Below are 252765 nucleotides of genomic sequence, written 5' to 3' on the forward strand. Positions count from 1 at the left end.
ACCTCACAGGATGCTGCTGAGGCACAGGCTCCATCACAGGCTGTGCCCATTCCTTCTCCTGATCCAGGTCAGCACTGACTGCTGGCAGCTGCAGCAGTGCCAGGACCCTTTCCTGCTCCCCAGGGAGCCCAGACACCACACCACACCACACCACCATGCTTTTGGTTCCTCCAGCCCCTGTCCCTTGCTGCGAGAGCTTCCAATGTGAGCTCACTGGCACAACCCACTGTGGCTGTGACCCACATCTCACTCCCAGCAGAGGCTGCAGGAGGTTTTCCCCATCTGAGAGGAGCCAACTCAGAGAAGGGATCATGCACTGCACACCCGCAGCAGCTCACCAGCTGTGCATGGAAACGACCACAAGCATACACACATGTGCAGCAAACAGCAAAATCAGGTTGCAAATGGACACTCAGATTTATAAATTTACCTTGCCCTTAGGCAGTTTATTGAAGTTTTCTCAAGACCTTCCCTGTCCTTTTTTCCCCCAGATACATGGCCCCACTTCTCAACTGAAACTGTTCCACATTCACTAAGTCCCCTTTCTGCTCTGCCTCAAACTCTCTAAGATCCCTATCCCTCCCCTTCTCCTCAGCTCCTCCAACACAAGCACAGTGTGAGGGGACAGCCAGTTATCTTCCAGAAACCAGAGATCAGCCCTGACCACAACTCCACTGGTGTGGAAAGGGAATAATTCCCAGACTCAAGTAAAAACCTAAACATACTTGAAAGCTAAAGGAAAAAACACCTTTAAGGAAGCAGATTGAAAACATAAGAAAGAAATGAGGAATTTGACAAGTTCTGCACAAAAAAACATATTTTTGAAGCTTTTTGTGGCAGCTGAAGCCACGACTTCCATGCTGATGCCCTGAACACCAGCGTTCAATAGCACCAGGCCAGCAGTGCCTGTGCAGTCAGGATTGAAGGAAGCCTTTAAGCTTGCCTGACAATGCATTTTTCTAGGAGATAAAAAATGAATGCTGCCAGCATGCAAATCTCTCTAAATTAGGCACGGCCCAGCTTGCAGGAGCCACGATGGCTTGTGATGACAGTCATTAACTTCAGCAGCAGAAAAGAGGATGCAAGAAAATATCCTCTGCTACTTCCTATCCCAGTTGGGAGTCCCGGCTCAGGGAAGCACTGGAGTCTGGCACAACGACACCCAAAGCCACACCCAAAACCACACCGGGGTGCAGAGGGTGATGAGAATGAGCTGTGACCCCTTCCCCGGGGCAGGCAGGGGCTCTCAGGGACTTGCTGCTGCTCCAGGAGCCAAGCTCCCTGTCCAGGAACCACAACACTGGTTTTCTACTGAACAAACACAGCCAAGACCCAAAGCTGACTGTGAAAGGAAAGCAACGGAATTTGGGCATGCCACTGCTTACCTCCCCTCACTCTTAGTTCTGGGTAAAACCCCAATGGACTCATTCCCTCTTTTCCCTCTTCAGGAGGGAACAGTGACCAGCCTGTGCCAGAACCTACTTTCAATTCCCACTCACCTTTGGGAAGATTTAACAGGAATGGCTGATATGGCCAGTTCCTGGATCTTATCTGCCACTGAAGAAGGGATGAACTGGACACACACCACCACCTCAGCCTCTCCCTGGTTCCCATCAGAGCAAGGCTTGTACATTTTCATTAATGGATCAGGCTGGAATAACCTGCCAACAGTCTCTCGAGCCATGCGGGCTTCCTCTCTGCCCTCCCTGCCACATATACATTTGTATTGTTCCACACTGATCCTTGGCAGCTTGATTTAGGGGGAAAAAGATAAAAAAGATGAGAACCTCATGCTGGCTTTGTGCTGGGTATGCAGCTGCAGCCCCACTCACAGAACACTGCTGAAATAACAAACCAGGAACTAAAAAAAAAAAAAACAATCTTTAATATCTCCTAAATCCCATTTAGAAGCAGTTTCATAGAAACATCACTTTCATCGTGCAATAGAGGCTGGAGGAGGGCCAGGAGGAGGGAGAACTGGCACCACGTCCTTGTGGGCAGACACAGAGGTGTCTCCCAGGTCCTCAGAAATTCTCCAGCAGATCCAGGATCCGCTTCTGCTCACTCTCCCGAAACTCCTGGTTCTTCCCGTCCCCGATGTTCTCCGCGTACTCTGCAGGGAGAGAGCAGAGGGACACAGGCTGTGAGTGCAGCAGCAGCAAACAAAGGACAGCAACTCCTGCAGACACCACAGAGGAATCTACACCCACACTACGGTAAACAGCCAAATGGGAATTCATGCAAGGAGCATTGATGGTTTAAAGCTTTGCATAACAAACACCTGCTGACGCTCATTAAAGCTTTTGAGGCAGACAGACACAGAGAGCTCCCTGCTCTGGCCCAAGCAGACAGCAGCACCCATTCCCTGGCATGGGAATCGTGGCATTATGCCCAAGAAATGCAAACAGTACCATAAATCACTGCAAATCACCAGCATCCCAGGTCCCTTTGGACACTGAGCATCATCAGGGAAGGTCAAGTGGGGTCTGTGACAACTGTCAATCATTCCCAGTCCTGGGTTTAACCTGACTGCTGTCCAAGCATCCTGAGAGAGGATTTTTGCTGAGGAGACCCCAATTCCTCCATCTACCCAGTGCTTTTAACCATGCAGAAGAAAAGCCACCAGTTCAGATTTAACTACAAACCAAACTACTTGTCATCAGGCAGAGGACACCAGACCCTGACCACGGTCTTGCCCATCCATGCACACAGCCAAACACCACAGAACTAAACATTCCCTCTGTAGCTCTCCTTCTTGATATTCATTTGGAGCTCGCAGCTCTCATCCCCTCCCAGCTCCCTCCTTCTTGCAACCAGAACCTGCATTTTCAAAGACGGTTTAAAAAGAAAATATAAAAAGCAGGTTCTGAGCTGCAGAAGCAAGGAGCTGAACAAATCTGAGGAATCAGGAGCAGGCTGATGCTTCAGACAGCACTTCCCTGCCTCCGCCTGCTTGCATTCTTTTCCTTCTTCCAAACAAACAGAACAGCTTGTATTCAGCACTGAATGGTAAGTTGCTGCAGAAAGTTTGCTTTAATATTTATACGTTTAGCACAGCTACACGCTCTGAGCTCCATCAAAGCCTTTGTTACAGGAGCACTGAAAGCAGTGAGGACAGGCAGAAGTTAGCTGATGTGGGAGTCTTCCCTCCTGTGTGAACACACTCTCTCTTTCTCCATGTAAAAGCAGTAGAGTTCTTTGCCAAGCCTCTGGGAAAAATATTTTTAATATTTATAAACTGCTCCGGTACCTGTAACATGAGCAGGTGGTAATGCTGAGGTTTGCTGCAGGTGAACCTGAGCTGCCCACTGTCTCAGCAAAGGGACCAGCTCCAGGCACTTCTCTCAGTGGAGGAGCTGCTCTCCACAGCTCTTAAAAGCAGCAGAAAGCTCCTACAAGGACAGATTCCTTGTAGCTCCCTGTGTATGGACCGACTGCTGCGAGGCAGCCCAGCCCTGCTGTGCTTTGGGCTGCGCTGGGGATCCAAACCTCGGGCACGAGATCATCCCAGTGCACAGGGATGGGCTCCCCTCCCCAGCCAAGGCTGGCCCTTTGCTCAGGCTCCCCTGTCCCCTCAGGCAGTACCAGAGCCTGAGTGCTGGGGCTGGTGGAGGAGCAGCTCTGTCCCCAGCAGTCCCTTCCATGCTCCATCAGGGTGAGTGCCTCTGGAACAGCTGCAGTGGATGCGAGTGCTGGAGTTCACTGCAGCCCAAGGGCAACACTTCCCACCTCAGTGGCCTCTCCAAGCCCAGTGAGGGACAGCCACAGTCTCCAAGCCTGGCACAGCCAGCAGCTCTGCCCCCAGCTGTAAGGATGGCCAGACTGCTTGGACTAGGGCTCAAGCAGGGAGCCACTGAGTGCTACTAATGACACTGCCCTTCCTTTGTACCAGGAGATCCCCCAAAGAAAAACACAACACAAATTCTTCTTATCTTGTCCGAAAGCTCAGCATTTCTCCTTCTAAACATCTAGACTTTGTAAGACTAAAATTCCAGTTAATCCAAGGCAGAATGTTTACTGGGTTATGACAGCTGCTAATGCTCATTTGAAGCATTAGCAGCTTGAAAACACCAGATAAAACCCCCAGAATCAGGCTTAAAAAAGTAAATCTCCAACCGAGATTTTATGTATTTACTTTTTATTTAAAATTCCACCACTTCACTGAGACTGCTAAAAAAAAATCAAATGTAAGCTGCCCCTGCCAACAGTTAACCAGAGCTTACACACTGCTGTAGCTACACAAAGGGAAAAGGCCCAAGATTGGTTTCTGCTTCATTAGACAAAATACAATGGTTACAGAACAGTAAAAATCAATTGGGAAATACTGAGGCTTGTAATGGATATTGGAAGCTCTGGAGCCTGCACAGATGGAGGCACCATGAGCCAGACTGGGCTCCATCCTCAGAGCACACTGACCCTTCCTTTGTGTTTACCTGTGCTAACAGGTTTGGGCTGGAATGTGCAGCAGACATTCCACGTGTCCAGCTCCCAGTGTGCCTGCTCACCTGACACAGGTGTGAGAGGGGGCCTCAGCAGGGGCAGCTCTCACAGAGCTCCTGAGGGAGCCAGGATCAATGGCTAGTCCCTCTGGGCCAGTGAGGAACAGGGAGATTTGCCATTCCAGAGCCAAGTATCACCTCAGAGAGGCCTGTGCCTCACTCCATTCCCAATAACAGATGGAGACCAGGCACCTCCCCAAGATACAGACTGCTGCCATCCCCAGTCCAGCCTCCATCCCCAAAACATCTCTCTAGCCAAGATACACATCACACAGTTGTTTTCTTCCAAAGCATAAACTAACTGTCCTGTTGCAAGAAATACTTGATCTTCCAGAAAAAGGAAGTGTGGGAGGACTGGTCAGCCTGCAGAAATGCATTAATGAGCCTCCCGTTATTCCCTGCCCACTCCTCCCCCTTGAAAGCTCTACCATAAGAAAACAGTGTTGCTTCCTTGCCTGCATCGTAAGTAATTCTGAGCTACCCCAAGGGATCCATCAGCTGTCAGGTTGCCAGAGAAACATGGAGAATATGTAGGCCATAAAAATCAAACTAAAAACCGAGCACCTAATTAGTATGCAAAAATAGAAAATAAAAACTGAACAAGAGCAAAACACTGAACAAAAAGTAAAAATAAACCAGTCCTCATCTGTCCTGAGAGCAAGTTGGGAAGTAGCCTGGAAACATTCCAGCCAAGGCTCAAGCTCCTGATCTCTCAGTCGCTTGCAAGAGAGTCTTGTGCAGTTGACTCCAGTGAAGTTTTGGAAGCCCTTTGCTGGTCCCTGCATCCCAGCAGCACACTGCAGGGTCCACACCCAAATCCCTGCTCCAACCCCTTTGCTTCCCTGGGAAGCTGTGTCCAGGGAACTGACTCTTTCAGAGAAGCAGGTGCTGCTGCTGTTACAGGCTGGTGAATCTGTGCTGACTATGCATGTGGACACAGGTGTGTAACTACTGAAATGCTCAAATTTCAGAGCCTAGACTGCAGCTGAACCCAGTGCTGCTCCTGCACCCCGGGTCCCACTGCAGGACTTCACAAGCATCCACTAAGAAATTTATCACTGAGGTTTTGATTATTGTCTCTAGAAGTCTCTAAAACTGGCAAGTATAAGAGTTGGGAAGAGCTGCAATCAGAGCCCAAATTCTGCATCCATCCCTGCATTATTAACAAGCCAATGTGCCCCTTCAGGGAGGGTGAGAGCACCCAACCCAGCACGACCCTGAGCTTGCAACACCCAATACAGCCGTGGAGGAAGTTTCACAATGCAAGTCACTGTCTGGGAAAAAAAGAATCAGATGAAATTTTAATGCAGCTGCCCTCCAATTCATCTTGGTATGTAAGTCAACACCCCAGAGCCATGACCATGAGGTGTGCAAATCCAGCAAGGTGTGCAGACAACTCCCTCAGGGACACACAGCCCAGGGCAAGTGTGGGAATCTGAACAGGGACATGTGCCATACTCCACATTGGAAAGGGACAGTTTAGAAGCAGGAATTTCCAATTATCATAACTAAAATCAGGAAAGACATCCTATGCAGCCCCCTGCTCACCAGCAGGCACTAGCTTGCACTTTGTGGCTAAAGACAAGGGCCAATGAGATTGCCTATAGCTGCAAGTAATTTCACACTGTCAGAAAAATCACTCTTAATTTTGTCATACCAGCCAGCCTTCTGATTCCTTTTTTCCTGCATTTGAGAAGGGAGAAAACCGACAGGTTTTGCAGGAAATAAGCAGTGTGTACCTGCCATTGTTGAAGAAAAGCCCAGGAGAACACTGTTGCTCCCAAAGAAAGCAAAAACACTGAAACACATCCCACAGCCCACTATCCCAGAAATGCTGCCAAGCTTCCCTTCCCTCCAGAAGAAAAATAGACTCCTCTCCTCACACTGAAAACAGCACAGCCCCTTTGGAGCAGATACATTCCATAAAGAAGCATCTTCTCCAGGCAGCTCTGGCTCCCTGCTGCTCCCACTAAGCCTCTCAGCTCCGAGGGGCCATGGGAAGAGGCTGAGTCCTGCCCTCCTCTCCCCCAGCTCCACTGGCTGCTGCTGCTGAAGGACAGCAGGCTGCCAAGGAGGGCCACAGCTCAAACAGGCATTGCTCTAATTCACCATTAGCATTAAAAATAACAAGCAGTACTTTAAAACTGTGATTGCAAATCACAACAGCTACATTTTAAAGCTATGGAGGATACTTTAATGCTATAATCTGTATTAATTTGACACTAAGAACAAGACAAATACACCACGGGTACTAATATGGTGCAGATGGTAAAGTGCAAGGCCATGTTAATGAAAGACAAGACTCCACTATTCTTCCCTCTAGCAGGCCTGTACACTTCCCTTAAATATTTACTCTCACGTTAATGTCAGCAGTGAATTCCAGCCAGGCTGGAGCTGATGGAAGCGTGCAGTGATGTGCTGCTCTCTGACAGCAGCTACAGCAAGTGTCCTAACTCGGAGGCAAAGCAAAGCATGCCACTAATCAGGGTGATTCCAGCCCTGCCAGGATCTCAGAACACTGCTCAGCTGCTGCCTGGAGATGCTCAGGAAGCCAAGGAGAATTACATGTGAAGGCTCATCCTGCGAAGCAATGACCAAGCTGTCCCTGGTAGCGATGAGACACTTGCACAAAAATATCTCTACTCACCCTTCAGGATGTGTCGAACAATTTTAATGGAGCTGCCTCTCATGTTCAGGATCTGGTGGACTCTCTGACGAATCTGATGGGGAGTAGGACAGAGAAGAAAGAGATCTTCAACACGTGTCCATGCACAGCCCCACTTTTTCCCACTTTGAGGGATAAGCAGAGACCTGAGAGCCACAAAAACCAACTCAGTCTTGGCAGCCCTCAGCATCTGCTCAGGAACACCCAGAAGGCACACGGCACAGAAATAAGAAGCCACAGAATGCATTCACAAACCCAAATGTATTCACAGAGGAAGCAGAGATGCAGCATTTTGCACAGATCAAGAAAAGCTGTACTGTGCAGGGTCCCTTCCCCCTGCTCCCTCAGCAATGGCATCAACATGGCCTTTCCATTTCAAGCCCTGACCTTGCTCACACAGATTATATAAATTTAGTGACAACAATCAACTTCTGTCCCCACTAATGCCCTATTTCCTGCAACTTGATGGAGCTGTATGGACACAAGTGCAATAAACAGATTTCCTCCCCAAAAGGGAATTAAAGAAACAATTACTCAACACAGCATTTGCAAAGATTTAGAGCCTTGTCTGCACCATGAATGGAAACACAGATGATCTGCCATCCTTGTATGCAGTTTTACCTGGGGAACGTTGGCATTACAGATCTCTGCCATGATGTAACAGATGAGCTGCAGCACAAAGAGCCCAGCATCCAGACGACGCAGGTAGAATTCATCTTCCATGTCATCGTCTATGATCTCTCCTCGACGCACCATGTCCTGTAAAGCCACACAAAGGAAAGGTGTGAGGATTCTCTCAAAGCACTTCCCAATAGGACTGAAAAAATATTGGTGCAATTTGTGGTTTCTTAAGAATTGTTTTGTTCCCCCAAGCATTATCAGCCATATATTTCTCACCGAAAAAGTATTTTTAATAATTCATTTAAATTCACCAAACATTTCATTCAGTTTTGAAGAAGTTTTGCCTTTGCTGGTCATGAAGTGTGTCCATCTGCAAGTCAAAATTTTAATTTAAACATACAAATCCCATTTCTACATTGAGGGGTGAGAGTGTGTGACTATGGAACAGACCCATGTATCCGTGATTTACAAGTCCTTTGTCAGAATGGAACAAAACCTGCTCTTTTACTGGCCATCTGAGGGTGCTGTTCAGCAGTGCAGAACATGACTCCAGCACACTCTAGGAGCTACTGGGCTTCTAGCTTCATGACTGACTGATACATGAGAAAACACATCTGAAAATCCTGACAAGGACAGCTTTTCCATGCCCAGCCAGCCTCTTGCTATTTCTAATGGGTGCTGCCAGGGCAGACCCATAACAAGGTTTTTTAGCCATAGACTTCCATAGGAATGATGACCCACCATCCATCCTCCCTCTGTATGCATGAGCTTCACCAGAGGGAAGCCAGAGGAAGAATGAAAGAGTCCATTCCATTCCATTCCATTCCATTCCATTCCATTCCATTCCATTCCATTCCATTCCATTCCATTCCATCCCTCATGTCCAGAGAGCTCATCTTCTTCAAAACACTGCCATGAGCCACCTGGCAGCGAGCTCAGAGCAGCCTCCTCTGAGCTGGCCCCAGGACATGCCTGTGCTCCATCCTCATGGGGACTGACAGGCCCAAACAACTGCGTCACGTGTCACCTTCTGCATTTTGGGGTTTGTCTTCAGGATCTGTTCTTAAACAAAGGAAGCAGCTCGTCAGCCCCGTGAGCTGGCTGCAGCTCTGTGATTTATTCTGCAGGCGCCTGGCAGAGCAATATTTCCTCATTAGAGCCATCACCTGCGAGCGCTCCGTACCGCAACGCTCCAGAGGACGCGCCTCCTCGGCGCGCGTGCTCCAGCCACGCACCCACGGTCACCAGCACCAAAGCTGGCTGAGGCTGATGAATTCTGCTGTTCTGTCAAGCCAAGCCCTCGCACCCAGTGGTGAGTTGAGGGTTTTAGGAGTAAGAAGGAAAATGAGCCCTGCGTAACTCTCCCTGGAGCGGGGCAATGGATGCTCCCCGGATAGAAATCTGATGGAGTGACTTAGACAGCTGTTTCTCACTTCTTCCTGAAAGGAAGAGGAAAGCTTCGGTAGTGAAATACTTCTCCTTTCCTCTTAGAAATCCAGTCTGCCAGTAAAAGAACAAGTTTAAAAGCCAGTGCCTTCTTAATCATCTTGTGAAATCAATTGCTTTGGCATTGTTTATTTTTTTTGCATCACTCAGATGTGACACTTTAGCATCAGATCCTGAACACTCCAACACATGTATGACTGTCATTTACTCCAGATTCTCAAAATCATGGACACAGGCATGACTGGGCAAAGCCTTCATGTGAGCTCTTGCCAGTAAATAGAAAAATCTAATTTTGTGCAGAGTGACTTCCCTCACCCTAAATCCATGCCAAATGGCTCAAATCTGGTCTCTAAAGCTGAACAATGATGAGTTTGGCTAGTGAGAGAGCTGGACACTGACTGAATTATCTAAAAGAACACTCAAGAAAGACAACACACTCACTCCTGTACCACCGCTCACACTCCACACTGCACACAGGCTCATTGGCTGCTCTGCTCAACAGTGCTAAATTCCTGAGCAGAAAAACATCCACAAGCCAGGACTCTGAATCTCTAGAGCAAGAAACAAAGGCCAGGTCTGCTCTGTATTCTGATCTGAGCACGGCGATCACAGGAGCTGGATCCAGGCAGCCGCGGTCTTGATTACACAGCGGTGGCGGCTCCAGCAGCCCCTCTCAGCACAGATTATTTTGTGCCAGTAAATTAAGCAGATATGAATTAGAAGACAACAGTTTTAAGGTGCCTTTTCACAGTCTTTTTTTTTTTTTTAATTTTAAACCACAGCCACCCTTTCAGTGCTAATCTGCCTCCAGTACAGTACCAAGCAGCCCCTTTCCCACTTGGACTCTCTTTCAAAGCTGTCAGTCGCTAACCTCCAAATGAGCGCTCAGGTGCCATTTCTAATCTGCCAGCAATATGTACTGAGATGCCCCTTGCTGATGGGAGAAGACAGCAATAAGATGGGCTTCTGTGAAGCTAAAATGAGCTTCTCTCACACTAATGAGGCAGGACTGACAGGCCTCGAGGTGTCAAGTAGAGACTCCAAGCCTAAAGATGCAATGGATGTGCCAGTGCTGTACCAAAAATCATATTGCTCTGCACAGGCATTGGAGGAGATTTCTGCATCCTTCTCCTTCCTCACCTATCACTCACCTTCCAGCATGCACTGCACAGCTGGGCAGAGCAAAAGGATACTGATCAAGAACAAAGAACATCTCCAGGATCCTGGTTATACACCGTCACCATGTGGAACAGCAAGGCCAATCCAGGTGGGCAAAAATCAGCATATTCCAAATAGCCATGCACCAGAACAACCACCACAACGTGTCTCTCACTCTAAGGATGGAGTCTCTCCCCTTACTACTTTCTGTCTATTACTGGGGAGAGCTGAGGGATGCAAAACATGCTCAGGAAGGGCCTTCAGACCACAGGCAAAGAGCCACATTCACAGCCATCATGTCCTGCCCTCAGCACAGCTCCAAGCAATTTGGTCTTTCTACACCAAACTGAAAGGATGGGCTGACACAAATCCCCACCTGTTATCCCTACCTGTGGATACCACTCATCTTAGGAGTTCCACCTCTTCCTTTCAAGGATGGAGTGGCTGAGCTGTACCACAATTAGCATGTAATTTGTAAGTCATTATAGCACAAAGTGTCTGGTGAGAATATTTTATTGAATAAACCTGATGAGCATAATTTTCCGTGGAACTATAAAAATATTAAAGTATCTCTTGTCATTTCCTACCATCTTTAGAGATCATCAAGGCTATTGCTGCCACCCATAATTATACCTCATTTTAGAGAAAGGTAAAGGCCACAGGATGCTGCACCATTTCCTACAGAAATAATTAAAGAAATTGAGAGGAGAACAAGATACTTTCATTAACTAAAAACTCTGAGAAAAGTGCTAAGATAGGCATCAGGTGTTGGAGACAATGCTCTCATGGACTTCGCACCTGGGTTTCCCAAGGCAATTAGGATAATCACCAAGTTATTAATCTCTGAACTTTTCTGAACAGATTCCACTGAAGCAAACAAGGGGGTAACACTAAGAAGGGGTTCAATGACCTCATCCTGTTTCACAGTCCAGATCAGGGTGCAGATTATTACAACTCTTCCTCCTCAAAACAGCTGGCTTCAGAAATTCCTCCCCTCCCTTCTACACTCAACTATTCTTCTACCATCACTGCCACAGGCTAAAAAGCAGGGCTATAAACCAAATCACTAAAATAAGCCAAGCTAAAAGAAATAAAAATGAAGAGAACTGCATGAACAGGAGCTTCTTATACCAGCTGCACTACTAAAGATAAAGCACTCAGTCATTCCTTGTGTAAGCAGCTTTTCAGTCCTTGTAATGCAAGACTTATACCAGGATACTCTGTCCATCAGACTCAGATCTCACTCTCATTGGTGTAGGCTGAACCTGTAAAATCTCACCAAGTACCATTTTTCCATGGGGCAGGAAGAAAGGTGAGGGTCTGTATACCAGATTTTTGGGGTACTATGTCCTCTACTGTAAAGGAAAGGTCAAAAGCCCCCCAGGGACAGAGCACGGTTTCTAAAGTGTTCATACAATCCAGCTCAGTGATTCATGTGCCACAACAAGGAACATTAAATTGTCCCATAAATCCTGTCACAGCCAGATAGTGCCACGGTATGAGAGACAGAATGATGGCTTTTGCCTGTTTCTGTATGTGGAAAACACTTGAGGCACTTCAGATCTCAGGAGATCATGTACCACTGACCATCTGATGATGCTACAAAATAAAGCAGACGATAATTCTCCAAAAGTGTTCCAAGCTAGGAATGAACTTGAACATCATATTTTATATATGTTGTGGCCAGTATGTTGCATCCATGAGATGCTTCTGCCAAATCCTATTATTAATTCTAATAGAAAGTAAAGAATTGAGGTCCATTTATTTTGGATACAGGAGGAGAATCTGACATTCCTTAGTTTTACTTCTCATGCATTCAGTAGACATGAATAGGTTATTAATTGAAAAACTTCCACAGAAGAGTCTTTACACTCAAATTCCCTCCACTCCTGCTTTGTGCTGGCTGTTTGCTACAGATGTTAATGTTTGCAGGCTGCTCCAGGGTGTTCCTGGATAAAGGGCACATACCCTTGCTCTGCATGTGGTATTTTAGGGCTCTGTACAAGCAGCTCCAACACACTACAAGGCTTCAACCGAAAAAAATCCAATCTGGTTTTTGAGTTCTTAAACCCTCACACCAACACCAAAACGTAAAGAATAAATAATTTCTTGCCCTGTCCTGAGGAGGAAGGACAGAGCACAGAAGGAAAGCAGGAAAGGGTAAACGCTGTTTTCCTCCAGGCGACGCTGCCATGTCCATATGGAGCCTGAGTGCTGGCAGCAAAAGCAACTCCATTCATCACTCACTCCCGTGCCTCTCTGAGCAGCAGCAGTGCTCTGGTGCCCTCGGAATGCTTGGCAGTGCCCGGAGAAGCAGCCTTGGCAGCGGGCAGGCAGCTGTTTGTCGGGGCCTGGCGGGGGGCTGCTGCCCGTGGCACGTGGAGCGCGGCGTGCGGGACGGCAGCTGCAGCCGTTGCTCTCCGTCACTGCTAATCAATCTCACACCCTCCCCAGCACTGATACAGATAATCTTGTGGGAAGCTGGCCAAGCTCACTAACAGCTCTGCAAGCTGCTTCCTGACTCCAGCCGCTCGCTCCCTTTCAAAAGGTCTGTTCCAGCTTCAGTTCCAAGAAAGTGCTGTGCGGTACCAAGGCTCGTGTCACTCAAACATTCACTGCTGGTGTGCAGAGAGCTCACAGCCCTTGGCTGCTCCTCAGCCAACTCATCAACACAGACACTTACTCATTGCTGATCACAACTCTGCAGACCAGGGTAGGAGGCCTCACACATTATCATGTAATTGTCTCTCTGCATTTCACCTGCTTGCCATCTGCCAAACCAAGCAGGACTGCAGCCAGGTAAAAATGAAGGCAAATTGAAGCACAGACAGACTTAGGTACTTCTAGTAAAATTCACTCTAAGAGACAGCCAGAAGCACTTGTAGAGAGATTCTTGGCCCTCTTTATCTGAGGTTACCTGGAACTTGGAAAGTGAGCCAACAGGAATTAAGAGGAACAGCACAGGTATGAGGGCACGCCTGAGAAAGTGACTGGCTGAGCCAGAAGTCCTGTACAGATGACATAGCTGTGCAGAGGTGTTACAGACATGACCTGGCAAAATTTAAGCAATACATACGTGTTTCTCCCCATCAATCTTCTTATCAGCTACCTGCATTGCATCCAGGTACTTAAAATACAGTTCCATCAGCCTATCAACCTGCAAGGGGAGAAGAGAGAGACATAAGCAAGAAAAAAGAACAATGCAATCACCTTTAATCCTTCCTGCAATTTTGTTTTCCTCTCAGTTTCAGCCTTGACAAAGCAACAGGCAGCTCTGTCCCTCCCAGGAAGGAAAGTGTTACAGAAGGAGTGTACAAGTGGTGGTTGGATGAGCATGTTGGGGCTGCAGGCCTTTGGATGTCATCCTGTATGGGAACATGGTTCCCATCAGGGCCAGATAAACAGCAGCAAACAGACACGTGTCCCCAGCTCACTCTCTGTGCTGTGATCCTCCAGGCTCCTGGCTTCCCCAGTGGACTTGTCTATCTGTGCTGGATGTTCCAGCTCTCCCACTCTCCTCTGAACTGTGTTAGGGCAGCTGAAATACTGTCTAGTAATTATCTACAATTGGTAGAACAGGTTATGAAAAACACCTTTAAAACACACTAATGAGGAATACTAAGGAACCAGTATTTTCCCAGTGGCAGAATTTACAAATCCCTTGGGATCCCCAGTTTGCAAAAGCTATTTCTTTTCTGCAAAGCTTTGATCTATCCACCACCATGTAAATATTTTGGGAAGAATTTCCCAGAGCAAACACCACTAAAATGAAACATTCTAGGAGAAGAGTGGAGAATGTTAAATGTGTACCATAGCAACTCCTAAACTCTCTGCAAAAGAGCTCCACCAGACACCCTGGCACCTTTCCACACTATCCTGATCACAGAGCCAGCACCATCTAATACTGCACATTGTCTTCTATGGCCAGGTTTCAGCAGAGACACAAACCAGGACAGAGTTGCTACTACCATATGCAAGGGCACCAGAAAACAAGAGCACAGGGGATGTGGAGGCCATGCACTAAATGTCCAGTTTTGCAGTTTGTAGATACAATGTGAATGAGAGAACAAAGGTCTGTGACAGCAGAAGTCTCTGCAGGCAGGTATGAGGATGGCTTTTCGTAACTCAGTGAGCGCACCAGGCACCCTGAGCAAGAACCCTCCCAACCTGGCAGCCCAGAGAATGAGACACATTCAGCACTCACCTTCTCACTGTCATTCTCTGTGAATTTATTCAGTAACCGTGTCCTCTGCTGCCCTCTCAGGTTTCGCAGAAGGGAAGCCAGGATGGAACAGACATGTTCTAGAAATAAAAAAAGGAAAATTGCATGCTGAGATCAGGAAGAGGAGCTTATTTCCCTCTGTAACCTGCCATTAAATTTATGATTAACACTCCAGCATGTAGCTGTTGATAAGCAGAACCTTGGTTCCTTCCCATCATGGTGAGAGGAGAGAGAGCAGCAGTGAGAGCCACAAGTCATGTTTGCAGGGAGCATAGATAGCTCCTCATTCCAGCCCTACCAGTGAGGTCTTCTCCTCCTCTGCCTCGGGGACCTAAAGCACCTTACATAGAGCACAAGTTCTATTGTGGTTTTCTCCTCTTTTGTGCCTAAAGGAGCCCTGGCCAAAATCAGAACCTAAATGTCTCTCAGGTCACCAAAGGAGGGACAGCTACTGAAACAAGAGAACTGGAGAAAGGGAATAAGTGTGCTCCTGCAGAGACTGAAGTACTGTGAGCTAGTGGAAAAATTCTCAAACCAACCACTTTCATCTACAGAAAATCCCATCAATTAATATAAATGGGCCACAACAAACCAGAAACAACCAAATAAACATGTTTAGAGTCTTCTCAATTACACTTGGGGGGCATATTTTTCAGCACAAACCAAGGAGACAAGTAAAAGTCAAGGCTGCAAGCACACAGGAGACACCTGTGTCAATGTCCCACCACTCTGAGAGGTGACTGAGCCACTCACCTCAAGCCCAAGCACAGTGGGGGAAAGCAAAGGGCTTGAATCTTTTTCCCTTTCCAAACCAGTCAGTACAACTTCCCAGCTGCATGGCTGCATTAAACACAGGCCATGGTGGCTTAGCCACCCTAGCTTCTCCAAGATGTCCTCACTGTAATCCTCCTGATCAAGACTGATGAAAATGAATAAACAGTTCCTCACCCATGGTGGTGGGGAGCAATGGGACCTCAAGAGTTGATATTTTCAGAGGGGGAAGCACAGTGTGCAGGGGAGAGGGATCACAATCTCATTGCTGTCACACCATGCATTTCCCCACCACTGCCCAGCCCAGAGCCACAAGCAGCCCTGATTGATAAGTCCAGCACAAAGAACGAGCAACACCACCATGTTTACTGGGCCCTGGAAGGTGAAGGCACGCAGGCTGCCTGGCCAGGGTGCCTGTGCTCCCTGCTGCACGGATTATCTGCATCCTGCACACAAGGGCAGCACGAGGAGAGGCTGCACAGGCACACTTACACCCCCCCCATTTCATTAGCTGCTTATAAATGGAGCTTCCTTTCGGAAACAGATTTCTGCCTGAGGTGGTGTCAATTTTTCATGTTCCAAGGAGATTGGGAGCGTTGCTGGCAGGAGGAGCAGGCAGATAACAGGTTTATCGGGTGGCCGCACCGTGTGGCTGCTCCGTCATTCCGACAGCCTAACGGGGGTGAACGATGGCTCCGGGGGTGTCAGAGCAGCTCCCACTGCACACAAACTGTTACTCCACAGAAAGCGACTCCAAATTAAGTGTTGACATTAAAAGCATTGTAAAAACCTTCAAGTTCTTGCAAGATCCCATTTTCTTAAGGAGAAAGAAATTGAACCTAAATGAAGAATTTTTTTCCCCATATATGCCAACATATGCTCTGCTGGTTTAGGAAGAAGTCAGCATTCTGTATGTCACACTATTTTTTTCCCCAACCTTCTTTTTTTGGAAGTGTTGATGCAGCATTTTAGTAGCAGTATTCTCACCAATGATCTATCTTCATTGCTTTTTCCCAATATTCCTTTACTAGGAAATGTATTTTAGCTATCATTTTTGCTTTGGTGGTTGTATGCAGATATTTATCCATTTTATCAATAAAATCTTTAAAACTACTGACAAGTCTAAAGGAGCTGACACAGAGGTTTTGAGAACAAGGTTATTCTTTCAACATATCACTGCAGAAAATCCAGGAAATATTTAGTTGCCTGATAAAAATGTTCAAAGAAATATTTTACAGAAATATTTCTGAACTATCTAAACTGGTTTTTTATGAGCTTCCTGAAAAATAATGCACCAGTGTGCTTTATGCCCCACCCCAAATCAAGGTTATGCCTGATAATCCAAGTCCTGGCCCAATAAACACCAACATCCATAGGCAAGGACTAGCCAAAATGAGGGCAAAGCTTGATGGAATGAGAGGTTGAGTCTGTGATTCAGTGGATTAAAGTGTTTGCACAGCCGTGGGAAGGGAGAAACACTAACCTTGGGGTGCAGGTTCCCACAGATGGGGGGTCTCACCATTTTACCATAGACTGACCCAACCTCCATCTCACATGTGCAACATTTTAAAAGTTGTAATCGCAATATTTGCTCAGAGTTGGATCTCCTTTGGGAAATGGTGAGTAGCTGATGCTGTTTTGAGTCCCCAGAGCACAGAACCTGTAGCTGCCTGGCTTTGATCTCAGTGCAGACAGAGGCCATGAGCTGTGCACAGCCCCAGGGTGAAGCCACGGGCAGCCTCCCTGCTACAGAATATTCTGGGAGCTTCTCCATAGGAATGTACATTCAGCCAAGGTCCACATCCCCTGCACAGAAGGCATCACTTCTAGGGAGGGCACAGACAAGGCCAGAGGCAGAGGTTGCAGATGAGGCCTATTTCAAAGAATGATGAAATGTGATTCCTTTGAGAAGCAAACACCAAACCAAGCTGTACTGAAGCACCACAAAGGCGCCTTCACAGAAATAACAGGTACCAGCTGGCAGCTACTATGCATCAAGAACAACTTTTTTCATGCAAACATCCCAAAATCCCCTAAATTCATGGATGTAGAAGATAGGAGGCTTCTCTCTCACCAGCCAGTAGCACTGTTGCTGCCTCATGGCTGGCTCACCTGGAAGCCCTGCCGCTCCCCACGATCCCAATCCTGCAGGGCACCATCCCAGACACATCCCTGGCTCTAGGAGGTCATATTCCATTTGCTTCCTGCAGCAGCACGGGGGTCCTGCTTGGCCCAGCATCACCTCAAGCTCTCAGGAGCCCTTCTCTCCCCAGACAGGCACAGGGACTTCAGCATGCAAGCAGTGTTTAAAACACCCTAATTAGATCGATCTTGACTTCAGCTTGGCGTGTTGGAATACAGATTAATCTATTCCATGGCTGGCACTGGCAGCTGCAACAGCAGGAGGTCCTGTCAAATCAAGCTGTAACACTACGCTCCTCTGCTTTTATTATCCCCCACCCCCTACTTTTATTTTTTTTCTTTTTACATCTCATTATAATGGACATCTGTCTGGCAGGGGAGGAAGCTCAACAGTGAGGAAGAGGAGGCAAGCATCATCATGCAAGAAGGTGCCAGTGGGCAGTTCTGTATGCCAGGGACAGCAGCCCTTTGGAGGCCAAGCAGGATGATCTGGTGAACCCAGCAGAACACATTTAAGAGCCTTCTGTCTTGTAAAGAAGGTTTAATATAAATTGTACTTTCTAATTACAAGCAGGAAAATACCAGAAAAAAGCAAGCCAGCTCTTTGAGATACTTCCACCCCTCCTAGGCACACAGCTCTGTGGCTTCAGGGCTGCTGGGAAACCTGGATGAAGCCATTGGTCCATCCCAGTACTGCAGGTGGCACTGGGACATGCTATTCCAGTAGAGTAGCATCTAATAATCTGACTTGCTTCCATGTGCATTAATAATCTACATTTCAAAAGAGTAACCCACTTGAGTATCACTGCATTTTGTCAAGAAAAATCTTATCTTAAAATAATGAGAACAAGCAAGAAACACCAATTTTATGGATGGGTGAAGGGGGGCCTGGGAGGGTTGGAAAAGCTCCACATGCAACAGCCCTGGTGAGCTGGATTCAGTCATCAAGCTAAACGTAAAACAAAATTCTTTCTATTGACTGAGAAAGTTTATTTTTCTGATGTTCTTGCAACAGAGCACGCTCACTTTAATTGAGATAAATTTAACACTGTTCTCAGCATCATGGCTCACTCAAATCACAGGTTCCTGTCGGAGGGTGATGGTGAAATAACATATTGGCATAATAAAGTTCTGCTTAAACAGACTGATGCCTTCCCTGGGTGCTCACTCCTCAAGACCACCAAAAGAAAAACACTTTCTGCTGGCTGGCAGAGGGTGCTCAGTTAATACCAATAACTCCTTATCAGGCCATGTTTCTGCTGCTGCCTTTTCACTTCCCCATGCCCAGGGAATCTGGTTCTGAAGCAGACATTCATTCCAAGGGCTCTGCTGCCTTCAGTGCATGTCACAAAGGAGAATGAGTATATTTACTAAGAAATGGGTTTTGTTGTTGTTTTTAAAAGGGAGGGTGTAGCTGAGGATCTCCAAAAGAAGCTTTGTTATTGATAGAGGGCAAACAAGCAAAACACCCCAGTGATAGGAATTCTCCTTTAGAAACTGGCTGAACTAATTCTCAGGTTATCAAATTAAACATTCCTAAGTAAAACTGACATCTAAGACAAGAGAAGGCTTTTAAATTAAGATGAATTGGACAAACATCCTTTTATAGTTCATTACACTCTCCAAGTGAGCAAAACTCGGCTGCAAATAACCATCCTGAGAAAGAGCAGGAGGATATACAGCCTGTCGAGCCAGCTATGATTGATTCACTTCAGACTCTGTAATTCAGGAGGAATTTGTTGTTTTCTCCATTTTTAGCTCACTGAGACTGTTCAAGAATTTCAAACCAGCATCCAACGCTGTGACTTGACTGTGCTGCGAGCTGCTGCACCCTCATGGACAGGGGGACACCTCAACTCTCAGCTCTGCAGCAGGAAGGTTTTTGGAATGCAGATGCTCATACAGCAACCCCCACATTTCAAAAGTCACAACACAGAAGTGTTATTTAAAATCTTACCCTCTATTTATGCCAAGAACCACCCAGAGGCAGATTTCTGTGCACTCCCTGCAATCACAGACATTAAAGGGGCACTGCTGTTCAACCAGCTCACAATACACATCCATGATGGCACCTCCTACACAGCCAGGCTGGTTCTCTTTGTAGCTGTCCAACCCAGCTGGGCACTCACATTGAGTATTGCAACCCCACAGACACAGCAAAACTCCAAGCCATTTCTGTCTTCAGCTGCAAAATATTTCTGGTTTGAGTTGCTTCACTGCCTCAGAAAAAGGGAAATTGCTTCCAATGAGTTTTTTTCTCCCAAATCTAATATCCTAATATAATGATCTGTACAAACACAGGCAAAATTCAAGTGTAGATAATGTGCACTCAGTTAGACACCACAGGCCCAATCTTCAGGCTCAGATCATCCATAAAGATGGTTAAGAAATTTTCCCTTTCTTTTTTCCTAATTACATAGTGTACATAAAGCATAAATACGTGCAGTTTGGATTTAAATTGTTCACAGGCTCCCTAGAGTATAATAATTTTTAAACACTGACAGTGTTTAAAATGTAGCTAACCAGCACTGACACCTTTATGCTAGCATTTAGAAAGGAAGAAATGCATTACAGAGAAGTTACTTTTATCAAATTTAATTTGGATTATAAATTTCTGCAATAAATAAAAGCTCAGCAAGTCACATTGAGATTTTTTTTTTCACTGGGGTATTTATTATTTTGTCACATTCAGAACACTGCCTTAGAGACAATAAAACAAACATGGTTTTATAGACTATCTCTTATGTAAATAGCAACACTGCTGTAAAATAAAGACAAGGGGATATTTTCCTACAACCACCAGATACATGCAGAAGACTTGGTGCTCTGGAGATTGAGCATTGGATGTCCTGTGAGAGGTGAAGCACCTGGAGCCACAGTGGGTGCCAGGACCCCCAGCCTGGTGGCACTGCAGCCACTGCATGCAAAGAGACAGAGGGACAGGCAGGACAAACCCTTCAGCAGAGCTGTTTGGAACCTCACTCAGTGCTGGAGGATTTTAGCAAGGCTGGCCTTTATGGAGCTGTCATTAGCCCCAGGTTTCAGAGCCCACTGAGGATTTTGTGTTTTGCAGCCCACCCCAGCAGCAACACAGAGAGGGCAAGCACAGGCCAGCTCCTCAGAGCTGCTTTAAATAAATACTGAGGCCACTGCTGCAAAGCCATTCCAAAGAATCCTTTAAAGGATTCTCTTCCTCCATTTGGCATGCACATGAAAGCTCTCCTAGTACAAGATTGCTCTAATTAACTTTTTCGAAACAGATTGAACACAGGATAAAGTTTTTAGGAGAAAATATGCAGACTGAACATGAGAGTTCTTTTTGATCAATAAATAAAGAGATAAGCAAAAAGCAGCATGTTCCTAGGACCAGAACAGCACAGAGGGAACCAGTTCCTTCATGCCATACCTGCACCATTTCCCTTAAAGCCAGAGGCACCCAGGAGCCTGTACCATGTTCCCCCCAGGAGCAGCTACTGCATGGTTGGGGCAGCACTCAGCAGAGTAAAAGCACACGCTGTGCTGCTTACACCGTGTCAGGACAATGGCGTGACAGGCTCCAGGGAGCCCTGTTGAACATCTCTATTACCTCCTGTCGTTAGAAATTCAGTAACTCACCTGCCCAGTGATGCAAAACAAAGAAAATTGGACTTACTACCACAGCCTTTTAGGGAGAGTTTATTTTAATAGAAATGATTTCTGGACTCATCTTAATGTTCTCCATTTCTTCAGCATGATAATGAGATGGAGATGTGATACAAAGCCTGTTTGCATGGATCACTTCAATCTCCTCAGGCCAGATTGGCTTTTCATGCTATCACAGAAATAGTCAGGAACTGACCCTGACAGGACTTTCCAGACTAATCCTCACAGCAGCCAGGACTGCCCACAGGTATCAACTGCAGTCTCCAGAAGAAGCAGATGAGACAGAGATTAGCTCACTTTCCAAAACTGAAAAATTAAGTCAATGGCATGAGCCACAGACTCAGACCTCTACCCAGAACCTCCCATTCCAGCTGAAGCTTTCTCTCAGTAAGAATTAAACAAACCTCACTTTCACACTGCAAATGAAAATTTCTAAACCTCCCCTAAATCCATCAAAGCATAACTGTGTATTTTATGACATAAACCAGCAATTTTATTACATAACCTACAGAAACCAAACCTATCTCTGCAAGTCCCCTGAATAAACCCCAGACCTCAAGACAGAATTTTCCCCTCACCATTATCTACCCAAGACAAGCAACACAGGGCAGATAAAGTGACCAGAACTGTCAGCAGGTGTGTGAATTGCTCTGGGGTTGGGTGACAGGTTAGTCCCTGCTCTCCACCTGTGCTAGGAAAGCCGCCACTGCCACACATATGCCTAGTCCATGACACTGCCCATTCCTTGTCCTGCTCAGGAGGGAGAACAAGCAGCTGTCCCCAGCTCAGCAGCTCTGCCAGGGAAAGGAGCTGCTCAGTCTCAGCACCCAGAGAGCTCTGCAGGGACAGCACCTCCCTCCTGGCCTTGGGAGAGCACCTGAGTCCCACCTGAGCTGCCAGGACAGTCCCAGAGCAGGGGATTTGGGTTTCAAACTCCCATGTTTTTGCTTTGTCCTTCCACTTTCCCTTGGCTTGCTGCAGGAGTTCAGGATGGATCTTAGACATATGTGAGACCCACTCACACCTCTTCAGCTTTTGACAGTATTCACCCTCTGTAGAAATGAGCTGAGCAATGAACTGGCACAAAACCTTAAGCACCACTGGCAGTATTTAAAGTTTCTTCCAAGACACAGTCTATATTCTATTTTGTTTCCCAACAAAATGGGAAAGACAGTGTTACCAGGATCAGGAGGGACTGACCACTCAGCTCAGTGTAAGGTTCCACAGTAATAGTAGTTTTATTCCACAGCAGATCTTTGTTAAAGCAGTTTTTCAGGGTAGAGAGTTAAAAAATACAAAAAGGAAGAAAAAACTAACCTCAAAAGCAATGCAGTTTATTTCTGCAATGCCTGATGTTCATCCAGTCACACTTCAGTGCTCAGAGCCATGAAAACACTGCTTTTGAGGTGACATTTGTAGTTGCCTCATTACTCTTTTCAAAAGAGTTTTGCATCAGAGTAAGAGCTTCAAACAACATACTCTACAGGAGTAAAATAACTTATTAACAGCACATGAAATGGAATCGCCAGGAGCTGCTGATACCAAAACAAGCAGGACAAGTGTGCCCTCAACAGCCAGCTGTGACAGGAGCAGCAGGCTGGACACCCAGAGCTGAAAGCTGCAAAGATGGGTGCTGTGCCCTTCCCTTCTCCTGCAGGTACTTTTCAGCTACACTGGCTGTCCATTCACCTCCTCCATAGCAACAAGAAGGATCTGGAAGCACACCTACCTTCGTGTTCTTTTTCAGTTGTTCCAACTTTCTTTATCTTTTTGGGTGATTTCATGAAGAGAGGGAAGATGGTTCTCAGCCCAAGGATGTCCACAAACTTGTGACAGTTGTCTGTGCCCTCTGGTCCAATCATGGCGTGGTCCAGCACCTTCAGGGCACTGCTGCGGGAAATCTTCTTCTCCCTGTGAAAAGAGGCAAATTAAATTGCACAGGGACATGAGGAGCTTTGGAGCATCCTACTTTAAAGAGACAAGGAAAGGAACATGACAAGGACAAGATGAAGAGTCTGAGCACAAGCTCTAAGCAAGATTTCTCTTCTAGAAGCCAGAACACTGCATCAACAGTAACTCTTTTCAAAACTGTGGCTGAGAATATTGTCTTGGTTATTTCTTTTTTAATGTCTTTTATTTCTTTTTATTTCCTATTTTTATTTCCTTTTATGTATTTTATTGTCATGGTTTTATTTTCTTATTTCTTGGCTACTGAAGAAGATATTTTTTCACTGCTTTACAAACACTGACACAAAACAGAAGGAGAGGCTGGGTTGGATAAAAAAGCAAACACTATCACGCCAAAAAGATCATAATTTTGATCAAACAACAGTTTAATTTAATAAAGGAGTAAATTTGGTGAGCATAGCTGGGTCAGTTATAATGAAACCCCATCAGCAGGAACCAAACAATGGAAGGAGGCTGACAGACTCGGGGCTCCTCAAAGCCTCCAGAAAGCTGTGGAAAACAACTTCCCTGCAGAGACCCAACTTCATGAGCCCCTAACAAGAGGCAAACTAAAATACCTATATATGAATACCCCAGCCTGAAAGAAAGTGACCCTGCCCAGTGCAGCCACAGGCACTCCTGACCCTGTGGTGGGAGGGCAGCGTGTGGGGCTGGACTCTGAGTTCCCCCCACCAACCAAAGGCTAAGCAGGAGGGTGGTTTGGCACCCCCACATCCCCACTACAGAGAGCTAAAAATAAAGTACTCCTTAGGCCAGATGACACCAGAAATGTTTTCAGGGGAAGTAATTGCATATTGATCAGCATTTAGGAAGGCTGTGCAGGGCTTAGCTCTGGAATATTCATTGGGTTTAAGTTCAGGCTTTTAGAGATCAATAGCTGCTTGCCTGGACTGTCTGGAGTTGATTTTATTTGAAATATTTATTCTGCCGGAGGGCAAGCAGTTTATCTTAGTCTCATCTGTGCTCATTGAGGGAACTTTTAGCTGAACACTAATTCACAGACAAGCAAACATGAGAATCACCAAATGCAGAGGGGCCTCAGTGTTCATGGAAACTCTGAATTACAACTTTATTCACTAACCATTGTTTTCCTCCTTTTAACACCTTTAGATCTGAGACAACTCTTTTGATATATCTAATATTAAAAAAAAAGGGTGTGCTGACATTATCTGTACTTTCCACATTAGCAGAACATAGCCTTTAACTTTCCAAAATACCAGTAAAAGCAGAACACTAGATTTCCTGGGAAAGTGTGTATAAAATGGTTCCGTTTAATTAACCAGAAGATTTAGTAAAGAGACAGCTTATGTTTCCAGGGGTCATTAGGAACAGCAGGACAAGAAAACACAAAAATATTTTAATAATAACAAAAAAATCTGTCCTGAAATAGCTATAGAAAAGCTTTGGGGAGCCATATGGAGTTGTCTGGTTTCACCTTGTTTTCTGTACAGGAGACAAAAGCTTTTACTGAGGGTCAAGCAAAGTCCCAGCATAGCTGCAGGACAGAACATTTTGTGGTCCAAGTGATGCAGGTCCCCATGAGCTCCCTGGGCTGTATTTGTCTCTGTGCATACACATGCTCCTCAGTTCATAGCAGGGCAAACCACACATCATTTTCCCTGAGCAACAGAGAATCTCCCTGACACATCCCCTGGGAGCAGCACAGCTGCATCTCCTCAAACCCCACACAGCTCCACAGCCAAGCAATAACTGCCTGTTAGCATGCACCAGGAGCTGACAGGACAAGCCTGTTCTCCTCTCTTTTGACTAAATTGCAGTTAGGCAAGACTGAGGGACTGAGCACTAAGAAGTACTTTCTGAACTAAAAAGAAAATTCAGTTTAATTCTAAGGGACATTTCTAAACTTTCTGCTGATGGCTGCTAGCTTGATAAACCATCTTGTTTTTGATAAAGATGTGACATAAAATAAATAAGCTTCCCTTTGTGCAGTGATGTAAATTAAGTAATTGTATATAGTCCTGCTCTCATCCTAATCCCAAACTTCCTCCTTCACTCGTGCTGTCACCAACTTCATCCCTCTTGACCTGCTCTTCTCCCAGACCCTCTGCTCAGCTCCCATGTATTTGCTTGGTGAAGCCCAAATTTCTTCAGGGCCAAGTGCAAGTCCCAGATAACAGCACGAGTCCAGAACCTGTCTGGTCACACACATCAGCCACACTGGGCTCATTTTCAGGCATTACCAATGACCCCCCATAAACCAGGAGAAGTTCACATGATACAACATCACCTTTTGCTGTTGACTACACATTTTAAGGCTCAGCACAACAGAAACCATCGTGTTCTCATGACTATCTGTAGGAATATCACAAGCACATTAAATGCTCATTGAAAGCTGCTGCAGCTCTCTGCAGGTCTGTGTGCACAACCATCAATAATGGAACGACTTGGCTGGATGGATCAGGCAGCACCAGACAGAGAATGCTGTGTTCCCTACGACAGTAATGGAGATTCAAGCCTGATATCTTTATTCTCACACAGCTTATCTATCTCACATCATGTCAATACACTTTCAACTTTGCCTATTTGTCCTTTCATCTCTACAGGCTGTGGTACAGTGATTAACCACCTCCAAAGTAAAACCAAAAAATAACAGATCTCTGCCCCCAGCCTTCAGAGGACACCAACAAGAGAGAAAAATACTCTGCCTTGTTTGTGGGCAAGGTGGTCAATCACAACTGAAAGGCATGTCTGCTCTCTGCTGTTTATCATGAAGGAATCAAGAAGACACAGATGTACAGCTTCAGATCACAACTATCCACATTCAACAACAGATTGTGGTCACCTGAGTTGGTCTATCCGAGAAAATCTGAGCACCTGTGAGAGTTCTAAGCACTACAACTAGTTTAGAAGAGTTTGAAAAATACAAAATAATCAAAATAATCAGCTGTCAGTATAGTACATGCCTGTGGATAATAGTGACAGAAGCTTCTAGAACAAATTCTGTGAATTGTTAGTTTTTTTTCCACTGTCACTTTACCAATCCCAGTCAAACTGTAGAATCTACAGATTGAAGCCTTGGAAACTCTATCAGACAGAGCTGCTGCTGGCAGATCCATCACACTCTGTCCCTCCCAAACCCTTTGCAACTACTATGGGGGGCAAAATGCAGCCAAGGAGAAATTTTCCTCTTGTTATAATTTTCCAGCTGGAATCCTGTGCAGAGAGTGGTAAACAGTAGAGTCAAAAAACGGGTAAAAAGCTCTTAAAAATCCAAACACTGAATCCCACCCACATGGCACAAGAACTCCAACTAATTAGTTCTGCAAGGCTGGTTTAGCAGCTTAGGACTCCAGGCAGAGGGAGGCCTCCTTCCCGTTCCTAGTTTTGGAGCTTTTCCTTAATTAGCCTCAAGAAAACCCAGTGTTCCTATTTGAATAATCCATGTTGGGTTATTTATTCAGTTCCCTGCTGCTGCACATTCCCCAGCCCTGAGCTGCAGGAGTTCAGCATTTCTGGCTGGTATTTGCTAACCCGCCAGCACACATCTTGGCACTCTGGGGACAGCCAGACAGAGCCCACTGTGCCCTCCCACAGCTCTGGGGAGCCCGACAGCCCAGCAGACACAACTCAGTGCCAGCCCAGCAAGGAAAAGTGAAGAAAGAGCAGAGAAGCCCCAGAGGTTCAGGGTGTGACAAAGCACAGCACAAGAAATACAAACTTGTTCCCCACTCACAGAAGTAATTTTGTATCAGCATCCACAAAAAATTCAGCAGCTCAGAGGCTACACAACATAGTGGAGCCTGAACTGGGGAAAAAAAGGGAAACAGGTTTTCCCTAGGGACATCCAAAAGTCCTCTTCTGCCTTCATAGGGGTCCTTTAAATCCTCAGAGGGTTTACCTGACCTACAGCATTCTCTGTGGCAGACACCCAGATGAAATATCTGCCACTTTCCAGCAGCCACTGTGGCAGCCTCAGCTCTTAGGAAATAAAGTTAGAGACAAAGAGTGGAGATTCCATGTCTGAGAAAGTCCAACTTACTTACCTGCTGGAAAAAAACAGAAAGAGAAGACAGACAAATATCCTAACACAGAAGTTTTAAAATAAAACAACAAATATCTAGCTAGAACATGTATTGGCACATCAAAAGCAGGAGGGAAATCACAAGGCTAATGAGGTACCTGAGCATCAGATTCATCAGCTGCAGCCCCTCACCCTTCAGGAAGCGATCACGGTTGGAGCTGAGCATTAGGCAGGAGCAAAGGGAGTCAAACAGGTTCTCCATCATTTCCTGTTCCTCTGCTGTACTTGGATTGTGTCGTTTAAACACCTGAATGACAAAGAAAGCAAAATTACCCCCAAACACTGGGCTGTGCTATTGCAGAACACACATGAAGAGTTTGCACCAAAAGCTCCAGCACCTGACAGGTGTCAGCCAGTGATCACACAGGTCACTGCTGCACCCTCTGCAGCTGCTGCCCTTGGCTGTCCTGACTGTGCATGCACAAATGTGCAGCAGCCTGATGCAGGATTTAAAGGATAATACACAGGGCCTGGAAGGAGAAGGGCAAATTCACACTCAAAAATATGGATAAGCTTATTACCAGAGATTCCTACACAATTAATGCCTGAGTGTGGTGCAAGCAGCACTGCCTGAAGAAATATAAGTGAGCTAGCAGCACACTACCTTCAGCCAGCTCAAACATGGGCAGCCCTGTGCTTGGAGCATGCTGAAGATGGACCAATTCCAACCCTGCCTACCTGCAACCCACCATGAAACCATAATGTAATAATTTAACTTCTGTGTACCTCAGCATTAACATCTTTATAAAAGGGATTCATCTCACTGACCATGGATGACACACCACGTGGAAGATATTTGGGGACTGTGCTTCACCAAAGATGAAGCACTGCTAGGACAGCACCCAGGATATTTTCCATTCCTCCCACCCAGCCCAGCAGTCTCCGGATGGAAGAGAAGGCATGTGGGAATTACTCACAGATAACTGCTGAAGCAGCACATCGATCCCATCCAGCTCCCCAAGCAATTCTCTGTTGTCTAGACAGAGGTGGGGGGAAGGGGGAAAAGAGAGAGAAAAATGAAGCTAACTGTCAGATTTTACAGCCATCTAACACTGATACATCAGCAAACAAAATCAATACAGCTTGACAGAGCACAAAAGCTGCAGAGAAAGAGAGGGTGGAGGTGAGGGAGCACATGGGGGAGAGTTAAGCCAGCAAAGGAGAGCTGGAGGCAAAAAAGGGCTGCTGTGATCTGAGAGAAGCTTGGATTCTGCCCTCACTGACAGAGATATGGTAGGCATGGCTCACCATCATTATTCTGGAGCAGAATCGCCAGCACCTCACTGCAGTACAGCTTGTTGGCATCAAAAGGCATCTTAGCCTGTGGGGGAAGGAACAAGAGACCCATCAGGGCACGGCTCTCAGCATCTCATTGATTTGAAGAACACATTAATCAAAGCATCAAACGTACAAGCAGCCCATAACATAAAACACAACTGCAGTAATTCTGCAGTTTTCCTCAGTGACAGAACAGCAACAATTCTGATTCAGGGGTGATAGGAGGTGCATGTGGGTTCATGCACACATGTAGAAGGTCCACCGTGATTCTTCACACGGTTCTATATCACTAAGTCTGGCCAAAACCCTCAAAAACCCTAAGAACAGTCTCCAGTTGTTTGCCACACAGAATCTCTTTCCTGTGATTTATTTTCCACAATGTTACGTGGGTGCATGGTGCTTATCCCTGTTCTGGAAGTCTGCACCTGTCAGCAAAACCAAAATTTGAGAACATACATCACAATAACACTATATAGTAACTGCTAGAGTTTCCTGTGAGGATCAGAGTGTGACAGTAGGAAGAACATGAGATGGGTTTTGCCTGCACAATCACATAACTTCCATTTCAGATATTCCCTCCATCCTCAAATATGCTAAAGAAGTCATAATGAAATGAAAATGCTGAATTTGAACCCCCCTCAAAAAACCCCTAGAGTGGATTCTGAACTGGATCCAATATTTTGGTGTTCTGCCAAAGCTGCTTCATCTACAGAAACAGACTGAACATTAACCAATTAGATAATAATGCAACCTGGTTTACTGAGCGATTCATAAAATAAAACAAGTTTAAAAATCATCAGTTACCAGCTATTTATACTCCACTGTTCAAGAAGGGAAAAAGCAGAAGTCCTAGGCTTAAAACATAGCATTTGTCACCCAGTTTTTTCCCCAAACACACAACTCCCTGCAGCATGGTGGCCAGTCCTGCCTATGCAGGGCAGCTGGGCCAATCATTCCACCCCACTGCCATGGAACAGAGCATGGTGTGCAAGCACACATGGAAATATGGAAAGCAGGAAGACCCCAAACACCACCAAGTATTGACTTTAAATAAAGTTTTTCATTCCATATGATCCCAAATAACTCTACAGAGGATGGTATTTACAGCAGCCAGGTGACACCTCCAGGCAGACCGTGGAGGAGAGGGGAAGCTGCTCAGTGCTGTACAGCCCTGCCAGCTTCTGCCATGGGTACCAACTGCTGCCCTGCAAATCCTGGGAAACAGCATTCTGATCTCCTAAGATTGCACACATCATCAAAGCCTGCTTGTGTTTGCAGAAGCGAGCTATGAGCTCTCCACCTGAGCCTTCAGATGCAGCTCTGACAGTCACAATACAATTATAAGACCTGAAATGTTGTCAGGAAACAGAAAGTGATGCTCTGTGCTGTGTGCCAGATGTCCTCATCACTGCCCAGACAGAACTCTGATCTTAAAATGTATCCCACAGACATTCCACAGCAGCTCTACCCAGCTGCTGAGATCCTGGGTTAATCCCAAACACATCTGTCAGGGAAAGAGATTCAAGACCAAGCACTGCCAAGAGCCAAAACACCTGGAGAGGGGTTTGTTAGCTCCCCACAACCCTGTACAGGCAAGAAAAAGCCCTGCCTGATCCTACATCCCAAACCTAGGAATTAACACAGCCAGGGAACCCAAGAGACACACCCTGCACAAGCTTGGAATGACATTGAGCATTCCCGTTCTGTGGCACCAAGCAGGGGAATCCTAGTTGGGATTATTTTGCTTTCCTGAGTTTTTCAGTCTTTCAGCTGCCACAGCAATGCCAAGGCAGGCAGCAGTACCTACCTGCCAAGACCAAAATTAATTTCACTTTTTCTTTTTAAGCAAAGGACATAATTACGTTACTACCTGTAGTGAGAAATTACAGATTACTTCTACTAACAAGGATGTGAAGTGCACAGAGGGGTACCTGCACTTACACAGCTGATGGAGAATTTCTGGAATTCAGAGGCTTTCTAATCATGCAGACATTTAAGCACGGAAGTACTAATGCCTTACTGACAGGTTAGAGAACAGCCAGAATTTCCTTGCTATATTTCCTTTACTATTTCTGTGAGAGGGCTGAGCTATCCATTCTTTTTCTACAGCATTTTCCAGTGAAAGTTTAGGCATTTTCTCACACAAGACAGAGTTAAAGTGTGTAACTCGCTGTCAAAGGACGCAGTGTATGAAAAGCAGCTTTTAATTTAAAAGGCAATTAGCTGAGTTCAAAGCAAAAGCCGCCCCCAGCAGCATTTAAACACAGACATCACTTAAAACTCAAAAATTGTTAGAAATGTGGCAAGCAAAGGCCATTGAGTGGTTAATATTAGTGTCCCCTCTCACTGGTCAGCTTTCATAGTCCTACAGATCTCACACATGGAAATCAAACATATATGAATCATATGAAAAGATAAAAGAGACAATTTCTACTGCAAGCCATTTATAAAGACAAAACCTAAGTGTGCGTCTTTAAACTAAAACTGCTGAGGGCATACACCCTGAACTACAACTTTTTGTCCTTAACTGAGCTTTTATAATACACACAAGCACAACTGGTTTTTCTTAACCCAGTTTTTTGTGCTAACTAGTCTGTAGAAGGAAAGTGAGAAACCAGCTCACCTTCAGCCTCTTGAGCAGCCACTGCATGAGGCCCTGCTGTGCAGCCTCCGTGCACATCTCCGGCCTGAACTCTGCCATGTTCTCCACAATTCCTGGGAAGAAAGACACAGAAAACAGATGATTTTCCCCATCAAAAATTACAAATCTCATGTTTCCAGTCTCTCTCATTCTTACAGTCCTGGGAGATTACAATCCCAAAGGACTGCAAGGAGTGGGTGACAGTCTGACTGCCAGCAGCGGCACCACCCTGCAATGGTTCTGTGCCATGCAAAGATCAGGCAGCAGAGAGACAGTTATGTCCTCCCATGAATTGCAGATGTTTTACTACCTGAAAGTTAAATATATTGTTAAAACAGAAACAAAGTATAGCTCACAGATATGTTAATAATAAATAAAGGGAGCACTTTCCTGGAGGTTTTTAAAAGCTGTGTAGATGTGGCACTTTGAGACGGTTTAGTGGTGGCCTTGGCAGTGCTGGGTTAATAGCTGGACTCAGTGATCTTAGAGAGCTTTACCAACCTAAACAGTTCTGTGATTGCCTCTGGTGCAGTGCAGTGATCCATGTATCTGCACCTCCCAACACAATTGGTTTGGGAAGAGGCACCTTTCATGTAGCCATGCAACAAAGGACAAACTCTGGCTCCAGGGAGGAGTGATTCCAAGCTGTGCTTGAATAAAAGCTGTACCAGATGCTGTATTGCAATGCTGGCAGTCCAAGAGAAAAAGAGGAGGGGGGAAAGGAAGGGATAACTCACATCCCTAAGTACAAACCACAGAAAGAAGCAAGGGGCTGTGCAGCAGCCACTTACCCAGGGTGTTGTGGACACCATCAGCCTCCTCTTTCACACTTTCATCCAAGCGCTCTAAATTCTGGACCAACAAGGCCACGACCTGGCCCTCCACCTAAATCCCCAGGGTCATGGAAAAGATAAAGAGATAAGAAACAAAAATTAAAAGAAGACAACGAAGGAAACACCCTGCCAAACATGACCAGAAGACATGAACAACCCTGCTGCAAAATCTCAGAGGAAGTGAAGGAATTGCCTGTAAATCTGTCATTATGTTTCCTCTAATTAATGAAACAACTTTTGTATTTCAGATTAAACAGAACACCATCAAGAGTGAAACATGCACCTTGTCACAGTTTTATTTCCTGAACCAGCCTGATTTATAATCTCTCAGAACTCTGAAGCATGAGGCTCACATACCACTGTGGATGGGAGAATTGCCAGTTCTGTGAGCAGCTGCACTCCCAGCTGGTCACTGCTGCCTGCCTACATTGCTGCTGGACCCTCCACCTAACAGGTACAAAAAGCTGACAGAATAATGCTCACACCCACAGATCCAAACCCAAGAGTTGAACTGTCACCAGCTGAAGTCCTGCAGTTAAATCCTCTCAAGATGAATGCACCAAGTTGACTTCAGTGAGTTAAGGAAAACTATAGAGGCAGGAGGGAGTCCCAGAATCACAGAGCTCACACCCAAAATACACCTTTAAAACGCAAATTGGAAGGAGTCCCATCTTGACTCTGGCAAACTTTCCACTGTGAACATGAGCTTAGAACAGTTAAACAAAATAACATTACCAATTCAAACACTCTTAACCAGCTTTCAGCCCAGTAAATATGTGGAAAAAACACATAATATGGGCCACTGCTGAAAAGTAAGCAACAATCTTCAAATACCCTACAACCTTTTACTTACTACTTTCTTTTAAAAGAGAAAAAGTAATCTAAAAAGCAGATATCTAAACATTTCTCCCAAGATAGGCCTGACCTGTTTCTTTCAAGCAGGACAATGAAACCTCTAAACATGGCTATTATCAGTGGGCTGGTGACAATGAAAACAGAAAGAACTTCACTTGATTTACTACCTCTCCACATATTTTATATAAAACATCTTCTCTAGCAGCTCTTCTCTCCCATTTCCTTCACCCAGCAATCTCTCCACCAAGGCAGAGTAATTAACAATAGCCCAGAGGCCAGCTGGAGGAACTGGGCTCTGGGCACTGTCATTAACCTCTGGAAAGTAACATTATAGTGACTGGACAAGGATTGTAGGAGAAAACAGAGCAGCTAAACAAAGCAAACAAAAGAAAAACTGTTATTTCCTATCTTCCAAATTCAACACAATAGTTACAGAACTAGACACAGCCATAGCGACACTCAAAGACAGCAATTCACCAGTTCCAAGGTAGGACAGACCTGTAAAACTCATGTTTGGCTGGGCATCACCTCTCTGGAGGGCTTGGTACTCCCCTTCTGCAGCCAGGGAGTGGGAGGCATCCAGCACAAACACCAGGAAAAGGGGAAATCCACCCCCAGAGAGGCCAAGAGGCACTCAGCAAGTTAACTGTGCAAGGAACACTTAATCCCAACCAATGCATTTCCTACCCACCTAGGTAATTTTCTGGGTTGGTTCACTCTCTATGCAAAAAGAGATCCTTTTTCCTGGACCCTCCTCCACCCTTAAAATTCATCTACTCTGCTATATGAAAACTTTCAAGTTTTTACTTCTTGTTAAGAAAAAATCCCACCGTCACCAACAGATACCCCAGTTCAAGCCCAGATTTTTGGGCTTGAAAAAAAGAGTTACTGGGTAGAAGACAACCAGTCTCCTGTGCAAGAGGTGAGACTGAAAGATCACAGGGGTATCACTGTCCTTTGGGTAACAAACTTCAGTTCTCCTTGAGTGAACCCAGGTCACACTTTTTCGCGGGAGAGAAGAGCAATGCAAATAAAGCTCCTGTTTTCAATGGGACACTGTCCAAGTCATAAATATTATTACTTTGTTCTCCCTCCCTGCACCAAAAAAATCTCCCAGCCCACATACATCGTGCAATATGACAGTGCTCCTTCCAAAAAAGAAGTGATGCAACAATGTGCAAATGGTGCAACCACCCACTCCCCAGACTCTAGCATTATTTCAAAAACACTCATCGTGGTCTCAGGTTCAGAGAAAGCTTCTCCTGGCTATCTCCATCATGATGTTGGCAGCAAAGACACCCAGAGCTGCAGATAGCAGGATGGGTCAGTGTTCATTGCTGGGCTGAGGCAGATGTTGAGGCACTGAAATAATCTGGGGTTTCCTACTTACAAGAGCGTCTATGAGGACTTCAGCTCCTTCTTCACTCTCATGGAGAGTATCAATATCAGTCAGCTCTTGCAGCAAGTCAACCACAGCTATGGAAACATGTATTGGGTGTTAAGGACAACCAACAGGGAGGCAAATACATTTAGTATCAATAGCAGATGGCTCTTAGGCCAGTGTGTTTATGACACAACCCCAAAGCAACTGGCAATACATTACCAGTGAGGTGATAAAATGCATTACAATCATAGCAGCAGGGCACAGGATACCAGACACAAGAGCACACAGACTACTGCAGCAGACCTTTCCCAGAAGCACTAAAATTGGGGAATCTGAACAATTAAGAATGATAAAAACAAATGTGATTCTGTGCTTCCCGTATCAGGCAATTTTACTGTTTCTTCATGGTAGTTACTTATTTTTTTCAAATCAAACATGCTGGAGTTGGTCTAAGGAGGCACCATCTTGCATTGTCAAGACTGAACACAAGCAAAGAGAAATGAGTTATAATAATGTGATTTGGGTATTCTGCTCTCAGTGATAGCCCTGCTAACCTGATACACACATGCCCCTAACGAGGGCACCGCCGGCAGCAGGAGCATCACCCCCCTCTGCCCAGCCCAATTAGGGCAGCACACTCCTCAAACCGCAGCCCTCGCAGGAACAGCAGAGCTTCTGCCAGCCCAATTTTCACTCATTAACTCTGGGCTGCATAACACACAGCTCCCCTGCCTGCTGCACAGCTCCCTTGTACGACAAGACGTATTCCAGCTCATTAGACCCACTTCCCTATTCTCTCAGACACACTGATCAATCCTGCCAGCGTCCCAAGGGCAGAGCAGGAGACGTGGTTTTCTGAATGTCCTAAATAACCACTCTGTGATGGATTTCTCTCAAGTGCCCAGGCTGACAAAGCGGTTCCCAGGTCTCCTATTTGTGCATTTGCTCAGACACAAAAGCAGCAACAGGAAAAGTATTTTCATCTGTCTTTTCTTAGTGAGGTTCAGCTGTGTGCTGGAGCTGGCTGGAGAGGTGAGCTCTGCAAGAAAGAGCCAGGACTTTCTGCTGGACAAGCTGCAGGCAAATCACCAGTGTGTCACTTCAGCCAAGTGTCACCTGAGCAGTGTCACTGCAGTAACAAAAGCTAATCACATATTACACTGCACCAGCAAGAGCAAAACCAGCAAGTCAACAGAAGGAATTCTTATCTTCCTTGGCACTCATGGGACAATTTGCAGAATATTTCGTTCAGCTGTGGGCTCTCCAATAAAAGAGAGGCCTTGACAAACTGTGCTTGGGAGAGCAGAGGACCATTGAGGTGGTCTGGGGGTTAATACAGGATGCATGAAGACCAATTGAGGGAATGGGGTTTCATCAGCTCGTGTGAGAAAAAGCTCAGGGAGGAATCAGTTGAAGATTTCTGCTGTCTCCTGGGTGCTACAAAGATAACTGAACCAGGCTCTTTTGAGAATGCACAGCAAAGAACTCCGCAGAGTTCATCATGCAGGGCATTCCTGTCTGGGGAGCTTCTGTTGAGGCTTGCAGTGAGAGTATCAGCTGTCCTATAAAATTTAGGAGATAGTAAAGCAAAGCCTCGCTTGAGGCTTTCATGTCTTTCGTTAATAAAATCTTGTTGGTGATCATCTTTCATTCACATGTTTTGTGTAAAACTGTATGAATCATTCAGCAGATTATTTGCTCCCCCTGGACATTGCTTTTGTCTCCTTGCATTAGTCCCTCAAGACACCACATTTAAATTGCATGTGAAGAGCCATTTGTTTAGTTCTCTCCCATTTGTTTTAACAAAATATCATTAGAAAACCTGAGCCGTATCAATTCAGCTTTATGTCTAGATGCTTCACTTCAATAGAGTTTCTACCCTGTATGTAAGCAGCAGCACTCTCTGCTTCCAATGGAGCTCAAAACACTTCAGCAGTTTTATAACAAGAAATATACTTTTCCCAAAATTGCAGTTCTCAAGCCAAATTCCTACCTATAAACTCACTGACCGGCAAGTTGCAAACCAAATAAAAAGAGTTCACACTGGAAACCCTGACAAATCTTTGACAGCAGCAGTGACCCCAGCACAAAGCTTTCCACGGCAGACAGGACAAAACAAGCTGTACTCTGGTGCACTTTATCTGGAAAACAGCTCTGCTATCCAAGTCAATATTCCCACAGTTCCTTTTTTCCCTATGAATGAGAAATTCAGTATAAAAGCACATAGTACAAACAAGTCTGTGGTGTCTGGTATAAAATAAGTAATTAAACTACAGTAACCACAAAATTGGATTTGCATGGGAGGAGCTTCCCCCTGTACAACATAAATTGTTCACAATTATTTGAGAGCCATTTCCTTGCAGATCGTGGATAAGGAAAGCTGTGGGGTTTACTGTTTTGCAGGGATGAGCATTCACCACATCAAGGCTCCACCTGATGCAAGTCAAAATACCCAAATACAGTGCTCGCTAATATAAACTGGCATGCAATAAAATATTTATGTCTTGGTTTTTTAGCTTCTGATCACTGCACCCACTTAGAAAGAATGAATTATGAATTCTCAATAGATGGTGCTATAAAGAAAAGTGCTAAAGAAGAAAACCAAGATCTGTGCATCAGACCACAACATGCAGCACTAACAGGCCTTTTCACATTGTATATTCCAAAACACCTCAGGAAAGCTGGTAAGTGTTATCTCCTGCTTTACACATAAAGAAGCAAAGACTAAATTACCTTCCTAAGGCCATGGATCAATAAAAATGGAAAAAGGACTGCCTGAGTCTCAAGTCGACATGCAGTGCCCTTTCCACAGGGCTTCACTGCTCCCTCCACCCACAGATATTTTCAGGACACAGACATGCAATCTCTCAAGTCATGTAACAATTTTTCAGCTTAATCTGCTGTAGAATATTTTACAAGCCAAGTGGTCTGAGGTCTGCTTTTACAGACTGCACAGCAGGGAGCTGGGCTTAGTGCCAGTTCCCAGCTGCCAGCTAAGCATCAAGGCACCAGGATACTCAAAAAATGGCACTGTTTTTGATCAACATTACCAAAATGGGAAGCTCTTTCTCAGATGCCCTCAGAAGTACAAGAGCCAGGTGCACAGAGGGATCAGGGTCAGTGACACAGGACCTCACTAAGCATGGAAATGCAATTTTCTCTGGATATGTACTTAACCAGGGGGGGCACCCACAGCCTTGAGCTCTGTGCACACTAAACCAAAGGTATGGGCACATGAAGAGGGCACATTCACAAACTAAGGTGAAGCATGTAGTGAGCCAGCCCATGACAAACAGCTGACAGCCTGAAAGCTCAGCTTTCAGCAAGAAGGGGGGAAACATTTTTATTGGGGCTATTTCAAAGTTTGCAGTTTGAGATTATCACTGCTAAGCCCAGGCCTTCACTTCTCCTCTGCTGCTCATCTGCTCACACTCCTAACACTGCCACTCAAAACTAGATGAAAGGGTCATAAAACAAGAAAGGAGAATAACAGCAGTGAAAAAAAAATCAGAATCAATATTACTTGAACAAAGAGGGTTTTCACTGGGAAAAAAATGAAAAACCAACACATAAATTCAGTATGGTAGGAAGAGGAGAAAAACATCTACAGAAGCCTGGGAAAGAGGATATGAGAGATTACAGAAAAGTCTGTAGAAAGCCTCTCCCATGAGAGCTGCTTTAACAACTGAAGGATATCTGTGTTGTCATGTCCCAGCAGCCCAAGCAGAGACTGCACAGCATTCAGCTCCACCAGCAGGTGATACAGGCCGGGCATCGTCGCAATCACGTGCATTTCCTGAATGATGTCATTTAAATCCAGCTCTGACTCCATAAACCTGAGGCAAAACAAAAAAGGGTAACAAAAAAGCAAGAAGACACCACTACCTTCCAGGAGACACTACGTGGGACTTGTCACCCCAGGTGCACATGGCACCAGTATTTCTATCTTCCCTGTCCTACACCTGCCCCTTGAAGTCTAATCCTGTGGCAGCATAAACATTTCTACTGTATCATTTACATAGAGTAAATAAGCAGATTTATTCCAATTTTGTAAATCAGTTCTAGAATTTCAGGAAGAAATTAAAATCAAGATGCTGCAGCCACACATGAGAAAACCTGCAGAGAAAATTCTGCTCAGCGCTGCACCTTCCCTAGCTAGCACATATTAGCATGTGGGTTGTATGTGTCTGGAGTCCATAAAAATAATCTGGGTAAGGGAAAGGACAGCAAACTGGACAAAAAATAATGGCATTGAACTGTAGGAAGAAGTCCCTTTAATGTGAATAACAGAACACCTTGAAGGGAGGAAGAGACTTCAAGAACACAAACACACATCTGGCTCTCTGAGACCATCCAGCTGTTTTGCTCACCACAGTACTGGGAACATTAAATTATTTCCTCCCCCCACAGACCTCTGGCTGGTATGCAAGCACAAACCTTCACAACAAATGAGAGAATGAAACCTTTAATTATAGCTGATGGTAGTTTTTGTGCTGCCAGCCATATATTGACCCCACTAGAGTCTCAACAAAGCCATTTTTAATTTAAAAAGTCAGTTTCAAATAATATTTAGAAGAACTACAAGGCAATAACTGCCATTACATAAGCCTTATGTAACTGAAAACACCTCTATATTCCAGAAAATCGAAGGAAAAAAAGTTAAGTATAGTCTTACTTCTCTGGATTATCAGGAAACTTGATCCGCAGCTCCTGGTTTTTGTAGGATCTCTTCTCAAAGGTGAGAATCATCTTCTTCACTGAACTTTCATCCAAAGGTTCCTCCTGACCAAATGAGAAAAGGCAGAAAAGTGAGCTTTGGATGGCTAGAGAAATATCAGCAATGTGGTGGGACTGCAGCCAGGCCCAGGGCCCTGGGAATTCCAGTCACCTCTGGAATGTCACTGCTGAGAGCTGCCAAACACCTCACGTGCCATCACTACCCACTCCAGCTCAGACCTCGAGCTGCTCTTTTACACCTGCTATAAACTGGCACCACCAGTTCATATCGAGGTTTTTTTGCTTCTGACAGAGCAAACCTGCACTCACAGCCTGTGCCCAGGGAGAGCCTCTCTGCAGAAGTCCCTTGCTGTGCTATTGCTTTTTGTAAGTCTACATTTAACTGCCCCGAATTTATGTTCTTCCTCATTTTCCTCACTTGGATAAGCTTTCACTGCTATCTTAAAGCCTTTTCCTGAAGAAAAAAAATAAATCAATATTCTACTCTAGTATTTTCTCTTTATTTTGTAAATGCTCCTAAGGTCTTTCTCAGCTGGAGTTGTATATTTACTGTACAGCAGCAATGCAACCTCGGCTGCCTCTCTGACACCTACAAACATTTTCCTTAGTTTATGACTTTAATGCACTTCTTTTATTAAAAAATTGATGATATAGATTTCCCTGTGTAACCTCTTCCCTCTCCTCTGACTGTGTTACAACCACTATTTAAGAGAAGCTCTCAAAACAAAAACCAAGCCAGACACCTTCCCATCTTTAGCCAAGTTTTGTGCCCATCCCCTGCTCAGGATTAAATCAAGAGCTGCTGCTGGTGTTGCAGATTCTTTGGTCAGTGACTCTAATCAGGAATCTGGTATGAGATAGAAAACTTCCATTTCTTCAGCAAACTCCATTACAGTAACAACACCAGCCCCAGCCTTCAGTTATGATTGGATTTCCTCTGCTCCTTTGCCCAGCCTGTCTCATTGCCATCCCACTCATGTCACCACCCCATTCAGCCAATCAATACTACAGTGCCCAAAGCATTCTGCTTGCAGTGGGATTTCAACCCACACATGCTGACACTGCTTCCTTCTGTTCCCTTTGATTCTTTGCTTCCTCTAACACATATCACTATAATATCTCCATTAGGATCTGCTTTATATCTTGTATTGAATTTGCATTCAGTATTGCAGTGTCCTACAGATTAGCTTCTTCACATCAAATTTACTGGGACAAAGCACATTTTAATGGCACTTATATTAACTGCAGTCCAAAGTAATAAACAAGAGATTTGAGTTCTATAGAAAGCCTGGACTTTCAGCCTTTATATTGTCTGGCTGCAAGGACTCCACTTGACAAAGATGAGGGACTGGCACACTGCAGGAATCCACAAGACTCCAGCCAGTCAGGAGGACTCTTCTCTCGATCCATCCTCCCTGGAGTTGAAATGCTACAGAAATCCTGCATTATCTTCCTCTGCTATCAGCAACAACTGTCATGGCAATAGTTCAACATCAAAAAAAGAGGGAGATTCCCAAAGACAGATGTTGGCAATGCTGTATACAAAGGACAATGATATTTTACAAAACTACACAATTCTGCAGTGGTGAATATCACTTGGTTTTTTATCAAACAGGACACAGGCAGCAAGAAGCAAATATCTTCTAGATTTATACCAATCCATGTGTCACATTTATAAAGTGATCTTTTCCCTGGCCCTTGGCAGAAAGGCCAATGCAGCATTGGATTTCTGTCTCCAAGGCTTGAAATCACTTACCCTTGACAGCTGCCACCCCCCTCCTCTGACCTAAGACCTTTCTTGTACAGAAGAATGTTTGTTTATTTGCTGCTGCTGCTGCACAGCTAGAAAGAGGGGGAGAAGCTGCATGGTTGGAGGTACAGTCAGGAAATTGGTTAGAACACAGAAACTGTTTCCTAAAAATATACTGTAGAAGGTGATCTGGGTATTCTCAGACCAAAAAGAGATTAGATTTGAAAGCCCTCTCCCTTTTGCCCCTGCTTTAAATCTGCAGCTGATATGTTTGAGAAATCTGAAATTAATGAACACCCCGCAGGGCAGGAAAGCAAACCCACAAGCTGTATGAGCACAGAAAAATCACGTTAAGCCTCCCCACCTACGTGGCAAGTAATGGAAATCACAGAGAAGGGGTTTGGGGTTTGATTATTTCCACTGCCTCTTCTTTCTCAGAGGACTTACTTCCTCATCTTCCTCTTCTCCATCCCTCTCAATTATCTGAAGAAGTTTCTTTTTCTCATCATCAGTTTCTTCCAGGGCAGCAGACTCCTCTTCCCTATGACGACCATGCTCTCGGGCACTGGCTTGTTTCCGACGTGCTTTGATTTCCTCTTCCTCTTCATCACGGGGTCTTTTTGTGCCTCTGTTAGGCTGAAGTCAGAGAAATAAAAGGTGAATGAATACAAGTGTTTAGTGACCCTTGCAAACCAGAATACCAATATTACAAGCCATACTGAGGAAATTCTTACAAGTTTAAAAGATTTGCTTACACGACACTTAACAACTCTGAAAACTGGAAAGGAAATTAATTTAGTGAAGTGGAACATCACATGAGTAGATGAATGCCTCTGCCAAGAGCTGTGTCAACATCCTACCTTCTTTGATCTATGAACACAATTCACGGGAAAATATCTTCATAGACAGCAAGGACAAGGAGTGCACAGACAAGGAGTGGCTGAACAGCCCTGCTCAGTGGGGCACAGCTGCCCATCAAGGAACCCCAGTCTGCTGACTCAGCTGAGACAACCCCACATTTCACAGCCAGCAGACTCATAAGCTCAGCAGACAGCAGGGAAAGATAATGTTTTACCCACAATGTATACAAGATTCTATTGTATTCCTGTGTGCCTCCCGTTTCACCCCCACCCTTCTGTCTCAAGTAAAAGCAGAATCAGCCCAACTCAGAGTAGGCAGGACAAGGAATACTGCTGCTTGCTGCAGCTCTGCAGGGGCTTGGCACTGGATTAAACAGTGCCCAAACCATCATGGTTTGCTTGGAACAACCTATTGTTTTATTCCACTATTTCTAGTTGATTGTCAAAATTAAAGGTAATTTGCCAAGGACAAGAAGAAGTCCATTAATCCTAATCCCATGTTTTCATTCAGGTAGAAAAGGATAAAAGCATTTGCAACAGAAGGAAAACCTTTCCCTTCAGAAACTACAAGGACATTAAATTTGGTCTCTCACATTTTTGAAGGACAATCAAGCTGGAACAGGAGTACTCTATGCTCTATAACTACAGCAAAACAAAGCTTAATTCTTTACTATTTAAAAGGAGTCTATGTATCAAGAATAATAAAATAATAACAAAAGTACTTTTACTTTACATCACTGCTCAAGCCACTTGGGAGGTGACTTTGTAACCTCATTAGGTCTAACACATGTCCATCGTAATTTATAAAACACCACCTGGCAGGCAGCCCCTACTCTTCTGCTCTGTGGGACCTTTTGCCTAAAATGGCAAAAGTCACACCAGGCTTCCATGAACACAGACCCTGCTTTTATGTGAGACCAACATCCTTCTCGTGTTTGATCCAAAGAAAGGTGCAGAGGAAATAAATGACAGTCATTCTCCCACAAGGCCTGGCACTAGTGTGACCATCAAGATGGGAATTTCCAGCTCCCTGGCAGGTTAGGAACTTTTGGGCTGCAGAGGGTAATAAACCTTCCAAGCTCCTAAGGGAATCCAGCTGTGGTTCCAGTTCCACCACTCACTGCACCAGTGGCACAGCCCAATGACAAGCTGGTAAATCATCTGCTCCAGAGAAAATGCTGCTTTCAGGAGATGTAAAAAAATAAAGCCCCCTGCTGCCAGCCCCAAAAAGCACATGAGGAGTTAATTATAGTTAAGAAGCAGGCCAGACAGCAGCCTGGCTGGGATCACCTTGTTTTCAGGGTTACCACCTTGTCACCACTTGAGGAAAGATGCAGAATCAAGTTTCCCAGACAACACATTAGCACAAATCAGAGCTGTATCTGCTCGCTCCCAGGCAAACCTGCTCAAGCTCTGTTATCTGTCTCCTTTCTCCCTATATCTTCTCTGCCATTTCCATTACAGATGGTACATTCCTGACTTAAAACCCTTCTAAAGTGCCTCCATGCACTTTTAAAGCAGTTACTCAGCTCATAATTCAATAGCCATGACGTGGAAGCATACCCAGAGATTCTGTGAAATGAAAAATTTATTTGCTTGGAGGGTTTTGTGGATTTGGTTTTTTTTTTTTTTTTAAGCAGATTCCTATTACTTATCTTCTAGGTACATTAAAATATAATTTCACATAGATCCATTTGGAAAAAAATGTGTCATTGACAACAACTAATAATTCAAACACTCCCTGAACAACCAGCAACCCCATAAAAAGAATAAGGAAAAGGTGCTCTTCTAAATGACATGATGCAAGGAAAAAACTTCAGTAAATCCACACTCCTTACTCAATGTCCTTGATGTCACAAGAGGCCCTGCCCTTCCTAGGTCCTTCCATTCACTCCTTGGTAATACCCTACTCATCCTAAACCATCTTTGACAGATTAATGTCACAAACACAAATGCAGCAATTAGTGACATAAATCCCAAAATTTACATCTAAATCTCAACAAGATTTGTCATGGATGGTCCTACTTTGGAATTAGAATCTCAATCCTCACTCTTTATTTCTAAACATGAAAAAGGACCAAAGCCCCTGGCAAGCCTGAGGTGTAATGAGAGGCAGAGGGAACTGGGGTCTGTCAGATGCAAAGTAATGTGCCATAGGAAGGGACTGCATCCTAGAACAAAACCTAAATTAAAACTCCATCATGAAACCATTCCTATTTCCTCTGAGTACACAATCCTCAAGATCAGAATTTACACCCTTGCTTCCATCTCAATTATTTTACCCTTTTTTGTATTTATGCATTGCTGGGGGAGGCGTCTCTAACACCCAGCAGAATCATTATGATAAATCATGGAAGTGCCCCGCGTGCGATCATTAACGCTGCCAGCAGCCTGGCAATAGGCAGTAATTGAATTCCGGGCAAACGCTATTAAGCAGGCATTAAGGCTTTGCCTCTCCTTATTGATGTTATGCAAAACCTCGCTAAGAACATTCCCGTTCCCAACCAGCACTTATTAAAGCCACGAAACCAAGGCCCGAGCGGAACACCTGGGTCCTGCTCATTCCACAAGAGATGCACAGTCATGAACAGCTGATTTAAGGCAGGCATTAATTTCTGTTCATTGATTTTCATCTTGGGTTTGCATTTGTGTTTTGCAAAGGACTGTTACCAACTAGCAAGAATTAAGCCCATAGGTTGCTGCACCGAGCCTGGTGCATTTCACTGGAAAAACACACAGATTGTGTCCAAATACATTTATTTAACCAATTCCACAGCTTCACAGACATCTGCACAAGTGATGCCTTTCTGGTAGAAAAGGGAAAGTTAATCATTTGATAAACAAAATGTGGGGTTTTTTACTTAGTTGTGCTAAGGTGAATCTGGCAAGAAGTTAGAATTCATTAGAAAATGCACAAGAAAAGCATTTTTCAATTGTTATGTTAGCTAAGCTTAATTCTGTTCCTGATGAATGCAGGGCATTCACAGTAATTTATTCAGCAGGCATTTTCATTTAAATCTAACACTGATAGCACCACACAAAAACCAATGAATACAAAAGGGTTTAAAAAAAGCTAGTGTTTATAAAATATGAAAAAGTAAACAGAAGCTGGTAATTGGGAACGGGAGAATTATCTTTCCCTTTCTCTTGTAGTCCTCCTGGACTGGTTGTGTCTGTTAGCTGACAGACACTCCCTGGGGCCCAGCCTTTGGGTACAGACTTTCCCCAGACACACCTGACACAGGTCCTGGTTTATGCACTGCCAGGTAAGGCTGAGCCTGACCTCGGTGTGGGCAGCAGGAGCAGCACCAACCACGTGTGCCAGGAGGAACAGGGAAACAATGTCCTAAATCAAAGCACAATAATCTGCCAGCGCCCCTGGGCTCCCTCCAAGCAGTGATTGCACATTAATATCAGGGTTAAGTACACCACGAAATCAGAATACACATTTCTCAGAATCCTGATTGCTTCAGCCTTTGCCAAACATAAGGAAGGATTAGAGAGGTCTCAGTAGTTTCATATTATTCAGGAAATACTCAGGAGTTTCATATTACTAAGGTATCTGTTTTGCAAGTAACCTCATTACTGTGAAGCTCAGAAATTTTTTCTTAATGAAATCTGAAATAAATCTTCATAAATGATGCAGCTTCTGTGCCCACATCCCAGCCCGCTCCAAAGAGCCATCTCAGAAAGCAGCACAGCAGCTGTCAGTTTGGGATCCTAATCTCCAGAGGAATCTTCTATGACTTCCTAATTTTGTTTCCAATGTTGGTGATAAACCAGGCAACTATCAATCTCACTTTGCCATGCTTTTTCTTCCTGAGGCATGACGCACAGCACTTCTAAATGGTGCAGGGTCTGAGTGCTAAAAACTGGAAGAACTGGTACCCCAGGAAAATCAGAAATCTCAGAGACCCAAGAGCTCCAAATCACACAATCTGAGGCAAATGCAATGACAGGTGCACACTGTACCCACATGGGTACAGATTATTCATTTCAGAGGGAATGAACCCCTGTGCCCTCCAGCCTCCCTTGCGAGGCTCTGAACCACCCAAGGAACACATCAGTGAGGCACAGGACAGGGATCTTTCTTGACACCCTCTGGTTTGGTGGTCAAAGACAATCTATTGGGAAGTAAACTAGAGATTGACTTGCCACCCTGTGAGAGCACCAAGCCAGCTCTGGCAGCATGGGGCTGTACTCCAGGAGCAGAGCCAAGGGATGAGGCAGACAGCTGAGCCAATGTCGGCTCCTTTTTTTAACTGCCGCCAGGAGAGCAGCTACTGGGATAATAATTCTGTGAGCAGTCAACAACCAGCTCAGCTGAGCTGCCCCTACCATCAGATGCATCCATTACATTGCAAATTGACAGCAAATTATCCGTACCAGCAGCAGAAATGATGATGTGCCCCCGTGGATGCACAGAGATCCATCCCTGCACACACCGCCCTCAGCCCCGACAGAGCACGGGGAGATGGCCCAGCGGGTGGAGGCACATCTCACCCCATCCCTCACTGCTTCTTCTGCTACTTGATTTTACTGACATTCCAGCAAAAAATCAGCGCTTTGCAATGATCACCCACGGTGGTGAAATCTGCCTTTAATGAGAATTCAAATAATGTCCCTTATTCCCTCCCAAGACAACTGAAAGAAGACTCTGAATAGCCCCGGAGTTGGCTTTATCCTCTTAATTACCCTCTGTAATCAGAGACCAAACACGGAGGATCTGGGCAAACAGCAGCAATATTTAATCATCACTTTAGACCATCTGCAACTGTTTTGCAGCAACACGTAAAGTTTATGGATTCCTGAGCTTTGTATAAATGGCCAGGTGCTGTTTAATTGTATTTTTTGTTGCAAGAGGTTTCTTTTCCTGTTCTGGCAGACACTTGGTGCTGAATTGGTGGCACGGTGCCTGCAGTCTTCCACGCCAAGTTTGGCTCTGAGGGAGAACATCTTCTTGCTGAAGCAAGGGCACAGATTACACATTTAGAGGAGAAAATTCAAAATAGTGTAAGAGGAAAGCAATTATTTTGGGTTGTGCTGAGGGAGGTTGAGAAGACCAACTCATTTGCAGCAAGAGATTAAAATCAGAGAGCTGAGGCACCACTCCACCTCCCCGACAGCCGGTACCATCCCTCGATAAGGACAGCCAAGGAGACCTTGAGCCAGCCCAGAGCAGGGAAGCTCCCAAATCCAGGGCTGGAGTGGGCCAGGAGCTGCTGGGTGAGCTGACAAGCCACCCTCCCCTGGCCATCTTCTTCAAGCCACCCTCCCCAAAGGCAGAGCCTGACCCACAGGATGGGAGGCAGTGAAATCTGCTGCTTCCAACTATTTTTCCCCACCTCTCAGCAGGAAATGCCCTCACAGAAGGGAATCTCATTTTCTCAGAAGCAGAGCTATTTGCCTGCCTTCTGCTCCTCCACTTCTTTCACCTGTACTCACCACTGCCCCAGTTCTGGAGGTCTAAATTCAACACCACTGGCTTCCAAAGCTCACTAAAGCACCACCTCAGCTAGTGACACAAGAAGCACCTGCATTCAGCTGTGCTGCCCAGGAGCACACAGAGCCAGGACAAATCCTTCAGGAACTATTTCAGCAGCTGGCTGAAAGCTGCAGAATGCTTTTCCCCACAGCTAAGAACAATTTTAGCAGCAAGAAATGAAATTAAAATTTAGATACCCTGCAGCTAAGCAGCATTTCTTTACCTCGACAGAATAGAGCCCCCACTGTCACAAGCAATCACCCCCTGACCGTGCTGAAAGCTCATCCAAGGGAAAGCTGCACAAAATCCAAGTGAGCAAAGCAAAGTGAATGGACACTCCCCTCCAGAGTGGAGGGAACCTTGGGGAGCTCACATTCTGAGAGCAAGAGAAAAAACAACCAACAAAACCCCAAACTGGAACTTGGCTAAAAAATGAGAAAATTCATTCAGGTTTACCTGTTAAACTTCTGTGTCTTAACCTGCATCCCAGACATGTAAGGGATGGCATTGTTAAGCCCCAGATGGGGTGGAGGAGGCCAAAGACTCAAAGGAATGTAAGGAATGAAAATTCTAATTTGATGTTGAAAAATCACATTTGAAGAAGATAGGGAAATACAGAAGTGGAGTAGACCTTAGACCAGCAGAGCTGTGCTGTTGGATGCAGCAGGGTGTGGAAGGATGTTTGAGACAGAGCAATCCACAGAAGGAAACATCCTGGAGATTATCAAGGAAGAATCCAGTGGAGCTCTCAGACTGCCCCAGAAACTTCAATACCATTGGGAAAACTGCTGAGAAACTTCTCAAACCCAACAGCAACTTGTCTTTTTTCCCTGAGCATCTCCAAAGAACGCATTCCCAAAGCACAAACATGGAGTGAACAGCAAGACACCCCCTTCACTTCATCTCTGTGCCCCACGGAATGAGGCACAGCAGGAGGGCACCGAGTTCCACCAGGAATTCTGCGCTCTCAGCTCGGGAGCACACCTGGCCACTCTTACACCGCCTCGGGGTGTTCTCCTCACCCAGGGAAACGCCACGGCTGCAGCCGGGCTGAGAACTGAAGCCAAGCCCGGCATTATCCCAGCCAAGGTATCCAAATGTTCCTGCAGTTCCAACCCTCATTCCCTGTTCCACAGGGAAATCTGCTCCTGGGACAATAAATCAAAACTCGGTACCTGCACACAGCGAGCCACCAGTGAACGCAGGGCGAGGGAACGAAACGCACCCAGTAAAGGAAAACTTCTATAAAGAAAACTTTTAAAAACGTATTTTGATAAAAAATGAAATTGAAAAGGTTTTGTCGTACAACAGGGAGAAAGAGACGCTGGAACAGCCACGGAAGGAGGAGAGGCCTCGCTGCAGCCCCGGCGGGCACCGATCTGTGCCGAAACGAGACCGGCGACGCTGCCGAGCCCCGGGAACCCGCTCCTACCGGGCACCGCCGCGCACAAGAAGGGGAGAGACCCCCAGAACTTAGCGACACTTTCACCAGACCCCGTGCACCGAGTGGGGCCGGTGACCCCCGCACGGCGGCCGCCCCGGGCCCGCGGCCGCACCGGAGCTGGAGCAGCATCGCTGCCGCCGCAGCGGGGCCACGGGAGCGCAGGGCACCGCGGCACCCGCAGCAGGGCGCAGCCCCCCGAGCTCACCTGGTAGCTGAGCAGCTCCCCCACGTCCATCGCACCCACCGGGCCCCGCCACCGGGAGCCTGTCGCAAACCACCGGGACCGCGCGACACCTGCCGTAAGGCAGGCAGCGCAGGCCGGGCGGCGGGGGCGCCACACTGCCGGAAAGCGAGGCGGTGGGCGCCGTGCCGGGGAGAGGCGGGGAGGGGCCACACTGCCGGAAAGCGAGGCGGTGGACGCCGTGCCGGGGAGGGAGAGACGGGGAGGCGCCACACTGCCGTAAAGCAGCGCGGCGCTGTCGCGAAGGGGAGAGGGGCCGCCGGCGGGGCCCGGGGCGCGGCTCGGGGGCTCCCCGGTGCCTCCCCGGTGCCTCCCCGGTGCCTCCCCGGTGCCGCAGGGCGGGGAGAGGCCGAGAGCGTGACACACCACCGGGGACAGGGGCGCTCGCCACGGGCGAGGCGGGCCCCGGCGCTGCCGTCCCCGCTGTGCCCCGGGCCGGGCGCCGCTGTCACGGCGGGGGAGGCGACGCCCCGCACCGCCGGGCCCGCGGGATCGGCGTTCTTTTGTGGCACGTTCCCACCACCTCCAAAGGCTGCCGCGGTTGTTGCCGCTCCCAGCCCCTCGGGAGCCGTTGTCACCGTGAAACACGCCGGGAGCCGGCTCCCAGCGCGGCAGCGGCGGCCCCTCCGCTTGCCGAGCTGGTGACAAGCCGCCCTGCAATTCCACAAGATGCAGAACCCCGCACAGACTGAGGCGTTTCTCAATTTAACAAATAAGAATAATTAGGAGAGAGGCAACTCGGCCAAAATCCTACTGAATTTATTGCAGCTATGCTTTAAAAAAAAAAAACAGTTTTGAGCTAAAATAATTTTTTTATAATGATCGCAGCTCTTACGCAGTTATCTCAGCGGGAGTCTGGTTTGAGGAATCTCAGAAAATTAAAAAAATATATAATGTTTTTGAAGGAGTCCCTCGCGTCCCCTGTTGTTTCAAGAAAATATAGGAGATCGGTCATGGCAAAATTAACTCAACAAATCTGCATGTTAAAGATGAGATAAATAGAAGATAATTATTAGCTCATCTGGCTTTGGGATATTGAGTGCTCAGATAATTCCCCAGCTGTGAAACCTGCACAATTTGAGACCCTTGAGGGGTACTGGCACATACTAGGAACAGGATTCAGCTACTGGGAAGCTTGACCCCCCCCCACCCAGGGATAACCACAAAAAGCAGGTGTAGCATACACATGGAGAGCACTGGGGATAAGGACTGACCACCCACAGACACAGAATATGGTGAGCTGCTCCTGCCCCAGGGCTTCCCTTGCACCTCATTCCCACTGAGTGGAGCAGCTCTGGGAGGAGCTGGGGGAAGCCAAAAATCATCACTGACAAGCAGAGCCCCAACCTGAGCACAGCCAGAGCGTTCGCCTCGATGAAAAAAGGGATGGAAAATGTTCAATTCACCTCCCTGACAGGACTCAAAGGTCGGGGGATCACTCAAAAAAACAAAAGCAGGAATTTGAAGAACTGAGGCACCGCTCAGTTCTCATCCAGTCCTACAGGGCAGGATGCAATAACAGAATTTTTATCCAATAAGGTGAGTTGGAGCACAGGGACAAAATACTGAATTAAAAAGCAAAACCAGGAGCAAAACCAAAGTATTAAAAAAGCTCTCAAATAAATGAAGGATGGAGACGAGAAGCTGAGTGGTGCTGGGGCTGGCACCAGCCTCTCCCAGGTGGAACATGCAACAAAGCTGGATAAGAGGCTGAAGGCTCTGGATAGGCTGGAGCAAACCCTGGGACTTGGCTTGGTCAGGAGAACAAGGACTCCTGACTTCCACAGGCAGTGGGGTGCCACCCTCAGGGCTGACCATGTCCCCAGGCCTTTGCTGACACTTTTCCCTGGAGGGGCACAGAGGAGCCAGGACCCAGCAGCAGCTGCAGGTGAGGCTTATGCAATGGTCTCAGCATGGAAACGCCAGATCCTCATCCCAGCAAAGCAGGGCTGCAGGGGATGCTCAGAACCATGGATAGGAGCGAAGGTGGGAGGAGGAGGAGAGGAGGAGAATCCTGGTTTAATTTTATTCCGAGTTCAGGTTTCAATCCAGATGCCTCGAGATCTAATTCCGAATAAATAATTGTACTGAGTAACCCAGGTCCCCCAGTGATTAACTAAACACACAGAGGCTCGCTGAAATTGAATTAGTGGTGTGCACTCAGCCGTTATTACCCTCCCCACGTCATGAATATTAATGAGGGGTTATTAAGAAATGTAAATGATGCCTCAGGGGGTTGGGAGCACAGGGGGTGCAGGGCCGTGCGGGCTGATATGACAAACCATTAGGAAAACAGCCTGATTGAAGCCACTTTTTAATTATGTCAGATCTCGCTCTTTGGCGGGTGCAGCCGCGTTTCCGGATGCTTTCGTCTTTATTAAAATGAGAAAAAGGGAACAAGTCAGAGCTGCAATGGGAAACGAGCCTTTGCATGGGGGAAGATTCAGCTGCCCAACAGCCTGGCATGTGGGGGGGACTGGGTCCTGCACCCCACAGGGTCTCCCCCTGGCTCAACTCTGGCCAGGACACCCCCATACTGACAGAGGGGGACACTGGCACCCCCACAGCACCTGCACCCTGTCCCTGGACCCCCACAGTCCCCAGCCCCACCACCCTGCTGCCTGCAGCCCCCTCCCTCAGTTCAGCCTCGCTGGGCAGTGGAGCGACTGCCACAGGCTCATGCATTTTAACAGGCTCTCACAGGGCTCCCGCGCCGGAATGGGAGCTGACAGGGCCAGCTGAGTTAATCAGAGTGGATAATGGAGGGAAAGAGAGAAATCTCAGCCCAAATTGCTGCAGAAATCATGAGCCGGGACTCAAAACCATCGAATTAAGCAGGGATGATGCTTAAAGGGAAAGGCAGCAGTTCTCCCAGCCTGCTGTCCCACTGAAGCAGGAAAGGAGAATGGCCACAGAGCCCCCATCCTCCCACAGAGGGTAGGGGCTGCTGAACATTGAGGAGACCCTGTTCCACGGCAGAGAATCCACAGGCATCGTGGTCCATCCAGCCCTGCCACATCAGGGGGTCACACACCAAACAAAGCAGGCCAGGGGCTGTTCTTTCGAGGCACCGTCAGATCAGATGCTTTATTGTAGTGACGAGTATGGCACAAGCCTGGACCTGCTCCACCATCCCAACACTCACTCCCCTCCGTGTGCTCAGCCTCCGAGAGCACCAAAACTGGGTGCCAGCAAGGGAAAAATGTTCATCAGATGGAATCACAGCCCGTCCCTGTGACCCACCGGCATCGCGCGGTGTCACCGCAGACAGATGGAGCAGTCTGGGACAGGCACGCACACGGAGATCGTTGGAATTCAGGTCTCTCCGCCCTGATAGCTTCATAACACCAGGCTGCTGCTTAATTGCACCCGTAAGTGTTGGAATTACTGAAGGGTAAAATGCAAATGGTGTAACCTTTCCTGAGCTCGCCCGGCACTACTGTGCCAGCTCCATGCCGAAGGGAGCTGCCTGAATCCCTTCCCGCTTCTTAATTACTCAAAAGCTGCTGGGAGATGCCCTCCCCAGGCCCCAGGAGGGAGAGGACAGGCCCCTTATCAGGGTTGTGTGCTGCTTGCCCGAGCTGGAGGCATTGGGGTAGCCCTGAGAGCTGCCACCTCCCCAGTCTGACTATGACACCCATTCCAGCCCCACAGCACCATAGCAGCTGAGCTGGGGCTGTGAAGCTGTAAGCATGGAGCAAAACACAGCCTGTGCCCTCCCTCTCCAGTGCCACCTTCCCACCCTGAAAGCCTGGCACAGCTCCTGGCCAGGATCCCTGTGTGCTTGGTCCTGGGGTCCCGTGGTGCTGGATGCCAGGGCACAGCACAGCAGGAGCTGGAGGGCTCCAGTGCCAGCACAGGAACCCAGCTGTGGTGTTATGGTTAATGAGATTTTCATGAACCTGTGAAGCATTTGGTGGGAGGGGTGGGGATGGGCCCAGGAAATTGAAGGTTGCTGACCTGTGAAATCAGGCTGTGAGAAGCCAGGCACTGAGCTGAGGGTAGATGGGGCTGGAGTGGGGAGGGAAGAGGAAGGTGCAAGGGGAGAGGATGCCTGTGGTCAGGCTGTCCCTGCTCCCCACCTGTGGCAGTGCCATTCACTGTCCTGGTACAGTTGGAGGCTGGGTGCTGAAGCAGCACCTTATTTATGGCTCTACTTCCCTGACATAAACTCCACAAAGTGTGACAATCAAAATTAAAGATTTCTCCAGAAAGGCAGCCTAGGGGAAATCACTGCTGTGGCCAGTGGAGATTTCCCAACGGTGACTTTTAAATTAAAGGAGAAAAAAATTTCTTTAATTTGGCAGCATGTATGGGATGCAGCTCACTGGGCACGTTATTATCCAGCTCAGCAAATGCTCCCAGAATTCACTCATGCTCCAAATTACCAATCTATCTGTGAGGCTGCACATCCCCACCTGTGCCAGCATCAACCTGCACTCGGGGGCTGTGTCCCAGCCGGGACTGGGTGTGCCCTGACACCCCACAGCTAAGTCCTGGAAGCTGCCCCCTCCCCACACAACCCAGGTTTTCTGCCCAAGCTGGAACAGCTGCTGCATGTCCCCAGCATAGGAGCTTCCCAAGGCCATGGGGAATGGTGGCATGGGGGGTGCAGGCAGCTGTAGCCCTGCCTGCCCCAGCACAGATCTTCCCCTCCCTCTCCCCCGCCCCTTCAGGATGAAGCAATGAAATTATTTTTCTACTTGAGTAGTTTTCAATTTAGATTAAGAAAAATCTGCGCTCCGTTAGCGACGCCGCAGTAAATCACGCGCGGGCGGCACGGCGCGGCCGCAGCCCCATCGCTTATCGCCTGCAAACCTTTTTTCACGTTGACAGGCTCCGAGTGTGACATTGAGCAGGGCAGCAGCAGCCTGGCAGGGACACTCCAAAGAGTGGGGGATCTCCACCTGCCACTCTATCCGGGGCAGTGCCCAGGGCAGGCAGGCACCTTAGGAAGGATCAGGCTCGCCACCATCCCACCCAATCCTGCCAGTCCCGGCATGGCTTGACAGCATGCTGGGGGCTCACTGAGTGCCTGCTGCCAGCATCACTCAGTACTCCAGCAGCTCACCAAGCCTTGCTCTTGCCCATCACCCAACACAGGTGTGATGCTGCCATCGCTGGCTGCCCTGCAGCCACACCACAAGCAGGTCCCATCCTCACGTTCATCCCAGCGCTGCCGCCATTATCATGCCAGCACCATCAAAAGGAGCATTTGACAGAAAACAAACCTTTTTTTTTCCCTCTGGTTCTTGCAGCTCGTTTATCGCTGGCGCGGGGCAGGCGGAGCTGTCAGCTCCTGAACCTCACTCATCCGTTTAACCTTGGGGGAAGAAACACATTTGTGCCGGATAACGTGCATCAGATGGTGGCACCAGGAGCGCCTGTAGCTGCTGCGCCTGATGGATGGGCTACAGGGGCCTCGCCTGACCTGTGCTTGTATGTTATCTGCATTGCTGCGGGAGGCTTTTCATCACACCGACAGCTCCGGCAGCACCAGCCTGGCAGGAGCGACTCACCTCACCGGGAATGGCTGTGGGCACTGCAGCCAGAGGCACCTGGCCCCACGGCTGTGCTGGCATCGTGGCACCTGTGGCAGCGAGCCACCATGCCAGAGGACACGTGTCAGGCGGTGCCCGCGCCAGATGCCTGGATGTGGCAGGGCTGGAGGGACAGGGAGGGCAGAGCTGGTGCCTGCCATGCCAAGGGGACGAAGGACACCCTCACTGCTGGCAGTGCCAGCCAGGCCAGCTGAAAGGAGAGGCAAAGCTGCTGCACTTGTTCTCTGGGTGACGTTTTGCCAGCAAGGGTCCTGTGACAATGACAGAGAGGGCATGGTGCTGGGCAGCCTGGAGCCCCGGTGACGGATGAGCGCTGCCAAGTGCCGACACAAAAGCCATTTGGTGTAGGGAAATGATAGATGCTAACACTAATTTTAAGCACAGGCAGCCGAATTCCTCCAGACAGTCTCGGCACTCAGGATTTAGGGCACAGCTGCTGGGTTCAGATAAGGTGTGAAATCAGCCCAGCGTGCAGGGTGTTACTTGGTAATGAATGGCCAGTGATGGATGGGGGTGGCTCAGTGCTATAACCTCCACATTTGGAGCCTTTCAAATCTCTTGCCATCAATCCTGGTTGCTGCCAGGCACCAGGAGGAGGAGCCAGGAACTGGCAATGGGCACACACCGTGCTGGGTGAGCACCACAGTTTGGATTCCCTCGGCACCACTGGCAGGAATACCAGAGGGGTCTGGGAACAGATCCTACCCAAGCTGGAGCAGTTACAGCTGGTTTCTCCAGTTCACCTCCAGCACGGCCACACACATCACCTCTCCTTCCTCTTACCATGAAGCATTGCTGGCTGCTTCCATGTGCTGGCAGCAACCTAGTAAGGAAGGGGATGGTGAGGCATCCTGGCCTCCATGGAGACATCCCTGCTCCTCCAGCACAGCCATGGTGAGCAGCCTCAGACCCACGTGGACAGCGCCAGCCCAAAATATTTATGGTGAAAGTGATGCTGGAAATGGCAAGTGCTGTGCTTGTCTGTAGCGTTTAATCTTTCCTCTGACCTTATAAAAAAATCTATTTGTGTTGAGATTTTAAATTCACTTCCTAAATCATCCACTACAGGCTTCACACCGTATTAATTCCTCCTCAAGCAAATGAGTTTGGTATTTGTTCTTTTCCGGTTTCTGCCAAAGCCAGAGTGCTGGAAGGATGAATGCCATGCTCCTCTCAGACCTAATGCCTGTGCCCCAGGCAGCGCTCTGTGCCCCTTGCACTCCTGTGAGCAATGTCACCCTGTGTGCACACTCACCCCCACCCACAGCACCTTTGGAGGGATCCCATCTCCTCCAGCTCACAGGAGAGCTCTGAGCAGGACAGTCACTGCTGTCACCTCCCAGGAGAAGGAAGAAGCAGAGGTGGGGGTGAAGGTCAGGGTCTGCACAGAGCAGCAGCCCCCAGGCACCCTCCAGCCTCATGGGTCAGGGACTGCCTTGTGCCAGGGGACACATGGCACTGCTGCAGCTGGAACAGACCCTTCAGAGGGGCACACCAACAGACAGCCATCAATGCAGAGTCACTGTCTGCCAGGATGACACACGGATGGTGCTGGTATTGAGCAAATCACTGGGAATGCAAACCAGGTCCACCTGGGGAAATACATCCATGAATTACTGCTGATGAGGGTTACAGGGCATTCCCTGCTCACACACTGCACCTGGGCCCCTCTTCTCCTGGGATCTAAGGGGAGGGATTAATGATAAACCATGGGGTTTATCAGTCCCTGTGCAATGGGTGTGAGTAGGGTGAGTGGACAACTTGCTCCTGATTTATTGCCCTGGAAATGTTTTATTTAGGCAATGTATTTAAAGGAACTAATTAGAATTGTATTAATATTTATGGACCATATGGAGAAGCTGATAAATGGTATTGGAGGGTATTAGCTGTTATCTTACACTGGGCAAGACTGTGATGCCTGGAGGCAACTTTAATTGTGGTAAGAGCAGCCAAGGTCTCACCAGCAGCCAGTGACAGCAGCCCACCTGTCACTGTATGGCCAAACTATGCTGGAATTAAGAACTCTGCTCACATGGTTCCCCTGAGCAGCAGAGCATCCCTCCAGGTATCCCTCCACAGGGATGGAAACCCCTACTCTTCCAACCCCTGGAGCAGCAGTGCAGTCTCCCTGCTGGACACGATGCTCCCAGCACTGTCGTGCCAGTGCTCCCATCCATCCCGCCTGGAGCAGGGGCCAGGAGGGGCCCCAGGGACTGGCAGCCCCAGCAGTCCCTGGCTCATCCATAACCAGCTCCCTGCCCGTGCCCGACCTCTCGCTATAGCAAAGTTCACATCAATTTTCCTTCCCCTCATTTGTCTGTAAACCATGAAGAAAAATCACCGCCGTCTGCCCGCATCAGGCCGCCGCCGTGATGTATGGCTGTAATAAAATCCCCATTTTGGGAGGCCGCCTTCCTGCGCCGCCAGCCAGGCGCCACGCGTGGCCGTGCCACCAGCCGGGTGCCATGCGTGGCACAGAGCCGTGAGCAGCCAGCACCAGCCCAGCCTAGACCCTTGCATCTTGTCTTGGCTTCACTGCATTATGGATGGGGGCTATTAGAGCTGCTATTGAGCAGCAGTCCCTGCGAGTGTTCAGGCAGCCAGTGCTGTTTAACCCCAGATTGTGAGAGACAGCTCAAGGCAGGGCTAAGCAGAGCTGCAGCAGGCAGCACCCTGCCTGTGCTGGGCACCCTCCTCGCTCTGAGCTGGGGTTCAGCTGTGATCCTCCCTGATCTCCCTCAGCTCCCCCGGCTCTAGAACAGTGTGCTGGGGATGAGGTGCCAGCCCCTTGCCTCCCACATACAGGACCCAGCTCGGAGCCGAGCAGTTCCGGAGCACATGGGCAGGGACAGCTTCCACTGGACCAGGTTGCTGCAACCCCTGTCCAACTTGGCCTTAAATCTAGGGATGAGGCAGCCACAGCTTCTCTGGACAGCCTGTTCCAGCTTCTCACTGTCCTCACAAGGAAAAATTCCTCCCTAATCTCTAATCTAACCCCGTCCTCTGTCAGTGGGAAGTCATTCCACCTTGTTCTGTCACTCCATGCTCTTGTCCAAAGTCCCTCTACCGCTCCCTTGGGGCCTTTTTAGGTGCTGGAAGGTGCCATAACATCTCCACAGAGCCTTCTCTTCTAGAGGCTGAACATTCCCAGCTCTCCCAGCCTGGCTCCAGAGCAGAAGTGCCCCAGCCCTCGGAGCATCTCCGTGGCTTCCTCTGGACCAACTCCAGCAGCTCCACATTCTTCTCACTGGGTCACCCCCGGGACGGGCGGTGCTGCCGGAGCCCGGCAGAGCCCGGTCCGCTCCCGGTCCGCTCCGGCGGAGCAACAGCCTCCTCTGCCGGCCGCCGCCAGGGATCGGCGCCGGGACCAGGACGGAACCGGCCCTCGAGCCGCGACACACGGCGGGAGGGGACGGAAGAAACGGCCGGAGGCACCGGCACCGGCACCGGCACCGGCAGCGGCAGCGGCACCGGCACCGGCACCGGCACCGGCACCGGCACCGGCAGCGGCAGCGGCACCGGCAGCGGCACCGGCAGCGGCTGGGAGGAGCTGCGGGCGGAAAGCGGGTGCAGGTGGGGAGGGGGCTGCCCAGAGCAGGGGGTCCATGTCCCCCAGCCCAATGGCCAGGCGCACACCGCCGTGTCCCCCAGCCGTGGCACGGGCCGCCGCCGATGCCACGCCGTGACACGCATCGGGCACGCAGCAGCCGGGCAGGAAGAGGGCAAGGGCCCCGCAGAGCCCGGGCCGCCAGCACCAGCAAAGGCTGCTCGGGAGAAGGTGGCCCCCACATCGCCACCACTGCACTGGTCACATGCATGGGGTCCTTTTGAGTGGCACATGCCACATTGTGGCAAAGGTGCCACTCAAAGCGACCCCATGCATGTGACCAGGCTGCTCGCAAAGCCCCTGGTTCCTGCTCGTGTTTCCTTTTGATTTAGACACAGAGTTCTGCCAGAAACAAATGTATTCAGCTGCTCGGAACAGGGATGACGCACACAGGAATTTCCAAGTGGGAAAGTCTGATCGTTGAGCTGTAAAACCCTGGATGAGGCCACAGAGGTCACATTGGCTTCAGCACAGATGCCTGCATCCTGGCAGGCTGGCCTTGTCACAACTTCCCAGGCAGGGTGTGTCCCTGGTGTCTCTGGTGTCCCCACCTGGGGCCATTCTGCAGCACAGGACAAGTCTCCTCCAACAGTCCCTCAAAAAGCCTGGTTCTGTCCCTCTGCAGCCCTGGCTGTCCCCTGGCTTTGCTGCAGGCCTGCCAGTCCCAAGCTCGGCCCCCCTAATCCAGGCCATGTCTGCCCAATTTACCAGCAGCACCTGCAGGTGCCCTTTGTCATTCAGTGAGGCACAGAGAGCTGTGCCTGCATAGCCACAGCTCAGCAATGAGAGGAGCCACAGAACAGCTCCCTAGCAGGGCTGCACTCCCTTGACCATGCTCCTTTCTGCATGGAATGGGATGCAGGAAGCAGAGGTCCTGCTTGGCAGGGTCTCAGACACAGCAGTGGCAGTATGGCGGGGTCCCCAAGAGCAGGGAGCACACCTCACCCTTGGCATGGTGACCCTTCATATGCTCAGTTGGGCTGGCTGTGACCCCCCCACACCTTTGACCTTGGGCATCCCAGAGTCACCTGTCACCAGTCTGGGAGCATGGGGAGGTGAGAGGCAGCCCCAGTGCTGACCCCACCACAGCACCCATCTGCTGGGACATGTCAGCAGCCAGCGACGTGTTGGCACTGAGCCACCAGCCTGTCCCCACGGAGGAATGGTGCTCAGCAACGGGTGCATCCAGCCTTGTGTCTCATGGAGGCTTCCCACGCTCTGCTTCCCCTGAGGCTATGCCTGCCCGCAGGGACCCAGCCAGCTGTCCCCTGAGGCTCCACTGGCAGACGTGGCGTGACGTAGGCACCAGGCCAGGACTGGAACAAGCATGTGCTGGGTCTCTGGGACGGGCACAGCCCAGCAGACCCACAGCCCTGTGTCACCCCAGTGACACACTGCCAGGACAGCAGCCCCCAGGGAAACATCTTCCTGAGCAGCCCCCTCTGGGTTCCTAACCTACAAATTCAGCTAAGCACTTGTCACAGCTGGGTAGTTCTGGGCTCCCAATGGCTGTAGGGTAACCCTAGCCCATGGTCTCATTTCCCTTTCCCTGTGAGAGTGCTGAGGGTCTTTCCCCCTGCTGCAACTGTGTTGCCAGGGCTGGACAAGGCTAGGTAAATCATTTCTCAGGCCGTCATTGCCTCGGGCACAACTGTGACACGCAGCAGCAGAGAGTGTTTTGGCACATGAAGATTATGTGCATGGCCCCTCCCCAGCCCCACACAAATATAAACCCTGCCAAACTGCACTCCTCATCCATACCTTTGGCTTTCACCAACATGAAGACCACCATCATTTTGCTCCTGGGCATCCTGGCCTTGTGTGCCCAGCTTCAGGCAGCCCCTACAACTGCTGAGGACAAAGGTGAGTGCTGGGGGGCTTGGGGTGGGGATGCCTTCTGCTAGCCCCTGGAGCACTGTGGGGCTGACTGGGGCAGGGGTCCCAGATGGAACGAGCAGGTAGGAGCAATGCCCCAGCACAGAGCCAGGCACATGCCAAGCTCCAGAGCATTCACGCGCCACCGAGGTCTGCGCCGCAGGGGCAGCGTGGGCAGGGGACTCGGCTGTGGCAGGATGTGGCAGTGTGGCAGAAGCCCTCAGCAGGTGCATGGCTGGACCTGAGGGGCCATGCACCAGTCCATGCCCATGGTGTGGGGACCCTGTGCTGCTGACTGAGGGACCCAGCATCTCCAGAGGATGGGGTGTCCCTCTGTATCCCTGTACTTCCTATCCCTGCTCTGTGCCAGGAGCGGGAGGCTGACTCACTGCTCGGGGGCACTGCAATGTGCCCCTTTTAATCATTGACCACGTTCCCTCAGCAGTCAGGTGACGTGATTCCAGCACCTTCCCTGGTGCCATGGAGGAGCCACAGTCACCTGCAAGGCTTGGGTGCAGCCACCGTGACCAGGCTCAGTGGTGGTGGGCACAGCTCTCAAGGGATGCAGCAGAGATGAGACTTTGGGGTCTGGTTTGAGGCTGCTGATCCCATGTGCTCAGCCAGGATCCTCCCTGGCCATGGAGATAGCTCTCAGGTCCCTGTACTCCCCACAGCCATTCTCAGCCTCTGCTGAAGAAGCACCTGGCAGAGCCAGGGTGGGGACACCAATATCCCGGATGCCATACACTGGGGACAGGAGCCAGAGCATTCCTGTCTGTCAGAAGGTGATGCCAACTGTGTGGGCTGGAGCTGCTGGCCCTGCTGCCAGCTTGCTCAGTCCCCATCCAGGTGCTCCAGCTGGCTGGGGGCAGCTTCAGCTGGATTGTCCCCTCAGCAACCAGCTGGGCACCTTGGAGCTGGGCCACAAGTGTGGGCAAAACCACTGGTGCCTCCACTGCTCCTGCCAGCTCTCAGTTTTCCCTGTGGTTTTCCCCTCATCTCTTTCCATCTCCCTTCTGCTGTCATCCAGCTGCTCTTGTGCTGGCATTCTCCCTCACAGCCTGCCAGTTCTGGCTGCTCACTGCCAGCACCAAGGTCACCCCACACTGGGGTCACCCCATGCTGGGGCAGAGTTGTCACAGGGTCAGACCAGGGCAGTGATGCTCAAAGACGGCACCAGCACAGGGCCACAGCCAAGTCACAGTGGGACACCAGTGACCCTGGGTGGGCAGTGAGGGACTGGCAGCAGTGCTGCTGCTCTAGAGAAGCTGCTGCTGGGTCCAGATGGGCTCTGTCTCTGTGCAGCATAGGTAGGGAAGGTGCAGGTCCCTCCTCTCCATCCTGGTGGGCAGTGTGCTCACCTCCCAGCCATTATCACCCCTATCCCACCGTGGCCAACACAGCACTGTGCTCTAGCCCTGGTGCAGGGGTCACTGGGCTGCAAGATGCTTATTTTCATTCCTGGCATCCTGATGTTGGCCCTGGGCCCACTGTGGGAGCATCTCAGCCAGCCTGAGCATGGCCAGATCCCTGCAGCTCCTCAACAAGGCCCCATCCGGAAGGGCACAGGGAAAACGGCTGCCTTGATGATTTCCCTGCCACCCCAGGCCTCTGCCCATGTGTCACTCCCACTGCCGTCAGCGGTGACATGAGGTGCGGCAGTGGGGCAGGCGGCTGAGCGCCGGCTCCTGTTCCTGCATAAACACCTGGCAGGGAGGGGACCACAGGCAAAGGCAAACAGTTACTGATTTACTGCCACGCCGCCGTGCCACAATGTTGACTGTGGGGTTAAATTACCTGGAGACGGACCCCGGCAGAGCAGACGCCAACTCGTGACTCAGGCAGGGATCATGTCCCGGCCCCATGCACCCTTGGCCCATGCAAGTTTGCAAGATGCCTGGAGCTGGGGCTGTCTCCACCAGCAGCAAGAGCACATCACAGGAACAGGGCAGGTTTCATCCTCCGGCAGGAGGATGGGTGCTGGCAGAGTGGCAAATGCTGATGTGAGCAGGGCAGCTATGCCAGGTGGGCGAGCTGGGTGCAAACCATCCCCAGCTTGACATTGCCAGGGACAGTGAAGTGTCCCGATGCACCAGATGTGCCATGGGAAGGGTATTCCGGACAGGCCAAAGGGACTGGGGTCCTACAGCCCCCGAGCACTGGGAGTGCATGTCAATCACGCACTGCCTGACAGCCACTTGCACAAATGGTGGTCAGATGGTCCATCTGCATCCCCAGTGTTGTGCGAGACTGTGAGGATGGCAGGGTCCGTGGGACAGGGCTATGGCCGGGCAAGAGCTCCCGTGGCTGTGGGAAGGAGCAGGGCAGGCATCTGCCCAAGGCACAGGCAGCCTGGAGGACCCTTCACTTGAGGAGCAAGAGCTGGAGGAGAACAGTGGCTGGAACAGGAGCAGGAGCTGGGTGAGCAGAAGCAGAGCTGAGCCACAACCCTGTCTGCACTGCTGGCTCCTCCCGGCCTCGGGGCATCAGCGACCCAGACCAGGGGCTCCACTCAAGCTCACGGGTGCGAGGTGAGCGTGAGCAGGGTCGGGTCATGCCCCGTCCCCGGTGCACTCGCTCCTTGGCGAGCGGTGCCCCTTCATCCCCGGGCCGATCGCCACGCAGGGCCGCGGCGACCCAGCGCCCCGGCGGGCTCGGCCGGGGCCGGCCGGGGTCCGGCGTGCGGGGCCGTGCCCGGGGGCGCTCGGCTGCCGTTCCTGCCGGGCGAGTTCTCGGCATGGCCGCCCAGTCTCCTCGAGGCTCCCCCTCCCTGGTCGGCAGCCAGCAGCAGCAGATACCTGATACTCGGGTTGTGCAAGCGCGAAGGGGGAGCCTGGCCCTGCCCGGCCCTTGGGAGCCACCCGGAAGGCCGAGCCCGCCGGCCCCACCTGGAGAGGAGCTTAAAGGCCGGCCGGGCGGGCACAGCGCAGCCGGTTCCTGCACCATGCCCGCGGCCCGCAGCGTCCTCATCTTGGCGGGGCTCCTGGCTCTCTGGGCAGAGCTGCCGGCAGCATCCGCCCAGAATGACACCAGTGAGTATGAGCGCATGGCCCGGCACGGCTCGTCACGGCACGCCCGGCCAGCGGCCAGCATCCCTCCCTCCCTCCCAGCCCCAGGGCGAGCCGGCGTGGGGGCCGGGGCGAGCACCGGCCTGTGCCCGGCGCGGTCGGGCTCGGCAGCATCCCTGGACCCAGCCCTGGGGCCGGGGCAGCATCTCCCGGAAAGGGACGGCGCCCTCGCCCTGCCCGGCGCCCGCCGCCCCGCGCCTGCCCACGCCCCGCATTGCCTTGCAGCAAAAGCCGGCGTGTGCCCGAGCCCGGCGGTGGATGCGGTGAACTGCACGGTGGGGTGCCAGTCCGATGGCGACTGCGAGAGCACCCTCAAGTGCTGCCCGGCAGCCTGCGGCAAGGCCTGCCAGAAGCCTGACGGTAACACTCCCTCCTGCTCCTTGGCCGCGCTGCCCGCAGTCGGTGCCGCTGCCACGAGCCAGCCGCCCGTCCCAGCCAGCAGTACGGGCGCTGCAGCGGTGGCACCAAGCCTGGGTGCCCGATGTGTGTTCAGCTGCAGGACGGGGACTGGGGGCTGCACGGAAGCCCAGCAGGCTCGGGGTGTGCTCCTGCTGGGCCGTACTCACATCTTCTTCCTCTCAGCGATGCAGGGGCTGAGTGGACACACCTAAATGATGCTGGGGCTTGGGTGGAAGGTGGGGTCTGCGCCACTCCCCATTGCAGTCCTGTTCAGCCTTGTGGGCAGCTGCCAGCCCAGGATGCGGGGGGCACCGTTCTGTTGCTCACCACAACAGTCATTCTGGATAGCAACCCAAGCAGACGGGTGCAGGAGTTGGAAGCCACAGCTGCAGACACATGGATATGACCTGGATGCTCCAGAGCCTCCATGGCTACCTGCAGGACAGTGCTGGCTTGGCTGCACCACAGTGGAGGGCAGCATGGTGCAGAGCCAGAGCTCAATGCCAGTGGCAGGCAGTGGGACAGTGGGGCAGAGGCTCCACACTGCTGGGCAAAGGCTGTTTGGGGGGCCTGTGATCCTGGCTGAGGCCTAGGCTGCGCCCCCATGCTATGAGCAAACAGCTGGGCCAGCCATGGCAGTTGTAGAGGACAGCAGGGCCAAGGCCTGCATCAGGTCTGCATGTTGCAGCTGTGCATCCTGTGTCAGCCATGTGTCCCTGAGAGGGAACACTGAGCATAGGGACTGCTGGGGACCACTATGCCATGTGGCCACCCTGCTGTGTTCCCATCAGGTCCAGCTGGCAAGGAGTGCCAACAAGCAGATCAATGGGATGGGGGAAATGCTGGGTACCGTGGTGATCCCTCCTCCATGGCAGATAGGGGCCAGGGCCATGCCCACAGCTTTGGGACCTGCCGGGTAGGCCCTCCCCTCCTTGCCAGGGCTAGCAGGTCTCAGCCATGTTCTTTTGTCTTTCAGAGAAGCCTGGCACCTGCCCACCCGTGAACCCGGGCATCCCCATGCTGGGCGTCTGCGCCAACCAGTGCAAGACCGATGCCAACTGCTCCGGGGTCCAGAAGTGTTGCAGGAATGGCTGTGGCAAGGTCTCCTGTGTGACACCCATCCATTGAGGTCAGCTGGGTGCATTCCAGCCCCGGGGATCCCACAGCACCGCAGCACGGCACCTATGCACCCATCCTGCTCACAGCCTCTGCTCCTTTGCAGGTGCAGCCGTCTCCTGCCAGCCCAGCCACAGGGAAGCTGCTGCCCGATGCCCATCCCACATGCCCTGGACGTGGCCCTGCACCATCCCCCATGGCTTGGAGCCTTCAGCCTCAGTTTTCTCCCTGAGGTTCTCTGCTCAGGGCAAACCCCCTGCACTCTCTCCAATAAAGCAGCTTCTCCCTGACATGCTGTGGCTGCCTCTCCATCCCACACCATGGCCACTTCTTTGTTCCATGCTGAGGCCACCTCTCCATCAAAAACCATGGCAGCTTCTCCATCCCATACCAGGGATACCAGGGATTCACAAGCAGGAGCATCAACTGACTCTGTCATGCCTCCAAGGGTCCCCTGCCTGTGCCCTGCCTGGGGCTGTCCCATGGGTCTATGGCCCCAGCTGTCCCTGCACGCTGGCTCCTCCACCTTGGGTTCTCCACCATGCTCAGAGCATTGTTGAGGTGCAGCTGTGTCCGTGTCCCATCAGAGCAGAGGGGCTGTCTGCTCCCTGCTCTGCAGTGGCCAGGGACAAACAGGCTGCAGTGTGTGCTCGTACAGGAGCATTACCCAAACTCCTCCTTACCCCTGCCCCCCCAGCCTGGCCATGGCACCTTGCCCACAGCAGAAGCCTGAAGGAACTTTCGGCAGTGCAACCCACATGCCCTGGTCCCATGCCTGCCCCTGCCACATCCCTCTCCACCTGCTCAAATCTGGGCTCCTGCTCCTGTCCTGCTTTCCCCTGGCACTTCCTGCTCTCCACAGGTCTCCAGGGGCCCTGTTTCTTCCGTACCTGCCTGTTCCTGCTCCCAGGCCCTGGGATCAGAGCATGTCCCTCCTGCCTGGGAGGGGCTGGCACCCCCATAGCCCCCTCCTTGGCAGAGCCATCCCCTGGGATTGAGTGAGCCCCACACCTTGCCCAGCACTGCCCAGTGTCTGGTGCTGGTTCCCCCTCTCTCTGCAGTGCAGGTGCAGGCTGTGCCAGCACCACAGCTCCACAGCAGCTCTCCCTGCTCCAGGTGTGTCAGGAGGGATCCCCTGGACACTGAAGACTGGGACAGGACTGCTCCAGTGTCCCATCCATGCTCTCAATGGTGTAGCTCTGGGAGTGCTCAGCCATTGGCCCAGCTGCTCACAGGTCACCAGTGACCTGGAAAAGGAGCTGCAGATGTGTCAGCCATGGGCCATGAGCCCAGAACTGCCCCAGGAGTCTCCCCCAAGCTGAATTGTTCATGCCCAGCACTCCCACAGTCCCGGAACTGTGCCGCCATGAGAAGGAGCAGCTTGGCTTGGCCAGCCCCCACTCCAGCAGGGTTTAAATCCCAGCCCCTTGCCCAGAAGCACATTGACTGCAGCACAATGCTGGGCCACCACACTCTTCTGGTGCTCCTGGCACTGCTCACCCTGGCCCAGCAGCACAGCCCCAGGGACCAGGGCACTGCCCTCACCCTCACTGAATCCCCTCACCGGGCCCTGCAGGGACACTGGACCCCCACTGCCCCTCCTGCCCCCCCCAAAGTGGGTGAGTGCCCAGTGGGGACGAGCAGAGCCCCTTGGCCCTCCAGACTGTACTGCCTCTCCGACCATGGCTGCCCTGGTGCTGAGAAGTGCTGCCAGAACGGGAAGGTCTGGACCTGCCTCCTGCCCACCACAGGTACCGCTGCTCACTCCAAGGGATGCCAGCACGAGGATCGGGCAATGGGTGGGATGTGGGCTGGTGCCTGTGTTGGTGCCTCTGGAGGGAGTGTCCCTGCTCCCTGAGACATGGCTACGCGGCTGCATGGAGCATCTCCCTCTGCAGAGAGCCCGGGCTACTGCCCCCGTGCTGGCAGTGCCATTGGGCCAAGCTGTGGGACGAGATGTCACAACGACACCGCATGCCACTCGGGGGAGAAGTGCTGCACCCGCGGCTGCTGCACCCGCTGCGTGCTTGCTGAGCCAGGTGAGGTGTCCTGGAGACCCCATGCCAGGCTGAGAACGCCCTGGGGCAGCGCCAGGGTTCTGCAGCCCCCATCCCACTACAGGGGAGTCGTGGGCAGTGGGGCCAGGCTGGCTGCATGCCAAACCCTGCGCCTTCCCTCCAGCCAAACCTGGGTTCTGCCCATGGAAGCGTGCCCAGAGGAGAGCTGCTGCCTGCCCCAACCGCTGCACCGATGACCGGGACTGCCCTGGGGAGCACAAGTGCTGCTTCTCTGGCTGTGGGTTGGCCTGCACCCCTCCAGACACAGGTACAGCCCCCCCAGCCCTCTCTGATCCCCACATCCAGCCCACCACTGCACTGGTGCTAGCCCAGCTCCCCCCTGGCAGAGCCCAGTGTGTGCCCGGCCCTACTGCTGGACAAGCTGCAGCAGCTGTGCCTGGCCAAGTGTGCAGCTGGTGCCACCAACCAGGCCCCAGGGAGTGTGTGTCACTGGCTGTGGCTCCCAGTGCCACAGCCTGCCCTGGGCACAGCCCCAGCCCTCAGAGCTGGCCCTCAGGGCTGTGGGAAGGGATCCCCATGCCCAGCTCCTCTGTGATGGGTGGGAGATGGCTCTGAGTGCGTGAAAGGCTGAACCCCCTCCTGACCCTCCCTCCTGCACCCCGCTTAGATTTCACCCAAAGCAAGGGTTGTCCTTCACCACTCCAGCTACCAGCTGGCATCCCATACTGAGCTGTGACTGGTCTCACTGGGTCAGACTGGTGTGGGTGTGAGGATGGTGACTGAGGTCATCGTGGTGCCTGGGAAGGAAGATGGAGGAGCAGGACAGGGACAGGATGGAGACCGAGGCTGCGCCAGCAGTGGGACTGGGGACAGAATTCCAGCACAGCTGCCCTCTTCCCTGTCACCAGGGAGCCACCATGCTGCAGTGAAGCCCGGCGTGTGCCCCACGGTGCTGCGGGGCTCCTTGGGGCCCTGCCTGGAGCAGTGTGACACTGACAGTGACTGCACTGGGGACAACAAGTGCTGCACCACCGGCTGTGGTCACATCTGCAAACCACCCACCAAGGGTAAACCATGGGCACCCTGTGGGGCCCAGACCCCTGTGCCCCCTCCCTACCTGTCACCGTGACCCTCTGGGGGGCAATGGGAAGCTGAGGACTGAGCTGCTGTCCAATGGGGCAGGAGCTCAGTGAGGAGCTCACCCCTGCAGGCAGGGCAGCTCCCCCACCCTGGAGGGGTGCCCTGAGCCCCTCACCCCTTTTTCTCTCCACGTGTGCCAGCATGGCCAGGTCTCTGTCCCCCTGCAGCAGAAGGTGATCAGGCAGCCAAGTGCCTGTGCCTCCTCCTGTGCCTGCAGGACAAGGACTGTCCCCTTGGCCAGAAGTGCTGCCTACAGGGCTGCAGCAGGGTCTGCATCCACCCACGGTGGGGTAGAGTCCCCTCCAGCCTGCTGCCTCCTGGGTCCAGCCCGGAGGGGACAGAGGGGGGCCAGGGCAGGAGCACCACAGGACTCCCATCCCTCAGAGAAGGAGCACTGAGGCATCCTCACTGACCACCTCACTTGCCTCTTCCAGGTACAGCGTAGCCGTGGCCAGGAAGGACTGCACCAGGAGCTGCCATTTCAGGGTCATCCCCACCCCACTGCCATTGCACCCATGGGCTGGACAGAGGTGCTGGTGCACCCCACACCTCTCCCTGCACTGGACCCTGTGCACTGGCAGGGTGGCACCAGCATTGACTCCGATGCTTCTGCTCAGGTCCCTGGCACTCCCAGCCGTGCCATTAAGGGCTGCATGCTGCCTGCACTACCCATGGGCAAGACTCCTAGCAACCCCACATGAGGCAAAACCCTGCATCCACAATGGCCCCAGCTGCTCCACAAAATAAACCATCCCACAGGCACCTCTGTTCTGTGCTCTGCTTCCCAGAGGCGCTGGCAGCCTGGGCTGCCTGCAGGCAGGGAGGTGCAGGCAGCCATCCCCACATGAAGGCACTGCCCGAGGGCAGGGAGAGGGTCCCAGTTCCATGTAGGTGACTTCCAGCCATCATTGTTCCATGGTAACCATCCTGCTGGGCCTGGGGGGCTGCATGATGTCCCCTCAGCAGTCATGGACTGCAAAACCAGTTCCCTCAGATTCCTTGTGCCAAGGAAGGGCTCATTTGCATCCCAGAGTATCAAAACCTGGTGTGAAAAGCAGTCACAGGTTAGGACAGATAGAGCACCCAGACAAGGAAGGGGGCAGGGAGCATCACCCATGTGCCAGGGGCAACTGGCAGGACCTGCTTACTCATGGTGCTGGATCCCAAGCAGTCCCATGCATGGAAGCTGCACTTGGCTGAGGAGTAGCACCATGGCAGTAGAGCTGTTAGAACCCCTCGTGCTGTGCCCACTGCCATGCCAGGACCAAGCCATGGGGTCTATCCACAGCCCCCACTCCAGGGAGAAGAGGAGTAAGTGGGGCTGGAAGGAAACCCAGAGAGGGAGTGGCAGCCAGTTCCAGCAAGGATGGGGTGGTGCAACATGGGGGACAGCAGTGCCTGACCCCATCTGGCCTTCCCAGCCCCACAGGTCACCATGACCCCAAAGCAGGGCTTGGGCAGAGATAAGCGGGATGGCTGGCAGGGCGCCGGTGGGTTCTGGGAACTGCCCCTCCTCCTGCCCCTCCTGCCCACAGCACAACCAGCTGCCACAGCAGGCAGCTCAACTTCAGCTGCCCTGGCACTTCAGGCACTCCAGATTTTAAACAAGCCCCAGCTCAGCTCCAGACATGCACAGCATCCCCAGCAGCACCATGAGCCCAGGAGTTTTCCTCCTCCTGGGCCTCCTCATCCTCAGGGCAGAGCCGAGTGTAACACCAGACAAGGGTGGTGAGTACCAGGAGTCAAACCCAGCAGCTGCCAGGCACAGGCAGCCTGGGAGCAGCTCCTTGCATCCCAGCCCCCGTGTCCCTGCCGTGTCCCCTCTGGCCCTGCCCAGCGTATGCTGACAGGAACCATGTCCCAGCTGGCTGCAGCACCTCTACTGCAGCCCTGCTGCCTGGCAGACCCTGCCCCCACCCAGGGGGCAGGGGCATGTGTGCATGGCCTCAGCCCCGTGGGCACCCCCTGCACCCCACAGCAACTTCAGCTCCCAGCTCCCTCCTGCAGCAGGGTCTCTGCTGCATCCTGGGCACAGACCCCTGCTGCCATCCCCCTGCCGGGGGACAATGTTTGGGGCGGTGGTGCCCAGCTGCGGCGTGGTTCTGCCCACACCGAGACCACAGCCGGTGCCTCTTTGTTTGAGCCAAGCAGCTGCTGTTTGCAGTGAAACTCCGGCAGCGTCTGTTTGCAGCCCAAACACCCGGCCCCGCCGCAGCCCCAGCTGGCAGCAGGAGCCGGGCACAGGCGCCAGCTGGAGCTCACCTGTACCATCGGCAGGGCTGTCCCAAGTTTCCCAACATGGCCAAGAGGAGCACAGGGTGCCAAGAGGAGGAGGAGGAGAAGGAAGAAGAGGAGATGGCAGCAGTGAGGAGTGTGCTGCTTGCAGTGAGGATGCCTGCAGCAGCAGGATGCTCAGGAATAGATCCTGACCTCCAGCTGGTGCTGGCTGCACCCTGACAGGGCCAGTGACACTCCTTGTGGCACTTGTGAGGGCACACACGGGCCATACCACCCCGCACCATGACATGTCATGCTACACTGTGCCACACTGTGCTGTGCCATGCAGATCTCGGGGTGGGGGTCCAGTAGCCCCGGGCCATGATGCAGAGAAGTCTCCAACCCTTGGACTGCAGCCCCTGCTCCTGTTCCCTGCAGAGAGACCCACATCCTGCTTCCCCAAGGATGGAGGATGAGGGGCTCTGGCACTGTCCTGACATTGCCATCCCAACGCAGGGGACTCCCAGAAACCGGGGCAGTGTCCACGGGACTTCATGCGCTGCTTGCGCCTGGAGTCCCCGCTCTGTGCCAATGACTCCAGCTGCCCCGCTGCGCTCAAGTGCTGCCACTGGGAGTGCCGGCTCCGCTGCATCCCCCCGGCAGAAGGTACGGCACCGTGCTACAGCCGCTGGCACACCTCTATCCCGGGGCAGCTGGCACTCCTCTCCCTGTCCCATTCCCTGTCCAACCCCCATTGCTATGGAGCAGCCCCCCGTGCGCTGCTAGCAGCCTCCTGACCGCCGCTGGGATGTGTGGCTGGGACGGGACACAGGAGCGGGTGCACCAGGGCGAGGCAGAGGGGTCTGGCGGGGCAGGTTTCCTGGTGCTGCCCGAGGACCCTGCAGCGCAGCCTCACCTCTCGGCCCCTCGGCGCTGCAGAGAAGCCCGGTGCCTGCCCGGCAGCAGCCCCCGAGGGGCTCATTGCCCCCTGCTCCTTCCCCTGCCTGGAGGACAAGGACTGCCTGGGAGCGCAGAAGTGCTGCCCGCTGGGCTGCGGCTCTGCCTGCCTGGAGCCGGCGCAGGGTAAGGACTCGGCGGGGACGGCCGGGAGCCCTGGCTCTCCCCAGGGACCCTGCGTGCCACAGCTGGCTCCCTGACGCCCTGGCCCCTGAGGCAGCATACGGTGCTTTCCCTGCACCGGCAGCTCCTGACAGCTGCCGGGAAAACCCAACGGCGGGACCGCCGCAGGCACCGGGAATGTGCGGGTCATGGCAGGAACCAGGGACTCCCCGGGCAGGCAGGGCGCCAGTGGGGGATGCTGAATCGTCACACCCCTTCTGCCCTGTCAGACCAGCCCAAGCCCAGCGAGGGCCCCACGGTGCAGCCAGCATCACTCCGGGAGCGGTGCCGAGGCGACAGCGACTGCCCCGACGCGCAGAAATGCTGCAACAGCAGCTGCGGCCACCACTGCCTGCCGGGAGTGCCGGCCGGTGAGGCAGGAGGGACAGGGAGGGACAGGATGGGCAGGGAGGGCTGGGGACATGGCTCAGAGACCGGGAATGACGCCGTGGGGCAGCAGCCGCCGTGGCACAGAGCTGTGGCACAAACGGGACACCTCACCCCATGCTTACCAGGGTGGGTTCTGCCAGGTCTGGGGTGGGGAGACACTGCACAGCCCCCAGGTGGGCACTGGAGTGGGGAGGGAAGGGGACAGTGCAACCAACCTCGGGTGAGGCCACCGCCATGGTCTTGTCCTGCTCCACGGTGCAGAGGACACCAGCCCTGCTCCAGTCACTCAAAGGCCACTGCAGCACCTGTGGGGATGCCTCAAGGACGAGGACTGTCCCCCGGCCCACGTCTGCTGTCACCAGCTGTGCACCAGGCACTGTGTGGCCGCAAGCCAAGGTGAGGGGGCTGGGAGCCGCCCCAAAGGTTCGACAGCCCCACATGCCCTGGTCCCCACGGCTGTGGCTCCAAGCAGCGGCACTGCAGCCACCCCACTCCGTGCCTGCAGGGAAGGATGGATTCTGCCCAGTCCATGCCGGGCTGTTCCCCAGTTATGACTGCAGAGCCTGGTGCTGGCACGATGGCGAGTGTCCCCGCGAGGAGAAGTGCTGCCTCCGAGGCTGTGACTATGTCTGCCTGCCCCCGTCCCGAGGTGCCAGATACGGGCAGGGGTGTCCCCCATCTCAGGGGCTGTGACACTGGGTGGGGAAGGCCCGCTGTTGCTGCTTGCAGTCCCAGCCCCGCTGCCTCTTGCCCCCAGAGAAGCCAGGCATCTGCCCTCTGGCTGAGGAGGCTCCTCTGGCCCCGTGTGGCACCACCTGCACCAAGGACTGGCAGTGCCCGGGGGCTGAGAAATGCTGCAGCAGCAGCAGATGTGGCTACGTGTGCTCAGCCCCCGAACCAGGTGAGGAGACGATCGCTGAAACAGTGATTCCACCGGGAGTGCTGCCAGAGCTCCTGGGTGCAGGATGTGGGACTGAGCTGCCACAGGGCAGGCACTCAGATCCGCGGGTCAGGTCACCCCGAGGCTGCACCAAAGGAGGTGCCTGCAATACAGGGTGGTCCCTCCTCCTGCTATTTCTTCCTGTCCCTGTCAGAAAAACCCGGTGTGTGCCCAAAAGTGAGGCCACAACACGCATCAGAGCCGTGCATGGAGATGGACTCGTGCACCCACGACAGGGACTGCTCCCGGCAGGAGAAGTGCTGCTTCTCTGGCTGCGCCATGCGCTGCACCCGCCCTGCCCAAGGTGAGCGTGGCAGCCTGGCCACCAGCACAGGGAAGCGATGTGAGAGCGGGGCTGGGACCTCTGCCCTCACCCGAGTCCCCTCCTCTGGCAGAGCACCCTGGAGAGTGTCCCCGGGCAGGGCCATGCTGGGACCTGCGGCGCCAGCGTGGCAGCCAGTGCCTGGATGACAGTGTCTGCCGGCGAGAGGAGAAGTGCTGTGACACCGGCTGTGGCCGGGAGTGCGTGGCCGTGCCCAGAGGTAGAAGGCACAGCCTGGTCTGGAGGAGCTGGCCCCAGCACCCCCAAGGACAACCAGGTGACAGAAAGTTGGTGCCTCTGCAGACAGCGGGGACAAAGCTGATGGCCGGTGTGTGGAGGAGTGCCAGGCTGATTCACAGTGTCCCTGGGGGCAGCGGTGCACCAGCATCGGCTGTGGCCATGTCTGCATGGAGATCCCTGGAGGTGAGAGCCAGCCAGGCCCTCTGGGAGACATGTGTAGCTGCCCTGGAGTGCCCCGTGGTGAGGTGCCCCAGGCCAGATGTGTCCCAGCTGGGTGATTACCTTACAGGCAGAGTGGGAGTGTGCCCCATCCCCAGGGAGGGGGGCACATGCTTGGATCTGTGCGACTTCGACGAGCAGTGTCCCTGGGGCCACAAGTGCTGCAGCAACGGCTGTGGCCACATCTGCACGCCAGCCTCTCTGCAAGGTCAGCCCCTCACACCCGCCCAACCCAGCAAGGACAGAGCCCAGGTCCCCTTGGCACCCACCCTGGGGCATTCCTGGCCCTTCATCCCCAATGAATACCCCTCACCATGACCACACTGTAACTCTGAGCTGGGCTTGCCAAGGCAGCTGTACCTGCGGGGGTCTCACACCCTCCACAGATATGATCTGCCTCATCCTGCTCTCCATGCCTCCCCCTCTTTCCCTGCGAGTGATGAGCACACACAGCCTCAGCTTAGTCACCAGGTGACCATTCTGCCCTTCCCACAGAGCGTGACGCTGTGGCTGTGCCCCAGCCCAGTGCCGAGCGGTGCTCGGAGGAGTGCGAGGCCGACTCGCAGTGTCCCTGGGGACAGAGGTGCACCCGCACCTCCTGCGGCCGTGTCTGCATGGATGCTCCTGGAGGTGAGGCACAGGAGACCCAGCGCTGCCCCAGGAGGCATGGGGTGCCTCAGCCAGGCGGTCAATGGCAGGGTGCTCTGCCCTGCAGGCAGAGGAGGAGTGTGCCCAGTGCCCGGAGGTGGTGGGACCTGCCTGGACCTGTGCAGCCTCGATGAAGAGTGTCCCTGGGGCCACAAGTGCTGCAGCAATGGCTGCGGCCACGTCTGCACGCGGGTGCCTGCTGGTAAGGAACCTATGGCCACTGTAAGGGGGACAGCACCAGGGCTAGCACCAGGTCATGCAGGATGCCAGCTGACCTGTATGAAGGGCACAGCATCACTGTGAGGCCAGTTCCCACTGCTGCCCCATTGCTCTGCTCCCATTTGCAGGGAGAGGGAAGTGATGCAGAGTGGGATGGAGCTCTCATGGAGCTGGCCAGCATGGCCACTGGTCCCTCACTCCTGCAGTCTTGTTGCTCCCAAAAAGCATATTCTCCTTTTCAGATGCTGCGTGATGGGAGAGCAGCTCCTCTGCAGCAGGAAGTTAGGGGACACGGGACAGTCATGAGCCCCGGCTGGCCTGTCCCCTCCCCACCACCTCCAGCAATAAATTGTGTGCTTGACTGCCCCCAGCTGCCACATGTGGTCCTGGAGTGGCCTTGAAATCACCTGAAGCCTCCAGGGCCAGGAGGTTCAGCCGGAGTTGGTGGCACAGGACCAGAGAAGCAGTGCAGACACAGACCCGGGTCAGGGCAGGGTGGGGACAGGCACCACCCCGGGCATCCATCGAGGCAGGAGCTCTTCCTCCTCCTTTAGTGGCTTCAGCTCCCAGTCAGGTCGTGTCGGCAGCTTGAAGGCTTGTCTGGGCTGGGAGCCCATCCGTGGCAAGGGGAGCTGCAGGGTGGTGGCTGGGTGAGCCCTGTCGTGCCATGCTGCTGGAGGCACCCACCGCCCAGTCCCCATGAGGGACGAGTGCCCAGAGGGACGGGCAGTGCCTTCTCCTGCCAGCACAGGCAGGAAGGACCAGACCCAGACGTGCTCATCCAGGGACCCGTCCTTGTATTGTCACAGTCCAAGGGGAGGGACAGGCTCCTTGGCTCAAGCACAAGGCATGGGAGGGGGCATCCATGCTGGCATGGACATATCTCCCTGTCCTTAGGCCAGTGAGCATCCCAGGCAAGCCACAGCCCCCAGCATGGCCACCCAGGCCCACAGCCCTCATTGCCACCAGCCCCATGGTCTCCCTGTAGGGTCGGGGATATGGCCACCAGCAGCAGCTTCCCCCAGGCAGGGGCTGTGCAGAAGCCACCACTTCCTGGGCCAGCACTGCCAGGCACCTGGAACTGAGAGCTGGGACATCGGAAGAGGGGCCAGGAGCAGCTGCCATCTGTGGCCCATGGCCACACTGCTAGTTACTGACATGGGAACAGGCCTGGAAGCACTCGCCCTTGGTCTCAAAGTTGTTCCTGTTGCCGCCGCAGCCGCCGTAGATGAACTCCTCGCACTGCTGGCTGGAGGCATTGAAGAAGAAGCGGCGGAAGAGCGCCTTGCAGTTCCCACAGACTGAGGGCAGGTAGCAGAAGTCTGCACGATCCAAAGGGGACAGACTGAGCCAGGGCAGGGGGGACACATCACCACGCTCATCACTCTCACACCCTCAGACAGCCCTGCACAGTTCCTTTGTACTGCCAAACCCTTCGTGCCAGACACAGCTCTGCACCCACATGCCCACAGCCCCACACACCAGTAGCTTCCCCATAGCACAATGTGGCGACCCCCAGGGTCTGCAAGACACATCAAGAGCTCAGGAACACCCCAGGGACTTCCCAGTTTGCTACCCCATGTCAGCCAACACCCCTCCTGTCACCCACCCTTGTGAATGCCACTCCAGAGCCCCAACCACCACTGCGTCCTCACCCAGCACTGGCTCCTGGCATGTGTAGCCACACTTGCTGGGACAGCACTTGGTGACTCCACGGCAGTCGGCATCGTGGGTACAGTGCGAACAGGAGGCACCCATGTGGCAGGAGCCACAGTCCTTGTCCAGCAGGTCCTCCACCTCTGCGATGTGGTAGCAGTAGCCAGGCTTTACTGCAGGATACAGTGACCAGGACGCTGCTGAGAGGCACACAGCAGTGGCCACAGCAGCCCCCCAGTGCCCCGGGCTCAGACCCCAAGCTCCCACAGTCTCACACCTGTAGGCACCTGGCATCACATGGGGCAATGGTAAGCACCAGGCAACAGTGGCACCCAGAGTATCCCCATTCCAGTGGCACCCAGAGTATCCCCACTCCAGTGGCACCCAGAGTATCCCTATTCCCAGGCCATGACCCAGCCACACTCACCCATCCCCAGCTCCTTTTGTCCAGTTGCGTGCGGGGCCGGGCTGGACCGCTTGGCTAGGGGCAGCAGGGCAGCAAGGAGGAGAAGACAGCCAGGTGGCAGCTCCATGGTGCCCTGGATGGCCAGGTCTGGCCCTGGGTGTGGTGGGCTGGGATTTAAGGTGTGCAGGCGGGGCGGAGGGAGCAGGGCTGGTGCCTAAACCAAGCTCATACCTGCCATGCAGGTAATGAGCCACACCCGGGCAGGGCCTGGTCTCCCTGGTGGCATCCTAGCCACAGCCCTCGAGCTGGGGGGACCGGTAGGACAGGACAGCTGTGCCAGCACAGCCCTCAGGGAGCCCAGCCGGGTGGCAGCAGCATACCCAGGCTGGGCTGGTGACAGCACCAGCGGCTGCCATAGCCTCCTGGGGACAAGCCTGTGCTGGGGACAGACGTGGGAGGTTGGCACTGGCCTTTCCATTGCCAGGGATCATGACAGTGCCATGCCAGGGCATGGAAAGCTGCCAGCTCTGGTGCAGCCATCAGCCAGGGAAGGGCTGGGGCACGGCACACTGCAGCACCGCTCTCCCTGCGCTCCCTGTGGTGCAAGTCCTGAGGAAAGGCTGTGCCAGAGGTGCATCCCTTCATCGCTTTCTCCCTCATGTCTAACAGAGAGCATCCCTGGCAGGAGGGCCCAAGCACAGGGCTGAGCCTTTGGGTACCACCTCGCTGCCTACCATTGTGGCTGTGGAAGGCAGGTCCCACTGATGCTCCCATCCATTCCCATCCTGTCCTTTTGAATGCAGGTCCCACTGATGCTCCCATCCATTCCCATCCTGTCCTTTTGCCACCTCCTTCATCACCCTCTCTTGGTTCTTCACCCACGCTGCTCCCGCGGAACACCAGAGCGGAGCCGCGTGTGTCCTGTGCCCTCCGGCAGCCCCCTGCTCCTGGCAGCAGGCTGGGGGTCCGGGGGCTGCTTCGTGCCTGGGTGGCCCCCGGGGCTGGGACACGGCTCGCAGCCGGCTCAGCTTCCAGGCGAGGGGCCGGGCCCACGGCAGCGCACGGCCCCGGGCGCTGAGCTGGGAGGCACCCGCAGGTACCCGTGGGTGGGCGTGGGGTGAAACCTGCCAAAGCAGGGAGAAACACATTAAGATGTTCCCATTCAGCAAGAATAATTGTTATCCTAATTACTGCCGTAATTACTGTCCCAAGGGGGAAGCGGAGGGCGAGGAAAGCTCCGTGGGGAGGAGCCAGGAAAGTCGGAGTCGGGGTGGGGTGTGGAGGGCGGTGCTGCCCCCGCCCGCGCCCCCCGCCCACGCCCCGCCGCAGCTTTTCCTGCTCCTGCGAAGCCCCGGGATGAGGGGCTGGCAGTGTCCCCGGCACGGGACACAGTGATGCGGCCAGGCCTGAGCAGGGGTGAGGGCAAATCCGGAGGGACGTGCCGGAGTTGGTCGGGGATGCAGAGACAAGCTGGGCAACGGGAAAGATACCCTTGTACCCTCGGTGGCCGCAGCGCCAAAATCCACCAGGGCTGAATTTTTCGTGCTGTGTCCCCGGGGAATGGCAGCGGCCGGGTGATCACTGGCCGAACTGATGGCGTCTTCCAGAGCAGCCCCGCCTGTCCCTGCGCCGGCAGTAACAGCATGGCCAGGCTGGGACAACACCACGGTGGATGCAGGGACGGTCCCAGCGATGAGTGAGCGCTGCTCCCAGGTAGATGTTGAGGCTTCACATGACGGAAAACCACTCCCAGAGGAGGACCTGTGTCGTACCCCCTTGTCCTGCCCTGACCCCAGGGACCCGCAGGGTAAGCAGTGGGTGCAGCCATGAGGGCAGAGCCACCAGCCATCCCTTCTCTATGGGAAAGCAGTGACCGGGGTGCCCAGGGAACACCCAGGAATGCGGCACCTCCCAGGAATGCGGCACCCAGCAGGGACAGGGACAGGGACAGGGACAGGGACAGGGACAGAGGTGGAGCTGTGCCACGGGGCTGATGTTCCTGGCCAGGCAGGAGCTGTGCCGAGGGGCTGAGCAGGAGCAGAGGGAGCCTGGACTGCACACATACGTGTCCACACCTGGCTCCCACGTGTGCACACGCACTCACACACGTGCAGAGTGCGCGAACCCTCCCGCCTCTCCCCGGGACGGGCACTCCCGGAAGGCACCGTCAGGGAAAGCCCCGGCAGCCGCGGTGGATCCTGTCCTTGCGACACCGCAGTGCCCAGGGTGGCCATTCCCGTGAAGGGACAGGGGCAGCTTGAGCCCCGTGTGACGGGATCTGAGCAGCCACTCAGCCTGCGGACCTGTTGCTCCAGCCCTGCGGTGCCGGTGCCCACACAGAGCCCCCACGCCCTGTCCCCAGCAGCAGGACCCCCTGGCCCTGCACCTTTCCTGCTCTCCATGTGCTGGGCCAGCTGGGCAGCGGCTTCCCGAGAGATGCAGGGCTGAGGGGCTGCTGGCAGCATGGGGCTGTGGACCGTGTCCGGTCACAGGACGTCCCTCGGGAACCAGTGATTGTTCCCAGAGGCAGAACAATGCCAGGACAGCTGCCAGGGCACCACGGGCTGCTCCACAGCGCCCGGCCCCGGGAGCCTCCTCCACTGTTTCACCAGGCCAGCCCCAAGTGGGATCCCCCGGGCTTTGCTGCTGCCTGCCCCGTGCCTGTCTCTGCAGCCAGGAGCTGCACTGGCTGCTCTTCGCTTGTGGCACAGTGTGGCTCTCTTGGGGCTGCACGGAGCCCAGCACCAAGCAGCAGAACCTCCCTGCATCTCCCGAGGCTTGTCCAGCCCAGCTGCCCCACGGGAGGGAGGGGACGGGAGGGTTCACGCTCGGATGGAGCGTGTCAGGTGCTGGGGCATGGGCCAGGTCATGGGCACCAACCTTCTGCCCCAGGAGGATTTAAAGCCTTGCCTGTGCCCAGAAAGGCAGCCCCCACGCTGCCCATCCGTGCCATGCGGCTGCTGTCGCTGCTCCTGCTCCTGGGGCTCTGCTGCCTCTGGGCCAGGCTGGTCTCCCCAGGTGAGTGTGGGTGGGCACGGGAGGGCACGAGTGGGCATAGGTGGATGCAGTGGAACAGTGCTGCAGGAGGATTTGCAGCCATGGGCACAGAGACCACTGTGACCATGGCTGGAGTGCAGCATCCCACCTGTGCCATCTCCCCTACATCTCTGCATGCTGCAGAAATTACCACCAAACCCCCTCACAGCTCCCCGGGAGAGCTGTCTGGGGTCTCTGCAGCCCTCATCCCCAGGGTCCCACTGTGGGGCTGACGGATGTGGCCAGTCATGCTACAGAGTGAGGGTCTGAACATGGATTCCTGTCTTTCCCAGAATTCACCTAGCCCCCACCTGGACCTGGACCTGGACCAAGGACCCAGTCCCTGCAGCCAACCCACACCAGCCAGCCAGACAACAGCTGGACAGCTGGACAGCCAGCCATGGAGGGCTCCATCAGCTGCTGGATAATCACCCAGCCTCCCAATCCCACCTCAGCACCCTCAGCTCTGTGCTTACCATAGGGGTCTCTGTGCCCCCCACCTCCCAGTAAACCCTGTCTGTGATGAACAATGTCTGGCTCCTGCTGCATTTGTCTCTGGGTGAGCCCCCAACATCTTCTGAGAGACCTTCAGTCCCTGTGGGAGGGATGGGACCCCTGGTCAAGCTCTTGGAGGATGCTTGGGGAGCCTCAGGGAGCTGAGGCCACACACCCTGGGTGTGTGGGTCCTGGGTGGGAGAGTGCCTGGGGTTGTCTTTGGGGGTCTCCCACAGGGAACAGAAGCATTTTGCTGTGTAGAGGGCCCTGCTGAGCCCACCCTGGGCAGGAGCAGCACCAGAGGGTCCCTGTGCAGGGATGGGGTGGGGCAGCCACGATGATCTGGCTGTGCCAGGCACTGACCAAGGACAGCTTGTCACACCCAGCCAGTGGCCAGTGTGGGGCTTATTGGGAAAGAGAAGGTCCTGCCCAAAACACCACTGGTGCCCAGGACCAGTCCTGGTAGAGTGAGGCAGAGGCCCCTGCTCCCACACTGTGGGCTCTCCTCAGCTCACATGTTCCATGTACACCTTCTGGCATAAGTCAACAAGTGTAATCACTGTAACCGTCGTCATCATCATCATCATCATTGGTGTTAAAAAATTTGACACCAGGCTCTCATCTCCATCAGATATATTTATTGGCACAGATCAATCATGTAATCTGGTAGCTTGAGCTGCGGTCTCCAAAGGAGAACCCCAAACAAAGAAATCTCTGGGCAATTATACCCTTAGAGTGTAAACTCCCCATCCCTCACTGACAGTCCAGATCAAGAGTATTGTTAGGCTCTGGAGTCTTCTCACTCTTCATTCCCTCACTGCTTTGTTACCAAGGCTGCCATGTGATCATTTTCACACCTCTGAGGTCAGTTTTGGTGGGGGTTTCACTCAGTTCTGTGGTCCATGTTACAATATGGTTGTCACAGTTCATACACAATGATCTATGGGCTGCCACTTCAGCTATTAATTTTTAAGTAACATTTAAGCTACAGCTTTGTCTATTCTAGTATTAATGTTCAGATTGTCAGCCCTGGGTTTCATTACTCTCTGTCTTTTACCTGCACAACACACCCAATACAGTTCAGATAAAGTTCACCTTGCACTTAACAGGTCCAGCTCCTGATATGAAACAAGCACTCAGCTACTTTCAAATAATAGAAAATTTTCAACAGTCATGATCACCACAGTCACCACAGCAGACACCAGGTTTGGCCTTTCAGAACATCAAAACCCAGATGTTTTCATTACCATCTCTAACTGCAAAGCAAGTGGCTGACATACACTTCTTGCCAACAGTGCTTCTTGCCCAGGGGCCATGAATTAACCTGGGTGATTTGCTTTTGGCACTTGTTCTGTTTACCCCAGTAACTTTAACTCTTCGCTGACTAGGTTGAACACTCAACAACATTCTGTTGTGTTAAAATTGAATCTTGTGCTCCCATGTCTGTTAAAAATTGCATTAATTTTTGTCCAATAGCATCAGAATGTCTGGACCATTATTAGGTCTGCCTTAATAGGATTTCAATTGCCAGATTTCAGTCTGGCCTGGCTTACAGCCATAGTGCGCTTCCAGATCAGTCATCTAAATCAAATCAAATGGGACTCTTTGGAGTATAATTTCCCATTCTATCCTAAGGTCCACTGGTTTCTTCTGTTTCTCTAAAGAGTCTGGTTTCATATTCAGGGGGATTTGAAGGAAACAAAGAATCATCTTTTCCAGGTTCACTGTGGTCAGGGCTGCCCTAAATCCTTCCAATCTCATTCTTCAGGGGATAGCAGTTAGTTTTCTAATCTATACAATGTCAGAGGACAGGGAGTTCACATAAATATAACTTCAATCTTTTATTCTGACTTTTTTTTCTTTTCTTCCTGTAGCTTTTCTTCCTGTTTATGCAGCTTCTCAGTTTTCAAAGACAATAATACAGCTTCTTTCCAACCTTCTGCTTCTCTCTCAGATCTTATTTCTCTCTGCTATAGTTTTTCCTATCCTAACAGGCAGCTTCTGTGCAGACATCTAATATCTTACAAAAAACTCCTTTGCTCTTTTCATCTTTTATACAGTCCCTGGCCACCTTTAGCTTTTCTTCCATAGCTTTTCAATCCTGCCAGTTTTCATCATGTGGAGCACAAATTTGAAAGAAAATAATTTGAGCATATTGCTCTGCATCTCCGCTCAGCCTTGGCATGTTAGTAGCCCACAACACTAAATCTCCTGTATCCAGGGCCAATGGATATAAGTTAAAACAATTGTTGCCTGCCCATTGATAATAGTACTCATATAATTTGTCCAGACTGGATTGGGGCAGTTGCAGGTGAAGTAGCAGAGAGCATAGAAAGCAAAGCAACAGGAATAGACAATGGAAAATCTTTTTCAGTTGGCACACAGGGAGGAGCAGAGTCTGGGCTAGAATTTACCTCAGGATATCATATATCAACCCCACTCCCGAGATGCTGCTTTTCCCAAGCTCAGTTATCCCATACACATCAACAGTCCATCTGCCCTGTGTACTGGTTCTGTAATCTATGTTGAAGGCAAATCAAAACAGACTCCTTGAAACCCCCTGTGTGGCCACACTTCTGCAGGTTTTGCCCCACATGTCAAGTAATATATGGCCCCTCCTCCTGGCATAACATCACTGTGAGTTTTAGAGATCATTTAATGGTGCCAACTATCTTCTCCCAGTTCTGCCGTGCCTCGGCTAAGTCATCCTCTTCTTTATGCCAGGTACATTGCTCATGCTTCCCAAAACCCACAAAACCCAAACTTGTAGAAGGCAGGACTTGAATCTCCTTTAGAGATCTGACACTCACTACTTAGTCCTTCCTTACACCAGAGCTCCTGGGTGAAACATCTGCTGCTGCAAATTTGGATATCTGGTGCTTGGAAGAAAACAGGCAAGTGAACAAGTGCCTCACTTGGGTTGCCGAGCTGTTAAAGAAATTTTTGACACTAAGCTCTCATGTTCACTAGATATATTTATTGGCACAGGTCAAGCATGAAATCTGGTAGCCTGAGCTGGATGCCACATAAGAGGAACCCAAAAATCTCTGAAAATCCCAGGGCAATTACACCCTTACAATCTAAAATCTCCACCCCCCATAGTCATCACCATTTTCATTGCTATTGGAGTAATCATATTCATTGTCATTGGAGTCACCATCTTCACTGCTATTGGAACTGTCACTGTCGATGTCATCATCACCATCTTCATAGCTATTGGAATTATCATCACTGATGCCTTCATTACCATCTTCATAGCTATTGGAATTTTCATCACTGATGAAATCACCACCATCATCATTGCCATCATCACCATCGTCACTGTCATCATCACCATCGTCACTGTCATCATCACCATCGTCACTGTCGTTGTCCTTGCCATCAGAAAGGTCATTTTTAACACCATCATCACCATCTTCATTGCTACTGGAATTGTCACCGTTGACACCATCATCACCATCACCACTGTCATTGTCACCATTACCATTGTCATTTTCCTTGCCATCATTTTTATCACCATCTTCCTTGCTGTTAGAATGGTCACTCTTGACACCATCATCACCAACATCACTGTGGTTGTCACCATGATTATGATCATTGCAATCACAAAGTTGACTTCTATTACCATCATCACCATCATGGTCATTGGCATTGTGGCCATCATCACCAGTTTCACTGCTATTGGACTCACCACTTTTATGGCTATTGGAATCACCCATTTCATTTCTATTGGAGCTGTTGTTGTCATTGTCACCATCACCACCATTGCTGTCAGGCACTGTGCTGGGCTTTTCCCCAGGCTCAAGGCTCAGGGTTCTTCCCAGCTGTCCTGGTGGTGGCCACCCAGCTGGAGCTACTCCATGGAACTCTGCAGGAGAGCAGAAAGCAGCAGCATCAGCCCCAGCATGCTGTCCTTCCATCCACTGCTCCCACCCGGCAGCCCACTTAACCACGATGCTGTGCTGTCTTCTCCTCTGCTGCTTTTCCTGGGGGGCTTTCAGGGCTCTGCCTGACCCCTGCTGCCCTCAAGGCTGAGGCAACTCACCATGCTGCTGCCTCCCAGCTCATGGCAGTGTCATGGTGGGGCTGGTGCCTGAGGGGCTCTCCTGGGCACCTCTGCCCTGGGGCCAGCAGCCACATGGGCTCCAGGTACGCCGGGGAGTCGGGGAGAGGTGGCACTGTGCCACAGTTCATTGTGGCACTGGGCTCATCCCCCCAATTCACCCCACGGCTTCCCTGGCCCTCACAAGGCAGCAACCTGGCACCTGCCAGCACCTGCAAAACACCTGTGATTCTATGAAAATAAGGAAAAAACATTCTTAAATGTTCTTCCCACCCACCCATACTTGCCTGCAATGGGTGCTGCCTGCAGCTGTGCCCACAGGGAGAGGAGCCCCAGCAGGAGGATGCCTGGTGCCATGCTGATGAAGTCTGTGTCCAGGGCTGTGCCAACTGGCAATTTAAAGGGTCTAGCAGGGAGCCCGGGTCCAGGAATGGGAGGAGGCAGGCCACAGGTGACTTCGGGAACCTCCCACATTTGCCTTTAATTCTGTTTACCGAAGAGCCACTCCAGCTCCACCCACAGCCAAGGCAGGAGCAGGATCCAGACTTGGCTGCACTCCAAGGAGGACAGCACAAGGACTGAAGGATGGAAGGGAGATCCAGGACTGCACAGAGGCAGATTCTTTACTGCTGCTCTCAGCAGGAATGCCCATGATAACCTTTATCCACAGCAGTGACCCCAGTGCCGGGCTCTGCCCCAGTGCTGGACTCTGCTGCAGGCTGGAGCCTGTCCTGGCCCTGCCATCCTGGATGGAGCAGGATCAGGGCAACAACACCTGGCAGCAGCACCAGGAGCTCCCTTTTTCCACATGCAAAATGCCCTTCATTCAAGGCTCCTGTTTCACACGTGGAGATTCTTTGCAGATTTTTGTAGGTCAAGGATTCAAGGCTTCATTTGAACACTTGGCTCTGAACCATCCCGTTCTCAAGCAGAGGGCTCCAGCTCTTTCAGAGTTCCTACTGTCCGCTGCCAGGTTTAGGCACACAAATGAGCTCAAAGTTTCCCGAGCAAGTTCATGTTGGTCCCCATGGTCCTCCTGCTCTGTGGCCTCCCCAGGACCTTCCTTTTCACAGCATAGCCCATGCAGCTCAGCTCACTCTGGACAAAGTCAGAGCTCAGTATGTCTTTCCCCCAGACCAACCAGACTCCATTAACCAGGCCTCCATCAGCTTTTGGGAACTCCTGAACATGAATTGCAGGATTTAGTGTCCATGCATGAGAGCCCTATTAATTTACACACAACATTCAATAACCACATGAATTTGCAATGGGAGTGCACACTTACTGCATGTACAAACACCAGATTATTTACTGTCCAAGCGAACATCTGCTCCAATGAAATATTGCTGCACTAAAATAGACCTCTCTGGAGGAAAAGGTCTTGGGACTTCAAGCAAAAGAGCTCACCTGTGCTGAGGAGGGCACAGGAATCTGTCTGCAAACTGCCAGCCAAACTGCTGGCCTTCACCAGAAACTCACAGTCAGAGTAAATGAAAATTAGATGCACTGCCACACTGCCTTCCTTTCCTCTGCATATGATCTCAGGGTAAAGACATATTTAATATGTTTAAGGCAGCAGATTAAGCTTAACTAAGATCCAATTCTGTGAGTGCTAACCCATCTACACCAAGTTATTCTCCAGTCACCCAGGAGTGTGAGTTGGCATCTGATTTTCCAATTTTTTCCTTCTCTATTTAATTATTTCTTTCTGCATTACACACAAAGCAATGTGCAATGAATAGGGTAGGAGAAGTTAAGAACTGGTCTGCCCAGGACACATCAGCACCAAGCACAAATGGGTTGGAGTTTCTGGATAATAGATAAAGTTTAAATTTGCAACTGCGGGGTGAGTGAAATTAATGAGTTTGAGATTGATCTTATTGCTACAACTCTAAGCTGGCACTTGACAGGAGCACTGAAAAAGCAAAGTCGTGCTCAAAGAGCTTTCCATCAACATCTCATCAAGGCAATGCAGGGCCAGTGCAAAGGAAGGAGCACAGCTCCGCACAAGTCTCCACAAATCTGTGTGGGAAGAGGGATAATGGCAAGAAAAATGCTTTAAGTACAGGCTTATCCTTCTCCTCCTGCTGTGACTCAAGGTGGATGCAATTCCTCCACGAACCACCCATGTCCACCGGAGATCCGGTGCTCCACGCCTGGCAGCCCGGCCGAACCCGCCGGCCCGGTGCTTATCGCGGGTTTGGGGCTGTTAATCACCGAGCCGGGCACCCCGGGGCAGGCAGTGCTGGCCAGCCGGTGTCAGCAGCACCAACTCCCTTCCACGCACCTGGAGAACCAGCTGGAACAACCTGAGGGATGGCAAGGCTCCTTCCAACCTCAGGAGTGCCACGACGGAGAGCTCAGCACTGCTGCTGTCCCCGTGCTTGCCTGGTGGTTCCTGCTTTTGGGAACAACACCATAATTCTGGCACATTTCTGTTTTAGCAGACCATAATCCTGGATAACATTTAGGAATCAAATGGAGAAGAATGTCTGACAAGCAAATTGTTCTGATGAAATAAATGCTTGAGGATACTGAGGGTCAGAGATTTGTCCAAAGTCTCCCTGAGAATCAAGCAGGAACATGGGTAACCTCAGCTGTGAACCAGGTGTTCATGTTTGGCAGACATGCACCTACCACAGAGATCCATGGAAAAATTACCATTAAAAACCAGGATCTGGAGGAGACCCAAATAAGGCACCACATGAGTCAGATTTAGGTGATCCCTGACACACTCTTGAAAAGATATCTCTCTCTCTGCAAAAGTGTTTTCTCCATCATTGAGAATTTGTTCAGGATTTAAGTCTTCTTGTTAATTGGAAAGCTATTCCAAAGATCTGATGTCAGCCTCACTTAATTCAAATAAACACATAGGACATTTGTCCACCAAGGTGGACAAGATTAACAGTATCACTCTCCTCACCTTTCTCTGGGCATTCGTACAGACACAGTTAGTCTTCTTCTCCTCTGGACAATGTCCAGTTTTTATTGCTGACAACTTGAAGCAACCAAAATAAGCACACAAGCAGCCCAGTGCTGGTGATAATGAAGTTATGTCGATGTTGATGATGACTTGGTTGGCCCCACATCCACCACTGGGTTTGTCTAACAGCCCAAAGCTTACCCCGGGTGCAGCCCTGGCCAAAGCAGCAGGAAGGGGACAAAGGCAGGAGCTTCTTCCACCCTGTGAGCCCACGAGTCAGCAGCCTCTGCTCCCACAGCCACTCCAGGCTTCCATGGGAGCCCAGTGTGGTCACTGCAGAGCCAACAGCTACCGCAGGAGAGTCACACTGAGGGGACACAGCCACAGGCTGCAGTGACAGGTGCTGAGAAACACCAGCACAACATCCTCCAGAGGTACCAACACAGCCCCCACAGCATTAGTCACAGAACCACGGAATGGTTTAGGTTGGAAAAGACCTCTGAGATCATCAAATCCAACCTGTGACTGATCACCACCTTGTCGATTAGACCATGGCTCCAGGTGCCATGTGCACTCATCCCTTGAACACAAATGAAACACGACTGAGCATCTGGCAAAGCTGGTGGGAAGGAGATCCCACTTTGCCCCGCAGCACGGCTCAGGGCAGCCCCACTGGCACAGAGGACAGGGACAGCACTTGGAGATGGCTGCTGGAGCACACCCCTGCTCTGCACAGCGAATGCCCTGTGCTTGGCTTCTCCCACTGAATCATCTTGGAATGAGAGAGAATGTTACCGAAATAGTAAATGGCTTATCAGTGCAAATTGTTATCCAGCTGATTCAACAGAAAAGCTTCTCTTTGACCACAACATGGGGTGAGATTATCTAGAAAACGACAGAAAAGTTGTTTTGACTATTCTGCACACATCAGACAAGATGAGGAAATGCTGGTTTGGGGGTGTTTCCTCAGAAAAGCAACGAGATTCCAGAAAGAGGAATTACACGAGGAAACACGGAGATCACGAAAGACTGGCGTTCACACTCCAGCTGCAGGTACAGAATCCACGTGTGCCCAGCTCCCCCCGCGCCAGGTCCTGCTCTGGGTGGAACCGGGTGACTTCCAGGGACTGCGCCGCCCTGCCTCGCCCCGCGGCACCGGCGGGGACACCGGGCGGGCACGGTGCGAGCGCAGGGCTGCCGAGCCCGCACCGGGCGCGGCCCCGGCCCGGCCCCGCCGCCGCGGGACGCGTCACGTCCGTCGGGGCGCGATGATGCAGGAGCCGGGTCCCCGCGCATCCGGCCGCCGGCGGCGCGGCGCGGAGCGGGGCCATGGGCGCCGCCCGCGAGGCGGAGCAGCAGCCGGGGCCGCCGGGCGAGGAGGGCCCGGGCGATGTCGAGGAGCAGCTGGTCAGCACGGTGAGGAGGGAGCCGGGCCGGGCCGGGCGGGCAGCGGGCGCGGCGGGGCCGGGGCTGACGCGTGTGTCCCGCAGAGCCCCTGGAACATCATGATCAAGCACCGGCAGGTGCAGCGGCGCGGGCGGCGCTCACAGATGACCACCAGGTACCGCGGGGCCGGGATGGGCGGCCAGGGGACGCGGTGGATGGAGGAGAAGGGTGGGACTGCGGGGTCGGGATGGGCGGCCAGGGCACGAGGTGGATGGAGGAGAAGGATGGGACTGCGGGACCGCGATGGGCGGCCAGGGCACGAGGTGGATGGAGGAGAAGGATGGGACTGCGGGACCGCGATGGGCGGCCAGGGGATGAGGTGGATGGAGGAGAAGGATGGGACTGCAGGGTCGGGAGGAGCGCCGGGCGCAGGGAGGATCGGGTTAGAGAGGCCGGGGCAGGGGGCTCCGCGCCCCCCTCCTGACCTCTCCTCCTGCAGCTTCACGGACCCCAGCGTGTCCATGGACCTGCTGCGGGCTGTGCTGCAGCCCAGCATCAACGAGGAGATCCAGGGCATCTTCAACAAGTACATGAAGGTGAGCGCTGGGGGCGGGTGGGCAGCAGCAGGTGCGTGGGGACAGCTCGGTGCCACCGAGGCTATCGCGCCTGTCTGCAGGAGCCGAGCTGACACTGCGCAGGCTGTCACCCTCTCCTGCCTTCTCCTCTTCAGTTTTTCCAGACAGCAGCAATCAACGTGCGTGATAACGTTGGGGAGGAGGTGGACCCAGAGCAGCTCATCCAGGAGACCTGTAGGAGCTGCCTGGAGCAGGTGGGTGCTGGGGAGGTGTCTCTTGAGTGTGCAGCCAAGCAAAGCAACCTGGCTAGAATGTGTCCCTCTTTACAGCTTTGCTGTCACTGTGAGGGGACATCCGCAGCCATTGTGTGACTCTCTCTGGGAATAAGGGAGCAGTCAGGGCTGGGCAGCTCATGCTGCTTCTTCTCACTGCTGCTGTAAGGAACATGGCACACTGCTGGAGTCCCACAGAAACTGGCCCCCAGCACCCGTCAGAAGGTCCTAGCAGGGTGGGCCAGGATTTTTCCTTTCATGTCTTGCTTATCTGCCAGTTTGCCAGAATTTATCATGCTCAAATTGTGCTTTTGCATCTGGCTGTCTGTGGAAGCGTGGCCTGGTAGCACTCCAAAAGCAAAGCTGTTGCAGGGTTTTTAGGCAGATATGTAGAGGTGGGGGTTGTTTATGGGGCCTTCTCTGAGCCCAGAATCCAGGGAACCTTCTTTGTCTCCCTTTAGGCCAAACTGCTGTTCTCAGATGGCAAAAAGGTGGTTCCCAGGTTGCCCCATGAGCAGGCAGTGCCAAAGGTAATTGTGGTGATTGTACACAGAGGTTTAAATGACTTCTGAAAGCTGGGAGAAGAGTTGGGATTACTTTGTTCTCTGACTCTTCTTGGCTGCCAGTGCAGTAGTGCAGAGACAGAGTGGGGGATGTTTGGCTTGAAGGGAATGCAGGGCAAAGAGAATCCCAGGTGTGGGTGCTGCTTGCTGCAGTTCAGTGCTACTCACAGGGGTGGTCTGGGGTCAGTGTTCACCTGGCCAGGTAGGGAGAGGAGCCCTGCTCATCCCACTGCCCTTCCCTTCCAGCGTGCCCGACAGATGGATGAAGAGCTGAGCCGCCGAGGAAGCCCCATTCCAAAAAAGGTAGGATGGTTTTCTTCACAAGAGAGTTTATGTTTTGGGAAGCCTGGCCCTCATTCCTGGCCATTCCCACAGTGTGAGTGCAGGGAGGTGCACGGGCAGCTTTTTTGAGGCGTTGGAGGTGCTCACTCTGGCGCAGGCAGTGTTTTTGCCTGTGACAAAAGAAGCAGCTTCCCTGGGAGAGGGAGGGTTGCTGAGAGGGTTCCCTCAGGCAGCACAGCTGGGTCACAGAAGGGTTTCTTCCATGCAGAGGAAGGGGCGGCCTCCAGGACAGAGCCTGTCAAATGACCGTGGAGTCTCAGGCATGGCAACGTGAGTACAAACCCTGAGCTAGAGCCCCTGTTTCGGGAGGGCAGGGACAATGAGGCTGCGTGTGGGGAGCACAGAAACCCCACAGACTCCTCTCTTACAGAGAAGTAATGGGAGCTCTTCTGGGTATGGGCAGAAGCAGGGTTAGGTTGAGGTGTTCCCCTCAGGAGGCAAAGACCTTAAAGGGAGGGATTTTTAAACAGGCCCAAAGGGGTGAAAAGGTCCAGATGGACCATCCAGAATGAGTGGTGAGACACAGGGGATGGTGGGATCTGGGCAACCAGGAGAGGAGAATGTGCAGCAAAGTTGAAGGTCCAAAGCCGGGCGCTGTGGGGAAATGGAGGGTGTGAAAAAATGGTGGATTTGGAAGGGTTTGAGCTCAGTCCCTGCTGCTGGTGGTGACTAAGCTGATCCCACTGGGACTCATTCTTACTGTGTTTTCCTTCCCCTCAGGTGGAAGCTCAAAGTCTCTGAGCCTGTGAAAAGGGATGGACCAAAGGTATTAGCTGTCCGACACTGCTGGGCTCCCTCTCTCCTCCCCTTTGCTCCCACCAGCAGGAGCGCAGGACAGCGCGGGCTGTGCCCTGCCCTGCTGGGGCCTTGGGCAGGGCGGGAGCAAGAAGAGGAAGCGAAGTGCCCGGAGGCCTTTGCTGGTCTCCCCAGGCACCCAGCCTGTAGCCCTGCAGTGTGGTGCCGCTGAGGGAGGCCTGAGGAGACCGGGAGTAGCCAGGAGAATCCCACAAGTGTTTCCCACGAGGGAAACTGCTTAGATCAGCCCAGACGGAATGTAACATCCCTCCCCTGAGGAAGGCTGGAGGTCATTGGCCAGCTCCCTCCCTCCCAGTCTGGAGGCAGCTCCAAGGTTCCCTTGTCAAAGAGCCGAGGCTTGTGGAGCATGGCCAGCAGCAACTTCATTTCTAATGTTGCCCCTTTTCCAATTGCTCTGTAGTGGGATCCATCCCGACTGACTGAAACCACAACCTTTGTGCTGGGATCTCGAGCAAACAAGTAAGGAACGGCCCTGTCGATGGAGGGTGGTGTCCCCAGGCAGGAGCCCGTGACACTCCTCCCGTCACTTCGCTTCTCTGCCTCAAAAGCAGTAGGAAGGGCTTGGGGAGGAGAGGGGTGTCCCTGTGCTACCACAGCTGCCCTCCCCACAGCCCTAACACCCCTCATGTTCCTATTGCAGAGCTCTCGGGATGGGAGGAACAAGAGGGCGACTCTACATCAAGCATCCCCACCTCTTTAAGGTCAGGTGCCACAGCCAGATGGTTTCCCATGGGAATTAGGAATGTATGTTTCAGCTCCCTTGCTTACTGCCTCCCCCATGTCCTTGTATGTTGTCTTAGATCGTGTTCCCAAGGTTTGGATAGCACATAACACTAGCCAGTGGTGTCGCAGCCTGCCAAGGCAGCAGGGGTGGCAGAGCCAGGGCTGAGGCTGGAGCAGGGCAGGCGGAGCGGGGGCAGAGCAGAGCGGGGCTTTCAGGGGAGGGTCTGTCGCCCGTTCTCAGCTCGGTCCTTGCTGCTTTATTGCAGTACGCAGCCGACCCGCAGGATAAGCACTGGCTGACAGAGCAGCAGCACATGAGGGCCATTGGGGGCAAGATGGTGAGTACGGCCGGGCGCAGGGCCCGCCGCGGGGCCAGGCGGCGGTGGCAGGATAGGCAGGGCACGGGGACACGGCGCTGCCAAGGTCTGTCCCCTCCCACAGGACTGGGGCATGGGCCAGGAGGCACGGCTGGCTCCCACGGGGACAGTGGTGGCTGAGGGTGTGGGCCTGCCCTGGCTGCCCCTCGCAGGCACCCTGAGGTGTCCCCTGCCTTGTGCCACAGGCCTACCTCCTCATTGAAGAGGACATTCGGGATTTGGCCGCCAGTGAGGATTACAGGTGAGGACCGAAGCAGAAATTCTGAAAGTGCTGTTGGGCCTGAGGCTGCTTCTTGGGGGGCCCCCACCATGTCCTGCCTCAGTGCTACATTGCAGAGACGTCCCGTGCTGGAGGGGCTCTCTGCATGGTGGCTGGGGGCTTGGTTATGGTTGGGGATTGGTGCCCATGGGGCAACTGAGGTTTGGACTTGGTGTTGGTTGGGGATCCATGGTAGGTTTGGGCTCAGTGCTGATTGAGATTCATGGTGGGTTTGGTGGGTCTGGGCCTGGTACTGATGTGTGCCAGGGGACATGGTGGGTCGGCAGTGGGTGCTGTGTCCCTCCATGTCACCCTGTTCCTCCGCAGGGACTCTGTTGATCTGCGGCTGGAAGAGCTGAAGCCCTTCATCCCACCAGCCTGGATGACTGAGAAGATGCAGAAGCACATGGAGACGCTTCGCCGCGGGGGGGACGTGCCGGCCCCCGAGGAGCCCCCCGAACCCTGATGCCCCCCAATAAAGCCGCTTCGCTCGCAGCTCGCCGCTTCCTCGGGCACCGGGCACCGGGCTCGGGCCGCGTCCGGGCCGGCGGGACCCGCGGGGCAGCGGCCAATCAGAGCGCGGAGCGTCACTGCCGGCGCCCGCCGGCCGTTACCGTGGGAGCGGCATCCTCGGCGGGCCGTGATTGGCCGGCTCGAACGGGGCTGCGCGCTGATTGGTGGGGGGGACGCACGTGGAAATATTCAAACGGGGCGCGGGAGCAGGCGGGGCCGCGCGGGACGAGCGGACTGGAGAGTGTCCGGGCCCGGGGCTGCGACCGGGCCGCTCTGCACCGGGGAGGGGTTGGGACTGAGCCGCTCCTGCACCGGAGAGGAGTTGGGATCGAGCCGGTCTGCACTGGAGAGTGGTTGGGCCCAGCCGCTCTGCACCGGAGAGGAGTTGGGACCGAGCCGCTCTGCACCGGAGAGGGGGTGGCACCCAGCCGCTCTGCACCGAGGGGGTTTGACACTCAGCCGCTCCTGAATCGGAGACCGTCTGGAACGGGATTGGGATCGGGCCGCCGCCTCACGGGAGAGCCCCAAGCACCGCCGCTCGGCACCGGGGAGCCGCAGAGGGGCCCGAGTCCTGCCCCGAGCGGGACTGCGGGAGGGAGGGAGAGAGCAGCGGAGCCCGGTGCGGCGCCGCCCGGGAGCCGGAGCCGGAGCCGGTCCCGCCCGTGACCCGCCGGCAGCGGCGGCCGGTGCCAGTGTGCTGGTCCGTGCCCCGGGAGCCGCTATGGCCTCACAGAACGCCGACCCCGCCGCCGTGTCCAGCGCAGCCGCCCGCAAAGCGGCTGAGACCGGGGCCACGGCGGCCCGCGGCGCGGTGGGGAAGAGGTGAGCGGAACCGGGGCCGGGGCTGAGGGCGGGGGCGGCCCCGGTGAGCCGGCCGGTAACGTGCGCTTTCTCCGCAGGCTGCAGCAAGAGCTGATGGCATTGATGGTGAGTGGGGCCCCGGGGCCGAGCCGGGGATTGGGGATCCCAAAGGCACCCGGGACTGAACTGGGTTGGGGGGGTGTCTCGGGGCGTCCCGGGCCGCCCTGACGCGCTGCCCCCGCAGATGTCCGGTGACAAAGGCATTTCTGCCTTCCCCGAGTCCGACAACCTCTTCAAGTGGATCGGGACCATTGACGGCGCCGCCGGGACGGTGAGAGGCGAAATCCCGGTCTGAGGTGGCCCTGACCCTGCCCCACCTTCCTCCCTTCAGCTGAGGGTGTTCCTAGCCCTCCATTGCCCTTGTACCTCTTTTTCTTCGAGGCTTCCCCACACCTCTGGGGCTACAGCCCCCCCTGACTCCTGTCCCACTTGACTCTCACCCCAGGCCTACGAGGAGCTGCGGTACAAGCTGTCACTGGAGTTCCCCAGTGGGTACCCCTACACAGCACCCACCGTGCGGTTCCTGACCCCCTGCTACCACCCCAACGTCGACACCCAGGGCAACATCTGCCTCGACATCCTCAAGGAAAAGTGGTCAGCGCTCTATGATGTCCGCACCATCCTGCTCTCCATACAGAGCCTGCTGGCAGGTGGGTCTCGCGGACAAACTGCTGTGGAGTGCTGGGGGAAGGGGTGGTGGTGGTGGTGGGGCTGTCCAACCCAGATCAGGGCTCAAGGGTGTCCAGGTCACCAGCTAACGCAGCCACTGTTTCCAGAGCCAAACATCGAGAGCCCTCTGAACACACATGCTGCTGAGCTCTGGAACAACCAAGTTGGTGAGTACCTGAAGCAGAACCCTCCTGCCCTCTCCCCAGTGGGATGGGCAGCAGCACAGCTCCCAGTGCCTGTCTGGCCCCACAGCTCCCTGGCCACTGCCTCAGGACCCTTGGTGTCATGTTCTCTCTTTCCTCAGCCTACAAGAAGTATGTGCGGGAGACGTACAACAAGCAGACCAAGAGCCAGGAGACCTGACCATCACCACCACCCCTCAACACATCCCCTCCCTCCCGGCCATCCCCCGCGTTCTGTATCATAGGCTGTTTTTAAATTAATGTCGCAGTCCGAGCCATGGTTAATGTATAAATAAATGCAGGTTTATAACTTCTGCAGGGGATTCTGTGGCAGCTCTAGCACACCCTGAGTGCCCAAGAGGCCCCTCTGCAAGTGTGGGCGTGAAGGGTGGAAGGGATACTGACCCCTGTGGGGTAATGAAAGCTTTATCAATATTTGGGGGCCTGGAGCAATTCTATCTACAGGGTGGGAGCAGCCCACACCATAACCTGCAAAGGCAGGGGCTGAGGACTGTAGGGGTACCTCTGTCTCCTGCTCTGTGACAGGGGTGTCACCTCTGCTGCTATCTCCTGCCCCCCTAGCTCACAGCACCCCACAGCAGTGCCCAGCGCAGGGGCCGCCCCAGGCCGCTCTCTGTGTGGTGCCACTTGTCTCTGCTGGCTGTGTGGTCTCTGTGGCTTCCACTGTCCATGGTGGAATGTTGGCTCCGCTCTCCATCTCTGCCAGCGTGGCCCTCACCTGCTCGATCTCCTCCTCCAAGCACTGGGCAGTCGGGGGCTGTGTGGGACCCCCTCCTCGCCGGCTGGGCAGCCCCCAGCCCCCCAGCCCGGTGTGCAGCGGGGCAACACCACCCCCTTGCACGGAGAAGAGCTGGCAGAGGTGCTGGGCTCTGTACAGGTCCTGCAGGAAGAGCTCCAGGGCAGAGAGGAAGAGCACCCAGAGCCGCTCCAGCTCCTGCCTCTCCGCAGGGCTCGCCGGGCCCTGCCGCAGCCCCGCCAGCAGCGTCCGCCGCAGCCCTGTGGGATAGGCGTGTGGGCTGGGGCGGCCCTGGAGCCCCTCCTTGGCCCCTGTGTGGTGCAGCAGTTCCCTCCTTACCCATGCTGAGCTCACAGGCCTCTGCGCTCCTCCTGCGCCGCTCCTCTCGCAGCCGAGGGCTGTCACTGCTCCCCCCAAGCTGCAGCACCAGCTGCCGGTGTCCGGCCGTGGCCTTGCAGAGGGCAATCTGGGCTGTTGCACAGGTTCCCACTGCCCCCCGCCCACGGCACGCATCCCTTCTGCCTGGTGCCATTATGCCCAGTGAAAAGGCAGGGTCGGGATGCCCACGGTGGCCGCTGGCTCTCCAGGGGGCTCGGCCGCTCTGTGCCACAGCGCTGTGCTTGGGTTTGTGAGCAGCTCTGAGCTGTGTTTTGGTTCGGTGTCCCACCCACCCTGGCTGGGGACTGTACCCCTCCTCTTCCCCTCTGTTCTGCTCCACCCCAGCTGGTCCCCAGGGAGCTGTGATTGCCAGCAGGCTAGCACAGCCTCCTTCACAGAGGGCCACAGGGACAAGTGCCACCTTTCCCCTGTAGGGAGGGGGCTGCTCCTGCCCTTCCACCTTATAGCCAGGTCCTCTGGGGGGGAGATGTGGGTCCCAGTGTGGGGCGGGCAGCGGTGGCTCTCTAGAACCCCTGCAGTCCCACAGCCCTGCCCTGGAGCAGGACTCTCAGGGCCAGGGCCACCCTCTGGCGTGTGAACGAGCTGCTCTGCACGGAAACTCTGAGCTCAGCGCTGGCGCCTGCCCAAGAGGCCGTGGGAACCACAACTCTGGGCTACTCCTGCAGCACTTCCCTGTGGCGTGAGCCTGCCCACGTTCCCTCCCTGAGGAGCAGAGCAGGGGCACACTGCCACAGCCCCCTCCCCATGCACCCCCAGTGAAATCCTGCACCAGCAGCTCAAGCCTTTCCTCTTTAATTGAGGCTCGAATCAAAGCCACAGGTGACAGATGGGAGGAAAAGCTCAGCCGCCGGTGGTGAGATGAGACCAGGACCCTGACATGGAGCAAGGTCCCAGCCAGTGCTGAGGGCCAGATGCTGTGGAGCTGCTGCTCCCTGGACAGCAGAGGAGCAGGGCTGGGTGCAGCAGCTGGCCTGAGGAATGTCTGGTCCCTTACTGCACACCTTCCATCATCTTCAGGAACTCTGCAAGAGAGCAGCAGCCTCAGCCCATGGCCCTGCCTGGGTGTACAACGTGGGTGCTTGTCTGGGGCCACTGCTCACCATCAAAGTCGATGCGGCCGTCATTGTTCTTGTCTGAGTCCTTCATCATGTCCTCTATGTCCTCATCAGTGACAGGCTCCCCGGTGGCTCTCAGGATCTCGCCCAGCTCCTCAATGTCAATGAACCCATCCGCATTCCTGCAGGAGGGTGAGGGAGGGATGAGACCTTGCTCGCCCCCAGAGACAGGATGGGCCACTTTGCCCCCACACTCACCGGTCAAAGATGCGGAAGCAGTTGGCCAACTCCTCCTCAGACTTGCCTTTGGCATCCTCTTTCATCTGGCGCACCATCATGACCAAGAACTCCTCAAAGTCGATGGTGCCGCTGCCTGTGGGGAGGAAGCCAAGCGTGGGTCAGGCTACCTGCCCAGGGTCCAGTACCCACCCCTGCCACCAGCCACCAAGGGCTGCTCACCATCCTCATCCACCTCCTCGATGATGGCATCCAACTCCTCTTTGGTGGGGTTCTGGCCCAGCATTCTCATCACCGTCCCCAGCTCCTTGGTGCTGATGTCTCCACCACCATCAGCATCAAACATGTCAAAGGCGGCTTTGAACTCTGTGGAGAGACAAGTCAGGTCTCTGAACAGTGGAGCAGAGCCAGACCCTGCACCATGGCTATGTCCAGCCCCTGTCCCTACCGTCCCCACACTCACCCGCAATCATCTCCTCACTGAGGAAGGCACGGGCTTCTGCCTGCTGGTCCGTCTGTAAGGCAAGGGAGAGGGGCACCCATATCAGGCCAGAGACCCCTCATACAGCATGGCCAACAGTGCTTGGCTGTGGAAAGAGCCTCTGCCCTGCTGCAGGATGATCCTGTGCTGCCATGAGTCACAGACACCAGCAATCCCTACAGTTATGGCACTTTCTAGGCACCCATGAACATGGAGGGCTGCAGGGAGCTGCCTGCACAAGTCTCCCCTTATCCAGGGGGCTCCATTGTGCTGGGGTCATGGTCCCTGTGTACAGCCTTGGTATCCTGGGCATGCAGTGCTATTTTTGGGTTCTCCTCAGCTCCCCTTGTAGGGATTGCTGGGGCTCCAGCCGTGGCACCTGTCAACCCCGATCGAGTTTCTCCTGGAGGCGCAGGCCGGCCATGGAGCCAGCAGCAACGCCGTGTCGCATGACCCAGCACTCGGCTTTCAGCCACCCCTGCCACCCCTGCCTCTGTGCAGCTCTGAGCTCCGCACAGGGCTGAGATGGTGTCCCCAGGAACCTGCACCCCTCAGCAGCCACACTCACCCTCAGATCTGTCCTGTGGGGACCCTGCACCACCCCAACGTTTCCCTGTCCTCACTGCCATGGTCAGCCCAGCACTGGGGACCGTATCCCTGCTGCCTTCTGCAGAGGCACCTCCACAGCCCAGACCCCCCTGTGCCTCCTGCCCAGTCAGGTCTTGTCCTGGCACACAGCACATGGCACACAGCACACAGGAACGCTTACCATCTTGGGAATTTATTGGGCTTCCCAACCCCAGAGAATCACCAGCTCCTGCAGCAGGAACTCCCAGAAGCTTCGTGGTGCCCCTGGCACCCCAATTTGTAGTGTCTCCTCTGTGGGATGTTCCTCCAGCTACAGCCCCCTGGCCCCCTCAGCCTATCAGCGCTCTGGCAGCATCCAGCCCCTCTCACTGGCAACTGGTGCCTTTACCTAATTTAGCCAAAGCTTTATTGGCCAAGGGCTGGGATTAACGTGGGGATGAGGCTGGGATGGAAATTCAAGCCCTTCAGGAGGGAGATCAAAACTGTGGCAGGAGCACAGCTCTGCCCACCCCCAACACCCCCATCCAAGGCAACTCAGCAATGAGGGGGTTAAAAATAGCCCTGGAGACGTCAGCATCACCCGGGTAAGGGGGACAGAATCCCCCCTGCTCAGGGGGCATGGACTATTACCCACTGGCCCCTGAAAAAGTAGCCCTTCCTGGCCCAAGCTCCCAATACCAAGCTGGTTTCCCCCAGCACAGCGTTCTCTCCCCCTGCACCCCCATTTTCTGCTCCAAGAGACCCAGGCAGAGCAGTGCTGCAGCCCCCCACCCCAGATAAGGAAGGGGTCCCCAGTGGGGCCCAGGGCATGAAGTCCCTGGAGAGATTTGGAGCATGAGCCCCATGGTTTGGGGTCCCCAGTGCTGTTGGCACCTGTTTCCGGAAATAGGTCCATCTTTTCGTGCTTCTGAGGAGTGGGAATTATGCCCGGTGCCTCCTCGAAGGCTCAGTCCTCACACTCACAGCCTGTGCCAGCCACTGCTGCCAGGACCGGCTGGGGCTGGTGGCTCTGGGGATGTACTGGCCAAGTAGCCCATGCCCTGTGGGGCTCAGAGTCTCAGGGCTGCAGTGGGGTCAGGGTGACTGATCTCTGTCCCACAAGGTCCCAGTGCCAGGGATGACCAGGGGTTTCCTAGCTCCTGGTTTTGCTGGGACCCCCATTCACCAGGTGGGAACTGGGAACAAGTCCAGCCCCTAGTGCATCCCACCCTGCTCAGAGAAGCTCAGGGGTCCCATCTGAGCCTGGGTGAGGTGCAGGGTGCTGGAACAGGACACAGTGAACAAGCGATGGACAGAGTGATGGCAGCAGCTGGGCTGCTTCCTCGATATTTATAGACATTCCCAAGGAAGCAGTGAGGAGTGAGCGGGCAGGCTCTAAAAAAGGCCAGGCAAGTGCTGGAGGTGCAGCTTGGCCATGGGGCCCGTGGCGAGGAGGCCGACTGAGGCCAGGGTGGCAGGTTGCCAAGGTGGCCCAGGGGCATCCCAGTGGGATAAGGAGCCTGAGTCTGGGTAGCAGGATACAAAGATGTTGGTGATCCTGCTTGTAAGGGCACAGCGATGCCAGGGTATTGGGGTATCAAGACCCTGGGACACCACAGCGCCGAGCACTGGAGTGTGGGGGTCCTGTGGCCCCAGGGCAGATATCCGGGGCTCGGCCCGACCAGGACATCCCGGACAGGGGACAGAGGAGCCGAGACGGGGAAGGGCGGGGTCGGTTCCTAGGCAGGGGCTGCGGGCAGAGCCAGGCTGAGCCCTGACCCTGATCCGGGAGTCCCGGGCGGTGCTGCAGGGACCGATCCCGATCCCGGCCGTGCCGGGCAGTGCCGGGAGAGCCGATCCCGATAGTGCCGGACGCTGCCGCAAGCGCCGATCCCGATCCCGGCCGTGCCGGGCGGTGCCGGCTCCGCCGCCCCGATCCGGGTTCCCGGCGGAGGCGGAGCCGCGCAGGGAGGATCCCGGGACGAGCCGTGGCGGAGCGGCCATCGCTCGGCACTGCCCGGCTCGGCTCGGCTCGGCCCGGGGCAGCGCGAACGGGCCGGGGCGGGGGCAGCAGCGGGAGGCTGTCCCGGGGCCGGGCTGTCCCCGCCGGGGGCCGTGCCGCGGTGGGCAGCCCCCGGCCCCGCCGTGCCGCGGTGCCGGGCCGGACCCCCGGCAGCGATGGCCGCCCGCATCCTGCACCGGCTGCGGCACGCGCTGGCGGGCGAGGCCGGCCGGGAGGAGCCGGCGGGCGGCGGCGGCGAGGCCGAGGACTGCCCGGAGAGCTCGGAGCTGGAGGACGACACCGAGGGGCTGTCGACGCGCCTCAGCGGCACCCTGAGCTTTACCAGCCACGAGGACGAGGAGGAAGAGGAGGAGGGGGACGGAGCTAGCGAGGAGCTGGAGGAGCCGCCGCAGGCGCCGGGAGCGGCGGCAGGCACAGAGGACGGAGGCAGGTGCTGGGGCGGTGAGCTGGGGGGACTAGGGTGACTCCAGGGACACTTATGCGATGGTGGCGTCCGGCAGCCCGACAGATGTCAGAGCCCTGTCCCCACGGGGGGCACTGACGCTCCTCTCCCGACACAGAGTGGGTCTCTGCGGCGGAGCGTCCCGGCGGCAGCCTGCTGACCCGGCAGCTGCAGGAGCTGTGGCGGAGGTCGCGGGGCAGCCTGGCACCGCAGCGGCTGCTCTTCGAGGTCACCAGCGCCAGCGTGGTCAGCGAGCGCTCTTCCAAGTACGTGGTGAGTGAGCCCGGCGCGGCTGGGCGGGCAGGGGGTGGGTACGAGTCCTGCTCTCCCCGGGGCAGGGATCCCACGGGGCTGGTGCTTATTTTTTTCTCTTTCTCCGTGCTGCTCGGATGGTGCTGGCGGCTCAGATGAGCCTCAGGTAACTATTGCTGATGGGTGCTGCGGCTGCAGCAGCCCAGTCCACTCCCTTCTGTTTGGGCAAACTCCCCCAGCCCCTTTGTGGCCGCACACCCTGCTGTGCTTGTGCCGGGAGCAACCTGCCCACAGCACTGCCTGACACCTGCCTCCCCCACAGCTCTACACCATCTACCTGATCCGCTCTGGCCAGTTTGACAAGGCCCCTGCCACCATCGCCCGGCGCTACTCGGACTTTGAGCAGCTGAACCGCCGCCTGCGCTGCCGCTTCAGCTGCGACATGGCCAGCGTTGCCTTCCCCAGGAAGAGACTGCGCCGGAACTTCACTGCCGAGACCATTGCCAAGCGGAGCCGAGCCTTCGAACAGTTCCTGTCCCATCTGCACTCCATCGACGAGATCCGCCGCTCTCCCGAGTTCCTCGAGTTCTTCTTCCTGCCGGACCTGCAGGCTGCACAGCGCCTGACCTGCACTGGCATGTACCGCGAGGCCCTGGCCACCTGGGCCAATGCCTACCGGCTGCAGGACCGGCTGGGGGTCTGCAGCTCCGGCCGCTTCCTGCTGACACTGGCCGGGCTGGCCGTCTGCCACCAGGAGCTGGACCAGCTCAGTGAGGCCCATGGCTGCTGCGAGCAGGCGCTGCAGCTGCTGGAGGCCCAGGGCAGCCACCCGCTCCTGGGACCCTTCCTGCAGACCCACGTCCACCTGGCCTGGAAGGTGGGCAAGGACAAGCGGCGCTCGGAGGCCCGGCTGCAGGACCTGCGGGAAGCTGGGCTGCCTCTGCAGCAGCAGCCTTCCCTGAAGGAATGCCTGATCAAGGAACCTCTGGAATGAGCCACCTGTGCTAACAGGGGCGGGAGGGCAAGGGCTGTGGGGGAGCTCACAGGCCTGTGGCAGCTGGCAACAGCGAGGGAAATGCCATGGGTGGCAATGGGGCAGGGGAGCAGCGCTGCAGTCCCACGGGCAGCACCGCCCATGCCTAGAGCTGCCTCCTGAATGCACTTTCTCTGTGGTTAGTCTGTTTAGCGGGGCTGGGGACTCAAGGGGGTCCACCACCCACATTGGTGCTGCCAGAAGCTGCTCCCCCTCTGCAGGGGATCCTGGAGTGGCTGAGACCTTAGCTGGGACATACTGGCACCTTGCAAGGGAATGGGAAAACTTCTGGCAGGGTCCAGGGCTCTTGCTGGGAACTTCCCATCGAACTTACACAATAGAAAGGACTTTATTAAATAAAGTCTTGGCAGGAAGAAGAGCACGGCGCCTGCTGAGTCTGTTTAGCCTTACTACCCCAGGGCATCATCAGTGGGAGGCCTCAAACCTCCATACAGAGGTGGGAGCTGCCTCATCCCCTTCTCCCAGCTCCCAACTGGGCCCAAGCCCAAGCCCAGTCCTGGGGAGGAGCCCAAGGACAAGCAGAAGTAGCGACTGAGGAGCCAGGGCAGTACAAGCAGTGCAGAAGTGAGAAGAGGAAACAACGTGTGCCAAAGTAGCACCTTCCCCTCCTGTGACCCAGCCTGGCACAGGGGAAGAGCTGATCCATTGTGCTCCTGGCACTGCCTGCCCTTGTGCAAGCCCAGTCACAGGTCCAAGGGGACAAACTCCAGGGACAGAGTCCAGCTCTTCACCCAATGGCTTTATTTTAAGGTGGATGAAGGATAGCTGATGGCAGTGTGAGCTTACATGCTGTGCAGCTAGCAGCTGGTTGCAGCGATGCTCTGTTGGTCACAGTCTGTCGCAGACATCTCTGGCACTGGAACTTCCTGCAGTGCTTGGTCCCACCTGGTCTCCTTCCTGTCCAGGTTGTGTCTTGATCTCAGGGTCCCTCCCTCGGCATGCTTGAGTCTATAGCGTCTCCTCAGCTAGAGCTTGCTCTGGTTTGGTGACTGTTCCACCCTGATGACACCTTCCTGTGCACAGGTGACAGCCAGGACCCCATCCCTGCGCCACAGCCGTCCCTGCACCAAGCCCCGGCACCCACCTGCAGAGAGAGACTGTCAGACTGCAGCCCACTGCCCCAGGACAGGCAGGGCTGGCCTTGGCCATGAGGGTCTCCCAAAAATGCACTAAGGACTTACCAGCCCAGGGGCTCTCACACTCGTACAGCATCCAGTGGTCAGCTCTGAAGGGCGCGTGGAACCACATGGAATGGTCAAGGGACACCATGAACTTGACGCGGTACTGCCGGTGCGGGAGCAGGGCCGTGCCCAGGAAGGCGTAGTCAGAGATGTAGGCAGCCACGCAGCAGTGCACCTTCATGTCAGTCTCCCCTGCAGAGCAACCAGTGCTGCCCATCCCGCTGGGGCCTGTGGGACGTGTCTGGAGTGCAGAGCCCCAGGGGCTCCGCTCCCCTGGAGCCAGCTGCCAAGCACATCTGAGATCCCTCCAGACTTATTCCCTTTGCCATGCCATGCCCCAGCATGGTTCACAGCATCATTTCTGCACCCACACCTGTATTACAGCCTTGAAGTGTCCAGGCTAGGGCACAGGAAGCCCCCTAATCACAGCCCTCCCAGCCCATTCTGTTGCAAGAGTGCTCCACAGGTGAGCTGGTGCTTAAGCCCTTGGATTGGGAGGTACCTGAACCCAGCAGGACCCACCTATGTAGCCTCGGGCTCGCACCCAGAAGAGCTGCTTCGGCTCCTGTGGCTCTGAGCTGAATATATCTGGTGGGTTCACAGGTTTAATGTCAATCGGCACATCTTGAGCTTGGATCTTGGTGAGACGTTTCCTGTATCCCTCGGCCACATTAGGATTCCTGCAGCCCAGCACAGAGAAGCGAGGTTAACGCCAGACTTGTGGGTTGGAACACATCTTACTGGCAGCAGTTCCAACCCAGTGATCCAGAGGCACACAGAAAGACAAGAGTTGCACAGCTCCTGTTTGTCCTGCTCCTCTCTTCCCCTCCCAGGCATATTTGAGAATTTCTCACATAGTCCTCTCCCACACCTCCCTATGCCCCAGGCAGCAAGGTGCATGCCCAGCATGTCCTTTCCAGCCCACTCACTGCAGGAACTTCTGGATGAGCTCCTCCTGTGTCAGCAGCTCCTCGGGGGGTGGCACGGTGGGCATGGTGAACTGGTGCTGCACTGGGCTTCCCTGGGAGAGCTGGAAGGAGGCCTGGCAGGTGAAGATCGGCTTTCCATGCTGGATGGCCTTTACAGAGCGCACAGAGAAACTCTTCCCCGTGCGGGTCCGCTCCACCTCGTACAGCACCGGCACCTTGGGGTCCCCTGGGACAGGACAGGGACGTTCTGCCGCCGGGCCACGGCGCTCCACCGAAACCGCCCTGCAGAGGCGGGGCCCGGCAGCGCCCGCTCTGCCGGCACCGGCGTGACGGCGCCTCCTCGCTGCTCAGTGAGAACTCCCCCAGCGTCCCAACCCTCCCGGTCCCTGCACCGCGCCGGTTCCCGGTTCCCCGGGCGCACCTGTCCGCACGAAGTAGCAGTGGAGCGAGTGCACCTGCTCGTCGCGGCTCACGGCGTGCGCTGCCGCCACCAGCGCCTGCCCCACGATCTGCCCGCCGAAGAGGTGCTGCGTGGCGGGCACCCAGTGGTGCTGGCCCCTGCGGGGAGAAGGCGGCCACGGTGAGGGCGGCGGCGGCGGCGGAGGAGGAGGCGGCCCGGTCGCGCTGCCCCGGCGTCCACCCGCACCTGAAGAGGTCGACCTCCAGCCGCTCCAGGTTCAGCACGCTGGTGATCAGCACGCTGCGCAGGTCCCCGGGCGGCGGCGGCCCGGATCCCGGCCCCGCTGCGGCCCCACCGGCATCGCCCGGGGTCCCCATCGCCCCCGCGAACCGGGACCGGCACCGCCGCCCGAGCAGCGCGGCGGACCAGGAAGCACCGCCCAGCCGCGGGGCACAGGCCGCCATGTGATTGGGCAGTAGAGCTGTCAGTCACCCCTGTCTTGTGGGCTGGTTGGTTCGCCTCCTGTCAATCGGGAGAAGACGGCGTTGATTGGTCGAGGTCACGGTGCGGGCGGTGCCCGGCTGGTTTAACGGGGATGGCGGGGTGCGTTTGGGCGGCCGAGCGGAGGGGTCCGGGCGGCCCCCGCAGTCTCGCCTACAGGGGCTGCCTCTGCGAGCTGCGAGCGGCGTCCTGGGGCGCAGCCACAACCGGCAGCACGGCACCGCTGTCCGCCAGGACATCAGGTAAGGCCCGCCCGCCGCGTCCGTCTGGAGCTCGCAGTGGCATGGCCGTGGCCCGGGGTCCCCCGGTGTAGCACAGCCCGGCCCCGTGGAGCCGCCGCTTGGCTCCAGCCCAGCGCTGCCCCGGGGCACAGGCCCTGTCCCGTACCTGGCTGTGGTAACCGGGCTGATCTCGGTAGTGTGATGCCCCGGTACCAGCTGTGCCACACACTTGCTGTGTTCACCGTATAGCTCCTGCCTTTTCCAGCTCAAGACTTCAAGCATCAGCATCTGCAGCATTCCTGCTGTCCTCACCTGACTGCAGTGGAAAGGTGATACCAGGTTTCTCTCAGGGAGCACTTCATTCCATGGCCTTCGCTTCTCCAAGCGGGTGCAGTGACACTGTTTCCTTTCTATCTTAGCTGGTGGAGGTGCTTTTGTGCACAAAGGCCACAAGGTCACTCACTAGTTATGCAACTGCTCCCTTTGCCCTTTTAAAATATAACTTGCCTTCTTAAAATACAATTGAACCTCCTTCCTTGAAGCTTTTCTTGTCATGTTCTAGCCTGCTCCTCCACAGCTGCAGAACCGTGTGGTTTAGGGATAAAGACATAAACACATGGGTATCAGCTTCCACACCAAAGCAATGAAGTGCTTCTTCAAACAGATGCTGAGAGTCTTCTCCTACACTGGGCGCCAGGCAAGGGAGGACAACTCCTGTACGCCTTCCTTGTGGAGAGCAAGGAGCGAGAGGGGAGAGCGGTGCCCTTGTTGCTGAAGAGAGACATGAGAGAGAGCCCAGCCGCTGAGCCTGGAGCTGCTGCAGAGCGATGGGAGCAGCTGGGGGAGGCAGCCAGGCGGGGCCGGTGCCCGCACGCCGCTCTGGGTAGCAGCCACTGCGAGGGGCGCTCCCGGTGTCCCGGCCCGGTGCGATGCACAGCGGCCGCTGCGAGGGGCGCTCCCGGTGTCCCGGCCCGGTGCGAGGGGCGCTCCCGGTGTCCCGGCCCGGTGCGATGCACAGCGGCCGCTCCGGGCGGCGCCCGAGCGCTCCGGTGCCGCCGCGATTGGCGCGGGCGGGGGAGGCGGAGGGGAGCGCGGCAGGGACCGGGATGTCCCCGCCGGTAGCGGCAGCCCAAGCCGCTCAGCGGCCGCGGTGCAGCTCTCCGCCACCGCACCGAGGGGCTGGCCGTGATCGCCGCCAGGAAAGCCACGGGTGCGGGCTCTGAGAGCCACCGGCAGCCGCTGCTCGCCGTCCCGAGAGACCCCATCACGCCGGATTTGCTGCCTCAGCTCCACCTCGCTGGCTGCTCGACGATGGGGTCTGGGCCACGTACATAGGGCAGCTAGGGAAAGAGCAGAGACTTTTCATGGAGCTGGAGATTGTCATCCATGGGCTAAGTCAAATTTTCAGTGCTGGGCTTTCTCTGGAGAGCTGCATCACCACCTTGACCCAGCATTACAAAGAGTGTGTTTCTAAGATCCCTCCTGATACCATGACACACTCTGCTTCCCATCCTGATCACTGTGTTGCTCAGGCAGCTCCCCCAAGTCTGCCTATTTCAGATGTGCCTCTTGCCCCTCTGGTGTGCCAGGGTGACACAGAGCTCTGGCCAGGCTTCCCCCACTGTGGCAGCAGCTCAGCAGAAGCAGTGGCCCCTGTCAGCCTCTCTTGTGGCTGTTGAGAATCGTGTGATCTCCAGAGTCTATCAGCTCCCTGAGGCCCTTCAGTGTCAACTGAAACACCTCGTGCTCTTCTCTAGAGTGAGCCAGTAAGCTCATTTCCTGTTAGATCCTGTATCCTGTGGCAAAACTGGAGGCCACAGAAACCTCAGAGGATGACAGTGAAGATTTGATTACCCAGAGGACTGAAGATAGTGTCAGGCAGTCTTTGAGTGGCATTTGCACAGAGGCTGCTGCCAGTGTGCCTCAGGCAGTGGTTTGGAAGTCCAGGCAGCTGGTTTGCACCAGGTAGGACAGGCTCAGTGTACAGATCCAGGGGGATGCCCACCCCGTGGACATCTTCCAGGAAGGCTCAAGTAGCTACACTTGCCACTTCAACCTGGCCTTCTGGCTGCCCTACTGGCACATCTTGGCTGTGCTGAATTTAAACAGGAAGCTCTTGCAGAGGGAAATGCTCAATAGACCATGGGAGAGGGTGGGTCTCACCCACCAGGCTAGGTGAGACAGTGCTGATGGCCTCCTGGAGGAACTAAAGAGCTCCTGGAACAAGTCTTTGGATAAAGCCCTGGTGGTGTCCTTCCTCACAGCAGAGATCAGCCAGCTGCCTGCCTCAGTAGTAAGGACTTGGAGCACAGGACTCTGTGGGAGGTGGCTGACAGCTGGGTCAGGCCCTATGGTGAGGTGAAGCTCCAGCACTGAGTGGGAGCTGAGCTGGGTGCTTCCACTGTGTCCTGTCTTGCACCTTCATTCCCCTCAGCCTGTCATTTCCTCAGCGTGGAAGGGGCAGTTTGGGTCCTTGATCTGCTGAGTGAGCGTCACTTCTTGCATGGGGCAGCAGAGGAACTGGATTGGGAGATCCTGATCCTGCAGCGAGGGTAACAGTCACTGACCTGGCTAACAGCTGTGGCCAGGAGCCAGCTCTGGATGGTGCAATGTGGGAGGTGCTGGTATCCTAGAATCTGCTGAGTTGGAAGGGACCCATTGGGATCGTGTCCAACTCCCAGTCCTGTGCAGGACACCACAAAAATCCCACCATGTGCCTGAGAGCATTGTCCAGACACTTCCTGAACTCAGACAGGCTTGATGCCATGACCACTGCCCATTGTCCACTGCCTGTTCCAGTGCTCAACCACCCTTTAGGTGAAAAACCTTTTTCTGATATCCTGCCTCAATCTCTCCTGACTCAGCTTTATACTATTTCCTCGAGTTCTGTCATAGGTCATGAGAGGGAAGAGATCAGTACCTGTTCCTCTGCTTCCTCTCATGAGGGTTCTGAAGATCACAACGAGGTCTTCCTGCAGTTTCCTCTTCACCAGGCTGAATAGACCAAGTTACCTCTACTGTTTCTCAAAAGCCTTCCTTCCAGTCCCATCACCATTCCCATGGCATCTTTTGAATGTTCTCTTTTTTATATTGTTGTGCCAAAACTGCCCCCAGGATTTGAAGTGAGGCTGCACCAGTGCAGAGCAGGGCAGGACAACCCCCTCCCTTGCTGGCAATGCTGTTTCTGATGCCCCCAGGACAGGGTTGGCACTCCTGGCTGCCAGGACACTGCTGATCATATTCAATTTGCCATCAACCAGGACCCCCAGTGCTGGTCTTCAGCTTCTTGTTCCCCTGTCTGTATATACCACCAGGATTGCCCTGTACAAGGTGTAGAATCTGTCACTTGCTCTTGTTAAACTTCATACTTTTGGTGATTACCCATCTCCAATTTGTCAAGGTCTCTCAGCAAGACCTCTCTGCTCTCAGTGGAGTTGACAACTCCTCCCAGTTTAGTGTTGTTAGCACTTTAAATTAGTATATTACTTAGTATTCCTTCAAATTCTGAGTCCAAGTTGTTAATGAAGATGTTGAAAAGAATTGGGCCAAGGATGGAGCCCTACAGAGCCTCTCTAGTGGCTGGACACCAGCCTGATGTCACCCCATTCACTATAACTCTGTGCCAAACCTGTGAGCCAGCTGCTCACCCACTGTGTAACAGGCTTATTCAGCTGCTAGCTGGACACTTTGTCCAAAAGAATACTGGGACAGACATTATCAAAACTGCACTGAAGCCCAAAAACATTGCAGATACTGGCTTTCCTTGGTCACTTAGGTGGGTTACCCTGTTGTAGAAGGAAATCATGTTCAACAAGCAGGACTTTCCCCTCACTAAGCCATGCTGGCTGTCACCAGTGACTGTGTTCTCCAGGTATTTTTCAGTACCTGCCAGAATGATCTTTCCCATGATTTTACTGGGCACTGAAGTGAGACTGACAGGCCTGTAGTTTCCAGGGTTCTCCTTCATGCCCTTTGAAATCGGGACATCATTCCCCAGCTTCCAGTTATGTGGGACCTCTCCAGATTCCCAAAACTGCTCAAAAATCATCAAGAGTCTTCGTGATGACATCAGCCAGTTGCTTGTGGTTTCTCAAATTAATCCCATAAGGGCCAATAGATTTGTAGGGATCTAGGTACAATAACACATGACAAAACTATTTCATCTGTGGCCAGCACCCGCAGGACCTTGCAGCATCCAGCTGTGAGGTGTTGTGCAATGGAGCCAATAAATCACCCTCGTGTTATTTGGGAGCTGAGTCTGTCCCTGTGCCAGCTGCAGACACCCCTCCCCGGCCAGGGAACAGGGCATGGGGAATGGGCAGGGCCTTGGGCAGTGCTCCTCAGTCCTCCTGTCTCACCGTGCTGCCTCAGGTGGCAGCTCCTGAATCCCTGCAATCCCACTGTGCTGCGGCCCATTAGAGAGCAGGGCTGTTGTTTGTCCGGTTGCAGCAGCTGCTCTCAATTCCTCAAGAAAGAGGAACCCTCCCTCATGTGCGGGGGTCACTGCCGGGCAGATAACACTGCAGGGAGGTGGGGAGCAAAGGCTTCGTGCAAGGGTGGGGAAGGGAAAACAGCCTGGAGAGTAAACGAAACGCCCTCGTCTGTGGGCGCTGCTCTGGAGTGGGTGAGCTCCCCAGCCCCATCGCAGCCAGATGAGCTCCAGCCCCAGCAGCTCCCAGCCTGTTGTTGGGACACAGCAGGGAACATCACAGACCTCGCTCCATTGCTGTAGTTTGGTCACTGTCCATGTTTTGCCCATTTAGCAGTTCCTTCATTAACACTTTGGTGTTGATGGAGCTGGCTGTGGTTGTGGGCTGGGGATTTCCTTTGAGCACGAGTTTTGTAACATGATCTGATACTATCGAGCCTCCGACTAAATATAGCATCGTGTTTCTCGAAAACACCTTTTTGTAAGCTTTGAGCTGCTTGTTTCCTCTTCAATTGTACTTTGCCAGCCTCTTTGCTGTCTTTCTGGCTCCAGTGGGAACCCCTCTGATTTTAGGAGACCTCTCCCCTCCAGCCTGTTCCTCTGCACAGCTGCCACCCTGCCTCCCCTCCAGCCTGGCATAGGCACTGCAGGATGCCGGCTGCCATCCCCATCTGCCACGAGCTGAAAGGTCTGGCTGAGGGCACAAAGCCGAGGGCATGAAGCTCCAAGTCAGGATGGCTGTGCCCTGCACCAGGTCACTGTGACTGGCTCTGTGGCCACAGACACGTGCCCAAGCAAGGGCTGCTGTCAGCATTGGTGTTTGGGTGCTCCAGGATCTGACTCGTCTCCCTCCAAGCTGAACACACAGGAAATACCTCTTTCTCTGGGTAAACATCTTTCCCAAGAGTGAAACTGCCAGGATGAGCGTCCGGCTGTAATTTACCTCCACGTGAGTGCTGTGCTGTGCCCTCCCACACTCCACCCACTCTGATCCACCCACACAGTTCCAGCATAATTCCAGGGCTGGGAACATGTCCTGAGCCCCATAGGGCTGTGGCCTGTGCTCCCTTCCTCACTGGTGGGGGAACTGCTCCCACAAGGAGCTGCTGAAGCACAGGGGTGTCCCAGCCCCCCAAGCCTCCTTTGACAGAGTCTTGTCTGGAAGCACTTTATTGCAATCTGTGACCCACATCAATCCCCCTGCTCATGCTCTGGGAATGCCACACCATCTGTGTGGGGAAATCCCAACCCCGCTTTGCTCTGCTTTTATGTCAGCCCTTCAGCAGCACATGCTGGGCTGAGTGGGCAGGGAGGGGCACGGAGCCTGCGGGGCAGCTGGGGGGCTGCTGATGTGGGGGGCAGCCCAGCAGCACCCTCGGTACCTCACTCGTGTTGGCAGAAGCTCTTGAGCAGCGGGGGCAAGCGCAGGCCATCGATGGCCAGGCGGTGCACGACGTGTTTCTGGATAACCAGCCGGCACAGCGTCTGCAGGGAAGGAACTGCAAGAGAACAGAGAGGGTACCTGAGCCGGGCAAGTCGGCAGTGAGGCTGAGCACAGCGGGGTGGAGGAGCTGGCAGAGGCACTGTGGTTAAAGGCAGTAGTGGGTGAGTTTGTTCTGTGGCATCATCCTGCCCTGGGCTTAAACTGGCTGTGCTGGGGCTGGTGCAAGGCTGCTCCAGCAGGGCTGGAAGCTCAAGGGCCCCAGGCAGCAAAGCTCTTCCCGTTATTAGGAGGAAGGTTGAGAGACAGTTATGTGCCCAAGCTGTGTGTGACCGTGCCTGCTTTGCATTTCTTTCTCTGGTGGCTGTCAAGCAACTCTCCAGGGTCTCACATACCCATGCTGTGCTTTTTTTCCATCCCACTCCCTTGGTCTGCCTGCACTGGCCCCAGAGCCAGGCTGCTGGGTGAGTGTCTGCAGGCTGGGGCTGCACTGTCTGCAGAGACAGTGCCCACCATACTTTTGGGGCAGACCACCATGAGAACCATCCCCTTGGGCACTTCCACAGAATCTGCCTGGTTCCTGCTCCTGTGATACAACTTCCCAGAGCCATGGGTGGCCCAGCAGCATGGGTGCTGTCTGCTGTAGCCACTACTCTGCAGCTGTTACATCAGGGAGAATACCAGGTTCCAGCCTTGGCACAGAAGCAGCTGCTCTTAACACCGGCATGAGAAGCAGTACCTCCCAGTGCTGGTGGCAGGCAGTACTCTGGCTCTAGCTCTTCTGCCTCTGTCTCACCTGATCCATCTCCTCATTTTTCCAGTGTGCTGCTAATCAGCACTTATTAGCCTGGTCCCTCCCAGCAAGGCAAAGGACACGGGATAATGCCCAGGCCTCGATGGCATCGCAGGGTGTCTGCCCAGGGAACACCGTGTCCGGGGCACGTGGCAGCTGCGTGGGCGCTGTGTGCTGAGCCGTGGTGGATGTAGGTGGATGTTTTGATGCCAGGGCAGGATCTTAGCTGGCTCTGACTGCCACGTGCTCTAGGCAAGGCTGGGCACAGCGAGGCCTCCCAGCTGTGAGACAGCCCCAAACACCCGACCCTATCACGGCTTGGGAAGGGTGGCCAGGGGGGTCTGCCTGACTGCTGCTGCTGCTGGGGGTCTCTCCCCTGGCCCCAGCACAGCGCCCATGGCAGAGCTTTCATCAGACACTGCCCAGCAGCGGTACTGCGGATCTCACCTGTGCTCCACAAGGGCCAGAGGCTTTCTTGCGCCCTCTTACCCCATGTCCCTCTGCCCAGTGGCACGCACCAACCTTCCCTCTGTTGGCGACTATGGCATGACCCCAGCAGAGCTCCCCCACTCCTGGCCCACGCAGCACGTGCCGCAGGGAAGGGCACAGGTACCTACAGCCATAATCCACCGGGATCACCCGGACACTCTTGGTGGAAGCAAAGACGTCAATGACGGCGTAGAGCGGGCGGGTGGTGGGCAGGCCCCTGGCGCTCGGCCCCATGTCCTCGCCGTTGATGACGATGTGCATGTCGGCGGTGCCATCGGGCTGTGGGGCGTACAGCACCCCGATGCGGCTGCGCCGGGCAGTCGCGGGCAGCACGTTCATCTTGTACAGGTCATCCAGGATGTGGCTGTAGCGGCCGGGCCGGCTGCGCCCCACCAGCGTGTCACGGGGGATCCGCACCCGCTCGATCAGCAGGAAGGGCTCCCAGGGCCGCCCCCGCGCCTGCACCTCCTCCCCCTCCACCACCACACGGTTGTGGTTCCGGGTGATGGCAAACACCCAGGTGTCCCCCAGGTTCACCAGGTCCGGCAGCGAGTACTCGGGCACTACCTCCAGGCTCTGGGGATCGTGGGCTGTCAGTCCCACACGCAAGTGCCCGCACCAGCCCAGCTCCTTCTCCTCAATCTCCACCAGGAAGATCTGCCCGGGTGCCAGAGGCTCCTGGCTGAAGCAGAGCCCGTTGGCGAAGCTCTCCACCCGTGTGGCTTGCGTGTGTGAGGCATCCAGGCGGATGTTGGCGCCGTGGATGTGGTGGAAGCGTGCAGCAAGCCTGCACCGGGCAGCCATTGCTGCCGGAGCTATTTTTAACTGTCCCTGTCACAGCTGCTGTGAGGTGGTGACAGCCCGGCTGGGAGGGACAACCAGAGGGCTCCAGGGGGGTCCTAGTTCTATGGGGGAGGTTGGGGGGCCCTGTGGCTGCTGGGCACACCCGGGCCCAAACCAGACCCACAGACATTCCACACTGGACTGTCTAGCGCTGCCACCTGGGGTGCCTGGATGTGCCCATGCTGTCCAGCAGCAGCAGGCAGTGCCCGCTGGTGCCCAGTGGTACCAGCTATAGCCAGCAGCGGCCAGTGGCCATCACACGGTGCTGACTGGCAGGGCCTGGCGATGCCCGGCTTTACCCAGCGCTGCTGGGTGGCACCCAGCTGTGGTGCCCACCGGAGCACCGCACGCCCGGCTGCCCCCATTTGGGTGCGGGGTCTCTGTCGTTGCCCCCCCCGGCGGTGTCCCGGTCCCGGTCCCGGGGCCGCTCCCACGTGCGCGGGCGGGGCCGGGGGCGGGGCCGGCCGCCCCCGGGGCGCTGATTGGCCGCCGCCGGGCCCCGCCCCGCTCACGTGAGCACCGCAGGTCATATGGGCGCGTGTCATGTGCCCGCCGTGACCGCCGCCTGCGAGCGCCGCGCCGGGAGCGGCCGCGGTCAGCGGGACCGGGGGGCCGGGAGGGGACCGGGGGACGGGACGGAGGGGCCAGGACCGGCGCCAGGGGAGCCGGCCGGGCCGGGGGTCAGCCCCGAGTGCGGGGCCTGCCGGAGCAGCCGGGCCGGGGCGCTCGCGGGGCGCTGCCGCGGCCGTTCCTGGCTGACAGCACCCTGACCGTCCCTTCCGCCCACCGCAGATGGGGCCAGTGTTGCTGTCGTCGCTGCTGCTGCTGGGGTTGGGCCGGGCCGCCCCCCCGGACCATGAGGTGACCTACCTGCCCGGGCTGTCAAAGCAGCCCTCCTTCCGCCACTTCTCGGGCTACCTCTGCGCCGGGCCGGGCAAATACCTGCACTACTGGTACGTGGGACTGCGCCTGGCGATGGGGGGGGCATCGGCTGGCACTGGGCACTCACAGCTACACGTCCACAGGTTCGTGGAGGCCCAGAGCAATCCCCAGAGCAGCCCCCTGGTCCTGTGGCTGAACGGGGGCCCTGGCTGCAGCTCCATGGAGGGCTTTCTCAAGGAGCATGGCCCCTTCCTGGTTAGTAGTCACTGCTATCCTGTGGCTCAAGGGCTCAGGGGATGACCGGCTGCGTGGCACGAGCCATCCCTCTGTGTCCTGCCCTGCTTTGCCCATCAGTCACCATCTTCTTCCTCAGATCCAGCCTGATGGGGTCACACTGAAGTACAATGAGTACGCATGGAACAAGGTACAGGCACTGCTTCCCTTTGTGGCTTTAAGATAGGGTGGCTGTGAGCCAGTTCCTCCTGCTCTCTCCATTGACCTGACTGCTGCTCCCCTCCTGCCCAACACACCCTCCTCCTGAGTCTGCTGTTGAGCAGCACAGGAATGTGGCCACCCCAGTGCAGCCCTGGGGCGGGCCACACTCCTGTGGGCGCTGCCATGGGTGGGGCTAGCAGTCCTTGGCCCCACTGAGGCAGAGGGTCTCCCCTGATTGCTGGCTCCTCTGCTGTCCTTGCAGATTGCCAACATTCTCTACCTGGAGTCTCCTGCTGGTGTCGGCTTCTCATACTCCGATGACAAGAAGTATGGCACAAATGACACGGAGGCGAGTGACTGGGAGAGCCCTGCTCCCCTGCCTGCCCACTCCTGGCCATGGGGTTCAGCCTCACCACCTGACCATGCCACCTTCTCCCTGCAGGTTGCTCACAACAACTACCTGGCACTGAAGGACTTCCTCCGGCTCTTTCCCGAGTACTCCAAGAATGATCTCTTCCTCACAGGGGAGAGCTATGGAGGGGTCTACATTCCCACACTGGCAGAGTGGGTGATGCAGGACCCCAGCCTCAACCTGAAGGTGGGCAGCTTGGCTCTGCCCAGTCGGGGAGCAGAGGGCTTGGCACAGCCAGGGTGGGACCAGCCGGGATGTAGGGCACGCCTGGCCCTGCAGCCTTTTATCTCTTCCTGGGGTTCTGGCAGCAGCTGCTGGTGGACGTGTCTGTCCCTGCTGCCAGGGGAGTGTCCTCAGGCACCCCCAACCCTCCCTGTTCCCTCCGCAGAGTAAACAGTTCCACATCTGCTTCCTGCCTGCGGCTGCTCTGCTGTGACTGCCCTGCGGGGAGCTGGAACACAACAGGGTTGTTTTCTTCTTGCCTCGCAGGGAATCGCTGTGGGAAACGGCCTCTCATCTTATGAGATCAATGACAACTCCCTGGTTTACTTTGCCTATTACCACGGGCTGCTGGGGACAGAGTAAGAGCAGAGGGAATGCTGGATGTGCCTTCCCTGTGCAAGCAGGATGGGTGCACAGCTGAGGCTGGGGCTGTCTGGGTTGGTGGTGTTGAGACAAGGGCACACATAGCCTGCCCTGGGTCAGCATCTGGGCTGTGGCTCCTTGTCCCAGGTAGCTCCCGTGGGTGCATTTGTGGGGTAAGGAGGACACATGGCCAAGCTCTGTGCCTTGTGGCCACTGGGCAGAGAGCTGCAGGGCAGCTGTCATGTCAGTGTTGCCACCTGGTCCAAGTGGTCCTGGTCTCTGCCTGCAGGCTGTGGAAAGACCTGCAGGCCTTTTGCTGCTCCGAGGGGAAGTGCAACTTCCATGACAACTCCAACCTGAACTGCACACTCAAGGTGAGGGAGCCGGAGCCCCTATACCTGCGCCGAGCAGAACGTGCCTGGGCCCACAGGTCCACAAGGGTCCTGCTGAGTCCCAAACCCTTCCTTGCAGATGGGGGAAATGATTCAGATTGTAGAGGAGTCTGGCCTCAATATCTACAACCTCTATGCCCCTTGTGATGGAGGTGTCCCAGGGAGCATGAGGTGAGAGTAGCCCCAGGGAAAATAGTTCTATTAGCACCAGATTGCTTTGCACTACACAGAGGGACCTGGTGAGCTGGGCTGGGTAAGTGTCCCTCTGGGACACTTGGATGGTTGTGTGGCTGCTGCTGAGGACTCCCCTCAGGAGAGCCCTTAGCCCTTGTTCTCCAGGGTTTTCAGTCTGTCCTCATACTCATTATGGCTACAGATATGAGGGTGATTATCTCATCACACATGACCTGGGCAACTCCTTCATCCGGATGCCACTGAGATTCTCCTGGCGGCAGGTGAGCTGAGGTGCCCACGCTGCTGGGCTGTGAGCAGCCTCTGGCCAGTTGTGCTGTTGTGGGCAGAAGGGGCAGAAAGCACCTGCTCCATGGGGCAGGTGCTGCTGTGACAGTGACCCTCCCGACTCTCCCAGAACCTGTTCCGGATGCCAGTAGCTCGAAAAAAGGTCCGGATGGACCCGCCCTGCACCAACTCCACAGCCCCTAGCATGTATCTGAACTCCCCCGAGGTGCGGAAGGCTCTGCACATCTCCCCCGAGGCCCCAGAGTGGCAGGTGTGCAGGTGAGCAAGCTGTGGGCAGGGAAGGAATGCTCTGAGAAGGAGCAGATGTGCTGCCAATGCTTCCTCCACAGCTTCGAGGTGAACCGCAGCTACAAGCGCCTGTACATGCAGATGAATGAGCAGTACCTCAAGCTGCTTGGAGCCACGGTGTGTACAGGGGAGCCCACAGACTCTGGGAGTGTCTCTGCCAGCTCAGCCTTCTACCTGGCTGGGGCTGCTGCCCTGCCAACAGCTCACTCTCTGTCTGCTACACAGAAATACCGGATCCTGGTATACAACGGGGACGTCGACATGGCATGCAACTTTCTCGGGGATGAGTGGTTTGTGGATTCCCTGTGCCAGAAGGTAAATGGGCAGGGCTCAGGCCAGGCCAGTCACTGGCTCCGGGCTATGTGCTGTAGCTGGTTGTGGCAGGAGCATGGGCAGGGCCAGCTGCAGGTGCTGAAGACACTGCTGCTACTCCCAGGTGCAGGTGGCTCGCCGGCCCTGGCTCTATACTGAAAACGGTGAGAACCAGATTGGTGGCTTTGTGAAGGAATTCACCAACATCGCTTTCCTCACTGTCAAGGTAGGGCCTGAGGGCTCTGGGGGCCAGGGATGGGGCTGTGGGTGGGTGTGCTGGATACCAAGGCTGCAGTCAGGGTTGGGTGGTGTTGGCTGGGCTGCGGCAGCACCCCAGCTGCACTGCCAACCACTGTCCCTTTCCTACAGGGAGCTGGCCACATGGTGCCCACAGACCGGCCTCTTGCTGCCTTCACCATGTTCTGCCGCTTCATTAAGAACCAGCCTTACTAAGAGCTGCAGAGGTAGCACCCAGCGCTCCAGCTGCTCTTGCCACCCCACCTGCCCTCACCGCCGGCACCTTACACAGCCTGTCCTCATTGCTGCTTGGCTATACCACGGACCTGTCATGCCTGCAGCCTTCCCCTGGCTGGACAGGATGAGGGGCATGGGCTGGGGGACTCTGTCCTTGTGGGAGAGGCATTGTGCACCTGCTGCAGCCACCTCCTCCCTTGTGGCTTCCTGCCTTGCCTCCTCCCTGTCTGAGGCAGCAGCTGCTTCCCTCCCAGGCAGGGAGCAATCCCCAGCACTTTTCCCTCGGCCCCACATGCACATGGCCTCAGCAGGCTATGAGGAGCAGCAGCAGGGGTAGGCTGGGTCCTGCTTACCTCTACTTTGGCTCCCACCACTTCTGTTCCTACTGAGGGAGACTTACCACCACTACCACAACAATCCCACTGCCAGGGCACACAGTGCTTCAGGAACTCGCAATAAACTCTGACCAAGGTGGTTCTGCTCCTCCTTGCACCTTTGTGCCAACCCCTGCTTCGCTTTCCTCCACTCTCTGAGGAGCACCAGTGAGTACCAACACCCTTTGCCAGGGAGCCCTGGGTTCTGTGAGCTTTGCCCTTTCTGCGGGGGTCCCTGCATCGAGTGAAATGAGTGACCCACCTAAGTGGCGGCAGCACAGTCACTCTGAGCCCTCCAGCACTGCACTAAGCAGCTTCTGCTCCCAAGGACCCAAGCTGGGCAGCAGCATCAGCTGCCTCCTTTTCATCAACCCAGCATGGACATGTCCTCCAAGCAATGAGGCCATGTGGTTAGAGTCAGGTGGTTTATTAGTGTGATGAGCAGGGCTGCAGCAGGGATTCCCAGAGCACCCTCTCCACCTTGCTGCGCCCCACCAGGGCCTGGGCACCTGACAATGTGGTGGTACCAGGGAAGCTGCTTCCTACCTACAGTCTATGGGTCCTGCCCGGGATCTGCCCTTGGTCCAGGGAGGAGAGCTAGAGCAAGCTGGGGTCCAGGCTGGGCTCTGGGGGCCGGGAGCTGGAGTAGGCAGCAGCAGTCGGCACCGGGCGGTATTTCTCAATCACCTCCCGCAGCCCCTTGGAGAAGTGGAGATCAGCTCCCACTGTGAGGAATCCCTGCAGAGGGAAGAGGGTCAGTGCAAGGCTGGAGGTGACTATGCCCTTCCCAGCAGGACATGGAGGCACAGGCTGTCCCATCCCACCACATACCGCGTGATTGGTGACCACCTCCCTGGTGAAGTCCATGCCTTCGGGCAGTGGGATCTGCACCCCCTTCTTTGTCCTCTCTGCAGCAAGGGAGAGCTGGGATGAGGCTGAGCCCTGCTATGCCCCTGCCAACACTCCCAGTTGTGTGGGAGCAGTGAGGCCTACCGTTAATGATGGGCATGATGGTCAGCTGCAGCAGGGTCTTCAGTGGGGCCTGCAGTGAGAACAGCTGCAGGAGAAGAGCTGGGGTCAGTATAGTGGCAGAGCTGCCAGCCAGGGCAGGGAGGGCTGTAAGTGGGGATCCTGAACTGACAGCCTCTCCCAAGTCCACCCCCCACTGTGGCTGGGTGTAAGGGTTCCCAGGCCATCACCCTGCCCTCACCGCAAGCGACTCCAGCGCTGACTGCTTGGAATAGATGCGAAACCTGGACAGGAGGAAGCAGTTGTGAGTAGGTGTGGAGGGGACTCCCCATACCCCCATGGCACCCCAGCCATACCGTCGTAGGTCCAGCTGCACACGCAGCGCCTTTCCTTGCAGAAATACCTTGGCACTCAGCTTGGTTTCCTGGGGAGGGAGAGGGCTGACTCAGAGCAGGCAGAGGACAACCAGGCCAGCTCATGCCACAGGTCCAGTGTCCCTTTGCTCAGTCACACCAGTACCTTACAACACAGGATGGGGGACACTGCTCCTGTATACACTGGGGTGCCTGCACAAGGAGCCCCAGCCCCCCTCTCACCATGGCCATGCTGGAGAGCTGGATAGGTGGGCGGTCCGGGGGCACCAGTGAGATGTTCAGGAAAGCAGAGACAGAGACTGAGGTCCCCGAGGGTTTGATGGTGCAGCGGGGGGGAGTAGAGACCTGCAGCACGAGCCGCAGCGGAGCATCCACAGAAGGGCTCTAGGGAAGGCAGGTGAGCTGGAGGCTGGGCACAGGGCAGGGCTATGCTCTGCCATGCCTTCCATCCTGTCTGGGTGTTCCTTACCAGCATGAAGATGGTCCCAAAGAATGTGGCTCTCAGCAAAACCTCCAGGTCCTTGGGTACCTGTGGCGAGCACAAACCACTGGAAGGGGGAGCAAGCCGCTGCTGCAGGTACCAGCAAAGCTGCTCCCTGGATGGCACCTCCTTTTCTCTGCGACACAGCCCACCCCTCCCTCCTGCCTGCACACAGTCTGACTGTCTGGTGCTCCTTACCTTCTGCCCCTGGAGCTCTATGGTCAGTACTCCTGCCTGGAAGTACGACTGCATGGCTGAGTCAAAGAAGTACTCAGAGAAGGCAACATAAACCATGCGTTCAGTCTCCTTGATCACCGGCTCCACCGCGTGGTTCTCCAGCTCCTGGTCCTCTCTCACCCGGGGGAAGAACATGCCCTGGACCAAGAGCAGGAGAGGTTCCCACAGCCACGGGGCAGCCCACCTCACCTGCTCCACGGAGCCCAACGTGCCCACTGGCACACCCTTTTCCACAGGGATGGGGAAGGACCAGCAAGGCAGGACCCAGTGTTCACCTTGAAGTCGAGCTCAAGGGTATCAGTGGAAATGGACGGATCCCGTAGGAGGGAGTAGTCAATCCCGATATGCTCATCCACGTAGTTTCTCACTGCCAGGGAAGATGTGCTGGTGTGACTTAGCCTGGAGCTGCCTGGCAGCCTGATGCTCAGCCCTGTCTGCCCCACAGTGAATGGAATCCAGCCCCTTTCCCAGAGCAACACACACCAGGCACTGTGTCCAGCAAAGAGTTCAGCAGCACCAGGCTGGCATGCTCCAGGGATGGGCAGATCTGCAAGGCAAGGAGCCAGGCTGAGGGAAATCACTCCCAGGATTGGATTAGGAGCTGCAGAGGCAGGACAAGGCCCAGCAGATGGGTGGGATATGACTACCCTCTCCCACACACAAAGGGCTGAGCCCTAACATCCCACAGACCCTCTGTGCGCTCAGCTGTACCTGCTGGCTGAGGAGGAAGCGCATTCCTGTGACGATGAAGGTGCTCAGGAACTCGTATACCTTCCTGGAGAACACAGGAGTGGTTCTGCACTGCCTGTTCTCCCTGTGGCTCTGTGGCCATTCCAGCACATAGCTGGGATGAGGAAGCACTGAAGATGTGGGAAGGGGGTGAGGGAGCCAGGCACACACAGAGGGGTCAGGTGTACCTGAGTGTGCCGGAGAAGCCAGCATGCATTCTCGCTATGGAGGCGTTGCAGGTCATATTGGAGATTTTGAGGCGCCCAGCCTCGTCCTTGGCCAGCTGCAGCACTGTGTAGATGTAGACTCCGTCCGCAGAGGCATTGATGGACCCAATGTCGTAGCTAGAAGCCAGGAAAGCAGATGAGAGGAGCACATAGCTCCTGCCAGCTGCAGGACAGCAAGGCACCTGTGGCACCCAGCAAGCACAGTTATGGGGTGGGTTAGCACCCAGAGCAGGAGGAAGGGGAGGCAGCTCACAAGAACCAGTAGAGCAGCTGCCTGCGGAAGCGTAGGCTAATGGAAGCATTGTTGATGTTGAAGACAAGGTGCTGCTGGGGCTGGAAGTTCAGGTCTGAAGAGGCCAGCTTCAGGTCTGTCACCTTGACCCTGCAGGGAGGGGACAGCAGTGGTTAGATGGACAGATGGACATGGGAAGCCGTGGGCAGCAGGCAGCACTCACTGGCTGATGTTGTACTGGAACTGTCCCTCACTCCCATGCAGGTCTGACACCGTGATGTTCTGCAGCTCCTGCTCCACAAAGCGCAGCCCCTCCTGCTTCACTGCAGGGAAAAACGAGGCTGGGCTGGGACAGGCCCTCCTGGCAGCATCGCCTCTCACAGCCCCCACTCCTCCCCGGCTTCCCCATGGTGAGCAGAGCCCTACACAAGCACAGATCCCAGGAGGGTGCCCAACGTCCCTCTTTCCCAGACTGTGAGATCCTGGCCAGCCCCTTACCCAGGTCCAGCCCCTTGGAAGTAATCCGGATCTTACAGCCAGGAGGGCTGTGCGAGGCTGCAATCAGCGAGGGCAGAAGAAGGAGAAGGAGGCAGCCGCCAGCAGCCATCTCGCACCTGGAGGCAGAGAGCAGGGTCAGCACGGACTGGCCTGGGGACATACAGGATGTCATCACAGACAGGCCCGGGGGACACACTGGAAGGAATGCAGCTGCTGTCCAATCTGCCCGGGACAGGTGATAGCTCCAAGGAGCACCCCACGGCTCCACTGTTCTCCCTGAAACCCCCCAGTGCTGCTGCCCAGGTTGCCTTTACCCGAAACCTCTGCACCAGCAGCCCATGAGGGGCACGGCCCCTCCGCAGGGTGCTATGCACAAGTCCCCACACTGGCCCTGTGGAGCCCGAGGGTCCCACATCTGGGAACACTCACTCTAGCACTCCCCCCGAACCGCAGGGACAGGCGCCAGCCCCGTGCGTGCTGCTGCAGCGGGGAGCCCCAGCAGTTCGCAGAGGAGAGAGCCCTCCCCCGTGGTGCCGCCCCACAACCCTCACAGCCCCCCCGAGATGTGCCGCCTGCCCCCAGGCTGGTTTGAGACGGGAGCTGGAGCCTGTCCATCCCGCAGCAACAGGCAGAGCTCCGTGCCAGGCTGAGGGATGGGACGGGGCTCCCCCACAGCTTCCTCCAGTTCTCTGAAAGGAGAGGATGGGGACCCTCTACCCGGGGCTGTGGGGTGGGACGGGGCTCCCCCACTGCATTTTCCTCCAATTCTATGAAGAGAGAGGATGGGGGATCCCCTTCCCCGGGGCCCGGAGCCACCGTCCTGCCCAGAGGCTGGGGGTTCCCCCACACAATGCTGGCTCAGCTCGGATACTTACAGCGCGGCTGGTCCCCGGCTCCTGGCGTGGGGAAGCTGAATCACGTGAAGGCAGGAAGGAGGGAGAACACCACCAGCTCCAAGACTTTCTCTTGAGCTGGCTGAGGTTTCCCTGCCTTTATATAGCCCCCAGCTGCCACTCCTTGCGGGCTCACAGCTGGGAGGAGACAGCGGGACGGACGGGGAGGATGCAGGTCTGTGTCCCGCCGAGCCCGGCTGGCTGCCAGCCCCGGCACAGACAGCGGCTCGCCTGGCCACCCCAGCTCTAGACTGGACACGGAGCCTTCCTCCCCCGACAACACCGCTCCCCACGTCCTGCACACGCAGCCACAGCCGTGGATCTCTCCGGCACCCCCCGTGCGAGGGGCACATGTGCAAATGGCAGTGTCCGGGCTGTTGGGAATTCCCAATCTGTGTTAAGAAGTTTCTGCAAGTGCTCAGTTATCCCAGCTTCAGTGCAGACCCGGCCGGGAGTGCTGCTGGGGGAGTTGGTTCATGGCCATCTGTAACATGAACCTGAGCAGAGAATTTGCCGGCCTTCAGGACTGCCCCGACCCCGGGCCAGGCAGCGCTGGCTCCACAGGACGTGCCTCTGGATGGCCTTGCCCCGTGCGTTAGCGGCAGCTTGGCTGGCTCCAGGGCCACAGCACCGAGATGGGCACTGCTGGAGTGTGCCCATGAGCACCCACGCCACCGTCCAGCTCCCGTCACGGGAAACACGGGCAGCTCCTCATCCAGGGGCTCCCTACCAAAAATCCTCCCTGGCCGAGCCATGCCGAGAGTCTGTGCCTGCCTTCACCACCCCCTCGGCCACTTGAGCTGCCTCGCTCCAAGGCTGGAGTTTCGCTGTCTCTTCACAGAGTCCCCTCTGCCCTCAGGGGTCGGTCTGAGCCGGCCCTTTGTGCCCAGGGCGGTTATCGGTGCTCTGGGCAGCGGAGTCGGGCTGCTGGAAGCCCAAAACGGGAGCCTCAGTGCTTACACAGCACTTACCCCTCCAGAACTGCTGCGCCAGCGTTAACTCATCAAACTGACCCCGGTGCTCCCGGAGCAGAGGGCAGGACTCCGGGAGATGGGAAACCCCTTAGACAGCTGGGCAGTGGGGATATCCCAGAGGAAAAGAGCAGAAGAGGCCCCGCGGTTTCCCCATCACCGGGGGCCGTGGGCCAGCACCGGCCATCGGCTGCCCAGGGAGGTGGGGCCGAGGCAGGCCGGGTGCTCGGCTAGGTGGATGTGAAGAAGCTCCGCCGGCTGCGAGGGGTCCTGCGGCCCCCAGGGAGCCCCCAGTAAACAGCCGTGTCCTCCCAGGTCCCGTGTCATCCTCCACAGCCGCTGTGCAGCAGCAGCCGCGGGGCAAGGGAGCAACCCCAGCGACCACGGGGCAGTGCCCTGCGCTGCACCGCGTCCCTCATTGCCAGCGCCCACCGGCTGCCACCGGGACCCGCGGGCCGGGGAACGGCCACGGCAGTAGTGTGGGGAGAGACGTGCCAGCGCTACGCGCGAGGGACCGCCGGGACAGGCAGTGGCTGCCAGGGCCGGAGCGCAGCAGGAGCAACCGCTGTGCCCGGCGGGCGGCGGAAGCCCCGCGCCTTCACATCAATGCAGCCCTCCCGGCCCGGCCGCCGCCCCGCCCCGGCGCCACCGCTCTTCAAAGGCATTTTGGTAGCGACCGCTGCGGCCGCGCCCTGTCAGTGCCGGGAACCGCCCGCGGCGGGCGGGCCCGGCCCTCGCGAAGCGGCTCCGCCACAGCGCGGGCGGGACCGCGACCGCTCCGCACCCACCGCGGGGCGGTGCCCGCCACAAAGATGGCGCCGGCTGGGCGGGGTGACCGCGAAGCCTTTGCGCATGCTCCACGTAATTCCCCCAAGCGCGGGCTCTGCTTCGCGCATGCGCTCCGCACCCGCGGCCCCGGCGCAAGATGGCGGCGGCGGGGCGGGCGAGGCGGAGGTGGGGCGGCGGCGGTGGCGGACGCAGCGGTGCCCGGTGCCTGCAGCCCCTGACCTCACGCCCAGGTAAGCGGCGCAACCGCGTGGCCGCGGCCCGCCCTGCAGGAGGAGGCGGCGGGGACCGGCGGCGGCGCGCGGGCGGCGGAGGGAAGGCGGCGCGGGCCCGCAGCCGCCATCTTAGAGCGCGGCCGCTGCTGCCGCCGCGCTCCCGCCGCCGCGCCCCCGCTGTGCCCCCGCCGCGCCTGCGCGTGGCGCGGCCCCTCCCCGCGGCGCCGTAACGGGCTCCTGTCTCCGCAGCCGCCCCCGCGGGCCAGGCGCGGGACGCCCCGCTATGAGGATGCGGCCCCGGCGCACCAGCGGCGAGCACGGAGCGACGGCCACGCGTCCCGCCAGGCAGCCCGCCACCGTAAGTACCCGCCCGGCCGGCCGCCGCCCCGCTTAGGCCGCGCCCCCCGGACCGCTCCCGGCCAGACTGCAGAGTTGTCGTCGCCGCCGCCTCCTCTCCGCACTCTCCGGGCGCCCGCGGCCGCCCGCCGGCCCCGGCCCGCCGCGCCGAGGAGCTCCGTGCCGTCTTCGCCGCCGGCAGGGCAGCCCCAGGAGGGTTCCGGCCGCTTCCCCGCGCCGACACGGTGCCCCGATCCCCAGTGCCCGTGGTGCCCCGGGAGCGCTGCGCTGCTCGGCTCCGGGCCCGCCGGCCGGCGCTCGGAAAGGGGATGGGTGCCGATGGGGAGGCGATGGCCTGGCTCCCAGCCTCCTGGAGCAGCCGTGGTTCTGGGATGGGGGAGAACCGCGGGGTTGTCCCGAGGGGCTGTCGCTGATCTCCTTTGTCTGCATTTGCTGTTGTCTTGTACAAAATTCTACCTCGGTGAAATGGAAACAAATACTGGTCTTGTTTGCTGTACTTCTTTACTCTGTGTCTCCTTACCCCTCGCTGTGGTCTCTGGTTGTGCTGCTGCTCTAGGTTGTAAGCTCTCTGGGCAGGGACAGTGTTGTACTATGTTTGTGAAACACTGTATGCATTGCCATGGTGTATAAAAACATACCGTAATCACCATAAAATGCTTCCTCTGGATCCCTGTCACTGTCTAAGTCCCAGTGTAGTTACATAAAAGTAGAGTGGCTTTTGCCTTGATTCTTGTTAGTTTGGCTGTTTCCTTTTCCCAGACCATAAGGGTACTTGGATTTAATAATTGTTAACACTGATCAAGTGATAAAGCTTCTTGGCTACTTCCACCATTCCAGTTTATCCATAAATGGAGGAGGCAGAGCCAGTCACCCTATTTGACAGCTCTTTTGAGCAATGGGTGATGAAAAACACTGGCAGGTCACTGGAGCTGGCATGTGCCATCCAGGCTGGCCAGGGCTCCGTGCCCAGCACTGTCTGTGAATCCTGACAATCATGGCTTTGGGAGCTGTAGTCCCCCCAGTACGCACCAGTTCACTCCAGGTTGTGCTCTGTGTAACATGCAGGACACAGCAGCAGCTGCATGTGCAAGTGTAGCTTTTGTTTGTGGAGGAGGAGGGACTAAACATCCCTCAGAGGTTCCCTGTGCTCCTGCCTCACAGCCCTGCCGTTTCCGGGGTCCCTGTACCCACAGGCTGACAAGAGCCAGAGCTGCTGCCACTGGCCCAGCTCACCTTGGCACCTTTGTGAAGTGACTGTAAGGACATGGTGGGGTTGGAGTTCAGGAGGGAGTGTGAGATTGCACAACGCTTACTGCTGAGGCCGTTAAAGGTCCCCAGATGTGTTCTGTGCTCTGCAGCAGGCACGGGGCGTTACCCGCTTGCTCTGGGGTGGAGACCCAAACTCCAGGTATCCACAATGTCCCACATCTTCCCTTGTGTACCCTGCCTGGAAGGATGGAAACATCTTCTGAGGGGCTGAAGGAGTCAAGCTCCTCAATGCTGATCTCAGCCAGTGCTGTGGGTAGCTGAGCTACTGCCGACTTGCTCTTAAATACTGTTTGCTCCTGCCATTCTGTTCTGCTGAAATAGCCACTGGCCTTTATGCACAGGAAGCACAGCAAAGGCTTCAAATCCCAGTGATTTAGCCCCCCAAAAATCCAGAGTTTTTATTGAAGAGCTCCTGTACGTGGCTCCTGCTGCCAGGTAGTGTGCTGCTCAGGTGAGGAGCACACTGTGCACAGCATTGTGCTGCTGCTGTCGCCCTGACTGTGCTGGTGTGTGCTGTTGGGTGTCTCCAAAGCCTGAATAGAGTTAAGTGTCTGAGGTAGCTGGGAATTATGTAAAATGCCTTGTTTCCCCCCAGTTCATTGCCAATGCATTTCGGGCTGCCAGAGAAGAGCAGTCTGTGGCACTGTTTCAGAAACTTCCCCAGGGGAAGAGTGGTGACTAAGAGAGGAAAAGCCTGGCTGTTTCTATCCAGCTGGCAACATTAAATTATGATTAAGAGGAGCTTTATTGTTCCAACAGACCTTCTTTTGCATAACTGTTGTTATGCAGATGAAAAAGGAACAAGGGCTAGAACAGTTGTCTGAGGCCCTGCTTGTGGGACTAGGACTAGGACTAGGACTAGGACGTGTTGGCCTGAGACATGCAGAAGGTAATAATTTGGGAACTCCTGACTCCCAACCTGTGGTTTTCTGAGCCACAGAAGTTGTTAGTGAACCTCCAGGGCTGTTTTATATAGCAGATTTTTTTTTAACTAAAGCCTTTTGCTGAAATTATGTGTAGTTATGTGTATGAGAGTTGATTTAAACTGTCTCTGAGGATAACAAATCAGACCTGGCCAGTGGTATTGGTGTGACAGAAGGTGGCACATAATCACAGAGGACCATATGTTATTTTTTACAATATGATGCTTCACTCTTTGGAGAGATCTAGCAGAAAAGGGAATATTTTGAATGCTGGCCTCAAGAACACCCTGGCTAACCCCATTTAACACTGAGCATTCCTCATAGCTAGTTGTATCCAGGATAACAGGTGTTTTTCAGGACTGAGGTGCTGTTTGTGTGTACTGGTTCAATCCCTGTTTTATTATCAGAATGAACTTGTACTACATGTGCCAAGCAGATCTGGGACCTTTCCTGCTGTAACACTGGATATTACTCTGTTTTTTCCAGTGTGGTTGCTGAGAAATGGCCAATGAGAATCACAGAAGCCCTGCGGAGGAAGTGTCTCTCATGAGTCACTCACCTGGCACCTCCAACCAGAACCAGCCCAGCTCCCCCAAACCCATGCGCCTGGTACAGGACCTGCCAGGTACCGACTCTGCCTTCGGGAATTCTGCAGGGCCCTGGCAGTGGGGAGCGGGGTGAAACAAGGCTGCCAAGGGAGGCTGGGAATGATTTCAGAGTGTGCTGTGACAGTGCTGGGCACCTGCAGGGCAGGTCTGTCGTGCAGGATGCTCCTCTCCTGACTCTCACTGTCCTCAGATGAGCTGGTGCAGGCTGGCTGGGAGAAGTGCTGGAGCAAGCGGGAGAACCGCCCCTACTACTTCAACCGCTTCACCAACCAATCTCTGTGGGAAATGCCTGTGCTGGGACAGCACGATGTCATAGTAAGTGCTCACTCACCTTGGGAGTGCTGTGCCAGGACTCTGGTCTTCATGGTCTGTGGGCCTCAGATTACAGGTGTGGGAGGGTCTTCTGTGCCTTCAGAACTCCTTGCTCCGTGCATTGTATGGCATGATTCTGGGAAAGTGTTCCTCTGACAGGTGCCTGTCAGGTGATGCTGTTCCAGGAGTCATGCACCGCTCAAAGAAGAGTCAGCGTGGGGGATTTGTGATGAGTTTTTCTCATTAAAGTGTTTTTATAAAGCATATAGACATGTAGAGGAGAATCTTTCAGCTTTGTGCAGGTGTGACTAGTGGTGTCCTTATTTCCATCCATGTGGGAGCTGGGAGCAGTGCAGTGGGATGCTGCAGTGGCAGTGGGGGAGCTTGACGTGTGCTGTTGTTGTTTGGACTCTCATAGTCAGACCCTCTGGGACTGAATGCGGCTCCAATGCCTCTGGAAGGTGGGGTGGCAGATGCTTCAGCGGAGAGCAAGCAGAGGAAGAGGAGATTCTCCGAAGAAGTTCCACCAAGTGGCAACAGTGTGAAGAAGCCCAAGGTGGGTGGGGTGCTCTGAAACAAGCGTGCAGCTTGAAACCAAGGGGGGCTGGAGAGCTCCTGGGATTCTGTGTGGTGGTCTGGTATGGGACTATTTGATTTACTGAGCTGCTTCTCCTTTAGCTGGCTCTCTGGTGCAGTAATTCATCTTTCACACACAGGCGGATGTCCCAGGGAACCCAGCTGCTCAGCCAGTCCCCAGCTCTCCCAGTATTCCAGGAACCTCTGTTTTGAAGGCATGGTGTGTTTCACCTGAAGACAAACAGCAGGCAGCTCTTCTACGACCAACTGAGTGAGTTGTGTCCATTTGTCTTCTGCTCCTTTTTCAGTGAAGTGTTTGAGACACACAGGTTTCCAGGTATCTTCGAGAAACCCGAGGGATTAATCACTGCCAGGAGTCTTGATAGTTTGGTTTCCTGGCTGGTGAAACAGCCCAAGGAAGCATCTTTAAAAGTAATATTTGATAATTAGTCAATGATCTGGTTATCCTGATGACATTTGCGTTTGTCACAGAGTATACTGGGACCTGGATATTCAGACAAATGCTGTGATTAAGCAGAGGGCACCATCAGAAGTGCTTTCTCCACACCCTGAGGTGGAGCTGCTTCGGTCCCAGCTCATTCTCAAGCTGCGGCAGCATTACCGTGAGCTCTGTCAGCAGCGAGAAGGTGAGTTTCTGTTGGGTTCCTTTTATTTCCATCTCAGTTCTAGTATTGGGGTGATCTGATGTTTGTTTTATGCCTGTCTAGTCCCTGTATTCTCTTTTTGTGATGGTTATACTCTGTGGCATTGTTAATTGATTAAGCAGAACTTTGTGTGATGATTCTTACCAGAGCTACAGGGCATTTCTGTATTGTATTGATTAGACCCTTCTGTGCATCTCCAGGGATTGACCCCCCAAGGGAGTCATTTAATCGCTGGATGTTGGAGAGGAAAGTGGTTGATAAAGGGACAGATCCTCTTTTACCGAGTGACTGCGAGCCAGTAGTGTCTCCTTCCATGTTCAGAGAGATCATGAATGACATTCCCATCAGGTACTGTTCACAAACAGAGCACTTTGTTGGGATGGTTCTGGGTCAGTTTGGTCTGGTGATTTACCTGCTGCAGTTCTGCTGTGGGTGCTTCCCTTTGTTTGGATACTGATGAAGGAAGGGTGGGGAACTGAATCTATCTTCCATGCCTTGGTGAGACTCATGCATATGAATTTAACTTACCTCAGGTTATCCAGAATTAAGTTCCGAGAGGAAGCCAAGAGGCTGCTCTTCAAGTATGCTGAGGCTGCGAAACGACTGATTGAATCCAGGTGGGAGCTCTTTTCACAGTGCTGTCGTGTTCAGAAAGACAAAAGGACTATAGAGGCTTCTCATCCTGCCTTATCCAGCACTGGATATTATTAATATTATTGAGGAAAAGCAAGGTTAGGAACATACAGAAGAAAAACAGTAGTGCTGAAGCCATCTTTTGATAATGACGTTTTTGTAAAATGTAATACTGGGGAGCTGAATGTGTATGGAGACAATGTACTGGGTGTGGAATGTCTTTTATTATCCCTGAGATAAAATCAGGAAAATTGGGAGTGCTTGCGCACTCACTGCTGTTACAGAGCAACAAGCTTAGAGTGGCATTTTGTATACAAGGTAGGGTTTTTATGACCAGTTCTGCCACAATGGACAGAACTGAAGAAGACAGTGAGGGAGAACCTTGTGGGGAAAGGAAAAGCTTGTAAACAGGGTAGTTTTCTCAGAGTCACAAGCCGTAGCAGTACTTGAAAATTAGAGGCAGTATTAAAATGGACCAGCGCCATGACAAATAAAGGCTTTGTGGGCCTCTCCTGTTCCAGAGAGGACAGCAGCCAGCTACACCAAGTTTTGGAGAGAATATAGCAGTCTGCAGTCTTGCAAATGTGTGGAAGGCCTTTCCAGAGAACTGGAGGGGAGTGACAGGGATGGGCCTTGACAAGTATCAGTGTCCACATTCCCCACTGATAGAAAACTTTGGAGGGGGGGTGGAAGATCTTGTGCATCTGTGAGTTAAATTTTGCCTCTGTTTTTGCAGGAGTGCTTCCCCAGACAGCAGGAAGGTGGTGAAGTGGAATGTGGAGGACACCTTCAGCTGGCTGCGACGGGACCATTCTGCCTCCAAGGAGGACTACATGGTCAGTGTACCACTGATGTGTGGCTGGGCACAGGGGGCTGGGGAGGGGGCTAGTAAGGGGGCTAGTACAGGTACTTCTGGAGATGGCTAGCATTGCCTCCCCTTGATGTGTGCCTTGGGAGAGCAGCCTGTAGACACTGAAGACCTCTGGAGAGCCAGTGGTGGCCATGTGAGAGACTCTGGTTCTCTGTTTCCTCAGGACCGCCTGGAGCACTTACGGAAGCAGTGTGGGCCCCATGTGTCTGCTGCAGCCAAGGACTCTGTTGAAGGCATCTGCAGTAAAATTTACTACATATCCCTGGAATACGTCAAGCGCATCCGGGAGAAGCATCTTGCCATACTCAAGGAGAACAATATCTCTGGTATGCAGCCAGCTTTGAGGAGCTGTAGAGCTGCACCACTGCAATTAAAAGTCCCATGGTCTGGCCTGTCCCCATTCAGAGAGGGTTACCTGTTGGGAGGGCAGCTATGTCTCCAAAAGTCACAAAATCCGTGTTTCAAAATAAGAAACAGACGGTCCAACATAGGCCTCAGCTTTCAGTCACAGTGTCTGTGCAGTGACAGACTGTCTTCCATCACGTTCTGTGACCAGCTGTAACATCAGATACTACAAATATGTGATTTGCCAGGACAAAGTAGCTTGTTAGGAGCAGGTCACACTGAGCAGGGCATTCATTCATTTCACTGGACCATGCTTTTTTGCTTTGATGTTTCATTAATTCCTGGGGACAGCTGACACCCCCTTAGTAATGCTGAGTGTTTGCCCTTTATTCTCGTTTGCCACTTTCTTGTGTTCTGAGCACCCTTCTGCACCCCTCTATCTCCCAGCTTGTCACTGTGCACCCTTACTTGGCAGAGTTCATGTTCCTTGATCTTTTCTCTGTTCTTCTGTTCACATCTGTACATCTGCCTTCACTCAGCTTTTCCTTCCTCCATGGGGTCTGCTCCTTTCATTGCCACTGTCTATAGTCCTTTTCCCTTTTGGCTCCTGGCTCTCCTCAGGCTCCCTTCAGGTGCCCAGTGTCTGCCTTTTGCTATTGTTTTTGATGGTTATCTTCCAACGCCATTAAGTCAGAGATTCCTTCCATCTGATTGGTGAGCTCTCACTGAAGCTGTGGCATTGGATAACCACAAGGTGCAGGGAGATTCCTTTGCCTCCTGCATTTCACAGCCTGTGAATTTTTATAGTGCTTTGGATAGTTTGGGGCAAAATGAAATAAGAAACATTAACAACAAAAAGAGTGTTTTGTGTGTTTGGAACATTCCTCAGGACACTGGAGTGGCTGTGTGCTGTCTGCATTGGGGAATCAGCTTTGAACCGAGGTAGCTGCCTACAAGATCTGTGAGGGACCACCATAGTGGTTTTTTGGGAGGACCACCCTGCTCTTTATCCCTATTTGGTTTGCTGTGTCTTTTGAGCTGGACTGAAGATTGGTCCCGAATACTCTTAGTTTCTCACAGGCTGCCTTTCTGTTCATTCTCCATAGCTGAGGTAGAAGCTCCTGAGGTCCAGGACAGGCTGGTGTACTGCTACCCCGTGAGGCTGGCCATCCCCTCCCCGCCGCTCCCCAGCGTGGAGATGCACATGGAGAACAACGTGGCGTGTGTGCGGTACAAGGGGGAGATGGTCAAAGTGAGCCGCAACTACTTCAGCAAGCTGGTAAGGGCTGGGCACTGACTCTGCTGGCCCTCGGGGCAGGGCTGGGGAGAGGCTGCCCGACTGACCCTGCAGGGCTGTCAGTCACTGCCATGGCCATGAGGACAGCTGCTCTCACTTTAGCTGGGGTCAGGCTCTGCTGGGAGTATTTCCCAGGTGTTGGGTTTGTGCTCTGAGTAAGTGTTGTGCTGCCAGAACATTGTACTCAAACCAAGGCAATCCTTGCTGAGAGACACGTGCTGGTGTGGTGGTTCATTCATTTCATGTTAGTGACAAGCTGGTGGCTCACGCAGTGACAGCAGATGTGCTGACAACTCCCTGCAGAGCCCACCTGCTCCTCAGCTTCCCTCTCCCTGTCACAATGTGTGTGTATCACCATAGCTTAGCTGTTCCTTGTTCCTGTTCAATGGCTTGACTTTCTCTTCTAGTGGCTTCTTTATCGGTACAGCTGCATTGATGACTCAGGCTTTGAAAAGTTCCTGCCCAGGGTTTGGTGCCTTCTCCGTCGATATCAGGTACAGATGTACATCAGAAAGCCTTGGCAGCACTGGGAACTTGTCTTTGCTCTTGGAAAGGGTTACAGCTTTGGGAGCCTGGAGCAACATGGGGTTTAAACTGGGTCTGTAGTCTGCTCATGCTATGCTGAAGTAGGACTGTGGATTGGGGAGCAATTGGGGTCTTGACAGGAGACCTCGGTGTGGGTAAAGATCTTCGTGAAGGAAACCTTCAGTAGCTCTTGACTCTGAGGGGCTGAAGGGTCACTCAGGTACAAGAGAAAACTGATGGTTTTGTGGGGTCAGAGTTGGATAAAATCTCTAAAGAGCATTCTTGGGTACATACAGGGACCTACACGAATTTGAGAAAAGACGAGGGGGCCCTGCATACCTAGAGGAGTGGGTGCATGGACATGTGGCCCTGGGTCCGTGGTCAGTGAAGGGAACAGCAGGAGCAGCGAGTGCTGGCACGGCTCACCAGGGTTTGCTCTCCTCAGATGATGTTCGGTGTGGGGCTGTATGAAGGGACTGGTCTGCAAGGGGCACTTCCTGTGCACATCTTTGAAGCCCTCCACAAGCTCTTTGGAGTGAGTTTTGAATGCTTTGCCTCGCCCCTGAATTGCTATTTTAAACAGTACTGTTCAGCCTTCTTGGACACAGACGGGTATTTTGGATCCAGGGGGTGAGTATTACGTTCCCTTGCTCTGTGTGGGTGTGGGTGCGTGCCCGTGAGATGACTCATGATGAGCTGATGGGGATCTTTGCCTCTTTCTCCAGCCCTTGCCTGGATTTCTTCCCTATAAGTGGTTCTTTTGAGGCAAATCCTCCATTCTGTGAGGAGCTGATGGATGCCATGGTCTCTCACTTTGAGGTATGTCCACTCACCAGTGGGGTTGTTTGGGATGGGGCTGTGCTGTCCATCCTCTGCTCCCCACCACTTCTGCACCCTGAGGGAGAAAGGACATTGACAGCTGGGCACTGCTCTTGAAGCAGAAGCATTTCCTTTCTGTAGGACTCATTAAACACGTCATTGCTCAGTTAGTGCTGAGATTGTTCCTTTTCTTCTTGCACTAGAAACTGCTGGAGAGCTCCAGCGAGCCGCTCTCCTTCATTGTCTTCATCCCTGAGTGGCGGGACCCCCCCACGCCAGCCCTGACGCGCATGGAGCAGAGCAAGTTCAAGCGACACCAGCTCATCCTGCCGGCCTTCGATCACGAGTACCGCAGCGGGTCCCAGCACGTCTGCAAAAAGTAGGCTTTGTTCTCAGATCCTTTGGGAACACGACTCTGAAGCTGTGTGACAGAAATATCCTCTTCCAAGCTGAAATCAGTGGGAAGCAGGGAGCAGGCAAGGACAAGCACAGCGCATCATCACTTTGGGTGTTTAGGATGGGCAGACAGCATGGTGAATTCAACGTCTGTTTAATGACTGCTAACTTTAGCTTGTGAGAGGTGTATGCCTTGGGCACGAGTCTAGCTGGAACAGGTCACACCTGTGGCACTGATCTGTGCCTCTGCCAGCCCTCAGGCCCAGTAGCTGGTTGTGCTGCAGCAGCTGGATGTCAGTGGGGGAGAAGAGGCAAGGGGCAATGGGGCTTTGGTCTGCAGTGGGGCAGGCTGGTCTCTGCTCTGCTGCTGAGGCAACAAGTGTGAGCAGCAGCTTGTTTAAGCAACAGGTGCCTGAAGACTGAAGTTCTTGCCTCCTTAGGACTGACACCTCGCTGTGCTGAGTCCCCTCTGCAGGGACAGGCAGGTTCCAGCACATGTGTGTACTGGTAGGGAGCAGTGGAGCTCTGCAGTATCAGTGTTTTTTCCCTCTTGAAGTGCAGGAGCCTCTACTACTGTACTCAGAACTGCCCGAGAGTGCACTGTGCCTCCCTTATCCTCAGAATAATGAGAGAAAGGATGGACAAATACTTGTCCTGGTGAAGGCAGTAAGAGGAGGAGGGCTTTGGTGGGGGGGGCCAGGGGAGGTGCTGATGCCTGTCCTCTTCCCTTGCAGGGAGGAGATGTACTACAAGGCTGTGCACAACACAGCCGTCCTCTTCCTGCAGAACAGCGCCGGCTTTGCCAAGTGGGAGCCCACGCCGGAGCGGCTGCAGGAGCTCGTTGCAGCCTACAAGCATTCGGGCCGAAGCCTCAGCTCCTCGTCTTCCTCCTCCTCGTCCTCATCCTCCTCCTCCTCCTCCACAGCGGACAAAGAGCGGGAGCTGGGCCGAGAGCAGAGCAGCAGCCGAGAGACTAATCCCAACTAAGGCAGAGGTGTGAGGCAGCAGGGGAGGTGCCGGTGGCCCCGGGGGAGGATGGCCGGGGCAGCAGAGACTGCTGGCTGCGCAGCACCGGCCCGGGACTCCTGCGCAGCAGCTCCACGGCACCTGCTCTCCTCTGCGAACTGCACGCCAGCCCCCAGGAGCCGGGAGCGTCCGGCGGCCAGTGGGAGAGGAGGCTCAGCCACAGCCTTCACCAGGGGCGAGGGAGCCCAGTGTGGCGCAGCAGGAGGAGCCGGCAGCTCCGCGACGCCGGAGCGCCGAGAGAAGGGACAGCCAAGGCTGGGATGCGCGCGTGGGCAGGCAGAAGGACGGTGGAACAGATGGAGGGATGGATGGCAAGCGCGAGTGCTGGGCGCTGAGCGCCGCGGCCGGAGGGGCCCCGGCAGGAGAGGGACGGGCAGAGCCCGGGGGCTCCTGCGGCCGGACTGGCCCCAGCACGGCTCCGTGTCCATAGTGTAAATAGTTCTGTCTGTGGCGCCCACGCTCCTCGTGGGGCTGCTCCCATCGCATCTGTGTTTCTTTCTCATGTGTGAGTCCTGTGTTCGCTGACGTTGTGTCCTGGAGAAGGGAGGAGCAGAGGAGAAGAATTTCTTTGGTGTGTAAAGATGTCTTTGCAGCTGTTTTGTAGTCATTGTGGTTTTTATGCGGAGCCTCCGGGCTTTATTTAACCTCCTTGGGTTTTGTTTTGTAAGAATTAATTTAACACCGCTAACCATTTTATTACTTTTATCAAGAAGAGCAAAATCTATTTTTGATTTCTGTTTCCTAGTTCTTAGGAACATTAAAACCAGCATACAGCTCTGCTTGTGTCCATGACTTGCCTTCTTTGGTGTCTGGGGTCTCTGCACACCCCTGTCTGGTCTCTGCCTGGGTGGAACGTAGAAAAATGTTGGGGTTTGGTTTTTCAGAACTAACTGGCATCTGCCCTATTCCAGGTAGCCCTGCCCTCCTGGTGAGTTTTGTTTCCTAATGGCCAGTGTGAGCCCCTGAAGCAGCCTGGTGACCACACTGTTTCAGTGAGGTTTTGGTGCTCTCCTCTTGGAGAAGTGCAAGGAAGTGCACTGCCTTTGGACTCGTTGGGGCAGGCAGCAGAGCCAGCCTCTCCTGTGGAGTGCCTCAGCACTGCTGGCGCTGAACCAGTGTCAGTGCCACAGCACTGCTGGTGCCATTGCCACCCTGAAGTGGGCAGGAATTGCCCAGCACCAGACGCCCATTCCCAGACACTTCAAAGCTCTCCAGCAATGCTTTTGATGGTGGCAAGGAGATCGTTGACGTCCTTTAGTCAGGGAAGTTGGGAATGTCAGCTGTGAATGTGGCAGTTCATAAAGCCTTTTTTTCCCCCCTTTTTATAATTGTTTTTGACCCAAGACTGCCTACTCCTGAGGCACAGGTGAGCACAGACGTGCTGATGCTGGGAGTGTTCCTAACCCACCCCTTGGTCAGTCAGTGTGCACAGAGCCCTTTGCCTGCTCCCTCAGGTGAGGGATAGTTACCTGGTTAAGTATCCAGTGGCTGTGGTCTCACAAGGGACGCGTAAGTGACGTGAGTGACCAGAAACCTGGTGGCGTGGGCTGCTTCTCGAGTCTCCTTTATCATGACAGAGCAAGAGATGGTCGATGGAGCACATCAGGTTGACACTAGGGGCATTTCAAGGGCAGATAACCAGAACTAGGTCAATCTGTGAGGGGCTGTGGTGCGAGGGGCAGCTGTGGGAGGGTTGGGTGCAGTGGGTGGTACGGGCAGGACTGAGGGGAATGAGGCACACCAGGAGCTGGAGCCTTTGCATAAAAGCTCCATCAGGCTGTACTAAACCTGGATGATTTGAACGAAAAGGACCTCAATGCCGTTGCCCCTGTGGTGGGCAGTGCAGCCACTCTCCTGTCTGGAGGGAAGAAGGGGATCCCTGAGTGCTTTTGTCCCCCACAGGGCTGCTGGAAATGCCTTGTAAGGGCAGCAGCTGGGGGTGGGTATGACTGGGCTGGAGAAACGCAACCTGCAGTGTGGGTTGAGCAGGACGCTTGGCTGTGCCCAGGCTGAACCTGTTAAGAGCCGTGTCCCCCGAGTGCCCCCAACTCGACTCCCCGGGGATGCTGAACCCCAAGCGCCGCTACCGCAGGCCGCACACCGGGAAGGAGCATCCTCGGGGCTGACCGTGAGCGGGGAACCCCGGAGTACCGGGAGCCGCACCGATCCCGCACCAAACCCCGCACCGCCCCCTGCGCCGAGCCCTGCGCCTACCCCTCAGCAGCCGGCGGGGCCCGGTTCTGCAAGAGGCAGCTCCGCAGGGCTCCAGCACGGCCCGTCCGAGCTCCCCCTCCGTTCCCCGCTCCCCGTTACCGGGCCAACGCCGCGGCGCTGCCGGCGGCCCCTGCGCCGTGCTCGCCCCCGCAGCGCGGCGGGCAGCGCCCCGCGCCTCCCCCCATGGGGCTGCCGGGCCCTCGCCCGCCGCCGCGGAGCCCACCCGTGCCACCGAGCCCGCCGGCGGCGGGGACCGACCCGCCGCTGCGTGCCCGCCGGGAGCCGCGGCGCGGAGCGCAGGTACGGGAGGATGCGGTGCGGGCCGGGAGCGGGGGCGGGGAGCACGGACCGAGAGCTGCTCGCCCGGGGAGCGGGGAGCGGGGAGCGGGGTCCCCGCCGCCGGCAGAGCCGGTGCTCGGGGTGTCCTGGGGCCCCAGGGAACCCGCGCGCACCGTGAGGGCCAAGATATGTCCGGGAGCTGCCGTTCCGCCGGTGCCGGCCCCTGGGAGCGATTTTTTCCCCGCAAGGCAGGGCCGGGATGACGGCGAGTCCCAGCGCCGGTGGCGCCGGGCGGGGGTTGGAGTCGAGGCCGGGGAGGGGACGGTCGCCACCATTCTGCTCTCACTGCCCCGCTCTCCCACCGAGCCGCCGGCTCCGACCGGGACAATGACCGTGGCATGCAGCGGAGCTGGGACACCACGCGTGGGAGGCAGCGGGCCCGGGGCCTGCCCTCAGCCCTGGCTGACAGCGGTGCCCCCCTGCAGCCCGGGCAGCCCCCGGACAGCCACCAGGAGCATGGCCCAGCCAGAGAGCAAGCTGGTGTCCCCGCCGGTGGCACCCTCGTCCCCCGAGCTGGAGTGCCACATCTGCTACAGCCGCTTCGACGCTCGTGCCCGCAGGCCCAAGCTGCTCCGCTGTGGCCACCGCCTCTGTGCCCGCTGCCTGCGCAGGATTGTTCCCCCGGGGGACGCTTCAACCCCCCAGCTCCGTTGCCCCTTCTGCCGGCAGCACAGCCCGGTGCCGGGCGGGGACGTGCAGCAGCTGCAGGATGATGGTGAGGCACTGGCACTGCTGACAGGCCGTGAACGAGCCAAGAAACGGGGTCCACCCCTGTCTCCTGAGGTACTCCTTTGCCCCAGCGTGCTGGAGCCCACATCCAGCCCCGACTGCCTGGTTGTCACCATCCTGGAGGTGCCAGAGGACGTAGCCCCACCAGAGAGCCTGGGCAGGTTGGAGGTGGTGCGGCTGTACCGCCCCACGAGCCTGGGTGCTCTGCCCTGCCATGGCCCTGGGCAGAAGTGGCGCTCCTGGGGGTGGCAAGCCATCCCTCGCTTCATTCTGGGTGTCCTCTGCCTCCTCTACTTCAGCTCCCTGCCCTTCGGCATCTACCTCCTGCTCATCGAGCACCACAGCCTGGGCATCATCCTGGTCAGTCTTGTGCCCTCCACCCTCCTTCTCTGCATTGTCTACAGCCTCTGCCAGTGCCTGTGCCTGGAGGTCTTTGGGTTCCCCCACTCCTGACCCTGCACAGCCAACCCCTGTGCCTGAGCCAGGCAGGATTTGGGTTCCTTGGGGCATTGTCCCTTGAGGCACACATGTCCTATGACCTGCAGCATGCTCCGCCTGGACCATGGGGAGAAGCTCAGTGCCTGGTGCCTTCCCATGCAGAGCAGCACTGTCTTTCCCATGTGGGTGCTCACACTGGCTGGAGTGGCTGCAGGAGCTCGTTGCAGCCTACAAACATTTGGGCCAGACCTCAGCTCCTCCTCCTTCTCCTCCACAGCAGACAAAGAGCAGGAAAAGGACACTAATCCCGACTGAGTGCTGAGTGCTGGGCACTGAGTGGCCGGAGGGGCCCCGGCAGGAGAGGGACCGGACTGGCCCCAGCACGGCTCCGTGTCCATAGTGTAAATAGTTCTGTCTGTGGCGCCCACGCTCCTCGTGGGGCTGCTCCCATCGCATCTGTATTTCTTTCTCACGTGTGAGTCTCGTGTTCTCTGACATTGTGTCCCAGAGGGGAGGAGTGGAGGAGTTTCTTTGGTGTGTAAAGATGTCTTTGCAGCTATTTTGTAGTCATTGTGGGTTTTTTTTGCAAAGCCTCCGGTCTCTATTTAACCTCCTTGGGTTTTGTTTTGTAAGGATTAATTTAATACTGCTAACCATTTTATTACTTTTATCAAGAAGGGCAAAGTCTAATTTTAATCTGCCTTGGACCTGCCCTGCTCCACAGGGGCTGCTTGCTGCAGCACTGGCAGTGAAGTTACCCTACCATCTCTGCTGGCACCCCTGCATCCCACCAGCAGCCCCACCGCACACAGACAACACCAGGAGACCCAAGACAGAGTCACATTTATTGTGTCCCTCCCCACCCACATCTCCCACTCTCCTTGGCGAGGCAGCTGCTGGGTCCCGTGGCTGTCTCTCCTGCATGCTCTTGGGGACAGGACATGACTGTCCCAGCCCTATACCTGCTCCAGCACCACTGGCACCCCCGGGGGACACCCGTTCTTGCTGGGGGGGGATTCCAGCATCTCTGCCACACTCCAGATCTTGGGTTTCTGGGGCTGTTTGTCCTGCCCAGGGCCTGTCGTCCCCTCGGGGCTGCCCCCGCACCCATCCTGCACGGGGCTGGAACTGGGAATGGGGACGGCACCCGATGGGACCCCCTCGCCCTCGCTGTCCTCGCCATCTGAGGCGCTGTGTGTGGCCCAGCTCGCCTTTTTCTCCTTCTTGAGGCGCCGGCGGGCATTGGCGAACCAGGTGGAGACCTGGGTGAGGCTCATCCGGCTGACCACAGCCAGCATCACCTTCTCCCCCTTGCTGGGATAGGGGTTCCTGGGGTGTCGTGCCAGCCAAGCCTTCAGTGCCCCGGTGCTCTCTCGTGTCGTCGTCGTCTTCGCTCGCCCCGGCTCTGTGGGCAGCCCCAGCGGCGCCTCATAGGGTGCTGAGACCTGGAGGGGCAGAGGGGTGTCAGGGTGGGACAGGGGGTGATGGCAGCCAGAGGAGAGGGGCTGCGGGATGTCAGGCTTTGTGTGTGGGAGAGGGCAGAGCTGTATCCCGCCCGTTGCATCCTCTCTCATGCGCACCCAGAGTGCCAAGTGCAGGAGGGTATGTGTGTGCGGGCAGGAGAATTCCGAGGAGGGGCAGGGGCCTCGGGACAGCAGGTCCCCAACCCCGATTCCAACCACCCCACACGGTCCCGTCCTGCTCCCGGGAAAGCCCCGCATCCCGTTCGTCCCCCGGAGCTGCAGCGCGGCACTTACCAGGGGCGTCACGAGGCTGAGAGGGGGTGGCAGGAGGCTGTACCCGGCCAAAATGGGACAGGGGCAGGAGTAGGGGTAGGGGCAGGGCAGTAGGGCTTGGGGGGGACCCCGCAGGGTACCCCAAGGCCCCCCACAGCCCCCTAGCTCTTGTCCTGGGCTCCTCTCTCCCCGAGGTGCTGCCATACTGCAGGAAAGGAGCCGGGGAGCTGCTCCCGGGTCTTTTATAGCTGCTGGGGTCCGCAGTGACTGACAGCTGATTAGGGGGTATTAGCACCCACGAGAGGATCTGGGGCACCTGATACCCCCCCCTTCCCCAGCCACTGTTGGGCAGGGAATTGGAGGGACTGTCCTTGCCTGCCTGCCACCACCAGAGCCCTGGTCCCTCCCAGCCCCCCAGCTCAGCACAGCCTACACAGCTCCTAGGGATGGGGACAGTGGCACCCCAGAGGTGGCCCATGGGGCCCACCGTGAGCCCCATGGACACCCACAGCCACCAGCACACAGCCCAGCTGGAGCTTTACTGCAGTGCTGAGCTGCATCCCATCCATTAGCCCAGCCCTGACTTGGGGCTGTGGGTGGCAGAGCCCCCTGTGCTGTGGAAGGGCGGGTTGGAGGGCCAGGGGCTGGTGGAAGAACTATAGCCTGGTGGGAAGACAGCAAGCCATGCTGCCCCATCCTGTTCATCCTCTGGCTTGGCCAGGTCCTCACCCAAGCCCCAGCACTGCCGTGCCTGCTGCTGGATTCCCAGCAGCAGAGTAACGAAGGGGAAGGGTCCTGCAGCCCTATGGACAGTGGGGACCTCTGCAAGGCACTGGGGGGTTCCTGTGGTTGGCACAGCAGGGGCGGTGGGTGGCCAGGGCAGGGGTGGGCAGCTGTGTGAGGGGCCCCGAGAGCCTGTGACCCCCTGAGCCACCTGCTCCTGCCACCACGCCTCCCTGCTAAGACTGGGATTATCCCACAGGTTGTATCCGTCATTAAATACTGACTAATAACGCTCTCAGGATATTAAATATGTAACAAACCCGCTTAGCGCTGGCCAGGACAGGAAGGCGAAGGTCACCGGTGCTAATGAGCCCGGCCACATCCCTGGATCCCTGCAGGCCCTGGTGACAGCAGAAGGTCCCAGGGCTGAGGTGCCAGCACCCACAGGTGCTATGCCCCTGTACTACCCCACAGCCAGAGCCTGAGCAGCAGCTGGAGCTCCCAGTTTAGAGCAGCCAGAGCTCTGGTCCCATCCATCCCACAGCAGGCTGATGGTGTGCTCTGGGCAGCCACAGGCATGGAAGCCTCAAGCCAGCCAGGACACTGGTGCTGCTGGTTGGGACCAGCCCTGGCCATGGCCCCACAGTGGCCCCATAACCTTGTCCCCGCGGGACTCGTCCAGCCCTAATCAGCACCGTGGATCCGCTTGATTAGATAATGGGGCTGTAATCTAGGAAAGCGCCTGCGGATTGCGCGCAGCACCCTGACCCTGCACAGCACAGCTGGAGAGGGAGGGCCGTGGCCAGCCGCGGCACAGCAGGCGGGCACAGCTGGACCCGAGCGAGCCGCAGCCCGGCAGGCACAGCCACACAGCAGCACCACCGCGCACAGGCAAGGCTGGTGCGAAGGCAGCGGGACAGAGCCACGGCCAGGACAGCCGGGAGAGCCACATCGGCCGCAGGCACCGCAGGGGAGGTGTGGGGCCACCCACAGCTCACCGCCCCGGTGGTCAGGGTGCTCAGTCCCACTGCGGCCCCGGTGCCATCGCATACCCTGCCCGAGGGCAGGGAGAGCCCAGCAGAGATCACCCCGCCCCGCGGGGATCAGGCTTCACAGAAGCTCTCACCGAGCCAGGGTGGTTCCCGGCCTTTTTCCCCTCCGTGGATAATCAGTTTAATGCAGAAGCAGAGAACTAAAACTCTGCGATTAGCTGTTATAATCGCATGTAAATAGGCCCAGACAAGCCGCTCAGGAGGGCGGTGTGTGGCTCGGGACAGAGTTACACGGGATTTAGGCTGTTTACCACTCGATTAATTTCATGACTCCAGCCCCAAGCCCACCGCTGTCCCAGCTGCCTGGCTCACTTCTCAGAAGTCAAGGTCACTCGGGCGGGAGGCAGCTGATAGCCCAGGGCAGCTGCCAGAAGGACCGGCCCAGCACAGTGCCCCAGCTCCAGGGCCATGCTGAGGCTGGGCTGTCACATCCCTGTCCCCTGGACCCCCAGGCAGGCACACACACAGATCTCCATCCCTTTTTATTCATAAGCATAGTCAAAGCTTGAGAATGTCACAGCTGAACCCTTCCAACAACCACCAGCGTCAGAGTCCATTCCTCTTCAGAGGAAAAAGAGAGCATCTTCTGCCTTCTTCTCCTTGGGTTCCTCCAGTCCAGAGCCCTGCTGCTGCCTGCCCGCAGGCTGGAGATACCACAGGAGGGCTGGCTGCTGGCACACTAGGACCACTGGCCCCATGGCTGCGGGGAGCAGTGGCTGTAGCTGCACACACCTCATCTCTGACACTGCACCGCACAGCTGTGCCCAGCCCTACGGCTTCCCCAGGATCCTCATGTGCTGGGCAGACGCTGATCCATGGCTGCCCACAAGGACCGTTCAGGAAAAGGGATTTCAGACCACCAAGTGCAACAAGGTAAAGAGACCGTCCACACAAGGGCTGCCCCAGTGGCTGCTGAGCAGTCTCTGGGGGGAGGTGCAGGACCCCCATGGCACAGGGCTGAGTGGCAGCGTGTCCCCGGTTGTGTCTGTGCCACCACGGTTCAGGTGCGTCCCTCGCAGCCCCGGCACAATAAGGCAACTGCTGGCTGGGGCGGCTGCTGCCAGCGTGGCCGCCTGCCCAGCACGGTGCGGCCCCGGCCCGGTGCTAGTCCGACAGCGTGATGACATCGTAGTGGATGCCCGGCTGCAGCTGCTGGATCTGCTCGGCCGCTGCCTCGGCCGTGAAGACGCCCTGCGCCTGGGCCATCGCCGCATCCGCCACTGCTGCAGGGGAGGGGCGTCAGTGCTGCCTCCCACCGAGCGTGGGAGAGCCACTGCCTACTCAGGGCTCCCCTCCGTGCTCCTCACCTGTCCCCAGTGAAGGGACAAAAGGCCACCCTGCCCATGTGGGGCTCCAGCAGGGACCCCAGCTCTGCTTAACCCTGTTCCACAACTGACAAATATCTGCCCTTGGACACCATGGCTGGCAGCAAAACAGTGATTTGAGCCTGATCTTCCCAGCCCTCCCACCTAGGACTGCTGCACAAGTTGCTGCCAGCCACAACAACAGGACTGATATCCCCAAACCTAGGAGGATTGGCCCTTCTGGCACAGGGCCGTGCTACTACCTGAGACAGCCGAGTGTGCTGCTGCCTCCAGCTGTGCCTGGGTGACAAGCTGCTGCTCCGGTGACACGGGCATGTACTGGATCTACAGGGGAAAACAGGGAATGCCTGAGGCGAGGGTTCCTCTTGGAGCTGCTCCAGCCATGGTTGCTGCACTCAGGCACCAGCCCATGAGCTCCCTCTATTTCACATATCCCTCTCCAACTGCAGGCTCAGACCCACCTCCAGCTCCTGCCACCATGCCTGGCTCCTTACCTGTGATTCCGGGAGGAACTGGCCACCCTGCTCATACTGGATGTGGGTGATCTGACCGTCCTGTACCTGGGGACAAACAGTGAGGCTGTGGTAGGGTCTGTGGGTGTTCAGGCCTCCAACAATGCCGTGACCCAGACTAAGCAAGAGGAAGCAGGAGGGGGCCCAGCCTCACACACGACACCCCATGAGCCCCACCCACTATGATGGGAACAGATAGTCCAAAGCTCACCTGGATGTGATGTCCCTCTGGGACAACAACATACTCTTGTGGAAGCAAGTGCGGGACACCTTCCTGGGCAATAATGTACTGAACCTGCAAACATAGAAATTCAGACCCAGAAAAAGGTCACCACTCCTCACCCCCATCACAACAGCTGGACCTGGTCTGTCTCCTGTGTCTGTTTCTACCACCCCAGTGCCTTCAGCTCTCCCTGTGGAACCCTGCACTCCTCCACTGCTGCCAGCTCTTCCCACTGGGCAGTCTCCCACCTGTGGGCCATATCCCCATACCTGGTTGTCAGCAGTCACTAAGTGCTGTACTGTCTGTCCATCAGCAGTTGTGATCTCCTGGATGTAGGCTGCCTCCTCCTGCAACATCAGCATGTTCCCAGTGTGGTTAGGGGGGCTGGGACTGACCACAGCCCCCCAGGAGGGCCCCACTGTGAGGAGTGGCCACACAGGACATGAGCTGAGGCCAAGGAACCCAACTCACCTGGCTGGTGACGCTCTGCTCCTGTGCAACAAGGATGTGCTCCTGCCCCAGAGCCTGCTGCAGCCGCTCGGGAGCCAGCACAGCCTGGCCAGCCTGCAGAGCTGCTGCAACACAGAGAGAGGGGCAGTGGGGATGCTGCTGGGGACACTGCCACGGCTACCAATGGCCTCGCTCCCCAGGGGCCACTGCCTGACACCTATCCCAGTGAAAAGCACAAGGCAGTCTCTGGGCTCTGCTCACACAAGGTCAGAGCTAAACAAGAAGGGGCAGAACACACCCTCCATATCAGAACCTCAACTCTGCTTCCAGCGTGAGCTGCTCCCACATGTACTATCTACCAGGATCTCTCTGGAGGGAACACAGGCCCCCTTTCTGCACAGTTGCCTGTGCCCCGCCCCTTGGTATCTGTTTCCATCAGCAATCCCAACTTCAGGAGGGTCCTTCTGGCCCTTCAGCCCCAGCTGATCCACAAGCTGGGTGAATCCTGCATGGGGCTCCGAATGTAGGACACCCAGAGGTCAGCCCTGGTCCCAGGGACATGTCTTACTGTGTAGGGTGGCCAGGGTGTCCTCATTGCTGTTCAGGATGATGGTCTGCTGGGCAGCAGCTGGCCCTGGCCTTTTGCCCTCTGAGCTGTGCAAACGCTGTGTGTGGAACTTGAGGTGCCCATTACGATTGAACCTATGGAGAGGCAGAGTGAGATGGAATGTGGACAGGCGGACAGGCACACAAGATCCTGTGCTTCTGCAGGACATGGGCCCCCATAAGCACATCCTACAAAACGGCCTGTCCCCTCTCCCAGCATGTTCCCATCAGTGCCCAGGGACTGAACCCTCCTAGGCAGAGGTTCCTTGTAGACAAAGTTGGGTATACCTGCAGCAGAAGCCATTCCCAAGGGCACTGTCCCCTCTAATGGGCTGATCCTGGGGAAGGTTTGGGGCAGACAGCTCTGCCAAGATTCTGTTTCCTCTTGAGCCGTGTAGAGCTCTATGGGACCCCACAAAGCAGGATCAGCCCAGATCCACCACTCACCTCTGCCCACAGACCTGGCAGGCAAAGGGCTTCTCATTGGTGTGGGTCAGCATGTGCCTGCGCAGGTCCTTCTTGTTCTTGGAGGCAAAGCTGCAGTGGGGGCACTTGTGTGGCCGGAGGTTGGCATGTTGAACCATGTGGCTCTGGGGCAGAAGGACAAGTGCTGGGTCAGAAACCCCTGTTTCTCCAAACCCCTTGTTCCCAGGGCTGCTCTGCAGCAGGAAACTTACCCGGACCTCTGGCCAGAGTGTGGCAGTGAAGGGACAGTCGGGACACTTGAAAGTGCTGGGCCCAATGTGGGCTCTCTTGTGACTCTCCATCTCCGCTCTCCCTGTGAACATGGCTGTGCAAATCTTGCATGAAAACTTTTTGGCCGTGGAAATCTTGCATGAGAGCTTCTTGGCTGTAGAAACCTTGCATGTGAGCTTCTTGGCCATGCCTTGGAGTGCAGGCCACTTGATCTTTGGGGATGACACTTCCTGCCCCTCGGATACTGGGGATAAAGACGAGTCCGTCTGGACCAGACTGGTGACACACTGCACCACGGGCCACTTGATGCCGGCGGGCTCTGCCTCTTGGCCCTCCGCAGGTGAGGAAAAGGCAGCATCCCCGCTGAGGGGCTGCGAGAGAAACACCAGTCACATCTGCTCCCATTGCTGCTCGGGATGGGGAAAAGGCTCAGATCCTTACCTCCATGGTCTGGAACTGGCTCCCTGGGACACTGGATGACATGATGTAGTGATTGCTATGGTCCTTTAGTGCCTCCTCTGTCATCACAGCTCCGCTCACCACAACTGTGTGGGAGGTCTCCACAGGACTTTCCTCCTCACTGCTGGAGAGCACTGGGTCAGGGACAATCTGCCTTCTCCTCCTCACCACTAAATCCTCCCAACTGGAGGCCAGAAGTGCCTCCCCCTCCCCAATCCTCCCAAACAGCTGACCTGTACAGTGTGGCAGGAGCCTGGATCTCCTCGCTGATGGGTGCAATAATGCTGTACTCTGCTGTTCCACTGAAGGGGATGGTGATCCGCTGCAGCTCCGAGCCACTCAGGCTTGCTTCCCCATAAGCCTCCTGCACAAGTGTCTGCCCAGGCTCTGCCATGTGCAGCATCACCAACTTTTGCTGCTGCTCCTTAGAGTCCACCTTTGTCTCCTCCTCCTCCTGTGCCTGCAGCTCACAGGGGCCTGGTGTTTCTCCTGGATCATCTGGCTTCACCACTGCCACCTGTACAATACAGCAGCTCAGCCAAGGGGGCAAGGCTCTGCAAGACACCCTACGGCAGAACAGGGCTGGGAAGGCTCCTTGTGCCAGCCCCCAGCAGGCCTGGCTCCCCTTGACTTTGCCTACCTGCAGCGAGCTGGTGGTCAGCTCCCGCTGGGTGCTCATATTCAGCAGGAGATCCAGGGCCGTTTGTGTGGCCAGCTCTGCTGATCCAGCCACATCTGGGGGGAGTTGGACAGGAAGGGTCAGGCAGGAGCTCACCTACCTCCTTCCTCATCCCATCCGCTTTCTGAGTGCTCACTTACTTTGTTCATAGATGATGGTGGCCCCTTCCAGTGAACCTTGCGAGAGAACAGAGGGCTCTGCACCTGCAACAGCCTGGACCGTATGGCAAGTGATGGGGCCAAGAGGTGCCTGCGTGAAAGAGAGTGCTGACAGCACAGTGGGCAGTGAGCACCAGGAGGAGCTGGGACTAGGCATGGCACTCACCGGTGGGCTGGCCTCTGGCTCAGCTGGTGCCTGCACCTGGCTGTGCTGCTGCTTCAGCTCCTCAATCTGCTGCAGGGTGAAGAAAGGGCGGCGGCGGCAGGGCGGCTCCTCGGGGTGCCTCTGTGCCCACTCCTCGAAGGAGTCGGCGTGGCGGCACTGCACGTGCAGGCGCAGGTTCTTCTTGTGCTTGGTGGTGAAGTGGCAGAACTCACAAGCAAATGGCTTCCCTCCTGCAGGGCCCGGGAGGGGGAGTCAGGCAGGAGGTCCACAGGGGATGGAGGGAGAGCAGGCAGACTCTCACTGTCTCTGGGAGAAGGGGGGGTGCAGGGTATTGGTCAAACAGGTTCTCTCACCTGTGTGCTTGACTGCCATGTGTGAGACCAGGAAGTCCTCCCGGAAGGTGGAATACTTGCAGACGCTGCACTTGTAGGGCTTGTCATTCATGTGCGACAGCTGGTGGTTCAGCAGGACCTTCTTGTCCTCGCAGACATAGTCACAGAACTCACACTTGAACCTGCCAGGACAAAGCCACCTGTCATACCTGCGGAGGGGGAGCAGGACACAGGCTCTGCCCAGGCACACCGGCTCCTACCTGCGGTTGGCAATGGCCTGGATGTGCGTCAGCAGGTGCATCTTGAAGGTGTAACGCTTCTTAAAGGACTTCCCACACTGGTGAAACAAAGTGAAGCAGCGCTCACCCCCTGCCCTTCCTCACCCACTGCCAGCCCTTCCCCAGGCTGTCCCCCTCTCACCTTGTCACACATGTGTGGTTTCTCTGTACTGTGTGTCTTCATGTGCTGTGTAAGCCTCTTCTGCATGGGGTAGACACGGTTGCAGACAGGGCATGGGAAGGAGTTCAGCTTTGGTGGCTGGATGGAGACCAATAAAGATGAAATTACCTGGATGAGCTCACCAGTTTCTTTATCTGCTCCCCACTGGAGGACCTGGGTTGCCTTTCCTCAGGAGATCCAGAAACAATGGCCCCAACAAGGCACTGAGATTTTGTGAAGACCCAGATGTGCCTCTTCCCATGTAACAGTGCTGAGGTTCAAGTCAACAGAGTATTCAAACTCACCGGATCAGCTCTCTTCTTTCTGAAAAAGAAGTAAGAAAAGCCCCTTGCGTCAGCCACACCCCAAGCTCAAGCTTCCTTATACCCAGACACCAAAACTCTCCATTTTGGAAAGGGTCAGGGGATGGGGCAGCCATGACCATCCTCCCAGGACAGGAAGAACAGTGTCAGTGTCATTCAGTCCCCAGGACTGCGCTGCCCTCACCTGTCCCGGCTGTGCACTGTAGAGTGCCGAATGACATCCTTCTTGTACACGCTGGTGTAATTGCACTCCTCACACTTGTAGGGCTTGCTGCCCACGTGGTTGAACATGTGCTCCTGTAAGAGGCAGACCAGGGCCATGAGACCTGGGGCTGCCAGGCAGCCTGTAGGTTCGAGGCAGGGCAGATGAAGCTCACCTTGAGGGAGGACCAGCGCCGGGAGCGGTAGCTGCACTGAAGACACTTGAAGAGCTGTGGGTCGTTGGCCTCATGCGAGTTGACGTGGAAGCGCAGGTCATCATGTGTGAGGAACCGTGAGCCGCAGATCCGACACAGGTAGGGCCGCATCAGGGGCTTGGGGGACTTGTAGTAGTACCTGCAGAAACAGGAGCAGGGCTCAGAGCTCCAGTGGCAAACGGGCTGGACCAGCCCTGGGCACAGGCCAGAGGGCCCAGCACACCCCTCACCTGCGCCCCATGTACTTGCGGTATTTCTTGCCCAGGAAACGGCGGGAGGGCCGCCCACGCCGCCGGGGGATGATGTCTGCATCCTCAGCACCGGTGTTGGAGGAAGGGTCCTTGTTCTCGGAGTCGGACTGGCTGATACTGGGCTCTGCCAGGTTCTCGCTGGTCCCGTTCTCCAGGCCGGAGGAACTGGCTGCTTCAGAGTTCTGCAGCTCCTGGCTTGGTGTGCTTTGGGATGTCACCAAGGGCTCCACCTCCCCTCCTGCTCCACAGAACACAGCATAGCTCCATCACATTCTCGCTGTGGCTCAGGAGCTTGAACACCACTCCCTGCTTCACCCCTGAACAGGGCGGCTGCCTCCCAGCTCCCTCACCTTCCGGCATGTCCCTAGACACATTCCCGAGACGAAGCAGCTTGCGAGGTCTCCCTGGGCGTCGACGTGGCCTCTCCTCACTGGATGTGGCAACAGTGCAGCCATACTTGGGCAGTCGCCCCCGGGGCTCGTCCTCAGCTGGGTTATAGTCACTGTCCTCTGCAGGCAAGTGCCCCAAAACATCAGAAAAGATGATGGGAAAAGACTAAGCTACCTAAGATATAGGGAGGGCAAAGCCTACCTTCAGGATCATCAATAGCACCAGCATCCATAATATCATCATCATCTTCTTCTGGCGCCTCCTCATCCTCAGTCTTCGGAGCAGCTCCCACCTTTCGTGGTCGTCCTTTCTTCAGAGCCAGAGCTGAACCCACTGCCACAGAGAAAAGGGCAAAGCTCTTTACCAGACTGTGCCAGAACAGGCCCTTATGCTTCAGCTCCTCTCTTGTTTCTTCCCAGGAGAGAGCAGAGCCTGTCTGCAGTGAGATGAATTTCCCTGGGCCCTTGGCACACACCTGGCTGGAAGTGACGCTCTTTCATGTGGTTAATCAATGTTTTCTTAGAGACACTCTTATACTGACACATCTTGCACTTGAACTGCTGCACCACCACCACTTCCATCATCTCTTCCAGGGTCTCCAAGTCTGGCTGGTCCAGCTCCTCCCCACCATCTGCCTCTTGGGCTCGGTCTGGCTGTGCAGGCAGCTCCAGCACTTCCAACTGCCTGGAAGGCTTTGAAGGGCCGGGCTGGTCAAGGCACGTGGAGGTAGGTCCATCACCAACAGCCTCTATTGACAAGCTATTGGCTAGAGCAGAAGTGGTCATCTGGGACACCATGGGAGCACCTGAAATGCCAAAACCCACTCAGCCAAGGGGCAGACCCTCACCTGCATCCAAGGCTGCACCTACACAAGGGGCACAGGGCTGAACACAAGCTCAGGAACAGCTCCCAGCAGGGCTGTGGTACAAGCACTGTGGCTGACACAGCTGGGACATCCACTCCAGGCCGTGCTCCAGTGGCACAAGGCTCAGAGGCAGAGATGGCCACCATGGACAGCCCAGGGAGCTCCCTCACCATCATCAGGGCCTTGCAGAATGAGGTACTGTGTGGTCTCTGCCCTTCCATCCTCTGCGCTGGTCACGGCGATGCAGCCTGGCAGGGAGAGGAGAGCAGAGTGGTGACTGCCAGACTCACTGGGGCTCCTTGGGGCTCTCCCAGCTCAGACAGAAGCTGAAGGTGGGAGGAGGGTTTGGCTCTGGGGTGGAGTCTGCCCTGGGCTGAAGGAGCAGCTGGACAGAAGGAGGACTGTCCAGCAACATGAGCTCCTCACCAAACACTTGAGTCACTGCAGCAAGGCAAGAACAGAAAACCCAGCTGACCAGTTTGACTCAAAGATCTTAGAGGTTTTTTTCAGCGTTAATGATTCCATGTCCATACTTCCCCCATGTCCTGAGGTCTGGTGTAGTGGCTCCCTCCCCAGCCCACCAAGCCATCTCCATATAGGAGCACACACTCACTCTGGATGATGTCAGGCCCGATTGTGGACTCGATGATTTTGTCAATGGCAGAACCCAAGTCTGAGGAAGTAGATGCAGTGGAGTCTGACACAACTATGGCTCCATCGGTGATGACACTGGAGTGGACCAGGACCTGTGGGGACTCTGACACCATGATGGACTGGCTCACAGTGGACACACTGGAGACCAAGGTGGATTGGGCAATAGAGGATGAGTCTGGCAGATAAATCCTTGGAATGGCATCTGTGCTGGAACTGCTCTCTGAGACCTCTTCCTGGCAGATAGAAAGAGTCCAGAATAGCTCAGGTGAGAGACCTTTGCCAGCCCAAGCCCTTGGAGCTGCTAGCTTATGCAAATAACCCGTGCATCAGTGCAAAACTTCCAGGACATCAAAGACATTAGAGCAAATCCTTTGGTACTGACAAAAACCTGGACCTGCAGGACTGCTCTTGCTAATTTCTGCTCCTCAGACTGACAAGCAGATGCTGGACCAGCGGTATAGCAGTGTCTGCCAAGGCTGCAAAGCTCAGTCTGTCAGAAATGCCTACAGAAACCCCTAGGAACCAGAACCGCGGCTGCACTCCCTGCCATCCCATCCTTCCCATCAGTACCTACCAAGGAGACCCCGCTGCTGTCGGAGCTCTGCCCCACGCAGGAATCATCGGCCCGCGAGAGGAACCCGGGCCCCGCGGCCGCATCGCTGCTGTCCGCCGACACGGCCACCGAGCTCCCGACGCCCAGCCCGCTCTCGGTGGGCTCCTCCCGCGCCGCCTGCGAGCTCGCGTCGCTGCTGCTCTCCACCGCATTCTCCTCCATGCCCGTCCTGCCGGGGCCCGCTACGCTCGACCTGCGGGAGGACGGCCGCCGTCAGCTTCCCGCGGGGGTCCGGGCTGTGCGGGCGCGGAGCCCCGGGGCCGCCGCGGGCCCATTCCCCGCGGGCCGAGCGCCCTCACGGGGGTCCGGGCTGTGCGGGTGCGGAGCCCCGGGGCCACCGCGGGCCGGTTCCCCGCGGGCCGAGCGCCCTCAGGGGGTCCGGGCTGTGCGGGTGCGGAGCCCGGGGGCCGCCGCGGGCCGGTTCCCCGCGGGCCGAGCGCCCTCACGGGGCTCCCGCTGCCGCCCGGCGCCCCCGGTCCCGGCATGCCCCGCGGCCCCACCCGGCCTTTGGCCGCCATCTTGCCGCGGGGTCCCCCCCGCCGCCTCCGCGCGCGCGCACACGGCGGGGCGGCCCCGGTGCCGCCGGGGCGGGGGAGGCGCCGCCACGCCGGGACGAGGGGGCCCCGCCGCGCCCACCCACCCGCCCGCAACCCGCGCCCTCACCCGGTCCGCCGCGGCCCCTCCGCGCCCCCGCCGGAGCCGGCACCACGGCGGCCGCCATGCCCCCCCGCCCTCTTGCCCGCGCAGCGATATGGCGGCGCTGGCCCCGCGCCGGGACTACTTACCGCCGCCCAGACCCTTCGCCCGCCTGCAGCGCTCGCCGCGGCGGGGATGCTCTCCGCGGCCCGGCCGCCGCCTCAGGCGCCTCCCGGGGCCGCCCGCTCCCCGCGGGGGGAGAGAGGCCGCGGCGCCCCGCCGGGACTACTTTCCCCGCGGAAGGCTCGGCGGTGGTGCTATCGTGCGTCATGGCGTCAGGAAGCGGCGCCCGGGCCCTGAGCGTCGGCGTCGCGCCGGGTTGCGCCGGCCGCGTGACGGGAAGGCGGAAGCGGCGGCGGGCCCGGGCCGGGCCGGGCCGGGCGCACCGTTCTCTCCCCTCCCTCCGCTTCCCGCCCAGCCCGGCCCGGCCCGGTAGCGCCTTCCCCCTGCCGAGGTCCGTACCTTGGCTGAGCCGTGCAGCTCCGGCGCTCCAGCTCCCGTTCCGTAACCCGCGGTGGGCGCTAAGACCGGCGTGCCTTGTGGGCTGAGGCCGCGCATCCCCGGAGCGATCCGGGCCGAGCCGCGGGACCTCCTTCCCTGCGAGGCCCGGGGCCTTGCCGCCTTCAGCCCAGCCTCAGGCTGCTGAGCACTTTCCCCTTCGGTCTCTGGTCGGGAACGGCACCTACTGTCCGTTTGTTCCGTGAGGCCAAACCTGCCTCTTTCGATGGCACCTCTGCATCTGAACAGCAGCCACCTTCCCATGGGCTCTTGTTCGCCACATTCTGCCCTCCGGGATGGTTTTCCCCCAGAGCAGATGGCGACGGGCACCCGATTTGGCTGCACAGGGAGTGTACAGCCTGGGGGGCTGCTCTGGCCTCACCGGGGCTCCCAGAGCATTGCGGGCAGTGGGGCATTGCTGGCACCTCCTGATGCCACAGCATTCCCTGCAGGGATGCGCTCGGACCTTGTTGCTGTCCCAGCTCCCTGCAGCTCTGCTGATGGCGGTGCTGTTCCATTTCCTTCAGCTGGCTCAGATGTGTGTGGCCTGGGCTTGGCCTCTGCTCCGTGGTGATGGCTTTAACAGAGCTTCAGGTGGCTCCTTGTTCCCACTGATATTTTCTCATATTTCAGTGCTCTATTGAGAAAGGCTCTATCCCGGTTTTTTCCTGGAAGAAAGGCAGCTGTATCGTGCCTGTGCTCTGTCGGGGCTGGGGCATGGTGGGCTGACTCTGGCTCTGGGTTCCTGTGGAAGAAACAGACGGGGCGAGGAGGGTCAGGGCTCTGCATCCCAGCCGGTTCCGGGGCCACTCAGACCAAGGCAGCCCGCAGTGCAGGTCTGGGTGGGCAGTGCCATCGTGTCACTGGCCAGGACGGCCGGTCCCGAGCCGGTGCTGACATGGTGCCAGCGGCAGGAGGACAGACAGTCTCTCATCTGGCACACTCTGTGAGCATGGACGTAGCCTGCCAGAAATCCGAGCCGATGGGTGCTGGGCTGGATCAGCACTCTGCAGCATTTGGCTGTGGTGCCTCTGTGCCTCTTCTCCGGGGCGAGGCAGGCAGTGCCTGGATCCAGCCCTCACAGCCCGGGGCTCTTTGTTGGGGCTCTGCGGGTCCCTTGTGTCCTGCCCCAGGTGACAGTTCCCGGAGGCACTGTGTATCCGGCAGAGGCAGTAGAGGAGCTGCACCGCCAGCTGCTGCGTGTGCACCTTCCGGCTCTTTTTCAAGCTAATTAAATGCATCCTTGAAAGGTTTATGCCCTCATCCATCATGGGCAGACAGCAGCGGTGAGAGCCATCCCCGGGCTGGCTGTGTGAGCTCTGCTGCCGCAGCGCTGCTGCCAGTGCCTCGGGGCTGAGTCCCCACATGCGCCCGGCTGCTGCCGTCACCGTCATGTCAGAAACGCAGAAAGACCAAGGGCTTGAGGTTTTTTCTCCCACTACTGCTTTTTAAAGCAGCCCCGTGTAGCTCGGTGGGGGAAGTGGCGTTGGGGAGGATGGGAGGGAGGTGCTCCTGTGCCTGATGTCCCCTCTCCACAGTTCTGTAACTCACATCGGTGGAGCCCAGCACTGCCTGTGACCGGCTCTGTCTGGGTTTGGAATGCCCTTGTGCTCCCTGCTGGGGGAAGCTCCGTGTTTCTGCTGGGGAGGGCGGTGGTGTCAGAGGAACCCCAGGCAAAAGCTGCCTGCCAGGTAGAGGAAGCTGGATGGATTTGTGTCAGACCTGCAGGTTTCCTCCTGCCTTCAGTCAGCTGCTGTGTGAGACAAGTGAAGGATTTTCCCAACTGCTGATGGCTGCAGGGCAGAACAGCCTGAACTCCAGGGGCTGCAGGGGCTCATACGAACCCTCCCGGTGCTGGCTCGGCTGATGGAAAGTTGCGTCAAGCTTCCCCATCACCCTGCAGAGGTGCCCCATGTCCTTTGTCTCGGTGAATTGTCCCAAGCAGAGGTTTGCTGTGATGGGTAACCTGCTATTTTTAAAAATGCTGCGTGCCCCCAGGTGGGGTGAGTGGGAGATTTCCAGAGCAGGCAGAGCATGGCTCCCGTCCTCAGCTCCGGAGGCGCAGCTCCTTGCTGATAATTCTCTGCTGTTGTGCCTCTGAGCCTGAAATCACTTCAGAGCCAAAGAAAACACAAAGAAATCTCAGCAAGAGGCTTAAAGAGAATCCAAAAATGGCTGCAACACGTGTTGGATGTGTGTCCAAATACCTTAGTTGGGGGAACAGCAGGTTAAAGGCCTTTTGGGAACGGGCTGAGGAGACAACGCAGCGCTTGTGCCTGGAGGACAAAGCTCAGGCTTGGGCAGAGTATGTGGCTGGTTTTATCAGGCTGCTTGATGGGCTGCTCTGACAGGCTGTCCCACACCCGGGAGGTTTCCCAGCTCGGAGCTCTTCAGCCTGGATGCAGCGCTGGGAAGGAGCCACCATCAGACAAGCTGCCGTTGAGGCAGGACGAGCACACAATGATGGGTGACCCCGCTCAGGGGCCTGTCCTTGCTGGTGCCCCGTGCCCCCTCCCCCATACACTTTACTGAGCTCCACAATGGCTCTTCCATGAGCTCATGGCCTCAGTCACTGTCCCAAAATAGGAGACGGTTGTGCTGAGCACGGTGCCCAAGGCAGAGCTTCAGCTTCCCCCCCCTGCAACCCGAACCCCGGACTTCCACTGCCAGTGATTTTGTCATCCGTGCTGTTTGTTCCTCCTTGTTTTCTTTTTTCTTTTCAAAGAAAACATTGTTGCGATGTTTGTGTAGCTGCAGGGCACGAATCCACATCAAGGCTTGTATTTATATCCCACCTGGGAAGGGCAGTTGCATCAGCACATTTTGTAAAACGTTGAGCAAAGCAGCCCTTGCTGCAGGAAATGGTTTTTCTTCACACCAGATTGCCTCACGGCTCTGTGCCTTCCCAGCAATGCTGGCTCCTGGAGAAGGCTCCTGGGGCTCTCCTGGGGGATCGCTCCATGCCGGGTGGCCATGAGAGCTGGCATAGCTTCCTGCTAGGCACTGCCTCCACCCCTCTGCCCTGTGCCAGGGTGGTGCTTCTTTGGCAAGCAGCCTCCCCCTCTGCTGGGATCCCCATTTCCCAGAGCTAGTATGAGTGGGAGTGCCATGGGATAATGCGTGTGTTCTGTGGCCACCAAAGCTGTGGCTGAACCCATGACCTCAGCCATAATGCCACCCTTGGGCTCAGGCAAGGCACTCCCAGGACAGGAAGGAGCCACTCCCAGTGGAGGAGCCCATGGAAGCTGACAATGAGACCACTCAAAACCTCACACAGTCCCCTTGGCAGGAGGCAGCTCACTGGCCCTGGAGTTGCTGCTGGTGGCTGTGTCTTGGTCATTGAGAGGCTCTCCTGGTGTGTCCTGGTGCCTCTTGTGCACTGACCCAGACAGAGTGATGGTGGCACCAAGCCATGCTTTCCTCCTCTCATGTGTCCCCAGTGCCATAGGTCTTGTCCCACATAGGTCAGTACCACGGCTGCCATTCCTGGAAGTTTTTGGGGCTATCAACAGCCTTTCCAGAATGTGCTTGGAGCTGCTGGATGCAAACAGCTGGCTCCCTCGCGCCTGCCAGAACTGCTGCTGCTACTGCTGAGTGTTTTTTTCCCCTTCTGGAGGGATCCTGTGGCTTCCTTCCCAGACCCTGAGACCTTGGAGCCACAGTCCAAGGCCACCAGTTTCCACTCTCTCCCGTGCTGCTGATTCATCACTGCTGGTTAGTTAAAAAATGGTAATCAGCAAATTACTGAAATATAAGTAAAATAAACAAGGTGGGCAGAGAACTGTGTATGTAGTGGGGCCCCAATGGCCTCGGGTGTGCAGTGTGCTGGGCTCTGTCTCCCCTGCACTCATCCCCAGCACAGGGCCTGTGCCTGGATGAGCACTCCTGGAGCAGGAGGTCAGTGCCTGGGGCTGTTGTGGTGTTCCTGACCCTGCCAGTCCTGCATGCCTGCCCACAGCTGATCTTGTGAGGCTGCTCTGCTCAGTCCCTCTTGCTTCAGCCCCTCAAATGAAAGAGGGGTTGCTACATCCCAGGGCAGAGCAGGCAGACTGTGGGGCTGCTCCCCACCCTGTGGGGGCATGGCAGCTCCCACAGGTCTGCTAGCTCTTGCCTGAGTGCTCTCCAGCCCTTCTCTTCCCCGGGCATCAAGGCAGCTCTGTCCACCCTGGTGTTCCTTCAGCCCAGGGTGTGCCTTCCTCCACTCACACGATGCCTGGTTTTGAAAGGTCTCAGGTCTTGTGGCCGGGGCAGCTCCCGGCGGACAGCCAGGCTTGTGTGCCATTCCTGGGCTGCCTGGGCTTTGTCCATATGCCTGTGTTGACAACTGAGCTGCTCTGAGTTAATTTGGCAGCAAGCGCTGGAACAGTTGTCAAATGTTTTACTGAAATCCGAACGTGTTGCATCTACCGCCCTTCCTTCTGCTTTGCGCAGTTTACAATTAAATACCACCAGTTTTGCCCATATTCCACCTTCCACAAACCCCCGCTCCTTATTCCCAAGCCTCTCCATTGCTGACAGCCGTGGATTCCTGGCAGCACATTGTCCCCTTGCATACAGTCAGGTTCCCTGTCATTGTCACAATTGCTGCTCTTCCTGTTTTAGCAGGCAGCTGCCATGCCCATGTCACCGCCGGGAGCAAAGCGCTGCCCATCCATCCTGTGCCATGCTGCTGATGGTTCACCACAGCAGCTGTGCCCCCTGGAGCTGGCAGCCACCCATCTCTGTCCTGCCCTGCTCCCCTCCTGCTCCTGCCTCACTCCTGTGCTGCACAGGAGATACTTCCATGGGGGGGGATCCAGCAGGTCACCCAAGAGGGGATGATATCGAAGAGGCTGCCCATTCCCCTTCCCAAATGCTCCCCAGGTGACCTGGAGCCTGTGCCCCTCTCACCTGCCTTGAGTACCCCATGCTCTTGCTCCCAGCAGGTGGGAAAGTTTGGGAGAAGAAAGGTTGGTCAAAGCTGGAGACAGAAGCTGGGGCAGGAGGAGGGTTAAGGAATGAGATGGAGTTTACAAGGAAGTCCTGAAGCACAAGAGCCCTGCAGTGTTTGGAGCAGGCTTTGGAGCAGGCTGTCGGTGGCCTCGGCGTGAGGTGTGCCACGGTGCCAGCTGCCAGCCTCAGTGCCTGGTGAATTAATGCTCTCCTGCAGCATTCCAATGGAACCCAAACAGATATGGGGGGTTCCCAGGGTGGGCATGGAGGGGATGTCCCAGCCCAACACAGGGAGGTGACTGTGCCACCCACCTGGATACCGGGAGTGGCCGGCAGGGGATCTGTCATGTGTGCTTGGCAGCTGGGATGGGAGGTGACACGGCAGCGCTGGTTTCAGTGCCTGCAGGGTGGAGTGAGCCGCCGGGTGACAGCAGCCACGTCATCCTCACCCAGACGAGGTGTGGGAGCAGCAACATCGGTCTGGGGACAGTGGAGCTGGGTGGCAGTGGGACCAAGGAGTAAGGGGCTGGGACACCAGGCAAGCAGGGGTGAAGGATTGGCAAGAAGGGGATGCTGAGAGGTGGGGAGTTCCCAGGTGAGGCAAGGGGCAAGCAAGGAGCTGAGCAGGTGTATCCACAGAGCTTGGGGCAGGCTGGGAAGGGATGCAGGGCTGGTGCTGGGGAGCTGTGGGTCTGTGGCATGCAGGGTGGTTGCCGGGAAGGGTCCTGGGCCCAGCTGGAGACTGCAGTCCCAGCCCACGCGGGGCCCAGTGCCAGAACAGCAGATACGGGAAGTGTGTGCAGGAATGTTGTTTCTGTCTGGAGCCCTTGAGCAGGAGTGATGGAGCTCCGAGCCTCTGACGCAGAGCTGCTCCCTCTGCCCTGTCCTGCTCCCGTGCCAAGTGTCCTTATGCTCCGGTCACTGCGTACCATGGACCACCGCTGGCTACGGCAGCCAGTGCTGGGGTGTCAGTTCTGCTCCCTGGGCATGGGGCGGTGCAGAGCCCATGGGACAGGAGCAGGGATGGATTTGGGGCATGGTAGCTCAGGGCAGTGGGGCCAGTGTCTGCCTGGCTCAGTTAGAGGCATGCAGTAATGCCCTGCCCACTGTTCAGGTGTCTGGCTGTGCCATGGTGGCCATGGCACTGGCTCTCCCTGCAGCTTCTGCCAAGTCCAAGTGCTCCCTTCCCTCTGCACAGGTCGTGTTCCCAGTGCGACCGGCACTTGCTCTCCCCACTCCAGTGCTGTCTCACCCGCACAAGATGCTGACTATCTCCCACCCCACTTCCCTTTGCTACCACATTCCTGCTTATGCTGCGAGGGGCCAGATGTCATCCACACGCCTGTGCCTGTCCTTTGCTCCTCTGTACCCCTGTCCCCTGCCTGGGGTTCCTGGGTGTGAAGCAGTGACTCTGGGCAGGGCAGTTGGGTGTTCCCTCACCCCTGGCTTCTATGCTCTACACCAGCTTTGTTGCCCTGGTGCATCCCATGTTTGTGGACCTGTCCCCTGGCTGTCTGATGTCACACTTCCTCCCTGGCTGGCCCCTACCCTGCTTGCCTCTATGGGGGAGTTGAACTGGGGGGGATCTAGGGGGCCTGGCTCTATGCAATCTCCCCAAACCTCACTGTTGACCCAGCCAGCACCTCCCAGCAGGACACCTGCAGTGTCGCAGAGGTGCTGCTGTTTCCTGTCAGCCTCTGTCCTGGGCAGGGATCCAGGCAGGCACCAGACCCCTTTGAGGTCCTGGACCAGTTTCCCACAGAGGTTCTGCATGAGGGTGGTCATGAGTAAGGATATGTGAAGGGGCTGCGGTGGCTGTTCCTTCCCCTTTCAGCAGCGACAGTGGTGACCTGCAGCCTCGTGGTTTGGGCAGTGTCTGGGATGGAGGATGTCTGCCTGGGTTTTTCCATCTCACTCCTTTCAGGGGCTCTGGGAGTGAAAAAGGCCATGGGCTGTGCACAGCTCCTGGGGTCTCTGCCATTCACAGCCCTCTCCTGCCTGTGGCACTGCCCCATCACCCCTGCCCTCCTCTCTTTCTCACCAGCTGCAGTGGCTGCCCCAAGCCTCCCTCCACACATGCACTTTCCGAGGAACCTGTGCCTTGACCCAGCTCCCATAGCCAAGCTGATCGGGGCTGTCTTGCATGGGGCTCATGCCAGCAGTGCCAAGCCCATCCCACAGAATTCCCTGCCTGGCACAGAGGCCGCCGGTGCTGCCAGACATGGGGGTTTCCCTGCTGCCCTGGCCCTGCTCCCTAACGAGCCTCCAGAGAGTCACCAGAAATTCCCCCAGGATGGTTCCAGGAGGAAGCTGGTGAGCGGGGCCATGAGTCAGTGGGAGCGGCCAGGACGGGGGCAGAGCTGCGGCTGGCAACCCCCCACTGGAGCTCCCACTGCCCAGCTCGAGGGCCTGCTGGGGCTGGTGCACAGTGAGTGGGGCATTGGCCCTCATCTCCTTCTGCCATCACTCGCTCCAAGGTCCCACTCCCCTCCCAGCCCTATTTCTTCCAGTGCTACTCTCTCCTGCTGGGCCATGGCTCTGCCCTCAGGGTGCCACAGGCAGCATGATGCCATGGTGTGCCCTGGCAGAGTGCCCAAGTTGTTGGAGCTGCAGCTTCTGCATGTGGTGGAAATGAAGGATGGGAATAACATGGAGAAGTCCAAGGGATCTACCACAGTGCCAGGGAGACCAGAGCACGATCTGAATTTCTGACTATATCCCGGAGCTGGAGTCAGAAATCTCCTTGTCAGGGATGCCCTGCAGGTTCATCCTCCCAGGGGTTATTTAGTACCCAGCTCTCACAACAGCTCTGTGCTGTGGGCTGAGGTCCTGGCAGGCTGGAGAGTGGAAGATGTGGAGCACTGCCTGCTTCCCAAATGCCTCAGGAGCCACCAGCTTCAAAGGGCTCTCAGGGCACCTTGGCAGAGGCCCTCCTCACCTCAGCTGCCAGCCAGGCAGGGAGCACAGAGAGCCACTGCCTCCTGCCTGGTGAAAAGCTGGGCCACCACAGGGACAAGGGGGCAGCTGGACCCTGTGGGAGAGGGCTGTAGGGTGACGTGGCTGCAGGGTCCCTGGGCTATGTCCCACCATGAGGGAATACTTGGCTGGATGTGTTTGTCACACCGGGTGCAGGACGGCAGCTGCTTGTGAAGCAATTTCCTGTGCCAGGGAATGGGGGCTGCTCTTGCAGGGCTGTGGTGGAGGAATGAGGCAACCCCCTGATTTCTCACCATTGTTTCCTTCCAGCTTAGCCCACACTGCCAGTGAGTTTCCTGCTCCCAGCCAGCCATGGCCCTGGGATGCATCCCACCAGCACAGGGCATCTGGCAGGCGATGCTGCCTCAGGGATGAGCCCTCACTTGGGTATAGGGGTTCCTCTTCAAGAGCACAGGGAGCAGAGCCCTGACCTCTCACTGTCCTCAGCTGTGCTGGGTGCCAGCATAACCTGCTTACCCTTTGGTTGGGCCAGGAGCTGCTGGTTTGGCTCAGCCAGGACTGGGGGATACTGGGAGGGGACGGCTGCTGAGCCCAGCCTGGCACTGTTGGGAGCTGGGAGGACAGGCACTAACAGCAGTGGGGTGAACAGGAGGATCCTCCTGATGAAGCCAGCTGAGCTCCATGGGGCTGAGCTTCCTTGGACTCATGGGGTTTGTGAGGCTAGGGCAGGGGATCTGCTCTGGGACCTGTGTCTCAGCAGCCTCGCTGGGCTGCACCAGTCCTCCCTCCCCCCCGCTGACGCTGCGCCTTGTTCTCTGCCATCTGTTTTCTCCTCACTCCTCATCCCTGTTTGCTTTCCCCTTCACTGCTCTCGTTCCCACAAGCGTCGGCACTTTGGGAGAAGCAGGAAAACACCATCCCATGGCAAGATCTGTGCTGTGCTGGGTGGGAACCTGAGTCAGCAGCACCCTGCAGAGCAGGGCAACAAGGATAGGGCACCCCTGATGTCCCAGGGCCCCAGGTGGAACATTCCTGTGCCCAGAGCTGCTCCTGGGCAGGCACTGCCTCTGGTACCACAAAGCTCTGCCATTCAGCTGCTAGCATTTGGACTTGGAAGTCATGGGGTGAGGAGCCATGAGCATCTCCAATGCTGGAAACACTCTGACCCACTGGGGTGATGCAGCTGTGATGGGGAAGGATGTAGAGTCCTGGTGAGGGTGCAAGCTCCCAAATCCCAGGCAGGTGGGTTCCAGGTGCTGTGGCTCAGGTGGGGGTTCCACTGCTATCTGCCCCCATGCCCACCCACACCCTTGCAGGTCTGGGTCCAGCACCATCAGCCCTTGGCCAGCCAAGCTCAGTGTCAGGCAGGGTGACAACAGAGCTACAGGGTCCTGTGCACCTGGCTGGCCTCCAGTGATGCCCTGCTGTCCCCACAGCTACCAGGGTCTTGGTGCAGGGCAGCCCCAGGGTGGCCATTCAGTGCTGTGCTGTGGCCCGGTGCAGCTCCCAGCCACTGCCCTTCCTGTCCTCACGTGGCTGCGGGAGGCAGCGTGTTTAGTAAACAAGGTGATGAAACAGTTAAGGCAGAGATGGAGTGTGCGTTTCGTCACCGTGGGAAGGGAGAAGGGAGCGTGAGTCGGCGCTGAGGGGTCTGAGGGTGACTCACTGCCCTCCCACCCCATAAATAGGAGCGGGTAGCTCGGCGGCATCCAGAGCAGACAGCGGGGACCAGCACAGCCACATCCCTCCTGTCACCGCCGAGCCATGGCACTCCTCCTGGCCCCGCTTGTCGTCGGGCTGCTGGCTGTCTCCTGCGGTGCGGCCCCTCTCCAGGGCAAGCCGCAGGCAGTTGTCACCTTCCCAGGGGACCTAATCAGCACCTTGCCGGATCTAGAGCTGGCAGAGGTGAGGGGAGCATGGCCCCGTGGTGCCCTCCTGGCACCCAGGTCCCCAAGGGGGCACCCAGGCTGACAGTGAGGGGCTGCAGGGACAGCTTGAGAGCTGTCGGTCTCCTTGAGCTCAGGGAGGCACCCAGGCTGGGATCAGTGCCCGGGGCTGCTGGAGCCCCTTTCACCTCACTCCTCTGGCTGCCTTTCCTCCACAGCGCTACCTGCAGAGGTTTGGCTACACCACGGAGACAGAGGCTAAGATTGGTGGCAGGCATGTGTCCCTGGGCAAGGCACTGCTCAAGATGCAGAAGCAGCTGGGCCTGGAGGAGACGGGAGAACTGGATGCTGCCACATTGGAGGCCATGCGAGCCCCCCGCTGCGGCGTCCCTGATGTGGGAACCTTCCTTACCTTTGAGGGGGACCTCAAGTGGGACCACATGGACCTGACTTACCGGTGAGTCTGCTCTGGAGATGAACCCTTGTGTCCCCAGGGTTATGGTCCCAGGAGAATGGAGAGGCTGAGGGACCAGGAGGTTGGCAGCCTCTGCTCAGTCCTTCTCCGGGCTTGGTACTGCCTGTACAGCTGGGTCCCAGTGCTGCCAGGGCCAAGCCGGGACAGCAGCAGCATCTGCTCCCCAATGCCCAGAAGGGCACCTGAGCCGTGGGTGAGGTCAAGGGTGGTGATTGCTATCACCTCTGGGGGTGGGAGTCTACTCCTTCCCAGAACGGGTCATTCCTGCATGAGGAGGGGACCTGGAAGCACTGACCCTCTGCCTCCCTGGCAGGGTGATGAACTACTCCCCTGACCTGGACCGTGCTGTGATCGATGATGCCTTCAGACGGGCGTTCCAAGTGTGGAGTGATGTGACCCCTCTCACCTTCACTCAGATATACAGCGGCGAGGCAGACATCATGATCATGTTTGGTAGCCAAGGTGATGTCCTTTGGGCAGGCAGGGAGTGAGGAGGGGCCTGGTGACGCACCCTGCCTGTGAGATCCTTACCCCATGTCTCCTTGGGCTGTGCTAACCCTGCCCCAACGCGTGCAGGAGGTGCACGGGGCTTGGGTGTCTGTGTGCAGGCTGGGGACATGAGGGCTCCTCTGGCAGGTCCAGCTGAGGGTGTTTTTCCCTGCAGAACATGGGGACGGGTACCCCTTCGATGGCAAGGATGGGCTCCTGGCCCACGCCTTTCCCCCAGGCAAGGGCATCCAGGGTGATGCCCACTTTGACGACGATGAGTTCTGGACACTGGGAACTGGCTTAGGTAAGGGCAGGGTGTGGTGGGCTGGGGGAGTCTGATGGTGCCAAGCCCAGCCGCAGCACTGAGCCCCCCTCTCTGAGCAGTGGTGAAGACCCGTCACGGGAATGCCAATGGAGCCGAATGCCACTTCCCCTTCATCTTCGAGGGCCGCTCCTACTCCCGGTGCACCACGGAGGGACGCAAGGATGGGCTGCCCTGGTGTGCCACCACCTCCAACTATGACCGGGATAAGAAATACGGCTTCTGCCCCAGCGAGCGTGAGTAGTGGTGACCATAACCCCTGCCCAGCCCTGCAGTGCCTGGTGCTCTCCTCACTCTCCCTCACCCCACAGTCCTCTACACCAATGGTGGCAACAGCGATGGAGCCCCCTGTGTCTTCCCCTTTGTCTTCGATGGCACCTCCTATGATACCTGTACCACAGATGGACGCTCCGATGGCTACCGCTGGTGTGCCACCACCTCCAGCTTTGACCAGGACAAGAAATACGGCTTCTGCCCCAACCGAGGTGCCAGCAGGGAGGGGGGCATGCAGGGGAGGGGGCACAGAGGGTGGGCACATGAGGGATCTCAGCATTGTCCTGGGTTCTGGCCGGTGCAGCCAGGGGCCAGGGACAGCTTCACTGACACTTTGCTGCAGACACGGCGGTGATCGGCGGCAACTCCCAGGGGGACCCGTGTGTCTTTCCCTTCACCTTCCTGGGGCAGTCCTACAGTGCCTGCACCAGCCAGGGCCGGCAGGATGGCAAGCTCTGGTGTGCCACCACCAGCAACTATGACACCGACAAGAAGTGGGGCTTCTGCCCTGACAGAGGTACTGGCCCCTCTGTCTGTGCTCTCCTTTGTGCCTCCCAGACTCGCGCCATCTTGTCACACTTCTTGCGGGGACCACAGTCTGGATGGTGTGTCCTGCCCTGTTGTGGCCCACCAGGCACTTAGGCCAGTGCTTTCTCCCAGGTTATAGCATCTTCCTGGTGGCTGCCCATGAGTTTGGACACTCACTGGGTCTGGACCACTCCAGTGTGCGTGAGGCTCTGATGTACCCTATGTACAGTTACATCCAGGACTTCCAGCTGCACCCCGATGACGTCCAGGGCATCCAGTACCTCTATGGTGAGCAGCTGCACTGCAGCTGGGTGCACTGGGTGTCCTGCAGCACCAAGCTGATTCCAGCCTCATGCCCTCCCCTGTATTCACTCAGGTCGTGGCTCTGGCCCTAAGCCCACTGCACCTGCACCTGCTCCCACTGAGGAGCCCCAGCCCCTGCCCACAGAGGAGCCCCAGCCCGTGCCCACAGAGGAGCCCCAGCCTGTGCCCACAGAGGCTGGTAGCACCTCCACCACTGAGGAAGAGGAGGAAGAGACGCCAGAGCCCACAGTTGGACCCATTCCTGTGGACCCCAGCCGGGATGCCTGCATGGAGAGGAACTTTGATGCTATCACAGAGATCAATGGGGAGCTGTACTTCTTCAAGGATGGGTAAGTGGCAGCATCTGGCACCTCCTGCCCTGCTGAGGTGGGATGTGGAAGATATGTGGGGGATATGGACTGTGGAAGACAGATGATCAGGACAGCTCATCTTCCCCACCAGGAAATACTGGACCTACTCTTCCTTCTGGAAATCGGGCGTCCAGGGTGCCTTCTCTGTTGCTGATACCTGGCCTGGCCTCCCAGACACCATTGATGCTGTTTTCCAGGATTTGCTCACCAAGAGGGTCTTCTTCTTTGCTGGTGAGCTCTGCCCCCACTGCCCCCGGCCCAGTCCCATGGGCAGTGGGAGGAGCCTGGTGAAGCCTGGGAGCTCTCAGGGCTGTCTGACACCCGCACTATCTCCCACTGCAGGTCGGCAGTTCTGGGTGTTTTCTGGGAAGAGTGTGCTGGGCCCCCGGGGGATCGAGAAGTTGGGTATAGGGAAGGAAGCCGGCCGCCTCTCGGGGGCCCTGCAGCGGGGCCGCGGCAAAGTGCTGCTCTTCAGCGGGGAGAGCTACTGGAGGTGAGCAGGACGGGAGAGCAGCAGCGCCTGCCTGAGACTGCGAGGGACTGCGAGGGGGTTCCCAGCAGTCCTGAGCACGGCTCTGCTCTCCCACAGGCTGGATGTGAAGGTTCAGAGGGTGGACAAGGGCTACCCCCGTGCCACCGATGATGTCTTCACCGGCGTCCCCCTTGATGCACGCAATGTGTTCCTCTACCAAGGTGAGTGGAATCTGGTGGGTGGGTGCTGTGTGTTCAGGCCTGGGCTACCTGAGCATTGCTCCGGTTCCTGGTTCAGGATGCTCGGGTGTGTGGGGAACGGCCCTGGGACAGGGCATGCCATCAGCCCCGCTGGGTCCTTATGGTGGAGCTGGCAGGGTGCCAGCAAGGTGCAGGGTGCCATGTGCCTGTGCTGCTTGGGCAGGAACCAGGATGGGTCTTGTATGGCCAAACTCCTGCTGACCCTCCATTCCCTCCATACCTCTCCTTGCCCAGGCAAGTATCACTTCTGCCGGGGCAGCTTCTACTGGAGGATGACACCGCGCTACCAGGTGGACAGGGTGGGCTACGTCAAGTATGACATCCTGCAGTGCCCCCAGAACTGAAGGCCTGACCAGCCACCGGCTCTGCCAGTGCTGCTCCCTGCCCACTGCTCCCAACCTGTGGGCTCCTGTCTCATGGGCTGACCCCTGGGAGCCTTGTGGCTGTGGGTAGCTCCAGACGAGGTCACCATCTTCCTGGAAGAAAGGGGCAGGGTGTCCTGGGGTCACCTCCTGGGAGCTGCCCAGCCTGGAGAGTCCCAGCTGGGGAGAAGGACTCTTGCCACAGCTGGCATTGTGCCATCCCTGCCAGTGCCAGCTCCACTGCACAGAGGCGTTTGTCTGGTGCAAACCGCACACGGATTTGAGACAAATTTGTCTTTTTCCTGAGCCAGCGATGCCAGGTCAGGCTGAGCCCCACTGGGAGCTGGCGCCTGAGGTCACACCAGGGCGGGTCATGGGATTTTGCCTACTCCTTCCCAATGGCCACTCTGCCAACCACCCCCTCTGCCAATTGTCTGCCCATTTGTAATAAAGACCATTCTTTGGACACAGCCTCGAGTGCTCTATCAGCTATTGGGACTATGGTTTGGAGGACCCCTATGTGCTGGGGGCATCATCCTCCCCCAGCCCCGGGGGTGCAAGCACCGGTGGGCAGGGGGGCACTGTCGGGGGGGGCTGTCACCAAATGCCCCTTTACAAAGGACTCTGGATCCCGCAGGGACACTGGGTCTAACGGATAGTGATGTCCCTCGGTCCCAACATGATCCACCGCCAGCCCTACGCCAGGGGGGTGCCCCGACTCGCCGGACGTCCCAAGCCCTGGCTCCGCATAATCCTGCACACAATGCCGTCCCCTGCGTCCACTTTTTGCACCGAGATGAGGAGCGGGCGGTTGTCACCGCGTGTGGCCGGCATTCAGCGTGTGACCGGACTCCCCACTGCAGCTGAGACCCCGCCGCGGGCTGGCCCCGTAGATTCCCCCGGCCCCGGTTTGTTCCTGCATAGCCGCAAGAGCGCGGCGGCAGGACCAGAGCCGGGATCGTGCCCGAGGGTGCCCCGGTCCGCGGCAGGGTGGGGCAGCCGCAACTCCGGAGCTGTAATTAGCTGTAATTAGCGGCCGCGGCTCCGGACAGGGCGGGGGCAGAGCGCGGCCCCCTCCCGTCCCGTTGGAGCACGGTCCCAGTTCGGCGGCGGCTGTGGGACCGGCCGGGCGTGGCGGAGCGGTCCGGTCCCGTCGAGTCGAGCCGAGCTGGGCCGAAGGGGGCCGAACCGAGGCGACCGGAGCGCGGCCGAGCCGATCCGCCCGGGCTGGAGGCAGCCCTGCGGCCGCGGGGGCGGCGCGGCGGGCGGTGCCGCGGGCACTAGGACCCCGGTCAGCGCCCGGCGGGGCCGCGCTCAGCGACCGCCGGGGCCGGAGCCACTTGTGGCGACGACGGGGCCATGAGCGGGCGGTTCACCGTCACCGGCGGCGGGGGTGAGCGCCGGGGGCAAGGGGGGGCCCGGGGAGGCTCCGGAGGCGGGACACGGTGCGCGACGAGGATCCGCGGGGCAGGACAGGGTCCGCGGGGAGGGTCCGCGAGGAGGGCCGGGCCATCGGGGGGTGCGGAGCTGCGGTCGGAGCTGGCCCCTCGGAGGCAGTGCAGACCCCCGGAGTAGGGATGGCACGGAGCTGCGAGATCCGGGAGATGGGAGGTGCAGAGCAGGGAGTGGGGCTCAGCCGCCCGCCCAGGCAGCACTCCTCGTCTCAGACTCTTCCCCGCGGCCTCCGCTCTTCAGGGAGCTCCCCTGTTCCGTCCCCATACCGGGGGCTGTTGGAGTGAGGCCCTGCTGCTGCCGGAGCGGCGGCGGGATGGAGCGGGGTTACAGCTGTGGGTCGGCTGCGGGTGCGAGGTCACATACTGCTCCCTAGGGAGCTATGGTGGAGGGTGGCTGCTGCCCAGCCGGGAGAGGGTAAGCTGTAGCCAGCCCTCAGATGCAGCAGTGCCCACTGGGCTGCTATAGGCACAGGCACTGGAGGCGGCAGCCATCGCCCCGCGGTGCCCAGGGGACGTGGCGGTGGGGCTTTGCTGTCACCGGAGCTGTATCGATCCCAGAAAACCGGCCGACGGCAGCACCGGAGCTGTGCTGCCGGAGCTGTGACCTTGCACCCTCGGCGAAGGGCGCGGGTGGGAGGCGCGAGCAGCCGGACAGACACCACGACACCAGGCTGGGCTGTGCCTCTGTCAGTGGGCTCTGGCCTTTGGGGCCCTGTCTAGGATCACACTGGCGTGGGTGATGTAGGGCTGCATCCAGTGGCAAGGGGATGCAGGGCCACTTGTCACTTTATGGCAGCTGGGCCAGCTGGGCCTGGCCTGTGGGCTGTGTTGGAGTGGAGCGGATCATGATGAGCCAGGCTGTGGCTGAATTCTGGGGCCCTCCAGGAACAGCTCTTAGGTTTGGCAGCCTTTTTGCTGGTGGGGAGCTGCAGGGAGCTGGGGTGGGCATGCTGAGTGGCCGTGGTGGGAGCAAGGGACACGTCCTTTAGCTGAGTTGTGACCTTGTTCCCTCCCAGAGGACAGCCAGTGGCTGGTCCTGCTGGAGGTGCCCTGTCTTGTGGGATGGTCACGCCAGTGGCAGGGTGGCTACTTAGAGCTTGGCAGCATTCAGGGATTCCTCACATCCCACATTTCTCCACAGCACTGGGACCATGGATGCTGCCTCCCGGGGGGATGAATGGGAGGGGGTGCATGGGGCTGGTGGTTCCAGGACTGGCAGGGCTGCGGATGGCAGGCAGGAGCTCTGGACAGGAGTGGTCCCGGGAGTCGTTGGGCTCGGCCCTGGGCTCGGTGTTGCCTGGCCCCGTGTCAGTGTCATGCGTGGGGGACAGAGTGACGGAGATCCCGGGGACCTCGGAGCAGTGCGGGAGCGAAGGCTGCAGCCGGCCGTGGTGCCGGTGCGGTGCGGGAACCCCCGGGCCAGCTGGACGGTCCCTGCTCGTCCGTGAGCTGGCGCCGTGCTGAGGGCGCCTTGTGGCTCCCGGGGCCGCCCTTTGGGAAGGCACTGCCCGGGAGCGGCCCCAGGCGGGTGGCGCTGAGGAGGGACCTCAGCCCCCGGCGGCGGCGGCGGCGGCAAAGGACCGGCCGGTGCCGGGCGGGGCAGGGTACGGACAGGGCGCCGCCGCGGGGGCCTCGGGGCCGGGCGCGGGTCACTGCAGGAGAACGGCCTGATGCAGGGCTTGGTCCGGGTAGTGGGATCCGTGCGGACGGGGGCGGAGGCGGACAGGGCTGCGCGGGGTCTTGGCGAGGTCCGTGCGGGTCCGTGCGGGTCCGTGCGGGTCCGTGCGGGCGGGGGCGGACAGGGCTGCGCGGCGCCGCCAGGGGGCGGTAACGGGCCGGGAGGGCTCCGGTGGGGGTGTGCCCCTCCCGGCCCCGCCCCGGGGCTCGCCGGTGCCGCTGTCCCGCGGGGACCCGGTCCCACCGCCAGCGCGGCGCGGGCCGGGCCCCGCGGGACCGCGGATCCATGTGCTCCACCTGGGACCCACCCTGGGGCTGGCACTCTCCCGGGGGCTGCGCGTGGGGCGGCTGCCCCCGTGCCCGGTGCGCTGCCCGTGGGGCAGCCGCCCTGGCCCGAGAGGGCACCGGAACATCCATCCCCACCGCGCAGCCCCTCCGTGTCCCGGGCGCTCGGGCTCGGCGTCAGTAGCCATGGGAACCAACCAGTTAAGGAGCCTCTCGTTGCCATGGAAACCGGTCCCGGTGTCACCCTTGCCGTGGCTCTCGGTGCTGAGGGGGTTCAGCAGCTCTCTCGCCCCCCTGGGGTCACGGGGCTGTGGGCCATAAGTCATGGACAGGGTTCTGTGGGGCAGTCGTGTGAGGCTGGCCCCGGGTGGGAGGGGAGGCCTGAGGGGGCTTGGGTAGAATAGGGACCCCAGCAGCCCTGGCTGCATCCCCCTGCAGGGCCCCTGCCGAGAAGAGCTGGGGCACAAGGGAGGGGCAGGACCCCCACCTGGGGCACCGAGCACAGAGGGTACATGTGAGGGACAGGGGGTGCTGAGGAGGCTCCCCCAGCCCTCCCATCTCCTCCAGCCCCCTCGCAGACACTCAGGTCAGGTTTGTGAAGACTGGGTGCCCTTGGGGTATCATTAGATGAGCCAAGGGTGTGCAGCAGCTAGAGGCCCGTGATGTGGGGGGGTGGGATGCTGCCAGGGGGCTGGAGCAGCCAAAGCCCCATCTGCTGCCTGCAGTAGCTTTCCCAAAGAGTCTCCATGCCACTGAACACACCACAGGTGCTTCAGTGGGGTGCCAAGAGTGGAGGTCCTTGCACGGGCTGTGTGGCTGAGGGAGGGCTGCCATGTGGGACACAGGACACTTCAGTGCCTCATCAGCTGATCCTGCACCCAAACCCTTCTGGCAGCGGCTGGCAAGTGGCCATGAAGCTGTTCCTCGGCCATCACTGGGCCCTCTGGCCCTGGCTCAGCAGTGGCTGCCTGGAATCCCCAGGGTACTGCAACTGGCACAGGGCTGCCTGGGGGCTCCTCAGCTGCGTCTCCAGGAGCAGGGCCTGGTGGGAGGAGGCTGCCTCTGCTGCTAATCCCTGTGCCAGGCTGCCCAGCTGCCCACTGCCATGGCCCTGCTGCTGGCAAGACATCTGGGCAAGGGCAGCTGGGGATGCTGCGCCAGCTGCACACTGTGCTGGGCTCGCGTGACGCAGGAGCTCACAGCCCTGCCCCATGGCTCTGCCAGCCCTGCCCCACTGCTGCCCTTCTGCTCTCAGCCTCAGGCAGCTGCAGTGGCTCCCATGGCTCCCCACCCAGCCCCACGGGATGCTGTACCTCCCTCCATGGTGTCAAGTCCCAGCTGGTGCCCGTGTCAGCTCTGGGTTCTGCTTTTGCCCCATGCTGGTGGCAGGGCCTTGACCTGTCTGGATGGAGATGAACAAGAGCACTGCATCCTGCCAAGGCGCTGCGGGATGTGTTGCCCCTGGGCTCATGGGGCTGTCAGGACAGCGTGGTGAGGGCACACTGTGATGCAAAACCCCTGCTACGACATTTGGCTGGCATCACTGCACTTCTGTCCTGCTGCACCTCCATCGTCTTGCGGTCTCTCCTGCCCCAGCTCTTCTTTTTCCTGGGAGCTGCTTGTCCTCATGCCTCAAGCCCTCAGTGTGGGGTGTCCCATCTTGGCAGGATGTCGATGGGCAGGCTGTTGACAGTGCCCAGGGATCACAGCAGTGCAATGTGCTGACCAGCATCTCCTCAGCACAGCCGCCCTCACTGCCCGGGTGGCACACTGCCAGGCTGCCCGCTCCCTGCCCTCAGGAGGTTTCCCAGTGACTCCAGCACGCGTCTCGCTCCTGGGAGGTTTGACCGCTGCTGGTAATAGGACAGGCAAGGGCTGTGTGGCCAGCGGCCAGGATTCTGGCCCTGGGAACATCTGTGAGAACCATTCCCCCCACCCAGGCTCTGTGCAGAGGGCTCTGGGACATTCTCAGGAGTCTCTGCAGGGGTACAGGACATTTTGCAGGGATACTTCTTGGCTTGGCCACTCTCCGTCGTCATTCCTGGGCAGGCTCTTGCAGTTAAGTGGGGCACTGATGCTCTGCCTGGCCTGGTGCCAGCATCCTGCCTGCTACTCAGACTCAGGGGCCACTTGCAGTTGAGCCCCCACTCCATGGCCAGGGAAAAGTGTCGGTCTTCCTCTTTCCCCACGCCCTTATGCTGCCTGCAGCATGACTGCAGGCAATGCAAGGGCATGGATGATGCCCAAACTGTGCCAGACCTCTCTCCTTTCGACACACCAGATACACCAGTCATGGGCATTTTGGCCGGGTTTAAGGCCAGTGCTCTGCTGGGGGATCAAGCTCCCTCAGTCTCCTCTGCCTCAGAGACACTCTCAGTTTGTCCCCACATGCTGATGGGACCCGGTGCACAGGATAAGCCAATGCAGTCTTGATAGCGTAGCCCCCTGTGCTGCCGTCAAATCCCAACCCCTGAAATGGAGCCATAATCCAGGGATTAGGGGATTAATGGTCTTTCACGTGCTCCCTCCCCCGCATCTGTTTTAGTAGGAAAATCCCTCTTGTGCCGAGCCCACGCGCTGTGGCCTCCTGCAAAAAACCACCCTCTGGTGCTTGGCACTCACCATGGCTGGCTGGACCCTGGCCTGCTGCCCTCCTGGCCAGCCACAGGCTCCTTAGGGGGCATTGGGGGTGCCCTCTGACTTCCCAGGCCATCATGGGACGGTGGTTTTGCCCACTACATCCTTTCTGAAACCCCTTCCTTCCAGTCCCAGCCCTTGGGAGTGGGCCAGCCCCTTGCTCCAGCACTGGCTGCTGCTCAGGGCTGAGGGATGCAGGAGTGAGGGGTTGGTGCTGCTGCAGCTGGACCGGGGCAGCCCCGTGTGATGACTGCCACACAGCGTCCTGGGTAGGGGGTGGCCATGCTGAGTTGCCCACCCTGAACTGCCCATCTTCCCTGCAGCCCTCCTGTGCCACCTGCCATGGAGCTGGGGCTGTGCTGCTGCAGCTCCCCAGGGATGCTAGGTCCCGGGCTGCAGCCATGGGGCAGGGATCAGTGCTGCCTGCCAGGCTGGGGTGAGGGGTCTGAGCCTCTCTCCCGGCCGCGAGGTCAGGCTGGGGAGCATCCGCGCTGCGGAGCAGCTGGCTCCGCACCAGGAGAAAGTAAACAATTAATTACAGCCGTCAAGAAGTAACGGAGGCCAGCGGGCTGTCATGATCTCAGACTGTGCTGGAGGAGATGCCGGGAGCTGCAGCCAGCTCCGGTTGGGGGATCCTCCTGGATTAAGTGCATGAGAAAACAGGGGGCTTCAGGCAGCCCTGCAGGGTCCCTCTACAACCCCAGCTCAAGAGTGGCCTGTGCCCTGGCCCTGTGGGTGACAGCTGCAAGAGCTGTGGCCCCGTAGATGGCACAGGGCCTGGGGATTTGGCCCCATTGCATCCCTTCACCAGGTCTGAGAAGGTTGTTATGGGTGTGATCTTGGCCCTCTGGTCACCAGGGGAGGTGACATCAAGCTTGATCCCCTGTGCAGGCAGCGTTCCCTGTGCTACAGGTCAGCTGGGCAGAGCAGGGTCAGTCACCTCTGCTGTCTCCCCAGCCCCACTGTGGGGTGGTCTGGACGTTCCCCCCTCCCCGGGTGCCCTGGGTCGTCCTACTACTGGGGCAGGAGTCTCCATCCACGGCCAAGGCCCCGATGCCCGCAGAGGGCTCCCCTGCATGACGTGGTGCTGCCCACCCGGGAGCCGCCCCCACCTGGGAACCACCCGTCGTGGGGCAAGGGCCTCGCAGGCAGGGGCTGCCTTCATCCCGGGCCTCAGCTGCCTCTGAGGTGTCCGTCCCGCAGGCAGAGGTTCTGCCCCTCTGTGCACCCCGAGTGTGTTCCAGGTCCCGAGGCTGCGTCGGGCTCTGGTGCGGGCTCCGGTGCGGGGTGCGGGCGCTGGCGGCGGATGCGGGGCCGGTGCGGGGTGCGGGGGCTGGAGGCGGGGTTCGGGGCCGGGGCGGGTGCAGGGTCGGTGCGGTTGCGGGGCCGTCCCGTCTCGTCCCGCCCGCTCCAGGCGGGCCCGCAGCGCTGCCCTAGTTCCCCCCCACGCCTGGCGCAGCCGGGAGGCGGCCCCGCTCTGCTCGCTGCTCTTTGTGCCCCCCCGCGCCGCCGAGCCCCCCCCTCCCCGCCGCGGCGGGGGCAATGCCTCCCGCATACGTGATGAAGCGGGCGGCCGGGCTGGGCTCCGCCGGCAGCAGCCGTGAGCCGTGAGCCCGGGCGCCTCCGCACTGCAGCCCCCTCCCACCGGCGCGGGGGGCGGCGCGGGGACGCGGCTGCTGCGGAGCGAGAGCTCCAGCTCCGGCGGCAGCGAGCGGCCGCGGCACCGGCGCCATGCTGAACAACCTGACCGACTGCGAGGACGGCGACGGCGGCGCCAGCCAAGGTGAGGCACCGGCATCGGCACCGACGAGCGGGACGGCCCGGGGCGGCCGCCCCCGCCGGGCGCGGGGCAGAAGCGGCGCGGAGCCGGGGGCAGCGGGGGCGGAGGGTGCCGTGCCGCGGGGCGAGCGGGAGGCAGCGACACCGGCCGCGACGGCGGCTCTCGGCCGGCGGCCCCGCGGGGCTGCGGCGGGCGGTGCGGGGATGCTCCCGCTCCCGGCGCCTCCGCGCAGCCCCGGCCGCACTCCCGCCGCTGCGGCAGCCCCGGGAAGCGGCGGTGCGGCCGAGCCGTGCGGGGCTCACCGAGGAGGCTTCTCCGGGGCGGGGGCTGCTTGCTGTGCTCCGAGCGACCCTGCGGGGCTGGCCCCGCCGCTTCCCGGACAGCCCTTGCCAGTCGCCGCACCAGTCCCACTGCCGCCCGCCCGGGATCCCCGCAAAGGTCCCCGCATCCAACTGCCGGCCCCCCACCCCTGCCTCCCGCATCTCCGCTGCAGCCCCCCCCCAGCCCTCCCCGCTGCCGCCCCCCATCTCCGGCTGCCGCCCCCCCATCTCTCTATATCGCCTCTCTCACCCCCGCTGCCCTCCCCCCCCATTCCTCTCCTCTGCCGCCCCCCATCTCCGGCAGCCGCCTCCCCATCCCGGGCAGCCGCCCCCCGCTCCCTTCTCCGCTCCCGCCCCCCACTCCCTGCCCTCCCCCGTCCCCCGCCGCAGGGGCCGCCGCTGTCCGCGGTGCTGAAGTGGCCGCCCGGGCCCTGCTCCGGGGCCGCAGGAGCCGTTCGTCCCGGGGCCGAGCCCAGCCGAGGCGAAGCGAGCCCAGCTGATCCAAAGTGAGCCCTGTCGAGCCGGTCCGGTCCGGTCCAGTCCGCGCCGTGCCCCGTCCCGCTGCAGCCCTGGCGCAGGGCCGCTGTCCTCCCCGGCTCGGGGCCGCTCGGCCCCGCAGCAGCCCCGCCACTGCTGGCGCTTTGGCCTCAGCCCCTCCCGGCACCCGGCACTACCGAGCTGTGTGAGGGTCCCCGTTCCTCACGGAGCCGCGTCCAGCACCAGGCAGCCGGGCAGCACAGGCCCCGTGCTTGCGGGTGTTCCTGCCGGGCACAGGGGTGGGCTGCAGCCAGGGGGATGCAGTGTGTGCACAGGAGGACTTGCACTGCCCCTCTGACCCGCCCAGACACCGCCAAGTCTCCTCTCCAGGTCCCCTCGTGGGGTCTGCCAAAGCCCCAGCCGGGAGCACACGGCTGGCTATGGCAGTGATTGTGGGGGTCCTGGCTGCCCACAGTGGGGCCCTGGGCACAGCCACAGACAAGCTCTAAGTATTCCTCTGTTCTGCCGACCCTGGTCTGTTTATTTGCATGTTTATTTGCGGCTCTGCTCAAGGTCAGGACTGGCAGGAGACTTTTGGGGGCACCTTGCCGGGCTGAGGTTGTCGCACTGGCCCCCAGCCGTGCCCTTCCCTGGGCGCTTGCCCTCCCCTTGCCCTCTGCAGCACCAGGATCTCTCCCACTCACTGATTTCCATCACGGCAGTGCCAGCGGCGTGGCAGCAGGCTGTGCAGCCATGCTGGGGTCTGGCAGGAGGGCTGGACACAGTGCCACTACAGATGGACCAGGCAGACTGTCCCTGGAGCGGAGCCTGGCGAGATGGTGCCCTGTGGGACAGCAGGTGAAGGGCTGGAGGAAGCAGGGGCCTGGGGGACTTGGGGGAGCAGGGATTGTCTGTAGGAAAGGACTCAGCAGAGCTCCCCACACCTGTGACAAGAGTGGTTGCAGCAGGAGGGTGGGTTGTCCCCCCATGCCAAGGGTCAGCGGAACTCCCATTGTGAGGTCTGTCTGCAGGGACCATGGAAAACTCGTTGGGTAGCAAAGCTGCCAGTGGGCCCCCTCCACATGTCCTGGCTGCTCCAGTGCTGGCTTTCCAGCAACTTGCCAAGCCCAGCACAACCACTAAAGCCCTGGGTGCCACTTAGGCCTTATTTGTCAGAAAGGTCAGCAGCATCCCTGCTCAGGTCGTGCTCTGGACAGCATGTGCGAGCTGCATGACAGTGACTGAAGGGCTCCAGCCCCAGCAACCCAACAAGGGCTGGACCAGTGCAGACCCTCTGGGTAGATGGTGGGAGCAGGGAGCAGGCAGGGCTGCTGCCTGCAGTGGCCAGGCTGGCACCTTGCACTGCTCTGGTTGGGGTGTTGGGATGTCAGCCGCAGCCCCACTGCAGGGTGCCGTGCTGACACCCAGCCCGGGGACACGGGGGAGCCTGGAGAGCCCAGATCCAGGACCAGGAGCTTTGATGGAACTTGTGTCCACGGCCATTTCTGAGGCAGGGCTTGCACTGTCAGAGAATCAGGGAAGCTGTTTAAATGCAGCCGGCCAAAACGCCTGTGCTGGAAATCCTGCGCTGCAGGGCCGGCTGATCAAAGGGAGGATAATCCTGGGTTTAGGAAGGAAGAGGATAGGTCTGAAGTAGCAGTTGGTCCAATTTGGGTCAGGCTGTGAAGGAATCCAGCCCAAAAGGCCAGTGGGTGTGCTTGCTGGCTGGAGGGGGAAAATGCAGCCCTGGGATGGGGGAAGCATCCTACTCCACCATCCCACCCCTGACCCTCACCCCTGCTCCCCTGACATGCTGCAGCTGGTGCTGGCTCTGCTGTGACACTGCCAGCACGAGCCAGCACTGCTCTGATCATCAGTGGTCTCTGCCTCAGTGGGGCTGCAAGGGCTGTGTGGCCTCTCCAAGGGTCGCCCTCCCCAGAGCAGCTCTCAGACACTCCTGTGCAGGGTAGAAGGAAGCTGGGTGGGCACAGAGATGCCACTGCTATAAGAATACCTTGGCCATCCCCATCTGCCTTAGACACCCCCGGCCAACAGCCCAGGGCCAGGCAGTGTGTGTACAGCCAAGTCCCCTTGATAGCCGGAGGTGACAGAACAGCAGCGTGGCCTCCCTGGCCAGCAGCTCCTGCAAAACGGCAGCAGCTGGGGACATCAGCCAGGGCCACGTGCTCGTCCATGTGCTCGCTGGCCTGCTGGGGTCACCCTGGGGTGCCCCTTGCTGCAGGCAGAGCCCCGGGAGTCCAGGTGTCCTGTGGCAAAAGTCAAGGTGTCCTGTGTACCTCCAGGGGAGTGCCAGGGCATCCCTAGTGCCATGAGCAGCCATCGCACTGCTGCTGCCCCTGGGGCTGAGGGGATTGGCGTGGGGGTGGCACGGGGGATTCCGGAGCTGTCAGCAGCCCTGTGCAGGAGCACAGATGGAGGCGCAGAGGGCTCTGAGGTCGGGGCTTCCTGCCACGGGCCCCCTCACCCACTGCACCTCCCGGCAGTGCCGCAGCCCTCGTGCCCGATGTCCCTGGCTGGGGCTCCCTGTGCTCTGGATGCTGCGGAGGGGACGGGCCGGCCGTGGTCGGGTAGCAGCCTTGGCAGCAGCTCTGCTTAATTAGCCCGTGGTGGGGGGGGGTGGCTGCTGGGGCTACCCCAGCCAGTTCTCAGTGCCCTGCGCCGTGTAAAGCGATTAGCGAGGATTTGGAATAAGGAACATGACGCTTCCCAACCCAATTTAGGGCTAAGTAAAAAGCCATTAGAAGATCAAATTGTGGTTGGTGCTGCTGTCTGAGCGCTGCCTTGGGGGGCTCCGGGGGTGCTGTGACGGTCCTTCGGCGCTGCCGCCTTTGCTCTGGGCTGCCCCGGGCAGACAGGTTGGTGGAAGCCCTGCTGAGAGTGGGGCTGCGCGGTGCCCACGGCGGGGCTGCGGGTTCCTGCCAGCGATCCCGCTGCCAGCCCTTCCAGCCGCCGCAGCAAATTAAAAGGCCGATTCGTGTTGAGTGATCCCTTGGGAGGGGGGCGGCTGAGCGCCGGGATCGAAGCCTGGCACGGCTCGTCTCGGCTCGGCTCTGCTCTGCTCTGCTCAGCTCATACTGTCTTTCCTGGCTCGGCTGCTGCCTTGGGGCTGCTAGCCCGGTGCAGCGCTCCGGCCCTGCTCTGCTGTGTCCTGGCTGCACTGGCGGAGCAGGGCAGGGGCAGCCCTGTGGGCGTTGCTGGGACTGGCTGTCCCACGTGTCCCCAGGGCCGGGAGGCAGCGCCCCGTTTGTGCCGCCGGGCAGGGCTGGCCGTGGCAGTGGCAGGTGAGGGCCGGGGGCATTGCTCCTGCCTGCCCTGGCTGCCCCTGACTTCAGACCACGGCTCTGAGGCGGCTGCCGGGGAGAGGCTGCACCAGCCCCGCTGCGGCAAAATGGTCTCCGTCAGGAGCAGGAGCAGAAGCGGGAGCGCTTTGTCACCTGGGACCCTGCGCCCTGGTGCTTAACTCCTTCCAGTCTGTGGGGCTGCAGCGACGTGGGAGACCGAGAGTCTCCCCGAGCCGTGCTGCATCCTCATGCTCAGCAGCCCGGGGCCTCTCCCAGTGCTGCTCCTCGCAGCAGCATCGCCGGGCGAGGGGCGAGGGGCTCCTGCGCCACGGGCCAGCCCCAGCAGCCTGGGCGATGCCAGCACGGGCCGTGGCCCCGGCGTGAGGAGAGAGCGCTGGCCAGAGGCGGGGGAGGAGGGACTGCGAGCCGTGGGTGCTGTTGTGGTGCCGTGGCTTGGAGCTTGGGCACCCCGGGGTGCTGCTGGCGCCTGTCGTGTGGAGCCGAGCAGGGCAGTCCCGCGGGGTCGGGGTGGGCTGGGGCCGGGGGTCCGGCCGCGCCGTCGGTGGGGCGCCGGTGGGCCGGAGCGCGGGTGCCACGCGGGGCCAGCGTCCGGCTCCAGCGCCGTTACATAAGAGCGGGAGCCGAGGCGGCCGTGGCTCGCCGTTGCCATGGAAACCTGCACGGTGATGTCGTCGGTTGGGTACCAGGCGGTGAGGCGAGGCCCCCGCGGGCTCCGTTCTCCCGGAGGGGTCCCAGAGCCTTGCCACGTTTCGAGCACGTCTCGCTGCCAAGCCGCGCGTGTCCCCCGGTGCCACCCAGCCCCAAGGGGGAGGTGAGCTCCAGCCACCCCTGCTCCTGCACCCTTGTGTCACCACACTGGGGATGGTCACAGCATCAGCCTGGGGGGGTGTCCTGTCAGCGTGGTGGATGTTTCACATCAGTGTGGTCCCCAGAGCTGGTGCAGGTGGGCAAGAGCCGTGGTGAGTGGGTGGTTGCCAGCTCACACCATTGCTGTTACCTAATGACACCAGGGTTCAGTGGGCTTTAGACCAAACACAGAGCGAGGAGCGCATGAGGTTCGTGATGAGACCTGTTGTGGGAGATACAGGGCAGGCACATGCCATGGTGCAACCTAAGCTGCTGGGTGTGTCTGAGGGGACTCTGGAGAGAAGCCTGTGGGCCAGGGTGTCCCAGTGCCACTGCCACGACCACTCCTGCACAAGAGGAGCCTGTGAGCTGTGCCTCAGTGTTTGGCTGTGCCCTTAGGGACACTGCTGCCCCACTGCCCCATGCTGGAGGAGCCCAGGGATGGTGGGAGTTTGGGACCAGCCCACAGGTCTGTGTCACCTGTAGCATCTGAGGCTTCACCTCCTGGTCAGCCAGGAGCACCCTGTCTGCCAGGGAATTGCAGATGGTGAATCACTGCTGCACGCGGGCTTCCAGGATCCCAAATATGAGTCAACTGACAGGAGAATGGCAGTCCTCAAAGGACCAGGATGCTCCAAATGGTTGCAGGGTTTATCTTGTGGCTGCCTCCATGAGTGGGTGACTACACTGCTAGGCCACCATCCCTCTGCCCTGGGGCCCTCATGGGCTTCATGCTGATGGATGTTGGAGGCAGCAGTTCTCTCTCTGGTCCCAAGGTGTGGAGCTGATCTTTGACCCTGCCCATGTGGGCAACCTGCCCAGCAGTGCGGTGGCCAGTGGCAGTGTGACTGCTCTGGCTGCAGGGCTGTGGTGGTGGGATGGGTGTGTGGCAGGGGACCTCTCTCTCCCCACTGGGGCTGGGGACTAGCCTAACTGCCCAGGTTTCCCTGTGCTGTGGGTGCCTCCTCAGCTGCTCTGCCCAGGGTTGTGTCCTTTGGCTCCTGGCCCCCATGCCCTGGTCCCTCTCTGCTCTGGCCCTTCTCTTGGAGCCATGCTGCTCCGGCAGCACCATCCTCACTGCTGCTCCATTTCCATCTTGATTTATTTCTGCTGCTCTGCAGCTCAGCTGTTTTCATCGCTATTAAGCCAACTCCAGGTTTCTTCTGCACTAGGTCATTAATGCAGTGAGTAGCTGTGGCCCCTGTCCTGGTAGATCCACGGGCCTCGTAGTGCTGTGGGTGGCTCCACTGCCCCGGGCACTATCTGCTCTCAATGATACCATCTCTTGCCCTGTGGCCCCCACTGCTGTGGTGCATGTCTGGGAGGAGAACCAGACACCTGGCCAGTCGCCCCACTTCCAGGCACTGTGCCGGGACCATTCCCTGCGTGCTGATGCTGAGCAGCTGTCCAGATCCTGCCCTGCAGACGCAGGGCTGAGGGCAGTCCCAGAGCGCTCACCCGCAGGCACCTGTGAGTTATGGCTGCCGTGCATGGCGCCCGAGGGCTCCCTCCGGCTCCACTCTGCTTGCCTCACTGCGTGGATGCGCTCCGGCGGCTCCACGTGTCAGCACGGCCGGGCAGGGCAGCGTGTGGCTCCCGGGGATGGCAGCCCCTGCCCGTGTGTGGTGGGGAGGTGGTGCTGGGGGTGGGATGCTGGCCTGGCATGGCCTGTGCTGGGTCTGGGCACGAGCCCTGGCAGCTCTCCTGCAGGAGCCACGGGCAGCCGTGAGCCCTCACAGCGGTGACCCTGTGGGGTGGATGTTCTGCAGGTGTGGGTGGGGCAGGGGCTGCCTGACTGACTCCGTGGTGTCTCTGCAGGCGATGGCAATCCCAAGGAGAGCAGCCCCTTCATTAACAGCACGGACCTGGAGAAGGGCAAGGAGTACGATGGCAAGAACATGGCCCTCTTCGAGGTAGGGCATGCAGGCAGTGGGGCAAGGGGAGGGAGCTGAGCTAAGCAGCTGTCCCACAGCACCCAGCCTGCACCCCAGGCACTGGGACGTGCCAGAGCCCCAGGCCAGGGTTGCCACACTGCCAAAGCCATTCCTGGAGGGGCTGGCAGTGGGGTAGCATCTGGTGAGGTCTCCTGGGGTTGGCTGGGGTCCCAAAGAGCTGTCCTCACAGCTCGGGATCTGCTCTCCACAGGAGGAGATGGACACAAGCCCTATGGTCTCGTCCTTGCTGAGTGGACTGGCCAATTACACCAACCTGCCACAGGGCAGCCGGGAGCATGAGGAGGCTGAGAACAATGATGGAGGCAAGAAGAAGCCAGTGCAGGTGAGGACTTAGGGAGGAGGTAACCTTCCCTTCCTCTCCAGCCCTTGCCTGTGTAGTGCCAGGCCATAGACTGCCATGGGAACAGGGGACCCCTCAGCCTCAGCCGGGGCAGTTGTACCCTGAGTTCCTGGCTGCTTTGTGGGAGGACTGGGACCTCTTGCTCCTCTCCAGCCAGGCCCCTGTGCTCTGATAACTGCTGTTCCCTCAACAGGCCCCACGGATGGGCACCTTCATGGGTGTCTACCTGCCCTGCCTTCAGAACATCTTTGGAGTCATCCTCTTCCTGCGTCTCACCTGGGTGGTGGGGATCGCTGGCATCATGGAGTCATTCTGCATGGTCTTCCTCTGCTGCTCCTGCGTGAGTTTAGGAGCTGTATAAGCCTTCACTGGCCTTGCCCATGGCCTGGGGTCACCAGTCTGGCTGGCTGCACTATGGAGAGGTGCACTAGCTGCCAGCCCACCATGCCCTGCCCCAGCTTCTGCCCCTGCCCTAGCTCCTGCCCCACTTAGAGCAAGGAGAAGCCTTCAGCTTCCCAAAGGAATCAGCAGTGGAATGGTGCTTAAATGGTGACCCAGATCACAGCTACCATAGGGGGATGTGCCGGGGGTCCCCTGCTCTGGTACCATGCAGAAAGCCACCGTGCCAGGACAGTCACCCCAGGGCAGAGGCTGGGAGGGCTGGCCTTGTCCAGTGTCCTGGGCAGCCTGAGCCACCCCACGCTGCCAACCCCTCCAAGGGCTCAGCTCTCTCAGCTGTGCTGCCAGCTGACAGCCCTGCCTGTCCATCCACACATGCACCTATCCATTCATCCTCCCTGGGCATCCCTGCCCTGTGGCACATCTCAGCGTGACCCCGGGAAGCCCCATGTCCTAGCATGGCCCCAGCTCTCCCTTCCACTGCCCTGTCCCTCTGCCCAGCTCCTGAACACGCCGTGTTTCTTCCCGCAGACCATGCTGACGGCCATTTCCATGAGTGCGATCGCCACCAACGGTGTGGTGCCAGGTAGAGCCAAGCCCACGTCCGTGCGTGTGCCGCGTGTGCGGGCAGCTGCTCCCTGCCGGGTGGGGTGGCTGCAGGGGCTTTTCCCAGAGAGCATCCCCGGGGCCGCCAGCCGCTCCCCGGCCTTCTGCCACCAGCCCGCGCGGGATCCCCACGGCCCGGGGGAGCGCGGAGCTGGAGCCGCCACCCGTCCCCAAAGCCGCGAGGTGCAGATGGCAGCGAGAGCCGCCAGCCGCGGCTCCTCCCTCCGCCAGACTGGCGAGGCCGCGGGGAGCCGGGAGGCGCCCGGCAGGAGGATGGGAGCAGGGCGTGCCGAGTGCCGCGGGCTGGGCGATGGGATGGGCTCTCCCACCGCCGGACACGGGCTCGCTGCTGTGCGTGGGCTCTGCCCCGCAGGAGGCACCGTGGGGTCTGGCCGGTGGGTGCCCTGGCTGCCTCCCCCAGAACATGCCAGCCCTGCAGAGCCCCGGGGAGCCGTGAGCTGCGCCAGGCTGGGCGCAGCACTGACAGCTCAACGCGGGGTGTAATTAAAGCTATTTATCATCCTGCTGCCGCAGCGGGACCATCGATCCTGGCGGCCCAGCTCTAAGGGCTCCTCTGGGAGGATGGAGCAGGGTATGGCCCAGGTCCCTGGGGCTCCAGCTCCTGTCTGGTGTCCAGGGAACACCTGTGCCATTGGTCATTGCACCTGGCTGCTGGGCTGCTGGGGAATGACTGCCAGTGTGGTCACTCCTGCTGCTCTGCATCTTGCTCAGTGCTGGAGCAGGGCCCATGGCTATCCCGGCTCCAGCCTGCCCTCTGGGATACCTGGCAGGGCTGAGGGTGTCACTGGGGTCTGGCTGGGACCAACTTTTGCTCTCTCTGACAGCGGGTGGCTCCTACTACATGATCTCACGCTCCCTGGGACCTGAGTTTGGTGGGGCCGTGGGGCTCTGCTTCTACCTGGGCACCACCTTTGCCGGTGCCATGTACATCCTGGGCACCATCGAAATCCTGCTGGTAAGTACCTGGTGCTTGCCTTGTGCAGTGCCATGGGCTCAGCTCTTGGCAGGGCAGGGGGCCTGAAGGACCCTTCCCCTGGGGCCCCTCTGCAGGCTGTTAGCCAGGTGGTGATGCCATGACTCTTTCCCAGGCCTACATCTTCCCAGCCATGGCCATCTTCAAGGCAGAGGATGCCAGCGGGGAGGCGGCCGCGATGCTCAACAACATGCGTGTGTATGGCACCTGCGTGCTGACCTGCATGGCCACTGTGGTCTTCGTGGGTGTCAAGTATGTCAACAAATTTGCCCTGGTCTTCCTGGGCTGTGTCATCCTCTCCATCCTTGCCATCTATGCTGGTGTCATCAAATCGGCCTTTGACCCACCAAGCTTCCCGTGAGTACGGGGTCCTGCAGGGATGCAGCAGGGCTGGGGCATGCAAATGCTGAGTGCTGAGTGCCCGTGTCCCCCCAGGATCTGCCTCCTGGGCAACAGGACCCTCTCACGCCACGGCTTCGACCTCTGCACCAAGATGGTGGTGGAGGGGAACGAGACAGTTGGCTCCAAGCTCTGGGAGCTTTTCTGCACCTCCCGCTTCCTCAATGCGACCTGCGATGAGTACTTCAGCATGAACAACGTCACTGAGATCGAGGGCATCCCCGGCGCTGCCAGCGGCCTCATCCAAGGTGAGCACATGCCAGCCGAGGCATGGGAGCATGGGCGTGGGCATGAAGGCATGGGAATGGAAGCATGGAGAAGGAAGTGCATGGGAGCTGTGGTGGGGCAGTGGCTGTGCCTGCTGGGCAGCTCTGCCAACAGGGCTGGTGGAGGTGTGCTGTGGGAGGCCTCCTAAGCATGGCTCCTTAGCCATGTCAGGTATTGTGGGGGCAAACAGGGCTGGGTCCAGGTGAGAAAACATGTGGGAGATCCCTGCTGGGGGCTGCTCTGAGGCACAGTGAGCTCTGCTAATGCTGTGCCAGGCAGTAGGACAGACTCCTGCACTGGGTGACAGAGCAGGGTGCTGCAGCCACCTGCACGCAGTCTGTGTCAGCCAGTGGGGTGGCTCAGAATGATGCCCAAGGGCTGGGGAGGAATAAATCCTCTGCTTCCTCTTGGCCTTTGGAAAGGCTGGTATTGATTTGAGGTTTTGAGAGAAGTGATCACCCCTTGGGGCCATTTAGCTACTGTGGCTACAGCCCTGCTGGGAGAGTGGCCAGGACCACAGAAAGATGGGTGAATTTGCTGGGAGGAGCCACTTGTGACCTGTTTTTCTGGAGATGCTGGTATATCTGCTAGGTGCTCATGCTCAGCAGTGGGTGGCAGAGGCTGATCCTCTGTGCCACATTCAGAGGGTGTCTGCAGACCCCCATGCTGGAGTGGTTGTTGAAACTCAGGAAAGTAGCAGAGCCAAGAGCAATATCAGTCCTTCCTGATGGCTGCGGGGCTGCCCCAGCCATCCTGCCGTGGTGTCTGCGTGGACACAGGCATGGGAGGTCAGACTTAGCCAAGCACGTGGTGCTCAGGGCTGCAGCTGTGACCGTGATTAGTGGAGTGCAGTCACAGGGTGTTTGTGAGCCTCCCGATGATGTTGCACTCTGAGGTGTTCTGGGTGAGATAAGGAGTTCCTGGCTGCTGGGTGGAACCTGCTCCTGTTGGTGATGCTGCTGCTGTCGGGGAGGGGGTGCAGACCCCCACTCACCCAGCTGGTCTCTCAGGGCAACAGGCAGCAAACGCTCCTGCACTGGGGGAATTGGGACAGAGCCAGGACCCACTCTGGGGTGTCTGGTGACAAGGGTGACCCACCCAGCAGCATCTTAAGACAGGTGGTACAGTTTGACCCTGGCAGAGATGACTGGGGCTTGCTGTGCCCTAGGTGAGGGGTGAGGATGAGACAGGAGAGGCCAATATGGGTTGCCAGCCCCATCTGTCACCTGTGAGCAGCCATGAAGGGGGCTCAGTGCTGGGGGCTGCTGGCTGCTCCTCTCTGCAGCCCCCCAGCAGTGACATGCCAAGGGCAGTCGCCTCTGCCTGCCCTGCCCGGTGCTGGCTGCTCTCCACTGCTCCAGTTTCTCTCTGCAATCTGCGGCCAAAGCAGCACACGGAGGGACGCTAAGCCTGTTACATCAGCCCCGCACTCATAATCCCATCAAAAACATTATCAAGTTACTTTGACACGATCCACTTCCCTTAAACCTGTGTTGATCAGCATTAATTATATTACCCTCTTAATTATTTGCTACTGCAATCCCATGTCAGCTGCTCCAGTATCTTGTGGGGACGCTGCCAGCAGCAGTATGAGCCTGCTCTGGTTGCCCACCTGTGCTGCCATCCTCACCCTCTGGATGCCCGTGTCCCCATCTGCTGCCTGAGCCGGCTGCTCAGTGAGGCTGGGGAAGGGGTGGGAGAACCAGAGACCCCCGGCTCCATCCCTGTGCGGGGGGGATGCTGCGCTGGGTATGGGGCCTTGTGGGCATCTCATGCCGGCGTCACCGCCGGGCTCCTCCCTCCTCACAGAGAACCTCTGGAGCTCATACCTGACCAAGGGCGTGATCGTGGAGAAGCGGGGGCTGCCCTCAGTGAGCTCCCCCGACACCCCAGTGGACATGGACCAGCCCTACGTCTTCAGCGACATGACATCCTACTTCACCCTGCTCGTGGGCATCTACTTCCCCTCTGTCACAGGTGGGAGTGCCGCCGGCCCCGCTCGGTGCGGCGGGCACGGCGGGCACACCGGGCACGTTCCGCCGGGCGTGCTCGGCGGGGCCCCACGCGTGCCACCCCCACGCGGGTGCGGCGGTGACAGCGGCGTCGCGGGGGCGGCCGGCCGCCATCGCCTCCCACGCAGCCGCCCGCGCTCCAGATCTGACGGTGCCGCCCGGTGCGCTGACGTCCCGCCGCCTCGGTATTTTTAGCGCTCCGGGGGCAGAGGAGCCCCCCCCGCCCCAGTCCCGCTGCGGAGCCGAGCGGGGCGCAGCCTCCGGGGCTCCCCTGCAGCTCCGCCGGGGACCAGCCCGGCGGGAGCCCCCGGGTCGCCCCGGGCGTGGCGAGCGCGGGAGGGTCCGGCGCTGCGGGGTCCCCGGCAGCCGCTCGGCCTCCGCTGCCCTCCCTGCCGCTGCGCATCCACCAGCAGGTGCCGGTTTCCCGGTTTCTGCGGGATTCTGTCCCCCGGTGCCGCGGGCCGTGGGGTCCCGCCCCGGCTGCTGCGGCGGCCGGAGCACGGCTCATCCCTCGGGCTGTGCCGAGCCCGCCCGTGCAGCCGTGTCCCTGCGTGACCTCCTGCCCTCCCAGAGCCACGTCGGGGCTGGACCCTGTCCCTGCCCCTGCGGCAGCCACCGTCCCTGCCTGAGCTAATTAAGGGCTAATGAGACAAGGCACTTGAGAGCTTTTGAGCCTAATCCTTGAGTGGCCTCAGACTGCGGTTTGGGGTAGGGGGGGAAGTGCTGGGGGGGGGATGAGAAGAGCAGGCTGGGTACCCCAAGCAGCAGCAGCGCCTTCTCCGCTGCCCATCATGGCTGCTTCCCATCCTGGCACACACCGAGCCGTGCCCTGCTGTGCCCAGGGCTCACACGGTGCCTGGCAGGAGGGTGTCTGAGACAGGTATGGACTGTAGCTCTGCTCCCCCTGACACCACCCCCTTTTTCCCCAGGCATCATGGCTGGGTCCAACCGCTCTGGAGACCTGCGGGATGCCCAGAAGTCCATCCCCACGGGCACCATCCTGGCCATTGCCACCACTTCTGCCGTCTGTATCCTTCAGGGCTTTCCTGAGCCTGGGCTATGGGGCTGAGAGTGGGTGGGCTCTGCAGGGCAGATCAGCTCTGGTGCTTCACTGGGACAGGGTCCCAGCACCCACTGGCTGGGCAGGCGGGACTCTGCATCCTCCTGGCTATCCTTGACTACCTGGCAGATATCAGCTCTGTTGTCCTCTTTGGAGCATGCATCGAGGGGGTCGTCCTGCGTGACAAGTGAGTGTCCCAAGGCCATGGGGAGAGTCAGTCAGCCCCCCAGAACAGGGTGGGGCAGGGGCAGTCCCAGGGGCAGGCAGAGATGTGGGGAAGGCTACAACCAGGATGCACTGGGCAGACATGGGAGCATTGGGGAGCTCGTGGGTGTCACTGGGCAGGGGGGCTGGAGCTTGTAACAGGCACTGGGGGCTTGTGTGCACCCCAGCTATCCACGTTTGCTGCATTCTTCCCGCTCCGGGGCCGCAGGCAGACACTTGTTTGTCAACAGGCAGGGCTGCCGGTGCTCCTGCCTATCTGGGGCAGCCCTGCTCACCGCACGTGGCAGGTGACACTTCTGGGTCGCCAGCACCAACACAAACAGGTTCCAACTGCATGCATCGTCATTGCTCTCTCTGGCACAGGGACAAGGAGTCCTGTCCCATACCTGCCTTTGTCCTTTGCCATGAAAACGGGTACAGGGATGAGGACAGACCCCTGGCAACCTCTGAGCCTGCTCCATTGCTCCCCCCTTGAGTCAACATCCCAGTTATGTCACATCCCCCCAGAGTGGTGCTGTTGTGAGGGGCTGGGTTGTGCCGCTGTGCTGCTGTTCAGTCATGGGACAGAACCACAGGTGATGCTGATGTCCCGCAGGTTTGGTGAGGCTGTCAACGGGAACCTGGTGGTTGGCACCCTGGCGTGGCCGTCCCCGTGGGTCATTGTCATTGGCTCGTTCTTCTCCACCTGTGGGGCTGGGTTGCAGAGTCTCACCGGAGCCCCCCGCCTCCTGCAGGCCATCTCCAGGGATGGGATCGTACCCTTCCTCAGGGTAGGTGACCCCCGAGTCCGGTGCTTCCCCACCCTGAGCGCCCACTCTGGCTGCAGACCCCACCAGCACGAGTGGGTGGGACCCCACCCTGCCTCTCCCTGCCCCGTCCTGCCGGAGCAGCCCCGCTTCCCTGCCCTCATCCCGCCGGCACCGGCACGGCGGTGGGCGGCCGTGGTGGCTCCAGCTGCGGTATCGGTAGGAGGAGAGTGTCGGGAAAGGTCAGAATTCCCTCCCCCCCGCTGCCGTGCCGCTTCATATTTTATCTGCTCTCTGAAGACGCGTTCCCACAACCTCATCTCTCCAAATCCAACCCGACAGCTCCCCCCAGGGAAGAGCGGGCTAATTTTATCCTCCCTCCTTCTCCTTGCCAGCCCCAGCCCGAGCTCTCTGTCGCGCCGCCCGCACCCTCTAATGCGCCCGGACACGATCCCCCGGCCCCCTCCCCGGGACCCGCAGCCGCAGCAGGGGCCACTGTCCCCTGGCTGTGTGTCCGTCCCTAGTGCAGGCTGCCCGGCTTTGCTGGCTGTGGCCAGGCTGTGAGCTGGGGGCAGAGGGGCTGTGGGGAGAGCCACGGGATTTGCTGGGAACGGGACTGTACTGTCAGCAGGAGCCACCCTGGGACTGCTGCCCTGGCAGATTCCAATGGGACGTGTGCCAGCTCATGGCACCCAGCGTTCCCTGCTCCTGCCAGGAGCTGGGTATATGGGAGGGTCCAGTCTCATCAGGCTGCGCTGGGTACCCTTGCCCAGGGCTACAGGGCAGCGCAGAGCCTGATGTGCCACTCTCCCCCTGCTTCCAGGTCTTTGGCCATGGCAAAGCCAACGGGGAGCCGACATGGGCCCTGCTGCTCACAGCCTGCATCTGCGAGATCGGGATCCTGATCGCCTCCCTGGACGAGGTGGCTCCCATCCTCTCCATGTAGGCAGCGTGCTGTCGACCCGCACCTTCACAAGCAGCGGGTGGCGTGTGTGGGTCTCTGCTCCTCGGGGGGAGGGAGGAGCACACCTGCTGCCCTGGCCCCTGCCTGGGAAGAGGAGACCCTGCAGGAACTCCGGGGTCACATCTTGGCCAGCATTGAGGCTTGGTTTGTCCACGGCATTGCTTCTCTGTCCATCAGCAGGGCCTGCTCCCACATTGGCCTCCCCAGGGACAGGAGGTTTGGAGAATTCAGTCCCACACAGTGCACCCACTCAGCCCCCTGCTCTCTCCTGCAGGTTCTTCCTCATGTGCTACATGTTTGTCAACCTGGCGTGTGCGGTGCAAACGCTGCTGCGGACGCCCAACTGGCGGCCCCGCTTCCGCTACTACCACTGGTGAGCCGGGCTGGATGGGGCAGCACAGGGACACCCCAGGACACCCCGGTGTGGGGGCCCCAGGGCATGCTGACAGCTTTGTGCCCTCTGCAGGACCCTGTCCTTCTTGGGCATGAGCCTCTGCCTGGCGCTGATGTTCATCTGCTCCTGGTACTACGCACTGGTGGCCATGCTGATCGCTGGCCTCATCTACAAATACATTGAGTACCGCGGGTAAGGGAGGCCACGGCGCCGCAGGTGCTGGCCAGCCCCCATGGCTGCATGGCCTCTCAGCTTGTCCCAGGGTGCCAGCGTGGTGCTCTGTGGCCAGAACCATGGGCATCCCTTATGTGCTGCTGGTTCCTGCAGGGCGGAGAAGGAGTGGGGCGATGGGATCCGGGGCCTGTCCCTGAGTGCAGCCCGCTATGCCCTGCTGCGGTTGGAGGAAGGGCCCCCGCACACCAAAAACTGGAGGTGAGGCTGGGCAGGGAGATGGGGATCTGAGGGTTCTGGGGCAGGGATAAGCTGGGCTCGGGCACTGACTGCAGGACCCTCCTTCCAGGCCGCAGCTGCTGGTCCTGGTCCGTGGGGATCAGGAGCAGAATGTGGTGCACCCGCAGCTCCTGTCCTTCACGTCGCAGCTCAAGGCTGGGAAGGGCCTCACTATCGTGGCCTCTGTGTTAGAAGGGACCTTCCTGGACAACCATCCTCAGGCACAGAGAGCAGAGGAGGTGAGAGCTGCCTGCACTGGGGCAGGCTGTGCCAGGAGTAGGTGCTCCTGGTCCCCACGTCCCCAGGGCTGTTTCTGCCCCATGGCCAGGGCTGGTGGCCCTGGGATGGTCTGGAGGACTTTTGAGTGGCATCAGGCAGAGCCTGAGGACTCCATGCTTCACTGATGCTCACCATACCACAGGGACTTCTGGACTCCTCTTCCCCTCCAAGACCCCAGAGATGCTGGCACCAGCCAAGCACTGGTCCCAGTCTTGGCCAGCTGCTGCAGGGCTTGGCACAGCATGGCACGTCACAGCACAGCACAGTGCCCAGCCAGGGGCTGCCGTGCTGCTGGGCTGAGCAGACTCCTCAGCCTCAACCCTTGCCACAGTCTCTGTGGCCCTGGTGCCAGGCAAGGTGGGAGATGAGCCTTTCCCTGCCAGAGTGAGAGCACTCCCCACCCCCTGCACCCGCGGGGCGGCACATTAATGAGATTAAGCCCTCGGAAGCAAACAGTTTCTCTCCCATGCAGACATGTTATAATTTCTCTGAGTAAATAACTCTAATTGCTGCTCTGCCACCTGTCAGAGCCCTGGCACAAGGACACCCTCCACTCTGCACGGTGCAGAGCTGTGTGCCAGCTCTGTGCACTGCTGGGTATCACCCCCTGGCCCAGAGCCACTGGCATGCCATGGGGCACAGACACCCAGGCACCTTGCGAGGACCTGTACCCCACATCCTGCACCCTGTACCTCATTTGGCCTGGGTTGGGCCACTGCTGGGCCTGGCAGCTGCTGTGCCTGTGATCCATGCCCATCCCCGAGGCCCTGGGATCTCTGACTTCCTTCTCCCCTGCAGTCCATCCGGCGCCTGATGGAAGCGGAGAAGGTGAAGGGCTTTTGTCAGGTGGTGATCTCCTCTAACCTGCGGGATGGCATGTCCCACCTCATCCAGTCCAGCGGGCTGGGCGGGCTGCAGCACAACACAGTGCTGGTGGGCTGGCCCCGCAGCTGGCGCCAGAAGGAGGACCACCAGACCTGGAGGAACTTCATTGGTAGGCACCGTGGAGGGTGGACACTGCCGGGCTTGGGGGGCTGCAAGCTGCCCTGGCTGACGTGGCCCTTCCCCTCCCAGAGTTGGTGCGAGAGACCACAGCTGGGCATCTGGCCTTGCTGGTGGCCAAGAATGTTGCCATGTTTCCGGGCAACCAGGAGCGGTTCTCGGAGGGCCACATCGACGTCTGGTGGATTGTCCACGATGGGGGGATGCTGATGCTGCTGCCCTTCCTCCTGCGGCAGCACAAGGTAGGCTGGAGCCGCGGTGCTGGGCCCTGTGGCACGGGGCTGGGGCCGGGGCTGGGGCCGTCCCCGTCGAGCCGTGCCCAAGCCTCCCCCGTCCCTCGCAGGTGTGGCGTAAGTGCAAGATGCGCATCTTCACGGTGGCACAGATGGATGACAACAGCATCCAGATGAAGAAGGACCTGACCACGTTCCTGTACCACCTGCGCATCACCGCAGAGGTGGAGGTGGTGGAGATGGTGAGTGCTGGGACAGGGCATGTGCTGCAGTCAGGGGTGCTGTGCATGGGAGAGCCAGACAGAGCCTGACGTGGGGCACACAGCACCATGGGGGGACATGCTGGGCCGAGATGGGAGCAGTCGGTACAGCTTACCCTGCTCCAAATTTCTCCTGTTCCCCCCACAGCACGAGAGCGACATCTCTGCCTACACCTATGAGAAGACGCTGGTGATGGAGCAGCGTTCCCAGATCCTCAAACAAATGCACCTCACCAAGAATGAGCGGGAGCGGGAGGTGAGGCTGCAGGACAGGCTGGGTGGGCTCTGACCCCTGTGGTGGCTCTGATGTGAACCTAGCTGCCCTGCAGCTCTGTGTGCTCATCCTGATGGAGAACTGGGCTTCAGACTAGGCTCTGCCCAGCCAAGCCCTCTTGTGCCCAACTCCTTTGGCTGACCTCTCCCACACAGATCCAGAGCATCACGGATGAGTCCCGTGGCTCCATCCGGCGCAAGAACCCGGCCAACACACGCCTGCGCCTGAACGTCCCTGAGGAGCAGGCTGCCGACGGCGAGGAGAAGCCAGAGGAGGAGGTGAGGGGTTGTACCAAGACACTGTCAGGCAGGTAGCTACACCCAGGCCCTGCCCATCATTCACCTCTTTCCTCTGCAGGTCCAACTAATTCATGACAAGAACGCCACCACCTTCTCCAGCAGCTCTCAGTCTCCTGGTGATGAGGTGGAGGCAGCCCCTGAGAAGGTGCATCTCACCTGGACCAAGGAGAAGTCCGTTGCTGAGAAGAACAAGAGCAAGAGCCCTGTCAGCCCTGAGGGCATCAAAGACTTCTTCAGCATGAAGCCGTACGGCCCCCCATGCTGCCACCCTGTCCCACCATGCCCTATGATCCTGGCTGTCCCTGCCTGCCCCAGCCAGGCGGGTGCAGGCAGGGCCCCAGCTGCACGAACTTGATCCTTGCCCTGAGGAGTGGTCAGGCACCCTGGGTGCTCTGAGTGCACCCTTGCAGAGGGGCTGGGGGCAAGTGGGGAGGGATCCTTGTGTAGAACTGTGCTGGCAAGGGATGGGGTGCCCAGGCTGGGTGCGATGTGGGGAGTGGGGGTGCCCACCTAGTGTTCACCACATTTCTCTTCCTCTCTCTCTCTCTCTCCCTCTCTCTCTCTCTTCTCTCCGACCCCATCATGCTCCTGGCAGGGAGTGGGAGAACCTGTAAGTCTGGGTTTGGTTGGGTGCCGGGGCTGGGATGGAGGGAGCTGGGTTGTGCTCATGGGACAGCATGATGGGAGCCATTGGGGTTGCCCCTGTGCAGGAGGGTGGCTCGGTGAGCCGTGGCAGCTGCTGTGCCAGACACTTCACCCGCGTGGCGCGCGGCGGCTCTGGCTGCCAGCCCCGTGCACCGTGCACTGCCCGCACCACACGCTCCTCGTCTGCCCTGCTATGCTGCCAGCAGCTCCCTGCAAGCCTGGGCTCAGGCACCCACTTGTGCTGTCTGCTCCTGCTCACTTCCCCGTGGCCTGGCCTCGGGCAGCCGTGGTTGTCACTGCCCATGGGCTCTGTGCGTGGCCCTGCAGCTCATGGCTACTGCTGCAGGCTCAGAGTCACCAGCGCAGTGCCTGGCAAAGCTTGCTGCACCCCGAGTTTGTGCTGCAGCCCAGCCTGCAGTGCCCGAGGGCAGGAGGCCAGTGTGCCCTGTGGCCCCTGGGGCCTGGCGTGGGCTGGAGCTGACCGTGCCTGTCCCGTGCTCACACGTGCTGTCGCCCACAGGAACCAGTCCAACGTGCGGAGGATGCACACGGCTGTGAGGCTCAATGAGGTGATTGTGAAGAAGTCCCAGGATGCCAAGCTGGTCCTGCTGAACATGCCAGGGCCTCCCCGTAACCGGAAAGGGGATGAGAACTGTATCCTTCCTGTGGGGCCAGTCATCAAAACCCCTCTATGCCAGGGGGACCAGGGGCCATGTCTTCCCCAAAACTGGTGGTCTTTTAGGTGAGTGCCAAGTGGCACAGGTCCGTTCCTGAGCTTGGACCCCCCCATACCTCCTGCTCCTGGCTGGGTCCAGCAGCTGTCATTGGCACCAGCCTGTCCCTCCAGCGCGTGATGGGTGGTGGGACCACATGACATTGCGCCCACACCCATGAGTGCAGTGGCACATGACAGGGGCCTGGGTAGAGGTCTGTGGGGCTCAGCTATCTGCTGGCTCAGTCACCATCCCCATCGCACAGCACCAGCATGGGTGGGCTTCTCTGGCCCCCTGGCTTGGGACTGACCCCAGCAGCTCCTGGCTCTGGTGTGGAGGTGTTCATGCTGCAGGCTCAGCTGGGGCTGGGCTGGGATGGCACAGGGTTGTCCCCATGTTCCCCAAGTGTGAAGTTTGTCCTCCTTGACAACTGTACAGACATGGAGTTCCTGGAGGTGCTGACGGAGCATCTGGACAGAGTGCTCCTGGTGCGTGGTGGGGGCCGGGAGGTCATCACCATCTACTCCTGAAAGACGGCGCGAGAGAGGTTTGTCTGCACACCGAGAGCCCCGCCACCCCTTTGCACCGCGCCCCGGAGGGGAGGAGGGAAGGCCGGATGGCAGCCGGTGCGCAGAACCTTCTCCTGGCTTTGGCCGTGCCCCTGATCTCTCCATTCGAACTGCAGCACCAGATCTTCCGGGAGCATCCAGCACCAGAGCAGCTGTTCCTCATTGCAACACCACAGCACTGCTGTCCTTGTTTATATATAAATATATACAGTGAACCGCGGACCGAGCACCGGAGCCCGGCGCTGCCGCCGCCCGCCCCGGCCGGGCCAGCCCCGCCCCAGCCGCAGCCCCGGCCGGGCAGGAGGGCGGCTGTGCCGAGGGACCTTGGCCCCACCGTGCTGCTGCTCCTGCACAGACTGGGCTGGACGTGCCCCTGCCTCCCTGCGAGGCGCTGCGACCGGAGAGCGGCCCCAGCTCCTCTCCCACCCCAGCGGCGCCCGGGCTGCCCCGCAGCGCTGCACGCTCCCCGCCCGACCCGGGCAGCCCCGCCAGCCCCGGCCAGCCCCGCCAGCTCCGGACAGCCCCGGACAGCCCCGCCAGCCCCGGCCAGCCCCGCCAGCCCCGGACAGCCCCGCCTCGCCGCTGCCGCCGCCTCTGGAGCGCCGGCTGAGCTTGCGGAGATGCAGCACGATGGTTTGGAGGAGGCAGAGGGAGGGGGGCGGCGGAGCGGGGTCCGGTGCTGGAGCACAGCAAGGCCGGCAGGGCAGGAGCCCTGAGCGGGGGTGGTGGGGGTGCTGCCTGTCCCCCCCGCCTGACTCCAGGCTCTCTCTCCCCTGGCGCTGCCCGGGTGCTTGCGCAGGAGTCGCGGTGTGGAGCGGCGGTGCCGGGAGCCGCCGGGGGCCCCGCCGTGCGCAGCGTGAGCCGGGGTCTCTCTCCGGCCGCTGGAGCCGCATGGGTGCTGGGGACCCCCGAGGCACCAGTGCCTGCTCTGGCCTGGCACAGGGGTGTCCCGGACCCCCCACCCTGCTCCCCCGCCGCACTAAACTGGGGGCTCTCAGGGCCCAGCACCTGCACATGTGTCTGGGTCTCCCCTGTGCCCCGCCGCACTCCCTGCTGCTCCCCAGGGCTCTGCTGCTAACCCAGCCCTGGCCGCGGCCCCAGGCAGTCGCAGATGCTGCCGGGGGCTGTAGGACAGTCTGGATCTGTGTGTATTTTTAACATATGCAAAGGCTGTTTGCTGATCTGACCAGCAAGACTCACAGTGAGGGGGGGACTGTAGGGGTCCCACTGCCCTCCCCGGCATCTTGACACTCCCTCACCCGGCTGGCCAGGGCAGCCCCGGCACTAGCCACGCCGCTGCCCCCCGGGGCAGATCAAACACCTCTTATCTTTGGCAGCAGCTGCAGGGTCGCCCCCGCCACCGTCCCCCCTCCGCCCCCCCATCCCCAGCATCTCTCACAGAAGAGAAACTGAGGCGCTTTTAACAAATGTGAACGGTTCCAGGAACCACGCAGGAAGCGGTGCGAGGGCAGCAGGGTGCCGCTGGCGCCCGCCCCAGCCCCATGTACATAGTGTACATAATACAGTACGTGTATTTTTAAAGTGATCATATTTATGTTAATAGAACCAGATGAAGTCTATATATAGAGATCTATATCTATTCTGAGAGACGCAGGGCTCTGCTAGCACCAGGCCACAGGGACGGGGAGCTGAGCCGGGCTGCTCCTGCACAAACCAGGAGCCCATCCGTCGCACTGAGCGCTCCAGAGTGGTGGTGGAGGCTGCAGCCTTCCCCGGCCACCAGCAGCCCCTGGGAAAGGGCCAGGTCGCAGGTTTATTCTCTTCTCAATTTAGCTTCTTAAGAGTTTTCAGGGAAAAGAAGTCACAGACTTTTCTGAACTTGTTTCACAGCAGATTTGAGCTTCCACTCAAAGTGCAGCCTGCTAAGAGTTGCCCTCTCCTGGCAGCGCTGGCGGCTTTGTGCCAGCCTGGGTCCTGGGGCAGCACTTTGTCCCTGGCCAGAGCTGAGCCCCTGTGCTGAAGCACTCGCCCCCTCAGCCCCTCAGCTCCCCAGTGCTGCTCTGCACTGCAGCAGGGGCAGGGGGAGCGGGTGCTGCTACAGCATCCCGTCCTGGCACAGGCAGCCCTGACTGCTCCCAGCTCCCTGCCCACCCAACCCCCTGCCAACTTTGGCTCCTGCCTCCTAGAGAACAGGAAACCCCCCCTGCACCGGCCACTCCAGCCCCTGCTCCCTTTCAGAGCTCCTCTACTCCAGGTCCAGGCCAAAGCTATTTGGGGATGCTTGGATAAAGAGCAGTGGGTTTTTTGATGTTGGATTTTTTTTTTTTTTTTGTAAGATACTACTTGGACACACTCCTAGACCAAAACCAAGCCCCAGCTGCACATCTGTGCCTGCTCATACCTTGCTCCTACATTTCCATCACTCCCGAAGTGCCTCCCTTCTCTCCAGGAGCAGTCCCAGTCACAGCCAGACTTTGCCAGGGTAGCTCAGAAGCCTGTGTGGCTGCAGGTCTGTGTCACAGATGCTGCTGTGGAAGCTGCTCCTACAGGCATGGGGAGCTCAGCATTTACAGGGGGACTGTCAGGCTGAGCTGAGACCTGGCTTCAGCACAGGAGCTCAGGGCTGACAAGTGCTGCAGATGCACAGGGTAGCACTTTCCGGTCCTGCTGCTGCCTCAGCAGCCCAGGAGCTGTGAGAAGAGCAGGTAGGGGTCTGCAAGTGAAAAAGTTCCTTTAGTTTTGGGAAGGGCAGCCCGCGGGAACCAGCATTTGCCGGTGTCTAGCTGCTCTGCCCCTTGGAGCTGGCCCTATACCACCACACACAAGCTCGCGGGCTGTTTGCAACCTCCCAAAATTATTTGAGGTACTTCAGCAGCAGCGGGGGAGGCACAGCAGCCTGCCCACACAGCTCATGTGTTAGCACCATGTTGTTGGGCCTCAAGCACTTGCCAGCTGCTCTGCCTCTTCACAAGATGCCACTCACTCCCTGCAGTTGCCCTCTAATTGCAGCTTGGCTGGGCCTGAGGCAGCGAGCATGGTCCCCTCCTGCTCTGGCACATGGTGCAGGGCAGAGGGCAGGGGCAGGTTATGCACAGCCTCTGCTGAGCCTGCAGACAGCACCCACCCTCACAGCGTCAGGTGAGAGGCTCCTCTGTTGGCTGCAGGTGCAGGACAGCCGGGAATGACATTTGCAGAGCAGTGGTGAGAGCAGCCAGGGCACACTTCTGACAGGTTTGCTTCATCCCCCCAGCATCACCAGTGGATCCCATTCCCCTCAGTATCACTTCCACCCTGATGGCAAAGCAACGGTCCTGGCTCCCCCAGGGAGTAGGAAGGTCATTCCTTTCCATCACTACTGCTGAAAAAACGCATTCTCCTTCCCCATCCTTCAGCAAGAGCAGGGGCACAGCTCTGGACAGAGTCAGGGCTGCTCCCACACCCCTGCCAGGCAGTTTGGCTGTGGCAAGACAGGAGCTGGTTTCCACAGCGTGTCCCCTCGCTGTCGGCTGGAGAGGGCCAGTTTTAGCAGACAGCACTGCATGTTAGTTTACAAACCCAGCCCTGCACGTTTGGCCTCTGTGAGTGTTCAGTTTCCCCATGGAGCACCCTTCTGCCTCTCCACCGTGGTGAAGACAGTGTCCTCCTCTGGTACACATGCAAGTTCCTCCTTGGCACATGCGCAGACACGGTCCGGTTTTTGTTCCAGACAGGAAGGTCTTGACCCCCCAGTTTGTTTTACAGGCAGGCTGCTGCTGGAGCAGCACTGAGCAGCACAACCCACGGGAGGGTGGGCTGGAGCGTGGCCACAGCTGGCAGGGAGCGTTCGGCCAGCGCACAGCGCTGGTGGCACGTGCTCCAGTCCCTGCTGCAGGAGGGCCAAGCAGCCCCGGCCCTGAGCGGCAGTGGGCAGCTCAGGTCACTGTGGAGGGCAGCTCAGGCTGCTGTGGCCACCACGCAACACAGGCAGCAAGCCACAGGGCAGCAGGGACAGGAGGCACAGGCAGCATCCAGCCTGGGCAGATGCTGGTCCGTGGCTGGATGGACGAGAAGGACGAGACTGCACAAGGGCAAGAGTTGCACTAGAAGAGTCAAGACCCTCCTCTGTGTAGCAGGACTAAAAACTAGCAGAAAGACCGAAGGGTCTGAGATCTGCTGGTTACAACACTTTCTGTGCTACATGTGCAATATATTTGTTATGAATGTTATCACAAAGTCGGTTCATTCAATACTCTTTTAATCACTGTAGCTAGATGTTCTCTGTCCATTCAAGTGACTTTTATTCGAGTGCAATATTTCAATAGACATGTAGTGACCTAGAATGCTTTGTGTTTTAGAGAATCTGTGTGCAGAGCAATGCAATTAAGTTTAAAACCTTGTAAATAAAACAGGTTGCAAACCAAAAAAAAACCCTAATAGGCTTGCATTTAATTTCTGTGTGTGTTTCAGTGTTGTGCATTAGGCCGCCTCGGTGCAGACCCTGTGTTCTCTGTGCAGGTGTTCATGGAGGAGTGGCTCCTCAGCTGTTGAATGCTCCCTGTTAATGCTTTACTGCTTTACCTGTATTCATTTTTCTAGACTCCTGTCTGCACAAAATGCAATAAATGATTTTATTACACCCTTCACTACTTGCACGGGGACTTTTCACTTGCTTCCAGGTCTCCACAGCTATTTTGCACCATTTCCGTAACATGGAGCAAGCCCTCACAGGGTGCAGATTGCAGAGGAAGCAAAGCACAAGGAGAGGAACAGCCTCTCTAAAGGGATGCAGTTCCCACATTTCACTTCACAAAAATCTCAGGTCACCCCACCAAAAGTGTTGTACCGGGCTGCAGGATTGTAGAGGTGGAGAAAGGGATCTATCAGGAGGAGAGACAGAAGACAGACACGCTGCTGTCCAGACAGCCTGTGGGGTGATGGTAGCACAAAGCCATGGGACACCAGTGCTGAAGGCACAGGGACTTGCAGCCCTGACCTTACGCTGGCTTGTGCCACTGGCCTGGACCTGTCCCTCCCACCGCCTGTCACCAGAGAGGTTTTGGACTCCTCACACTGGCTGTGCCACACCTCATCTTCCTGAGGCCACCCCAGGGCTGTGCAAGTCAGGACCTGCGAGGTCCACACACATTCTGCTCAGCATCCAGTGTGGAGCTTCCAGCACAGCTTATCCAGGAGAGGAGAGTAACAACAAACACAGTGAGTGGGAGTACTCAAGTATCAAAAAAATGCAACAAGAATTTTTTTGACCTTTTATTAGAAACTCATGTCCTCTTGTTAACAACACAGAGATAAAAGAAATGCTACAACACAAACCACCTGGGACAAAGAAAATCCTCTGCTTCAATCCACTGCTTTCTTAGTATCTCACAGCTCCCTGCAGGAAGCCCACAGACTCCAAGAAGGCCGTGAGGGGGAGGACCACACAGTTAAGTGATGTTTTCTGTTCTGGTATCAAAGTTATGTTCCCAGTAAAAACACAGTGAGGAATCACTGCCTGATGTACCACTCCACTGTCCGCTGCAGCTACCAAAGTGTTGGAAAAATGTTTAAAATTATGGTACTAACATCTTGGCACTGCCTCTCCTCCTCAGATGGACTGAACATCCATCAACAGCAAGAGGTCTGATAGAGCAGCATTGTCCCCAATACCTGGTGACAGGCTGGAAACTTTTCCCAGTTTCCCAGGGAGAGCCAGCAGCACGTCACTGTGGCTGCAGCTAAGCTACACTAACAGTGGTGCCAAAGACTGTTAAGAAAATGAAATTTACACACCAAATTTACCAGGTTGATCTTAACACTGATTACTCACAGTAGGAAAATTGACAGACCATTTGAAATCTCTGCCTTGGCTGGAAGTTCTTGTTGCAGATGTGTGCTCAGCCCACAGCTGCCAGTCTCTGTGAGTGGTCAGAACATCAGCCTCTCTGCCCAGACAGGGCAGGCCAGCTCTGGATGGACTGCACAGTCCTGGTTACGGAGCAGTGGTCAGGCATGTGCCTCATGATTTTGGCTGCCAGCACTGTCACTGGACTTTCCAAATGAAATATATGCTATTAAAAGGGGAAAAAAAAAAAAAAAAAAAAAAATATATAGTGCCCATTCCACAGTGGTGGGTGTCCAAGGCCCATCAGTTTGCTGCTCTGTTCAGTCCCTTAATTCATCAAAACTGATGATCCAAAACTACACTGAGACCAATCAGTGAGCCCAGACTGCACCTCAATGGGAAGGTGCACCAGGTGCTGGGAGTAAGGAAAATGCAGCAGGACTGAAGCTGCGGCAGGTTCTGGGATGGGACAAGACAACCAATGATCCAACACAGTTCAGCACATCGTGCCGTGGAGGAAACTGAGCATTCTGCTCCAAACATTGCTAACCAGACCAAGGAGAGGGAGGGCAGCGCCAGCAACCGTTGGCAGCAATGCTGCAGGGGGTATGCTCTCGCCAGAGTGGAGACGACATGCATGTCCCGGGCATCTGTCCCCGGCCAAGGATGGGAGACTTCTTTAACAGCTATAAGTATGGAATGGCAAAGGGAAAGGGAATGGGTCCAACAGCTCAGCTCTAATAGTGTCGCTGGTAGGCACCCATTGGTTGCTGGGCTGAGGACCCCGCTCGCCCCTGGGCCACGGTTTGGCTCACAAGGTGGGAGAGTGCAGGACCACTCTGGATAAGGGTGTCCAAGGCTTTCTGTACACTGGGGTTGTCAAAGTTGATACCAGAAGACACCGGCCTTTGGGCAGGCACATTGCCAGGCGCAGGGAGGCGGGTTTGGTGCTGACCATAGAGCGGCTGAGGTTGTGGAGGAGCTCCAGGTCTTGGACCTGCATTTCTCGAAGGGCCTGGGAGAGCAGGAATCTGCGTGTTTGGAGTCTGCAATCTCTGCTGAGCCTGGTTTAAATTTCCAGCATTCATCTGTGCAGGCCGGGGCTGCCCGCCGGCCAGGTTAGCAAAGTTCTGGTTGGGAGTGCTGCCCGAAGAGCCCGCGGAGGCCGCAGGACCGCTGTTTGCCACAGCAGCTGCTGCCGCCCCGCTGTTAAAGAGACTGAGGATTTTTGCTTGAAGCTCCTGCTGAGGAGTAGAAGAGGACACTGGAACAGAAGGAGTAGACACCAGAGGCTGTGAACTCTGATGAGCCTGAGAACTTGGAAGGTTGGACTGACTGCCCAGTGATGATCCTGAAGGTGCCCCCAAAGGTTGTCTTGACATGGGTGCTGGGAAAGAAAGGAAAAGTGGTTAAAACTGCAAATGCCCTTGAAGGGACACCTAAAGAAAACTAATGAAACAGCTACCAAAGACATGGCATCAGTGAACATCCACCCTCAGATCACAGCTGCACAGCTTTGGGAGCCCAAACCACGCTAGAGAAATGAGCGTAGCAGCCCAACCAGTTATGGCAGTCATGCTGTTGCCCTAGGAGAATCCAGCATAAAAGGTCTTCCACATGAATACTCTGAATTGTCTCATGGCATGCACTGACACATCCATCTCAGTAAAATGAGGTACTACATGAGGATGTTATGCTCCCAAACTCCTCTGCAGTCCCAGAACTCTTTTCCTGTCCCAGCCCTGAGGACCACAAACCACCCAGTAAAGTCTGTCTGGGGCTGTGGGACTTACCCTGCAGAGTTTCACTGCTGCCCCGCAGCAACCGTTCCTTCCGGTCTCTCAGGTAATTAATGACTTTATCCATCTCCTCAGCAGTCACATAGCGATTGTCCGCCAGCAGGTTCAAGAGAGTTTGGATCCCGGGAGGGTGACCTCCTCTGACACCCTCCTCCATGGGGGGTGGGCGCTCCCGCTCCTGCAGAATAGCTTCGTCTGCCATCTTGGCAGCCTGCCGGGCGATCTCCTCCCGCTCCTTCTCCCGGGACTCTGTCTTGTAGCGCTCGTAATTCCTTGCCACCAGCACCATGGCATCAGCCTGGGGCATGTTGCGGTGCTCTGCGCAAAGAAGAAATGCTCTGAGTGACCCGAAGTGACCCTGATGGAGGTGCTGTTCCTCCCGCCTGTCAGCACAGCCCAGTCAGCAGCACTCAGGGAATGTGAGTGCAGACTTGGGAACCTCCCAGGCACACAGGAACAATTACATTTTCAAAGCCAACAGAAGACCCACGGCTATCAGCCAGCAAGGCCAGCCTTTCCTCCTGCAGCTGAGGGCTCAGCCCAGAAATGTCTTTCTTGTCTCTCATCAGTTAAAAGGAAAGCAGCTCCCTCTACCTCTCATATAAATTCTCAGTTCTCCAGGATGAGATGGTCCCAGTCATTTTACTGCTAAACCCTTGGACAGATCCAAAACTTGCCCTCTGAAGGGTGTATGCTTCCCAGAGGAGAACAGCCATGGGAATATGTTTGTTTCTGTGCTGCCAGTGCCTTAACATCTTATGTGCACATGCAGCTGGGGAGGGAGCAGCACTAGCTCAGTGTCACATGGCTGCTCACATTCCCCACTCTTGAGGCAACAAGCAGCAATCAAATTCTTCTGTAATAAAATGAGTAATGGGCAATTTTAATGGTGGGTTTTGAGGTCATTATTTCCAACTCCCAAAACACACACATGAACAGTCACCTGAACACAGATTTAAACTGGGAGATCAAAGGGCCTTTACCTTCCTAAAAGTGCCCAAAGCTCTGGGTAGGGTCCTTTTAACACCTGCAGAACATCAAATCCTGCAAGCCTTTTCCTCCTAACAGGAAACTTGGGTTCATTTTAACATTAGTCTGTGCACAGACTGTGAAAGAGTTCCCTGAAACAGACGTGCATGCATGGTGGCCAGGAGTGGTTGAAGTGACCATATCTAATCTCTGGAATGAGCTGTGGATGAACTAACGACTGGAGTTCCCATCACGTCTGATACACCAGCAGATCCAGTGAAGAAAAGAAGCTCTGGCCTCCTGCCAAAGGTTTAACAGGTGTTAAACAAAAGAAGTTGAGAATTAAAACCAAGGTTAGTGGGAAGCCCAGTGGGAGTGCATGTGAGCTGTGTGTCTGCAGGAAATGAGGGAGCTCTCCTATGACATCTGCATCTGATGTTAAAAGAAACTGGGCTTCTCCAGTGAGTGAGCACACACCAAGCACTGAGTGTGCACTCAGAGGTTTCCTCCCCAGATGAACTCACAGAACATTACTTGGGAACACAGTAAGGGAGAAATAACCTTTGAAAGCTCAGCTGTGGTCAAACCAGTCACCTGTGTGACTGTGTGGTCAAACCATTCACAGATTACATGAACAGGCCTACGATCAGGGCAACAACTGCATTCCACCCAATCACATTTTGACAAGGCATTTTTAGTATCTACACCCACCCTCATGCAACAACCAAATCACACCCTGTGATGGAAAGTGATGTGACAAGTGTAAAGGTGCTAAGAAGGTGGAGCCTTGTATACCCAAACACTTTGTAGCTCTATCTTTTAATAACACTTTGTAGTTTTATTTTTTCGTAACTCTTCCCAGTTTCATTATCAAATCTCTACCATTACCAAATCCTTTTAAAATCACCTTTGATTTTAAAATCTGTCCTTTAATTTACCACATTCCCAACACACTATTTCTGAGAGCAAGAAGTGGTAGAGTAAGGTTGGGCTGATATTACTGAGAGGTCTCCCAGAGCAGTGCAGCTCTGGGGTCCACGACGTGCCCTAACACTGCTAAGGCTGGCAGTGTTAGGAGCCAAGAACACAGATGAGATTCCCTCTTGGCAGGAATCAGACATTCCTTTTGACAAGGCACAAATAGAGTATTACGGAAGCTTTCAAGTAATGATATTCACATTTATGACATGGTGTCAAGTAATTTATAACTACTTATGTGACAGCAAGGATGAACTTTGTCCTGTATGAGTCTGCCTGAAAGAAAGGTTCAGAGTGACCACACAATTCCCAGCCTTGTGAGACTGTAGTACCTTGTGGAGTGCCAAACATTATGTTAACCGTGCAAGAACGGTGAACTTGATGCTGCTGGGTGATGACAATTGCAAAAGGAGACCCTCCTCTGCTCACATCGTCCAGGGCTTGTGTCAATGACATCTCTGTGTTGAGGAAGATCAGGTCCACTACCATGCCCAGGTCCCGCACCTTCCTCCCCACGGACTCTGCGTACTCCCTACCACAAAGCAAAGCCAGCAGTTTAACAAATCAGTCACATACAGGAACAGAAACCTTGGCACTGCACCCTCTCCTCCATCTCAGATTCGCTTTTCTGATTACTTGCCCAGCTTCATGACGTTTAACAGGACAGTACTAAAGCAATCCCATTATGGCAATATAAAAGCCCTTATTCTGATCTGAATCAGTAATTTCAGTTCAAGCAAAATAAATTACAAATCAAGTCTTAGCTGAGCTGAGAAACAGAGTGTTTGCAAAGGGATTTACACTATTACAAATTTGTTTACAAATAAATGCGTTTCAACTGAATTCATTAGGGGAAGAAAGTTACGCCAGCAGAGGTCCAAGGGGTACAGAGCAGAGAAGCCAACCTACAGAACTCATTTACTCCTGCTTTGTTCAGTATTTCAACTGTTCAAACATGCTTCATTACTTATTGGCCTGCTCTTTTCTATTAGCTGCTTTCTGCTCTACCCACTGCCAACACAGCATCTCTGGATCCACAGCTCCTGTATACCCTGTCCTACAGACTTCCCTATCCAAACACAAAACTCAGCTCACAAGGCTGAGCTTGAATTGCCAAGGGTTTTATTTAAGCCTACTATACTTAGCACCAAACCTGCACAAAAAGTCTGACAAAATCAATCTGTGTGCACCCACACCTCAAGAAAGAGGGTTATTTTATTGTCTTTGGAGGCAAGTCTGTAATGGTAATTAAAACTGTCCCCTCTTCAACCATCTTTTTAAGAGCTTTGAAGTTAAATGACTGTATCTAAGGCATTCAGGAGTCATCTTTCAACAGGTCTATAGCAGGCGAGATCAGTAGTTCAATACAAGATTTATGAACAGGCTCCAGCTCATATGGTTTGTAGCTGTTACAGACCAAAATGATTCTTGGGATACTAAGCTAATTCCCTGGCACAAAAAAAAAAATATTCTTGGGTCAAGCACAATAACTTGTGGTCTATTAGAATATCTTCCAAAGAATTTTAGCCACCAGGGGATAAAGGATCTAAAATTTCCTCTCAAGATTTGTTCCAATAGGTAATCAACTCCATCAGAAGATTATTTCTAGTTTCACTGCTTCTCCTGTTTCTATTTCCTGCTCTATTTTCTACCAGCAGATGAGGCAAGTGCCAGCTGTCTCTTTCTGCCCCACATGTACAACAAAATTAAAGAAAAGCAACTCTTAATCTTTTCTCTGAAGGGTGAAGGAGACAGAGCTTTAACTTTTCCCCAACATTTTCCTCAGCTTACAAGCCAGATCTGTAATTTATTTACATATTTATTATTCTTTAGTATATTTAATTGTAAAGATACAGACATCAGACCGGTAACATTGTTAAAGCTCTCTACTACTGTGCCAGGTGTACCTCTTGTTCCAGAGTGCCTGCCCTATGAACTCAGTAAGTGCTCAGCCAGCTACAGGAGATGACCCTGGTTACTACTTATACCTGCTTTTGATACCGTCCCCAACTGCCTTCAGCAATGATTTTGTATTTCCTGCACATTGGACTAATGGCAATGACTGGTGTCTGACCTAGGAACCAATCCAGCAGGAGCTCTGAACAAACACCCCCAATCCACCCTGACCCCTGCTCTGTACTGGCACCTGGTAGGCACATATTCCTAAGTTCCATATCATGAAAAACAAGTACAGGACCCTACAACCTGTTGAAATGGTAGGCTGATATGAAGAGTAGGTATAAAAGTATCAGGAGAAGGTATAGCAATAGATTTCAAGGGGGAAATACAAGTAAAGCACAAGATACATTTCCTCATCTCATCAACATATATTCCCAGAAGAAAAATGGGAGCTGTAGCTTCCTGGGGACTCTAAACCCACACTCCTCAAGAGCAACCTGTAAAATAAACAGCCTCAAGGCAGGACTAAGTTTAAATCTTCTACCATGAAATAATAAAACTGATTATAACTATTTTCTTACTTTGTCTGTTTATTCACCACTATCACAGAACAATCCACGGGTCTCTCTGCATCAAAACGTCTCTTGATTTCCTCATAGTACTGACGGTACAGCTCCTCCCGGCGCCGCTCCTCGCGCTTCAGGCGGTCTGAAATGAGCCGCAGGGACAGGACAAGTGACACCCTTCAGACCTGCTCAGAGCACCACAACTGTGGCACGGTGGCACCATGGCACCCTTCCTCTGAAGCTGTACAGGTACTCACCCTCTGGCTCCTTGTAGCGGTCGTAGTAGGAGTCGTCCTTGCGCCGGTAGTAGTCGTCGAAGCGCAGGTAACGGTCGTAAGATTCGTCTCGTCTGCAACATTCAGAAGCAGCAATGGTTTCCTGCAGCACCATCTCAGGCAGCGACTTTGGGCAAAGCATCACACCCAGACCTCCCCCAAATTTAATTTCTGAGGTACCCATCTGCTCCTCGTAAGATACAGAGCAGCACCCAACTGTTCCCAGGCAAGGGTGATTTCCTTAAACACCTGAGACCACTCAAACAGTTGTGTCAGAAATGCCAAAAAACATTACTTTGACAAACAGGATCTTGGAGAGTTTACCTGTACAAAGAGTCCCGGGGATCTCTCATATCCCGTGGGTCCCTTACATCTCGTGCACTTCTCATATCCCGCGGATCCCTGTATCGATCATACAGCGGCTCCCGTGGGTCCCGGAGATCTCTAACATCACGTGGGTCCCTCATGTCCCTTGGATCTCTGATATCCCGTGGGTCTCGCAGGTCCCGTGGGTCCCTGTGGTCTCTGGCATCACGCATGTCTCTAGCTCGAATGTCTCGAGTGTCTCTAGCATCTCGCCCGTTCCTGCCATCCCTGCCATCTCTGGGGTCTCTCCGTGGGCTCCCCCGAAGAGGGGAGCGGTCGCGCCTGGCATCTCGGCCATCCCCATAGGCATACTGGTCTCTGAGGGAAACACCAGGGAAATTCCATTAGCCTGCTAACAACACGAGTAGAGTTACCCTTACATCTCTTACCTGAGGTGCCAAAGTCACCTTTCACAGCAGCTGAATCCTCCCTCTTACCCCACAACAAACATTGACCAAAAGTCATATTTTTTAAGCTGTCTGGAGAAGGTTCTTAATTCTAATACTCAGCACAGCCAAACAAGACCCAGAAAGCTCCTTAATGGAGCACTAAGTGTAGAGCACCTGTGGATGAATTGAACAGGCACTTCAGAAACCACCATTTTAAGGCCTCTGACCTCCAACATCAGCCATAGATGATCTATCAATCACGTTTGACAAATTCTTTGAGAGAATTTAAGGTGATGGAGCACTAAGTGTAGAGCACCTGTGGATGAATTGAACAGGCACTTCAGAAACCACCATTTTAAGGCCTCTGACCTCCAACATCAGCCATAGATGATCTATCAATCACGTTTGACAAATTCTTTGAGAGAATTTAAGGTGATGTAGGCTAATACCCACATATTCACAATAGCCTGGAGTGTTCAAGGGATCCATTAAATTTGCTCATCAATGACAGCAGGACACCTGAAGCAACGTTACTGGCACCTGATTAAAAAAGGAGCAGCTGGCGAGGAAAGACATTGCAGGTTCCATGTTGTGGTTGGATTTGTGCTGACAGAAAGCAAAGACAGCTATGGCCTTGTCCTGGATTTGAGGGATAGCTTCCATAGAGAGGCAGCCTTATGTTTATAATGCCCTGGTTAAGAGGGCACTAAACCCAACCAGCACTGCATCCCCAGTGGCCGCAAAAGACTTCTCTGTTGGATCTGAATGATCCATCTCATTCAGACTTCATACTGTAGTCTTCAGAGGCAAGGAAGAATAATGTTCCAGTCTTCATCTTTTCCCAAAGCAGTAGGGTTTTTTTCAGGTTGTATTCTGTTTTCCAGAGAAGACTATAACTTCACTGTAGTCAAAACAAAGCATTAAAAAAAAATACTGTGGAGAAACTATGAAGCTTCATGTGTTTGGACTAGTTTTTCCCCAAAATAGTGACAACCATCAGGAAAAAAACCCCATTTTTAAAAATCTTTTTATTTCCCATAGTTGACATGACTTTTACAGTCCTCAAACAGCCTAATCTAGTTTATGAAAGATAAACAGAACCTACGTATGCATCCACTGCAGTGCAGCCACATAGAGATCAGCTGGAGAGAACGAGTCAGATAAGCCCAAGTTTGGTGTTAGGCAGAGTAACAGGAATGAGATGGAAGAGCAATCTGTGCGTGGATTTTGGTGTCAGACATCCAGCTGTGCTGGGAACACATAAGAGTGCTGGCATTCTCTGTTTGTATGTCAGATACAAACCAGATTTTGAGATGCCACCAAGAGCACACATAGCTGCCTTGTTTGACATAATGAATTTGCAGAGAGCCAGGTGTAAACTTCTTCAGCTTCTTGGACATATAAATCCACTTTTTGTTTGTGATCTGCATAGAAGCCACATCCTGTGAGAGACACAGCATAGTGCCCTTCCCGCAAAACCTACAAGGAATGATGACTGAAGCTCAGGGGAAACTTCTGACTTGTTCTAATGGATACTGAGTAACTGATCTTTCCATAGGTGTGAGACCATTTAGCAAAACAACCAGATGCAGGGGAATTGTTTGGCATATGACATTTATTCCAGCTGGAGTGGGGGGGACCAGAACAGGCCACGTTCATTATCCGCAGAGACAAATAGATCCGGAATGAACAACGCACAACTGCGACAGGAGGAGAGATGTGGCACAGGCACCCTCAGCTCTTGTGCCCGCATGGCTGCCCTGCTCGAGGGAGACAGCAGCACAAAGACACAGCTTCCACCTTCTGCTTCCACACCTCAGTCACCAAGGTCTGACTCCTGCAGCATCAGCACCACTGCCTGCATCTGCCTGGGATTTGGCCCTGCTGGCCCAGCACCGCTGTGTGCGGCGCAGCGTGGGGCTCTGCAGCAGTGGCAGCAGCAGCTGTTGCTCCCAGGCCACAGTGTGGTCCAGAGCCCATCGATCACAGCCATGCCCAGGACATGATGACTGTGACCCCCACCACGTGTGCCCAGAGTGCTGCCTGGGACCTGGTGCTAACCCCATGTGATGGCCATGGTGTATGCAGTGCCAGCTGAAATCCAGTGCATGTCACAGTGGCACGAAAGCCTTTGGCTACTGTCCAGTCACGTCCAATGCTCCTTAGGACTGCAGCACAGGTACCTGGCTCTTGCACATATGCAGGGTGACATAGGTTGCAATGCCCGTGGCATCAGTGTCTGTGCTTGTCCCTCTGCAGTGCAGTGCAAAGATCAATGCTCATGGTACAGATGCCTGCCCCTCACCCTGCAGTGCTGCAGCATTGGTGGCACTGAGGCAAAAGATGTGCCATCAGTGCCTGGTGCTCACATATTCCCAGGGTCCTCCCACCAGCACCAGGTACACCCCAGGCCCAAGACTTGCTGCATCTGCCACAGGAATCCCAGCACTTCTTGGGCCTGATGCCCACATGCTGGTCTCTGCAAGCACATTTGGCCCTGTGTAGGGTTAAGTGCAGTGCATAAAAATCCTAGATGGTGCCAAGAATTGCAGCTACTCATTCTCTGCTTTTTTGTTTTCTTTTGGTGGAGATGTCTTGCTAGTTGCACTTTCCCCTCATTTTTGGTAATTTAACAGTTCAAGCTAGTAAAGCACACTAGATGTGGCACCTCAGTTACCTTCAAGTCCAACAACTTTTTCATGGAAAGCTTTACAGCAGAGGCACACAGGGTGGATACCAAACACTGGAGCATATCTTTGTGTGCTTCCTAGTGATGCTGTGGAAAGGAAACTGAAGTCGTCTTCCTGTGACAGGCCAATCCGTATCTTTTCCCCTTGTCTGTGGTTGCCTACACAGAGGAGGTGAAAGAGGTGAATGTGTAGTGCCCAGTGCAGTGGGGGAAGCCAGGAGAAGCTGGAGAGTACAGCAGTGACTGCACAGGTGGGGCTGGCTCCAAGCTCTGATAACACAACCACATGTGCAGACAGGACCATGCAAGAAATATTTGCTCTGTCTTGTGTTTTCTTCAAGTGCTCTTTTCCAGTCTCATGGTAGCATTGGAAGCTTTCAACATCAGAAGAGGCAAGGTCCCAAGATTCTCTGCACTAGAAATGCTGCAGCCCCTTGGCATTCTCTAGATATGTCTCATCTTCTCTAATCCTTGGAGGCAGGAGCAAACATCAACTGTATTCTTCCTCCCAAGTCTCTTACAGCCTGTGCTGCAAAACTGAATGCTGGGCTGCAGTAATGGCAGCAGACACAAAGTTTCCCTCGTGCCTCCCAAGGCGCCCAAGCCAAAAGGGCTCTCAGAGGTGGAGCAGACACTTTCCTGCTGGACCATCACTGTTTGACTGGGGAGGTGGCAGTAGGGAAGAGACACAGACATTTAGCACAGGCCGCTGGGCTCACGCCCCAAAGGCCTGAATTCCTAGTACAACTCACTGCTTCCAGGTACTTTACCTTCGTGTGGGACTGGACCTTGATGAAGCCTTATTCATATTTCTTCTTTCCACTGCTTTATTAATATCTGTAAAGAATAATCAACCCATCTGTTCAATGCTATGAAACAAAAAAAAGATCATCAGCACAATTCAAATGAAAGCAACTTAAGCTCAACAACATCCAGATGGTGCAAGGAAATCCATTCAGCAGAGAGACATTGTCACTTTGACAATTTTTTTATTAAGTTTAGACAGTACATCATAATGAAAATTTCATGGATTTCTTTGACTTCAAAATAGGGTGGACAGCTTGGGTGAAGTTTTAACCCTGCATGTTCAGGCCTACATCCAGACTCTTCCTTCCATAAGAGAACCTCTTTCTTCTGCAGTCTATGAGCAAGCAGAAAGCGACTCATGGACTCTAGGAGAAAAAGCAGAGTCTGAAAACCTCCGAGAAAGGAATGATGGCCAGCACAGTCTTAAATTCACAGCCAGTCCTGTTCAACGGAGCATGCTGATACCCTTGTTGGAAATAATCCAAGGGTTCTCAAAGGGACACGAGCAACTGCCTTCCAAGAGACTGCTGCAGCATTAAAGTGCACGGCCCCCACCACTGAGAAATGGATCCAGAAGCCTGGAACACAGGCTCCTTATGAAGTCAACATGGTGCGTTCAAAACACCATTGTAAATGTGATGCAGACTAAGGCAACAGATCAGAAATTTGAAAACTGGTTGGCTTTTGAGCATCTCTGTGAAAAACACCATGAAGGGAACCACAAAGAAGGAAGAGAGCTGAAGAAACAGAATCTTGTCCTCAACCCACAAAAGTGAAGTTGCCCAGAACTGGCAGGGACCCACACTGTTCTCAAAGCCTCTCACGACAGCTGACTGAAGATGAAATAATGCACTGGAGGGGGGGCAAGAGCAAAGAGCAACGTGACTTTGGACACTTTACTGAGATCCTTTTAAGGAAAAGAACCCAAATCTAGGCCCTATCTGCTCCTCCAGAATCTATCAACAATTAACATTTCTGATGAGTTACTTGCATTAACCATTTTCAAAGCTCTTACATGAGAATATAAACTGAATATGCTGTAATGTTGTTAGGCAGACTCAGTCTTAATATCTTCTATAACATCCCAAACTATTCTTCATTATTTTCAAATTTAAAATTGTAATTAAGGGATCAGGTCTAATTTTTGTTCTTGATGTCACTCAGACAGCATGTTGCCTCTCAGAGGGGGCAGAGAAGCAAGTGCAATCTGAACATTAACTACAACTGCAGCATAACACCATTCACAGGACCCCAAAGCACCTCCCCAGGATCAAACACAGCTGCAGGGTCTACTGTTACAAACTACATCTGAAGGACATTTATTCTCTAAATAAATTTTCTCTAAATAAATAAATCTTTTACTACTAAAGATATGAAAACACTACTGTGCATTTGTGGAAATACTTGTATAATGCTACACTGGAGTTAAACTCTCCCAAAACTTTTTACCTGTGTTATTAATGATTGTATTTAATACTCAGACTGTATAACTGAAGTAACTGTTCTTGCATTCATTTTTAGTTGGTATTTTTGCCCCTTAAAGTCAAGTGTTATCTTTAAGCAAGACACTAGCTGCTTTCTTTGGTTTAAGATTATTTTTATTTTCTGTTTTAAGATGGCATTGAAGAAACCTATTATGATTTTTACACTCGATATCATACATTTCTTTCAAATAAAAAAGGTATTTAGAGCTCCACAAAAATATTTTACTAGAAGAAGAAGAAAAAAAAAAACTTTGACAGGCATCCTTTTCTTGTGCCAAACAAACACATTTAGTAACATTTTATTTAATGCCAACAGCATTTACAAGTTAAATATTTTAACACTGACAAAACTTCGGGAAAAAAAAGCCCCAAAAAAAGTCTTCTGTCCTGTAGGAGTTTGAGATGACAAGGCCACTGTAATCACACAGTGTAACCTTCTGATCAAACACAGGTGACAGGAGTTTCTGGAATCCGTCTATCTCAAGTGCAGCAGTGGCACTGAACTAGTGCTTATCTTTTAGTAAAACATCCAATTCCAATTTAAAAGTCTTCAGAGCACAGAAACCACCACAGATCCAATAAATTACTCCAGAAGCCAATTACTCTGCTGTTAGAGAAAAGTCTTTATTCACATTTAAGGCATTGTCACACTTATGCCTACTACACTAAAACTCCCTGATCCCCAGATCTGTCTGTAACAGAGATCACATCACTCCTTTCTCTTGAGATTTTTGCTTGTGCTCCTTCTTTAATTCTAAACCTCTGCGAGGTTTTTTCAAGGCTTTTCCAATTCAGAATAATCCTTTTGAACCACGCATACCAAAACTGAGCACTCTTCCAGCAGCAAAATCCCACAGGTACCAAAACCTCCCTACTTGCACACCTGTGTTTTGCACAGCCAAGGACAACCAAAGCACTCTGGCTGGTGCAGACCTTCCCTGTCAGCTTCACTTAAAGCTCAGGTCTGTCTGTATCCAGGGCAGGAAGTCCAGGTCCTTTCACCATCAGAGACTCAATCTTCTTTATTTCACCCTTTTTGTAAAACATGTTTTTCTCTCCACATCATTTATAAAAGCCCTGTATGGCCAGGACTCAGTTTTTCTAGACCACCACTCAAAGCACTGAGAAATTCCATTGTGTTACATCTATTCAATTCTAGATTCACTTGAAATCAATTTAACTCTGCTGTTTTTAACTGTTCTCATTTCTTATCAAGTCAAACACCTTACAGCAATCTGTACACTAACACTACTGCTTCCAGCCCCAGAGCTTGCAGTACCATAAGAGTAACTCAGACAGGATTTATTTTGATGGACATTAATCAGTTGCCTTCTCATCAGTGTCAGGTGAAAGAATACCTTTGTTCCCAGGCTCTGATGCCAGGTTCATTCCACTTACCCTGCTTAGTGGCTCACCTGCAGCACTCTACCAGCTCCCTGGAAACTCCCTCGTTTTCCAAGGCTTGTGGAAAAACACCAGTAACAGACCAGGCAGGTCAGTAGTTCACTGAGCCTCACTGACGTTAATTCTTTTGAGAGCTCTAGATTTGGTAGCTGCAGTTTTACCTTTTTGGTTTTGCTACTAAAATGGAAATTACATTAAACACATCTCCTGTCTCTTCAAAAACAGACAGCAGAAACATTAACTGGTCTTCTCAGTTAGAAATTTTATCACTGCCATTCAGTTACCCTTAGCTTCAAAACAGCCAAAGTTGTTCCTATTTAAGTCTCTACATTTCGATAATGCTGGACATCATTTCTTGTATCCTTCTACCCTTCTTGTCTATTTGCCTTCATTTCCATCTTCAGGCTCCTATTTGTTACTGCACATACACCTTCCCACAGGTTACTATTTATTCCTCCTGTCATTCTTTTTTAAGTCACACTGTTTTTCTTCAAATTATCATAGGCTTACTTTGAAAGTAATTTTTTCCTTGCATTTAAAAGCTTATTCGTGGATTTCTAACCATTCATGTCCATTTAAGTCTGCTCCCAGCACATTTAGCAGAATTATCTTCATCTTTATTAAAATATCCTTTTTAAGGATATTTTATTTATTTAATATCCAGTATTTATAGCACTACTTAAAGGCTGGCTCCACTTGTGCAAAAATCCCAGCTAAGTTTACTTAGCCAACCAGCCGCTAAGCGCTGTGACCAATTCCTTTGAGCACGTCAAGATGAAGCCCAGGTTTTGGTTTACAAATGTTATTAAACTCTGTGCTGGACATTTCAATGATCCCTTTCCAGGCTCATTTGCTGCACAGTTTCTTCTCTGTTCTTAAGGCTAACAGACCTTTCCAAACACTAACACATAAAAATTCAGGCTGAGACCCAGGCAGCAAGGTGAACCACACTGCAGGTGAAGCACACAGCAGGAACTCAAGAGGCAAACACATTCTGATTAAATTGGTCAAGACTAAGGCCAGACAAGTGTCACATCGTGACCTTTCCAGAGGGCTTTAAAACAACAGCACTCTTTCTCCCGAACGCATGCTGGGGTCAGGAGAGCAAGGAGCAGTTTTCCTTACCTAATCTATACCCTTTATAAAGGCGACCCTTCTCACCGTCCAGAGCGGCCTGGACATCTTCTAGACGGTCATACTGCACGAACCCATAGCCATGGTACATGCTGAGGGCTGCAAGAGTTAACAGCAGGGCAAGACCGGTTACAACCACAGACAGTGCTGACCCACACCCGGCCACCGCTAACCCCACCAGCTGCACTCTACCCAGAAACAACTGTGCAAGCTTCCTGGGAAAATCAAATCCACCAGGATCAAAGTGCAGAGTTCAAAGACTCTGATCAAGTTTTTTCTGACAGGGCAGTGACCAAAATACAGACTGTGAAGTGACCAAGATTTGATTAAGAGGCTATGAAAGAGTATTGTGACATCACACTGCGACCCTAAAAGCTAAAACATAGCTGATATATTTGCATTACGTTTGAGCTGTACTGAAGGAATCTCTTTTCCAGACAAAATGCAGGCAGAGAAAATTATCATTAAAAGGTCACTATTTAGGAACAACATTGGTCACTCCTCTCATCATCATCAAATAGCATTTGACAAGCATGAAGCAATATTTCTCCCTGAAATCCCTGCCACAAAAAGGCATAAGATAATATACTAACCCCTGATTTTGCCATATTTTGAAAAGATCTCTTCCATTTCTTCACGAGTCATGTGGTCTGTAGGCAAATTGCCGACAAAAAGTCTTCTCTCTAAATCCTGAGGATTGGTGCTGTTAGTGAAGTCGCTCTGTTTGATGCTATTGCTCTTGCGTACTCGAGGCATTTTGCTTTCGTTCCAAATCCAACTCTTCGCAAAAAAAAAAAAAATGGCCATGCATATAATTTCAATCCATGACATTAAAATTAAACTGGAACAAGATTAAACTTAACAGCTTTGCAGACTAGAAGCCAACTGGGTCTGCTTGACGCAAATTTCACTCCAGAGAAATCCTAATATGAGGGACACAGAGGTCAGGCAAAAACATTCACTGCAGCATTCTGGTTGAGCTTTTCTGTAATACTGAAAGGTAGCAAACCTAATTATTTTGCAGATAGGTTTTAATGGTTTGACTCCAAACTGAGATACAAATAAAACTAATTTTCCACTCAAACTCCTTAACTTTAAGCTCTTCAACATGCCCGTTGTTGTCACATCTAGTTCTTCAATCCACTGACAAGAAATAATGAAATTTATGCAATATTTTAATAAGCGGAAAGGAAACACTCATTGCAACATTGCATAATAGCACCCAAATATACCAGCAGGGCTTGGAATGAAGTATCAGGAAATACTGCTGAAATACTTGTAAGTGACCACATCTGGATCACTTCACTACATGTGAAATCTCAGCTTTCCAATCCCGGAAAGCACAGCTCTTTATCTGCATCTCAGTTAGACAGCATACCCTTGCCCCATGGAGATGTCAGCTCCCACAGCAGGCGGGTCCATAGCTGGGAATTTAACCACCCCCAGGTAAATGCTGCACCATTCCTCACCTCCCTCATGCAGAAAAAGCACATTCCTTTAGTTCACACAGCTGGAGCAGTCAGCAACATTCACTGCACAAACTCACCCAAACAAATAAAAAAAGAAACACCCCAGAAAAAAAAAAAAACTAACAAAAAACAAACACTGCCAAGGCTAACAAAAACCCACCATCCCCGGGATTCAGACCTTCTGGCTTAAAATTCACCTTTAGATAAAGCTTAGATAAATTAATAACACTGAAACTTTCAAGGTGAACTCAAAGTTTGAAAATTATTTAATAAAGTTGTTCTACTTCCTAAACATTCACCCACAGAAATGCAGGATGGGATTTTCTGATTGTAACATGCAAGAAGCTTGGAAAAAGAAAGATGATGAAATTGAGTGTATCAACAGAAACTTATCTTTTTAATAATGCAATGCCTATAACCAAGATACTCCCTAACAGTCCCCTGGAGTAAATACAATTTAAAAGTCATCTCTAAATAAATAAATCAAATATCAAAATAGATAAGACGACTCTATATGAATACTTAACTGGCATGAAAAATACATCTACTCAGATCTTAGACATAAAATGTATTTATTTATCCTTTAAAGATCAATAAATTTCAGATTTGTATCACTCTTGCCCCTTTTTAGGAAACCCTCCAGAGATGGGGGGCAGAGAACGCTTCCTTGTCTAATAATTAACTGCCAGAACCGGGGTGAGGAAAACAAACTCAACACCCAAAACAAAATCCAACAAAATTAATCTCCTCTATCATATTTGCCCCAGTCCCCCTCCAAGTTTGTCCACACACATACACAGTTTTATCTTCCCCATGAGTAGTAACAAATCCCATTTTTTTAATGCAAAAGCACTGGACTTCTATTCCACTACTGCAGCTCAAGTTCTCATCAGTTGAGGGTACAGAAGCTTTCAAAATTTCCTCAAAATGAATAAGAGGCAATAAAATATAGAAAACACCATCTAGCTCGAGATCCCACTCAGAGCAGAATGCAGTGCACAGGCACACACAGCAAACAGGTGTCACACATGCCTGTAGCTGCTGGCAGGACAGCTCACTTTCAGTACAAAAAGCTGTAAGAAATTCCCTTTCGTGTTCCTTCGGGGTGGGGATAGCAGGGGGTGTCTGAGGAAGAGGCTGCAAGAACTTTCCACGTTAAGAAAACCAGAGAGCCATTTTCCAACTTCAAAACAATCAGTAAATCAGATGAGTTATCCCAGAACTCTCATCTAAGATAATTCACTGCCTCTTACCCTTTTCCACATGGCAGATTACATAGTTAAGGGCCATTTAGTGATCATAAGACCAGAATAAATGAATGTTGTCCCACCTCTGGGCACGCTACGTCAGGTGAACACCTAATTCCCACATTAAGTCCTGTTGTACAAATGCAGCCAGAGAGGCACCGGGGCACTTTAAAGGTGCCAATTCCCCGCGCAGTAACTCTGGGTCCTACCACAGGACAGCCCACGGCACCTCATGAGCCCACAAGCGCTCTGGAAATCAATTAAAGCCACATCTCTCTAAAAATCTTATATTTAAAACCAGAGTCGTTTATTAATAGCGCTACAGCCTCAAGGAAGCAAGACTGCTGGAGTGGGACATTGCATCTGATTTGCCACAAGCGAAACTCCGCACAAGTCTCCAGCAAGTTCAGGGGCAGAGCAGAAACAGCGGGCACGGAGGGCAGAGGTGCCGAGGAGCGGGGAGCTTCCCCCGGGGCAGGAGCTTCCCTCGGAGCGGAGCCGCGCTCTCCCCAGCGCCAGCAGGGCCCTCCGGGGGCAGCGCTGGCACCGCCCGGCCCGGCCCCCCGCACACGGTAACCCGGAGAGCGCCTCCGCCTTCCCCCCGTCAGAGCGCGCCCCGGCCGGCCCCTGCCCCGGGCCCCTGCCCCGGGCCCCGCCGCAGCTCCCGGGGCAGCGGGGAGGAACCCCCGGCCGGGAGCTTCCCCGGCGGCCGCCGCTCCCACCCGTGCTCCCCCTACCTCCGCCCGGGGCTGCCAGCGCCGCTCACCCGCACAGCGGCTACTCCGGGGGTGCGGGGCGGCCCCACCGAATCCCGGTGATCCCGCGCTGCCCGGACGCGAGGCGGAGGCGCGGCCCGCCCGCAGGCCGCGAGGCACGCCCGGCCCGGCCTCAGCCGAGAGCCGGGAGGGACCGGGCCCTCAGCGGGGCTCGCTGCCGGTAGCCTCTCGCTCGGGCGCTCCGCGCAGCGGGGCCGCGGGCCCGCAGACTCACCGCCGCTCCCGGCCCGGTCCCGGTGCCCCGTCAGGCCGCCGCCGCCAGGACAAAGGCGCCACCCGCCACTACCGCACGGCGCCGTCGCAAGGAGGAGGAGGGGGAAGCACGGTTGCTATGGCGATGTAGCGCGCTTTACGGCGCGGCGGCGCACCGCCATGCCTGCCGAGGCAAAGGCCACTTGCCCCGGCTCCCGGCATGTCCCGCGGCACGGCGCTGCAAGGCACGCCGGGAGTTGTAGTGCCGAGGAGGCCAGGCGGCCGCTGGGTGGCGCTTTCGGACCTCGCGCGGGGGAGGCGGCGGGATCGGGATCGGGATCAGACAGGGACGGGGATCAGACTGGGACAGGAACCGGGATCGGGATAGGACCGGGACCGGGATCGGGATCGGACCGGGACCGGGATTGGGATCGGGATCAGACTGGGACAGGGACCGGGACTGGGATTGGGATCAGACAGGGATCGGGACCGGGACCAGGATCAGATTGGGACTGGTATCAGGATCAGACTGTGACAAGGACTGGGATCGGGATCAGACTGGGACAGGGACCGGGATCAGGATCGGGATCAGACTGTGACAGGGACTGGGATCGGGATCAGACTGGGACAGCGACCAGAATCAGGGTCAGACTAGGACAGGAACCAGGATTAGGATCAGGATCAGACTGAGACAGGGATCAGGATCGGGATCAGACTGCTGTTGAGACAGGAGTAGATGTCGGGGTCAGACAGGGACCGTATGGGGCTTTTGAACGGGACCGGGACCGGTGTCAGGATCGGGACCGGGGTGGGGATCAGACCAGGACAGGTTCTGAGACTGGAACCGCGATTGGGATCAGACCGGAGCCGGGGCCAGGGCCAGGACCGGAGTGTCCTTGCCCCGTTCAAGGGGCAGCGTTCCCGTGCTGCACCCCTAGCGCCGGTGCCGCCCCGAGCAGCAGCTGCCCCGGTACTCTGTCCCGCTCTGCGGGTAGCGGGGTCGGGGGCTCTCGTAGGGGCTCCCACCTGAGCAGCTCCTGCCGAGCGGGAGCACGGGCCCCCGCTGCCGCCCGGGACCGGGAGCAAGAGGCGCTCACAGCCCGTGGCCACGGGAGAACCTGCTCAGGCAGTGCCCGGCGCCGCGGGGATTTCCCAGGCCAGGTCCACAGGAGTCGGGCCCAGAAATCCCCTTCTCTCCGCAGCCGCCCCCTTCGCCCTCGAGATTCCCCAGGGACCCTTCGTGCTCCCGAGTGAGTCAGTTCTGGGAAGTGACATTGGGCCGGGGAATCCAGAGCGCTCGGTTCCCAATTCCCGCTGCCCGCGGGGAGCGCGCTGCCCTTCTGCCGGGAGCAGCTGTGCCCTGGCGATGGCCGATTGTGGCCACCACCTCCTGCTGGGGCCGGGGCCGTGCCCGGGCAGGCGGCTGCGGCGGTGTGTCCGCTCGGGCACCGCGGCACCGTGGCGGCAGGAGTGCCGCAAGTGACCGGGGCACCGAGAGGCGCTGAGGAGCCGCCGTTCGCTGCCCAGCCACCGCAATGCCAAGGGAAGTGCAGGGAACGTCTCCGGAGCGGGCAGGGATCCTGGAAATTCCTTGGCGGTTGCTGGGAAGCCCTTTGGGGAACTGAGACGAAGGTACATCAACGTCACAGCACGGTTGCCCCTTCCCTTTCAGGACTGACGTGTTTGCGGGGACACTCCGCGCAGCTCAGGACTCTTGGCGGCTGTGGGGGGCTCTCCAGGGCTGCAGCCAGAGGGGCTCTTCCTGACCACAGCCGTGGGGGCTCTCCAGGGCGATAGCTCAGGGGCTCTTAAAGGCTAAATAAATAAATAAAAAAACCAAAACAAAACCAAAAAACTCTCTGAGCTACTGTTGGAAAGAAGAAGTGAAACCTGGAGCTCCTGGGGGGGTGGGGGACGGGGATGGGGGGCTGCACAGGCGCTCCCCTCCCCTCTCATCTCCTTCCCGCGGACGGCGGCCGACCCCTGCCACTGTCCCTGCCCCTGTTCCTGACTGCAGCCGTGACTCCGGGCCGGGGGTTCCCGGCGGTGGCAGCGCGGGGCTCGGAGGGGCCGGCCGGGAGCTGTCCCCAGCCGGGGCTGGCGGGGAAGCCCCGGGCAGAGCGGTCCAACGCCCCTTCCTGGGCGGGAACGGACCGAGGCGTTCTTAGGAGGGCGGCGGCGGCGGCCGGGGCGCAGCGCCATGAACCGGCTGGGGCTTTTGGGACTGCTCTGCGCGGCGCTGCTGGGCGTGAGTGGGGCCGGGATCGGGGCATGGAGCGGGACAGGGGCGGAGGGGATCCCTCCATCTCTGTGTCTCGCTGGGCTTTCCGGGAAGGGGCACGGTCCGGCCGCTCCGGCCCGTCCCAGGGCGCAGCCGCCCCCTCCGGGGAGCCCCGGGGCTGTGCGCGGGCGGCGTCAGCGGGACCGGGCGGCGCTGCCGCGTCGGCTCTGTCGGTCCGCTCTCCCGGGACCAGGCAGGGCGGACGAGTTGTCTGGACTGCCTGGTACCCTCTCCAGGTCTTGTACCCTCGCGCTTTCGCTTTTCTCCGATGGCGCGGGCCCGGCAGCCCAGCCCCGCCCTGCGCTAGCCCGGGGGTCCCCACGGGCAGGGACGGGCAGCGGCGAGCCCCGGGACCCTCGGCCGGGCCCCCAGCCGGGCAGGGCGCTTCTTTCACTTCTCGGTTGCATGTGGGCGGCTGGGACGGCGCCGCGGCCTCGTCGCAGTCCCCGCGCCGGGGCTGCTGGAGGTGCCCACGGGGGTGGGTGCGCCCGGCCGTGCTGGGTGCTCGCATGGCACCCTCGGCCCGGCCCTCTCTCCCTCGCTCCCTGCCGGAGCTCCGTCCCGCGCCCCAGGATGGCCAGGCCAGTCTGCCGGGACCTGCGGCACTACTGGGGATGCGCAGCGAGGGGCTGGCTCTATGAGACGAACGGGTGCCCTCTTGTACCCTGTCTTGCTCGAGAGCTCATTCCCTGCCTTCTTTTTACCCTTCCCTGTGCAGGTAGTCCCCTGCCAAGAGGAGCAAGGGCAGGCTCTGGCAAAGTTTGCATGAGTGTTGTGTTTGAATGGGGTTTTCCTGTCCCTCAGGGATGGTGTGTCAGCCTAGGGAAGGGGCTGGCAGTGCTCTGGGTGTGAAAGCTTGGTGATCTCGGCTCCCTCTGTGAGGGACTGCAGTACTGTTGGCAGGGGCACAGGGTGATGTGCAATCACCTTATGGTAGGAAATCTGGGGAAATGTGGAGCAACTCTGCCGGAATCACTGTCACCCCACTTCAAAGACAGCACTGATGGCATCAGGCAGCGTGGGTGGCTGCTGTGGTCTGTGGTTAGTGGAGGTGTGGGAAGAACGGTGTGAGGAAGCCCTCACCTCAGGGTGCAGGTTAGCACACATGTCTGTGGAAGCGCGGTGATGCGGAAGCGTTGGATATGAATTCACAGGTCTTGTTTCTTCCAGTTTTGGGAACCTGGTGGTGCCTTAACATGCTTTGATAAGCAATATATATACAAGGACAGATGCTGCAACCGGTGTCGGCCAGGTATGGAAACCCTTTCCTAGGGACCTCACAATTGGGCTGTGCCAGCACCTACTGCCTGGGCACAGCAGAGAAAGCTTCACTTGGTGTGATGGAGCCCCTCCACCTCACTGCCAGCAATGCTGACAGCTTCGCCTCCCTGTGTCATCTCAGTGACAGAGCAACTGGGACCTTGTGGGTCCCGGTCCCTTGGATCTCACCAAATGTGCCACAGCTCTCTTGGGCCTGTTTGTGCACTTGCAGCTACAGGATCTCACAGCAAAGGCAGCTTTGTGGGGAGAGTGCTGGCACTGGCACTAGCAATAGCTCCTGCTGTCACTGTCAGGTCATCTCCCAGTCCCTGGGTGCTGGCGTGGTGCCACAGCCCTCCCTCTGTATCTGGCCCCTGCAGTGTTTGTGGTCATCAGGCTGACTCCTTCAGCCCTGCCTTCCATACAGAATAGTGCAGCAGTCCTAGCATCCACAGCTGCCAGCCTTCCCCTGTCCTGCTAGCACAGGGAAAGCCCCCTTGCCCCTTCCTCACGAGCCTCTGTTGCAGGGGAAAAGCTGGTCTCTGAGTGCAATAAAACAGAAGACTCCATCTGTGCCCCCTGCGAGAGCGAGCACTATCAGCCAAGCTGGACCAAGGAGAAGCACTGTGCTCCTCATGATATCTGTGAACGCAGTAAGTGCTCCCTGTGACCACTGACCCCAGCCTGTGGGGATTGGGGGGACTGGCTCCCCTGCATGGTGTCTCACCTTGTCCATGTTCCCTCTGCCCAGATGCTGGCCTTGTTGTGAAGATGCATGGAAATGCAACACACAACACAGTGTGCCAGTGCCGGGCTGGCACGCACTGCTCTGACACCACCTGCCAGACCTGCGTGGAGAACCAGCCTTGCCAGCTTGGCTCTGGCTTCGTGGCAGGTAAATCTGACAAGCTCTTCCCTCTCAACGGAACTTATACCCTGTCAGCGCTGACCTCAGGGAATGGGGGATCCCCCAGCATGATGCTCCCTGGCAGGGCTTTGGGAGAGCTGTGCCATTGCCACGGGGTGTGCCGCACATCTGGATTCTGCAGCCCCTTGCCCCCTCAGGCCCTCACCCCCCATAGCCCTACTGACCTTCCTGCCATCTCTGCTCCTCTTCAGCCAAGGCCATGGACCGGATGTCATCCCCCTGTGAACCCTGTGCAGAAGGCACCTTCTCCAATGTCTCTTCTAAAACCGAGCCGTGCCACCCCTGGACAAGGTATTGTCTGAGTACAGACTGTGTCCTTCCACCAGCCCCAGTGAACACATCCTCTGCTGCCAGTTTTCTTGGTGGTCTTGGGGACTGGGCATCAGGCTGGTTTGTGAGTGACACAGCATCTGGCTGGTGTAGGGCCAGAGTGAGAGGAACAGGGCTAAGAGAACAGTGCGGACCAGGGCAGCATTGGCTGAGGTCGAGGCAGACATTCAGGCACTTATGTCTGTCCTTCACCATGTGCACAGACTGCTTGTCCCTTCAGGGATGTCCGTGCTGTCATCCATGCTGGAAGTAAGGGATCAGGGTCAATGGGGATGCCCCATGCCCTGTTCAGGTTCTCCCTCCCAGTGCTCTCTGTGGCTGTAGTCATTAGCCAAAACACAAGCCCTCTCCATGGGGAGTTTGGCTTTGAGGGTGCCGTGAACTGGCAGGTCATCCCTGTCTTTAGAAAGCTGCTTGAGGGTTAATTGCAGTTCCTGGTAGAAACATGAGCCTTATTTCTAAGCTGAATTAGTCTTGCTTCAGCTGCCATCCATTGGATTTCACTTTGCTTTTATCTGTGCCCAGAAATTACTTCCCCACAGAGCCACTTGTAGCCTATTTTAGCTTTTCTGTCATAGCTGCTCAAGCCCTGGGGGCTTCCCTGACCAGGCAGGTCTGCTCCTTCCTGTGCCTTGTCCCTAAATTTGTTCCCATCCTCAGCAGTTTCAGCAACTCAAGTCCCAGGGTTGGTACCCTGCTGTGTACCTGCTAACCCCCTCATGCTGCGTTGGTGGGGGTCCCCCTGCTCGCCCTACTGGAGCTTGGCAGGCTTGGAGCAAGATGCGTTTTGGGGCAGCTCGGGTGCCTGCCCAGCCCCAACTATTCCCTGAGCTCAGGTTACCTCTGTGGTTATGTAGTTCTTGTTCTTCCCTGCAGTTGTGAGGAAAAAGGGCTGTTGGTGAAGGTGAAAGGGACAAACTCCTCGGATGTGATCTGCGGTAAGTGCCTGGTGCTCAGGGCTGACCCAGGGCAGAGCAGAGAGCACCCCAGGGCTCCAGCTCCTGCAGCACTCAGAAGAGCTGGCCTCATGCATGGTATTTTTGGGAGGGGAAGGTCTGAGTGTGTGGCCAGTGTGATGCCTTCCTGCCTGTCTCCATGAGGGATCCCTGTGGGGCTGGGGCATGACTCTGTGTCTTGCACGGTCCCGTGGGTGCCTCACTGACCCTGTGTCCTCCTGCAGAGTCGAGCAGGCGCTCCTCGCTGTCAGTGCTGATCCCCATCACGGCTGCAGTTGTCACATGCCTCGTGGGTGTCTGCATCTACTGCCTGGTGCACACAGGTGAGGAACTAAAGCATGTGAACTTCTGCCTTGGCCGAGGGAGGGAGAAGCTTAGCCAGAGGGGCCATAAAGGGCTGAGGGGTTGAGCCAGGGAGGACAGTGGCAGCTCTGCTGCAAGTGAGGAAGCTTCTCTGGGGACATCACCAGGACAGGGTTTGCTGAGTCCTGTTCTGTCTTTGGGAGCATGTGTGTTGGCACTGCTGCAGCCTGAGCTGGGCCAGCTCTTAGGTAACAGCAGTGGTGCCCCATGAGTCCATTCTGGCTCCTGCTGTGACCCCCAGCCTGCCCAGCCTGGCAGTGGCAGCAGGCATAATGTGAGCTGCAGGACCTGTGGTGCAGCAGCACCAGCCCTGGCTCTGACCCCGGGAAGCTCCCTGCCGGGCAGGAGCACTTCCCCCTGAACATTGCTTTCTCTGTCCCTCTTTCCATCCAGATTTCAGACGACGAGTGCCAAAGGGGGTGAGTCTACCTAGAGCCCCCTCCAGCAGTGGGTTGGGATCCCTCCTGGGCACAGCTGGGGATGTGCCAGCAGCAGAGCAGGGGCTGTGGCTTTGCAATGCAGGAGGGGTGGGGGCTGAATTAGACTGCCTGGCTGGGACAGGACAAGGGCTGGGACAACCTGAGTGTGCTGCTGGCAAGTGCTGAGCATTTGGGAGGGCCCCATACTCAGGCCTGCATGGGAGTGTAGCAGGAGCCTGTGTAAAGGCATGGGAGGAGAGTGGGGGAATGTAGCTGCCTGCCCCTGACCCCTGCCCCTGTGCAGATAGAGGCTGGGGAGCCCGGAGAGAACCCAGATACCCAGCAGCCCATGGAGCAGGATGAGAATGTCTTGCCTGTGCAGGAGACCCTACTCAGGGGCCAGCCTGTGGCCCAGGAGGATGGCAAGGAGAGCCGCATCTCGGAGCAGGAGATGCTGTGAAGGCGCAGGGCACTGCCTCCGACAGGAGCACGGACTGGACAGCACCATCTCCTCTGTCCCCTCTCCAGCTGGGGAGGAAATCTGGCATCTGACCTGGCTGCAAATGATGTGATGCTGCAAAGGACCATGGCACGACTACCCCACGGGAATACCACTACAACTCCTGGTCTAGTCACCTGCACAGGGCTGCCCTGGTGGAGCAAGGCTTGGCTGCCCGCATGGGGACATGGAACAGAGCCCCATCCTGCTTTATGCCCAGGTGATACAATGACCTGGGTGGCTGCTCGCCTGCTGAGCCCTTGCAGAGCCCAGTGCAGCCCCTGGCCACAGCAGAGTGTCACTGCTGACAGGAAGACCCCAGCACAAAGCCCCGTCTCCCGGAGTGCTGGAGAAGGCAGGGCTGGGAGAGGGAGCTGCTAGTGTGAGATCACTGCGGCAGGGCTCAGTCCCCTGTCTGGGCTGCTGTGGAAGCGCTGCCCGTGCGCGGTGGGTGCTGGCATCCGGACAGGACACTCCGGCCCGGCCGCGGCCCCTCCGTGCCGTCCAGCGCTGCCGGGCTCCGTGGGACGAAAGGCAGGACTGTGCCGGGGCCGGAGCAACGGCAGCGGCGTGCGGCGGCCGGGAGATGGTGCTGCGGGACCGGCGCGGGGCGGCACCGGCACCGGCACCGGCACCGGCGCCGGCACCGGCACCGGCACCGGCACCGCCCGGCCCGCTGCGCTCCGGGCGGCGCGGGGGGCTCTGGCCACGGGCTTGCCCAGCGCGGGGCCGCCTCCGTCCGTGCGGGAGCGGCCGCGCCCCGTCACCCTCCAGCCCCTGCTGTGCGATTAAACGTGATTATCTGCCCCGTGCGTGAGCAGCCCCGAGCCCCTGCCGCCCACCGGCGGCCCCGGGACCGCGCTCCCGGCTCTGATGTTTCCGGGAAGGATGGTTTGGGAATGGGCGGGTGCTCCCAAGGCAGAGGAGGGAGGGAAGAGCTGCCACCAGCTGTGCCGATCTCCACCGTGCCCTCAGGCCCTCCCCAGCACACCTGGCTGGCCCCACTCCCCTGCGTGCGCTTCCCCTGTGGCTGCCCTCACTGACTCCCACAGCAGGAGCTGCCCCAGCACAGCCGTGCCCAGCCCGTGTCCCACGCCAGAGGAGACAGCAATGCGGGCAGGGCTGCCTGCAGCAGGCAGCTCCGTGCCCCTCGCCTCACTGCTCTGGCAGTGAAATGCACAAGTGGGGTCCGTGGCGCTGCAGGGCAGCACTGTGGGATGCTGTGGTGTAGCAGTGGAGTCACCACGGGCTCCAAAGCATTGGTGTGGGGCTGCAGTGGCACTGAGCCCACTGCAGGCTTTAGGTGCTGGGAGCAGCCTCAGCCTGTGACCCACCACTATTTGAACACAGGCAGCACGACATGAGAAAAGCCATAAATCCCAGAGCAGGAGCAGCTGGAGCATGGAGCAACTTTGCCAGTACAGGCAGTGGCACATTATTTAAGGCTCCTCTTAAAACCTAATGTTAGGTTTAATAAGGGAGATAAAAACATGGCAGCAGCTTTCCCTCCTCTCAGGGCTTGGCAATCCCAGCAGTGCTGGTGGGATGGTCTCAGGCTGGGCAGCATTCCCTTGGCACTAGCCCAGAGAACACCCAGTTCTGGGGACAGATGTGATCCCGCTCCTGCTGGAGGAGAAGGTGTTATGTGAGTCATAGATGCAAAAACCTTTGGCCCCAAATATGAAGCCTGTAGTCCCAGATGGTTTCCAAAGGTCTCTCTCCCCAGGTGGCAGGCTGAACTCTCTGGGGCCACCTCCCCACTTTCCCCAAGGCTGACCCTTCCCTGCTGGCATGCAGCATGCTCAGTGCCCACTCCCCCGTGTCAGACATGTACCATCTCATTAGTGTCTGTCCCCCAAAGTGAGAAGGGAGAGTGCATGAGGCCTAATTGAATGTAACTAATTATTCACTCTGCAAATGCTCTGTTTAAATGGGGTTGTGAGGGACAGAATTACTCATTCCGAAAAGGGGAGAGAAAAAGAGAAAGACAGAGATAAAACAAATAGAGGCGGATGCTGGAGCTGCAGCTCTTTCTCTCTCCCTAGAATACCAATTACCGGATGAAGTGATTGTATAAATCTTTACCGAGTGAACGGACTGTACTAGTCACTTACTCCTGTCCTCTTATTATGAGGAAGCAATGAAAAACCATCCCACTCTCCAGTCCAGTTAAGGGTTCCCAGGTGCTGTCTTGGGCAATATCTCACCAGCTGGAGAGCTCGTCTTGGGGCTTTCTCAGTGTAGGGGTCCCACTGAGACAGGGCTGAGCACTTGGTAGGAGCCCACACCCCTCCTGCACCCCTAGCCCTGGGGAGGAGCAGTGGCTGTGCATGCTCTGGGGAGGTGCAGGACCTCTGCCCCAGCAGGATCCAAACCATGCCAAGCCATGCTGGAACATGGAGACACATGGGCTGGCCAAGAGCCCCCGTGTCACACATGTAACACATCACCCCAGGACCCCAGTGCCTGGCCCAGTGGCACTCCAGGTTGTGATCCCTCACCTTCCTTGTTCTTCCTTTCTGTGGGTCCAGCCCTGCCAGGTCCTTGGTCTCCTTCTCTGGCTTCTGCAGTGCTCACTGAAAAGGGAGAACACAGCGCTTCCCACCCTCTTCCCACGCTGCGGTCAATGTTTCTCACTCAGGGTGTCTCTGCTCCACTGGTTGCAGAAATGCATTTATTGGCAGTGACCTCTATCACTCTTGCCTGCCACATCTTTTAATCCCAGATCCCTCCAAACACCCACGTTTCTGTTCTCAGTAGTGGTGTGGGATGGGAGAGGAGGTCCTGGCCATGCAGAGCTGGGAAAGCTGACAGAGTCCCCATGGACCCTGCCATCAGTGGGGAGCACCCACAATCTGGGGTCCTGCTGCATGAGCTGGTGGGGACCCTGCCAGTCCCATATTCCCTGCAGGCAATCCCGGATCCCCCTCACCAGAAGGCACCCAAAAGGAGATGCTTTATGGGGACACCTGGTCTCCACATCCTGCAGCCAGGAACAGAGAGACCCTCTCAGGGGGGCCCTGCATGTGCTGTTCCAGAGAAGCCACAGGAGTTGTATGATGGGTTCAGCTGGTGGGGAAGACAGGCTGGGCACAAGTCAGTGACGAGAAGCTAAAGCCTCCAGTCTGTCCTGCCTTGTCCTGGTTGCCAGCAGTGAGTTTCCATGCACTGGAGATGTGCGTGTGTGGGTGTGAGGGAGAGATAACATCATCATCATCATAACAAATGCAGTTGTGCAGCTCCATTCTCTGCTTACTGGCTTTCTTCTCTTTATCTATAAATAATTGTGGGGACACAATAGACTTTTAAGTCTGCCAAAGAGTTTGTCTCCCTCCAGCAACCGTATTGCTACAGTGCTGCCACCTTATCTGCTTGTAGAAGGATGAGGGTGGGAAAAATATTTACTGTCAGGGATATTTGTCATCTGCAAATTACCTCCGCCTACAGTTGGCAGCGGGGATGGGACTGACAGCGCCGATCTGCACTGTGGGAGTGTGAGCACAGGGGGTCTCCACGCTGCCCCAGACCCACCTGAGCCTCGTCCCATTAGCTGGTGGGGTGGGCAGCAGCAAGCTGGCAAACCCACCGTGTGTGCAAAGCTGTGCCACAGGGAAGAGGAATACAGCTGATGATGCTGAACCAGTGCCTAGCAAGTGCCTTGACACAAAGGATCGCCTTGATGGGACTGAGACATTAGACTCAGAGGTTTGCCAAGTTGCCAGCCCCTCTCCAAGCACAGGCCTGCACCCCCAGGCTGTGCAGCAGCCCCCAGCACAGCAACCCCAGGCACTGACCACTGTGAGAGCCCCAGGCCTTGCTGTTCTCCTGCAGAGGCCAAAAGTACTGGACACTCCACCACTCTCTCAGCACCCAATGTCCCTGCTGGCCCCGCTCTGGCTGCTGCTGCCACCCCCACCAGGCTCACTCACTGCTGGAATTCCTCACATCCTGTAGCCCAGAGGCCTTTGCACAGCACTTATCACTGCAGTATCCAAGAACCGATCTAATTGATGTGACACCAATTATTCCTGTATCACTAAATGCAGAATTAATGCATCGTGTGTACAAACCTCCTTAGACCCTGGCCATGAAATTATGACTTTGATATGAAAAGAGCCAGAGCCAGGGAGCACCATCTCTCAGCTGAGCCCCCATCATTGCAGCTCTGGCCAGCCCTGCTGGGACACCTTTCCTAATGGCCACACAGACCACGCAGGAACCCTGAATTATCCAGCTGGCTGCACAGAGAGCTGGTGCTTGTGGCTCTTTGCAGACTGGGCTGCAGCCATGGTGGTCCCACACAGACATGCCAACTCAGGCAGAACCAGCCCAAAAGTGAGTGCTGGCAGAGCTGCCCTGGCTATTGTGACAGCCAGCAAAGGGAGCTGTGTGCTCTGCAGGGCAGTGCAAAGCCATTTCTGGGCTGCTCAGCACAGCTTATGCAGACTGCAAAGCTCTTGGCTTGAACATGGACTGGTGCTGGGAAAAGCCATTCATTGCATTTGAAATTTTACTGTGAAATTAGGCTTTGCCTGGACACGCAGGGCTTGGCACAAGCAGAAGTTTGTATTTTGTAAATTGCTTTCTACAATCAATTAAAGAAAAGAGATGACTGTAGCCAGAGGTGGCACATGAGATGGCTCCAGGCTGGGGCTGATTCCAGATCCCTGCCATACAGCCCCAGGAGCAGACCCAGCCCAAAAGGAGCAGCCTCAGAATGGGGAGATAATGTGGCTGGGCAGAGCCTCACCTGGTGGAGGAGGAGGTGGGCAGCTGTGAGGGGGGAGAATGGCCCCATCAGGGGCTGCTCTGCTGCCCTGTGCCCACACTAACCACTGGGGTCACATGGAGCACATGGGAGCTGCTCCAGGCCTTTCATTGTGCCAGTCAGTGGCAGCTCAAGCTGAAGCCATCTGGGAGATGTGCCCTGTCCCCTCCCAGCCTCATCCCAGCACCAGTGCCCCTGATACTGGCAGCACACCATGGTGCCAGCACTGCTCCAGGGCAGCAAAGCAGAGAGGTCCCAAGTGAGCTGGGGGTGCAGTGAGGCACAGCGTGGTGAAGCTCTGGTACCTTTCCTGTCACATTTGGGCAGAGCATGGTGAGCACAGCATGTGTTGGGCTGCTCAGATAGCGAAGGGCTTGCCCTGGTTCTGGTTTGCTCAATGTTTTCATTAAGGGCCTGGATGATGGAATAGAGAAAGTGCTTATTAAATTTGCAGATGACACGAAGCTGGGAGGGACTACAAGTATCTTGGAGGACAGGATTAGAATTCAAAATGATCTTGACAAATTGGAGAAATGGACTGGAAAAAATAGGATGGAATTCAACAGGGACAAGTGCAAGGCAGTATGCTGAGCAGGGGAACAATCAGCTGTGCAAACACAAGCAGGGCTGGCGGCGTGGGGCACAGCCAGGCATGAGGCCACACAGGCATGGGGCAGGCACAGGGCATGGGCAGGCAGGAAGATCAGGCCGTCTGCTCAGCCTGAGCTGGGGAGGTAGGGCCATGAGGAGGCAGGAGGAATGGATGGAGGGAGTGAGAGAAACTTCTGTTGGCCTCAAGCACAGACTGACCTCTTGGAGCTGTGCCATGGGCTCCCCTGAGGTTCCATGCACTTCTCCCACCTGGCCAGGAGCTACAGTGAGATCTGGCAGCATCCCAGCCCCTGTGCACTTCAGGTATGTGGCTGAGCAGACATTCCCTGCTGGGCTTCTCAATCCCCTGCCTTTGCCAGCAGACACTGCCCTGCAATGCCCCAGGGAGATGCCCCTATGCCAGCTCCAAAAGCCTTCCCTACAGAGCCCCACTGAGGCAGATCCCCAGGCACTGGCACCAGGGGCTAAACCACCACCAAATGTGCAGGAAGCTTTGCTCTAAAGAAACTTCCCATGCCTGGGGCTCTGCTGGAGGTCTGGCCACAGCCCCCTACCCCACAGCACACAGCCCTGCAGAGATCCTCCGGAGCTCTCCAGCCCCTTCCCTTCACTCCGGCAATTAGAGCTCCAGCCAGCTCCCTCCGAGCCTGTGCAAACACGAGGCTCATTTAAATAAATTAAGAAGACATAATAAATCAAAGGGAAATGAGGGGCTGTGCCTGGGGGCAGGGGAGTCACTCGAGTTTAATTACATTGGCAAGTCTCTCGCAGCAAAAGCACAGCAAGTCCCAGATGTGTCAAGCACAGATGCGCAGGAATGTGCAGAGCTTGGTGGCAGAGCTGGTGGCACCACCCTGACGCCTGTGCCCGGCACAGAACTGGCTCCAGTGAGTCAGGAAGTGAGGCACGTGCTGGCAGAGATGGGTCCTGGGCACTCACCACTCCAGGGCACCTGTGCAGCAGTGCCCATGTGGGCAGATGGCATCCTGGCAGTACAGCACTGGCAGCACCTAGTGCCACATGGGCCATGCTGGGGCAGCCTGCAAAGCTCTGTCTGCCCCTTTCCCAGCCCTGTGCCCTGTGCCCTATGTGCCCTGTGGCCACCCAGAGCCAGCAAGTCAGGCTGAGGCTCTGGGAGTGTCAGTGGCACCACATCCCCCTGCCACACAGGCGATTTGCAGCCCGTCCCGCGTTGTTTAAGGACTCTTGCTCACGGCTGCATCAGGAACTCCAAACAGAGCTTTGTGTAGAGGCAGCAAATTTATGAGACTGCCTCTGAATTCCCAGTCATATCAGGGGCCAATTCGTCTTCCCAGGGCTGAGGATGAAATTAAATTATTGTAAAATAAATCTGTAAAAATGATGAAAAGACCATCACCCATTGGCAAGGGTGGGGTGCTGAGAGCCCACGCGTGGCCGTGACGGATGGGGCTCACCAGGTGATAAAGCGCCTGGGACCTGGGAGCTCAGGGATTTCTGCTGTAATCTCACTAAAGAGATGTTGTTTACAGGAAAAAGGATATTTTGGGGAGGAAATTGCATTTCAAGGTTAAAGGAAAAAAATGGAGCAAGTCTCCGAGGGAGCCGCTTACGTGCGAGATGGCTGCAGAGAGAGAGACAGGAGCGGGTGCCAGGGAGCAGCCGGGGTGGGACACGGTGGGAGGCAGTGCCAGGCACACACATGTGCCAGCTCCACAGCAGCTCAGAACCAGACAGTGATTTCCCAGGCTCACAACAGGAGGCCAGAGGTGCTGGTGGGTCCAGGACAGTCTGAAGGGGCCGAGGGTTCCTGTGGGTGCTGCCAGCCCACCCTGATGGAGAAGCTGCTGCCACGCTGCTCCCAGCCCTGGTGCCATCCTGTCCCACCAGAAGTGCCTCATCCAGCTCAATAATGGCAAACCCTCCATGCTTCCTGTGAGGAACCCTGCAGCGGCCTGAGTGGCCACCATTCAGTGCTTTGGGGCAAGGGACATGTGCCCTGGACAGGGCTTGCAGCTTCCAAGTTTCAGTCTTATCCTACAAGATAGATGCTGGTGAGAGATTTTATTCCAGTGATGAGTGGAAAAAATAATGCCTTCAGCTTACAGTGAACTGGCTGGCCATTTAACAATAGGCCATTAGCATGGCTCAGTGTGGGAAAGGGATTTATTTAGGGGACACAGTTGCAAAGACAAACCAGCACCAGGTGCTTAATAGCAGTTCAGAGGTATCGGAGTGTTGCAGTGCTCAGAAAATGCAGCTGTGGGAGTTTAGAGACTTTATCCTTCATGTCTGTGAAATCCCACAATATCAGCAGAGATTTCTCAATTCTGCCCCAAGTACAAAAGCAGCTATGTACCATTGTACCATTGCCCAGAGCAGCTCTGGAGCATCAGCAGGCTCTGCCTGAGCCCTCCCTGTGCCTTGGTGTCCTGGACAGGCACTGTCACCTACCAGGAGCCTTCTTCTCCTGCAAATGCCATGGCTCAACCGTGGCTCCAAGCCCTGTCCTGCCATCACCACCAAAGCAGCACAATGATCACCAACATGTCCCTGCCCATGGACACGTTCTTGACAGCAGGGATGGGTGCTGGGCAAATCCCCTCATGCCTGTGAGTGCTGCCCCAGGAGCACTCACTGCAAACCCCCCCAGTGCATGCCAGTACATCCCAGTGCATCCCCTGTCCCAGCCAGAGGTCCCGTGGCCGAGAGCCCTTGCACTGCTGCAGTGGAGCTGGAGAAAGGCCCTTTGCTGGCCCCAGAGCCTGTGTGGCCCCTTGCCTGCAGCCCTGGCAGCTTGTGGGGCCCTGCCATGTGCCGAGCGTGGTGAGGGTCCCACGGCAGCAGGAGGGGCCGGGGGCAGGAGCTGGCGGTCGTCCCACACGGCAGCAGTGTGCCGAGGTGGAAGTAAAGAGTTCCTGAGCAAGCAGACGCTCAATAATTCATGGTCACTGAACTGCAACAGGAACAGCGACAAATAATAATACAGGAAAATGGGGAAAAACTTGAAATCGTTAGGCCAGTGGTTCAAGCATGAAGTGTGCATGGTGAGGGAGAGGGGTGCAGTCACGCCATGCTGGGTGCAGGGGTGCTGCCAGCTGCACTGGGGCCCTCTGCCCCTGGCCTGGCACTCCGGCCCAAGGGCTCCAGTGGTGTTGTTGCCCCATGGGGGCTGTTCTAGGGATGTGTCCAGCCCAGGGGAGGCTGAATAGTGCCACGTGCCAGCCCTCAGTGCCCCTGAGCCTGGTTGGCATGCAGGGTGCTTCACGTGTCCAAGAGGCAAGAAGAGCAGATCTACTCTCCTTAATTATAATTAGCAATGCTTGCCATGGGAGTTTGCAAACATGGTTTAATTAGAGCAGCCGGGCTCCCTCCACATGCAGCACCCTCCCCAGGGCCAAGGACAGATAGGAGTGAGGGAAGCAGGAGCAGAGAAATGCTTGGCAGAGTTTGGCTGCTAGGCCCACACAAGATTTACCCCTTTTCTCTGCCCACAGCCACGGCCCAAGAGGCTGTGCTTAGTTTAGCTCAGTTGGCAGGGACCACCTTGTGTCCTGCACGCACCCTCTCCTCTGGCTCTGGCACCACCAGAGCTGCCTGCTGCTCCTGGGGACAGGAGGACACCTGTGCAGAGTAACTCAGCCAGAGGCCAGCAGACACTGAGCTGGGAAATTTAATCTACAGCTACTAGAGAGGGCTGTGGAGCCTCTGGATGCATAAGCCTGCTGCTTATGTCGAGAAGAAAAATAGGAAAGGGGCGTAGGGAATTAGACAAAGGCCATGAAGCAGAGAAGGAGGGTTGGGTGAATTTGGGAAGAGCAGGCAGTGACTGCTGCAGCCCCAGAAGGGGCTGATGGCCAAACATCCTTGGTCCCCAAAGCCCTGCAGAACTGGGAGCAGGACGGTGAGAGACATCAGTGAGTGCCAAGAAGGGATGGGTGCTGAGGGAGAACAAGCCCTGACAGTCTGAGCCTCTGGATACAGCCAAGACAAGCCCTGCCTAGGTCGTCCCATCACCAATCAGGTTATCTGGAGGGGTTAATTTGGGATGAAGGAGAGCATCCTGAGCCCAAGGACAGTTAGCTATGGTGGCTGTGCAGCAGCAGGCAGTGTATCTGTGTGGGCTGAGCCATGGAGAGGACACGTGGAGCCGCAGCATGGAAAGCAGTGATCTGGCCTGAGCTCCCTGCACGTCCCAGGCACCGCAGTGGGGAACCTGGATGACTAATTGCCATTGTCACCACACCTAATTAGGAGGCTGGCCACAGCCAGCTGGAAACTGTAGGTGTTAATTCTTTCTGGCAGGGGTGGTACCCCATCCAGAGGGGCTCCTGCCACCCAGCCTGTCCAAAGCAGGCTGGCACCATGTTCAAGTCCTCACCCTACTCTGCATGTGCCCCAAGATCCATCGGCGGGGCACACCCTGCCTGGATACCCACCAGACACCCCATCCCGGAGCCGGGCCGAGGGGACACGGCTGGGGTGCTTTGCAGGGAGAGCTGGGGGGTGTCCCTGTCCTGGCGCTCCGGGGGCAGTGCCATGGTGCTCCCGCTGCCCTGCGGCCGCAGCGGCTGGCAGCGGAGCTCGGTGTCTGGGTGACAGGTTTACAAATCACCACTGCTGCGTGCACGGGGAGCTTGGTTGCCTCGGCATTCATCCCCGCGCTAATTGCTGCCTCCCCGAGGAACTCGATCCATCTCGCTGTAATTGACAAAAGGCAATTAAAAAGCAGTTGTGAATAAAGGGGGACATCTCCGGAGGGCCTGGCAGGAAAGATTTAGGTGCTTTGCTCCCTGGTGCTTTGGAGATGTTCCAGTGGCGTGGCCGGGCAGCGATGCTGGGGCGGCTGTACCCCCTCCTGCCCCGTGCCCAGCCCTGAGGCACGGGCACTCTGCCCGGCTCCCAGACCAGCCCTTTGCTCACCTGCATCTCTCCCTGCCCTGCCCTGGCAGGACCATCCGCCTGCCCCATGGCTGATCACCAGACAGACCTGCAGACCCAGCTGGCTGCAGGCCTGCTGGACACCTCCTGAGGGCAGGAGCATCAGGGTCCTGCATCCATGTGGGGCCAGAGCCAGCATCCTGCAGAGAGCCCATCCCTGGGGCTCCCCTCAAACCCCTGGAGCTGGCAGAGCCCCAGCACCTTCCTCTGCTGGGAACTGTGGGTTCATGGGGAGTGGAGGGCAAAACCACAGCACGGGAGTGCCATGGGAGCGCCCTGGCCCTGCTGCCTGTGCCGGCACCGCGCGCGGCCTTGCGGGAGACAAAGGGCAATCAGCAGCGAGTGGCACAGAGAGTGGCACAGCGAGTGGCACGGAGCTGGGCCTGAAGAGCGGCTGATTGAGGAAGAGATGCGTCAGCTGCCTCTTGTGCGCAGCAATCTCCTGATTGTGGAGAGCTGCAGGTGCGAGCGCTGCCAGCTCACCTGCAGAGAGGAGCCCTTCCTGCCGAGGTGGAAGGGAGGACAGCGGGGAGGGCAGGGTGGGTGTGAGAGGGAGTGTGTCCTGTGTCCCTGCACAGCATGTGCCCTGTGTCCCTGCAGGTATTTTTCTGCCAAGGGCTTGGCAGGTCTGCCCCACCCTGGCAGGGACAGTCCACCTGGGGACCAGGGACCAGGGGCCAGGCAGCCCCATGGGCAGCAGCAGGCATGGGCACTGTGCTGTGGTCTCCAGCTTTGGGGCAAAGCCTGTCAACAGGGCAATCTGTGCCCACCTTGAACAGTGCCAGCTGCTGATGCTGCCAGGAGCCAGCCTGTGGTATGGCAGAGCTACCTTTCTGCCTGCTGCTTGCTTGGGTCAGGGCTCAAAAGTGCCCAGGGAGAGGAAAAAAGAGGCAAAATACCTGGGGCAGAGTTGCAGACCCAGAGGCTCCTGGTGTGTGCTTTAGGCAGTTCCAGCCCCTCCCTTGCCCCAGAATGTGCACCAGCATGAGCTGTACATGACTCTAGTGCAGACAATCCCACCAACCTGTGGTCCATGGGGGGCAAAGTGTCAGGGCTGCTCTGTCCCAGGTGTGGTTGCCATGGGGCATGAGGCTTAGGTGGGGCTGCCATTTCCAGAGGTGGCAGATGGTGGGATGTGCTGATGCTGGGATGTTCTCCACCATCTGTTGGGTCTAATTGACTTCCCGCAGAAGTTCTTAAAAAAAAATTAAACCAGTTGCAAGAAGAAAATTGTTAATTAAAAGGCCTTTTGATTAGATAGACAAATATTTACCAATTATGACTGACCCTGGCCACTCTATTTTTTGTTTGCAAACTCCACAATCAGCAGTTATCTCAGCAATTACGCCTGTGCCAGCAATTCCCTCATGTAATGCCTCCCCTGGGGGGGGGAGTCCCTGCAGTGGGGGGAGGCCAATGGGAGGAGGGGGGCACAGTACCCCTGAGTAAGGGGTGAGATGCCTGCTGTGCCCTGGGCATGGCCACACAGCACCCCACCCACACCCTGCTGGTGTTGCAGGTGCCCCATTGTGGACATGGTGGTTTTTGGTGGCAGCATCCTCTCCTGGGTCCGGTGCCTGTCCCAGGCAGGCAATTTAGGCTCGTATCACACTGTAAGCTGAGGGGACACAACTCCCAGCAGAAAAGTTGTTTGTGCTTTTGGGGGAGACTGAGCACACAGCAGGGCTTCTGGCTGACCCCAGTGCCTTGGGACAGGGATACCCTGTGCCCAGAGGCTGCAGGACAGGGAACCTGTGTCTGTCCTTGTGTTTGCCCATGGGATGCCAATGACTCCTGGGCAAATCCCATTGCTCACGAAGTGGCCAGGCCAGTGTGACCACAGTCTGGGGCACACCAGTGCCTCTCTCTGCAGAGGGCAGCAGTGTGGTCACACTGCACCGAGAGATGTGCTGGGAGGGAGTCTCGCGGTGTAGCACCAGCCACGCACTCCCAGGGCAGGACGTGGGTTTTAATGTGGTACAAAATTGATGCATGATTCTGAGCAAGCGAATGTTCAGTGTAAATTACCCATGTTAGGCTCCAATCCGTGTCTAATTCATTAGACACACATTTCTACACAAAAATAAAAAGCCTTCTGCGTGCATTGTTCACCAAATGCTCTGAAGAAAAGATGTGGGGAGGCGAGGTAGTCTCTTGACCCACTCTTGAGGTTAAATCCTAATTCCCAGCCTCTCTGGTCCTGCTGCCAGGAGCGGGAACAGCTCCAGCTCAGCCTTCCAGGGAAGTGCTGCCAGCGCCTCCTGCCCCAGTGCTCTGCCATGGGGCTCAGCCCCCCTGGAAGCACGGAGGCGATGGAGATGAGTGTACAGCAGGGCACTGAGAGCACTGGCTGCCAGTGCTGCAGGGAGAGCAAACCCTGGGCATCAGACTCGGCAGCGTGCCAGGATGGCTGTGAAGGCACATTCCCATGATGTAGCACTATTGAGAGTCTTATTAATGGAGTGGGAAAGCTAATTGTGATTAAAGTAACAACAGTGCTAAACAGATAATTCTGCCCTGAACGGCAAGATAGATTTTTAAAAAAATGAATGAAAAAGGAAAAGATAGAGTAACCAATCTTTAAAAATACAGAGATCAGTAAGTGAGGATTAATTTTTTTTATTAGCACAGGGCTCTCAGGGGAGCATCCCCAGTGCCCGAGACTGCTCAGCTCATAATAAACGGCACACTGGTGATGCTGGGCCTGCCCGCTGCATTGCCATGGCTACTGCACTCTGCCTCTGCAGAAACTAAATATTGAACACAGAGCAGGTGTGCCAAGGCTCCCAGCTCTCCCACACCACCAGCACCATCCCTCTGGGCAGCTGGTCCCCCAGCAGGGACAGGTTGGCTGGGGCCACAGGTCAGTCCAGGTGGTGACCATCCCTGTCCCAGCCCCCTGGCTGCAGGAGCCTTGACACCTGAGCCAGGGGCAGGGACAGGCCCAGCCCTGGGCAATGGAATCAGCAGGGAGCCTTCTCCAGGGAGCTTAAAATTACTGCCTGAATGGAGCACCACTCCTTTCCCTGCCAGCTGCTGCAGGGAGAGCCCAGACAGGGCCAACACTGTGCAGGTTGCTGGAGCAGGACCCTTCCAAAACCAGGGATCCCCATCCCTACACTGGCCACAGAGAATATATGACAGGGACATCTCATGTGCAGCCTCCCTTCAGGGCTTGGCTCCTGGTTTCAGCAGACCCCAGGAACTCAGCAGACACCCCATGGCTCCTGCTGCCCGCAGTGACTGCGCAAGAGGCAGCGGGAAGGAGCGTGCGTATCAGGATGCTGGAGGTTATTGCTTTCATTAATAGCTGCATGAGAGTGCTCGAGGTGAGCCAGGCAGGAGCTGAGCCCCCCTCTCAGCACAGCTCCTGCCTGCAAGCAGCTTTCTCCTCCCTTTTGCTTTCCAAGGGCTCCCCAGGGCCGGTCTCTGCCCATCGGATACAGGACTCCTGCTCCTGGGTGCCCCTGGGTGTTTTGCACCCCACTGCTCTCCCACCCCCACTGTGCATTTCTGCTCACCCCTCTAAATGTTCTAATACTGTAAAAGATCCATCAGAAACCTTCCACTCCAGAGGGATATATATTATCTAAATTTGATAAGACAACTTAATTTCTCTCCGTGTCTGTTACTGGTGATAAAACTGGGAGACTTTTATGACCCGGAGTCCTCTGTAAGATTGTCAGGAACTTATTATACAAGGTATAACTGGATTTCTCTCCACAGATGGCTCACAGCCATGAGCTGTAACGCAATTCTGCAGCACATTTGGTAGAATAAATGCAAAGAGCTTGTTACAGTGAGTTAGATAAGAGAGACGGGAACACGGCTCTCGCAGGCTAATTCGGCATCTGATCTGCCTTTTTCTCACTATGAAGGACGACTTGGAAAAGTGCATTTCACACTGAGGAAGGAGCCAAGCCCTTCCCAGAGCCACCTGGGATTGGTGTGGCAGCCAGCATGGTGCGCTCGGAGGGACAGAGCCCGGTGTGTCATGGCAGAGCTGCTGCCCTGGCCCTTTGTGCGTGCCACTGCCGTGTCCCCAGCCCAGCAGGTGCCATCCCATGTGGCACGAGGGCCAGCAGGTCCCTTTCAGAGGCACTCATGGCAGGCTCATCTGTTATAGTTATCACACAGCCCATTCAGGCTCTGACCAGATAAAGACTGGTGATTTTTTATTTACTGATTTTTTATTTCAGCATCCTGCAGGCAGGATGCCATGCAGCACACTCATTTATCTCAATTTGCTCCCTCCCACCTCCCATCCCTAATTTTTCAGCAGAGCCTTGGAGGTGAAAGCCTTATCTCTGTAGCTCTTCTGCACATGGAAAGCAATCATGGCCTCTCCTTGTAGGGGACCTGGTGGGGCTATTTGTTGTCAGGGCAGTAGCTTTGTGGACTGGAAATGAGACAAATCTCTCTGCAGCTGCTCATGGTCCTGAGCTGTGGCAGACCCTGCACTATTTTGTGGGGTTGCAGTGGGGCTCAGGTGTGGGGCTGCAAGAGCTCCCAGTCACACGTCAGTTCTCCAGCGACCATCCCCAAACCAGAAATGCTTGCCCAAGCTCAGACCGTGTTAGAGCAAACGGGAATTGCTGAAAACCATCAGGTGGTGACAGCATGCTCCTCTTGTAGCACCCATTCCTCTGCAGTCCCACTGGCTGCAATCCCTGGCGTGGCAGATCCAGCCCCACAGACCTGTGCACCTTCCTGCAGGCAGCACCCTGGTGTCACACTGTCCCCAGAGCAGAGACTTGCCTGGGCCCTGCCTGCCCCTGCACCACTGCCAGAGCCTTTACAGTCATTTGGAAAAACAGCTGCTCCCTGCTCCTGGGTCCCAGGGAATGGCAGGGCCAGGAGCCCAGCTCAGGGCAGGGCTGCAGCACAGCATGGCCACATGAATTCTGGATGAAACGTGTTGTTATGTGCATCAGGTTTTGTAATGGAACATGTTTAAAATTCAATAGAAAGAAAGATTAAAAAATAAGTTTCTTATCTAGAGGAGCCATAGAGCCAGTGAGGAAATTATGAATGTCTCGTTGTCCAAGGTTAAAGAGTGAGAGCTGAGGCATGAAAAGGCAGGAGATAAGATGAAATGTTTTCTGTTCAAATGAATGGGCTCCACTCTGCTCCCTAATAAACGATCAGTGTCAATATGACAAATTAATTCTGCATTGAGCTCCACTCAGGGCTCAGTGTGTGCAGGGTGGGGAGGGTCCTGGCCAAGCCTGCACTGCCAGACCTGTGCCAGGGGCCAAGGCAGCCCTGCACAATCCACTGCTCTGGAGGGAGGTGCAGGAGAGGCCCCATGTGCTGGCTCTGCTGTCCCTCTCCATGAGGGGATGCCCTGAGCCTCAGCCATGTGCTGCAGTCACCTGCGGGCTGGGCTCTGACTGGGGAACTTCACCCGTGGGCACAGAGGGGACCACTCAGGACCCCAAGGACAAGGGGACAGGGATGACAAGGGGACAGGGATGATGCATCCTGGACTGGCAGCTGCGGCGGCTGCGGCAGAGCTGTGCCAGCACAAGGAGCTGCTGCCAGAGCAGCCAGGTGACCCCACGGAAGAGATTGGACCTTTTAAAAGAGACAGTGACAAATGAAGCTCTGTTCCACTCGAGGCACAGAGGAAGGGGACAGGGAGGTGCTTCCAGGAGCTGCAAGCTGAAGGTCACCCAGGAGCCAGATGAAGGCAAGGGGGGTCCAGGAGGGGACAGTGCAGGACAGGAAGGTGCCAGGAGGGTGGGACGGTGGATGTGGCACCTGACAGACAGGGCCAGAGGTGCAGGCAGTGCTGGGAGGAGAGGGCAAGGAGGAGCTGACCCCACCTCGAGAGCAGGGGCTCTGTGGATGATGCTCCTCAGCACCGTGGTACATGCCTGGCCATGCCAGCCCTGGCCAGGGTGGCCCAGCCAGACCCACTGTGGTCCTGGCAAAGCCCCCACACCAGTAAGTGATGCTGCTGATGGGGACTTATTTCCACTGATGAGCAGGAGCCTGGGGAGAGGAACACTGTTCCTTGGGGTGGGGAGCAGGCTGTGTGGCCAGGCAAAGCCCAGTGAACCGGCCACTAGCCCTGAGACTTTCAAGGCACCATTCCTGCTGGAGCTGCAGCAGCCAGGGCAGGGAGAGGCCAGCCATGCCAGGCTGGCAGGTGCCAGTGGAGGCAGGGCTGTGAGAGCAGCTTTATTACTCACAGGGGATCCTTAGTGCAAGACATGCTCCTGCAGAAGACAAATCACAGCCGACACACAACACTGTTACTCCGTGTTTATCTCCAGCTGCCTGAGGGCAAAAGCAGGTAAAGTTACAGAAAATGTGGGGTGTCTGGAGCTTAGCATTGCTGCAGCCCCGGGCAGATCCACAGCCCTGTCTGCACCGGAATCACTCACAGCCAGCCTCTGTCCCACCAGCCTGGCACAGGCAGGGACACAGCAGAACCCTGGAATTGGGGAGGCATCTCCATCACTCCTGTAGGGCTGGACTTCCTTCTTTTGGTTCTGCAGCAGCAGCTTGGAACCCAGCTGACCAAGGAGGGCTCCCATGCCATCGTGCTGCCCTCGCCCCAGCACCGTGGCTGGCATGGGAATGGGGCACTGCAGCAGCTGGGCTGTGGGACCTGCTCTGGGAAGGGTTAACAGCCTTCCACAATGACACTGGAGTGAAATGGAAAGAGTATCTCAACAGCTGAGATTAAAACAAGAAAATGAGTACAGGAATTATGTTTGTTAAAGCGAAATAGCTAATATAATCCTCAAAGGATTTTTCCTTTTGACTTAAAAAAAAATCTAATATCTTCATTTCCATACCTTTTTTAAGCTAATTTGTGGAAAATTAAAATGGTGAACCCACAAAGGCTGCAGTTTAATTGAATCTTGCATCAGCCCTTGGTGAGCAGTCTCTCATGGATTCCTTGATTAGTTCCCTCCATTAAATCATTTTTGCATCGTTTAGCTGAGATACTGTCTTCTGGCGGGTCTGGGACTCAGGGACCTGGATAACTCAGTCTCCATCTGAGCAGATGTAAAACGACACGCCATGCTCTGGAGAACTCTCTTATTTGGCCTCCTGTGTCCGTGGGGCTGGCTGCTGTGGCTCGCTGCCTGGGCAGACAGCAGCACCGGGCCTGCCTGGGGCTCAGCACATCCCCAGGCTGCAGGCTGGACGGAGCCCGGCGGTGGCAGGATGGCAGCACAGGGAGCACGGGGAGCACGGGGAGCACAGGGAGCACGGGGAGCACGGGGAGCACGGGGAGCACGGGGAGCACGGGGAGCACGGGGAGCACAGGGAGCACGGGGAGCACGGGGAGCACAGGGAGCACAGGGAGCACAGGGAGCACAGGGAGCACAGGGAGCACGGGGAGCACGGGGAGCACAGGGAGCACGGGGAGCACAGGGAGCACAGGGAGCACAGGGAGCACGGGGAGGACAGGGAGCACAGGGAGCACGGGGAGGACAGGGAGCAATGCTTGGCACTAGGCAGCTTGGAGTGGGTGCACTCACCCAGCTCTGGGAGATGTAGGGTGAGGTAGGGACACAGCGTGACATCGTGGCAAGGGCAGTCCTTCCTCTCTGCCCGCCTGGAATATTCTGTGCACGTGCTGCAAGCACAAGCCCTGGTGGAGCCACCATTCCCCAGCATGGGCAAGCACACAGGATGGGGCCTCAGTGCTGGTAGCCACTGAAGTTCATCTTCTGTGTCTCCCTGCTGAATCCCCTCTTTTTAAGAGTGGATCAATTACACCTAACAGGGATGGCTCTTAATTTAGAGCACTTACAGCCTCCCCTGTCCCATGGCACAACGTTCCTACGGGGACAGGGCCACTCAATGTCTCTGGAGGCGCCAGCAGCAGCTGCACACCAGGACAGCTGGCCTGGCTCTGGGCCCAGTGAGCCCCATGCCAGCCCTGCCAGTCTCCTGACCCCATTGCACTCGGACTGGTGGGTGCTGGATGAGCCAGCTCTCCCTCTTGCATCCCCTGTGCAACTCTGGCACCTCTCACTGCCCCAGCAGTGGTTGCAGGAGTGTTCTGATGGCCTTGTCAGGCTATCATGTCCCGTAGATTAAAACAGATTTATACAAAGTCCTTTTCACCCCATTAGATTACTCTGGATTAACCTTGATCTCAGTAATAGATGCTATAAATGTAAGTCCCGCTCAGGGGGATTTTATCCATATGTTCTTGGAAGGCAGAAAGTAGATAAATTCTTAGAGAAGGTCTTACTGAGCGATTAGAAAGATTTAACCTCTTCAGAGTCAGCTGGAGCTGCCTGCACCTCTGCAGGGTGAATGCTCAGCCCCATCTCCTCAGACAGTGCCCCCCCAGACCCAGCACCCCCAGACCTGAGCTGGGACACATCCCGTGCTGTCTCCCCGGGGTGGGGGACACAGTGTGTTGTGCTATGTGACCTGACACCCTGCTGCCGTGTGGGGCTGCCCTGTAAAGCCTGGACTCTGCACCCACCCGAGAGTCCCACTGCAGTCATCTGGGGGGGGCTGGTGGCCACCAGCACCTGAGCTGTGCTCATGAGCCCTGCACGGCCCCTTCAGAGCCAAGGGCTGCCTGATGCTGCTGCTGCCCCTGATTTATGGACTGTGCTTCCCTTGAGAGCTTTGTGCTTTTCCATCAGCAGAAGGGAAAAGCCTGTTGGGCAGAGCCAGCTGCAGCCCTTCAGTGTTTTGTGGCTGAGAAACAGTTAATGCAAGGAAGGATGAAGGCAGGACAAGGAAATTCAAGCAGCTGTTCCAGCAGATGGGGGGAGCCAGCACATTGCACTACCCAACACACGTAGGTGTGGCCCGAAGGGGTGGCAGCAACCAAAATTAATTCCCCATCCCCTCCTGCTGCTGATATTAAATTGCTCTAAGCGCAGGCTGGAGCCAGAGCCAAGCTCAGCTCCTCCAGGAGAGTCTGACCAGCAAGTTGCCTTCTGCTTGCTGATCAGAGAAGCACCTAATGGGGGAAGAAGAATTTGGCAGCGGGCTGGGCTGCAGAGAACTGGCCCTGCTGGAAGCCTCTGCGATCACGCAGCCCAGGCAGGGGAGAGGAACAGGCTGTTGACAGCAGGCACAGTAATGAAGAGGAGTCAGCTCTGTGGGGCAGGGCAGTGCTGCAGAGCCACAACATTCAGGGTGGTCTGTGAGCTCTCCTGGGGTTCCCTGGTGGGGACTGCAGCACTGCTGCACAGCTCTCTAAGGCTGGAGCTGGTGGAAGGCTTTGACTTCAGCATTAATCACTGGCTGCCTATCAGGCTCCTGGCAGGGCTGGACCGTGGTAAGAAGGGGCTGCAGTTTCACCTGTTCAGTGCCAAGCCAAGGTGCTTTGCCTTGCAGGGGCATGGGGAGACAGCCCTGATAGACAGCACTCTCTCAGTGCTGCCCACCCTGTGGGTTGCATGGGCAGCCTGGACTGCAAATCTGTACTGCAAGGGCATCACTCGCTAGGCTGGGGGGAGGCAGGGGGGTTGCCCAGACCTGCCTGTGGGTCAGGAGGACCAGGGGGACCGTGCCATCCCTCTGCTTATGTCCCCCAGCCAGGCACTTCTGCACACACGGTGTATGTGCAGGAGGACCTGCACTGTTAGTGAAGTTTGATGCAAATGTGCATGGTTGGAAGTGCCCTGCAGCCAGGGCTGCACCTGGTGAGCTGTGGCACAGGGACGGACCAGCCAATCCAGCTGGCGTGAGCAGAGCTCTCTTCGAGGCAGCAGGCACAGGGGATGCAGAGTCAATAGTGCATGCCCTGCCCTCAAGGGCGGGTGTGTTCATTACTGCAATGACCTTGCTGCCTTCCTCCCTCCAGTGGCCATAGCCACACATTCCCCCAGGGAGGGGAAGCTCCAAGTCCCTTGGATCAGCCAGGACCCACACTCCACCCTGTCTCTCTTGCAACAGGAGACAGTTCCTGTGCTGGCTCTGCAGGGCCATGTCCATCCCACATACCACAGGGCCCTGAGAAGGTACAAGGCAATTTTGAACAACTTGTGCTGCAGGAAGAAGCACCAGCAAGGAGAGATGGCTGCTCCTCATAACCATCACAGGGACCCGGGCTGATGGCAGCACTTGTGGAAGCGTCACTCTCAACAGTCTGCCCCGACCTGCTGCACAGCACTGCAGCCCTGGCCCTGCCCCAGTGCAGCTGCCACTGGGAATCTGCAGAGCATCTGTGTGCAGCCCAGCAGGCACCCTGCTCCCTGTCCAGGCACGACTCTGGAGGGCGGCTCTGTGGCTGTGCTGAGCTCCATCTCTCTTCCCTGCTCACCCAGCTGCCCTGCATGCTCAGCCGAGCCTGCCATGGCTCTGCCCACACCCCTTGCACCTCCGGCCTGCCCAGACCCCTGTTCTTCCTGGCTCAGGAGCCTCCTTCCCACTGCCACTTGCTGGGCCTCTCCTCAGGATGTGGCCATCACTAGAAGGCTGAGGAGTGCCACCTCTGGTGTGGAGCTGGTGGGAGCCCCCAATTCTCCTGAGACACCCCAAAGCACTGGTGCTGACAAAGCGGGGTGGCTACAGGCAGCACAGGCACTACCTGCATGCTCCAGCTCGCAGGGAGCAGCTGGAGAAGGACAAGCTCAGCAGCAGCCTCCTTCCTGCACCTCCACTGGGTCACCAGCCACGGGGGCACGGGGAGCCCTGGCCGTGTCACCATGGTCCCAGCCTGGCTGTCCCCAGCCACTGCCGCGAGGTGCTGGGGTTTGTCCTGCTGTGCCCCCCCTCCCAGGGGGCCAGGAGGTCTTATCGAGACGTAGAGAAATTCTGCCTGCTGCCATGAGCTGTCACCTCCGATTCTGCTGAATATTTAAAAACCGCCTGAATCTGAAGTGACAAATCCATCATTGACCATCTGCCACTCTGCACGGTCACCCTGCAGCAGTCCCTGACATTTCCAGCTCTGCCCTGACACGAGCCAGTAACTCAGAGATGGAAGGCATCAGCCTCAGCGGGCTGACAGGAGCTGTCCCCCGCCTGCCCCAGGCCCCTCGCAGCCCACGCACGGGGACAGGGCCCCTCCTGCCCCTCCCTGGCACAGACTCTGTGTCCGTCTGCTGCCTCCACCGAGCACACAGCTCCACGGGCACCGACCCCACTGCCAGCACAATGCAGGGGACAGAGCCAAGGGGATGCCCTGCTGAGGGCACGGCCATCCCCAAAGCTGGCCGTGAGCATCCCCTGCTGTCCCTCAGAGGGGTGTTGTCCCAGGGGACAGAGATTGCTGCAAGCCCCATGGGCAGCACTGAATCCTCCTGCACCTGTACCAGAGGCTCCTGTCGCTGGCTCGGGGACTGTGTACAAATCAGGAACGGGATGGGGCTGCTGAGGAACGCATCTCGAGCTGTTTATTTTCCAGCATCAGTCTCATCACATGGTTATGACAATGGGAAGATGCCAGCTCACATCCCAGGCAGCAGACCAAGAACTTAATGTTACAACTTACTTTAAAAACTTTTTTATTAATTACACAAAGCAAAAGCATATTGACAGTAGTTCTATCCAACACTATAAGTGCACGTACCTTTGGTTAAAACAATGCTTGCTTATTTTGAATACAATACCTGCTTGTAAGCCTTAAGATATGATGCACAGAGCTCCATGATTAAGCTTAGAACTTCCTAATATCTCACCAAATATACTTTTCTGTAGCTTAGAGAATTATTCTAACTAAGTGTTAATACACTAACCATTGCTCTATTTGTATTTACTTTCTACTTCCTGTATAATTTTTCTACTGACAAATCTTATAGCTACTACTTAACTCTAATCACAGTTCTACTGTCTCTAAAGCCTACCTTTTACAACTTACCCCAAACCCTCTACTTTTAAAGATTCCCACAGTTCCCTCAGCACAGCTGAGTGAGTGGGGCTCCACTGTGGGCCCCCAGAAGCTGTCCCTCCCTAGGGCTGCACAGGAGTCCTGCCATGTCTCCATGGCCGGCCAGAGCAGCCAGGCTGCACAAGGGTTAGGGGGGATGACTGCTTGGACATGAGTGACAGCCCATTCCAAGGCCCCTCCGAGTCCTTGACAGTGCCTGTTGTGTACACCAGGCTGGACAGCATGGCAGGATGAGATGGTGCAGGGAACAGGCTGCTTTGAGGCTGTCATGCCCAAGAGAAGTACACATGTTCACTGCCTCACATCCCCTTGGCAGCACAACAACCACACTCACTGCTTGGCTGGAGCCAGTCATCCTGCAAGGTGAGCCCATGCTCAGCCATGCCTCCCTGCCCCACAGGGATATGTCTGGGGGTCCCCCTCTGAGAAGTGGTCTCCCCAAGGCTGCTCCCCGCACAGGATGCAGGAGGTGTGTTACAGCTACCCACTTTCCAGCAAGGCTGCTGCACCCTGACACCTGTTTAGGGGACCCGTGAGTGGCACTGCTCATTTGGGCTCTGAACCAGTGGCAGTCCAGGCTCCAGCATGGAGCAGGGGAGGCTCAGGAGCTTTCCTGGAGCAAGGGATGCTCTGGGAAGTCAGCATGGCTCTTACACCCTGTGGCACAGAGAAGGCAGCATGGCTCTTATACCCTGTGGTCCTCTCTGCAGAGCTGCTCCTGGCAGTTCTCCACAGAGGAACTGTACTAGCAAGGCCACAGGGCTCCTCACCAGCTCTCCTGTGTGTGCAGCAGCTCGAGGAGGAGGCTGTGGGGCCAAGTGCCAGGAGAGCCCACAGGGGATGCTGTGGGCCATGGCCTTACACGTCCTGCTTGGCTCAGACCTGAGCAGAGCCAGCCGGGCTGCAGGAGAGCTCCCGCCAGCCATTCGCTCCGTCCTTGTAGCTGGCACAGAGCTGCAATTTACAATCAACCTGCTGTTTGAGCTAATTGTGCTGTAATTGCTGAGCTGTGCTCCCTCCTGTTCCACCAGCGAGAGGCAGTTCTCACACTTCTCTTGGCAAGCTGGCACAGCCGCGGTCAGCCCCGGCGCTCAGCTCCTGTGCTTCCACCCCAGCCGTGCCCCGGGCAGAGGCAGTTTTGCTCTCACTCCTCTGCCAGCAAACACCACCGTGTGCTTGGCAGCTGCTGGTTTCTCTACAAGCCCTCATTGGAAGCAGCTGCTGGAGGCCACAGGATGCCCAGGACCACGGAGCCTCCTACACATGGATGGGCAGGCACTGGGCACTTCAGAGAGATGCCTCTGCCTCCTGGGAAGGCATCTTGCCAAAGTTTCCTTTATTCTTTATAAAATGTGGGCAATTGGAGGAGCAGAGCAGGCTGTGCTGGGTTCAGGGAGCCGCTGGGTAGGGCCTGGGGTCCCATTGTCCCGCTGCGAGGCAATGAGCTGATGAGCACTGGGGAAGGGGGATGCCAGGTCATCAATTGTAATTAAAGGACACTGTCACTGCCGGGCTTGGGCTGGCTCCCAGCAGCTCCTGTCACTCCCCCGTGCTGACACCGCAAAACTTGTACATCTTCTGTGCTATTTAAAAATCCCATCTTTAATAGCTTGGAGACATCAGGAACCTGCATGACAGGCGCAGGGGGGATGTCAGACACCAAGGGGACAAGCACAAGGGGAAGCCACTCCCTGGGGAGCAGGGGGTGCCGCAGGTGGTCCCAGCCCCTTGTGAACAGGCAGGCGACCCCCGGGCTCAGTGTCCCCTGCGGGCTCAGTGTCCCCTGCGGGCTCAGAGCCCCCGGGCTTGGTGCCCTTCGCTGTGCCCTGGGGTGGGACTGGTGCGGGGTGGCGGTGGGGCAGAGCTGGCAGCACCGCAGGCAGCACCGCAAGCTCTCACCGCTGCAGGCGGCGTGTGCGCAATCAGCGCTAATCAGGTCGCTCACTAATTGCGGGGTCTCCCGCAGGGTGGTGAGGGCTGGGGGGCGCGGAGGAGGGTGGCACTGCCCTCCCCATCCCCTCTCCTGTCCCGGGCAGGTGTCACATCTCTTGTCAAAGGCATCTGGAGAGTGGGCGTTAAACACTCACAAGGCGCTGGGATTCTTTCAAGTGAGAAGGGTTTGAAAAGTCAATTTTCCTGAGAAATTTCATCCCTCTTGACATGCCAACAGTTTTTCTCCAAGGACACTGTACCACTGTGTTTTTCCCACAGAGTCACCTGTGGTCCCAGCACAGCAGTGGGCAGCCTCAGCCTGGCTGCCTGGTGTCCATCCTCACTGCCTGGTGTCCATCCTGGCTGCCTGGTGTCCCCATGGGATTCCCAGCTGGGAGGCAGAGGACATTAGCTGGGCACTGACCCTCCTGGCAGGGAGTCCTGTCCAGCACACCTGGCTTGGCAGGAGGTCTGCAGCTTGGGTTTGTGCCTTCAAACCCAGCCCCACCTGACAGGCTGGGGCCTATGTAAATTCCCACCATAGTCACACTGAGAGCTATGAAACTATCTAATTTAATTTCTTTGTGAAAATAAATAGCTAAAGTGGCCCTAGGTACATGCATAAATACTTCAGCTTTATGTTGGGCCTGTTATTACTTCTCCCAGCTCGTGCAGTTGTAATGCACACTTAATAAGTACATATTTATTGCATATCAAATCCTGGTGGAAGAGTAGGGATTTTTTGCTGAATAAGCAGGAAAACAGCTTAGTCTGTAATAAAAAAGGGAGGGAGTTAAACAAAAATATGCTGGGTAATTAATGATTGAGCTTTGAATGGCCATAATTTTTTATTAAGCAAGTATGCAAATATGGCGTAAGTGGCTGTGTTAGTATTCAATGGCTTTTATCAAATATTGATGTCTGATCTCTGGTAGGACTGTCTCTCTTTTCTTCATGCCTGTCTGCACGATGATGAGCACTCCTGTGTGTCCATGTGGGAAGCTGGGAGCAGGTACCCAGGGAGGTGTGCTGCTCCTGTGCAGCCCTGGCCAGCTTCATAGACCCACACACCCCTCATCTCCCTCCTCCCTGCTGCCAGCTGCTGGCTCTGTCTCTGCTGCTTTCTGTGCCTCCTGATCCGTTTGTTGCACGCTTCATTAATCCTGATAAATGTGTGGGTTAGTGCTGGGAGAAGCAGCTCCAGGGATGTGCCACCATGGAGCTCCCTGTGCTCCGCTCTCGCTCCGGAGGGTCGGTGCTGGCACCCAGCAGCCCTGGGACAGTGTCCTGCTGTGCAGCTGGCACCTGTGGCTGTGGAGCAGGGAGAGCAGGGAACAGGCACAGGGAGAGGGGTAATGGGGCCCAGGCCTGTGGAGCAGAGGTGTCCCATACAGAGCTGCTCTGTCCCCAAGCGCCAACACCACTGCCATGAGATGGGCACGCAGGTGACAAAAAGTTACTGAGCTGTGGCCAAAGCATCACCCCTCTAGGTACCAGTCAGTGACTGCTGTACCCCGTGCAGGCCCCGGGGCACAGCAGGGCAGCACGAGGGGTGACACAGACTCCATGAGTAGCTGGCTGCCCCTTCTGTAAGAGGAGGGTCCCAAGGGCGTGAGTGGCTGTCCTGGGGCTGCAGAGACACGAGGGGATGTGGCAGCACTGTGGGTGTCCCAGCCACAGGGGCCAATTGAGCTCTTGGGACTGCGGATGCTGTGGCACATGGGAGCCCTGGAGATCCTGGGGGCTGCCCATGGACAGCGCCAGGAGGCTCTGCTCCCCAGATGAGTCCTGTTGCTCTGTGGTCAGAGAAATTGGCTTGGTGGAGCGGTTTTTGACATGTCACATGAACCCCAGGGGGAGCAGACCCCGAGTCCCTCTGCCCATCAGAGCAGCAAGGCAGGGAAAGACACCAGTCAGTGAGGACAGCCAGGCTGCAGGAGTGACAGGGCCATAGCAATGCACACAGCAACGCTGGCAAACAGCAAGCTGATCTTCCCATTAGCCCTCATTAGCACGTGGCTGGAAGACAACACGAGTTTAAATTAAGAAGACATCACAATGGTCCCAACTGTGTTACCGCTGTGCTCAGGAAGAGCCCGACAGCTGCTGTTTAATACACCTTCACGATCTGTCAGGGCACACACAGGCTGCACTGCACAGCTCTGCCTCCTCACACTCGTGCTTCTACATGGCTGCACACCTCCACACGCAGACAGCACCTGCCTCTGCACGTGCCCAGCGCCCTACACATGTGTGTGCAGAGGCAGCTCAGCCCTGCTGCCCAGGATGTGTCCCTGGGGCTGGAGGTGCTTCCTCCATCACCAGAACACCTTGCTGGGGCTCCATGGGTGTCTGTGCTGGGCGGAGGATGAGCCCCTGTATGCCTTCGTGTGTGGCCACATCTCTTGCACTGTGCCCTCCTGAGCCCAGGGAGCCAGAAGGAGCCCGTGGATCTAAAGAACAGCCAGGGTCAGACTGATGGATGGGAGCTGCCAGGGGAACAGTGTCAGTCTGGGGTTGCTGCTCCCAGCACAGCAAAGTGGGATATCAGCACTCCATATTTACACTGCACATCCCCAGCGTGATGCCTGCTAATGACTCCCACTGGTATGGGGGAGCTGGTGGCTGTCATGAGAAGGAAGGAAAGAAAAAAATCTGTTAGTGGGCATGAAGGGAGCCAGAACCATGTGATGGGAGGTGTAGGGGGATGATGCTGGAGGTGTGAGCTTGGCCCTCTCCACAGGGACAGAGCAACCTGCTGATGTCCCCCATAGATGTCCCACATGGGTGTCCCACATGAGTATCCCACATAGGTAAGCCTTCCCTGCAAGCTCATCTGCCAGCCCACAGCTCATGCCTGATGGCCTGCAGGAGCCCCAGGCAAGGATCACACTCACCCTCTGTGCCAGACTTGCAGAAGGGCTGGAGTTGGTCTGACTGGTGAACAGAATGGGTGGCAGGTACTAAACCGTGGTGGGACTCTCAGGGGACAGGATGCCCCCACTAGTCATGGCCAGGGGAGTGAGGAAAGCTGTATTCAGGGATAGATTGTGCTTCCAAGGCCACAGCAGCAACGAGCACTCTCAGCCATGGATTGTGAATTTCCCACACATTTAGTGAGAATATTGGAAATGCATCTGAATACATTAAACTATTTGAGATAGCATTAGGTGTGGTGGCCATGTGCTGGCACAGGGAGATCTGCAGGTGTTGCCCTGGGAAGCTCTGGAAACTTCAACAGATTGGGAAGTGGTGGGCACTGACAGCTCCTGAGTCACTGGGATCACTGGGCTCCCCTACCCACATGCCAGGTTCTCCTCACACATCCACACGTGGCAGTGCCCCAGGCAGGAGGCAGGAAAGACAAGGTCTGGAGCCCAATGTTCTGCACTCACCCCCCTGCAGGAGCAGCCCAGACCCCCAGCCCTGGGAGCACGGCCTGCCAACTCAGCAGAGAAATCAGTGTGGGGACAAGTGTCAGGTGCCCCTCCATGTCTGAGATGGTGAGTGGGAGAAGGAGAGGTCATCTCCCCAGGCCGCCTCGCTGGAGGAGCAGAAAGCTGCAGCACAGAGCTCAGTGCAGACCTGCTGCCTCAATTATTTATAGGTACCATGGGTAGAACATGTTTTAATGACATTTGTGCTGGAGCTCAGCAGTGCGGACCCGCAGCGAGCCAAAAGGAATATGTCAGAGGCTTTATGGCCG

The 252765-nt window shown here is 56.3% G+C and overlaps 20 protein-coding genes and 1 long non-coding RNA gene across 34 annotated transcripts; 13 read left to right on the forward strand and 8 right to left on the reverse strand.

Moving 5' to 3' along the window:
- Positions 1-1862: 1862 nt before the first annotated feature.
- CTNNBL1 (catenin beta like 1) lies at positions 1863-48792 on the reverse strand. Its single transcript, XM_077787011.1, has 16 exons — positions 48649-48792; positions 41102-41290; positions 38843-38949; positions 37862-38003; positions 34174-34269; positions 31887-31980; positions 31078-31169; positions 28425-28497; positions 28094-28152; positions 27275-27423; positions 22896-23077; positions 14594-14691; positions 13466-13546; positions 7786-7923; positions 7147-7219; positions 1863-2113 (listed from the first exon to the last, which is right to left on the reverse strand). The coding sequence occupies exons 1-16, from the start codon at positions 48676-48678 to the stop codon at positions 2025-2027; spliced, it is 1692 nt and encodes a 563-aa protein (XP_077643137.1). The 5' UTR covers positions 48679-48792; the 3' UTR covers positions 1863-2024.
- Positions 48793-62568: 13776 nt separating this feature from the next.
- LOC110479807 (WAP four-disulfide core domain protein 2) lies at positions 62569-64600 on the forward strand. The gene is made up of 4 exons (XM_021547324.3): positions 62569-62759; positions 63021-63155; positions 64171-64323; positions 64417-64600. Exons 1-3 carry the CDS (start codon positions 62672-62674, stop codon positions 64320-64322), a joined length of 375 nt encoding a protein of 124 aa, XP_021402999.1. The 5' UTR covers positions 62569-62671; the 3' UTR covers position 64323; positions 64417-64600.
- Positions 64601-69006: 4406 nt separating this feature from the next.
- On the forward strand, positions 69007-74148 carry LOC110479792 (uncharacterized). Its single transcript, XM_021547322.2, has 14 exons — positions 69007-69196; positions 70202-70351; positions 70625-70768; positions 71035-71175; positions 71456-71590; positions 71700-71843; positions 71952-72095; positions 72289-72438; positions 72530-72676; positions 72760-72879; positions 72986-73123; positions 73411-73545; positions 73631-73765; positions 74025-74148. The coding sequence occupies exons 1-14, from the start codon at positions 69097-69099 to the stop codon at positions 74033-74035; spliced, it is 1794 nt and encodes a 597-aa protein (XP_021402997.2). The 5' UTR covers positions 69007-69096; the 3' UTR covers positions 74036-74148.
- A 13521-nt stretch (positions 74149-87669) lies between these two features.
- On the forward strand, positions 87670-92169 carry DNTTIP1 (deoxynucleotidyltransferase terminal interacting protein 1). 3 transcript variants are annotated; one of them, XM_021547297.2, is made up of 13 exons: positions 87670-87777; positions 87852-87922; positions 88247-88343; positions 88478-88576; positions 89056-89124; positions 89404-89460; positions 89708-89769; positions 90220-90265; positions 90716-90774; positions 90956-91016; positions 91305-91376; positions 91601-91656; positions 92002-92169. In XM_021547297.2, exons 1-13 carry the CDS (start codon positions 87691-87693, stop codon positions 92138-92140), a joined length of 975 nt encoding a protein of 324 aa, XP_021402972.1. In that variant the 5' UTR covers positions 87670-87690; the 3' UTR covers positions 92141-92169. The 3 variants fall into 3 exon arrangements, with proteins under 3 accessions (XP_021402972.1, XP_021402974.1, XP_021402973.1); XM_021547299.2 differs by lacking the exon at positions 91305-91376; XM_021547298.2 differs by lacking the exon at positions 89056-89124.
- Positions 92170-92908: 739 nt separating this feature from the next.
- On the forward strand, positions 92909-94080 carry UBE2C (ubiquitin conjugating enzyme E2 C). 2 transcript variants are annotated; one of them, XM_021547309.3, is made up of 6 exons: positions 92909-93009; positions 93087-93114; positions 93233-93319; positions 93494-93698; positions 93825-93884; positions 94022-94080. In XM_021547309.3, exons 1-6 carry the CDS (start codon positions 92909-92911, stop codon positions 94078-94080), a joined length of 540 nt encoding a protein of 179 aa, XP_021402984.1. The 2 variants fall into 2 exon arrangements, with proteins under 2 accessions (XP_021402984.1, XP_021402983.1); XM_021547308.3 differs by lacking the exon at positions 93233-93319.
- Positions 94081-94175: 95 nt separating this feature from the next.
- LOC110479799 (regulator of G-protein signaling 9-binding protein-like) lies at positions 94176-95262 on the reverse strand. Its single transcript, XM_021547307.2, has 2 exons — positions 94996-95262; positions 94176-94916 (listed from the first exon to the last, which is right to left on the reverse strand). The coding sequence occupies exons 1-2, from the start codon at positions 95186-95188 to the stop codon at positions 94483-94485; spliced, it is 627 nt and encodes a 208-aa protein (XP_021402982.1). The 5' UTR covers positions 95189-95262; the 3' UTR covers positions 94176-94482.
- A 569-nt stretch (positions 95263-95831) lies between these two features.
- On the reverse strand, positions 95832-97803 carry TNNC2 (troponin C2, fast skeletal type). The gene is made up of 6 exons (XM_021547306.3): positions 97598-97803; positions 96811-96862; positions 96570-96713; positions 96369-96483; positions 96156-96292; positions 95832-96077 (listed from the first exon to the last, which is right to left on the reverse strand). The coding sequence occupies exons 1-6, from the start codon at positions 97598-97600 to the stop codon at positions 96046-96048; spliced, it is 483 nt and encodes a 160-aa protein (XP_021402981.1). The 5' UTR covers positions 97601-97803; the 3' UTR covers positions 95832-96045.
- A 1766-nt stretch (positions 97804-99569) lies between these two features.
- Positions 99570-101524, forward strand: SNX21 (sorting nexin family member 21). Its single transcript, XM_021547329.2, has 3 exons — positions 99570-99844; positions 99979-100133; positions 100435-101524. The coding sequence occupies exons 1-3, from the start codon at positions 99574-99576 to the stop codon at positions 101104-101106; spliced, it is 1098 nt and encodes a 365-aa protein (XP_021403004.1). The 5' UTR covers positions 99570-99573; the 3' UTR covers positions 101107-101524.
- A 366-nt stretch (positions 101525-101890) lies between these two features.
- ACOT8 (acyl-CoA thioesterase 8) lies at positions 101891-104140 on the reverse strand. The gene is made up of 6 exons (XM_021547330.3): positions 103923-104140; positions 103698-103834; positions 103277-103502; positions 102870-103027; positions 102348-102539; positions 101891-102250 (listed from the first exon to the last, which is right to left on the reverse strand). Exons 1-6 carry the CDS (start codon positions 104138-104140, stop codon positions 102132-102134), a joined length of 1050 nt encoding a protein of 349 aa, XP_021403005.1. The 3' UTR covers positions 101891-102131.
- Positions 104141-104221: 81 nt separating this feature from the next.
- On the forward strand, positions 104222-104920 carry LOC110479812 (uncharacterized). The gene is made up of 2 exons (XR_002466992.2): positions 104222-104419; positions 104664-104920. It is a non-coding gene; the product is annotated as an uncharacterized LOC110479812 (long non-coding RNA).
- A 94-nt stretch (positions 104921-105014) lies between these two features.
- LOC144247203 (zinc finger SWIM domain-containing protein 1-like) lies at positions 105015-106829 on the forward strand. The gene is given in 5 exon segments (XM_077787089.1): positions 105015-105095; positions 105521-105689; positions 105692-106053; positions 106185-106683; positions 106686-106829. Coding segments are annotated over 5 exon segments (1200 nt in total). The 3' UTR covers positions 106775-106829.
- A 3150-nt stretch (positions 106830-109979) lies between these two features.
- Positions 109980-112354, reverse strand: NEURL2 (neuralized E3 ubiquitin protein ligase 2). Its single transcript, XM_021547325.3, has 2 exons — positions 111679-112354; positions 109980-110326 (listed from the first exon to the last, which is right to left on the reverse strand). The coding sequence occupies exons 1-2, from the start codon at positions 112352-112354 to the stop codon at positions 110211-110213; spliced, it is 792 nt and encodes a 263-aa protein (XP_021403000.2). The 3' UTR covers positions 109980-110210.
- A 563-nt stretch (positions 112355-112917) lies between these two features.
- CTSA (cathepsin A) lies at positions 112918-117127 on the forward strand. The gene is made up of 15 exons (XM_021547290.2): positions 112918-112987; positions 113186-113346; positions 113419-113530; positions 113649-113699; positions 113973-114059; positions 114153-114308; positions 114612-114703; positions 114997-115081; positions 115179-115270; positions 115476-115554; positions 115689-115837; positions 115909-115984; positions 116093-116182; positions 116304-116405; positions 116549-117127. Exons 2-15 carry the CDS (start codon positions 113186-113188, stop codon positions 116630-116632), a joined length of 1416 nt encoding a protein of 471 aa, XP_021402965.1. The 5' UTR covers positions 112918-112987; the 3' UTR covers positions 116633-117127.
- Positions 117128-117438: 311 nt separating this feature from the next.
- PLTP (phospholipid transfer protein) lies at positions 117439-121749 on the reverse strand. The gene is made up of 16 exons (XM_021547304.3): positions 121650-121749; positions 120775-120890; positions 120500-120599; positions 120298-120426; positions 120006-120161; positions 119800-119863; positions 119572-119635; positions 119364-119455; positions 119050-119226; positions 118840-118899; positions 118593-118754; positions 118353-118420; positions 118238-118280; positions 118021-118084; positions 117859-117935; positions 117439-117765 (listed from the first exon to the last, which is right to left on the reverse strand). Exons 2-16 carry the CDS (start codon positions 120881-120883, stop codon positions 117625-117627), a joined length of 1506 nt encoding a protein of 501 aa, XP_021402979.2. The 5' UTR covers positions 120884-120890; positions 121650-121749; the 3' UTR covers positions 117439-117624.
- A 1822-nt stretch (positions 121750-123571) lies between these two features.
- PCIF1 (phosphorylated CTD interacting factor 1) lies at positions 123572-135040 on the forward strand. Of its 2 annotated transcripts, XM_021547317.2 has the most exons (17): positions 123572-123657; positions 123889-123997; positions 126675-126813; positions 126987-127111; positions 127527-127664; positions 127825-127955; positions 128177-128331; positions 128550-128697; positions 128883-128966; positions 129719-129818; positions 130017-130179; positions 131305-131477; positions 131903-131989; positions 132466-132650; positions 132746-132839; positions 133043-133218; positions 133970-135040. In XM_021547317.2, the coding sequence occupies exons 3-17, from the start codon at positions 126690-126692 to the stop codon at positions 134220-134222; spliced, it is 2136 nt and encodes a 711-aa protein (XP_021402992.1). In that variant the 5' UTR covers positions 123572-123657; positions 123889-123997; positions 126675-126689; the 3' UTR covers positions 134223-135040. The 2 variants fall into 2 exon arrangements, with proteins under 2 accessions (XP_021402992.1, XP_021402994.1); XM_021547319.2 differs by lacking the exons at positions 123572-123657; positions 123889-123997 and having other exon boundaries at positions 126771-126813; positions 126937-127111.
- A 2218-nt stretch (positions 135041-137258) lies between these two features.
- On the forward strand, positions 137259-138540 carry LOC116184348 (E3 ubiquitin-protein ligase RNF182-like). Its single transcript, XM_031506525.2, has one exon. The coding sequence runs from the start codon at positions 137271-137273 to the stop codon at positions 137994-137996; it is 726 nt and encodes a 241-aa protein (XP_031362385.1). The 5' UTR covers positions 137259-137270; the 3' UTR covers positions 137997-138540.
- A 3421-nt stretch (positions 138541-141961) lies between these two features.
- ZNF335 (zinc finger protein 335) lies at positions 141962-151782 on the reverse strand. Of its 7 annotated transcripts, none has more exons than XM_021547315.3 (28): positions 151712-151782; positions 151010-151241; positions 150395-150668; positions 149952-150029; positions 149392-149721; positions 149118-149249; positions 148877-149035; positions 148521-148764; positions 148237-148414; positions 148044-148156; positions 147842-147860; positions 147519-147635; positions 147359-147435; positions 147120-147280; positions 146767-146996; positions 146583-146691; positions 146404-146498; positions 145997-146280; positions 145746-145884; positions 145286-145675; positions 145056-145198; positions 144571-144704; positions 144024-144127; positions 143822-143899; positions 143541-143624; positions 143312-143377; positions 143060-143141; positions 141962-142715 (listed from the first exon to the last, which is right to left on the reverse strand). In XM_021547315.3, the coding sequence occupies exons 2-28, from the start codon at positions 151208-151210 to the stop codon at positions 142597-142599; spliced, it is 4140 nt and encodes a 1379-aa protein (XP_021402990.2). In that variant the 5' UTR covers positions 151211-151241; positions 151712-151782; the 3' UTR covers positions 141962-142596. The 7 variants fall into 7 exon arrangements, with proteins under 7 accessions (XP_021402990.2, XP_021402989.2, XP_021402991.2 ...); XM_021547314.3 differs by having other exon boundaries at positions 145746-145887; XM_021547316.3 differs by having other exon boundaries at positions 145746-145887; positions 146583-146655; positions 148506-148764.
- Positions 151783-161563: 9781 nt separating this feature from the next.
- On the forward strand, positions 161564-166322 carry MMP9 (matrix metallopeptidase 9). The gene is made up of 13 exons (XM_021547295.3): positions 161564-162016; positions 162216-162454; positions 162786-162934; positions 163137-163265; positions 163346-163519; positions 163595-163768; positions 163900-164073; positions 164217-164372; positions 164461-164737; positions 164850-164989; positions 165101-165251; positions 165348-165451; positions 165725-166322. Exons 1-13 carry the CDS (start codon positions 161876-161878, stop codon positions 165832-165834), a joined length of 2118 nt encoding a protein of 705 aa, XP_021402970.2. The 5' UTR covers positions 161564-161875; the 3' UTR covers positions 165835-166322.
- An 808-nt stretch (positions 166323-167130) lies between these two features.
- On the forward strand, positions 167131-193956 carry SLC12A5 (solute carrier family 12 member 5). 2 transcript variants are annotated; one of them, XM_021540879.3, is made up of 27 exons: positions 173488-173688; positions 180470-180564; positions 180797-180928; positions 181140-181286; positions 181877-181931; positions 182797-182927; positions 183061-183302; positions 183381-183592; positions 185421-185588; positions 186553-186651; positions 186813-186870; positions 187504-187678; positions 188478-188596; positions 188893-188991; positions 189085-189204; positions 189340-189444; positions 189533-189701; positions 190540-190735; positions 190816-190985; positions 191087-191218; positions 191385-191492; positions 191666-191788; positions 191868-192055; positions 192405-192419; positions 192975-193108; positions 193606-193714; positions 193853-193956. In XM_021540879.3, the coding sequence occupies exons 1-26, from the start codon at positions 173637-173639 to the stop codon at positions 193695-193697; spliced, it is 3336 nt and encodes a 1111-aa protein (XP_021396554.1). In that variant the 5' UTR covers positions 173488-173636; the 3' UTR covers positions 193698-193714; positions 193853-193956. The 2 variants fall into 2 exon arrangements, with proteins under 2 accessions (XP_021396555.1, XP_021396554.1); XM_021540880.2 differs by lacking the exon at positions 173488-173688 and adding an exon at positions 167131-167245 and having other exon boundaries at positions 193606-193956.
- Positions 193957-198905: 4949 nt separating this feature from the next.
- Positions 198906-218104, reverse strand: NCOA5 (nuclear receptor coactivator 5). Of its 3 annotated transcripts, none has more exons than XM_021540881.3 (10): positions 217984-218104; positions 214871-215057; positions 214269-214376; positions 210219-210285; positions 206329-206688; positions 205987-206078; positions 205745-205871; positions 203597-203796; positions 201312-201635; positions 198906-200905 (listed from the first exon to the last, which is right to left on the reverse strand). In XM_021540881.3, exons 2-10 carry the CDS (start codon positions 215031-215033, stop codon positions 200256-200258), a joined length of 2091 nt encoding a protein of 696 aa, XP_021396556.1. In that variant the 5' UTR covers positions 215034-215057; positions 217984-218104; the 3' UTR covers positions 198906-200255. The 3 variants fall into 3 exon arrangements, with proteins under 3 accessions (XP_021396556.1, XP_021396557.1, XP_021396558.1); XM_021540882.3 differs by lacking the exon at positions 217984-218104 and adding an exon at positions 217731-217866; XM_021540883.3 differs by lacking the exons at positions 214269-214376; positions 214871-215057; positions 217984-218104 and adding an exon at positions 213138-213149.
- Positions 218105-220161: 2057 nt separating this feature from the next.
- CD40 (CD40 molecule) lies at positions 220162-225189 on the forward strand. The gene is made up of 9 exons (XM_021540871.2): positions 220162-220209; positions 221413-221494; positions 222030-222155; positions 222254-222397; positions 222622-222721; positions 223637-223698; positions 223941-224039; positions 224473-224498; positions 224803-225189. The coding sequence occupies exons 1-9, from the start codon at positions 220162-220164 to the stop codon at positions 224956-224958; spliced, it is 843 nt and encodes a 280-aa protein (XP_021396546.1). The 3' UTR covers positions 224959-225189.
- The last annotated feature ends 27576 nt before the right edge of the window (positions 225190-252765 follow it).

This window comes from Lonchura striata, chromosome 17 (assembly GCF_046129695.1).
Source record: "Lonchura striata isolate bLonStr1 chromosome 17, bLonStr1.mat, whole genome shotgun sequence".
In the NCBI taxonomy this organism is placed as follows: Eukaryota; Metazoa; Chordata; class Aves; order Passeriformes; family Estrildidae; genus Lonchura; species Lonchura striata.

Excerpts from the sequence above, each read along its gene's own strand:
- PLTP (XM_021547304.3), bottom strand. The coding sequence starts at position 120,883 with ATGGCTGCTGGCGGCTGCCTCCTTCTCCTTCTTCTGCCCTCGCTGATT. Across the intron at positions 120,600-120,774 it reads TTCCAAGGGGCTGGACCTGG|TGAAGCAGGAGGGGCTGCGC; the intron begins GTAAGGGGCTGG and ends TTTTCCCTGCAG. Across the intron at positions 118,421-118,592 it reads AGCTCTCCAGCATGGCCATG|GAAACCAAGCTGAGTGCCAA; the intron begins GTGAGAGGGGGG and ends CTCCCTCCCCAG.
- ACOT8 (XM_021547330.3), bottom strand. The coding sequence starts at position 104,140 with ATGGCGGCCTGTGCCCCGCGGCTGGGCGGTGCTTCCTGGTCCGCCGCG. Across the intron at positions 103,503-103,697 it reads CTGCTACTTCGTGCGGACAG|GGGACCCCAAGGTGCCGGTG; the intron begins GTGCGCCCGGGG and ends GTCCTGTCCCAG. Across the intron at positions 102,540-102,869 it reads GCGAGCCCGAGGCTACATAG|GGGAGACTGACATGAAGGTG; the intron begins GTGGGTCCTGCT and ends GTTGCTCTGCAG.
- NCOA5 (XM_021540881.3), bottom strand. The coding sequence starts at position 215,033 with ATGCCTCGAGTACGCAAGAGCAATAGCATCAAACAGAGCGACTTCACT. Across the intron at positions 203,797-205,744 it reads GTGGTGAATAAACAGACAAA|GGAGTACGCAGAGTCCGTGG; the intron begins GTAAGAAAATAG and ends GCTTTGTGGTAG. Across the intron at positions 201,636-203,596 it reads AATGTTTGGCACTCCACAAG|AGCACCGCAACATGCCCCAG; the intron begins GTACTACAGTCT and ends TTCTTTGCGCAG.
- ZNF335 (XM_021547310.2), bottom strand. The coding sequence starts at position 151,210 with ATGGAGGAGAATGCGGTGGAGAGCAGCAGCGACGCGAGCTCGCAGGCG. Across the intron at positions 146,692-146,766 it reads AGCCAGAGGCCAGCCCACCG|GCACCTCTTGGCCCCATCAC; the intron begins GTGAGTGCCATG and ends TCTTTCACGCAG. Across the intron at positions 143,900-144,023 it reads AGCAGAGCGTCACCAGCCAG|GAGGAGGCAGCCTACATCCA; the intron begins GTGAGTTGGGTT and ends CTGATGTTGCAG.
- DNTTIP1 (XM_021547297.2), top strand. The coding sequence starts at position 87,691 with ATGGGCGCCGCCCGCGAGGCGGAGCAGCAGCCGGGGCCGCCGGGCGAG. Across the intron at positions 89,125-89,403 it reads ATGAGCAGGCAGTGCCAAAG|CGTGCCCGACAGATGGATGA; the intron begins GTAATTGTGGTG and ends CTTCCCTTCCAG. Across the intron at positions 89,770-90,219 it reads GGAGTCTCAGGCATGGCAAC|GTGGAAGCTCAAAGTCTCTG; the intron begins GTGAGTACAAAC and ends CCTTCCCCTCAG.
- SLC12A5 (XM_021540879.3), top strand. The coding sequence starts at position 173,637 with ATGCTGAACAACCTGACCGACTGCGAGGACGGCGACGGCGGCGCCAGC. Across the intron at positions 188,992-189,084 it reads CGCTTCCGCTACTACCACTG|GACCCTGTCCTTCTTGGGCA; the intron begins GTGAGCCGGGCT and ends TGCCCTCTGCAG. Across the intron at positions 191,219-191,384 it reads AGGTGGAGGTGGTGGAGATG|CACGAGAGCGACATCTCTGC; the intron begins GTGAGTGCTGGG and ends TTCCCCCCACAG.
- LOC116184348 (XM_031506525.2), top strand. The coding sequence starts at position 137,271 with ATGGCCCAGCCAGAGAGCAAGCTGGTGTCCCCGCCGGTGGCACCCTCG.
- CTNNBL1 (XM_077787011.1), bottom strand. The coding sequence starts at position 48,678 with ATGGACGTGGGGGAGCTGCTCAGCTACCAG. Across the intron at positions 7,924-13,465 it reads AGATTGATGGGGAGAAACAC|GACATGGTGCGTCGAGGAGA; the intron begins GTATGTATTGCT and ends GTGGCTTTACAG. Across the intron at positions 7,220-7,785 it reads GTAATGCCAACGTTCCCCAG|ATTCGTCAGAGAGTCCACCA; the intron begins GTAAAACTGCAT and ends ACTCCCCATCAG.
- MMP9 (XM_021547295.3), top strand. The coding sequence starts at position 161,876 with ATGGCACTCCTCCTGGCCCCGCTTGTCGTCGGGCTGCTGGCTGTCTCC. Across the intron at positions 163,769-163,899 it reads CGGCTTCTGCCCCAACCGAG|ACACGGCGGTGATCGGCGGC; the intron begins GTGCCAGCAGGG and ends ACTTTGCTGCAG. Across the intron at positions 165,452-165,724 it reads CAATGTGTTCCTCTACCAAG|GCAAGTATCACTTCTGCCGG; the intron begins GTGAGTGGAATC and ends CTCCTTGCCCAG.
- CTSA (XM_021547290.2), top strand. The coding sequence starts at position 113,186 with ATGGGGCCAGTGTTGCTGTCGTCGCTGCTGCTGCTGGGGTTGGGCCGG. Across the intron at positions 113,347-113,418 it reads GGCAAATACCTGCACTACTG|GTTCGTGGAGGCCCAGAGCA; the intron begins GTACGTGGGACT and ends ACACGTCCACAG. Across the intron at positions 116,406-116,548 it reads TCGCTTTCCTCACTGTCAAG|GGAGCTGGCCACATGGTGCC; the intron begins GTAGGGCCTGAG and ends CCTTTCCTACAG.
- SNX21 (XM_021547329.2), top strand. The coding sequence starts at position 99,574 with ATGGCCGCCCGCATCCTGCACCGGCTGCGGCACGCGCTGGCGGGCGAG. Across the intron at positions 99,845-99,978 it reads GGCAGGCACAGAGGACGGAG|AGTGGGTCTCTGCGGCGGAG; the intron begins GCAGGTGCTGGG and ends CTCCCGACACAG. Across the intron at positions 100,134-100,434 it reads AGCGCTCTTCCAAGTACGTG|CTCTACACCATCTACCTGAT; the intron begins GTGAGTGAGCCC and ends CCTCCCCCACAG.
- NEURL2 (XM_021547325.3), bottom strand. The coding sequence starts at position 112,354 with ATGGCTGCCCGGTGCAGGCTTGCTGCACGCTTCCACCACATCCACGGC. Across the intron at positions 110,327-111,678 it reads GATCCCGGTGGATTATGGCT|TTCCTTCCCTGCAGACGCTG; the intron begins GTAGGTACCTGT and ends GTTCTCTTGCAG.
- LOC110479799 (XM_021547307.2), bottom strand. The coding sequence starts at position 95,188 with ATGGCACCAGGCAGAAGGGATGCGTGCCGTGGGCGGGGGGCAGTGGGA. Across the intron at positions 94,917-94,995 it reads GGCCTGTGAGCTCAGCATGG|GGCTGCGGCGGACGCTGCTG; the intron begins GTAAGGAGGGAA and ends CCTATCCCACAG.
- PCIF1 (XM_021547317.2), top strand. The coding sequence starts at position 126,690 with ATGGCCAATGAGAATCACAGAAGCCCTGCGGAGGAAGTGTCTCTCATG. Across the intron at positions 130,180-131,304 it reads CAAGGAGAACAATATCTCTG|CTGAGGTAGAAGCTCCTGAG; the intron begins GTATGCAGCCAG and ends CATTCTCCATAG. Across the intron at positions 131,990-132,465 it reads GCCTTCTCCGTCGATATCAG|ATGATGTTCGGTGTGGGGCT; the intron begins GTACAGATGTAC and ends TGCTCTCCTCAG.
- LOC110479792 (XM_021547322.2), top strand. The coding sequence starts at position 69,097 with ATGCACAGCATCCCCAGCAGCACCATGAGCCCAGGAGTTTTCCTCCTC. Across the intron at positions 70,352-70,624 it reads CTGCATCCCCCCGGCAGAAG|AGAAGCCCGGTGCCTGCCCG; the intron begins GTACGGCACCGT and ends TCGGCGCTGCAG. Across the intron at positions 72,439-72,529 it reads CTGCACCCGCCCTGCCCAAG|AGCACCCTGGAGAGTGTCCC; the intron begins GTGAGCGTGGCA and ends CTCCTCTGGCAG.
- LOC110479807 (XM_021547324.3), top strand. The coding sequence starts at position 62,672 with ATGCCCGCGGCCCGCAGCGTCCTCATCTTGGCGGGGCTCCTGGCTCTC. Across the intron at positions 62,760-63,020 it reads ATCCGCCCAGAATGACACCA|CAAAAGCCGGCGTGTGCCCG; the intron begins GTGAGTATGAGC and ends ATTGCCTTGCAG. Across the intron at positions 63,156-64,170 it reads GGCCTGCCAGAAGCCTGACG|AGAAGCCTGGCACCTGCCCA; the intron begins GTAACACTCCCT and ends TTTGTCTTTCAG.
- CD40 (XM_021540871.2), top strand. The coding sequence starts at position 220,162 with ATGAACCGGCTGGGGCTTTTGGGACTGCTCTGCGCGGCGCTGCTGGGC. Across the intron at positions 221,495-222,029 it reads CTGCAACCGGTGTCGGCCAG|GGGAAAAGCTGGTCTCTGAG; the intron begins GTATGGAAACCC and ends CCTCTGTTGCAG. Across the intron at positions 224,040-224,472 it reads CTACTGCCTGGTGCACACAG|ATTTCAGACGACGAGTGCCA; the intron begins GTGAGGAACTAA and ends CTTTCCATCCAG.
- UBE2C (XM_021547309.3), top strand. The coding sequence starts at position 92,909 with ATGGCCTCACAGAACGCCGACCCCGCCGCCGTGTCCAGCGCAGCCGCC. Across the intron at positions 93,115-93,232 it reads AAGAGCTGATGGCATTGATG|ATGTCCGGTGACAAAGGCAT; the intron begins GTGAGTGGGGCC and ends CTGCCCCCGCAG. Across the intron at positions 93,699-93,824 it reads CATACAGAGCCTGCTGGCAG|AGCCAAACATCGAGAGCCCT; the intron begins GTGGGTCTCGCG and ends CACTGTTTCCAG.
- TNNC2 (XM_021547306.3), bottom strand. Across the intron at positions 96,293-96,368 it reads TGCTTCCGCATCTTTGACCG|GAATGCGGATGGGTTCATTG; the intron begins GTGAGTGTGGGG and ends ACCCTCCTGCAG. Across the intron at positions 96,078-96,155 it reads CGGCCGCATCGACTTTGATG|AGTTCCTGAAGATGATGGAA; the intron begins GTGAGCAGTGGC and ends GCTCTCTTGCAG.